Source organism: Dipodomys spectabilis, unplaced genomic scaffold, assembly GCF_019054845.1.
Source record: "Dipodomys spectabilis isolate Male_0828 unplaced genomic scaffold, ASM1905484v1 ptg000096l, whole genome shotgun sequence".
NCBI lineage: Eukaryota > Metazoa > Chordata > Mammalia > Rodentia > Heteromyidae > Dipodomys > Dipodomys spectabilis.
This window is the reverse complement of record NW_024870773.1, coordinates 16,076,339-16,364,696: the sequence shown is the minus strand read 5'-3', so window position 1 is coordinate 16,364,696 and position 288,358 is coordinate 16,076,339. Positions and strand designations below refer to the sequence as shown.

General features: G+C 41.8%; 1 protein-coding gene across 4 annotated transcripts; it reads right to left on the bottom strand.

The window, feature by feature from the left end:
* Window positions 1-78,164: 78,164 nt before the first annotated feature.
* Fam107b (family with sequence similarity 107 member B) lies at window positions 78,165-256,495 on the bottom strand. Of its 4 annotated transcripts, XM_042685999.1 has the most exons (5): window positions 256,082-256,495; window positions 181,556-181,613; window positions 84,792-84,975; window positions 79,077-79,227; window positions 78,165-78,610 (listed from the first exon to the last, which is right to left on the bottom strand). In XM_042685999.1, the coding sequence occupies exons 1-5, from the start codon at window positions 256,493-256,495 to the stop codon at window positions 78,494-78,496; spliced, it is 924 nt and encodes a 307-aa protein (XP_042541933.1). In that variant the 3' UTR covers window positions 78,165-78,493. The 4 variants fall into 4 exon arrangements, with proteins under 4 accessions (XP_042541933.1, XP_042541935.1, XP_042541936.1 ...); XM_042686001.1 differs by lacking the exons at window positions 181,556-181,613; window positions 256,082-256,495 and adding an exon at window positions 137,792-137,918; XM_042686002.1 differs by lacking the exons at window positions 181,556-181,613; window positions 256,082-256,495 and adding an exon at window positions 101,596-101,619.
* Between the last annotated feature and the right edge of the window lie 31,863 nt (window positions 256,496-288,358).

Sequence of the window (288,358 nt, the reverse complement as noted above, 5' to 3'; positions counted from 1 at the left end):
ACTAGCTCAATGCTTGGCATAAATGCTAGAAATAACATACTAGTAGTAGTTCTGCTTTGGTTTCTAAACACAAACATGGTACCAGGTTTAATGGGAGTGATTTTGTTGTTTTCTGATTTTTTTAAGTGCTTTTAATCTTGTCATAAAGAAAAAGCGAGAAAAGTGGTTTCTGCTATGGTTAGGCAAGTGTCCTGCAAGGGTGGGGTTGCCAGCATGGAGTGCTACTGGAAAAGTGTCAGAACCTTTAAGAGGTGAATCTGAGAGGGAGGAAGTTAGATCATTGGGGGTGTGCCATTGAAAAGGATAATGGGATGCTAGGCATTTTGTGTGTCTCTTTTGTTTCCTGGCTACTGTGTAGTAAACAGGCCTTCTCTGTTGCCTGCTCTGGCCATGATGTTCCACCTGACTATAAGCCAAAAGCAATAAACCAAAACGCCCCTGGACTGAAACCTCGTAAACAATGATCCCAAATAAACATTCTCTCCTTTTCAACTGATTGCCTCACGGATTCCATCACGGTCACAGAAGGCTAACACATCGGGAAACATTCCAGAACTTCCCTAGAGGAAACAGCCAGTGAGAACTTCTCTTGGAAACAGCCAATATTCTGTGCAAAACGTACATAGATAGTATGGAGATTTAGATCTAGATCTAGATCTAGAAAGACATTATGGCAAGGCCTTGGAAACTGAGTAGCTCACTACATATGACAGCTCCATTTCATCCTGGTGAAAGAATGTCAGCACCCAAAGTTACTACTCCAAGCTAAACCCTGAATAATCTAAAGTCCAGGAAAATAAACTGTACCAGCCAAAGTACCCTTGGGAATTTTATTCTGTATGCAATGGTCAGCCTACTTTGTGTAGGCTCAATTTGACTTATTTGATTTATAAGTGGTCAATGTTATTGACCATCCAGCCATCCATAAACCCTTCCACTTAATAAAACAGTGGCCTATTAGCTCATGAGTTCAATAAGCAAGTGGTAAAGGGACACAGGGACAGCTGAACTCCACTAGTTCCACAAGCAAGGAAAGTAAAGATTTTTACTTTGGATCTATAGATGCTTTGTTTAGGTTGGCATAAGGAAATTACTGAGTGACTAAACTATAACACAGATCTTCTCCATAGCAGAAAAAGTGTCATATGTACTGCTGACAATTCTACCAAGTAGAATATATATATATATATATATAATGTATACATAGACATATACATACCCATGCATAGAGAGATGATTTATCTTATACCATACTCAAAATCCCAGCCACATGCCAAATATTACAAAAGATGGATTCCCTCACCTCATACCAGATTTTCTGCTCCTGTATATAAAGCACAGTAGGAAAAGAAGGCCTTTGTAATATGATGTTATCAGGTGCACACTAAGAAAATAAGGTGGTTCCCTTAACATGAAGGGGTCCCTCACCGTGAGGGTGGGGGGTCCCTCCAGTGTGAGCGGGTCTGCTCCCTTTAAAGGTTTGCCAGATCCAAAGATTATTCAGACTCAAAGATGTAGCCCTGGACCATCCTCAGAATGAAGTTTCCTCTACTCCAGTAGGTCCTGCACTCCTGTCCCTCAACTCTAAGTGATCATCTAGGACTCCTCATTTGGGGCAGCCAGAGACAAAATCAGACTTGCACACTTATCTCTTGCTGTCTCTGAACAGATCAAGCATTCAATCGTGCAACACAGGAGCACATTAAAAATTCCAAGACACTGATATTCCTCTCTGGAAGTAATGCTTGTGATTTTCTGACAAGCTCAAGACAACATGCACACAGCAATCAGTTCTACTGCATGTGGTGTATGGTCCAGCAGAAACCCCGGAACAAACACAGGATGAGTGTGTTATGCTGTACTGCACTCACTATTCACGTGGGTCCCTCCACTGTAACAAGTTCTTACTTCTGTGTGGGGACAATACCTAGGAAGTTGGAGAGAGGCTAGGAAGACATCAGCTCCTGAGCAACAGATCCTGAGGCTGGCAATGTTGTTCTACCATTAGTCCGAATCCATGCCATGGCAGAATTTATCTGTAAATTAGTAATCTGGGCACCACTGGGATGGCAAGAATGCCTGAGAATATTTGTCTTCATTTTGCTGAACAATTTTTTAATCTTATTATTTATAACATGGTTTCTGAATCAACCCAATGCTCTTGATCACTAATATCAGGGTTTAACCACTAATATCAGGATTTAACATGAACTTTCATTTACACATATAAATAATTGGAACCTTAGTTTGGTTGGCATGGCATTGCATAGTTGTTATTCAGAGAGTAACTGATTAAAAAGGACAGTGCATATTCACTATTATATAAAAAATATATAACAGGGATAAGGAGAGGAAGACGTAATAGCTAAACAATGTCTATAGACAGTCATGTTGACAAGGGACAAAAAGATTATTATTCTAATCATCATTATCATTGTTATTATGGTACTGAAGATTGAACTCCAGACTGCCCAAATGCTAGTTAGGTGTTCTGCAACCTGAGCCACCTCTGCCCTTTTCTTTGTTTGTTTGGTTGGTTGGGTTTGGTTTTGTGTTGTTGTTGTTGTTGTTGTTGTCAGTCATGGGGCTTGAACTCTGGGCCTGGTTGCTGTCCCCCAGCTGAAGAGCTACACTCTAACACTTGAGCCACAGACTTTCTTGCTCGGGCTGGCTTTAAAACATAATCCTCAGATCTCAGCCTCCTGAGGAATTAGGATTTACAAGCATGGGCCACCAGCACCTGGCTTGAAAGCATTATTTTTATATTTAGGCATTCAACATTTCCATTTGTTAGACTGTAAATAAAATTTCAAGTGGCTGGAAGCTTGCTGCTTTGCACTTTGGAACCGCCTCAAGAGAAAAATCAAAGCAATTTCCTGTTGGGGACAGACTTTATAGTTTTTAGTGTAACAACCAGAAGTCTACATGGATGGTTCACATTCTTCATATGCAGAACTGACCCTCCAGTGTCTTCACCTATTAATTAATGGCTGAAACACACAGCTTTGGCCTCCGAGGAAGCCCATTTATTATGACACCTTGCTAGAGGATAAATTAATGCATGTGGGCTCAATAATGTCTTACTAGGCCCACAAATAAATCTAGAAAGGAACACTCCTACATGACTTTGTCAATTGACTCTATGAGCTTTAAATAAATTGCCTTCGTTTATAAAAGTCAATCTACTGGAACCCAGAAAACCATCAATAGATATGAAATAATCAGCTGGTGAGAGTAATGAAGAGCAGGCTATTTGTATCTTTCTCAAAACATCTATCTCTCTACAGAGAACTTATTCACTGCAGAGGAAGCAATAGAAGGTTCACAGAAGCGAGATCTGGTAGGTATCATTTTAACCAATGAGCAAAGTTCCCACCGCCAGTGGAAGAATAAGTACATACAAGCCCCGATATGATGAATGAAGAAGACACAACACCCATCTGTTCTCATCCTGCCCCGAACGCACAACATCAGGTGAGCCAGGAGGAATCATGATGAGCCAACTAGAGAAACATCCCACAAAATAAATGACCTCTGCTATCCCAAACTGACAAGGTCAAGAAAGCAGAGATGGGCGGAGGAATGGATACTGAATAAAGAGACATAGTGGAAGGAATCTGGGTTCTTGGATAGCTTCGTAGTTCCAGAGGCTTGAAGTCCATGTTCTTTAGCATAGAGTTGGCAGAACTTCCCTCTCCTCCATGTGCCCTTTCCTCTCTGTATGCATATCTGTGTCTCACTTAATCTCTTCTTACAAAAAACCAGACTTACTGGATTATGGTCTACCTATATGACCTCATTTTTCCTAAATTATCTCTTTTAAAGGGTTTGTCACCAAATATGGTCAAAGCGCGGGGGTAAAAACTTGAATGTGTGAACTTCAGAGGGACACAACCTATAATAGGCAAGCCACTGGCTCCTTTTCAAAGCTTCCAGCGCCATCCCTTAACGCTCAGAATAAAAAACCAATGTTTCACCTATTGACTCATGACCACTCTGACCTGATAGTTCATCATTCTCTCCTTCACTCTTTCTATTCTACCTGAAGTCTTTTTGCTGTACCTAAAACATGCCATGAACGCCCTGTCACGGGGGACACTGCCTGATCTTTCTGGGTTTCTCTTTCCACAGATATCTATGTGTTCCCTACTTCATTTCTTTCACATCTCTGAAGAAGAACCTTAGCAAGGTAATGTGTTCCCCAAGCACACTCTGAATAATAACAAACAACCTCAGTAACGTCATCTCCCTTCCCTGTTTGTAAGTTTGCATGGGACTTACTGTATGTGTTGTGTATGTATGTGTGTGTATATACTCATTGGTTTCTACTTTATATGTAATGTATACTTATTTATCCATCAGCTACATCCCTTACTCAAATGTATATTTCTTAGAACAGAAAATCTATTTGAATCTATTTGAAGCACTTACAACCCTACTTGTAAGCTGGACATGGTGATGCATGCGTGGCAGCTCAACTCACAGGAGACTGAGGCAGGAGGATCTTGAGTTTAAGTTGGTTACATAGTAGGATCCTATCTCAAGAAACAAACACAGACAAAAAATAATCCTCAGATTGGTTCAGAAGTGGTCCTTGGTGATGTTTATTATGACACTGAATAAATGTACTTACAATGCCTTTGAGGGCAATATAGAAATAACTACTATGTTTCTGTCTACAAGCAGAAGAGTTTATAAACTTAAGCATTATTAATTACTATGTTTCAAAAATACATGTCAAGAAATAAAGAGAAAAAGACCAGTTTTTTTACCAGCTTCTCCAAGGTGACCATAGAGAATTTTCTAGCTGACTCATTTCCTAGAACAAATTTTATGGCAGCAGGTACTTCTGTACAATAAAATTTGTAAGCCCTGGAGAGGACATTTTTAAACTAATTAAGCCTGGTGACTGGTATAATTGCCCTCTCTGCCAAACAGAATCTGCACAAAAATGTGTCACTGCACTCAGGGCTATTTTTAGGTTTCCTTTCTTAAGACTATAAATACATGCAATTCAAATGGCTTCCCCCCGCTGCCGTTAATTCTGCCTCACTAATTCCTATTTATACCACTGGTCCCAAAGTTGAGTATCTCTATAAAGACATCTCTGTGAGATCACGGGCAATAGTCTGAAAGACCCTAATAGATTTATCACTTCGTTTTGTGACAGCCAAGGCTGAGAGCTCAAAGTAGAAAGAAAACCCTTAATTCTGCCTCTAATTATCATGATTAAGGAAGAGCGCTGACATTTGATTTGCTCTTTTGGACTAAGCCACTTGCTGTCTCCCACGATCTGCAGACAGCCTGGGAGGAAGGCACAATGTAGTCAAGGGCTGAACGCAAGACCTGAAAAAAGCCGTTCCGGCCACACACACTAACCTACAGCCAGCAAATCCATGCACAGCCGCCCCAGGCTGTCAAGCCATTTCAAGGCTTTGCCTGGTCTTCCCACGACACTACAGTCTCCCACTTGCCCATTGGTTTCGCTTCACTCCTGATTATTTTGCTGACCCATACCATGTATCGTCTTTAAAGTCCTCTTTGTCACGCCTTCCAAAATCTGCTTCCTCCATTCTCTGGGCTCCTAGAGCATCTCCCATTATTTCTAGTTTGCACTTGGAAAAAAAAAAAAGTGTCACCTAGCAAGGTACGTTTTTCTATTTGGATTTTAAAATACTGCGTCTGTATAAAGGACTCTCCCATTTTATATCTACTGCATTTAGTGTCTCATTTAGTATCTACTGCGACAGGATCTCTTGGGATAAAAGACCACATTTGATGCTCTGGACTGGGACAGTTCACTGCATGTTGTAAGCACACAGCCATTCCTTCCCTCATTCAAAGGAATACTATTAAAAGCTCTCCTGCTTGTAATCCGAGCTATTCAGGAGGCTGAGATCTGATGGTTACCATTTGAAGCCAGCCTGGACAGGAAAGTCCATGAGACTCTTATATCCAATTAACCACCAAAAATCCAGGCATGGAGCTGTGGCTCTAGCCTTGAGCAAAACAGCTCAAACAAAACAACCAGGACCTCAGTTCAAGTACCAGGACTGGCATACGTGTAAGCGCTTGTTTGCTTGCTCGTGTATGCACATGCACACACACACACACACACACACACACATACACACACACAAATGCTACCAGGTGCCGCGTTTGCCCCAGATAGTATAATTAACATTTGTAGAAATGAATTAAAATCCCCAGTAGAATTGTATACATCCAGCACATTTTAATAATTTTCCCTCTGAAAATTATTATAACATTATGTACTCTACATAATGTCATGTGATGGTTCATTAAGCCAATTTCCAACTGAAAGTAAACTTTATTATTTTGTCCAAATGTCTATTATACTTTTGATAGTCATCCATAGAGAAGTAAAATAGAGAGGGGGCAGAGGCAGAGACCCTGGGAACTACTTCCCTGATAATATCTCATATTGGTTTCGTAGGATATTAGGTTGCCACTCTGAATTTTATTGGGGTTTGTATTGGCCAGCCAATAGAAATTTCCTTTTGAGGGAAGAATTACACTGAGTACAAGATGCCAACATTGGTGCCCTTGTTTTGCTGGTTCCATTCCCATTACTTAACACAAAATGTTCAGGGTATTTTTAAGATGATCCTTAATCTTTTCAATGGCCACATAAAACTGTTCTTGTGTAGTCTAGACTTTCTATCGATATTTCTTCATAAGACATCAATAGAGAAAGAGAATCCTCAAACAGCTTGTATTTGATTCACAATGCAGAAGTTGGGTTTTGAAATATACCCTGCATTTCCTCTTTATGAATTTAATAGCACACGGGAGCCCTTACCACCAGCCAGTAAGCCATCCATTCTTCCTTCAGACCAAATTCCCATTAAAGTTAATGAAGACAATTATGTCCACAAACCAAAGGGAAAATAAACCCCTTCATTTGTAAATTAGCCTGCTTCCAATAGATTCTCTATGTCAAACTAAGAATAACATGAAAACATGTCAGTCATGACTCCTTTTTCAATGTCTGAACTAAGCATTTATCTGGGAAACTTCCTGATTCCTCTAAGAAAAATAGAGATCACAGCTATGACAGTGAATTGCCATATTAGTTGAGGAAGTCCTCCATCATTTCCTTCCTAAACTTTATGGTAAATGGTAAATGGCCAGTCTCGTGATCGCTGTTGGTGGCCCCCACACACATCTAGCTGGATCAAGTGCCACTTCCCAGAAGCTATTTCCTATGGCGAGAGATTGGTTCTCTCTCAATCATGCCCATTATTCATTAGAAAGAATGGAAGAGAATTTCTTTCTCTTTCTTTTTGTTAAGATCATAAAACATTTGGACAGTACTTTCTCCAGAATAACTGCAGCTACATTCTGTCCTAATTTAGGAAAGTCTTAATCTGATTCCTACAGAGGACTGAAATAGCCCACAGCACTGACCCAGGATAATAACTACAACTTATTCTTGCTTTTCAAGTTTCATCTTTTCTGGGGAGATTCGCTCAGCACGTTTCCAGACGTCATTTAGACATTGGGGTCTCAGGGAGATTTCTGACATAATAATCAAGATTCACTTGCCTACTGTGCCCTGAGAATGAAGTGAGTGTATTTCCAATGTGAAATGGGGGGGAGGTGGAGATTAATTCTATCCACTACAGTTATTTCACAAAGTTCCCAGATGACAGCCAACTTCTTCCACTTTACTCCTGGCATTCCAGTGGATTGAAACACTTTGCCCTTACCTTATTCTTACTGCTTAATGATGCCACAGCTATGGCCACTTGGTCCAACACCCAGAATTCCCAAGAGTTTAGCTGAGTAGTGTTTTCTGTTGTTTGCACTAATTCTTCCTTGTTCAAACTCAAGTCCATTCTATTTCAACAAAAAATGTTTTGTAAAGGCTAAAACCCAAATGAGGCATAGTGGTGCATGCCTGTAATCCTAGCGACTGAGGAGACAAGGTAGGAGAATCTCATACAGCCAAGCAAGATGAGACCCTATCTCAAAAACAGCAAGGGCTGGAGGTGTGGCTCAGTGGCTCAGTGGTAGAGTACTTGCTTTACATGTGTGACCCCAGTACCATACACACACAACGTTCAAGCTCAATATTAAAGCTAACATAGATAATATAAATTATCCCATAATATATTTCATAAAAACACACAACTAGGACAAAATTTAAGGAAACAAAGATCCCCCCCAAATCCTAGCAAATTGGCCACAATCTTATTTATAATAATGAGAAATGTCTTCTGATATGTGCACTACTCAGTCCGTAGTGCCTGAATAAAGCTTACAAAAAAGTTCTCATTAAATATTTGTTAAATTACCAAATGGGAAGGACATGATGGATTTCCCTAGTTTAAAATTTCAATTGCCTTTTGATAAGAAATGTAATTCTCCAAGGCTATGAACAGTCAGTCCAGGAGTTATTTGAGTAGGGAGGAGTCTGGATTGGAAGAGGACCCTGAAGAATATGATGTGGGCAATGGTAACATGATAAAATATATGTATATGTACTTAAATTTTGCCCAGATGAAGCTGAATATTAATTAATTTCATTAATTCTATGTCTAATACTTGTTTCTATTGTGCCTACTTTACTAAAACACACACACACACACAAAACCACAGGTAAGAAGAGTATAAATCTAAAACCAGCCAAGGTAAAGCTTAGTAAGACTATTTCAAAAAACAAGACATGAAAACAAAAGGGCTGAGAGAATGGCTCATGATGAGTTAGAGCGCTTTATCTAGCATGTGCAAGATCCTAGGCTGAGACAAAGGGTCATGTGTGATTCTCCAGATTAGGATTGTATACTGTAAATGGTCAGCATTTAGCCGCTCATTCTTCCATTCAACAAATGCTACTGAGTGTCAAACACATGCCACCCTAAAGCAGATGAGTACAGAATGAGGACTGTGATCCCTGTGAACATCTATTTCATTCTTCATCCTGGTTTTCTTTACTTTGGTTTTTTGTGGGGGACTCTCACTCCTGGTTATTCATCTGCCACTTGATTCATATGTACATATTGGTCCTGTTTGCTTCTGGTTCCCATAAATGACTTAGAATTATATTTTGTCTTTCTGAAAGATAATGAACTTGAAAGCACAAAAATAAAAGTCTAAAAGACTATAACAGAAATAAACACTTAAAGACTTCAAAAAAACACTTAAGACACACTGGAAGACTGAAAAAAAAGCAATACAAAGTTGCTCGTGATCCAGTGTGCTTGGAATCCTAAGACTTCTCATTAAAGCAGCAACAAGACCAGTGTAGACTTGGTCTTCCATTTGCCATATTGATGGGTCCTGTCATGGCATGACTCTTCTCTGCCTAGCGATCATGCAAAAACTTCAGCCCAGAAATTAGGAAAGCAACTCCATTTGTAATAGCCCCACAAAAAATAAAATACCTAGGAATTAACTTAACTAAAGAAGTGAAGGACCTCTATGATGAAAACTTTAAAATCTTGAAAAAGGAAATCAACACAGAACTAAAAAAATGGCAAAGCCTCCCATGCTCCTGGATTGGAAAGATTAACATCGTGAAAATGGCAATACTTCCCAAGGCTATCTACAAATTCAACGCAATACCTATCAAAATTCCAACCTCATTCTTCAAGGAAATAGAAGAGGCAATCCAAAAATTCATATGGAACAATAAAAGACCCCGAATAGCAAAAACGCTCCTCAACGGAAAGAACACTGCTGGAGGAATATCAATACCAAATTTCAAACTCTACTATAAAGCCATAGTAATCAAAACAGCTTGGTATTGGCATAAGAACAGACCTCAGGACCAATGGAATAGAATTGAAAACCCAGAAATGAACCTACAGACCTATAGCCATCTAATCTTCGATAAGGGAGCTAAAACAATAGAATGGAAGAAAGACAGCCTCTTCAGTAAATGGTGCTGGCAAAATTGGTTAACTACATGTAGAAAACTAAAGCTAGATCCTTATATATCACCCTGCACCAGAATCAACTCCAAATGGATCAAAGACCTTGAAGTCAAAGCAGACACTCTGAAAATATTACAGGATGGAATAGGAGAAACCCTAGGTCTCCTTGGCTCAGGCCAAAATTTTCTGAATAGAGACCCGGAAACACAACAAATCAAAGAAAGGTTGGACAAATGGGATTGCATAAAGTTGCAGAGCTTCTGCAGGGCAAATGACATAGCTAGCAAGATCAATAGAAAGCCCACGGATTGGGAGAAGATCTTTACTAGCCATACAACGGACAAGGGTCTCATATCTAAAATATACTTGGAACTCAAAAAATTAAACCCCCCAACAACAAATCCTCAAAGAAACAACTGCCCAATAAATAAGTGGGCAAAAGACTTAGAGAAACTTCTCTGAAGAAGAAAGAAGGATGGCCAATAAACACATGAAGAAATGTTCAACATCCCTAGCCATAAAAGAAATGCAAATCAAAACAACATTGAGATATCACCTCACCCCAGTTAGAACGGCAAAAATCAAGAACTTTAACAACAACAGATGCTGGAGGGGATGTGGACAGAAAGGAACCTTACTTCATTGTTGGTGGGAATGTAAACTTGTTCAACCACTTTGGAAAGCAGTATGGAGGTTCCTCAAAAGACTTCACATAGAACTCCCCTATGACCCAGCAATCCCACTTTTGTGCATTTACCCAAATGTTTACAAACAAGACCACACTAAAGCTACCAGCACAACAATGTTTATTGCAGCATTATTTACCATAGCTAAGATATGGAACCAACCCAGATGCCCCTCAGTAGATGAATGGATCAAGAAAATGTGGTATGTATACACAATGGAATTCTATGCCTCCATCAGAAAGAATGACATTGCCCCATTTGTTAGGAAATGGAAAAACTTGGAAAAAATTATATTAAGTAAGCCAGGCCCAAAGAAACATAGGTTCCATGGTTTCCCTTATTTGCAATATCTAGTATATGTATGAGTCAAGCAGAAAAGGTCAGATAATGTGATGTCAGGAAAATGAACCCTTAGATATGTATTTTAATGTTTTTTCTTTCATGCATGTGTTTCTAACACATTTATAAGATTATCTCTTTGTTGCTTTGTATGTCCCTCCCCCACAGTATAACCTCTGCTTTCACTATATTTGATGTCAGTATAACTTGTGGAGGAGATGGGGAAAAACCAGTTGTTTAAGGATACAGGTTGACCTGTTGCAACAATGAGAAGTACAAGTTGTCATGTCCAAAACGAGCTTTACAACGTCGGTGGGGGGGGGAAGGGGGGGGAAGGAGAAGGATTGGGATTGGGGGGTAGGGGGGAGGCTGGGAAGGGATGTGAAGGGTAAACCAAAGGAGGAGGCTGCAATGCTTGGTAAGAAATGCACGCATTATCCTGCCCATGTAATTGTAACCCCTCTGTACAGTATGTTCACAAATAAAATTAAATTAAATTTAAAAAAAAACAAACTTCAGCCCACAATCAACACATTCAGTGGTGAGGCTCTAGACCAGGTGACTTTGACTTGGTCCAGGAGCTCTTTACCTAAACTTCCATCTCCTTCGCAAAACTGGACCTCAAGGTTGCAGTTAACTTTCACTTTTACTACCTTTTAAGGAACCATGAGTTTAGTTCCATTCAATATTCCTTAAAAAAAAAAAAAGAACTAGACTCTTTGTTACATTGCACCAAATTGATTATACCTCGCTGGCTCTCAATACATATTAATTGCTTTGAAGCAATTAAAGTTAACAAATAGCTCCAGTGCACCAAAGTTAATGTAGCAACACTAAGCAGCAGCTCAGCTCCATTTTAGGAGTGTGTGGCTATCCTGAAATTTTCCTTAGCATTTATGAACAGAGCATCTTTGATATTGTAAGTTAAATACTAATATTTTGATCAACCTAGGTACAAACTGGACCAGGTGAGGCAAAACAAAGACTAGAGTTCAGTGTTGAATTTGCTCCGTGATCACAAAGAGTGAGAAATGAGGCCTAGCAGGCTTAAGCATTAATTAGTCTAGTAGAATAAGTTTGATTTGTTGTTGTTTGTGCCAGTCCTGGGGATTGAACTCGGGGCCTGGGCTAGCACTTTACCATTTGAGCTACAGCTCTACTTCTGGCTTTTTTGGGTAGAAGTAGTTTACTAGATATAAGAATCTCATAATCTTCCCTGCCTGGACTAGCTTTGAATTGTTATCCTCAGATCTCAGCCTCCTGAGTACGTAGGATTATAGGCATGAGCCACCAGTGTCTGGCAAAGTTTGGTGGTTTTAGAGGAATAATGAGTTCTAGATACTATCTCTTGTGCTAGAATTTCCTAATATTGATGAACCGTCACAAGGAGTTAAGTGAACTTTAGATTGGTGATCCACAGAAATTCATCATTTCTTCCTCATCAATAGCTTTAAGAATCTGCCTCATCCACCCCACCCAGCACCAATGCAAGGATTGGAGACGGCTGTGCCCATCCTAGATGGGGCCATGACATGGAGGAATGTGGAACTGAGAATTTCTGATTCGCTGATGGAACTAGAATTGAAGGGTCATATACAGTTAGATAGAAGTACTTGGAATGTAAAAGCCAAATAATAGGCATCACAAACCAGGAGACTGGCTGAGAAAGCAGATTAACTAAGCCTGAAGATAGCAGATTGTAAAGCAATCGGATAGAGCAGGAGGGAGGTAACAGAAGCTCATAGTTCCCCAGTTTCTGTGACACACTGCTGCACTTTCAGCCATAGGCAGATTGCTGGTGGTGGTTTGCAGTCCTGTGACTGAACATAGGGCTTCGAATACTCTACCATTGAGCCATTCTGATTTATACTTTGACAGATCATCTCCAAGCCACTGTGATAACCAAAATCTCACTCCACACATCGGCTAATGCCTCAGGATTGGGGACAGTCTGCCATGATCAAACATACTGTTCCCAACATTAAAATTTGTTTCTACTGCTTGCAATGAAAATACCTTGGCTATGGTGAATAGTGCTACAATGAACATGGTTGTGCTGGTAGCTTCATTGTATCCTAGTTTGTAATCTTTTGGATATATGCTCAGAAGTGGAATTGCTGGATTGACTTTTTTGAGGAACTTCCACACTGCTTTCCACTTAAGTGGTTGAACAAGCACACATTCCCATCAACAGTGTATTAGGGCTCCTTTTTGGCCACAGCTTCACCAGCATGTGTTACTGTTTCCTTGACAAGGGCCATTCCAACTGAGGTGAGGTAGAATCTTAGTGTTGTTTTAATTAGCATTTCCTTTATGGCCAGAGATGTTGAGCATTTCTTCCTGTGTCCACTGGCCACTTTTTTTTTTTTTGCTAGTTGTGGGGCCTAAATTCTGGGCCTGGGCACTGTCCCTCAGCTCTTCAGCTCAAGGCTAGCACTCTAGCCTGTGCTTGAGCCACAGCACCATTTCTGGTTTTTCTGCTTATGTGGTGCTGAGGAATCAAACCCAGAGCCTCATGCATGCAAGGCAAGCACTCTACCACTGAGCTACTTTCCCAGCCCCTGAAAAGTCTCTCTTTAGCTCTATTAGCCCACTTATTAATTGGGTTGTTGGTTCTTTGAGGGTTTGATTTTTTAAGCTCTCTGTCTATTCTAGGCCATTTTATATTTATAGCTGGCAAAACATCTTTTCCCATTCTGTAGGCTTTTTAGCTTGCTGTCTATACAATTTTCAATTTGATGAAATCCTTTTTATCAAGTCTTTGATTTGCTGTGCTTCTGCATCTTTACTGAGAAAGCTCCTACCTGTGCCAATGACTCCTAATATTTCTCTACTCCTTCCTGTAAGAGTTTCATGGTTTCAGGTCTTCCATTGAGGTCTTTGGTCAATTTTGATGCTGGTGCAAGGTGATATTTAAGGATCCAGTTTCACTTTTCTGTATGTGGACATCCAGTTTTGCTAGCATCATTTGTTGAAAAGGGTATCTTTTTCCAGCCTATATATTTGGCTCCCTTAATAAATATTAAATGGCTATAGGTCTGTGGGTTTATTTCTGGGTTTTCTATTCTATCCCATTGTCCTCAGCCATGTTTTTGTGCCAGTACCAAGGTGTCTCCATTACTATAGCTCAGTAGTAGAGTTTTAAGTTTGGTATTATCAACCCAAATACCCCTCAATGGATGAATGAATCAAGAAAATGTGGTATCTGTACACAGTGGAATCTTACTCATCCTTAGAATGACATTTTATCATTAGTAAAGAAATGGGAGAACCTGGAAAAAAAATGGTCAGTGAAGAGAGACAAAGGCTACATGTTTTCCCTCATATGTGGAAGCTAGATTTAGATTATAAACTCATAAGTGAATACATTGGGAGGTATGCAAGTGTATACAAATGTATTAACTGAAATATGAATCCATTTAACTGAAATATGATCTAAGCATAATTCTTTAAAAAAGGCAAAGTTCAACAAAATAAATACCAGGAAATAGGTGCTTAAAAAGTGTGGGGTGGAGTCAAAGGGAGCCAGGTAGGCAAGTGAAGAGAAATAGGGAAGAATGTAATCAAGAATTCAACATATATCGCATAAAATGAAGAAAGTAGGGGAAGGTTAGGTTGGGAAGGGTAGGTGAGAAAGCTGAAAGGGGTCATATTGATCAAGAGGCACTGTATTCATAAACTGCTTTGTTTAATGGCAACTCCTTTGTACAACTACTTCAAGATACAATGTAGTGGTGTGTCAGGTGCTAGTAAAGGTGTTCTTATTTTAAAAAGAAAGAATTCATGATAAAATCAGAGGCTCATAAATAAGGATGTCAAATTACTCTTAATTCTCCCCTGTACCACTCAACTCAGTGATATGTTATTTCAGAAAGCAAATAAGATGCTGTTTGTTTCCTGAAGCATGAGGACCAAAAATAAAACATGCCATCCTCCCCATCTTGTACAAACTCCTGGAACAGAAAGTAGATAATGACAACTGCAATCAATGGGCAGATAGAAGTCAGCCTTCCTGGAAGGGCATGTGACAGGCAGAAAGAAGAAAATGGACCTCTCAGCCTGAAGACAAGGACTAAAAGCAGACATGATGACATGACCTCAAAAAGACAAGAATAAGCCAGGGGTGGTGGCACACAATTGTAATCCCAGCTACATAGGAGGCAGGGATAGGAGGATCTCTGTTCAAGGACAACCCAGGACCACCACCCCCCAATTAAAAAGCATGAGACTATGCCAAAAATAAAGTGCAAAAGCCTTAGTGTGTGTGTGAGAGACTCAATTGCCTGCCTAGAAAGTACAAGGCTTGTGCCGGGCACCTGTGGCTCACACCTGTAATCCTAGCTACTCAGGAGGCTGAGATCTGAGGACCTTGGTTCAAAGCCAGCCTGGGCAGGAAGGTCCGTGAAACTCTTATCTCCAAAAAACCACCAGAAAACCAGAAGTGGCACTGTGGTTCAAGTGGTAGAGCATTCACCTTGAGCTGAAGAACTGAGGGACAGCGCTCAGGCCCAGAGTTCAAGCCCCATGACTGACCAAAAAAAAAAAAAGTACAAGACCCACTTCCTGTCCTATAACACATTACTTCAAAACAAAAACAAAAACACCTGTACTTAAAACCAAATGTGTTTGTGTATAGCAGCTTTTGTTTTGTTTTTCTTTTATTTTTTGTCAGTGCTGAGGATTAAACCTATCGCCTTTGGTATACTAGAGAGGAATCCTCTCACTGAGTTACATCCTCAGCCCTTGATTTGGGATAATATGTAGCCCAACTCTAGCCTTGAGCTCACAATCTTCCTGCCTTAGACTCCTGAATGCTGGGTTATAGGTTTGTGCCACCACGCCCGGCTTACATTGTTGTTGTTGTTTTTTAATTTATTTAGAGGAGGGAGCCAGTATCTCACTAGAACTTAAACTTCATGAGGGCATGAACTTTGTTATCAGGTTTTGTCATTGTTTTGCCTCAGTGACTAGGAAAATGATTGCAAATATTAAGCACCTGATATTCATTAAATGAGCAATGGATAGATTTAAGAATTGAAATAGGGGGCTGGGAAGGTGGCTTAGAGGAAGAGTGCTTGTCTCACATTTTGAGGCCCTGGGTTTGATTCCTCAGTACCACATAAGCAAAAAGAAAAAAGCCAGAAGTGGTGCTGTGGCTCAAGTGGTAGAGCACTAGCCTTGAGTTGAAGAGCTGAGGGACAGAGCCCAGGCCCAGAGTTCTGGCCCCACGACCGGAACCCCCCCCCCCAAAAAAAGAATTGAAATAGATAAGTGTATAATGAGTACATTACAATTTTTTTTAATGTTAATGATGACAGTAGGGCCTTTGGTCCTTAAAGGCTGGCAAGTGCAAAAGAGACACATATGGTCCTGTCTGGCTTGTGCACTCTCTGTTGGTCCTCCCGAGCCCCTAAGTCACAGAAGGGTTTATTGAGCAGTTCTGCCCCCACCCCCACCTTGGGCACTTCTGGTAGCACAATGGACGAAGGAGGATATTCCAGTATTTCTTCATTAAAACGTTGACTTGGGAGTTTTATTGTAGTGCTGGGGAATGAAGTCAGAGCTTCAAACATGCTAGCCAAATGCTCAACCTCTAAGGTACACCACCAGATGAAACATTGTTTCTAGTAACATTGCTTATTATGTTCTAGACACAGATTGGCACCATGTCCTGAGTCATAATATTGAGCAAGATAGACTTCGCCCCTGCCCTCCTAGTGCTTCCAATCTGGTCCCAGAAATGAGACACTAAGGCTTATGAGGAGTTTGTGTGGCAGTTCTGGAAAAAAAAAATTTAAAGACGAGAATTGTCCTTCTCAGAGATGAAAGACTCAGAAAGGATTCCCAGTGATTAGATAATTCACTCTCATTTTCACTGCTCTCTCTAGTTTTCTTCCCTCTTTTTTCTAATTGTGTTGAAATACACAGAAAGATTACCATCATTACCATCTTCAATTATACCACTCAGTGGCCTTAAGTATATTTGCATTGTTGTTCATCCATCACAACCATCCACCTCTGGAACTTTTCTGTCCTCCCAAACTAAAACTCAACTCCCACCTTTCCCTTCCTCAGACTCTTACAACCACCTTTCTGTTTTATCTGTGTGGACCTGACATACAATATTTATTCTTTTGCTCTGGCTTATTGGACTTAGCATAATGCCTTCCAGAGTTCATCCATGTGTTCACATGTATCAGCATGTCATTCCTTTATAGGGCTAAACCATATTGAATTATATGCACATACCACAGCTGGTTGTCCATTTATCTCTTGACAGATGCTGGATTGTTTCTAACTTTCAGCAAATGTGAGTAATACTTCCATGAATGTAGTTGTACCTATTTTGGATACCTATTTGCTGTCCCTTGTTTTTTGAGGCTGATAAGCTCATAGTTGAGGACTGTGCTTGGCTTTGTTAGACCCAAGTAGTCATGGGTCCCCAGTAGTGATGTTTTCCTACCTTAATTCCAGATGTCTAAAGCAACAGAACCCTTTTCTGAATTCTGAGCTACCATAGTTATGTATCCGTGTCTTAATCCTGGCCCATTAGAGTTATTGATGCATTCCTGTCCTACATTCTGAACCGCTATCCCCCCGCCTCCTTCCATCAAACTTCAAATGACCACATTTTCAATACAAAGATCCATGTAGATGAACCCCTCTCCAAGTATCACCAATAAATGAGATGTTAAGATTGATCCGAAGAGGTATAAAACCAATAAGCCTGGAAGGAGAGAATCCAAATGAGTTCTTGATGTTCCTGTTATTCTTTTCTGAATTTTAAAACTTCCTACTTAAAAATGTAAATGAAAAGGCCAATAATAGATCTGGAGTCAAAAAAATAGCCCAAGAAATAAATCCTCCCCAGCCACATAACTTGCACAACAGGGTGTGTGTGTGCATGTGCGTGTGCGTGTGCGTGTGTGTCTGTGTCTGTGTCTCTATCTGTGTCTGTGTTACCTCAGACAGAAAACTCAAGACAGAAATGGAAAGTTATCCAAAAGAAGTCCCTTGGACCCTATTGAAAACTGCATTTCCAAAGCCTTTACTGTACTTTCTTATACTTACTGGTGAGTTAATTTCCTTATTATCTATAACATTTTCCAAAACTGTTAAACCCTTGGTGTGGAATTCACCCTTGATATGCTTTTGATTGTCCTCAGAGACCATTCTGGGTTATAAGATGCTCCTATCTCTGCCTCTCAAGTAGCCAGGATTATAAGTGTGAACCACTGTGCCTGGCCTTAGATGCTCTTTACTTATTTGATCTATTTCTGCCTACTCAGAGGAAAAAAACTGAGATGGAACAATTTTTGTAAAGTATTTAAACTTTCTTGGTATTCACATCAAAATTGTCACTGCAAAAATTCTATCATTTGTAAGAAATTATGCTGAGAAGCATATGAACGAGTGTAGGGCTGTTCTCCGAAGCTCTATGGCTAATAAAAGGCTCCCAGCCAGTTTGGCTGAGAGTTGGTGACTCCTTTGACCAATTGTGGGTTTGAGTCCCACCAGCCTGGAAGGGACACTACACATACAAACCATATTCTCCCTCAATGTTTCTCACCGTGGCTGAATCATAAATATGAACTCAGATTGAAAGTGGAATATGACATGGAACTATGGTTTAATGATTTGGATTTCCAAACATGGCTAACTAAAATCTAGGAATAAGATCAAACCACAGCAGAGATTTCAAAAAGTATTCCAGCAACCCTGGAAAGAGCTGAAGTGATCCCAAGAGCCAAGGGAGTGCTGGTGAGCACAGAGTAAATGCTTCAGGGAAAACAGACAAAGAAGAACATCGGAGGAAACCCATCTCCACACAGAAAGGAATTCTCTTTAAATCTGATGGTCCTGATTTATAATCCCACCAAGGATTGCTTTAAAGGAATGATGAAGAATTCTGGGACGTGTGGTCAAGAACCTACTTTTGCAGACAATTTTACCACATGTATCACTCAATTGCTGACCAATAAAAACCACTGCTTCCCTCCCAGTGGTAGAGATGGGTACAAACCCAAATCATCAACTCCTGAGCACTGAGCTCACTTCCCCACAAGCCTCTTTGAGATGAATCTTCCAGAACAGTGTATCGACACACAGGTATTTCCATGCTGCCTCTGGGTTTTCATATTCAGCATTGTTTCCACTTCTGTACCTATTTTAGAGGAAATACCTTTTCCCTCATTGATAAAAATGTAAGCAGTAATAGAGAGAATATGTGGAATGTGAAACTAAAGTCATTTGGTCATTTCAATCTCTTCCTTGGGAGGGGCCTGTTATATCTTTTCTAAAATATTTCTCAGACTGTCTGATAAAGGACATTTTATAATTTCAGTAGTTTTTGCAGTTTATCATTAGTCTTAGTTTGACAGTGGAGTCTATTAAGATTTTTAGGGAAAGAGAAAGACAGAGAACCAGAAAGAGAGCCTAATTTATATTCTAGGGGGGAGGGGCGTGTTGGGTTTTCTTGGAGCCAATCCTAGGGCTTGAACTTAGAGCCTGGGAGCTGACCCTGTGCAAAATATTTGCTCAAGGCCAGCACTCTACCACTTTAGCCACAGGTCTACTTCCAATCATTTACATTCTTTACACATAGTTCTCTCTCATTTTAAAAAGTTATTTCTATTTTTCTCTTTTTTTGGAGGGGGAGAGAGTAAGTCACTGTGAGATCCATTATTAAGCATTTAATCATTCTGTGTATTCTATCTTATCTTTTTATGCCTACATCAAAAAAAATTGCAACCAGTGCTCCAAATATTTTCGGGTTTTAAAAAAAATGTCAATTTTAAGTCAGCTGTGGTGGCGCATAGCTAGCTATACACCCAGTTCTCAGGAGGCAGAGGCTAGCCTTTGACTATATAGTAAGACTGTCTCAAAAAAAAAAAAAAAATGAAACAAAAAGTCAATTCAACCAAAAAAAAAAAACAGAAAATACTCAGTATGTCCAAGACTTGGCTTTAAGAAGTATCAGTCAACTTTATCAAATAAATACTGACTAAATATTAACTAGATACCTTTAAAGTACTAGGCCCTGTATTAGGTTCAATGATGAATTGGACTCACCCTACCCTACAACTACTCTGCTACATGTAAGAGCCCTGGCAGGCAGGGAATTGCCTAAACATTAGAAGCTACCTAAGGTACTCGAATGAACAATGTCTACCTTGGCAGTATGGACCATAGGACTGTATTATTCCTTCATTTCAAATCTATGTCACTTCATAAATGGCAGGGTGATGTGCGACAACACAAAGACTTCCTCTCTTCATAGACGCCATGGGGATACTTTCTGGCAGACTGGAAAAGCCTTTCAAACAACATAATCTACACTTGTCAGACTGAGGGAGGGAAAGCCATCTAAGGACACGTTTATTTTCCTTGCTTTGCTTCTCTGGAGATTTCTCAGCTCCACGCATATTTTTCGAGATATGGTAGTTGATGACGGATCTCAGAGCAGCAGCTAGGAAGGAGGCACGTCTGTCTTACAAGGACCGTGGGGACTTTCTACTTAGGACCAACGCCATGCTAACGCAAGCCAAGTTGGGAGGATCGAGAATGTGTCTGAATTCCTACAACGGAAACCATTTAATTGGATTTTTTTCAAAGTTCTGTCTGAGCTGATTTACATTTCTCTATATTTTAACACAGTTAAGTGATATAAATGAAAGAGATTTTCTTTCCCACCACTGATTCTATTATGCTTCAAGGTATGATGATAAATACGGCCCCTCATGGGTGTCTAGGTCTATCATCAGTAAAGAACAAAGAATGTCAGTTGGGGTGAGAGAGGGCAGGCCCCCGGGACCTACAGACACAGGAATGAAGGGATGTGAATGCTTAACAGCAAACAGGGAGACTGAGCTCAGGATGATAATGGCTCAGGAAATATAACAGGGGGTGGAGCAGGCCAACCTAGATGTAGACTAAAAGTTCAGGGAAGACTTTGCTGAAGGTAGATGGTTTCACTGGTGACTTCTACCAAGCACTGAAGGATAAAGAGAGAATGTTGCAGCTTGTGGAATTTGATCAGCATTACCCTGATACCAAAATGACCCAAAACTTTCTCAGGAAACTACAAGCAGAGACTATCATATATGGGTCATAGATAGTAGGGAGAATAATGCCCCCCCCCAAAAAAAAGTATGTCCATAACTTAGTCTCTGGAACCTGTGAGTGCTACCTTACATGGCAAAAGAGACTTGGTGTGTGGTCAAGGAATTGGAGGAGGGGAAGTTAGTCTAGGTAAGCTGATTGGTGCTGATGAGATCACAGTAGCCTTCAGAAGAGGGAGTGGGGAGGACAGCGTTAGAGGGCGATTGCAGCTGCTGAAGCAAAGATGGGAGGTGCTTTGGAGATGGAGGAGGCAGCCACGGAGTCTAGAAGGTTCAAGAGCACAGATTTGCTTCCCTCTAGAGCATCCTCAGGAAACCACTCTGGCCACTTCTCTCCTGAAACACTCTTTGAGTTTCCAACCTCCATAACTATAAGGAAATTTGTACTGTTTCAACTACTAAATTTAAGGCCATTTTCTCCAAAAGCAACAGGAAATTAATGAAACATGAGGTGCACTGATTCTCAACAAAATTTCAGCAAATCCAGCAATGTATACGAAGAATAACACAGTAAGAGCAAGTAAGATATAGCCCAGGAATTCAAGCTTGCTTTGACATTCAAAACCATCAGTATGAGCTGGGCACCAGTGGCTCATATTTGTAATCCTAGCTACTCAGGAGGCTGGGATCTGAGGATCATTATTCAAAGCCAGCCCTGGCAGAAAATTCCATAGACTTTTATCTTCAATTAATGAACAAAAAGCCAGAAGTTGTGGCTCAAGTACTAGGGTACCAGCCTTGAGCAAAAAAGCTAAAGGACAGTACTCAGGTCCTGAGTTCAAATGCCAGGACCAGCAAAAAACAAAGGAGGGGGTAACAATGTTTGACAAGAAATATACTCATTACCTTACTCATGTAACTGTAACCCCTCTGTACAGCATCTTTACAATAAAATAATTTTTTTCAAAAACAATGTAATTAGCCAGATTAACAGGTTTTAAAAGAAAAGCAATACTGTCCTTTCAAATGCATGCAGAATAAAATGCAATGCCTGGGCATTGCAAAACTCTCTGCAAAATGGAACTAGAAGAAAATGTTTTCAACTTAACAAAAAAAGTATTCACTAAAAATTCTAGTGTCACACATAGCTCTGAAGGCAAAAATACTCACTGTTGAACTAATGCTAACCTGCCAACCTGCTCACCTCTGTGCAGCTTTGTACATAGCCAGTGTGACAAAGCAAGCAGGAAAGGGGAAAAAAACCTGCAGAGAAAGAAGAGAAACACATATTTCCTCAAATAGCATGGTAATTCTAAGGAATCCATAAAAATGCTCCTGGGCCTCATAAAGCAAATTTTAGAAAGGCCACAAGGTACAAGATCAACATACAAAAAGTAATTGCACTTATATATCATTGCAATAAACTGAGAAGTTAATTAAGACTGTAAACTGAGAAACATTACTGAGAAAATGATACAGGAGACCAAAAGATAGCCATGGATGGAAATGCCCATCCATGAAAGCTTTGCTGTTGATAGTGAAACTTCCAAGCTGATTTTAAAAGTTACATGGAAAATGAGCTGAACTTAGAATCATTAAAAATAAGTTTGAAAAGAACAGTTGGCAGATCTTACTCTTACTGTATGAGCAAAAGTAATCAAATAGTCTATATCTACTCAAAAAGAATGGACATACAGATCAATAAAGCAAAACAATATCTTGAAAGGCTTGTGCATACACAGCCAATTAATTTTCAACAAAGAAGCTAAAGCAATTCAATGGGGGAGGAAAATTGTTTTTCCAATAAAGGGAGCAGAAACAAGTGGACATTGACTCTCCAAGTCAACTTCATGCCATATAAAATAACATAAGACAAGTCAAAGATCTAAATAGTAACTCTCTGAGTATACAAATTTCCAACAAAAAAAATGTAGGGGAAGGGTAGGGAGGTGGCTCAGTGGTAGAGTGCTTGCCTTGCATGCATGAAGCCCTGGGTTCGATTCCTCAGCACTACATAAGTAGACAAAAACAGAAGTGGCGCTGTGGCTCAAGTGGTAGAGTGCTAGCCTTGAGCTGAAGAGCTGAGGGACAACAGCCAGGCCCAGAGTTCAGGCCCCACAACCAGCACAAAAAAAAAAAGGTAGGAAAACACTTAGAGAACTCAGGCTAAAACCACAAAGGTAGGGCAGAATAAATAAATCATGAAGGAGAAATTTGATCATTTGATACACTAAGTCAAAATATTTTCCTTTTGCTCTTTGAAAGACCTGATTTAATAAAAAGAAAATAACTAAAAGTTGCTGGGGAGGTTACTCTGTAGTTCAGTATTTGACTAGCAAGTGCAAAGCCACAGGTTCAATCCCCAACAGTGTGAAAAATCAAAATAAAAAAGAAAATGATGAGTCATATCATGCTAAATACACACACATACACACATATACACAAAATATGGGTGTAATAAAGGACCTTTGTCAACAACAAACATTTTCAGGAAGGAAAAAGAAAAGGAACCAGTAAGAAAAAAAATAGACAAATATTTTACAGCCATAAGCATGACAAAAGCCCATGTTAAGAACATTCAAGCTGAGCACCAATGGCTCATGCCTATAATCCAAGCTGCTCAGGAGGCTGAGAGCTGAGGATCACAGTTCGATGCCAGCCTAAACAGGAAAGTCTGGGAGACTCTTATCTCCAATTAACCATAAAAAAAAAAAAAAACAGAAGTATAGCTGTGCCTTAAGAGGTAGAATGCCAGGCTGGGAAGATGGCTCAGTGGTAGAGCGCTTGCCTTGCATGCATGAGGCCCTGGGTTCAATTCCTCAGCACCACATAAGCAAAAAGAAAAAAGCCAGAAGTGGCTCTGTGGCTCAAGTGATAAGAGTACTAGCCTTGAGATGAAGAGCTGAGGGACAGCACCCAGGCCCAGAGTTCAGGCCCCACAACCAGACCCCCCCCCCAAAAAAAAAGAGGTAGAGTGCCGTTCCTAAGTGAAAATCTAAAGGACAATGCCCAGGCCCCAGTGCTAGAGATTAACATGGAGAAGCAAAGGGAGGGGGCAAAGAACCTTCACTGTCACTAGTTATCAGGAAAATGAAAATTCAAACTACAAGAAGATACCACAATGAAGCCACTTAACAGCAAACCTGATACACAGTATTTTTTAAATTTTTTCCTTGATGAGTATGAAGGAAAATAAGCCCTTGTTCTTGGCTAGGTATTATAGAATTGCTTCAGAAAACATGTGGACAATTTAAATAAAATTAAAAATATTCTCATCAGGGCTGGGAATGTGACTTAGTGTTTGCCTAGCATGTATGAAGCCCTGGGTTCAATTCTTCAGTACCACATAAACAGAATAAGCCAGAAGTGGTGCTGAGGCTCAAGTAGTAGAGTGCTAGCTTTAAACAAAAGAAGCTCAGGGACAGTGCCCAGGCTGTGAATTCAAGCCCCATGACTGGCCAAAAATAAAAAATAAAATACACACACATATTCTTACTAGAGAACTTAGAAATTTCCCCCTTCTAATTGGCTACCTAAAAAGACACACACACACACACACACACACACACACACAGAATTCATCCTTGTACACAATGTTTGTAGCAGTTCTATAAATGGCTAACAACTCACCAATCAGTGAATGTGTATGAGTAATAAATCTTACACAATGAAATCCTACTCTGCAATGAAAAGGAATGATCCACTAGTACATACAACATGATTCTTAAGTGCATCATGCAAAATGGAAAAATGTCAGACATGAATTTGATTCCATTTGTATGACTCTTCAGAAAAGGAAAAACACAGAATGAAATCAAATCTGTTTTGCCAGAAACTGAGAAGAAATTTTTAAATACAAAGGCCCAAGGGGAATAAGGTTTGTTTGTTCAGCGAGAAGGGGCTGAAAGAAAAACATCTCATCTCTTGATAATGGCAGTAGTTACATAAGTATACACCTTTGCTCAAACTCACTGAACTGGCCACGCACCAGAGGCTGATGCCTGTAATCCTAGCTACTCTCAGAAGGCTGAGATCTGGAGGACTGTGGCCAGTCCAGACAACAAAGTCTACTAGACTCCATATCCAGAATAACCAACAAAAAAGCTAAGCTGGAAGGGTGGTTCAAGTGGTAGAGTGTCAGCTGAGTAAGCGGAGTTTAAACTCCAGTAACTCATTGAACTCTATGTATGTAAATGAGTGGATTTACTACATGTAATCTACAGACCAATAAAATTAACTTTATATATAAACATTTTATATATATATATATATATATATATATATATACACATACTCACACAGAGTGGATTTACTCTATATAAACTTACAACCCAATAAAACTGATTTTATATATAATTATATATATATATATATATATTCACACAGAGAGAACACATATAACACCCCACCCCCTTCCCTGGTTAGGAAAGAGAAGGAAGTGTTTATGCCAGCCAAATAGTGACAGGGACTATTCAACAGTGGCAGGCCCCTTGCCAACCACTCTATTAAGCAAAGGATGAGGCAGGTGCTGGTGGTTCGTGCCTGTAATCCTAGCTACTCAAGAGGCTACATAGTTTAAAGTCCACCCAAGCAGGAAAATCCATGAGACTCTTATCTCCAATTAACTACCAAAAAGTGGAGCTGTGGCTCAAGTGGTAGAGTGTCAGCCTTGATTTAAAAAGTCAAGGAACAGCACTCAGGCCCCGAGTTCAAGCCCCAGTACCAGTATAAAAAAGAAAGAAAATCAATAGAAAAATGGACATATTGTAGCCTATTTTGTAAATTATAAAACTGTTTAAACACCTAATTAAAATTATACAATACTAGTAGATTTTTAAGAGCACATTTGTGAAACCAAATTTTTTTAAAGATCACAGAAAACTAAAAGCAAAACTCATGTGATTCATTCATGCTGGAAATTCTGAGCTTTGAAGTAAGGTTTGTGATATTACTCTGCTGCCCATAATTAACAAAACATAGTAATTGGGAAGAAAACATGAAAGAATTAAAATTTAAAAATTATTTTTAAAAAATCATGTGATTCAAAAAGTGTCAAAAATAGGGGCTGGGAAGGTGGCTCAGTGGTAGAGCACTTGCCTTGCATGCATGAGGCCCTGGGCTCGATTCCTCAGCACCACATAAGCAAAAAGAAAAAAGCCGGAAGTGGTACTGTGGCTCAAGTGGTAGAGCGCTAGCCTTGAGCTGAAGAGCTGAGGGACAGTGCCCAGGCCCAGAGTTCAGGCCCCACGACCGGACCCAAAAAAAAAAAGTGTCAAAAATATACAAAAACTAAACTCTATAAAGATTTGTGCTTAGGTAATAAAAAAGCAAATGAGTACAAAAATTAGGTTATTCTTTATCCTTCGTATAAAGGAGGAGAATGCAATCACAACATGCTAGAAATATTCTTAAACTAAGTTAATCATTCTTCATACCTTATATATAAACATGTAGAGCTTTTTATGGGCACAACTGTTATATTTGTAAGGTGTCAGTGGTGGCACACACCTGTAATCCTAGAGGTTAAAGATACGAAGATCACAGATCAAAGCCAGCCCAATCAGACAAATCCAAGAAACTCTCCAACTAATTGGGGAAAGGGTGGAGTGGAGGAGTAGCTCAAGTGGAAGACTGTATCAATTGGGCAAAAAAGCTAAGCAAGAGTATGAGGTCTTGAGTTCAAGCCCAATAGAGCGCGCACGCACACACACACACACACACACACACACACACACACACACACACACACACACACACACACACACACACACACACACACACACACACACACACACACACACACACACACACACACACACACACACACACACACACACACACAGAAAGAGCTGTCATATTGAAAATATGAAAATACCAAAGCAGAGGAAATGAGCAGTCATGGGATTCAGAGGCAGGTTAACAGAAAAGTTTTGCTTCTGTATAAAATATTCCAAGAGAACATGGAGTTATTAAGTCATATAAGATTAGGAAATCTCCTGTAAGACACTTAATTTCACCTGATCTCAACCCTTGCTTTAGGATACTGGTTATTGCTAAGAGGAAAGCTCCATATTGCCTTGCTGACTTTTTCTTTTAATCAAACCATATATTTTACATCTTCTTACAAGAGCTGACACCATTGGGAGGTCCTTTGGGTGAGAAAGGCAGTTTATTTCTCAACAGTAGACACATTTGTCAAGCATTCTGGCAGCAGAAAATGTCAAGGTGGTGGCTTGTGGAAGGGAAAGGGAGGGGGAGAGTTGTTGCAATATTTATTCTATGGTCCTGCTTAATTATTGATGTGTCAAGAGAGCCAAATGTTCATGGACTTTTTTGCTTTGGGTAGCACTGGGGAAATGAACTCAGGGCCTTGGCTTTGCTAGGCAGATACTCTACCACTTGAGCCACACTCCCAAGGGCTTTCCTTAATAACGTGGCTTTACTGTAGCATAAGTCATTGCCCAGAAACATCCATTTGGAAGCATTCTGTGCCTCTGCTTCTTCCAGAAACTTCTTCCCCCTGTTACTGTAATCCTAAGAAACTGTGTGTTTAATACCTTATTGAATAGAGATAGCTATGGTAGATATTACCAGTTCCTAGAATCCTGATCTCCGGAATAAATATGTACAGCAGAATCAACTGGAGCAACCAACTATGGGCTGGAATTTTGGCTCTAGGTTAGAAAAAAAATCACATTCAAGTCTACTTGATGCTTCAGGACAGTGTATTTTCAATTCTAAAGCCATTTGTACTCTTTCTAAGCCCAGTAAAGGCTTAGAAATGGTGGGACAAAGAAATATTTAGAAATTGTACACCTCTGACCCACTCCTGGGTTTTCTTGGTCAGCTCAGCCCCTTCCTAGCTGGCAAAGTAGAATCAGAAGGGACAATGAGCCCAATGGTTATCTTCAAACCCCAACTGCCTGTACAAGTTTTGACCTTGGAAACTGCTGCAAATGACAGGAAGACTTGGGGAAGAGACTTTCAACTTGGCTAGACAACACAAAATACACTGTTTTAGGTGGGTGCTGGTGCTTCACACCTATCATCCTAGCAACTTAGGAGGCTGAGATCTGAGGCAGGCAGGCAGGCAGGCAGGCAGGCAGGCAGGCAGGCAGGGAGGCAAAGGAGACTATCTCCAAGGAACCACACAAAGCTGGAAGTGAAACTGTGACTAAGTGAGAGTACTAGCCTTGAGCAAAACAGCTCAGTGACAATAACCAGGCTCTGAGTTTAAACACCAGAACCAGCACACGCACACATACACACACACACACACTCGCATGCGCGTGCACACAGAGAGAAACAAAACAAAGTGCTTCTCTCTCTCTCTCTCTCTCTCTCTCTCTCTCTCTCTCTCTCTCTCTCAGCAGCTGGCAATGCCAGGGTGGGTCAGTAGAGTACCTGGGGTCCACATCACCAGTACTGTGCTTAGACTTAACAGACAGTTCAGGACTACCTGTGACAAGTAAGCTAAAGCACTGAATGCATAGTAAAGGATCCCCATTCCCTGACATCACTGCAATCTGGCCTCTAAACCCCAGTGGCCCCTCATAGCCACTGTTCCGTGTGAGGGAATGAGCGCTGCATGCCTCTTCCAGGCTGTGATGCTGACGCACAGGTCCTCTCACGGGCCTCGCTCCCACTCTGGGGGTAGCCCTCTCAGGTAGTGTGGAAGGCATCAGGCCAGAGGGGTGTGTCACAAGCTTCTTCCGACCCACCAACTGTCCCTGCAGGCCCCCACAGGGTCCCTAAGCTCTGACCAGGGAAGCTCCATGGCAGGGGCTCCCACAGGTCCCGCTGGACCCTGCTAGCCCTTTCACTCAAGGATAAAGATGGGCCTGTTTCCTTGTGTGACCCCTATGCCCCATGCTGTCAGTGACAGGCTCCCAGCACTTCAGAGAAGCCTGCGGGTCCTCCCGGCCCAGGATGCCCTCACATGCCTGGTTCTTTACAAAGGAAGTGGGACCTGTGTGGGTGCAGGTGGGGGCCATGAGGCTGACTGACTTTGAAGCCAGGAATTGTCATCTTCCTTTCCACAAAGAAAGGCATCACAGCCCAGGTGGGAGGGAGCAGGTATCAAAAATGGCTCAAGATATTGGGGTGTCATGAAGGAATAAGGACCCCACCTTCAAGGAAGCTCCACAAGGTCAAGCTTGCGTCTGTAGGTAGGTACACCCTCAAAACCATGGCAAGCAAGCGACACAGACACAGACAGACAGACACACAGACAGACACACACACACACACACACACACACACACACACACACACACACACACACACACACACACACACCAGCTGCTCCCTTTTTATCCCTGACCCAGCAGGCCCCGCCCCTCTACTCGGATTGGCTGAACTCAGGCTCACCATCTGCTAAAGGATGTGGCTTCATTAACAGGATGGAACTAAAATTCAAGGAGCTTCTAACAGGACGTTGAAGTACAGCAGGAAAAGGATGTAACCAGAATGTAGTCTGCAAGGGCCAAGCCACCTGGACAAAGCAGGAACTTCTCAGAAAAACAGTTCTGGCAAGATCGATGGAAAGGAAGCAATCTTCTTTGATAGAAAAGACACTTTTCTCACATGGGGAAGAAGAAAGCAGAGCCTGGGCTCTAGGGAAGGAAAGAGGGAGGAGCAAACAAGAGGAATGGTGGGAGGGAAGGACGGTAGGAGGATGTGGATTAGGACAGAGAAAGGGGAAGGATTCTGACATTAGCTTTGGCGTCTCTCCCAGCTGCGGATGCTGCCTTGCCTCCCCCTCTTCCACCTTTAAACTTAATTCTTTTGCTACTTCTCTGCTTCTGCCCACTTCCAATATGGGCACACATAATGAATACATGTGATGAAACATGCATGGCACATGCATACTCACACATGTGACTACATATACCCATGAATCCATGCGCCTGTTCCATTCGTGAGTATACATGTGAGTGCATGCAGACATGCCAACACATGGATACATGCAAACAATGTATTGGGCATACATGCATTCACAAATATCTGCACATTCATAAGGATACATGTGCACAGTGTGTACACGCACGCACACACACACACATTTAAGGGTCACATAGTCATCCCAGTAAAACAAAAAAGAGCCAGGTCTATCTACAAATTCAACGCGATACCTATCAAAATTCCAACCTCATTCTTCAAGGAAATAGAAGAGGCAATCCAAAAATTCATGTGGAACAATAAAAGACCCCGAATAGCAAAAGCGCTCCTCAACGGAGAGAACACTGCTGGAGGAATATCAATACCAAATTTCAAACTCTACTATAAAGCCATAGTAATCAAAACAGCTTGGTATTGGCATAAGAACAGACCTCAGGACCAATGGAATAGAATTGAAAACCCAGAAATGAATCCACAGACCTATAGCCATCTAATCTTCGATAAGGGAGCTAAAACAATAGAATGGAAGGAAGACAGCCTCTTCAGTAAATGGTGCTGGCAAAATTGGTTAACTCCTTGTAGAAAACTAAAGCTAGATCCTTATATATCACCCTGCACCAGAATCAACTCCAAATGGATCAAAGATCTCAAAGTCAAAGCAGACACTCTGAAAACATTACAGGACGGAATAGGAGAAACCCTAGGTCTCCTTGGCTCTGGCCGAAATTTTCTGAATAGAGACAGGAAACACAACAAATCAAAGAAAGGTTGGACAAATGGGATTGCATGAAGTTGCAGAGCTTCTGCATGGCAAAGGACATGGCTAGCAAGATCAATAGAAAGCCCACAGATTGGGAGAAGCTCTTCACTAGCCATACAACAGACAAGGGTCTCATATCTAAAATATACTTGAAACTCAAAAAATTAAATCCCCCAACAACAAATCCTCAAAGAAATAACTGCCCAATAAATAAGTGGGCTAAAGACTTGAGGAGAAACTTCTCTTAAGAGGAAAGAAGGATGGCCAATAGACACATGAAGAAATGCTCAACCTCTCTAGCCATAAAAGAATTGCAAATCAAAACAACATTGAGATATCACCTCACCCCAGTTAGAATGGCTATAATCAAGAAGTCTAACAACAACAGATGCTGGAGGGGATATGGACAGAAGGGAACCTTACTTCATTGTTGGTGGGAGTGTAAACTTGTTCAACCACTTTGGAAAGCAGTATGGAGGTTCCTCAAAAGACTTCACATAGAGCTCCCCTATGACCCAGCAATCCCACTTTTGTGCATTTACCCAAATGTTTACAAACAAGACCACACTAAAGCTACCAGCACAACTATGTTTATTGCAGCATTATTTACCATAGCTAAGATATGGAACCAACCCAGATGCTCCTCAGTAGATGAATGCATCAAGAAAATGTGGTATATATACACAATGGAATTCTATGCCTCCGTCAGAAAGAATGACATTGCCCCATTTGTTAGGAAATGGAAAAACTTGGAAAAAATTCTATTAAGTGAAGTAAGCCAGGCCCAAAGAAACATAGGTCCCCTTATTTGCAATATCTAGTATATGTATGAGTCAAGCAGAAAAGGTCAGATAATGTGATGTTAGGAAAATGAACCCTTAGATATGTATTTTAATGCTTTTTTATTTCATGCATTTGTTTCAAACGCATTTATAAGATTATCTCTTTGTTGCTTTGTATGCCCCTCCCCCACAATATAACCCCTGCTTTCACGCTTTCACTATATTTGATGTCAGTATAACTTGTAGAGGAGATGGGGAAAAACAAGTCGTTTAAGAATACAGGTGGACCTGTTGCAACAATGAGAAGTACAAGTTTACAAGTTGTCATGTCGAAAACGAGCTTTACAACCTTGGTGCGGGGGGGGGGGGGGGGGGGGGCGGAGGATTGGGTGGGGGGGTAGGGGGGAGGCTGGGAAGGGATGTGAAGGGTAAACAAAGGAGGAGACTGCAATGCTTGATAAGAAATGTACGCATTATCCTGCCCATGTAATTGTAACCCTCTGTACAGTATGTTCACAAAAAAAAAATTAAATTAAATTTTAAAGAAAAAAAAAAGAGCCAGGCACTGGGGGCCCATATTTGTAATCCTAGCTACTCAGGAGGCTGAGATCTGAGGATCACAGTTTGAAGTTGAGACTCATGTCCAATTAGCTACCAGAAAACTGCAAGTGGAGCTGTGGTTCAAAGTGGTAGAATGCTAGCCATGAGCACAAAATCTCAGGGACAGCGCCCAGGCCCTGCATTCAAGCCCCACTAGAGCAATAACAACAAAAGAAACAGAAAAGGAAGCTAATTGCAGAGGTATGTCTGGATCTGACCATATTAACAGAAATGGGCTCTGAGTCTGAGATCTCCCAAGAGACACTGGGAAATTCTTCAAGAAAGAACAAAATCTGTCAACGCTCTATAGACGCCCTTTCTGCCTGGCTTGGTCAACAGCATTCTCCCTTCAGAAGAGACAGGCCCAGCCCACCATGGGGTGCCATCAAAGATCCACAGCGTCCTTCCAGGGGAGGAGAGATCTCAGGGTCACAGGGGTGGGGCTTGTTGAGTTCTGGTCCTCACACGCACTTCCAGGTTAAGAGAAATCAGCAGGGCATCACTAGGCCAGTTTGGCATTTGGAATACAGACTGTGTTATACCAAATCACCGCAAACTGAACTAATGAAGAGGGAAACCATTGCTTCTCAGGGGAACTACAGAGATGATATTATATTCTCACATCGATTGCAACATTAAATCCTCAACTCATTTTACTCATGCTATTGTAAATACATTTGGTCTTTGTTATCAATGCCTGACGTACAGTCCCTAAAATCCCTGTGAAGTCTCCAAAGTCGTAAGTGCCTCTCTGTGTGCCATGAGTTCCCTGATGGCTGGCAGCCCCTTCGGGATGGGGGCTGGGAACTGGAGACACCATGGCAGAATTAGAAAATCAGGATGCTCAGTTCCTTTCCCCCAACTCTAAGGAAGGAGAGGGCTGAAGGTTAATTTGATCACCAATAACCATTGATTCAATCAATCCTAGCCATGGAGTGAAGGATGGGGTTTGGAGAGGAGGGTTCCAGAAGGTGGTACTCCCAGACAGGACATAGAAGCGCTGTGACCTTCCACACACACTGCCCCAAGCATCTCTCCCACTGGTGTTCAGTGATCTCCTTGTCATATCTTTTCTAAGAAACCAGAAAAGGTAAGCAAGTGTTTTCCCGGGTTCTCTTCACTGTTCTAAGAAATGAATTAAGCCTCAGGAGAGAGCTATGGGAATGGTGATTCACAGACTGCTCATCAGAAAAGCAGAAAGGAACCTAGGATTTGCCAGGGGCATCTGAAAGTCAAGGTAGGCTGCCAAGCACCAGTGGCTCACGACTGTAATCCTAGCTTCACAGGAGGCTGAGATCTGAGGATCACAGTTCAAAGCCTGACCAGGCAAAAGAAGTCCATGAGACTCTTATCTCCAATTAACCACTAAAGAGTTGGAAGTGGAGCTATGGCTCATGTGGTAGGGTGATAGCCTTGATCAAAATAGCTCAGGGGCAGTGCCTAGGCTCTGGGTTCAAGTCCCAACATACAAAAAAAAGTGGTAGTCTTGGTGACTGTGCCCTCTACCTATGAGCTCCAACGCAGTCTCCAAGCATAGCATCAGAATGTAATAGAATCAGAGGACACCCAGCTGGTAACCACTGCTGTAGCATTGCTTGCTTCATGAGAAGAAAACCTACATCCTGGTATCACAGCATTTTATACGGGTACTCCACCAGGACATGGGGACATTTGTTTTCCTAAATCCACTCACTATTAGATTAATTGCCCCAATTTTACAAACAAGAAAATGAGGGCCTTGTCTTAGGGTACCCCATAAACAGGTATCAGGGCTGGGACCAAAGCCTATCTAGCTGTTCTCAAAGAGAAAGCTTTCTGTACCCTCCAGCCCCTGCCAGCCTCTGTCCCTTCCTGTCCATCCCTGTATGGAGCCCAAGAGGCAGGCAGAGTCTGCTTATCCAGCAACTATGCCCCAGAGTGTTGCTTTGGGAGTTATAGATTCATTTTAGCACACAGGCAATTCACAACGCCAGAAGCCATGCATATGGAAGGTCGATGCTATCTGGTATCATCTGAAGAAAGATTCCGTGCTGTCAACATGGTTGAAAAGCCAGTGATCTACTACATTCCTTGTTTGTTTTGTCAGTCATGGGGTCTGAACTCTGGGCCTGGGTGCTGTCCCTCAGCTCAAGGCTAGCGCTCTTCCACTTGAACCACTGTGTCACTTCTGGCTTTTTATTTTTCTGCTTATGTGGTGCTGAGGAATCAAACCCAGGACCTTAAGCATGCCAGGCAAGCACTCTACCACTGAGCCACCTTCCCAGCCCCACATCCCTTGTTTTATTTATATGGGGCAAAACAGGACAAATGGATTCAGTGCTGGGAGCAAGACTGATGAACTGATGGTAGACTTCTGGAGGATTCTACCACCGGGCAGGGGTCAGTGGGAGAAAGGACAGAGTCTTCTTACAGGCAGGGACTTGGTACAGGCCTGAACCCCAGGTTAAACACTGAAATTCTAAAGATCATCAAGGCCCCAAGAAACTGCCTTTGGGTTAGTGGCTATGCCAGGACAAGCATCGGGCTCTGGGTGCAGGCCTAGGGGTACATGTCAGGCAATGAAACAAAAATGACCTGCGAATCAAGACCTACACGCCTCATCCAGGCTGAGCCATAGTCTCTACAGTGAGGCCACAGACAGTCTTTGTTCCACATATCCCTGGTTATTAAAGGTCAGAGCCTCGGCCTGTGGCCTTCTGGGAAAAATAACAGTGGTCACACTGGTAAGTCACTATGCCAAAGTGACTATGTCAAAGTTGGCCCACAAACTCCAGAGCTACCCTGAACAGAGAGTGGTCACATGCCCACAGCTTTGAAGAAGAAAAAAAAAATCACTGCTAATAAAGCATCCCTCTCTGGTTGGGCCACCTTCACCGCAGAGATGCACTTGGGGAGTCTCCTGGGAAAGAAGGGAGAGGTCAGGCGCAGGGAAAATGTCCATTGTTCTTCTGAGGGCTCCCAGCATGCAGCTTGGTCATTTTGTCACTCAGAATAGAGGAAGAATCATAGTGGAAGGCCCAGCAAGGACTCACCTAGGAGATGCTTCCCTGTGCACCACAGTGCCTCCTGCAGGTCGGAGGCCAAACTACTGATTGGCCCAGAGCCTGAAGCTATGCATCTTGGGCACACTTTCAGAGTTAATCTGGATTGTCTATTGTTTGTGTTCCCTTTCCTTTTTTTTTTTTTTTTTAATGTTGTGTTTATTGATAAAGGCAGAATTGCATACGCTTCAGAAATACAACTTTGGTATGCTTGGTATATTTCTACATTGAAGAAATGGTCTCAATCAAACCAACATTAAGATACCACCTCACCCCAGTTAGAATGGCAAAAATCAAGAACTCTAGTAACAACAGATGCTGGAGGGGATGTGGACAGAAGGGAACTTTACTGCATTGTTGGTGGGAGTGTAAACTTGTTCCACCACTTTGGAAAGTAGTATGGAGGTTCCTCAAAAGACTCCACATAGAGCTCCCCTATGACCCAGCAATCCCACTTTTGTGCATTTACCCAAATGTTTACAAACAAGACCACACTAAAGCTACCAGCACAACTATGTTTATTGCAGCCTTATTTACCATAGCTAAGATATAGAACCAACCCAGATCCCCTAAGTAGATGAATGGATCAAGAAAATGTGGTATATATACAAATAGAATTCTATGCCTCCATCAGAAAGAATGACATTGCCCCATTTGTTAGGAAATGGAAAAACTTGGAAAAAATTATATTAAGTAAAGTAAGCCAGGCCCAAAGAAACATAGGTCCCATGGTTTCCCTTATTTGCAATATCTAGTATATGTCTGAGTCAAGCAGACAGGAAGGGATGGGAAGGGGAAACAAAGGAGGAGGCTGCAATGCTTGATAAGAAATTGTACTCATTATCTTGCCATGTAATTGTAACCCCTCTGTACAGTATTTTCACAATAATAAATAAATAAATAAATAAAATGGTCTCCAAGCAAGTAATATATCTACTACTTCAGAGGGTTGACCACCCTCTTTCCTGGTGTGTGAGCAGTAGTGAGGACATTTAAGATCTACCACCTTAGCAGATTTCAAGTGTTTCATACTGGAACTAGGTGACACCTTGGGTAAATTAGTGAATGGTTGACACATGAGCAAAGAGGGACCCAACACACCCCCAGTTACACAAGCCAGGAGAGCTCTTATAGCCAGGGACCTGGAGACATGACCTAGGAATATAGCCCACCTGGGTATTGCAATTGTCAGCCATCGTGAGGGTCTGATTACATGAGTGAGGAAGAAGCCACGATGGATGAGGCTCTTTCTCCTTTCTGGGGGTTTCTCCCAGCTTAGGCCCAAAATGACATGCTTCCTTGTGAGAACCATTCTGGGGGGGTGGCTTCCTCCCTGCAAGGGTGAGGAGGGATTTCTGCCACCTTGAATCCAGGGTGCTCGCTATATGGTACAGTCAAAATCATCTACTCAAATAACACACCGTTAGGTTCTTAATCCATAAGTGTTTAACAAAACGTTTCTTTAAGGAAGTTGTACCTGCAGCCATTATACACAGCAGACATGGGCCTGTCACAAGTGTGCATTTAAAAAAATGCAATTTTTTTAAAGTTAAGAGTTAATTATCATCAGCTCTCCTGAGACATGGTAGCTTTGGGAATTCATGGTGGTTAACTGCAAAACTGGATCCCAAAGGATATGCAGTTTTCAACTAATAAAGTCATTGCTGATTTGAAAGCTGCCATTCTGAGCCCACATTTCACACCCCCTTAACCAGGTTTGACGTCCTCTGTTAGGGTGCTGTAGGCATCTGGAGCCAATATATAGCACCTAGAGGCAGAAGGAAGCATGGCAGGGAGTCCCAGGTGAGCAAGGAAGGCCCTGATAGATCCCTGCTGCAAAAGAATCACAGTTCACCTTCATTGTAGACTTCTCGCTCTCCAGAAGAATGACTTCACCACCCTGAGTTGGAGACAAATTCATGGCATGCTCTTTGATTCCTAACAAAAGATAATTCACACCAATTCTATCCACAAAAATGTGCTATTTAAACCAGAATACACATTTTTCCCCTTAAAGCAGATAAGCTGCTGTTTAATATAGTTAACATTTTACAGACACATATTTGTTAAGATGCCCTTATATATTTATGTCAATAATTTGGTTAGGTTTAGGTTCTACAAATAATAGTGGGAAAGAATTTAAGGGAAAATTGACTGCTTAAAACTGTACTGGACCCGTTGTAACAATGAGATATACAAGATGTTATGTCAAAAATGAACTTTACAACTTTGGCAAGGACAGGAGGAGGAGGGGAGGATGGGAAGGGATGGGAAGGGGAGACAAAGGAGGAGGCAACAATGCTTAATAAGAAATGTACTCATTATCTTGCCCATGTAATTGTAACCCCTCTGTACGGTACTTTCACAATTTAAAAAATCTTTAAAAAAAAGAAAATATGATATGTGTACACAATGAAATTCTATGTGTACACAATGAAATTCAATACTTCCATAAGAAAGAATATCACCCCATTCATAAGTAAATGGAAAGGCTTGAAAACAATCATATTAAATGAAGTAAGCCAGACCAAAAAAAACTGTCTCCATGGTTTCCCTCATTTGTAACAATTAATCTATGTCTATGATAGTTCTAGCAGAGGCTCACAATAGCTCAATAGCTATGTACATATGACCATATAAAATGATGCTAATCAAAATGAAAAAACACAAAAAAAAACTGTGCACTGTGTTTGGGAAACCTGAGGTTCAGAGATACACAGAAACTTGTCAAAAGATGCACAGTAAAAACAGACTTGAATCATAACACTATGAATGTTTAAATCTGGCAACCTAAGACAAATATGAGATTACATCAGTGTTAAGATTTCAATTCTGCTCCTCTGTCTCCTCTTCCAATCATTTAAAATTAAACAAGATAAAGCATTTACTGGACAGTAAACTTCCTTTAAAAGAAAATGAAAGGATGCATCAGATACTGAGTTCAAGTCCCAGTCTCAGACAAAATAAAATGTTGAGGAGAAGGAGGAAAATTAATGAAACATTCAGAAAATAACATCATCCAGAAAATGTCCCAACCTATGTCAAAATGATGATCTCGAGGGGATCTATGCACAGTGTTGTGATTGCAGACCATGTCCTTCACTCTACACAATGTAGAAGACTTAATAAAAATCATTCACCAGACACACGTCATAGTCCGTGTAAGCTGTTTACATCTACATTTGCAAGTCTCACTGGGGCAGCAAGCCTGTCAGATGACAGAAGCCTGTGATTTATTTGTGGCACATGGCTTTTTAATGACATGGATTATCTCCTTGACGTGATTATGACCCGCTGCCTTTGGCTTCCCATTTATTGGGTCCGCACAGGCTGATTATCAAAGAGAATCGCCCAGAGAATGTGATTTCTTGCTATTCCAAGATTCCAAATGAGAAAAGACAATTGTGAACTTTGTAAGTATAAAGAACACAGGAGAAATATTTATTAGGATACTGCGGTTTGGGAGGCTTTTTTTTTTTCAAATCCACATTACTGCTAATTATAACATGAGCCATGAGGTCGCTTTTCTCTTTTGATCTTGGCTTGGTGAGTGGAGCCCATGGCAACCCCTGGAAAGGTTAAGTGCAGTCTTCCCTAACAACACATCCATCATCCTTACAGAGCGAGCTCTTGGAACTTGGAGGCATCACTCACTACAGCCGGCCATCTACAACCAAGGCTTGTGTCCTTCATGCCACATGAAAACCAGTAGCATGATATGAAGTCACCCCAGAAGACAGACCAAGCGTGAAGCAACCCTGGTACAAGGCCCAAACATCAGAAGGAAACAGGCACTGGGTTATTTGGATGCTGATGTCTTCTCCAGTTTCTGTCTCTGCTGAAAGTTTATTTCCATGGAGAGGAACTGAAGATTATTAAGAAAAATATCCTGGCATGGCTTTTCTCCTAGTTCATTTTTTAAAATTAAAAATTGGCAATGGGTACCAGTTGTCCATGCCTTGAAATCCTAGCTGCTCAGGAGGCTGAGACCTGAGGATCGCAGTTCAAAGGCAGCCCTGGCAGTAAGGTCTGAGAGACTCTCATCTCCCATTAACCAGCAAAAAGGCAGAAGTGGAGCTGTAGCTCAAGTGGTAGAGCACCAGCCTCGAGCAGAAAAGCTAAGGGACAGCCTTGGCACTGAGTTCAAGCCTCAGTTCTGGAACAAAAAAAAAATGAACTATCCTCTGAAAATAGATATACAAAGCTGATCAGAAAAGCAATATAAATCAGATTATGCAAGTCACTATTCAGTTCTCACACTTTCCCAGAAGTCCCTGCAGGAACATTACATCCATGACAACTCCTAGTGGCTTCTTCTAAAAATCAGACACCAAGCCAGGCACCGGTGGCTCACACCTGTAATCCTTGCTACTCAGGAGGCTGAGATCTGAGGATCACAGTTCAAAGCTGGGCAGCAAAGTCTGTAAAACTCTTATCTTCAATAAGCCACTCAGAAAACCGGAAGTGGCACTGTGGATCCAGTGGTTCACCTTGAGCTGAAAAGCTGAGGGACAGCTTTTTTTAATAATAATAATAATTAGACATCATTGCTAATAGAGCCAGCTGGAGATAGTCAGACAGGGGTCAGCTTCTCTCTTTATTGGACAGATTGAGCAATCCAGCCAGGACCACCATCTCACAAGACAGTCCATACCATGCTCCCAATGCCACCCACGAAAAGCACCACAAGCCCCTTTTCCCACAGGGATTCACGGGAACCATGAAAATGTTTACAAAAGGAGGAGAAGATAGTGGTACACACATGTAATCCCAGCTACTCAGGAGGCAGTGGACAGGGAGATATTGATTGGAAGCCAGCCTGGGCAAAGTCAGTGAGAGTCTATCTCAAAAGCACAACACACAAACAAAAGGATTGGAGAAACATACTAAGGAGAAAATGCCTACCCAAGCCTTGGAAGCAGAGACTACAGGAGAGTCACATGGACTAGTACTTGGGTCAAAGAGAGAAAGCCTATAAGTAGGAAAGATATCCATTGAGATAATTGTGGGATTTTGTGGTACAAAGGGCACACACTCGAACCCAGAGGAAAGAAAGGTGTTGATTCCTCCCATCTTGTCATAGACCCTCTCATGAGGTCACGAGGAGCACCCCAGCTAACTAGGGGCAGTGCCCAAGAAAAGACATGACAGGATCAGTAAAAGGTAATTTTTTTTGGTGGTGTTTTTGTTTTTTTGTCAGTGGTAGGGCTTGAACTCTGGGCTTAGGAGCTGTCCCTGCACTCTTCAGCTCAAGGTGAGCGCTCTACCACTTAAGCCACGGGGCCACTTCCAGTTTTCTAGTGGTTTATTGGAGGTAAGAGTCTCACGGACTTTCCTGCCCAGGCTGGCTTTGAACCGTGATCCTCAGATCTCAGCCTCCTGAGCAGCTAGGATTGCAGGTGTGAGCCACCAGCGCCTGGCTGAAAGGTAAGCTTTGCCCACAGACAATAGGACATTGAATGTCCTCAGGGAGACAGTGCATATCCACAGCAGACAGTATTCTAAGGGGCCATCCAGCCCAAGGGCAACGAGGCCATCCCCAGGGAGATCCAGAGACCCATAGGAAGAACTCTGCATGGAGGCAGAGGTCAAGGAGGGGAACCCAGGGACCAGGAAGCACTGGTGAGAGACAATAAAATTTGAGTTATGACTCATAACGTGACCCCATTAGACACACAGGCAGGCAAAGCTTGGGGAAATGCAAGTCTATCTGAGGCTCTAATTATCAGTCCATTTATTTTTCTACTGGTGACAGGGACTGAAGCCCAATAATTGGGGGGAGGGGGGAAGGGCTGCACCAAGACAAATAGCATTTCACTCTCTCCCATACTTTATAGAGAATGCCTTCCACCAGATGAACTCTGAAACAGACTACGGCTCGTTACTTTTGACAGGTTGTGCCAGAAAAACATATTATTGCCAAGTGATTCATCACCGTTTATACCCTGATCGTCAATCTTTATTTTCCAAAAGCCATGCTTTGGGTTCGATCGTGTCTGCAGTGTTTGTTTTGGTCATCGGAGGGATGAAGGGTCTCTTGGTGTCATTCCTTTTATCATTTCTCTGGGAGCTGTTTTACTTACATGTGACTTGCTTTCCACCCAATTAAAACAAGGTAGCCGCCTTCATCCTTCAAAGGGTTCCACAAATCCATTTTTTAATCCCTCCGGCCCGACTGAGTTGGCCTAACCTCTTGCTAAACTCTAGTGCATTGGTTTATCTATTATGTAGACCTACACACTGTGCCTAAACCTAAAATAAACATGCTGAAATGGCTAGGGCAGTGAAAGGACTTTTTTAAATCTTCCTTTTTTACTAAGAGATTATTTTTAAGACCAGAAACCAAAAGCACAAAGGGAAAAGAAAGAACTGTGGTTTATCACATAGCAGGAACCAGTGCTTGCATATAAACATAGCAAACCTCACTTAAGCCTCCTGCAAACCCTGCTAAGTGGTCATGATAATGGTGCAAAGGCTCTTCCTCCTCCTCAGCTGGAGATCCCTGGTCTTCTCTACATCCATGTCTACATTATTGTCCCAAACATGACCACAACCGGTCGATGTCATTCAGTTTCCCATGGTCTTTAGTTAAACTGTTATCTTTTACGGATACCATCACATCTTTCTTGGGGACATGCATATGACATTGGGACCAAAAATCAATCCTCTATGAATTCATGTCTGACTTCGCCATCCCTCATAGCTCCAAGCCCTACCTCAACTCCCAATTCCACCCTGAGCACAAGAGGCTCAGAGAAGACGATTGGGGAGATTCAAACTTCATAAGCTTTCTTCCACAACTTTCACTTAACTCGGAAATACTGGTCCTGGAAGATAGGTTCTATTTCCTCCAAATCGATCTTGTCATCCATTTGGAGGAAACAGAATGTATCATTTTGTCACACTTCATTCTCAGGACTTTCTTTTACATTACAAAGCATTCAAAGATACCAACATCAGAGAGATCCTTTTGGTCATTCAGGAGGAACATGAAGCAAAATATTCAGAGAGAATGTATTACAGACAGTCACAAGGGATGTCTTTTTAAAAGACAAGAAAATACAGGCATCCAGGCAGAAGTAGAGAAGACTCTTTTCTTCCCCAGAGTTTCTTCCCCTACTAAAATGATGCAGAATGCAGAATGTGACTCCAACGCAGATACCAATCCCTCCATTCTGATGTGATTTAGTTCACATATCCTCCAAGAGTTACTTAGGACCAAAAGCTGGTGGCTCACACCTGCAATGCTAGCTACTCAGAAGGCTGAGATCTGAGGATTGCGGTTCACAGCCAGCCTGGGCAGGAAAGTCCATAAGACTCTCAATTCCAATTAACCACCAAAAAGACAGAAATGGAGTTATAGCTCAAGTGGTAGAGCCCTAGCCTTGAGCACAAAAGCTCAGGGACAATGCCCAGGCCCTAAGTTCAAGGCCCAGGACTTCCACTTTTTTAAAAGTTGCTTGGGCCAATCCTATTTTAAAGAGAAGAAAGTGGGTCAGGAAGATTAAGTGACCTGTTCCAGAATACACAGCACCCAATGGAAAAGCCAGGCAGGATTTAAAGCCAGGTCAGTCTGCAAGACTCACACTGTTCATCTGCCCATGTCATTTCTATGGGGAGGTGGGGGGGGGGGGGAAGGAGGGGGGAGGAGGAGAGGGAGGACACAGCCACTCGTCCCTCTGTGAGTCCTTATGAGCAACTTAAGCTCAATCCATGCTACAACTGTTCCCAATTCACTTAGCAGTTAAGACTTTAACAGTGTGACTATGTGACTGCTTATGTGACAATTGTCATCAAGCCCAGCACAGAAGTCCTGTAGGCAGAAGGAAGCATACACCACCTACATATTTAAATTCATATGCTAAAAATCAGCACATCACTTTTAAAAACAAGCCAGGCTCCGATGGCTCCTGTCTATAATCCTAGTTATGCAGGTGGCTGAGATCTAAGAATCACAGTTCAAAGTCAGCCCAGGTAGGAAAGTCCAGGAGACCCTTAACTCCAATTAGCCAACAAAAAGCCACAAGTGGGCTGTCGCTTAAGTGATCGAGCACTAGCCTGAACCCAATAGCTCAATGAGAATGCCCAGGCCCTGAGTTCAAGCCCTAAGGCCAACACAAAAACAAAACTCTATCTTGGAACCTCCCCTCTGTAGGGCTACATATCGAGGATGTCAATAATATAGGTTGAAGTGGAGCAAATAAAAGAGTAACTCAGTAGTGCACACAGCTGATCCTTATGGGAAATGCCACAGAGCACCCCTATATATATATATATATATATATATATATATATATATATATATATATATATAAAATATATACATATATATATAGTAAGGTGGTGGGAAGAGCATCTTACCACCACCAGATCAGCCTCCCCAAGCCCCCAGCCCCAGTTTATCAAGAAAAACATCAAACTGAGGGGCCTTTTTCACAAAACACCTGATCAGCACTCCTGGGAATTGGGTGAAAAACAAGACAAAACTAGAAACAGTTGCAAAAGAGAGACGTCAGGTAGCCTGATTGGACAGGGCAGCGAAGGAAAAAGATAGCCAGACGAAGCCTGGAATGTGGTGAGCAGCAGCATGTACCAGTGTTGACTGCTTGGTATGCGAAAACACAGAGCACCTTTCTAGAAAAAGTAGCGTTCAAGGCAACTGGAATGGGCACAGGTATACAAGTGTCTACACAGGCTTTGTAAAACTGCTACCAATCGGAAACTACTCCAAAATAAAATGGTTCCCTAAAAAATAAAAGGAGCAGCCTAGCACCAGTGGCTCATGCCTGTAATCCCAGCTGCTCAGGAGGCCGAGATCTGAGGATTATGGTTCAAAGCCAGCCTGGGCAGGAAAGTCTGAGAGCAGTCTTCTTTGAGCTGTGGCTGAAAGTGGTAGAGTGTTAGCCATAAGCAAAAGAGCCTAGGTGCCGAGCCCAACAAAAAATAAATAAATAAAAGAAGCATCTCCACACTCAAAAGCAAAACCTAGAATAAAATTTCCTCTGAAAACAAGCAAACAAAACAACCACCCTTCTATTCACATAAGACACATGCCCTCACACATGACTGTAAATTAAACATCACCAATTGGCCCATGAGGAGGAAGCTTGGGAGAGTCTTAGGGATAGTTTATGTTAGGGAGATTTTTCACATTAACCTCACTTCTCGGTGGCATCAGGACACGAATAGAGTGGCAGAGGACCCTGGGTCAGAAGGACCCAAGCAGAAGAGAGCTTGAAGGACAGAGCCGTGAAGGCAAGAACAGAGGAACATTTTGTTGGATGTGAGGAAAACCAGCCCCAGCTTAAACCTGTCCCCACACCCCCAATACACAAACCACCCATCACATCCCCCCTTGCATCTAAACCCTGCTAGCTTCAGATCAAAGGCCGGTCTCCAAATCTGTTACCATAACCTAAGAGGCTGCCCTAGTCCACCTCCTAGAATTTCCAGACCTCTTGGCTGGTCTCAGGAGATGTCCTAGCTCCTGGGCTCTGCCTTTAATCCCTACCGTCAATCCCAGAACAAGTATAAAACTAACAAGAAAAACTAACCCTTTCATGCCCCTTCTAGAAGTCCATCGTGGGTTCTTTGCTACTCCCAGGCCAGCTCTGCGTCCACTGGGGCCTCGATGTTGGCCGCCTCTCCAGCCCTGAACTGCTGACCGGCCTCTGAAGTCCCACCCCTGACGTCTGCTCTCCCTCCTCCCTGTGTCCTAAGTTTTTGCCTGGATAACTGGGTCCAGCTGTGAAGTCTCCTGCTAGAATCTTCCTTTAATTCTCCTCCTGACCGCCCCACCTCTTCACAAATCATCTTGAAAGCCCTTCAAGTTAGAAAGCACCTGTCCGGCCCTGGCGTTTACCACCACACCCTGTACCTAGCCTGGGAAAGATGAAACAGTAGTTCTGTTTCCCAGAGGCCCTCACGCCAGTGAGACTTCAGGCATGTGAGAAAAATCATCTAGATAAGATGGCAAAGACCAGAAGACAGGGGAGAAGGTGGAGGTAGAGATTGAAGCAGAAACCTGTCAGTGAACTGACCAAGAGAGAACAGGACTGTGAGAGAGGAGGAAAAATTATTCTCTGAGCCTGAGGTCCCCAGGCCCAACACCATTTTACCTGACTGTGGCTTTTAAGGATTTTCCCTTCTTATAAAAACAAACTAACTAACTTACATAGCCAGGCACCAATGGCTCATGTCTGTAATCACAGCTACTCAGGAAGCTGAGGTCTGAGGATCTGGCTTCAAAGCCAGCCTGGGCAGGAAGTCTATGAGACTCATATCTTCAATTAATAAAGACAGCAGTGGGGCAGTGGCTCAAGTGGCAGAGGCTCTGCCTTGAACAAATTAAGCTCAGGGACAGGGTCCAGGCCCTGAGTTCAAGCCCCAGGACCAGCACAAAAGCAAAAAGGTCATCTTCGAAGATGTGACTCTGAGCAGGTATGAGCTGATGAACACTCAGGGTTATCCCACAATGGCTTGGAACTGGCACGTTGCACAAATGTGTTCTCTTTTGGCCTTGTGAGTCAGGCCTGGGTTATCCTGTTGATAGCCAGCCTGCAATACAGACCACCCCCTTCCCGGGTCCCACACCTTCCTGTAGCACACCCTTGCTATATCTCTGCTATGGCAAGTAGGGCTAGCCCTGTGTGACACCCAGAATAAAAGAGGATTCACAAGGATCACTTCCAAGCTGACAACCTTGAGCTTCTGCCTATATTTCTTGGATCTCTGGCCCAGGACAGAAGAAGTCCAGTTAACCGAGAGATAGAGCAAGTAAGGGCAGGCAGAAAGGGCTGGAGGGGAAGGAGGGGGAGAGAGAAGGACACAGAGAGAAAGAGACAGAGAGACAAAGAGTCTCCTGTTCTCTGCTTAGGTCTCAAATATTAAGGGACAGAAGTTAACCATTCCCGCCAGCTTCTGTATGAATTCTACAATTTCATTTCTATTGTAGACTGACTCTCTCCCTCCAAAATTTTCTATTAAATCTCTAATCCCCAATGCTGCAGAATTTGAATATATTTGGAGATACAGTCTTAAAAGAGGTAATTAAGTTAAAATGAGGTCATTCGGGTAAGCCCTAATCCAAAATGACCAGTGTCCTTATCAAAGACTAGAATAGCACCTACAGAGAGAGAGAGAGAGAGAGAGAGAAAGAGAGAAAGAGAGAGAGAGAGAGAGATCAGAAACCAGGCCACATGCTGATCTTAGACTTCTGTGGAAGGGGAAAAAAATACCACATTCATTTCTAATGTCTAAGCCATTCAGACTAGTACTTTGTTATGGTAGCCTTAATCATCTATGACAATAATGCTAAATAAATACTGCTGTAAATCTGCTAAATTTGGGAAATGATTTGCTCCAAGGGAATTTATAACCAGAACACCCTCATCCCTCAAAAACATATTTTTCATGTATAATTAATGTTTTATATATTCAATATGTATATTATACATATTTAATATTTTATATCTTTTCAATCCTCAGCACAATTAGGATTATTCAAATGCCACAAAAAATGTCTCTCCGATAGAAAAGTGATTATACTATTGGAAAACCTACCTTTTTCTTCCTGAAGCATGATTCTGGTTTAGTTCTAATCCCACTAGGAGAGATGATTGGGGGTACCTGAAAAACCCACCCCTTACATGCCGCATCTCAGAAGGAAGGGAAGCTGAGACACACCTCAGCCTTCCAGGCTCCTATAAAAATGAAGAAGTTAATTGCCAAGCTATAAAAGTGCAATAACAATTAAGTCCTGCAACAGTGCTATCCACTATTAGCATCGTGACAACTGCAGGATTGTGTGAAACAAATGCGCCTTCCATTCCCCCAGCTGAAACACCACTAAAGGTTAATTGGATTCCATTTCTAAATCTGTGGCCCCTCTAGGGGTCCTGGATGTGTTCATCTTGAAACCAGGTGTAGGGTGCTCGGAAAATTCCCCCTCCAAGCTGACGTCCACATGGCTTAGCCCTGAATTAACAAGAATGTCATTGTCAGGTTCACCCACCTTTTTTCTCCCCAAGTTTCAAACCACTACCAATTAACAGGTGTTCTTGCTCGTGAATTTGGAAACGGCAGCTAAGCTGGGGTTCTGGAGAGGGGGAAATAAAAGGCAGTGAGGAATCAGCTAAGGAATTTCCTGAGTTATTTTACTACTGTGGGTGGACCCAGGATTGCCAATAACACATGAGACACACTTCACTTCCTTCCAATTTGTGTCACAGCCAGCTCAAAAAAAAAAACATCTGCCAAAACCTCCAGTCGAATTCCAGAATGGCAAACGAATGTCACCCAGAATCTGGCGTACAGTGTCTCACAGGGATATGTCCGACATTTCTAACAGCTCTGTTCTCAACACAAGGACTTGTCCAGGGCGGTCTCCTCCCCAACCCCATCCTTTGGGCCCTCCATTCTCCGAGCAAGAAGGAAGTGGCTAGGATGGTCACTTGGACTTAACAATTGTCAGATCCATTCATAAGTTCTGTGCACAGGCCTCCATAATGGGTGTGATCTCATGCCTTTGGGCATTGCATTTGGGAAGAGATTGGGCATCAGGGATAAAATGTCCAGTGATACTCATAAGGCGCCTCATTTTCCACCTCCTCCAAACTAGATCCAAACTCCCCATCCAGATGTGGCTCTCAGTGGCCACGCATTTTGGGGGCTCAAATTTCTTTTATTAAACACACAGTTTGTGCCAAATCCAAAGCCACTAGATTTGGAGGGGGAAAAAAATAAAAACAAAAAAACCTCCTCAAGGAGAATAGCAACTTTGCTTAGGCTAGTCCCAGGAGATTCCATGGGTCCAATCTGAAAAACAAACAAACCTCAAAGCCAAGAAGAATTGGACATTGGATGAGAAGATAAAGGATCTGGGAATGGTGACCTTAAGAACACCAGTCCCCAAAATTGTTTAACTACTTGTAGAAAACTAAAGCTAGATCCTTATATATCACCCTGCACCAGAATCAACTCCAAATGGATCAAAGACCTCGGAGTCAAAGCAGACACTCTGAAAACATTACAGGATGGAATAGAAGAAATCCTAGATCTCCTTGGCACAGGCCAAAATTTTCTTCAAAGAGACTCAGAAACACAACAAATCAAAGAAAGGTTGGACAAATGGGATTGCATGAAATTGCAGAGCTTCTGCATGGCAAAGGACATGGCTAGCAAGATCAATAGAAAGCCCACAGACTGGGAGAAGATCTTCACTAGCCATTCATCGGACAAGGGTCTCATATCTAAAATATACCTGGAACTCAAAAAATTAAATCCCCCAAAAACAAATCTTCAAAGAAACAACTGCCCAATAAATAAGTGGGCTAAAGACTTACAGAGAAACTTCTCCGAAGGGGAAAGAAGGATGGCCAATAGACACATGAAGAAATGCTCAACCTCTCTAGCCATAAAAGAAATGCAAATCAAAACAACATTGAGATACCACCTCATCCCATATGCTCAAGAACAACAGATGCTCTAGGGGATATGGACAGAAGGGAATCTTACTGCATTGTTGGTGGGAGTGTAAACTTGTTCAACCACTTTGGAAAGCAGTATGGAGGTTCCTCAAAAGACTCCACATAGAGCTCCCCTATGACCCAGCAATCCCACTTTTGGCATTTACCCAAAAATGATCACAAACAAGACCACACCAAAGCTACCAGCACAACTATGTTTATTGCAGCATTATTTACCATAGCTAAGATATGGAACCAACCCAGATGCCCCTCAGTAGATGAATGGATCAAGAAAATGTGGTATATATACACAATGGAATTCTATGCCTCCATCAGAAAGACTGACATTGCCCCATTTGTGGACAAAGAAATTAGCAGAGGGACACAAACAAATAAATAAAACAAAAACAAGAAAACCACATGCCCTACTTAGGTTCTCTGGTCTATCGCTGGTTGCTTGTGAGCAATGAATGGGACTTTATGGCTTCAACTCAGGAGCTGTAAACCAGCTCTAAATGAGGTTTGACCTCCGCCACGCACAACTCATGTACTCCAGAGTTATTTCCACGATCCTCATGCCCCTCTGAGCCAGACTCCATCACTTCTACAGAGATATTTCTGAACCAACCCAGATTGCCTCCCAGATGGGAATGAGATGAAAGGATTTGTATGGAGTCACATGCCTAATTCCAGAACCAGATAGAAACAAATGAAACTGGGGCTGGGGCTTGAAGGAAGGAAACAGCACTCTATGGCCAAATCCAAGTCTCAGCGATGTTGGCCTGGTGGATAAGATCTAATTTGCCACCCCAGAAAGACTTCACTGGTTCAAATTTCCATTGCTCCCCACCTTTCCTTCCCAGCCAGAAGCTACTGACGCTGGCGAAGATTCTGGATTCTGGGTGCGGCCACAAGATCACATGAAGAGAGGGACCTCTAGTGTCGAGTTGCTGTACTGCGGGGCCCATACCACCACTGGTTCACCTATGTATCTATCCATCATCATCTCTATGACAGTTTCTCCAGAATCACCTTCTCTTAAATGTTTCAAGTCTGCTACTTTTTTTCACTGCTGGGAGAACTTTAAAGAAACTGGAGAAATGGCAAAAATACAGGCTGAAAGCTACAAGATCAAGAAAGACATACGGAAATGTTTACACAGCCAAACTACATAGTTATTAACAGTCTATAAATATTTGATCCTGGCATTGGCACTAAAAGTAATTTCAAGGATTCTAAGACAACAAGAGACAACTAAAAGACCAATAGGTGCTGGGTACTGATGGCTCATGCCTGTAATCCATGCTATTAAGGAGGGTGAGTTCTGAGGATCAGGGTACAAAGCCTGCTTGGGCTGGGACGTCCATGAGACTCTTAGCTCCACTTCACCACCAAAATGGCTGGAGGTGGAAGTGTGGCTCAAGTGGTAGAGTGCTATCCCTTAGGCAAACAAGCTCAGAGACAATATTTAGGCCCTGAGTTCAACCCCCAGGACCAAAAATAACCACATACATACATAAATATGTAAATAAAATACTGCTAGTACATAGGTCCCCAGAAAGTAATGAACATGTTTCATAGCACTCGTTCATTTCTATATTGAAAGCCCATAATACAGGCACTTGACTAGGCTCCCAACGACAGAGAAAATAGATACAGATACATAGATATATCTTTGATGACCCAGAGATGAGCAGGAACAGCAAACATATTGCAATGATGTTCAGAATTCTATCACCGCAGGCTGGAAGCATGGCTCAAGTGGAAGAACACTTGCCTAGCAAGTATGAGATCCTGAGTTCAAACCCTAGTACCATACACACACACACACACACACACACACACACACACACACACACACACACACATACATGCGTACATAAATTCTTGCTAAGGTTTATGCTTGTAATCCTACCTAATCAAGATGCTGAGATCTGAAGATCATGGTTCAAAACTAGCCTGAGAAAATAGATTCAAGAAATTGAGGGCTGGGAAGGTGGCTCAGTGGTAGAGCGCTTGCCTTGCATGCCTGAGGCCCTGGGTTCGATTCCTCAGCACCACATAAGCAAAAAGAAAAAAAAGCCAGAAGTGGCACTGTGGCTCAAGTGGTAGAGCACTAGCCTTGAGCTGAAGAGCTGAGGGACAGCGCCCAGGCCCAGAGTTCAGGCCCCACGACCGGACCAAAAAAAAAAAAAGAAATTGAATCTCCAGTTAACCTGTAAAAAGCTATAAGTGGAGGTGTAGCTCAAATGGTAGCATCAGCCTTGCCCAAAAAGCTAAGGCAAAGCACAAGGCTCTGAGTGAGCCCCAGTGCACATCCCCCAACACACACACACACACACACACACACACACACACGCTATCAATCAATCAATTAATCAATCAATTCTAGGTAAACCTTCAGAGATTGGAAGGACTTGAACAGGAACAGGTGGGCATTATCAAGAAGAATCTCCACCTTTCAAAGTTTCCACTATCCCCAGTAGCTCCATGCTGGGACAACCCTTCCCCACATGCACCTTTGAGGGACACTTAAGAGCCATTGAGATGAGCAAGACATGGTCCAAGCCTTTCAGAACCTGGCCATCTAGATGGGAGGGAGAGTGGAAAGCAATATCCCCAGGATATCCTATGAGCAACCAGAGAACCCTGCCTAGCACTGACCATGTGAAAGAAATCAAAGCTATGTCCAATCCAAGTATTCCCAGAGCAAGCTGCATTGGGTTGAGACTCTAAGGATGAATGGAAGTGTGAGGAGTAGAGAGGAGGGGAGGAGTGGGAGAAGAAGGAAGAGATCTCTGGGCTAGGGGAGGACAGGGGTGTCTGGGGTCGCTGTAAATACTACCATAGCAATTCCTTCTCACCAGAGGACAGCTAAAGAGACTGGGATCTCTCCTGAAAGCTAGTAAGAACTATGGCAGTACAGGGGATTGAGACAGAGATTCTTGGGGACCCCATAAAGAGATCTTGGGCCTTATTCAGGACTCTGGAGAGACAGGAGGAAGTAATATGGTAAGATGTGCATTTGTAGATTCTACTGGTGATTGTGGAAAAGATGTCCACTTTGCCTTGATTTCAAACACACACTGCTGAGAGGAGCTCGAATCAGGTTTGGGGAGAACCCACCAATAAGAGAAGTGAAATAAATGCTGTTTGGTCTCCAATTTCTTCCCAATATTCAGTAGAACCAACAGTTACAGTACTAACAATAACTTACTAATTACTGTGCAATTTACAGAGTTCAAGGCCTGGGGTCTAAGAAATTCCACACGCACATCTACGAAAGAGTCTCTTTGATCTAATAAACTAAAAAAATGAGTGTCTTAGTCACTGAGTCATTAGCTAAATGTCCTACAGCTATCAAGTAGGGGATCTTGGGTTTTTTTCAAAACCTATGCTATCATTTGTTACTCTTCTACTGTCTCCTGTTTCTCTAATCAGAGCTTGTATGTACCATTTCCTCTGGCTAAAATGTATGCCTCATTCATGTGTTATTTGTCTGCAAAATTACAACTGTACATGGAGCGAGGGGAGAATTCAAGTGATATGTTTGTTACCAACATGGTAAATGGTATCCACAATGCTTTCAGGTTAATGGTAGAGTGTGATCTATGGACTATGTTGAACATAAGCCACAAAAGAACTAATTAAGACAACTTTAAAGCCACACTAGAGGTTTAAAAAGGTGTGTTGGTACTGGGACTTAAACTCACGTGCTGTCCCTTAATTTTTCTGCTGAAAGCTGGTGCTTTACCACTTGAGCCACACTTCTACTCTGGCATTTTGGTGGGCTAATTGGAGTTACAAGTCTCACAGACTGCCCTGCATAGGCTGGCTTCAAACTGTGATCTTCAAATCTCGGTCTCCTGAGTAGCTGGGATTATAGCTGTGAGCTACCTGCATCCATCTCCAGACTGGGGTAACATTTTCACTGTGGAATTCCTACTGTTTTCCCTGATGAAGGTCCCTTTAGGTATCAAGGCATCTCCTTTTGCTGCCAACAGAGGGCGCTAACCCAAGAAGGAGCTGTGAACTGCTCCAAGGAGAGAGGGGCTTTTTCCTTACCATAGCTTGGATCACAACCTTCCCTTTTAGGCTAGTGGTCATCTATACACAAGCTCTGCACCAACATCAAGAGGCCCACAAAACACTCTGACAACCATTCCAGCTGTCAGGAAATCCCCTGGCTGCTTGACCATGCCATGATTCTAAACAAGGAGAATTCCAGGGGCCGGGGAGTTGGGGGGGGGGGGGGGGTAGGGGTGGGGAGGGAGGCAGCAGCTCCAGATGTTTATTACATCTGCCAGTGAGCACCACTTTCATTTTAGATTTGGAAGCCTTCCAAACCTTGATTAGGTATTTTCTGATTGCTGCTCCTCAGGGCAGTTTTACCAATACCAGAGTACTTTTGTGGCTATTCACCGTTGACCGCGGTATGACAGACTCCAGAAGTCAATAACAAAATGAGAGCAGACTGTGACCTTCCTTATGAAGTTTTCCAGATCCAAGGCCTTGGATTGAGGTTGGTGAGCAAAGTCTTGGTATTGATAGATCCAATCCTTGCCCAACTAAAACAAACAATGCCCGTTCCCCCCCCCACCCCCCCCTTGCTTGCTTTACCTTTTCTGTCTCCTCCCTCCTGCCACCCAGCTTTGATTTTCTTGTAGCTTACACCTCTCTCTTGGAGGACTTTCATATCAATTGCACCCTCAGATTGGTCTCATAAAAGACTGAGGAGCTGGCCCGGTCGAGCTGTTGCCTGACTCTGCCTTTGAAAGACCAGCTATGGGTATGCAGGTGCTTCTCAGAGCCATCTACCCCACTCCACCGCCTCTTGGTACTTCAATTCCACATGCAACCATTACTTCCAAACCATGGGGCAGCACATTGCCGCTTGTGTAGCCAGCAAGAGGAGGGAGGGAGAGCAGGACTTACCTCATGGCTGGTTTACTTACTGCAAAACTCCCTCCATCCATGCGCTTTCCATTAATCACGCCGGAAAAATAAAAGAATGGCAAAGAAGGATTGCTGGTATTAATAAAATATGTCAGCCAACGACAGAAGCAACCGAACACAGCCACTGGGAACAGCTGCATTGCCCTATTATCTCTGAATGATAGGCCGGCTGGAGCTCTGTGCTCACCAGCAAAAGGTTATGCACAGAGGGACAGCACAGCCACCAAGAAGAGTGATGGCAGGGCCTAAACTTCTGACATTGTGACATCTCCTGATTTTGTAATTCATGATCATAGATTTGTTAACTAGAATGTCGATGTATTACTGTGCAGTGAAGTATGAGAGAGTCCTTATTCAGTCATGAATAATGACTAAAATGGATAAGGAGGTTGTTTGAGGAAGCAGGTACCATAGGAAGCAACTGGAATTAGATAAGCTAGTTCAGCCCAGTCCCCTTTTCCACTGTCTTGGGTGAAAAAATAGGAACCAGATCTGGGACAGTCAACACACGCTGATGGAGTGCTGAGTACCAGACACCATCCTAGATGCCCAGGGAAGCCAGGGAAGCCACAGGCTCCGCCCTCTTTTGAGTTCATTCCCATTAAATGCAGAAACAAAAAGCAGGCACTACACAGTTCAACGTCAAGAAGGACTAAGTGATAAGAAATAGAAATACAGGGGTATGGTGGAATCTCAATGTTGTTTTGATTTGCATTTCTTTTATGGCTACAGAAGTTGAGCATTTCTTCATGTGTCTATGGGCCATTCTTATTTCCTCTTCAGAGAAGTTTCTCTTTAAGTCTTTCACCCACTTATTAATCAGGCAGTTGTTTCTTTGAGGATTTGTTGTTAGGGGATTTCATTTTTTGAGGTGTAAGTATATTTTAGATATTGCACCTCACCCCAGTTAGAATGGCTATAATCAAGAACTCTAATAACAACAAATGCTGGAGGGGATGTGGACAGAAGGGAACCCTACTGCATTGTTGGTGGGAGTGTAAACTTGTTCAACCGCTCTGGAAAGCAATATGGAGTCAAAAGACTCCACATAAAGCTCCCCTATGACCCAGCAATCCCACTTTTGTGCATTTACCCAAACAATCACAAACAAGGCTATACTAAAGCTACCAGCACAACTATGTTCATGGCAGCATTATTTACCATAGCTAAGATATGGAACTAACCCAGATGCCCCTCAGTAGATGAATGGATCAAGAAAATGTGATATATATATATATATATATATATATATATATATGAATTCTGTGTCTCTATCAGAAAGAATGGCACTACCCTGTTTGTTAGGAAATGGAAAGACTTACAAAAAAATGATATTAAGTGAAGTAATCCAGGCCCAAAGAAACATAAATCCCATGGTTTTCCTTATTTTCAATAACTAGTATATGTCTAGGACAAGCAGAAAAGCTCAAAAGCTATGTACGTGTGACCATATAAGATGATGCTAAGTGAAATGAACCCCAAGATAGGGTCATAAGAGGTTTTATCTTTCTTGCTGTTGTTTTTAACGTATTTATAATGTACTGCGTGATTTTTTTGTTTCTTTTGTATGTTCTTCCCCCATGGTACAACCCCTGTTTTCACGGTATTTGATTCCGGTGCCCTGCATCTTGTATATACATTTTTCTAATTTGGGGAGGGAAAGGAAATAACAAAATGCTGAAATAAGGTTGACCCATTGTAACAATGAGATGGACAAGACACTATGTTGAAAATGAACTTTACAACTTGGAGGGAGGAAAGAGGAGTTGGGGAGGTGGGGAGGGAAAGGATGGTAGGGAAAAAAACAAAGGAAGGGGTAACAACGCTCGATAGGAAATGTGCTCATTACCTTACTCATGTAATTGTAACCCCTCTGTATGGTATCTTTACAATAAGAAATATATATTAATTTAAAAAAGAAATAGAAATAGACCCAGCAAAGATGGAGCAGGTAATCAGAGGGAGTGGCATTTAGGTATGGTCAGTCTGAGCAGGTGACATCTGAATAGAGACCATAGGATAAAAGAGGTCCTGAGCTACAAAAGCATTCCAGGGAGAACTAGCCTGGCCTCGGGAAGAGTTGTGCAAAGGCTGTGGGGCAGTGTGCTTGGTATGATGAAAAGGATGGACTTGGTGTCTTAATAGTAGCATAACAGCCTTTATATACCCAAATGAGTGACTTTTGTCCTCAAAGAAGCCAGAGTGCACTTAAAATGAGCTACTGTTACATTTCCATATCCACCCTTCCTTGCCAGCATCTGTGTAGTCGTTACCAAAGACCATAAAGGTAATGAATGAAACCAGGTGCTGGTGGCTCACGCCTGTAATCCTAGCTACTCAGGAGGCTGAGATCTGAGGATTGTGGTTCAAAGCCAGCACAGGCAAGAAAGTTCATGGGATTCCTATCTCCAAAGTGACAGAGCACTAGCTTTGAACAATAAAGCTCAGGGACTGTGCCCAGGCCCTGAGTTCAAGGCCCAGGACTAACCAACACCACCTTCAAAAATGAAATCAATGAAAATAGCAGTAGGCAAGAGTAAAGTTAGAAAGTTGGGAGAGCTTTCTGGGTAGTGGGAAGGGTATATGGTCAGAGTGGAGGAAAATTTGAGCCATTGCACCAGTAGGAGAATCTCATTATGATACAAAACCACTTCTCCCACAGAGTCTGTAAAAATGCCCCAGTATAAACTGACTACACTGGCTCATGCTTATAATCTTATAATCCCAGCTACTCAGGAAGCTAAGATCAGGAGGATCTCAGTTGGAGGCCAGCCTGGGTAAACATGTTTGTGAGATCTCATCTCAACCTCTAAAAAAGCTGAGTACAGTGGTATATGCCTGTCATTCCAGCTCTGGTGTGAAGCGTAAATAGTAAAATTACAGTTCAGCCCCACCTGGGCATCAAGTGAGACTCTATTTGAAAATATAGCTAAAGTAAAAAGGGACGGGGGTGTGGCTCAAGTGGTAAAGAAGAAAAGCATCCTCCATCTTGGAGAGGGTTAGAAGCAAGAATGAGCCACACATCAGCTAGTAAGGGACACAGAAAGTCTCCACAGATTGTCCAGAGAAAGAAAGGTTTTGCCTGGACACTCCTCATGTGAATGTGGGCCAGAGATCCAGAAAAATGGGGTTCCCTGGGGAGCCCATACATCAAAGGGAAAATGGAAAATCAAGCAATCAGGTACACTGGGCAGGAAGATCACAAAGAAGATAATAGGGTGGCGGGGTGGAGACGATTCTGCTATCTCGGAGCCAGGGAGCTGCCTGGGTGAAGAGGGCTCAAGCGATGAAAGGAAGCCCTGCCCCCCCCTTTACCAAGCTGCCAGTCTCTGCCTAGCACACACCCAGAACCAGCCTGGTTCCCCGGGAGCTTTGGATACCCCAAGCTCCATTGTGTTCTGTATGGATTTCCTGGGCTATTCTATTCTAATGCATTCTGGGTTCATTATATTTTCTTTGGCCCTTACTCTTCTTGAAGTTTTACCTCTTATTTCTGTTCCATAAACATCCCATAGTTCACAGACAGGTCCCCTCCTAGTGCCCCGAGTACTGTAAGTTTAGACAAATGCAGTCAAGTGACCACAGTAGTCACGTGACCACACGACACAGAACAGTGTCATGGCCCTTACATCCTCTGGGCTCCTCAAATATCCTTCCCTTACCCCAAGCCCTGAAACCTCGCATTTTCTGAGAGTCTCCACAATTTCACCTTTTCCCAAACTGTCCAACAGTTAGAATCATGAAGTATAAGGTCTCCACAGAGTGCTTTTATCACTGTGGTGATATCACAGGTTCATAGCTCCTTCCTTCCCTTCTTCTTTCCTTTCTCCCCTCCTTTCTTTGCTAGTCCTGTGGCTTGAATTCAGGTCCCAGGCACTGTCCCTGGAGCTTTTGTGCTCAAGGCTAGCACTCTACTGCTTGAGCCACAGCTCTACTTCCAGATTTGGGGTGGTTAATTGGAAAGAAGAATCTCATGAACTTTCCTTCCCCAGGCTGGGTTTGAACCTCAATCTTCAGATCTCAGGTGTAATATCTGAGTTGCTATTTACTGGTAGAAAGTTCCTCCTATTGTCCGGCCTCAGTTCTTCTGCTATTGGAAATTTATTTACTCTCTCCCCTGAGTCCCCTTCTCTTTGGAAAAGAAAGATCTCCATGAGAACAAAAATGTGAAAGAAGAAAACAGAACAAAATTATTGATAAAGGGCAAAAGCCATGGATAAGGAAAAACCGCCAAGCAAAGGCTGACTACTGATCAGCTTTAGCCTCTTTTCCATCCTTGCTAAAAAGCAAAAGAACGTCTCTCCCTCACTCAAGTTTACCACACTGGCAGCTTTGTAGAAGGCTACTGATAACCTTGAGGCTTATCATCAGCTGCACTGAGTTGCTGTATTAGTCAGGAGCTTATAATAAAACTAATTCCTGTAATAGTGTCAATAGCATTGATAGTATTAGTCATACGGATCATGTCAAGATTATGTTTTGCTTATGCTCTTGTGACTCAAGGCTATGTTTTTTGCTATGTTTTGCTGCTGTAACCTTGCTGGCTTGCCTCAGTAATAGGGCCTTAAACCCACAGATGACATCACCACTGTCCTCCAATTGAAGACCACCACCAGTGGTCCCACTGTGGGCAGCCTATTACAAGTTATTACATATGATAAAGAACAAATGAATTTAAAGGTCATATAACTATAACCAATGAAAATGTGCCAAACCTGCCTTGCCTGGCTCACCGTTCTACTTTCCCAGTAGTAGGAAGCGGCCCCTGCACAGTGGTAATAGTTCCTGGCTCCTTTAACTGGATGTCTTGGAGTCTCTTGTGGATCCAGGATATAATATCAGGCTCCTGAATAACCAGGATTATAGGTAGGAGCCGCCAGCGCCTTTTCCTCCCCCCCCCCCCCCCCACCCCCCGTAGCATTTTACTCAAGCTTGGAATGCAATTCCATGGTCAATACACTCTGCTTTGCTCCCTGACCCCTTAGCTGGCTGGAGATCTGTTTCCTAGAAGAGAAGAATAGCTAGCTGATTGGCACCTGTCATCTAAAAGATGATTGATGATTTTTAAGGCTGCTATGAGTTTTTTTTTTTTCGTCAAATGTGTGGAGAATGAAGCATGAACATTATAGAAGATTCAGCCATTACATTCTATAAATCAGAACGAGAGGGGGGAGAGGGAGAGAGAAGGAAGGAAGAAAGAAAGAAGGAAGGAAGGAAGGAAGGAAGGAAGGAAGGAAGGAAGGAAGGAAGGAAGGAAGGAAGGAAGGAAGGAAGGAAGGAAGGAAGGAAGGAAGGGAAGGAGGGAGAGGAGGGAAGGAGGGAGGGAGGGGAAAGGAGGGAGATAAACAGAGAGGCAGGGAAAAGGAAAGAGGAAAGGGAAAGGAGAGAAAGCCCCTTCGTATATGGAAGAGGAAGGAGCTCCTTGCCAATTCGAGGGGACCTTGCTCCAGAGTGCACCTTGGGGCAGCTGAGATCATTGATTCTGTGCGGAGCAAGTTCTCAGGTACCCCAAGAAGTGCTCTGACCTCAGCAGAACTCTGTGTTTGACCTCCTGTGCCTCTGAGCAGGTAGCTGGGCCTGGAAGGCGGGCAGACAGGAACCACCTGGTTTACTACGTAACTGAACAAAAAGGCAAAACATTATGCCATTTCTCAATGCCTTTGACGTGCCTTCCCTTCTCGTGCTGTGGCTCGACCTTGTGGAAGCTGGCTGGGAAGCACAATGACTGCCTGCGATGGAGAGGGGCCGGCTTTGGTTTTCCTTCATACTCATGACTGAGGCTTCTGTTCCTAGAACCACCATGCAAGGTGCCTCTGCTCCCCTGCAAATCAACTGCAGGTCTTAAGTCCTAACGATATAGGACGTCTCTTTTCTTTTTTTTTTTTTTTTAGAATTTTTTAAAATTAATGTTTAATTGTGAAAATACCGTACAGAGGGGTTACAATTACATGAGCAAGGTAATGAGTGCATTTCTTACCAAGCATTTTGCCTCCTCCTTTGTTTCCCCTTCCCATCCCTTCCCATCCTCCCCCCACTTCACCCCCCTCCCCCCGCACGCCAAAGTTGTAAAGTTTGTTTTTCAACATAACGACTTGTACATTTCATAATGGGTCCACCTGTATCCCTATTAAAACAATTTGTTTTTTCCCTTCCCCTCCACAACTTATACCAACATCAAATACAGCAAAAGCAGGGGTTATACCGTGGGGGAGGGACATACAAAGCAACAAAGAAATATCTTATAAATATGTTAGAAACAATAGCAAGGAAGAAAAACCATTTGAGTCCTTTTCTTGGGGTTCATTTTGCCTAATATCAACTTATCTGACCGTTTCTGCTTGTCTCAGATATATACTAGTTATTGCAAATAAGGGAAACCATGGGACCTATGTTTCTTTGGGCCTGGCTTACTTCACTTAATAGAATTTTTTCCAAGTCTTTCCATTTCCTAACAAATGGGGCAATGTCATTCTTTCCGATGGAGGCATAGAATTCCATTGTGTATATATACCATCTACTGAGAGGCATCTAGGTTGGTTCCATATCTTAGCTATGGTAAATAATGCTGCAATAAACATAGTTGTGCTGGTAGCTTTAGTATGGTCATGTTTGTGATCATTTGGGTAAATGCCCAAAAGTGGGATTGCTGGGTCATAGGAGAGCTCAATGTGGAGTCTTTTGAGGAACCTCCATACTGCTTTCCAAAGTGGTTGAATAAGTTTACACTCCCACCAACAATGAAGTAAGGTTCCCTTCTGTTGTTATTAGATTTCTTGATTATAGCCATTCTAACTGGGGTGAGGTGGTATCTCAATGTTGTTTTGATTTGCATTTCTTTTATGGCTAGAGAGGTTGAGCATTTCTTCATGTGTCTATTGGCCATCCTTCTTTCCTCTTCAGAGAAGTTTCTCTTTAAGTCTTTAGCCCACTTATTCATTGGGCAGTTGTTTCTTTGAAGATTTGTTGTTGGGGGATTTAATTTTTTGAGTTCCAGGTATATTTTAGATATGAGACCCAGTCTGTGGGCTTTCTATTGATCTTGCTAGTCATGTCCTTTGCCATGCAGAAGCTCTGCAATTTCATGCAATCCCATTTGTCCAACCTTTCTTTGATCTGTTGTGTTTCTGGGTCTGTATAAGACATCTCTTTTCATATACACACACACACACACACACACACACACACACACACACACACACACACACACATATATACAGAGAGAGAGAGAGAGAGAGAGAGAGAGAGACTTTTCACTATCTAGCCCAAGCTAGGCTCAAATTCCTAACCTTCCTGCCTCATCTTCCCAAGTGCTGCAATTACAGGCATGTGCCACCATACCTGGCGCCATAAAATGATTTTTGTTAGCAATCAAGAGGAAAGAAACAAGGAGGCCTGAACTTGCTGGTCTGGAGGGTTACACCTTGTGTTTCAGTAAGGTAGATCTGCTCAGATATGACAGAGAAATAAAAGTTTGTTTTCCACGGAGAACAAACTATAGTTTCTAAGCATGGAAATCCAGCTTATTATCCCAATGACAACAAAAACATTTCAGGCTCTACCCACGTATTTAATTCATCTTCCAGAAAGAAAATTAGTGAGGTGAGAAAGCCACCCTTTGAAACTGACCTCTGGGTAACTCTTTGTGCTTGTCGTCTGTATTCATTAGATTCTAAATAGCATGAGCAATTTACATTAATATTTGTCTGCTATGCCCACAATTTTCAGGCCAGTTACAATTCATAGGCGTGGAAATTGATTTTCGAAATCAATTAAGAGATTCTAAGTAATGAGGCTACAAAGCCAAGTTCTAAATGTATGAATGCTAGGATGACATGAACTTCAGAAATCATGTTATGGAGTTACAGTCATGGCTCAATTGGTAGAGCGCTAGCCAATGAGCAAAAGCATCAGGTACTGATTTGAGAAGGAAGGAAGGAAGGAAGGGAGGGAGGAAGGAAGGAAGGAAGGAAGGAAGGAAGGAAGGAAGGAAGGAAGGAAGGAAGGAAGGAAGGAAGGAAGGAAGGAAGGAAGGAAAAGAAAAGAAAAGAAAAAGAAAAGAGGGAAGGGAAGAGAAGGGTAGGGGAGGGGAGGGAAGGGAAGGGAAGGGAGGAAGGAAGGAAAGAGAGAAAGGAAAGAAGGAAGAAAGAAAAAGAAAGAAAGGAGAAAGAATAAATCATGTTGTGGTTCCTTCAAGCTAACAAGGTCAATTAGGGTTGGAGCTCTAGCCCAAACCAACTCAGATATTTTTAAGGGGTGGGGGGCGGGGCTGGTTCTGGGGCTTGAACTCAGGACCTGGGCACTCTCCCTGAGCTTCTTTTGCTCAAAGTTAGTGCTTTACCACTGGAGCCACAGTGCCATTTCTGGCTTTTTCTGAGTGGTTTATTGGAGATAAGAGTCTCCTGGACTTTTTCCTACCCAGGCTGGCTTCAAACCACAATCCTCATCTCAGTCTCCTGAGTAGCTAACATTATAGGCATGAGCCACCAGTGCCCTGCTAACTCAGATACTATAATTTAAAGCTCTTTAAAAAAGAACAAATTCGCCTTTGCAAAGATGTTTCAGATGTTCCTTTGGGTAAACAATGGAAATACTTCCACCATGTAAAAAGGCAGAGAAGAAATCCCTGGTTAAAAGCAGAAGCAATTTTAGTTGGTATAGAGAATGGCCTAAATCAACAAGAAGAAAATGCTCGACAACATGAACGCTCCATATTCTAAATCCATTCACAGTTAAATAGCGCATTAAACAGCATCTGCAGGCTTATGTTTCTGTGATGTGTTGCACTTACAGAGCATTTTCTCCTGGGCCATTTCAGTTACAACCACACAGCAAACCTTGATTTCATCTGCATTGCAGTAGATGCCTACAAGCCCCTTGCTGGGTGTCAGGATGAGCAAGCACATATATAACCTCCAATCAATAACATCAATAACAATAAATTAATATATCAATTGCAATTCTTTTACAAGCTCCTATGGCACATGCCAGTGGGTCTTCTAGGGTTGGGAACAGAAGAGGAAGAACATCATGCATTTTAGGATCAGTGGTATTTGCAGGATGCTGAAGACTATGTGAGCTGGTCACAGCCACTGGTGAAGTTCCTCAGGAGGCAAATGAAAAAGGCACAGGCCAGATGTGCAGAGACACACACAAATGATAGACAGACATGGAGCAATGTGATAGCATACCATAGTAGTCCAGGCTCAGGCTCTGGGTTTACACTCAATGGCTGCTATTTACTAACAATATGGCTTGCTCTGCCTCCATTTCCCCATAGGTAAAGTCATTACAGGATTGTTACAGTGTGCATAGGAAATGTCCCCCAAGACTCCTATGTTGAATGCTTGCTCCCAGCTGTTAGATTGAGAAGTGGCAGAGAGTTTGGGAGGTGGGGCTAGCTGGAAGAAGTACACCACTGGGGACGTACCTGTACAGGATCCTCAATTTTCTCCCTACTGTCTGCTTCCTGTCCACCATGAGGAAAATAACCTCCAACCTGGGCTTCTGCCACCACCCCACCATGGGCCTGCTCCAAAGCCTCTGAAACCAATCCTTCCTCCTCAGGTATTTTGGTGAAGCTATGGAAATAACTAGCACAAGGTCTAGCCTGTCACTGTGAGAATGATCAGAGAAAGCACTTAGCATATCTGACGTGCGGTAAACGTCACCTAATGTCACTACTTCAGAAGGCAACAAGTAGCTTGAAGGAACTGGTTGGTTGTATGAGGACTAACACTTGGCCTTGGACAAGGGAGGCTTCTGAGCAAAGAAGTAGGCGTGCTCCTATTGGTAGTTTGGGAAAGAAACGCGACGTGATAAAAGGAGAAAGCCTGAGAAGGGAGGGAGAAGCCTTTCATCCGTCAGTTGTGTGTGGGTGTGGGTGCGTGTGTGCGCACGCACGTGCAAGAGAGAGTCAGACAGAACCTGAAAGGGAAAGAGAGAAAGAGACTCTATTTCCCCTGCAGAATGCCAGCTCACCGGTGGGGAGACTCACTTCCTTCTTCCCTGGAGAGACTCGTTTGATGAATTAATGAATAAATGAATGAATGAATGCCACTGATACTCTCGACACACAGAGCTGCTGCCCATGAGGAAAGGGTAGGAGCTGACATTACAGAAGAGAAAAGACAAGCAGGAGGAGGTCTAGTGGCTTTCCCACTGTAAAGAGCAGCACAGGACTAGAAGAGAGAACTTTCTTGTCTGGGTACAGGAAACCATCATACCAAATGGACAGATTTGAAAACAGTATCTACTACTCGTGACTTAAGTTGATACAGACCAAGGTAAGAAGATAGGGCTGTATGTATCAAAGGCCAGTAGAACAGAATAATAACATTAATAACAATAAATTAATACATCAATTACAATTCTTATTTAAAAATTTACAAGTTCCTATGATGGCCACCAGATGGCAGCATCGTGCATCATTTTAAGAACATTGAACATGAGTGCAACCTCTCTTGGGAGGGTCTGAATAGGCCTGGCCCTAGACTAGGGCCGGGTTTTATGAAGTGACTTTATATGATAAGATTTTTATGATCCTATGATTTTATGATGCTAATATTGTGGGTAGGCTTAAACAAGTAATAAACCCTAAACGGCAGAATTCTAGTATCACCAGCCTTCCTGACTACCAACCAAGCATGGAAAGAAATTGCTTCTCCTCGCTGAAGTCTGGCATTGGCTGGATTTCCTGGAAGAGGGGTGTGTAGAAGAAGCCCCTCCAAGGAAGCCATGACTTTTAGAAGCCTCTAAGTGAGGGTTTCTTCCTAGGTAGAAAGGTACAGCACCAACAATGGCTTTCTCTGGTCCTTAGTCTAGGTTGAAAACACCTGCTGACCATCTTCCTTCTTGGCCCTCCTGCTTCAGCTGAACTGGGCACTCTGGTGACAGGCCACATCCATTAGGGTCTAGGTTCCCTCTTTCTAGGAGCTGTGGTTTAACAGCAAATGTTTATTGAGCACCTACTCTGTGCTAGAGATTATGTCATGCAAGCAAACCACTCTCTTCTCTGGGATCCCTGGGGCTCCCCAGAGCCTGATTGCTCTGGCTTGGCCTCTTCCTTTGCTAGGACAGATGGGATCATCCTAGATATACCTGCTGCTCAGGACTGCACCAGATGTCTGCCTATGGTTAGTGCCATAGACTTAGAAGAGCAATACAGGAGCAGATAAAGGTTATGGGTTCAGATCACACCATGTCATGGAGGGCCTAGACACAGCACCCCGTCCTATGCATTGGTTATGTGGGCAACACAGTACTGAGGCCTTTCTCTTCCACACAGGAGTCTAGTGGCTGATCCTTGACTGCTCATTAAAACAACAACAACAACATAGAAAGCCAGGCACTGGTGGTTCTGTAATCCCAGCTACTTGGAAGGCTGAAAATAGGGGGATCACAGTTTTAGGCCAGCACAGGCAGAAAAGTTTGCAAGAACCCCTTCTCAACCGATAGCAGGGTGCAATGGCACATACCTGTCTTCCCAAACTGTGTGGAAGATGGAGATTTATCCGGATTTGCAGTACCAGGCTAGCCCAAGAGAAAAGTCTGCAGGACTCCACCTCCACAATGGGAAGTTGGGTGCAGTCTTGTGTGTTTGCGATGCCAGCAGCATGGAGACTGGCACGTGCCGGGATAGGAAGTGAGAGGAAGGAAGTGTGGACACATGCAGTCAGGGTACACAGCAGACACTATGTGGAAAATGAACTTATGCAACTGTGGGCAGGGATGGAAGGGAAAAATGGGGGAGTGAAGAAAGGCCCAGAAAAGAAATGTAGTCTTTACCTGACTTCTGAGATAGTAACCCCTCTGCAGAACACCTTAATAATAACCATGACAATAATGACAATTACGTTAAATAAAATAACCCATGAGAAAAAGGGCTGGAGTGCAGCATCTTAACAGTGGGTTAACTCAGGCAGGCAAGGTAGAATCACTATGGCCATTTTACAGACGAGAAAATTGACACCAGAGAATTAGATACTCTAGGATTTCCAAGGTAGAGGGGGGGTGGAACTAAGTTAAAGCTCTCTGATTCCAGAGTTTGAGCTCCTAAGCTTACAATACGGCCCACCACAATTTCTCCCCCAAATCCAAACCAATATCCAAAGTGAATTTCATCTGATGTTCCTTATAGAAAGCATGACATGCTCACTTTCTCTTTCCCCTACTCTCTCTCTCCCTCTCTCCCCTCTCTGACACACACACACACACACACACACACACACACACACACACACACACACACACACACACACACCTTCTGTGCAGAAGGAAAGCAGTCTCAAATTCTCACATCCCCACTCAGTGAGAATTCAGTATCCACAGATACCTGCAGTTGCTCACTGCACAAAGTACCATGGTGTGTGTGTGTGTGTGTGTGTGTGTGTGTGTGTGTGTGTGTGTGTGTGCGTGTGTGTGTGTGTGCGTGCGTGTGTGTGTGTGTGTGTGTGTGTGCTTGCATGCTTACAGCTATGACCATGGTAACAAGACTGCAAGTTTCTGTGACAAGTGGATTTCCATCTCAGGAAAATAATCAGTTGTACTCTCGCTCCCTCCAACATCTACTGAAGCCATTTTGTCAACACAGGAAGGGTCCCCACAAGCCAGGGGTACTTGTTCACTGTGGGACCCGCCAGAGACTGGGGACGCTATTCTACTCAGTCTTCATCCTCATGCTGGTTTGCACATGGTCGTTGTTCAATCAGTGCCAGTTCACACAGCATCCCATCCTAGGGAGAGAAAAGAGTGGTTGCACCCGACTCCTGGAGGTTCTGCTCTGCTCCAGGTCATCCTGGTTCCCTTGTAGGACTTCTCCTCTCCTGGGGCCTCCATGTCTTCTTCCCTGTCTTCCTGCCCTGCCATAGGGAGGACAGGTATGGTGGCAAATGCCCAAAGCCATCATGGAACACAGACATGTTGAAGATGACCACAGGAAGCTCCCCAAGGAGCCAGCACACCGAGGTGGGTGAGCTGCCAGGGGCTGGGTACCTCTGGTGAGAATAAATGAAAAGAAAGCAAAAGCACTCATACCAAAAGGTTATGCACTAGGCCTCTGCACACTGCAGGCTGAAGATACATGATCAGACGTTAAGACCCCTTTTATTCTAGTTATTTATTTATTTTAAAAGGAGAGAGAAAGAAGAAAGGAGGAAGGGGAGGGGAAATTAATACATAGCAATGAAAATGAGAGGCCAGGAGGGGGTCTTGTTTTCTCTGATGATTTCTCAGACAGTAAATACATACAGCCTGTTGGAAAAATACAAATCAGTATTGTATAGTAAGTTTTCCTGCCTTAAAAAAATTGAGCATCGAGCCAGGCGCCGGTGGTTCACACCTGTAATCCTAGCTACTCCAGAGGCTGAGATCTGAGGATCACAGTTCAAAGCCAGCCCAGGCAGGCAAGTCCATGAGACTCTTATCTCCAATAAACTACCAGAAAACCGGAAGTGGCGCTGTAGTTCAAGTGGTAGAGCACGTGCCTTGAGCTGAAGAGCTGAGGGACAGCACCCAGGACCAGAGTTCAAGCCCCATGACCGACAATTAAACATGAAAGAGAAGAAAGGAAGCATGTGATGTGGTTCTGTACTTTGGGCCATGATCTTGCTGTCTGTCTCCTGATGTGTGGGATAGCTGGATTTGTGGATTTGTCTCTACTTCCCAGGCTTCTGCTTCCATGGGAGACTGAGGGGTCTCATGGGTCCTGGGCTTACATGAATGCTGATCAGTCCGCGGCATGAACAGAGAAAAGTCAGGGTGGAGTTCTAGGTCTAGAGTGGTATTTTGGAGGTGAATTTGCAATCCAAAACTGTCCATTGCCCAGGTCTATGCACAAATATAGGTCCTGCCTAATTTGCATTGCTTTGGGTATGTTGAAATGATTCAAGTGTAGATATTTTTCCACTGTGGAAAACCCTCCCAGTCCCCACATCCTCTTCAGCAGGAAGCCAATACTCAGAGGGAAAAATACAGCTAAGGAGAAGGAAAAAAATCAGTTTAAAAACTCAACACAAATTCACCTCCTCCACCCTTGAGATCCACCCTTGAGATCCAGTCATTGACCAGGAACAATTCAGAAGCCAGTGGATTCAGCTAACTGAGGGGCAACTGGATAAAAGACACTGATTTTCAGGGGTTTTTTTGCATTTGTTTCAAGTAAAAATTACTTTGGGAGAGTATATGGGGAGGAAAATGCCAGATTCAACACAGATTTGTGTTTCAACTTATTCCTAGCATTGAAGACCCTGCAAACTGCCCAGTTTAGAAATTAAATTATACATATTTGCATATATAAATAGGTGAACATGTGTTTGCACACATGCAAATGTGCAATGTGCATATATAAATATATTTGCATATAAACGTATATTTGTACACATATGCAAACTTTCATTTCTACAAGACATACAATATAAAGAAAAGCCAAGGGCAATATGGATCATCAACAATAAATTTCCCTTAATATGCTCAATCAAGTTCATCTTCCTGCTTTTGTTGTTGTTGTTGATAGTCATGGGGATTGAACTCAGGGTCTGGGCACTGCCCCTGAGCTCTTTCTCTGAATACTAGTGCTCTACCACTTTGAGCCATAGCACCACTTCCCTTTTTCTGGTGGTTAACTAGAGATAAGAGTCTCATAGACTTTTCTGCCCAGGCTGGCTTCGAACCACAATCCTCAGATCTCAGACTTCTGAGTAGCTAGGATTGCAGGTGTGAACCACTGGCACCTGGCCTTCCTGCACTTTTACAAGAAATAAATTTGTTGGTCTTGTCCTGTATTTTTGTTGAAGTTACTTGACAAGTGCCCTACAGATCATCCTGCAAGAGAAGATGGTGCTGCCCACACTATTGAGATAGAGCCAAGCCCAGGAACCAAGATTACCTGGAAAGGCTGCCCAATCAGGCCAGTCAAACAGCTGTTTCCCAAGCTTTGAGTTTTTGTTTATTTGTTTAAAAAAACAAAGGAAGGAAAGGCCAGGAGCCTGTGGCTCACACCTGTAATCCTTGCTATGTAAGAGGCTGAGAGCTGAAGATCATGGTTCAAACCAGACCTGGCAGGAAAGTTCATGAGACTCTTATCTCCAGCTAAGCACTCAAAAAGCTACAAGTAGAGCTGTGGTTCAAATGGTAGAGTGCTAGCTTTGAGCAAAAATACCAAAAAGCAGTACGCAGGCCCTGAGTTCAAGACATTTACCCTAACCAAAAAAAAAAAAAAATAGGGGCTGGGAAAGTGGCTCCGTGGTAGAGCGCTTGCCTTGCATGCTTGAGGCCCTGGGTTCGATTCCTCAGCACCACATAAGCAAAAAGAAAAAAGCCGGAAGTGGTGCTGTGGCTCAAGTGGTAGAGCGCTAGCCTTGAGCTGAAGAGCTGAGGGACAGCACCCAGGCCCAGAGTTCAGGCCCCACCAATGGAAAAAAAATTTTTTTAAAGGAAGGAAAAGAGGGAGAGAAGGAGGAAGGGAGGGAGGGAAAGAGAGAGGAAGAGGAGGGAAGGTGAGGGGAAAGAAAGAAAGAGAAAGGGAAGGGGAAGGAAGGAAAGAAAAGATTTCCAAGTCTAGACAATGGAGTGTTAAGGGAGGGTGTACAGCTGTCCTTTGGTATCTAAGGGGAAGTAGTCACAAGAGTCCTGCAAGAGAGCCAAGTGTTAAAATATTTGTACATAACCTATACCGATCTTCTTGTGTATTTTGAATCATCGCTAGATTGCTTGTAATACCTACTATAACGTACATGTTATGTACACTAACTTCCTGTACTCTTAAGGGAATAATAATGACAAGAAAAACATGTCCATGTGATGCATTTTTTCCCCAACATTTTCAATCTACACTTGGTCAAATCCAATGGTGTGGAGCCACAGGTGTGAAAGAACTGCAGAGCTGATTCTCATGTACCAGATCCGGGCAAGGGAACTATCATTGTCTTGATAGCTTTACATGGAGGCAATACGTTGTCAACTCTGACTTACAAATCATCTTTTATCTTTTTGCACTTAAGTATGCAGAAATCCACATGTTGGAGGAATTTCTCAATCACAAGTGACGCTGGTGCAAACTGAGGCCTTTGGGAGGCACAGAGCCCAAGGTTCTGATTTCTCAAACCAAGAGAGGAAAGAGAGAGAGAGGAGAAAAAGACAGAGGCACAGACAGGGACATACACAGAGAAAGTGTTGTTGGTTTTTTTTAATCCTAAATCAGACTGCTTCTTAAAGTCTCCATTTTTATATTTTGGTATTTTTTTTGTCAGTTGTGGGTGAACTCTGGGTTTGGGCGCTGTCCCTCAGCTCTTCAACTCAAGGCTAGCACTCTACCACTTGAGCCACAATGCCACTTCTGACTTTTTCTGCTTATGTGGTGCTGAGGAATCAAACCCAGGACCTGATGCATGCGAGACAAGCACTCTACCACTGAGCCATCTTCCCAGCCCTATATTTTTATTCTTTTATTGTTATTATAAAGGTGATATACAGAGAGGTTACAGTAACAGAAGTCAAGTAATGAGTACATTTCTTTTTAGACAATGTCACCCTTTCCCTCATTCTTTCCAAGTTTTTTCCTAGTTCTTCCCTACCACACAAGTTATATAGTTAATTTTCAACATGGTGTCTAGTGAGTGTAAGTCTCCATTTCTTTCATGGTTCTGAGCACCGCCGTTAACTGACAGCATGTCTGAACCTGCTTCCTGGCTCTTCCATTTCACCCCTTGATCCCAATCTTTCTACTTTAGAAAGATCAAGGGGATCTTTCTAAAACTTAAAACATGTTACATCCCTTTTCTAGTTAAAACTTTCCATAGTATTCTTATAATATTTGAAATTAAATCCGAACTCTTTATCATGATTTGTAAAATCACACACGACTTCTTTTCTGACTCTCAGTTTTCTTTTAGGCCAGATAAAATGTGAGCCCCCAGGCCCCCCCCCAAAAGAAACATCTCCTTTAGTTGTTACACTAAAGCTTTGGAAGGTTGGCTGAAAGAGAGTTAGTAAAGCTGAGGACTTACCAAGATTTAAAAACCTTCCCAAGTGCACCTAACTTAGTAAGGCTTCCACTGTACAGACTGAATGGTGAATGGCGTATTGTGAGGACTAGAAGCGGACATGGTTTGGGGAAGATGATCTTTGGCTCAGTTATTTACCCTTGGTGAGATGCAGGTCCATCTTCTCTATATCAGAAATAAAGAGTGGTACCCATGGAAGACAGAAAGAATAACATTAGATCCCTGACCAGCAACCAGGGCACCCAGGGCTGGGCCCAGGGACACTGTAGAGATGGGGCGGGGGGAATCCAAGACCTCTATTCTCATCATGCTTTATTTTTTTTATCCCCCCCCAACCCCAGTTGTCACTTCCTATCTGTATGTTTCTAAAATGGTGCTTGTCTCCTACCTTGACTTCCAGCACCCAGAAGCCAGGGACTGAAAATGAACGGCTAAGCAATGAATTCCCCATGCTGAGTATCATGACAAACAGACAACCAACATGGCCACAAGATGCAACATGCTCTCCCACAGCCAGGACCTATGATGGGCAGGCAGAGACAGCCTGCCACTAGGTAAGAGGTGACAAGACACAAGCAACACAGAAGTTCAGACTTCACTCTAGAAAAGAAATTAAAACAGACCCAGGCACTAGTGTCTTATGCCTGTAACCAGACTACTCAGAAGGATGAGATCTGAGGACCGGGGTTTGCAGCCAGTCTGTGCAGGAAAGTCCATGAGACATTAGGCTCTTATTAACTATCAAAAGCTAGAAGTGGAGCTGTGGCTCACGTAGTAGAAGGCTAACTTTGAACCAAAAAAAAAAACCCTCAGGGACAGCACCCAGGCCCTGAGTTCAATCCCCTAGGACTAGCAAAAATAAACTACAACAACAACAAAAACCCCACCAGGCATATAGCCAACAGGAAACACACCAGGAATAAATGTGTTATCTAACAACACTTCAAGCCACAGAGTAGAGGAGGTGCTAGGCTGATTTGCTATCCCTCCTTTTTCCCCCTCTCTGGCCTATTACTGCTACTTGAAAGATTGTCCTGTCTTAGTTCTTGAATAATAAGGAAGCAGAGAGGAAGATCAAGGAGAAATAAAATTCACATTTAATTTAAAATATTGGAATTTTAAAATCCCACTGCCTTCCCCAGAGAACAATTATGTGAGTGTCCATCTGGCAATAGTGCAATTTAATAGGTGCCTAGCTCTTGTCTTTATTTGTGTCTATTGATATTATCTTCTCTGTGCTCACGTAGCATTTTAGTTAGTGCAGTTATTATTTATTGCCTCTTATGCAATGTCTTATCTCTACACAGGATTATAAATGCTTGGAGATTTGCAGCTGCTTCCAGCATGCTATCTTGTGACCATAATTAAGTATGCACTTGTAGTTAGTGGATCTGGCTGTTTAGTTTTGAGAAACACTGAAATCATTAAGGAAGCAAAAAGGGGGGAAAGGAAGACAAACATCCAAGGGAAGAGTGTTCCAGACAATACAACTCCAACTCAATAAGTTAACGCCAAGTCCCAGTAACCAGAAAATCCCCTCACTTGAGGTGATAGGGTGGATTTGCTGTTTTCCTTGCTAATAGTCTACAGAGGCTACCTGTGAACTCTGCTTTGGGTTCATGGCCCATCATACAGGACATTGTCCTACTGGGTGAGTTGTGATGTTTTAAATCATGCTGCCCACCCCACCCCAACCCCTACTTCCAGGTACCTGGTAGGCACAGGTGCAATCATTTCCTGGAACCTCTTGAATGTATAACCACAGGCAGATGACCCAGGAGAAACTTGAATGGAGCTTAAGCTGTGGGCTCCACGTCAGAACAGGGGAAGCAGCCACTTTGGTTCCTGCTGCTAATTCTATTCTAAGCCACCCTCTGTCCCAGCTTCAACTTGGTCTCACAAAAGGCTAGGCGCCAGTATTTTTCCAGTTCCTAGCTTACCTCTTTTGTCAAGTTTAAACCTCTAGCCTTCCATCCGAAGGAGAACTAAATGCATGCTTAGTAATATGAGGAAGGCTCCACCTGGAACGAAGGAAGAAGGAAAACAAGTTTCCTCATCATCCGAGAAAGAACATTTGACCAAGGCCCTACACACTGAGAACCACTATATCTCATTACCAGACTGCCATTTCCTCACTTTCCCAGTCACCTTCATTTCCAGTAGCAGAGGAAAAATGCCCAGAGCAGAGATGTTTGCATGGCAGAGCCTCAGGCTCAGGTCTGTTCTCAGGATCCTCTAGAAGACCAGAACCATATAGAATGTGTTGGTACAGTTGGTCCTGCATTGGCCATCTTCAGGCAGGCAAGAAGCTGGGGAAAACAGTAGCTGTTCATTCCCAGAAGCCAGAAGCTTCAGAACAGAAGGAACCAATGATGCAGCCCTCAACTGAGGCCTGAAGGCCCCCTGGAGAACTGATGCTGCAAGTTCACGTGCAAAGGCTGAAGCAGCTGGAGTTTGACGTCCAAGGAAAAAGTGAGTTAAAACACACACAGCAACAACAAAAGCAAAAAACAGCCACAGAAGAAGAATCAACTTGCATGGGGGAGTGAGGCTACTTCTGCGATTTTGTCCCATCCGGGGACCCAGCCTTTAGAGGTGGGTCTTCCCCAACAGTTTGCTGGCCTACATGACAATCGACTCTGGGAACGACCTTACAGGTACACTTGAAGTGTGCCTTACAGTGTTCCAGGTGTCTCAATCTGAACATGTTGACAACCAAGGTTTAGCCATTACAGGAGATGAGGAAAGATACCAAACCTTCCTCAATGCCACTCTAAATTTCAGGCTAGGCTTTCTCTTTATTCTTTTTGCCCTTTGGTGGTACCAGCTGTGGGGGATGAAGTGTGGAAACATTGAAATCATGGTTGTTTCCCTCTTGTCTATCACACTTACCTGTACATACATTGTGCATGCAAATAATTATAAAATGCACAGCACTTAAATTGAGTGAAGTCTGTAATAAACATGCTTAAGTGCTGTTTCTATGTACTTTTTTTTTTTTGGTTGTCGTGGGGCTTGAACTCTGGGCCTGGGTGCTGTCCCTCAGCTCGTCAGCTCAAGGCAAGAGCTCTACCACTTGAGCTATAGCGCCACTTCCAGTTTTCTGGTGGTTTATTGAAGACAGGAGTCTCACGGTTTTTCCTGCCTGGGCTGGCTTTGAACCACGCCAATCCTCAGATCTCAGCCTCCTGAGTAGCTAGGATTACAGGCATGAGCCACCGGCACCTGGCTTCTATGTACTTTTGAACACTAGCAATTCCAGAAACTTTACTAAACAAAAATTTAAAAAAATATGCAGAGTCCACGGAAGCCTAGAAGTAACCAGTTAGAACTTCTATTTCTTAGCATCTTTGAACAGATGCCTTAATATACCTTCAATATTTTCTTGTAAATGGTATTAAATTGTTCTATCAATTGCTTCTTATTTAATAGCTTTGAAGTTTCCTTTTGTATATATAGAAAAGTAGAATACAACAATGCTATATTGTATTAAAAGACATCTGGATAAGGATACCAAGTTTCCAGCAATTAAAATAAATGATGAAGTATTTAAAAATCCCAAGAAAGCTGGGTGCTAGTAGCTTGCACCTGGTAATCCTAGCTAACAAGAAGGCTGAGATCTAAGGATTGGGGTTTGAACTAGCCAAGGCAGACAAATTTGAGGAACTTCTATCTCCAATTAACCAGCAAAAAATGAGGTGGTCTCAAGTGGTACAGTGACAACCTTGAGTGAAAAACCCCAGTGAGAGCGTGAGGAACTGATTTCAAGTGCCTATACTGGCATTAAAATGAAATGAACTAAAATAAAAACCTCATGAAAAAAGAAGAATCAATCTGTCATATAAGGGCTCTAAACTGTGGGCTGGTGACTCATATCTGTAATCCTAGCTATTCAGGAGGCTGAAGGATCAAGGTTCGGAGCCAGCCCAGGCAGGAAAGTCCAAGACTCTTATCTCCAATAAACTACTCAGAAAAAGCTTTAGAAGTAGTACTGTGGCTCAAGCAGTGGAGCACTAGCCTTGAGTAAAGAAGCTCAGGGACAGTGCCCAGGCCCAGAGTTCAAGCCCCAGGACCAGCAAAAAAAAAAAAAGGGCGGGTGAAGAGGGGGCTCACTCTAAGGCCTGTGGCTCATGGTGGAATTAGCTGTACTGTCCAATAAGGCTCTGTCAAACAAAGAACCAGTAAATAATTCAGACCTTGCTCCATCAATTAGTCTAAGAACATGTTTCTTTTTCTTTAAGCGTGACTGGATTACTACAAGCCCAGAAAGTAGAGTACAGCTGAGTCCCTAGCAGAATAGGAAAATAAATATGGCCACCCAGTAGAAAAGGAATTTCTGAGTATAGAAGTAATGGCTGTAAGGCTTGATAAAGTTTATGTAGGCTGCTGGGTTTTTTTTTGTTGTTGTTTTAATGTATAAGGATCCTATACTATTTAAGGAGTTTGAAAGGCTCCAAGAATTCAGCCATATTAAACCACAGTTGTAGTTGAGCTGGAGGTAATTTAACTACATTTGTAATACATGTTTAAATGTTTACAGAAAATTGTTTCCTTCTTCCTACAGTCAAAAAACTACTAGGCAGCCCAGGGTCCTGGCACAGGTTTGGAATCCCAGCTACTTAGAAAGTGAAGATACGGAGGATTGTGGTTTGAGGTCAGCCTTGGCAAAAAGACTCCCATATCAGGGTTGGGGTGTGGTTCAGGTAGTTGAGTGCCAGCTTAGTAAGTAAAGATTGTAAGTTCAAATCCCAGCATTGCGAAAGAAAAGAAGATAGTACCTGTGTGAGGAAGGTGGCTTAGGAAGCAAGAGGAGTGGTCACAGACAGGGACACGGAGGAAATAAGTACCAAAAGCTGCCAGCCAGGTTTTCCGTGCTAGAAAAGAGAGCTACAAATACAGAAAGGGGCAGGGGTAGAAGAATGAGGCACAGAGTTGCAAAGGAAGGGCGATAATGTGCTCATAACATTCAACAGATAGTGACAGAAAAGTAGGTGTGTGCATACATGTTAACACTTGGTATTGAGCATGGACTTTAAGGCCTTGGCAAGTGCTCTACCACTGTGCCATGCATGCCTCAATTCTTTTTGCTTTTTCTGGGGGGGAGGAGGAGGCTGTCAAAAAGGATAACCACCTAAGGGAGACTCTGGAACCACCTTCCATCCTTCAAACTGAGCACAGTCCCTTGCATCTCCAGACAACCACCTTAAACACATCAGACAAAATGGAGGCATGGTCAAAGCATGTGGTGATTTTTATTAAGAATAACTTTGGTTCTAACAATTCCACCCTTGATTCTGTAATACTTTCCATTAAAAACAATTATACAAGAGCAAATACAAAAAATATTAAATTATGAAAACAAATTCATTAAGGCTCCCTTTATATATAATATATACACTCAAACAAGTCAAGATTTCTTGGAGTAGAAGAATAAAGTCAACTGTTATAGCGTAGAAAGCAACACTACTACAAGGAGACTATAAAACACTGAACTATTTTAAGAAAACCACAGAGTGGAAAAATGGAGCCAGTTTTGACAAAATGTGGCTCAAAGCTCGACACTGCTCAGATGTGCACAAGTCCTCAGAGTTTGGACTGGACAATGTTAGGTGTGAGGAGAGACTGACCGCCTTTGTAAACTCCAGCTCCTTAGCCCAGTTGCTCAGACAATTTCAGAGAGCTTTCCTATCTGCTCCATCCTGATATCCTGTATAAGCCATCACTTCATGCTATTTACAAGTCTAGTTTGGGCCAGAATCTGTAGTTCTAAATACAAATAATCCTACAGATCTGAGTGTGGCTGGGCAAGTGTATTTTTTGTTAATTTTTTCCCAGTGTTGAGTGAGCAGAATTGATCCATTCAGAGGAGCCTGGATAGAGCCTCTAAGAATTCTGTCAAGTGGTAGAATTGCTCTGAGAACAACACAGATCTCAAGATTTAATAATATACTGTTAGATCAAAAGTCAAGAGCCAGCCCCAAGCTTCACTTTACAAACCACATCGTTAGTCCACTCACACCCACATGTGCAATCAGAGAGGCTCTGTCAACTCAATCAGTGACAAAGCTTTCTTCTTTCCAAAGACTGACAACAAAATAGTGACCATCCAAATCTTTGAAAGCACGCTAGGACAGAGCAACATTTTATCATAAGCATCCCAGTTTATTCAGAAAATACTTGCTGATGAGACAACCCACACGGGCATAAAAAGCTAACATGTTTCTCTAAGAGTGAGTTTCCAGCCATTTACTTCTATCGTATTCACATCTGATTGAATGTGGCCTGTCAGCTACCAGACTAAAGCATTTCATGGAAAGATCACGTCTGCTCTGCTAATTAGGAATCCTGAAGCTCCAGATCTAACTTTTTAGGCATCCTGAAAGGAATGACAAGGAGGTTCCAATGCTAAATTGACTGGCTGAATTTTCTCCAGGAAGAACATATTAAATCCACAAACATTGTCTCATAATAGCAGTATAAAATCAATCCTGCGTGAGAACTCTGTTGTTACTTGTCACTTGGGTGTCTCTGCATGTTGTGCTAGCTAGCATGAGGAAGCAAAGCTGCCCCATCCTGCCCTCAGCTATTCCTGAGAGATGCACTATAGTAGTCATCAACACAATCCTTACAATAGCATCCCCTTGGGGAGAGGTGCCGAAATTGGCTTTCTTCAAATGGGAAGTGCGAGAGATGGGCAAACATTAATCAGAACTTTTCAAAGCCAGGATTCTAATGATATTTTTTTTGTCAGTTGTGGGGCTTGAACTCTTGGTCTTGGGCGCTGTCCCTGTGCACTTCAGCTCAAGGCGAGCGCTCTACCACTTGAGCCACAGCGCCACTTCCGGTTTTCTAGTAGTTTTTTTTATTGGAGATAAGAGTCTCATGGAGTGTCCTGCCCGGACTGGCCTTGAACCGTGATCCTTAGATCTCAGCCTCCTGAGTAGCTAGGATTACAGGCATGAGCCACCAGCGCCCAGCTCTAACGATATTCTAAATGAAGGAACACTATAAACCCTTCCAAAAGGCCTCCTCCAGACAGATCTTTGTTTTATATTAAAATACCCAAAGAAGTCCTCATCCCCACCTCCTACTAGAAGTCCCCATTCCCTGCTCTCAGAAGATGAGATTCTGGACTCTCTCCTGTACATGCTGGCTTGTACAGAATCATTCCATTCTCTACGACTGAAGAATTCTTTCATCTCAAAGGAATAGCTAAGCAAGAAACTGAAAAATAAAACTGAACAGAAAACCTATAGGTTGTCAAAGCCATAGATGGGACTGACCTCATGTACCTTTTAGAAGTGGAATGCCACTTTGTAGCAAATAGTTACAGAGAACCAAAAGCAATCACAAGAAGATCAAGTTGGGTGGTACCAGGTTTATAAACCATTTCCAAATTTTAGTGCCAACAAACCTAACAACTGTGCTCAACATGAACATTATCATCCTCTGTTTCTAATCCTAACATGGTTCAAAGGATAAATTAAGCTAGAAAAAAATTGAATTTCTCCAAATAAATTTACAAATATTGGATGCAAAAGAGTGAATGGCATTCATATGTGATCCAAATTATCTAATAGATAACCAGAAGAATTAAACAGGTTTTCTTTAACCTTATAAAGAAACAAGGCTCAATGCCCCACTAAACTTGGATTGGAAAGAAAACCAAACAGTGCAACTCTCAAGACTTTATTCCAGTGTCCACCTCCTTGTTTTCTGTTTCTTTTTTGCTTTATTTCATTGTAAAGTCTCTGAACATGGGTCCATTATTCCACCTAATGTGCTGGTCAATGATGTCCTTTATTTGGCCAATGGGTTCTATACCTGTCATATGTAATTTATCCAACCAGATTGTAGGAAGATCCAACCAAGTCCTTTAGACAGTTGAGATTCTCAGCTGGCTATGTTCTCTCATGGGACTCTGGCCCTGAAGTGAGAGCCGAGGAGGCAACAAGACCTAGCTCTCGCGGTGACTTGGGGACACGCCAGGTCTCTGAGCAGCCTAGGACTCCTGGGCTTGGGCCACCTCCTGGCCTGTCCTCCTGAGATTGCCTTTCACCTTCACAAACTCTGGGGCATTTTCTTGTTCTTCTTGTAATTTCTGCTTCTCAAGTTCAAGCTGAATGAATTTTAAAAAAAACAGGAAAATTATTTACAAACCGAGAAACTTTTCAAAACACTCCTGTCTTTCCAATGGAAAGTGGTCCCAGATTTACAAAAAAAGAAAAAAGAAAGAAAATAAATTGGACTGGGTCTCTGGGTGTAATACTGCAGAGGAGGAATCCGTTGCTTTTTACCACACACAACATCCAGAGATGACAAAAATATAAAGTAAATCTCGTAGTCAGGCCACAGTTACTGTGGAGTCTGAGTGTAGCTGTGTGAATTCATTTACACTTCTCTGATTTGTTTTTGGCCATCAGCCTTTCTGTAAGGCCCTCAGCAGAATTCTTAACCTCTGCTGTGAATGCAATGTATGCCACCTGCTGCCTTGCTTCTTTTGGTGTATAAGCCTTTCCATCCGTCCTGTCTGGGAAACCCTAACTACCCCACAGGCTTCCTCTGCTGTGTCCCAGAGCCCCTACCTGCTCCAACTTCTGCTGCCTCTTTAACAGTTCTAGCTCCAAGTCTGATTTCTTCTTTTGTGCTGCTTCTTCCTTCTGCTTTATTACTTGGTCTCGTTTTCTCTTTTCCATCACCTTCTGCAACTCTGGCTTATTCTGAGGAGCAAGACCCCTGGCCAAAAAAAAAAAAAAAAAGCATGAACAATGATAAAGAACATTAATGTTAACCTAGGACATTTGGTTCATGGAACTACATGACTATGAGCCTCCTATGAAGCTAATGGTTACTAAGGCAGTGTCCAGAAACCCACTAGCAAGAAAGAAAGGGCAAGAGCACCTTCCAAAGAGCTAGAAAATTCAAGAAATGGATGCTTACCCCTTACTGTGTGCAATATAGTATATGCTTCGTCAGCTTCTAACTATGCTAATCAACTCACTTTGACTAGCTAGCAGTTTGCTGAGTAACTATTAACAATTCCTGAAAATGGGTGCACTGGTTCTATATAAAGTTCAACCCCACACTTTTCTCAACCCCTTTTAAGGTCATACATCACAACGGCATACTAATCCTCAACTTCATGCTTCTTGGGTTATCTATCTATCTATATATCTACATATATATATATGTATTTTTTAATTTTGGCATCTCTCTCACTTAGATATTTTTTTAAATCACAATAAAAGAGAGGCACCAGTGACACATACCTATACTCTATGAGCTACTCAGGAAACTGAGATCTGAGGATAGTGGTTTGAAGCCAGCCCAGATAGGAAAGTCCCTGAAACTCTTATTTCCAGAAGGGGAGCTGTGGTTCAAGTGGTAAAGCATTAACCAGCATTGATCAAAAAAGCTGAAGGACAGCGCCCAACCTTGGAGTCCAAGCCTCATTATACACACTTACACACACACATACTCAAAGTCACAATAAATATTTTCAAAGCTGTTTAAGGAGTGAAGATCAACATATTCCATCTCTTGTAAGAAAGAACACCTAACATTTGTCTCTGCTTTCCCAATTTTTAGTATCAGAACTTAGGGTTAAAAAAATATTAAAACTGGCTAAACTTCCAGTGAAACAAGGAAGCAAGCCATCTTTATGATTTAATTAGTTTGCTTACAGTTATCTGGAGTGTATAGAGGTACAAAGGTACAGATAGAATACGCTAGAAATTAAATCTTCACTCCAATAAAAAATGCTTAAAAAATTTTTGTTTGACCTGCGCACTGGTGGCTCACGCCTGTAATCCTAGATACTTAGGAGGCTGAGATCTGAGAATCATGGTTCAAAGCCAGCCTGGGCAGAAAAGTCCATGAGACTCTTATCTCCAATAAACCACTAGAAAATCAGAAGTGGTGCTGTGGCTCAAGCGGTAGAGCACTCGCCTTGAGCTGAAGAGCACAGGATAGCACCCAAGCTCCGAGTTCAAGCCCCATGACCGACAAAAACAAAAAACAAAAAAAAAAGAACGTTGTTTGGTGAGTAGCATTATTAACCATAGGGAAATCTTCTTTTAAATAATGTGAACAAAGACTTTCTCAGTTTCATGACTATTAAAAGGCCTTCAGATGTAACTGGAGATGGAATTAAGAAACTTAAAATTTAGGATTAAGAATTTAGTTATCTAAATAATTTAAATTTCAGACTTTTTTCTCTTCTAATATTTCACTTGCAAAATGAACTTCAACTATTATTAAATTCATCTGGGTTATTCAAAAGCTACTGAACAAACTTTGATGTATGACACATTAAACTCATACTCCATTACAAAATACTGATGGGTTTAAATTATTCAATATTCAGTTTCTACTCAAAGATTTTTCGAAATGGTGACAGGAAGATAAACTATCTGGTAACAAAAAATCCAGGAAAATGGTGCTTTTATGATAAATATTCTGCATTTTGGTCAAGAAGTCATGGCCACTTAGTGGGTATGTGATCACAGCAGATCACTAGCTTCCTGTGCTAAATGGGAAAGAAAAGCAGTCAATCAGCTCTCCATGTTTCCTAAATTAACTACAATCTCATCCTTTGCATGAGAACAGCGGCTTCAATCAATTCTGACATGTATGTTAACAAGTACTTTCAATCTTTTCGTGACTGACAAGTGAGCCAGTGGGTCCAGGTGGCCTCCTTCTGCAAGACCAATACATTCCCAAGTCTGCTTCCTACTGTGGTGGACAAAGCCAATTTTAAAGACTGTGAAATCAGTAAGTGCTCTCTGAAAAAAGAGAGGTGGGCAATATGTCTATTTATAAACTAAAAAGTGAAAGCACACTAAATCTTCGTCATTAAGCAAATAAATCAAACACCACTTCACATTATACTCTATGCAATGGTGACCCTGAGAATCACCAAGCCCTATCCCCTCCTGCATCCAGAATAAGCCATGTTCCTCCATATGTCCTCCACCTGTAATAACACGGAGCTTTTCTCACCTGCATACCTGCACCAGTGGGGAGGAACATCATTTCATCTCTTCCTTATTCAGACACCAATTGTTCACTACTAAAAACCAGGAGGAAATGGACCTCTGAATATACTTACACCAAACCTTTCTCTTGATTAAATTCACAGCAGTAGAATTGCTAGGGATGCATGTACAAATTAAATTTTAATGATTCTCACCAAACTTCCCACCAAAAAAGGTGCAGTAATTCTATTCCCACCCACAAGTATGTACAATGTACAACTTGGCAAGGTTTATTTCATGCTACACACAACCACGAAGCACATTCAGAAGCACACTGAAAAGCTCACATTCCTTCCATCCTCACATGAACTCCATGTGCACTCAAGGTTGTAAAAACAAAGTCACCTCACAGAGAGAGCATGCAGCCAGAGGAGGGTCTAGGGCTCAGACTGTCACTTGACACACTCCCCTTCACGCCCTGCCACATCTCTCCTTTGTGTTTAAATTTCAGCCCTGGGTCTCTAATCCTGAAATTTCCTGTTTGGTTGGTTTCATCTACATTTTTTGCTCGGCCATTTTTACCTGCATAGAGTCAATGTAAATACTTGCAGTTATCACTACAGCTTCTCCTATCTTTTTCCATACTGTACAAGTACTTATTGAGAACCCATCTACTGAAGTACTTAAAAAGATCAGCTGAAGGCCAGGTGCTTGAAGCTCACACCTGTAATCATAGCTACTCGAGAGGCTGAGATCTGCAGATCATGGTTCAAAGCAGGCAGAAAAATCCATGAGAGTCTCATCTCCAATTAACTTCCAAAAAGCCAGAAGTAGAGCTATGCTCAAATGGTAGAGTGCTAGTCTTAGGAAAAGGACATAGGCCCTGAGTTCAAGCCCACACGCCCACACACCCACACCCACACCCCCACACCCCCTCCCCCCCCCCCACATCAGCTGAAACTGCAGGGAACTAGAAACCACTGACTTAGAAATGGAAAGCTAAAGAACCATTTGAGGAATGTGCTTAAGTAACCATCTTATTTGTGCAAAAAATTAATTCTTTACAGAGGATAGAATTGTCTTAGAAATATTTTTGATTTTAAAAGACCTTTCTAATACTGATCTTTCAACTACAAAAAAAAAATCATCCCGAGGGAAAATGAAGGAAGAGGTGACATTGTCCAAGAAGCACTATACTCATTACCTGACTTAAGGAATTGCAACCCCTTTGTACAACTCCATAATAATAATAATAATAAATCAATAACTAAAATGATCCCTTTACAATGCCTTTGAAGATCTGTCCTTTTATATTACTGAAGAAGAGTACAGAAACAGAGAAATGAACAATCATACCCAGTGCAGAGCCCCAACCAGATAGAAATTATCCAGAAACAGGATGGATCTAAACAATGACAAATACAGGAGGTATTTTATATGGAAGACTTGTGAATATTTGTCCCAGGCAGTGACTTGTTTTTACCTTCTGTTCTTTAAAAAGTAACTAGAAAATCTGTTGGAGCTACTGTTCCAGCCACAGAGAGTTCCACAAGGCAAAGGTGGTTTCCTCCAGCTTGTTTACTTGATCTCATTCTCCCTCTTTCCCTCTCATTTTCTTACCCCTCTTCTAATTTTACTTACCATATTTTTCTCTACAAACTGCCTTCAATCCTATGTTTATTTTTGTCCCTAGAAAAACTAAATTTTTTGACTGACGGAAATGATTGGAGACATTTTATGGCAGTTCTCCACATATACTCTGGCCTTTCTTTTTTTTTTTTTTTTTTTTTTTGCTCTGGCCTTTCAAAGCACTGACTCCTTGTCCCAGGAATTCTTCATAAATCCTCATCTCTACCTCTGCTCACAGGACTTTCCTCCCAGCACATAGCAGGATGCTGCTGGATTACTGTTAATTAAACTACACAGAAGTCTGATCATTTTGACTAATGCTTATTAGCTTCTGCCTATCTTGATCACATTATAGAAAAATATGGATTTGGTCTTCTTGTGCTTAAAGCAAAACAGGAATATCTACTTTCCTAACAGACCACAGAGTTTGGAAGCAATCCTACCTGTGAAACAATGTGTGTATTTTGTTGGCAGATGATCAGGTGGGGGAGACCTTCCTAGCAGAGAAGCTATTGTCACTCACTGGTTTTCAGTAAAATGAAGGCAGCGTGATGTCATGAAAGTCTATTTTTTATTATCCCATGTTTCATCTTCTCCAACTATCTTTCCCACAACCCAGTATGTTTTACTATCTTGCAACCCAAAGAGGCCAAAGAATCGCCTCAAGATACAGATCATTTTTTATTTTTTGACCAAAAAAAAAGAATGGAACATAAGATCCAAGGTAGCTTAGAGAGAAAAAAACATTGTAGTGATATAAATTAGATAAAGGGTGAGGGAAAGAGAGATTAGGAGCATGAGATTAATACAGAGCAAGCTTTACTTGTACACTTGACCTTTGCTCTCCACAGCTGCACAAAGGCTCCAAAAACCTACCCCAACATTTTACTTGGTTTGCATTATCATTCTTTGGATTTAATGGAAGACCTTTTCCCTTTGGCCTAGAAAGAAGTTGGTGGATGAGTGATCTGTAATCCCAGGAGATCTGAAAGTAGTTCTAAACAAAGCCTACTCATTCTTAATAACTTCACATCTCTGTTTTCCCAGTCTACTCTGCCCCAGTATCACTTCAATGACACCTGCCAACCAAACAGAAGTGGTCATGGTACAAGAAATCACATAGATTTTTTTTAAAAAAGAGGCAAGACAAGTATTTTCCTCCCTTCTAAAAAGTTAGTAAAAACAGTGATGATACTAATTTAGAAGAGTACTTAAAAAAGCAGAAGGAGGGAGATAAGAGGGGGTGGAGAGGAAAAGATGGGGAGGAAGGAGGGAGAGGAAGGGGAGGAGGAAGAAGAGCATTCTTAAATAGACTAGTATGGTACTGGAGACCCCTCCCTGCCATTTACAAATACTTCATTTAGGAAGATTTACATTTGATTCCTTACACTCTCTCCAAATGTAAGGGAAAATGGGAGATGTTTAAATTCAAGCAACACTATATTAAGGCTAGAGGACACTGTCAGCCAGCTCCAGTTCTGCAGCATGCATACATGTTTAAAGGAGTCACTGGGAAACCTTGCTAAGAGCAGCGGCACCTTCAGGGGCCATGTTTCATGGAGGGACCTCCTGGCTCAGACTCAAGACATAGTCAAGAAACAAAAGCCTGTGAAAGCCTTGGTAAAGAGAATTAAAATGAAAGGTAGTTACCTGAAAAATCCCTTAAGGAAAAGTATGTTTTATAAACCACTTTACCTTTTTTGATTCATCAGGAGTTCTCTGTGGAGATCTTGATGATTGCGGGAAGTTTTGACAGGATTGATCAGTTTCTGGGGCCTAATTAGTTCAGGATTGTCATCTTCTATGTAGTCTGGCTCTGCCATGATGTTTTTTGAAATGAGATACAAGTCCTTAGGGTCAGTATGCTCGAGTGGCTCTTCTGAAACAGAAAGAGGAGAAACGCTCACTTGCCATCTTTTCTGCCAAGATTTCTCTTGCAATCCTGAACCCTCAGAGCTCTCTCTGGTCTGGCCCACCAGGACATGCTGTCCTCCTGGGCCCACTTCAGGGACATCACTGCAAATCTTCCCAGGTTTTCATCTATTATCTGGGAAGCACAGAAGCATCTTGACACTCCAGTCACTTTCTGTCACACCTGAAGCTGCTCATACAGGATGTGCCCTGCCCGCTGTGTCTCAATGGCATTCTTCCTGGGAGCAGCAGGTCACCAACCTGGGGCCTTAACTACTTCCTTCAACCTTGGCAAATAATTATCCCAGACTTCCAGAGCTCAGGGTCTACAGCTGGCCCATGATGCTCCTGCCCTGGGCACATCTCCATTTCTCACTTGAGAGACCTATGGGTTCATCCTGTCCAAGTCCTCAGACCTGTGCTCAGATGATACCTTCTCAGAGAGGCCTGACCCCCAACAGCACTTCCTAGTTAGCCATGTTCACTGCTTGCCCACAGCAGTCTCCGGAGGGTAAAGTGAACACTGCTCTATCCCCTGCACTGGAACAGAGGAAGAGCCCTTTGGAAGGGGGATTGGAGATGGCATGACTAGGGCTGGAGTGCCTAGACTGAATGCTTCAACCTTTTGGTGCCAGACTCCTTCCTGCCATACCACCAATCATCCATTCTGTGACTGTGTGTGTGTGTGTGTGTGTTCGTGTGTGTGTGTTCGTGTTCTCCAATGAGAGGCCCTCTAGAGAGTAGTCTCCTTATTGCTCAGACCCCTACAGCTATCTAGGCAGAACACACATACTGGATATGCATGAATACAAGTCCCATTTCATGAACTAGGAGAACTCCAGCAGGACCTCGACAAGAGCAAGGTTGACTGAGCAGCAGGCTGTAGACTGGGGCTGGCAGCCAAACATGAGCACTCTGAACTTCCAGGCACAATCTCTCTGCTGCTCCCTTCCCCTCAAAACAAACCTGGCAAATATTTCATGACAGTTACCAGGCTATTTATGTTTCCCTGACCCAGTATGGTGACTTCAATTTCCAGAAAGAAAACAGGGTCTGACTGCAGGACAGCATTACATGTCAGACCATTCCTGGAAAGTCTATAGAACACAATTACCAACTCTGTGGCTAGTTCCATGCTCACTGAAGAAGCAGTGATCAGAAAACACAGACCACTGAAAGCATGACCCAGTAGAAGACATGGGAGAGCGTGCCAGGCCTGAGCTGCTCACCCTGAGCATTGCTCCTTCCCCAATGGTCCCAGAAGCAGAGTAGATGTACATCTATCAAAATATACTGACACGGGATAACCATGTGTTATCTGTCTATTCTCCATAAGCCCGAGGACCACTTTCTTCCCCAGTCCTAAATCCACAACCCCGACAGGACCATGGCCGACTACATCAATGCCACCTACATCAACTCTGTACCAGGATGAAAGAGAAGCTTATCCTCCTCCACGAACAAGCTCTGAGACCCAAGACTGCTTCCATCTTTACTTCCACCCATTCAGAGATCCACCAAGCAGCACACACCTAGTGGGAGGGTGGGCCACTCGCTACCGGGGAAGCGTGAAAGGAACAGAAAAGCAGAACATGTATGTCAACACATGGCAGGGTGGGTGGATTGACACTGGGAAAAAATGTTTTCATCTAAAATTAAGAAGAAGCATGTGAAGCAGAAGTCAACTACAATCAAAGCAGGAGTCTGAGTTCAAAGACATCAATGAGCTCTCCTGAATCCCTGAACTATTCCGGGACTCTGCTGGATGACAAGGCATCTGATCAGAAACTCTGAACTAAGTGGCAGCCATTGACTGGTACCTCTAAATACAACACATGTGGATTCAGACCACGCTGGACTCTAGTGACACCCCTATAAAGAGAAGAACTATTTTCATTTCACAGACAAGTTAGAGAAACAAAGTTTAAATACTGTACCCATTATTTATTTTGCTGGCAGCATAAGCTAAATTTAAGAATAATGTCCATGTCCTCTGATTTCAAAACTGTCCCTCCCAAATGGTAACCACTAGCATTTTTATGGTAGTATCTTTTGAAAATTAATATGAAAATAAAGAGAAAGGGACTAGGAAGGTGGCTCAGTGGTAGAGCGCTTGCCTTGCATGCCTGAGGCCCTGAGTTCGATTCCTCAGCACCACATAAGCAAAAAGAAAAAAGCTGGAAGTGGCGATGTGGCTCAAGTGGTAGAGCGCTAGCCTTGAACTGAAGAGCTGAGGGACAGTGCCCAGGCCCAGATTTCAGGCCCCACAACAAGACCCAAAAAACAAACAAACAAACAAACAAAAGAAAATAAAGAGAAAAATCTAAAGAATAAGCCAACTAAAATAGAAGAGTTGTAGCAGCATCATTTAATGATAAAATATCATTAAATGTCTGAAGCATCAAAATTACCAATCAATATAGAAGAATGCCTGCAATTTCAAGCAAATGCAGAAACACCAACCTTGCCGATAGTGAGTCAAGGAACCCATCATAGCCAGCCTGACTTCAGCACGCGCCACTTGAAAACTGAGCCCTTGGTTGAAACTGTCAGTATACCAGACAGGACACACAACTGCAGAGGACTAAAGGGCTACCAGCAAGAGCTACCAGCAGTCCTGTTCTGGTTAATCAGTAGACAAAAGGACGCTAGAGGTTTCCATAAAAGGGCCCATTCCTTTGTTCCAAATTGCTGAATCTCCATGACGTCAAATCAACAGCAGAACACATCCCAAGGTCAAAGTTACTGTGGGTAGGGTTTGGAATGGATTGCAGGAAGGTAGGGCTAGAACTAGGGCACAACTATTATGCACTCCCAGTAACAGAATTCTGGTTTGGGCCAGGAAGGCAGTACTGTAGGTGAGGGGGCTATGACTTCCTCTTTTGGAAGTCTTGTGGAGTGAGCCGTGCCTAACATGGCCTCCTAGTGAGAGGCAAGACTCTGGAGCACCAGCTCCTGGAGCACTAGCTTGTCCTGCCCAGCTGCAGTTGGGGTCATGGCAGCCTGAAGCCCACATGAAGCTCAGTGTGATGAACTTAAACTTACATGGATCCAGCAGGCCTCCCAGCAGCAGACCACAGAAGGGAATCAGCCTGCAGCAAGTACTCTCTAACTGTGCTGGCTGGTACAGGAACTGGGGGTCTGGGTTTGGTCACTTCTTAGTGGGTTTCACCCTGGAACCATGACTGGCACCTTTACCCAACAAGTAACCCAACTGCTCCCCACACCTGCTCTTCTTGTCTGCCTTCCTCTACCAACCTGGCTTTGCCAGTGCTGTTCCCTCCAGGAGGCATGCTGTTCCTCTTCCTACTTTCTCCTTGGATCTCTGCAAAAGCAGGTCTTCCAGATGCATCCTAATCTTTCCTGAGGCCTTCCCTAATTTTCCAACTGTAATTAAACTCTTTGGCCTTTAAAACTCAGGAATTGTCTTTGCTTCATGTTCCTAGTATTTTTTTTATTACTGCTTTGTGTTTCAGCAATATGGGCATTGATCTCATCACCATTCACTGCAAAGACTACTTATTGGTGTTATGTCCTGATTGTTACCAAGTAACAAAGTCCTGAACTAACTACCAGTAGGGGGAGCCCCTGAGCTATTTGGGAGGTGGTAGGCAAAGTAGGGTTCCTCACTGAGCATCATTAATCCAGAAGTAAAGATGAGACCAAAATGTCTGGGGAAAATGAGTGTCCATATTTATTTTGCTGGTGGCAAAACTCAACTAGGAGCTATTATTAGCCAAACTATTTAACCAACACCACTATATACATTTTTTTTTAAGATCTGGTAACCTCATATACAAAACTCGATTTCTCTCTATGCTTTCTTTTCTTCTTTTCTTTTCTTAGCTGAATGAGTGAAAGACTTTCTCATTGTTAACATCCAGTAGTTTTAAAAACTTCCTTGTAAGTACTGAAGTCTTTGGATCACACTGCAAACACAGCACACTACTGAATGGCTGCAGAAAGAGCACAACACTATAGAAAGAAAACAGACAGAGCCTTGTATGCTGTGCCAGGTGTGGGCCAGGGCAGAATTCCCTGAGAGATTTTAAGCAGCTGAATAAAGACAGAATCGCACTTTAAAAACACATGCTGACAGTACACAACCTGATGAGAACTCTGCCTGTACTTTAACCAGCAGATGGAAGACATCACTAAACTCGATGAACACAAAATATCAGAAAATCCCATCTGTAACATAAACATAGATTTGGAGTCTTTGCTTTTATATGTTTTTCTTCCTTTCAGCTTATTCTGCACCCACCTCTATGTCCATGTTAGCTGCTTTTCAGGAGTGAACACAACTTTTCACCAAATGCCTTCACAGTTGGTCTGTTGAACAGACATTTCCTGCAAGTGAGTTTCCCCATCCTGCTATTTTGGCTCTGTATTTCCACATTACTACATCACATGTCTGTTGCTACATCACACAGATAAAACCTAAAACCTAATCATACGATTTAATAATCAGAATTGAATGCTAATTTTCATGTTTACTTACAAAGTAATTCTAAGCAGTAGTACTTCAGAAGCAATAGTACTTAAATTCTGTTTAAAACAGGCATCTGTTTCATAGTAAAGTTTTCAGGTATAACTATTCCCAGTCTATGCAAACAAAGTTTTTAACTGCTACAACTGGTGGCATAATGGTAAAGGGTTCCAAGCATTCTTCCTGAGAATCTCTTTCCTGGGCTGGCTGTAAGAGATTCTTGAAACCTCTGGCAAGATCCTGAGAAATCCCAAGATGCTTAAGACTACATACAGGCTGGCAAACCCCAGGCCTGGGGTCAGCCTGACAGAAGACAGGCGCTTCTTGGAGCTAGAGTAATGTCTGACTGCACCCAGAGTTTCCAGACAGGCAGCAACAAATAAAGACAAGAATTTTTCCCAAATGGCCTTGTCTTCATCTGACAAATTCTTGACCTGCCTGGCAATCAGATGAACCTAAAAACTTAGTTTGGGCCAGGAGACGGTGACTTCATCTGGTACCCAAAGGCATTTGACAAATGCTTAGAGAATCTCTGCAACCACAAAAGCCTGCTATGAGAAGGCCCAGAAAAGACATCCCACCAGAGTAATCCACACCATCGTAGAAATGTTATTTTTTCCATACACTGCCAAATTCCACCACTGCTTCAGGAGACCCTGAACCCTGCAAGTCCCAAGTGCCTCATTTAAAACAACTAAATCTCAACAAATTTGTTCCCAATATGCCTCTGTACAAATGCCAAATGGTGACGCTCTTGGGAAAATAGAAAATTCATTTTCTCATCAGTATTTTTTTCTCTCCAAAAATGTATTTCTAAAATAAAGCATATATTTTATATTTAGAAGATGGAAAAGGAGGAAGGAAAGAGGACAGCATGAAACATTCAAAAATCAGAACGCATGCCAATATCCAGGATCAGACGGTTGGGTGAGGCAGGGACAACCAGCAGGTGGCGATGGTGCCACAAAGACCTGAGTGTCCAGTTAGAAGGTCAAGTCCACCTCTCAGGATGGCAAAGAGCAGTCAAGCCACACCTACCCTCAGCATTCTCAGCAAACACATTTACCATTTAGACATGAGATGAAAGGAATTCATCCTGAGTCACCAGATGTCTACCCTTGTCAACTCCCACCTGCCCTACTGCCCTAGTTCTGCCACTCAATCTTCACCTGGTCAGGCCCAGACAGGAGTTACTCTTCCCTGTGGTCTCCAAATGAAGCGCCAGATCAGGCTGACCAGATCTGTAGTCCATTTTCCACTTTACTGAAAGTGTGACCCGAAAGTGGCTACCCGTTTATAAAAAACACAGAAATCCACAGGGTTGTATAAAGAATAAATGAGAAGCATATACAAAATACAGGGCCTAGAACATAGTAAACCCCAACAAATGCTACCTGTTGGTGGTGGAGGTATTGGCAATGAGTAACAATAACTCAAGTAACAACATTACTAGTACCTCAAGTTACAAAACCACGGAAGGACAGGATTTGAACTTGTCGCTCTTAAACATTCTACACTTCTGGACCGGTATAATGGATGGCAGAACTTACTTTAATAGAATGATTTCCTCTGCCTCTCAAAAAGGTTTTGGAAGAACAGTGGGATGGATAAATACATGAGGACACACTGATACAATGGAATAGTATATAGCAATGCCAATGTATGAATGAAAACAATGAACAACAGCAACAGCATGGCTGAATTTCACAAATATAATGGTGAACAAAAGAAACGAGACCCAATTACCTCTTAAGTAATTCCATGTACATGACAGTCAAACCACCCTTAGCTGTTAACTGTCAGGATGATATCAAGGAGAACAGAGGGCGAGGCAGAGAAGGGGTAGGGAGCCCCAGGATATGGAATTCTTTTTTTTTTTTTTTTTGGTCGTGGGGCTTGAACTCTGGGCCTGAGCACTATCCCTCAGCTCTTCAGCTCAAGGCAGCACTCTACCACTTGAGCTACAATGCCACTTCCGGTTTTCTGGTAGTTTATTGGAGATAAAGAATTTCAGGGACTTTCTTTCCCAGGCTGGCTTTGAACCTCGATCCTCAGATCTCAGCCTCCTGAGTAGCTAGGATTACAGGTGTGAGCCACTGGCACCTGGCAAGATATGGAATTCTATTTCCTGGCAGAGGTTCTGGTTACACAAGGGTGTTTACACTGAAAAGTCATCAATTAGTTCCTCCTTGGTGCATGTTCTTCTCCATAGGTAATATATGTTAGATCTTAATGCAGTCCACTTTAAATAGCTACTAAAATCATCATTTAGAAAGCATTGGTTGCTGCTACATTTTTGAATTTTTCATCCATCTTGAACTTTGTGTAGCCCCTTAGAAATTTCAGCTGAAAAGAGCACCAGGTTAAGGTCATTTTTCCAAGACAGAATCCTACTTAGGCCACTCAACACTTCTGTGACTTTATAAAAATTACTTAAATTGAGTCTTGATTTCTTCAAGTGGAGATTGGTTATACTATTCCTACAGCTGCAGAGTTGTTGTAAACATCAAAAACACTGATGGAACAAATCTACCACATACAATATCTGCCTATGCAGCAGGCAGCAGTTAAATAGCATCAACAAATTTATTCATTAATCTTACTCTTTTGTAATGCATCAGCTAAAAACAGAACAGCTCTATACTAATCTGTCTACTAGTCAGACAAAGAAATTTAATGAATGAGCCTAATTGTGGCCTCTTGTTCATTTTTCCAATCTGGACACACAAAAGGGTGGCAGAGAAGGGACAGGAGGACGCAGAGGGAATGAAAGAAAATTCCTGATGGGAAAAGCAAAGCCAAGCCGAATGGAGCCAGCAGCCTGCACCTGCCAAGGCCTAAAAAGCCCCATGCTGCCATCATACCTGTGACTCTGATGGCCTTCCTCTTAGGAGTTTTCTAAATAATCTAAGTATCCAAGCAAAGAGCAATTACATGAATATAAGGATCTGAAAAACATCTCTTAATTTAACTCTTCAAGCATGAAACAAACTCAATGTTCATATTTAATTAATCGCCCACATTCTTTGTGAAATCTGAGGAAGGAAGGAAGGAAGGAAGGAAGGAAGGAAGGAAGGAAGGAAGGAAGGAAGGAAGGAAGGAAGGAAGGAAGAAGGGAAAGAAGGAAGGAAGGAAGGGAGGGAGGGAGGCAGGCAGGGAGGGAGGGAGGGAGAAAGGGAGGGAGGGAGGGAAAAAGAGGGAGGGCAAGCAGGCAGGTACCAGTTTTCTGTAGAACTCGACAAAACACAAACAAAAAAAGTGGAGAGCAGGGAAGATCTTTTTACAGACATGGTTTATACAATGTTCAATGAGACACTGTAAGGGTTGAGTAGACAAGCCACAGCTGGGCAAATAACAAAATGTCCTAAAATGATTATAAGAGTTCACACTTCTACATCCCATGCCATTGGCATCAGATACAAAGTTTTTATGTTACTAGTAAACTTACACTCACACTCACATTTAACAAAAACCTTCTGGTAGACACCACAGGAAGGAAACTGATGGAAGAGGACCTCAGAGAGCACCAGGGGTGTGGGGCAACAGGACACCTAAGATGGACCAGCAGAAAAGAAGGTTGCTGTCATGGAAGCAAACGGCTGGGTTACTTTCCACAGAAACTAGCAAATCACTCCTGACACTAAATTCATCCTGACTTCTCTAGATTTCCCAAAGCCCAAGACCTACCTAAAAATTTCTAAATTTCCCAATTATAGCATGATTAATGTCTAAGTAAAAGCAGTAACTACATAATTCCATTTTGAGGCAAAGTTGAATATTCAAAGCACCTTAGAAAAGTCTTAAGACAAATGTAAAGAGACCATGAAAATAAAAAACTGGTATGACTTGGTGATGGAGGGCTTGCCTAGCATACTCGCGCCCCAGGTTTGATCCTGGCACTAGAAGGTTTAGGGTACACTTTAGGGTGTGAGGAAGAGTTTAAGAGGCAAATAAAATTCCTCAAGGGCCATTAACCAAGTATAGCACAGCTTTGTCCTGGCAAGACATTGATCCTTGGGGACTGTCTCCACTCAGTCCTAGGACTTTAGACAGAAACTTGGCACAGTCACTCTCTGCTCCCAGGAAGGTTCCCTGCAGGCCAGTTCAGCCCTAATTCTGGGATGAGTGCATGTGGAGAGGAGATGAGAAAAGCTCCTCGGCCTTGGCCATCAGCAGGAACTGAACCAAATGAGCAGAGTAGCACCTGTCCACAGTGGGGACAGGCAGCACTGCTGTTAGAAGCAGCTAGCTGTACTTGGGCCTGCTACTTGCAGTTCTGCACGTCCCAGCTCTGTCAGTTCCAGCAGAACTACTAAGCACAAATCCACATAGGCTCATGGGAGGAAGTGGCTGGGCCTGTGGACTAATCTAGAAAAACATCACCTTGAACAAGAGTTGTAAAGGGCCATGGGAGACATCCTCCTTACCAGCTGCTCTCTGGGGTCTGGTGGTACCCCTTGGCCAATCAGATGTTCTTTTAGATAAAGACACCTGCCCTTGGTTCTAAGGGCTGTGTTCTACAAGACAGCCAAAGACAAAAGCCATCAGTGAGTCATTAACATATCAAATGAAACTCTTTGAACACTAACTGCCACAAAACGTGTTCCAACCCCACAAGTGTCTCCATCCAGGGATATCTTCAAGACCAAGGAACCAGTTTCTTCACAGATGACATTCTCCTCAGCCTCCCCCAGGAACTGTTCATTTTCTGGATTTGAAAGCCAGTTCCACAGAAGGCTCTCTCTAGAAGCCCAAGCTTCTCCTTTCATGGGTCTTCATGGCCCTTGATATCCAAGAGTATGTTCAGCCCTACTCTCTTCCTCTGGGCTTTCCTCTGGAGACCCCACGCACTCCCCGTTTCTGCTACATGAGTCATTTCTAAATTATATAGGCAGACCATTCCCATCTTCCCAAGTTCAGCCAAAAGTTACAGCTTTGCACCAGCATCTTTACTTTGGGACCAACATATTCAGAGCGAAGTTCTACTTCATTTGTCATTTACTGTGGGTCACTTTGGTGCCAGACACTGGCCAAGTTCTAGATAGGATACCAAAGGGCAGGACAGTCTCTGAGCTGACACTGAAGCACCAATCACCCCAGGGAAGCTGAGGCTAAAGCTGTTGTCTGGAGCAAGAGATGACTGTCAGGCTTGTCAGGAACTTTCCACTGCATACTGTCCTAAATTATCACTGCCTATGTCCCACTCTCAGCCTTTATGGAGAACCTATGACCCCTGAATTTTTCTCCATAAACACAGCAAAATGTGTCTTCTTGTCTCCACCAGCATCTGAATGTCTGCTTTCTCCTTGAGTTTCAAAATCAAATGTCAGCTCATACTGGGATCCTTCTGGCTGTGCTACCTATTAGCCCAAGTATACCCTCAACCAATTCAATGTGCACCCACTTATAAGATCTACAGCACCAAACTGATCATATTCACTGTTACCTCATGAAGGAAGGTTCAACAGCCTGGCCAAAGTCAGGTCCTCCATCACATTGCCAAACTTCTGGCAAGGATCCTCCTCTGTAGCACTACCCCTTTCCTCTACTCTGCAAGTACACACACAAAATCTGGGCACAATCCTACTTCTGCCCCTCTTCTGGATTGCCTCCCGAATGGAATTGCCTTCTCCGGATCCTCCAGATCCTTACAAAGATCTCAAAGTTTCCTTCTACACAAACCTCAGTCACTCCTGAGACTTGCCGATCTTAACCAGGGTGTAAGTTTGCCTGGATACTCCTTTGCTGTCACTGACTTAACACTTAGGCACTTCTTTGTCTGAGACCTTGTTTTTTATGTGACTTGATTGTTTCTCTGCAAAAACAGGATGGGAACAGAAGGGAGGAAACCGATGATAAACTCCCCATCTCACCCACATCTCTGGCTGGTTTCTCCTGACATCTAGTTGAAAGCTGGGGCTACCACCTTCTGTGCCTTTGGCTGAGTCACAGGGGCCCTGCAACACCTCCTGTCCTACCCGGTACTGTGTTCCCCAGTCATATTGTAGGTGCTTTATAAAAATGTGTTGCAGTTATGTAGGTACTAAATGGGTACTTGAATGATTAGCGTACCAAATGGTACAGCTGGTCTGGCTCCATTTAGTCTTTGCTGATTCCTGGGGTGCTCCCCCTTTGTATCCCCACAGAACATGGTTAAAATTAAATTTGAGCTTTTCTTATGCCTCACACTTACCAACAAAGGAAATGGCTCTTACTCATTTCTTATCTCAGAAACAGATCAGTCACATATTGCTAACTGAATTTACCAGTTATTGCTCAGGTCAAGCCTGGAAGGATGGCCCTCAGCTGTCCAGAAAGGGCTGAGAATAGACAGCAGGACCACACTTTAAGCAAACTGCTTGTCTTCATATGATCTTTCAAAGAATTTTCTTGCTATAGATTACATAGGAAAGCAAATGCCCATTTGTCCAGCTTACAGCTTCCACTCCCTCACAAATACAAAGGCTCAGTAGTGTTCTCACTCTGCCCCACTAACTGCTACACACAAGCAATGAGTCCTTGGCGGCAGAAAAATAATTCAGATTTATCTAGTTGGAAATAAATGTTAGAACACCAATTTGCATAAATATTCCCATGGAATAATTAGTAGTTCATTAATATGCAACATATTTATCTACACAGTCCTCTAAGGAACTGAAATGCTGCCCAATTAACAGATTTCATTAATAATTGATCACCTCAAACTCATTGGCCTTAAAATTGCCTGAGACTGACAAATTACACTTGTCACCCAAAATCTGATAGATGAGTAGTAATATTAAGTTTAAATTCAAAAGTTTCTTCCTCTCCTACATAAAATCACATGATAAAACCTGAAGTTCAAGGACCTTTGGTTCTATCAATAAAGAATGGTTTGTGGTCTAAACGTGTCACTCTGTGATATTCAGAATGGCTGTTGCTTTTTAAAAGAAACTGCTGGCATTTGTTTCTTTATTACAAGAAAAAGAAGAAAGTTATTTCTGAATTGCAATAAGGAAATTGGTATGTAAGTTTAAAACAAAACAAAACAAAACACTAGGCTAGCACTGAGGAGAGCTACTGTTTGTCCAGACTGCTCAAAGTGTCAGGGGGCCTTACAGGAAGGTGTGTGCGGTTCTGAACTTGGTCTCCTTAGGGAGAATCACTACAGTGATGCCCTGAAGGCCGAGGCAGGATAGGCTGACCTGAAAACAGCCTGCCACCCCCTGGCTGAGCAAGGTGACTGTGGCCACCTTGGCGCTCAGCTTCACTACCTGTCCTGTCTGTGTCCACCTACGACTCAGCCACAACATAAAAACTCACTTCTTTCAGACAAAGAAAATAAAAAGCAGCCACTGTTCTAAGGGGGATTACTAGATTATAAACACTTAAGCATATCTATATATGGTGAAATTCAACTGAAAATAATTATTTGCTCTTGCTGTACAGCACAGTGCTTGGGCTATCATACATGCCTGAGGACCTGGATTTAATCTCCAGCATAAACCCCTTCATACATACACACACATATACACACACAAATAAATTAATTTCCTTATCTACAAACAGAAGCCAATTCCAAATACCTTCCAAGATCCCTTGCAAGTTAAAACAGTTGCAGGTTATGATGAGATTATCTGTGTATCTTATGACCAAGGGCGGCAGAGTCTGGTCTCATCACCAACCTCGAGGGTGCTGCCCTTAGACTCCACACAGCCCCCACTGCAGCTTCCACTCCTATTCACCACCCTGTTTCCCAGAGGCCTTGCATCCCTGTGGGAGACCCAGTTGGTCGTCTTCTGTGGGGTGTTGGCTCACTGCACTTGTCAATGGGAAATGGGTCCAGAGAAGCTAAATTCTAAGGAACTCAGCTAAATCTACTAAAGTAGTGAGCATGTTGTGCAACTAATTCCAGAGTGTGTGCTCTGAGCCGCACAGCATGGTACCTGCCTCTCCCTAGCTCTCAGTTCTGAAAGCTCTTTCATCTGAGGGCACCATGCATCCCAAGTATCAACCAGTCTCCTCTCCCACAGTTTAAAATTTCTGTTAGGGAATCACAGTTCAAAAGGGGTTGTGGGTGCTGTCACTAGTCCCCCATTAATATTCCTCTTGATTTAATACTTGACATCTTGAAGGCTATAACATTCTCAAATCTAAGTATACATTTACTACCAGCCACTATTAGCAGCAACTTTAGTGCCCATCTGTAACACCTGGAGCACAATACCCACTACGCTGGAAAGTGGTTCTGCCACCTGCTGGAGTGGAGCAGCCTCGTGGCAATCCCATAACACAGTTTATAAGCTTCAAGGTCCACTGCATCTGAAATTAAACAACTTTTGATCAATTCCTTTATTCTTTGGGTTGTGCATCAATTGAAATTTTGCACATATCACAATGCTAAGTATTTGTATTATGCTATTCTGTATTCACAGAATACAAATTCGTGCACCCCCACCCCCCAAAAAAGTAATCACATTTTACCTGTAAACAGAAACTTTCTGCCTATAAAGTGCCTTGCCTGGCACTTTCTAAGGTGCTATTTTTGAGAAGGAAATGCCTCGGTCATTCATTTCAGGAAACTACCAAAGATTGACTAACAAGATGGGTGGTTTAGGCCTCATCATTCCTGAGAGGAAGGACTAGATTTTAAAGCCCTCAAACATTCCTGTCTTCAAGAGCAGAATACTTCCATAAAATTCATGACTAAGGCTTATCTGGTCAAAGAAATATATTCAAAGAAAAGACTCTATCTTCAAAGGACTTAATGACAAAGACCTGAGTTGCAACACAAGGCTATTTGTTCAATTCTTCATTATGACAGAAAAGGAACTGAAGCCCAGAGAGAGGAAGGGATCAGAGCGTGACTCTGGTGCATGCTCCCCTCTACCACAGTCTCTCTGGCTTTGGACTGCTCTCTTAAGTTGTTTCTACATTGATTTTCTATTCCCATTAACGTGGAGTATTTTTAATACCATAACTAACATTACCATTATCTTGACCAGTACAAAGAATCTATTTCAATTATAAGTATACTTTACTAATATCACCACAATTTCATCTGCCTCTATCAGCCTGACAAATTTAAGATAGCACAAATTCATTATGATTTGCTGTGTGTGTGTGCACATGCATGCACACACATGCGCAGGCTTAAGAAATTCCCCAAGAGCAACTATGATGTTAAGGGTCGGGGGAGGGTGTGGAGTATTCACATTTTATTTAGAAAACCTCTCAGTATCTACTTGGCATCTCATTTTTCTCCTACCAGAACATACCCTTACCTAGGTATCAGCATTCAGGACAAAATATGTCCAAAATATGAAAATTAGCTGCACTGCCAACCAGAGATGGACCAATCAGCTGCATTCACAACTCAGCCCCAGTACAGAACCTGGGAAGGCCCCAAACAAAACAGGCAAGTCAACATGTTCACTACAAGAAGGAGCAGATACAAAACTTTACTCACTGAATGACCACTCCAATCTCAATTAAATCTCTGCCTCCTAGGTAAAAAGTGTTAAGATACAGTCAGCGAGGAGAGCCGGCTTCTGAGTACACCCTACCCAGATCTGGCTCTGTGTCCCCAATCCTGCCTTCTGATCACTCAAACAAGTAAAAGGCCAGCTCGGCAGTCTCAAAACAAGTTTCTGAGCACACCACCCTGCTGTGTACACCACCCTGCTGTGCACATAATGAAGCCAACTTCCCACAACTATGTTATACCCAGGCAGCTCCTGACTGATGAGATGAGACACACTTTTGTCTTGAGAAGTTGCTGGTAATGTGGCTAGATTAGCATCATGGCTTGAATGGGAATGTCCCCACAAACTCCTGTGCTGAATGCTTGGTTTCCAGTGGTGGTGTTAGTTGGGGTGGTGGGACCTAGCTGGGGACATGCCTTTGAAGGTTGTACTGGTCTCCATCCACCATGAGGTAAGTGGCCTCTTCCACATGCTTCCTCCACTATGATGCCCTACCTCACAAGAGCCAAGTGACCATGAAATGAACCCTCTGAAACTAAAGGGGGGAAAAAAAACAAACATTCCTCCCTCAATTTTTTTCTGTCAGGAATTTATTTGGTCACAGCAATGATAAAACTAATTAGCACAAGTACAAATCACCTATAGTAACAGATTTCCAAAACTAAACCCTGTCTTACAACTTCTCCCGGGCACCTGTCATCCAACTGTTCGATAATTTTCATCTCAGGTATCTACATTTCAGCCATGATTGTGGTCCCATGCTGTGAAACAAATATACCAACCCCCATGGAAGGATGTATTCTGACTTCTAATCACTCAACTTACTAGTTTACCTTTGTAATAGCAAAATTATGATTGTCTAGAACACTTCACTTTTCTTTTTTGGGGGGGAGGAGGGTCAGTAGTAGGGCTTGAACTCTGGCATGGGCGCTGTCCCTCAGCTCTTCAGCTTAAGGCTAGTGCTCTACCACTTGAGCCACAGCTCTATTTCTGGGTTTCTGAGTAGTTTATTGGAGGTAAGACTTTCACAGACTTTCCTGCCCAGGCTGGCTTTGAACCATGATCTTCAGATCTCAGCCTCCTGAGGAGCTAGGATTACAGGCATGAGCTACCAGCGCCCGGCTCACTTTTCATTCTCATAGAGTAAAACACACTGATGCCAGAAAAAATGGCTATGATTGTTTTTCTGCATGATCAAAATGTTTCATATAGTTAAAAGAAGGCAACTTTGATTTCTGCTTTCACGATAAGAAGTTAGTGTAGTAAGGCTTGGAGCATGTCTCCGTCTGTGTCTTTGGAGGATTGTCTGTCTCTAACTAAACCCTAGAGATCAGCTATTTACACAGCCCAGGTACTTTTAATTACAATCTGTTTTCCCACTTACCTCTCTCTTCAGGCTACCTCATGGGCTTTCTGTGAATAACAAGGTGCTACTTGATTGTGGCAGACACCAAGAGCAGGATAGGAAAGAATAAAACAACAGTATCATCAAGGCCAGAACCAGAGAGCATACAACGCACTCTCAAATTCACCAAGTTCCTCTTAAGTATGAGCCACAAGATACACCCTCCAAAAGATCTAAGACATGGTCTCTGACAATCCAGAGAACAGAAGCACACACAGCAAATGTCATGTGAGAGATAACAGTGGGATGTAGACAATGGGAGATAGAGGGGTAGAATACAGGGAGGCTCAGAGACAAGTCAAAAAGAAGAGTTTCTCTGGTCAGCTCTATCAGTGCAAACTGTAACTGCCAATTACACCTAAGTAGCTGAAATCACAAGGACTCCTTTTTGTTTCCCTAAGAATCTTGATCTTGGCTGGTTAAATGGCTCACACTTGTAATCCTAACTACTCAAAGGGCTAAAATGGGAAGGATCATGGTTCAAGGCCATCCTAGGAAAAGAGTTTTGAAACTCCCATCGCAAAAGAAAAAGCTAGGTATAGTATGTGTAAGGTCCATTCCTTACACATACTATAGGCAACTGGGACACCTGGAAGAGGTCACATCTGAATCTGATGTGGCCACACCTTTCTCCCACCTGGTCCCACCTCTTACCTGGTCCCACTTTCCTTTACCTGGACACACCTTCCCCACCTCCACCCCCCTCAACCGCCCCCCCCCCCCGCCCCTACCCTATATAAGGCCTAACCCAGGGCCAAGCGCTCTCTTTTGCCAGCCGCGTGGAGTGTCAACCTGGCCTAGTCCCAGCAGGTCTACTGAATAAACCTACCCCTTACCTGAATACCACGTGCGTGGTGCTGTTCTTACTCAGCCACCTCTTTTTAAAAACCTAACAGTATGTACCTGTCCCCCCAAATACAGGATTGTAATCCAGGCTTGTCAAGGATCCAAGGTAGATCTCCTTATAAGAGGACTGCTATCCTCATTGGAAAAAGAGATGCAAGAGCTTGCTCTTTTATCTCTTCCCTCACACCTCAGCTGCATCACGTGAGGACACAGTAAGACAACAAAGGTAGGAAGAGAGTCTCTGTGAGGAACTGAAGCAGCTTGTAGTACCTTGATCTGGGACTTCTAGCCTCTAGAACTCTGGGAGGAATAAATAACTCTTGTTTAAGTCACTCAGCCTATGGCAATTTTGTCAGAGCAGCCTCGCAGACCAACTCATACTATATTCAACCATCTTCAAAGGCACACTAGCCTTCTGGCAAAAGGCTTATATGGCTCCTCATTTAGCTACTCTGGCCTCAGCTCCAAATTTGGAAGGGAAACAAGAACAAGGACAATTCTTACAAGTTTTTGGTCCTTCACAGCCTCCATAACAAAAGCTACAGGAAATAACAAAGATAGGAAACATCCTAATGGAAGCCCTTTCAGCCTTAGTTTTGCAATCTACACAAAACCTTCCATTTTAAACTAAGGGGGTTCTGGCAAAAGTTCATTAGCAGTGGGTGTGGGTACCAGAACAAGGAAGTAACCAACATCAACTTTTAACCTTCTCTGCTACAACTCTGCACAGTAATTCCACCCCCTGTGGTGGCTGTTCTAAGATGGCAGGCCCACCTTTTTCCCACAGGCTGCGGCCTTCCACTCACAGAGGACAGAAACACTCTGCTCTCTGAGCTGACACCCCCTAACAGGGATCCTAGTCACCCCATCTCACACAGCACACCAAGTCCAGAGACTATGTTGATGTCCATGGGGCTACACTTAAGTCTGAGACTATGTGCCTGCATAAGAGCAGGCACAGGGAGCCTTTCCAAACAGTTAACACACTCAGCAAATAAGGACAGCAGAACAATGAAAGCCTAAAATCAAATAGTCCACATTTGAATGTCCATGTATCAGATGGCTCAGTGTCTGAAACACCTCTATTCTTATAAGAAGGATCAGAGACTAAATGAGAAAATATTCAAGGGCTGAGGATGTGGCCTACGCAGGGCCTTGTATTCCAGCCCAGCACTGCAAAATAATATTTATTTATTTATTTATTTATTTATTTTTTTGGGTCCAGTCGTGGGGCTTGAACTCTGGGCCTGGGCGCTGTCCCTCAGCTCTTCAGCTCAAGGCTAGCACTCTACCACTTGAGCCAGAGTGCCACTTCCGGCTTTTTTTCTTTTTTTGCTTATGTGGTGCTGAGGAATCGAACCCAGGGCCTCGAGCATGCAAGGCAAGCGCTCTACCACTGAGCCACCTTCCCAGCCCGCAAAATAATATTTAATAATCATCGTTAATAACATTAATTAAACCTTGATTTATTTAATAATATTAAATTGGATTTATTTACTAAATCTAATAATATCTTATAATAATCATAATAAACCAAGATTTCAAAAGTTCAATTAATTCCAGGGTTAAAAGAGGTCTTAGCCAAGCACCAATGGCTCATACCTGTAATCTTAGCTACTCAGAAAGCCAGCTGAGCAGGGAAGTTGTAAGACTCTATTTCTAATTAAGCACCAAAAAGCCAGAAATGGAGCTGTGACTCAAGTGGCAGAGCTTTAATCTTGAGCAAATAAAGTTCATGGACAGGACCCAGACCCTGAGTTCAAGCCCCAGGACTGTTCTTTCCTCCCCTCCACCCCGCCCCCCAAAAGACATCTTAAGAAATAATCACGTGGCCTTAGCTATGAGGAAAAGAGACATTAGTCATAATCTGGATCCTGTAGAAGCTGAGTAGTCTGAATCATGTTCATTCAAACAGAATGCTTTTAAGGATTCTTCAGGACGTCTGCAAGAGTCTCCTGTCAACTCAATAGCTCCATCCTCAAGTAAAACTATGTCTCTCTCTTTTAAACTAAAGCCCTATGAGTCACCTCCTCCACCCCTGCCCACAAGTGTGTGAGAATTCCAAACTCTTGCCACTGAACTGAGAGCTCTCAAGCCTTGGCCAGCAGGTATTAGGGCTTTAAGCGCTAAGAACCAACAAATTCCCCCATCAGGCTGCTCACTCTGGCAATTCATAGCATTTCAATCAAAACTGTTACCACCTAATCATGATGCAGTCAAGCTTTATCTCAAATGATCACCAAGGGTTTAAATCCTGTGGCAGCCATCACAATTAAGTAAAATAACAGACTAGGGAGTTAAAGAGAGAAAATACTGTATCTGGTGCTCTTTGAGAATTTAGCTGCTCTGCCTGCAGTTACCCAAATTGTAAATGTTCCTTTGTGGCAACAGTATTCATTACCCAAGAACTCAGTATCCAGCAACTCCCCTTCACCTATTCCTCCCACAGATCTTGTTACCAAGGTCAGAACTCCATTGTAAGAGTACCTGTTCCCATCCCGAGCAAATAGGGCTACTGGTTATGTTAATGAGTAAGAAGGACATGAACAAAGGACAAGTCAACACAGCCAGAACTTCTCCTTTACTGACAGCTGTTATTTTACTTTTTTGTAGTGCTTTTTTGGGATCTATTGATTTCATAGCTCACTAGTGGGGTCAACCTGCAGTTAGAAAGAAATACCTGCCCTAATTCAATGACTTAAGCTTGCAATGATAGTTCAGCAGCCTTCTCAAGACTAGAAAAGGCACAGGATTTCCAAAAGAAATGTATTGGATAGGTTGTTTGTGCCCAAGGTTATTAAGATTCCAATCAGTCCTCACTTGAAATGACCTACTTAGGGTAGTGCTGCCACTGCAGCCAGAGATGCTTTACCTTTACTCTAGCTGTAAATCATCCTAAATCCTCTTATCTGTGTGTAAGAGAAAGAGAATACAAACCAAAGATGACTTCAGAATTCTACTTGCTCATAGTTATCTATGGTTTCTTACTATGATGGAAGCCTACAAACTATTTTCATTCCATTTCTTAAAAGTTTTCAAAATCAGTTTCAAAAGTTTCCTTACAAATAAAAGACAGACATGGTAAATCATTTATTGAAAATTTACAGAATTTGCCTCTGAAAAAGACAAGATTAATAATAATATGCTTAATATCAAATCAACAATTCTATTTGTATAACTTAAAAAAGCTCAACAAAAGTCTACTTAGGGTTAAAGAAGTATTCCAGTCCTAGATACCCCAAAACATAACAGCAAAGGGCCCCATAGGCAACTGAACAAAATACATAAGGGAGAAACCAAAAACTAATAAGGTTCTCTTGCTGACAAAAAATAAATGAGTCAACAGTAACAGTAGTAGGGAAGAGTTGAAAACATTTCATAAACCCAGCCCTGCCACCCATCAGCTAATTACATAACTAGAAAATACTGGCAATGGCCTAGCACACAATACTGACCCAGGTTCTGAGAGTCAGAGAGGTAGAGAGACTTGCCCAGATTCATGTAGTAAATAATGGGAGAACCAGAATTTCCACACAGGCTCACTCATTTCCAAAACCTTGTAGGGTTCACACTGCTTTCTGAGCCAGTGGTTCCTCATTTCTACCTCTTAGGATTGCTAGATGGAGAGCTATCTCTGGCCTGTACTATATGCCTCATTTTCTCTCTCTCTCCCTCTCTCCCCACCCCTCCCCTATACACACACACCACAAATTATCCAGGTAAACAAATTTACCTGTTCAGGGAATCAGGAATTGGTTTCTTCTGTTTTTCTTCCATTCTCCTTCCTTCTGTTCCACCCCTCAAACACACCACCATCCCATTAATTCCTTCCATTAACCTTAGGAAATACTTATTTGGCAGGTATAGTAGGTGTGAGTAATATAACACCTATCATTAGTCTGTTTACTTAAGGAGGGGAGGTAGGTATCTAACATTTGTCAAATGGGGCAAAGTTGTCTGGCTTCATTCAAAACCAACACAATGATGGCAGAAAGCCATTCTTCTATGAGGGCTGGACAAAGCCAGGCCAGGCAGCAGAAGTGTGCTGGTACAATCAGGAGTAAACTATTTTACCAACAAGGTCTTTATCAGGAGAATGAAGGCAGGGAGGGGATGAGGGCAAGCACTGCTGGTGCGGTGGGAGATGGATTGAACCAGTTGTGGCTAGCAGAAGCTGGCAGAAACTGAAGGGGCCAGGCCTCAAATATGCCAGGAATTCTGCTTAAGGCAATAAACAATAACAGTAAAGTGTAGGATTGCATGAATTCTGGTTTTAGAAAGAGGAAGTGCCAATACCAAGTAGCTAATAAGATTGTCCAGGACTTTTCAATACAAGGTTACATTTCTCTTTCTTGCCAACAATAGTTATGAATGTCATCTTCAATCCTTTTCCAAAACAAAGTAGATGAAAAGAGGCACTGACTGGTAAGTGGAAATAGCCAAAGTTAACAGCAGAGCATATAAAAAGATATGCCAAAATCCACCCTCATCTAATTCTTGGATGGAGTGTTTCCTAAAGCAAGTATAGGAAACTCTGCATGTATGCTAATATGATAGAACACTCTAGTTCTGAATGTTGGCTCAGTTGGCTTCTGCCTATAATCCTAACTACTTAGGAAGTGGAGATTAGGGGACTATACTTTCCATAGAAGCTCACTCAATGTCTGGGCACAGCTCTACATATCTATCATCACCCAGTAACACTGGGAGGCACTAGTAGAAGGTTCACAGCCCTAAGCTGTTTTACATAAAGCAAAATACTTAAAAAAAAAAAAAAAGTTAACTACTAATGATTAATTTAAAACAACTTTCCAAAGAGTCCTGCCTGCTGTGAGAACCACTTGATAACAAAAACTTACAACTAAGTCTCCCAGCGGTGACTCCTCCCAAATATGCAGATCTAGAAGTGCTGACCCTTGAGTTTCAGGACAGTCCCTTGCTTGGTCAGTCCCACAGTTGAAAAAGGAAACCTATCAGTCAGCACTCAGCATGCCAGTTATCAGCCTAGGCCACAAAATCCAATGAGAGCCCTGCTCTGGCCAAAACAAATCCTTGCAAGCCTCCAGGCTCTATTAGAGTCTACACTGTGCTCCGTGCTATCGTCCCTCACTCAGGAGCTGTGTGGCACCATCCAGGCCACAGGTCCTACCTGGCTTCATAGTCCATTGCCACATCTCAAAGATACCCAGATAATGATAGTTTTGTGCAGACAACCAAGGCAGTTTACTTTCACATACACAGATCCTTTCACATTAAATTGTTGACTTTCTTCCATGCAATTGTTAGGACTCACTCCTATGGGTTCTCCAAAGCCAAGGCAAGAGCCTCCACTCCATACCTGAACCCAGGCTCGCTTTTCCCCCTTTCCCTTATCCCTTGCCTTTCAGCCACACTAAAGAATGCACCAGACTCTCACTTGCACACCAGTACTCAATCTGGGGCAGGACTCTCCCAAGTCAATGCCCATCCCAATCCTCTTCCTTCTATTGCTTGATCCACATCCTTTAAATCAAGCAATGAACACCACCCCCCCCCACACCATCTTTCACTTAAATAATGTAATTCCTCCACTGCTGACATCTGTCAGAAGTGTGTCTCTCACTTTCCAAGCTATATTATTTTAACTTATATTGTACCCTTATATTATATAGGTATTACACAGCAATTTCTGATTTATACACTACTGTGTCTCCAGTGCCTGCAATGGACTAAATCATTTGTCTAACAAATGACTTTTGTTAGTGATGAAACAGCTCAATAAAATTTGATTTGAGAAAAGGTAAGTCTATAAACACGTTTATTTGTTTATTAGTGATGGTACAAAAACACTTTTTACTGGTCATGGGAAACATTAATTTCTGTTCTACTTCTTACACCACCCAGTTGGGTTTGTGCTCTGTTTAAATCAGTTATGTGCTATTTAATTTGAAATATATTATGTAGCTTTATATCTGCTTTGCTGGCTTGGTCCCATATAACCTACAGAAATGCTTTTCTTACTACTAATTAACGCCAGCGCTTACTGTATCCAGCCATATGTTTAAGCCCCATATACTACCTATCTTACCCTCCCAACAGTTCTATGAGAGTCCCTAGTCCTTTCTGGAAGAACACTAGCTGAGGCTCAGGGGGATTCGCAATTTGCCCAACGTCACTCAGCCAGAAATTTTTTAAAAAAGAATAAATTCATCCTTGACCCCATATACCATATACCATATTCCAGGTAACCCCCTTCTACACATACACCTCCCACAAACACCCTTTAAGTTTTCCAGCTTATCTTCCCTGGCTCCCAGTATCCTCCCACTTCCCTAAACTCTCTCACTAAAGCACTTCCAGACTTTGGCATTCATAACACAGCCCATAATCATCTGCTTCTCCTACCTGTGCATACATGTACAAGCAGGCACACACTTTTAAAACTCCAATATGCTCTTCCTCTAGCATTTAGAGGCAAAAGGTAAATGAGTCAGCTATTAAATTCTTTCACCCTGAGACGTAAAAGAAAAACAACTCCCTGGCCGCCTTTTTGAAGATGCTGAAGTGCATAAAGTTCCACAAAAATTATTTGTTGACCAAGTGTGATCTCAATTATTACTAAGTCAGAGAATGACCAAAACCAGACTGAAATTTCCATAAGTCTCTAGAAAGGTAATTAAGCAGTGGACAACTAGCCAAAACACAACTCCTGACTCAATTTTTTTGAACTGTGTTTTCCTTGCCAATTTCTGAACTCTCGATGTAGAAGTCCATACTGACTAATTCTGGTAAAGACAGGAAAGAGTAGAAAACTGGAGGGCTAGGAGGAAGCTCAACACCAGGGACTGCTTACTCTATTGTGCAGAACTAAGGACCATCTAGGCTTTGTTACTGAGTTTTAAAAAAAATCAACAACTTAACAGTATGTTCTGCTAGGCTTATATAAAGATGTTTTATAGAGTTTGTATTCTTACTAAGACTCCTAAAAACTCAATGAACAGGAGACCCACAAATTTAGTAGGAGAAAAAAAGCCTTCAACTACTGAGTGGAGTAGTTCCAATTAAAGAATAACAAAATTACACATCCCCAAAGCCCTGACAGTTTTGTCTTTTCCCAGACTGCTGAGGTGCACTAAAGAAGAACCAATTACAATGGACACATCAATAATAGGGCCTGTGCCTCAACACAGACATGCCCAGATGGACGCTCATTAGAACTGCAAGAGCCACTGGTCTACTGTCTTACCTGCTTCTACATCTCAAAGATCATGCACAGGATCTCACCTCTGCTCACCCATCCATCCTTCATTGAGCATGCCTGCTCTCAAGGAGCTTCCACACTAGAGAATGAAAACCATGCCAGGAAGATGAAAGTTCCCCAATATTAAGTAGTACCTTAGGAAAGAAAATCCTTCATGGTGAGGCAACAATTACTGGTAGTTTAACAATTCCCTTCACACTACTTTCTTTTAAATTTCAAGTAATTTTTTTAAAAAAGGAACTAAAAAGGGTCTTCTGGGAAATTTCAATAGGTTTCCCTCAATTTATGTCCATTACGCCTATACTGGTCATTTTCTGTGACTATCACAAATGTCCTTCTAGAAAGGAAAGGTTCATTTGGGCTCACAGTTTTGGAAGTTTGGGCATGGATAATTGGCTTTGTTGTTCAGGGGCCTGTGATGAAGTGCACATCTGAGTGGGAATATATGGAGAATAAAAAGCCACTCTGCTCGTAACTGGTATGCAAAAGAGACGAGACAGGGTCCTACAACCCCCTTTCAAGGCGGGCCTCCAAGGACCTAAAGTCTCCCACCAGGCTCCATCTCCAAGTCTTCATCACCTTCTAACAGCCATGGGCTAAGGAGCAAGCCTTTTAACAAAGGGGCCCTAGGGAAACACTCAAGAATCAAACTTTAGCAGCTTCTCTCTCAGTTATCACAGGACTCTTTGTTTTGTGCTGGCTGGGTAGAGGAAGTGATAAGAATCTTCTCTAATGCCAGTGGCTCTGGCCTGTAATCCTAGCTACTCAGGAGGCTGAGATCTGTGGATTGAGGTTCAAAGCCAGCCCAGTCAGGAAACTCCATGAGACTCTTATCTCCAATAAACCACTAGAAAACCGGAAATGGTGCTGTGGCTCAAGTGGTAGAATGCTAGCCTTGAGCTGAAGAGCTGAGGGATAGCACCCAAGCCCAGTGAGTTCAAACCCCACGACTGACAAAAAAAAAAAAAGAATTTTCTCTAAGTCTAAGAACTGTCCTAGAACAAACAACATCCTTTCCTATTTCTTTCAATGTTTCACACAATCTCCAATAGATGTACAAATCTATTTAAAAAATAATGTACTTTGTAGTTATGATAATACAATAACAACAGTGTTCCTCCTTTCTTATTTAGAATCTGAAAAATCCTCCCAAGCCTCTTGTAATACATAAATGGCAGACTAAAAGCAAAAATAAAAAGAAACCATTAGCTGTGTTTGGAGTGCATTTTCTACCTTGCAAAATATCCATCTCATAAAATTGGATGGAAATTAATTAGCATATTTCCAATTGTAATGATCATTCTAACCATTAGGGATGTCTCAAGCATAATATTTACAATGGTTTTAAGCAGAAGGTGGAATGATCTTTTAATGTGAAGCAATATTAGAATAAGCAATTAAGTAGTCTGCTATCACAGCTTCCACTTCCGAGTGAGTGGGACCTCTGGGAGCGGCCTTAGAGAGACAGAAACCTTAGGAGTCCTTCATGAAACAAAGGGTGGACAATGAATGGTACTCAAATTGTGGAAGTGGTGATGTTCTACACAACAAAGGGTGGGTACAAAGCTGCTCATTTCATGCTTTGTGGATGCTCTGTAGCATCTGCAGACATCTCAATAATCCCCTCATTATACACAAGAATTATAAAACAAAGAAATACAAACATGGTAAGACACTGCACGTTCAGGAAAACAGATCTTCATCAAATTGGGATTCCTGTCCACAGATGACACAATGCCTCATCAGCCATGAGTAAGCAGGAATCAGATCCCCACATGTGAACTGTCTTAGAATTTCTTAAGTCACTTCAACTTCAAGTCAGAAAACTAAGGAGAACCAGGTAACTGGTAGCCCTGACCACAGGTTGTGGCATACCTGACTCAGAAGGTGGCTACAGATACCAGCCAAGTTACTTCCCAATCACAAAGGCAGCGGCCTCGGTGGGATGGTCCTCTGCCATCTGCTTTGGATAAAAAGCAGTGCTACCCTGAACAATAACAGAAATAAAAAAGGCAAATTCTGTCTGTGCTATGTGCCAAAGTTCAACTTATACAACCTTTCTTAATTAAGTCTTAGATACTACTAAATCAATAGCTTGGTAGTAAGATGAACAGAAAAACAAATGGAAGCGTGGGACAGCCATAGAAAAGTATATTAATCTGTTAAACAAAAATTTGAGGAGGGATGACAGTATTTCCACTCCAAGTAGAAACACTACGGGTTTTCCTGTATGAGGCAACCTCCTTTTTTTATAAAAATAAAATTTATTTCCTCATTCTTAGAGGGAATTTCTGACTATATACAGCACTGGAAAATACAGGAAGCATAAAGAAAATAAAGTGTCACCATAAATGCATCGCTAAATATATCCACATCTTGACATATTTCCTTTCAATTAACATAAACATACACCTCTTTTCATTTCTGTTGGGTTTTGGGGGGTTTTTTGGGGGTCAGTCATGGGACTTGAACTCTGAGCTTAGGCACTGTCCCTGCGCTCTTCAGCTCAAGGCAAGCGCTCTACCGCTTGAGCCACAGCGCCACTTCTGATTTTCTAGTGGTTTATTGGAGATAAGAGTCTCATGAAGTTTCCTGCCCAGGCTGGCTTTGAACCATGATGCTCAGATCTCAGCCTCCTGAGTAGCTAGGATTACAGGCATAAGCCACCGAAACCTGGCTCTTTTCATTTTTTTAAGCAAAATTAGATTCATACTGACTAGACAATGACTATATTTGTAAGTATTTCATCTAGGATAAAATACTTCAGCCTAGTTGTGTAATATACCACAGTATGGATGTATTATAATTGACTTAACTATTCCTGTATTGTCCTACTCCAAATCCAAAAGAGACTAATGAGTTCCAACATGTTAAATAGGAAAAGACCATTGTTTTGATTTTAGAATCCCCCGTGTAAACTAATCTTTAAGATACTATCACTTGTGAAGTTTGAGCATGGTATCAAAGGTTATTTGTAATCATCTAAAACGATCATTTCAAATTTCCTTACTAGTATTCCCAGTCACACATTCTGCACAAGGCTGAATCTTCTACACACACAACCCACACAACATGAATACAGAAGCAGGTATGAGAACCACTTAAGAGTCTTCAAAAGCCGATTACAAAACACATATACAAAAATGAAAAATGATGCTATCTTTTTTTTTTGCTTAGAGAATGGCTCTTATTTAGAAAAATCATTAAAAAGATCTGCATAGAAAAACAATGCTAAGCACTCATATTTCTTGTTGGTTTTGGAGTTATGACCAAAGAAACCTTTGAGATTATCAATCAATGTTTAGGCCACCAGGCTTGCACCATTTGTTCGGCAGCAATAGATAACTAGTACATGTCAAAAAGCAGAGCATCCACCCAAAGTGCTTAACTGAGGGAAGGAGAGAAAGCAGTAGCTGAAAGAGCCAGCTTGCTTGGCTTGGGCTGGCACTATTGGCTCCATTTTGTTGTGAAGATGGGAGAAGCTTAAAACAATGAAAATGCTTAAACAGGAAGACACCAGCATAGAGAGGCTGAGAAACAGGTGGGAAAGACAGAAGTGAAAAAGTTGACTATACGAAGAAAGAAGGACAACTCTTCCACTGTGAACAGAACAATGGGAAGAACAAACAATGGCCAGAACCCCACTATCTTATCTCAGTGGAAATACCACCTGCTGCTGAGAGTAAGGCAGCAGGCAGCATAAGGCTGTGCAACATTGCACATCTGAGAAGTGGTGAAAAAGCTGAAGAGTCATTATGTACAGTTGAGAGGCTGATAAGGACTTGCCTAATTTCCAGGTAGTGAGAGGCCTTGTGAAGATGGAATAGGATTTGATGGTGGACTCTTGGTAAAACTTTCTGTGGCAGATCTCGGCCATCCAGGGCTGGGCAGCATAAGCAGCCCAGTAGTGCAGGACTGGGAGGCCCAGGCAAAGAGAAGGAACCCAGGGTGATGATAAGGGAATGACTGTGGGAGGGTGCTGATAAGTGCTGGCTGTGGAAGTGGAAAACTTGGGGTAGGATAGGACAGTATGGCCAAAGCGAAGAGAACAGGAAGAAGGGCCTGAAAAGGGACCCCTAGAAGAGAAGATCCTGATTGAGATCCCCTGTCATAAGAATTGAAGGACAGAAGGTTCTAGCCAGTGGGTTGGATCACATAATTTCAAGTCAAAAGCAGCTCCGTGTGTTAAACGCAAGATCTTACAACAGTGACTCTTCGGGGTGGCTCACTAATCCCAGTCTGACACTGCATATCCTGCATCCAGGGCACCTCTTCAGGCCCAAGTCTGCCCCAACTCCACCCATCCTAGGCAACTCAGGATTGTAACAAACCACCCCCTCAACCCCTCCCTTTCCACCACCCCCCTCCCCCACCCCTTGGCCAGAGAACTTGAACACACAGGGACACCTGGAGCAGAAGACTGCAACCTGTACATAGACGGTCACTGAATGAAGAGCTGTGGCCAGTAATTGACTGCACAGGTGGGCAGAAGACCAAGCAGGAAGGAACTAAGCTTAACAGTGCAGTGAGTGGAAGAGGAATGACCTGAAGGCAGAGTCCCCATCTCCTGCCTTCAGATCCCAAGGTGGGCACTGGGGGTGGGGCACAGGGTCCTCTTCACTGGGTAGTCATAAAGACTAAGAACTTGGGAAAACAGCTTTCAGGTAAACAGGCAGGAAGATGCTGGGGTGGAGGCATGAGAACTGGCTGACCACAGGCTTAGGGGTAAAGCACTCATGGGAGAGCCAGCAGAGGGGGAAAGGTAGAAGAAGGAAGCACAGAACTGTTCAGGAGAATCAAGCGATGGAGGAACCCAGAGAGGTAAATGCTGGCAGAAAGAACGCAGGAAAGTGGGAAGGAGTTATACCCCCACCCCTGTGATCTATAGCACTATTGGCTCATCTTAGTAAATGATGTCTCCAGGGGAGCTGGTGCCACACGCTATCTGTGTGACCAAAAGCCAAGGTGTATTTCCACACATTAAAAAGTGCTGTTTGCTATAAAGACATGTATCCTGAAGAAAAGAAGCAAGGCATTGCCTTGGCTGCAGAATGTACTCCCTCTAGTCATCCTGTCCTCTTGGAACGCAATTCTTGGATGTCTGCATCACAAATCATATTTATTCAAGCCTCTGCTCGCCCCTGAGCTCCTTAAGTCCCTCATGTTTCATGAATGATGTATATCTGGTAACTGAATCCAGAAAACCCTCATGGATTTGCAGATATAACTGCCAATAACAAACAGAAATATAGAGTGTGGAAAACAGTGCTTGGCAATATTTCTTGATAATGTGATCCACATTACCACATCTCCATGGGAGGAAGGGGAGGGTACAAGTTATGATCAGCTGTGTTTTGCACTGTGTCTATGTGTGTGTGCATAAAGACTTCTTATATAAGTTTTATAGGAGCTTAAAAATTCAACAATAAAATTAATGTATCATTCAAGCAAAACGTTTTTAGCATTGTTTAGGAAAAAAAATATATATATACCCCAGCTCAGCACTTCTCTTCTATCAAACCTTCCAGTCAAGTTTTAGGTTAGGCAGAAATAGTTAAGCCAAGCATGGGATACAAGGCCCTAGCCAAACAAAAAAGCCAATATGCTCACAAATCATCAGGAGAGAGAGAATGAGAGAGAGTGAGAAGAGCGAGACAGCGAGTGAGAGAGAGAGAGAGAGAACACCCTGGTGCTAGGGACCTCAAAGAGACATAAAAGACCCAAATTCTCTCACTCCCCAGCACTGTCTTAGCAGAGGGCTGGGCTGGGCGCAGCACCTTACAGGTATGCTTTTCTGTTATCGAGGATTGAGGAAAGCAACCGTAGCAGGCAACTTCTCAGTCTTAGTTCACAACCAACTAGGCAGACTGGGCGAGCCTAGAGGCTGGTCAAACCCACTGAACTAAGTAAGTCTATCTCCTACAAATAAAGTTACCAATAAACAAGTATTTATAAATCACTTTCAAGGGGCTGGAAAGTTGGCTCAGTGGGGAAGGTGGCTCAGTGGTACTACCACTACTGTCCATTTTACTGTCATGTAAATAAATATAAAAGCACACAAGGTAGACGATTACCCCATTCTAATATAGGGTTAAGGGTAGTCCATAATTTTTTTGCAAATGAAGAGACACTGAAAATACACCTAGCAAAAATGTGTGTGTATATGAGAGACAGGCAGGGAGTCAGAGGGAGAGAAACGTTTGTCTTAAGTCAATATTATGTATCATCAAATATTTGTGCAAACTAGGCCAAGGCAGGACAGGTTGGTGAAACAGGAAAAGCCACTCTACTGTGAAAATTATTACAACAAGATGAAGGAGAGCATTTAAATTATTTTTCTCACCAGCTAGGTATTAACAGGGACTAAATACCACTGCTCAGTTGCTCAAGATACTGGGTCCTAATCTCCAGCAAGCAAGAAGAAGCAGGGTAAGCTCAGGGCCTATCAGAGGACTATGTGATAGTCACTTGTTTCTCTACATTCTAAAAAATACTATTTTTCCTCTCCATATGTACTAGGGAAAAGGTGAAGACAACAAGCAAAACAATGTCAAGTCAAATGCTATATTTTGCATTGTTCAGGCTCTAGTCCCAAATTGCTTCTTCCTGACAGACAAGGTGGCAGCAGCAATGGACTGTGTATATATACATAGTAAATACTGCTGCCTGTTTGCACCTCATGAGGAGCAGACAGCAAGCTCTCCTGCCTCTTTCAGGAGCTTCCAACTCACCACCTAATCCTTCCCAGGGCCCCTCCTAATTCTGCCACATGGGGGAAAGAGTAGGATTTCTAAAGAACTGGAGGCAGGAAGAAGGTGCAGACACAAACATGTAACTAAGTACTACACAATATATTATCTTCATTGGATAATCCCATTGTTCTAGAAAGAATGTATAATTTAATCATAAGGTTCCTAGACACTTAAGAGCATGGGTTAAATAGCACAGACAAAAGTTACTTAAGCTGGGTGTTTGTGGCGCACACCTGTAATCCTAGCTACTCGGGAGACTGAGATCTGAGGATCTCCGATCGAAGCCAGCCCAGGCACGCAGGAATGTCCCTGAGACTCTTATCTCCAATAAACAACCAGAAAACCAGAAGTGGCACTGTGACTCAAGTGGTAGATCTTGTGTCTTGAGCTAAGAGCTGAGGGACAGTGCCCAGGCCCAGAGTTCAAGTCCCATGACTGACCAAAAAAAAAAAAAAAAGTTACTTAACATAACAAAATTTTTAAGCTAAGGGCAACTGATCCAGAGTTTGATAGACATGGCTGCATTTTAAAAGAAATCTTTTTAGCAGTTTCTGATTGAACTCAGGTCTCCTTTCTTTTAATTATTTTTTTTATTGTGAAAATACTACAGATGGGTTACAATTACATGGGCAAGGTAATGAGTACATTTCCTATCAAGCATTGTTGCCTCCTCCTTTGTTTCTCCTTCCCTCCCTTAGGTCTCCTTTCTTGAGAGTTCTACCTCTTAAGCCATGCCCCAGGCCTTTTGCACACCCTTTCTGCCAGCCCTCCATCTATCCTTCAGTTAGCAGCCATCACATTTGGCTGGTTTTTGTTTTTGAGATAGGACCTCACTAAAATTTTGCTACCACTTGCCTCAAACCATGATCTTCTTGTCTCTACCTCCTGAAGTACAGAGATTACAGGTGGGAACCAGCATACCCAGCAGCATTTGAAGAAATAAATCTTAGGAAACAAAAATATACATAACTACAAAAGAGGCCACATATTACAGAGCTCCGTTCCTGGCAAAGACAGATATCCAATACCACTCATTATCACAAGGCATAATTTATATATTTAGTCTCCCATGAAGACCACAAGTTTAAATTCATACATTTACATTGAACAGCCCATAAGAGCTCAGTATTTATTCTTACTTCAAACACACAGTTGCTCATTCTGCTTCAAGTATGAAAATTCAAGGCTTTGGAAAGTCATTCTTCAGCAGGAGGAAAGTTTGCACAGGAAATCTCTCTACCAAAGGTTAAGTGACAGAGGTTACAAAGACAAGACTCCTTTAGACATTTGCCAGGCCTTCCCCAAGGCAACAATAGAAAGATCACAGTAAGAACACGCCTCCCCACAGCTTAGTTCTTCAGATGATGGGGAAACACAGACCACCCCTCAGGAAGCTCTCATTCTGATTTTTTTTAAGTCAGTTCTAGTTCAAAGGGAGAAGCTGAGGCAACTTCAGAAAGCAGGAATTCTGTACAACGGAATGAAGTCATACGATACAATAACTAATAAAATGATACAAACCAAGGGGTACCAGGTCCAGTACCAGTCACTAGTCTCTCAGTTCCAGAGCCACAGTCTAACAGCACAAGTAAAATTCAGCTGTGCATGAGAACTCAGCAATTTTATCTAAAGCAAATACCTTCCACACAGGGTAGCTGAAATCTCTTTACAAAAGCAAATATTTACCCTTATGCAGCTCCCTCACTGCAATGACAATACAGGCCAGCCCCAGTCTCCAGCCAGCTTACAAGACCACCTTTCAACACCTATAAACACTTTTTCCAAGTACAGGAGAGTCTGGTTTTAATCTCCTCCTAAGTCCTTGAAATACCTAGAACACACTGACTGTAAGATGATCAAAACTACACTCTGTAGAGCCATAATTCATGGCACCCCATCCACCTATGGAATGTGCTACGAGTTTCCTAGAGGAGGCAAAGGCTGATACAGTGCAAACATAACCAGGGAGTGGGGACTTCAGTTCGAGTCTGTTCTGCTCACCCATCTGTGTGAGCTTTGGCTGAAGGGCCCTCCTCTCTGAAACAAGGTTCCCTTTGCATTCTATGTTATTACTGATTACTAGGAAATATCAAAGCGACATCAGAACAGGCATGAGAAGCTGCAGTTTCTGAAGCATGTACACATATCTATTTCAGTGACCAACAAGGACACGTAATAACACCAACCACAGCAGACGCTGTGCCTCTCCCAGGGACAGGCCAGCCACAGTCGGGGAATGGTGCCATTGTACACCCCAAAAAACTGAGCAAGCGATGTTGCGTGACTCACGCGGGCTTCTCTCATGCCTTCCAGCATGTCACAGTGGCCATGTGATATTTTTTTAAACCATCAGGCAAAGGCCAAAATAAGAGACAGAAGGAAAAAAAAACAAAACAAAACAGTATAAGTGCCTCAAAAAGATCACTGGTACATTTTAGTAAACTAATAGAAAAGCAATTGAGAAACTGCATTCTTAGCTCACATGAAATGCAGGAAATGAAATTACAAGATATTTAAAATAATATCACATCTCATTTCCCCTGGTGAATCTCCCGCCTCAACAAAGGTTATACGTGGTCCTATAAATGCTGCACAGATGGTAAGGTCTCTTCTGAATTTCTATGTAATTAGCCTTAAGCCAGGAAGTTTAAATCCATGTCTGTTCTATTCCCAAGATCATGATACTTTCTACCACACTGCATCCCTTCTGAGAGCAGTAGGAAAAGAAATATGAGGTCCTTTATTAACATAGTTGTTTATGATGGCCTTAACAAAAACATACTTTACTCACCTTTGGAATATGTAGCTTATAAAACTAAGTTACTTTTAAGAATGAATAATAACTGAATAAAGAGGTTCTAGATTTCAACATGCCTAGTTGAAGTAGTTTATACTGACCTGTATGAGGTCTCATCTCCTAGGGACTTGTCAGTAGAGAAGCACAGACCAAGCTTTCTGTGACAATCTGGACACCAAGGGAATCACCACCGAGCCACAGGGGACTCACACAGGGCTGTACACTTTCAGTGTCAGCCATTTTCCATGGTGCCAACAAAACAGTAATGACCTAACATGAGCACAACTTTTCTACTGCACTTTATGTTTTCAAATGCAGGCTGGATCTGATCCACAGTATCAAAATTGTGAATTAGATCCAGCAACAGTCATACAGACAAAATAATGACTTGTCTATGTTCAATAGAATATTGAAGACAGCATGCTAAATTCGATAACCAATCACAAAAGGCCACATATGACGTGATTCTACCTCCATGCGGGACTCTGAGCAGTCAAATTCACAGACACAGGAAGTAGAATGGTATAACCAAGATCTGAGTGGGGAAGGAGTAGGACTTAACATTTATGATAATAGTGAATGTTGTGTAAGAATGTATTTGAAGGATATTCTTAGGATAGGATCACAAAGCCTCAATAGTTATGTGCATATGAACATATAAAATGATATTTATTGAAATGAATTCCAAGAAATGGAAACAAGAGGTTTTCTTTGTAACTTTTCATGTTTTTTTTTTCTTTCTGTTTTTCTCCTTTGTCATTGTTTTTTATTTCTGTACCTTTTGTCTTGCATAGAAGTTTATCTGATTTGGGGAGGGTAAAGGGAAGTGAAGAAATGGTGGGACAAAGTGTAAACAAATGCATCATGATACTCACTAGACACAATGAACTATACAACTTGTGGGGGAAGAGGGTTGGAAGTGAAAAACTGGGAGAAAACATGGTTAAAGATGACACTGTTCAAAAAGAAATATACTCATTACCTGACTTATGTAACTGTAGCCCCCTTTATAACAACAATAAAAATATATTAAAATAAAAAATAATGTACTTAGTGCTACTGAATTATATATTTTAAATGGCTAAAATCAGAAAATTGTTTTGTATATTTTGTTACAATGAAAAATGCTGAGTTGGAAAGCAGCGGACAGATGGAAAATTCCCCTCAAAATAAAGGCGAAATGAGCCTTACTGGGAAGAAATACTTAATGGAAGTATAATAAAGCATTAGAATTATAATAGTGCATCTACTTGGCATTTCCTATTAGTTTTTTTTTCCATCTCAGGAAGAGAAACAAACATATTTACCATGTTTTACTATGAAATGCAGAACTGAAGGTCGCCATGCTCAAAAAATTGTCTGTGAATAGAAGAGTTGAGAACAGGACCAAACTTAATTAAAAATAGAAATTATCTGATCACCAAAGAGAGGAAAAGTATTCTATTACATTAAATTCCCCCTAAAGCACTTTTGGAGCATCTGTCCTACCTCTAATGATGAGAGGGGAAAAAACAAAACAAGAAATCCAATACTGATTTCTAGCAGATCAACAAAAGTACAATCAAAACATGGTTTATTTTTAAAACATCCTCCCAACTCTTACCCCTCCTCTCACAGGTGAGCTGATTATTATCACAGTATTTGTTCTTTATTTTTAAACTGAGATCCTGGAAAGACAGAGGGGGCCTTTGCAACTCCATCCCCTCCCTCACCCCACTCCCATTAGCTGGTTTCTCAAACACTAAGCCTAAACTCTATAAAGTCAGATTATAAATCTCTACTTCTCACATGGCCTTCCCACAGAGAAGCCCTATGTAAAAAGGCAGTATTTTCAAGCATAAATGTAAATCCAAGTATTTATTTCTAATTATGGTTTTCTGTTTACATGCCACTCCAGGAGAAAAGTCATTTTTCTCTAAGATAAACATTTTGAGACAGTTAAATTTTTTTTTTTACTGTAGTGGGTCAGGAAATACATTAATGTAAGTTTTTGTTTGTTTGTTTTGGTGGGTCGTGGGGCTTGAACTCTGGGCTTGGGTGCTGTCCCTCAGCTCTTCAGCTCAAGGCGAGCGCTCTGCCAATTAAGCTACAGCGCCACTTCCGGTTTTCTAGTGGTTTATTGGAGATAAGTGTCTCACGGACTTTCCTTGCCCAGGCTGGCTTTGAACCGTGATCCTAGATCTCAGCCTCCTCAGTAGCTAGGATTACAGGTGTGGGCCACTGGTGCCCAGCTAATGTAAGTTTTATTCAAGGTGCTGTCACTTAAGAATAGCTCATTGCCCCAATTCTTCTCAACCAACCAACCAAAACCTCACATATATTCTGAGGTTTAATAAGATGTTAGCATAAAGCCTCTCCCAATCAATCAGGAAAGGCTCAATAAGCAAAATGATAAATGAGTTGCTTCCAAAGCAGAATGGGCAACTACTTTATGTAACATGATTACTTTAAAGTATGTCCTTCCCCTCCCTCTTGACCTATAAGTTCCCCAAGAGCAAACAGCCCATCAAACACCAGTGCCCAGGATGCTGACCCTTTTCATCAGCTACTTAATAAACATCAGCCCAATTAATACATTCCACAAAATCCAACTTTGCTCATATGCATCTCTTTGCCAAATCAGTTTGAATCATTTTCTCAATGTTAAAAATAGAGTGCCAAAAAACCCCCTAGAATAATCAATTTCTATCCCTGACACAAATAATACCTTTTTCCTTTGAATATCCTAAACTAATACCATTGGCATATAAACATGACAGGTCTCCATAAGAAGAGGAGATTGCCCATCTCAGACCTGCTGAGATGGGATCTTGACAAATTTTGCTCACTTTCAGTCCTGCTTATGAAGTAAATAATAACAATCCTATGTGGGATATAGTCCAATAGTTAGAAAGTCATTCATTCAGAAGTTAAGAAAACGTCCCAGGCTGTACCTTCAGTTTTAAGAAACTATCACTGGAAATTTTCTGTTCAGAAAAAAGAAAACCATGACTACTGGAGAAGGGCTGATAATAAGGGAGAATGTGACAGAGGTAAAAAGGGTACTATATGCCTGAACATCACTGCTAAGGACTAAGAGGCAACATTCAGCCTAAAGAATGAGGCGATTTAACTCATCTGTGACCTATCCCTGCCTCAAACAATGACAATTTCAATCCAACTCTTCAAAAAGCATAGAATGTCTTAATTCAAAGGCAGATGTTAACTGAGAGGGCTCTGTATGTGTTTTTAAGGATAACTACCAGAATTATAGTGATAAAAATTTACAATGAATAAATTATCTATTCAATCATTTCCACAGATATCACTTAAAAATCTATTAATAACTGAAAATCATTTCTTTAATTTGCTTCTAAATAATTACTAACACCTCAAGTTTAAAAATTAATTTATGAAAATGTTAGCTTCTCCAAAGTAGGTTCATTCATGTAAGCACCACTTATACATGTTCACAGCAACTAGAAAAACTTTGGAGAGGAAACACTAAAAGGCACTAAGTGAAAAACTCAAATCCTTTGGAAACAGCAAGACTTAAGTTAGATTTTAATACTCAGAAGCTAGGTATCTAGTTTCTTTGAAACAATGCATATTTAATGGCTTCTATGGGAAAATAACCAAAATCTCACAGTGGGAATAAACCAGATAAAATCAGTGAGAAATTCTGCCCTTAACAGTACTAATTATTAGGCAAATGCCTACCTCCCTACTCAGTCTAAAATGACAACCCTAAAACTGGGCCTGGGCTTATCAGCTCACTAACCCAGACATCATTGTCAGCAGTGTTCCACAGCCAAAACCACATAAGGGTAAAAGAATTTCAAAACAAAGTTGGCTGCTCAATACCTCGTATTAGGGAAGCTGGCCATAATTCCAACTATTTGTGAGGTGGAGATGGAAGGGTGGCAGCAGCCCAGGCAGTAAAGCCTCTATCTCCAATTAACTACAAAAAAAGCCAGAAGTGAAACTGTGGCTGAGGGACAGCACCCAGGCCTTGAATTCAATCCCCAGGACTGGTTAGCTGAGTATCATTATACACACCTGTAATTCTAGCTACTTTGGAGGCAGAGATGGGAGGTTGGAAGTCCAAGGTCAATCCCAACAAAAAGTTAGGGAAAACCTATCTAAAAATTTTTTAAAAGCTATGTATGGTAACGAATATTGTACCCATAGGGAAGAGATAGAAGGATTGCAATCTGACACCAGTTAAAACTATCCAAAAAATAACTAAAGCAAAACCAGCTGAGGACACGGCTCAAATGGTAAAGCTTTTGCATGAAGCTGAGTTAAAAACCCCAGTACCACAAAAAAAAAAAAAGAAAAGAAACTAATAGTAGGACTGAGGACATGTGAGAAATATAACTGTCATTCTGTTTATTTCCACAGAAGATTTGGAGTGCCCTATAAGAAAATCATGTGTGGGGACTGGGAAGGTGGCTCAGTGGTAGAGCGCTTGCCTTGCGTGCATTAGGCCCTGGGTTCGATTCCTCAGCACCACATAAGCAAAAAGAAAAAAGCCAGAAGTGGCGCTGTGGCTCAAGTGGTAGAGTGCTAGCCTTGAGCTGAAGAGCTGAGGGACAGCACCCAGGCCCAGAGTTCAGGCCCCACGACTGGACCCAAAAAAAGAAAAAAGAAAATCATGTGTGTAACTGCAAAAGAGGAGAATCAGAAGGCTGAGCACCCTACATAAGAAACAGCAAGGTATGTTAATTTAAAGAGAAATATTTGTATCTAGCCAAAAAAAAAAAAACAGAACCGGCAAAACTCATTAAGACTCAAAACTTCCAGTTCTGAGTATTAAATATGGTTTTAAGCTTCCTAGTGACCAAGGCCAGAAAAAAAAAAAAGGATTACATATTTTACACTCTCAGAAAAAAATCTGTAGCCAATTTTGGCAAAAGAAAGAAGAACCATCAGAGCAAGATAGTGTAAAAGCAGCTGCCCACAAGCAACCATAGATAAGAAAAGACCAATGAGCAACAGGATGGACAATGTCTTTTATTCACTTGTGCCAAATGCAAGTGCATGAACACGTAACTGTTTTCTATTTTTTAAAAAAATGTTAAAGGTCAAGGCACAGAACTGTGTCTGGCCTTTAACTCACTGGCCTTCCATTCCTTTTAGATCACTGAGAAGAAATGCTAACCAGATTCTCCTAGTTAGACTCCCACAATCCTAATTTCATAGCAAGTTGGACCTTAAAATAATGAATTCTGCAGAATTTCCTACCCAAATATCAGTTGCTTTTGCCTACTATTGAATAGGCAGACAATTCAGCTAACCTTGCACATTAAGCCCCAAAGAACCTTTGCTCTACACTGCTTTGGGAAGGACAACCTCACCTGGCAAGGACACCTTACAGTTCAGCAGTCTACAGCAAGAGCAACATCAGATCTGTTTCTAGACAGGACAAGTACAGGACACTAGAGGCAAGACACATTAGGGAAAATCAGGCATGGTAAACAGCTGTCAGGAATTCAAAAACACTTAAAGCAAATACAGGAGATATTTATCCATCTACTTCCCTTTAAGATTAAGGGAGCAAAATCATTTTAGGAGAAAATGAGGCAGGATAAATTAGGGAAAATGAGGCCTGGTGAAGGCAACTCAGAAACAAGGTCTTAATAAACACAGAAACACTATCTTTGCTTCTAAGAGAGACAACAGGACGCCTTCCTTATATCAAGGATAAACATCTGTTTTATGGCAGGATGCATTCTTACCTGGAAGGAATGCGCAAATTGTCCAGGAACTCAGACAGTGCAACACCAGAGGTGATTAGGGCAAAGATAAAATATCTCCTTTTATATAATTTTGAAGTTAGTGGCCCCCCCAACTTTATCATATAAATGTCCCTGTTTTCAGAAAGATCTGTTTCTCTCCCGCTAAGAGCATTCATACTCTGTTAAGGTGCCCCTACCTGTCTGCTTGTCTGCTTGCCTGCTTGCCCAATAAAGCTCCACCAAGTTTTCTTACCATTTTACCTTGTCCAGAGATTCTTATTCTGCAATAGAAATCAAGGACCCTAAGTGAAGAGTCCCTGAGGGAAACGTCCTCTACATTTGCTGATACATGATTGATGGTATTTATGATGTTGTGACAAGAGTGAAAAAAGGACTGACTGATAAATGAAGAGCACACAGGTAATACCTGCAGGGCACTGGGAAGAAGGAATGTTGGGAAGAAAGATAAACAAGTGTAAGAGGGCAGGGCAGGTCAGGGAACTATTTTCACATAAGCTGGCCTGAGAGGCCCCTGTCTAGCAGTGTTAAGAACTTTCCCAGAGGGACCAGGAATATCCCAAAGGCCTAGGACAAGCAAATAACCTGTTTATGAAAACAGCGAGAGAAAGGGTCAAGTCAGTACAGGGGGAAAGCTGGTCAGGAAGGGAGCAGGGATAAGCCCAGCCTGAGCTCCTCCCTCGACTTGAACCAACAGTTGACTAAGTCTCAGAGTTCCAAGCAGTTAAAAGCCAAGTATCTCAGAGATGCCCAAAGCCATTCCCTGCCAAAGCCTTAGCAGTCGTCCAATGTTCCCAGGGGACCTCCACCCTTTAGAGTGTTTCAAACTCAATGCATAATTAGTGTACAGACACAGCCTGTGTGGATGCATGCACAGGTTGGCAATTTTAATTCTGGCAGACTATGGCCATGTTCTTAGTTAACACTTGACAGTCAACCCTCCTGATTGTGGTGGTACAAGTACTGAGAATATTATCATCTTCCTATTGGCACAAGTTACCAAAGAGATCCCAGTTTTCAGAGACACTCAATTTCAAATGCCACTGTTTGCTGTCCCCTAAGTACATGCATAACTCACTTTGACCATGACCAGAAAACATACTGTGACCATAGAGCTATGAGACAGATAACAGTTCTAAAAACAGTTCAGAGCTTGATCTCTATGCTATCAGTCACATACAGGTTTTCTTCCCTCTTTTTTATTGTCTTCAACTAGGTATACAAAGAAATTTCAATTTAATGTTCCATTTATGTGAGCAGTGCATCTTGATCAGTCACCCATCCCATCATCTTGATCCACCTCAGTCTCAAGTTTCCTAGTTCTATTTTCACAAGTGTACATGGAGCAATATTGACATAGTTTTATTGAGTACTTGCTCCATACAGGCACTGCAATGATAATGCAGTAACTGTACAACTTAAAGAGGGAGGCACTATTATCATCTCATTTTACTGCTAAAGAAACAAACTTAGGCAGGTAAGTCACTTATCCGGCAAAGCTAGAAAACTATAGACCTAAAACTGGGCCCCAGGGGTCTAATTTCAGTGCCTGTCAAATCATACTATTTCTCAATTCAAAGAAACGTCAGATTGGATGTGGCTCAATTGGTAGAGACTTACCTAGCAACCTCCAGGTCATGTGTTCAATCATGAGCACAGGAAGGGAGGGAGGGAGAGAGGGAGAGAGGGAGGGAGGGAGGGAGAGAGGGAAAGAAAAGTGGGAAAAGGAGGGAAAGTGAAGGAGGGATGGAAAGGAAAGAAGGAAAGGGAAGGAGGGAAAGACCTGGAAAAAGTCCATACACAGTGGTTCACATCTGTAATCTCAGGCAAAGATCAAGAGGATCAAAGGCTGAGGTCAGCAGGAGGTAAAACTTGGTAAGATCCCATATCAACGAATATGTAGGGAGTATTGGTGCATGAAGGTATCCAAGTAATGAGGGAGGGATAGAGACAGGTAAGTAAATTGTAGTCTGAGGCTAGTCCTCAGCAAAAAAGCAGAAGCCTATTCAAAAAAATAAAATAACTAAACCAGACATGTGAAGCCCTGAGCTCAAACCCCACTGACTATATTATCAAAAAAGAGGAGAATGGGAAAGAGGATTCATCATCAATCTGTGGACCCTTTAGGGAGAAATACGTAGCCAGAACTAAAAAGACTGCAGGAATCTATCCTCTCTCTGCACACTAGTGACAACTGACATGAAATGCAGTTCACAGTACAAACCACAGAACTCAGGAAACAGGACCACAGAACTCAGCAAACAGGATGCAAGCTCACCTTCCCAGACACACACCAGCCACTTACCAGCTGCCCTTCTACGTTTGTATTTATTGATTTTCATCTATGGGAGATCACAAGCAAGTGGTCTACACACAGAAGCTGTGGTTGGACATGCCACCCCACCCAAAATTATAAAGATAGGGTGGGTGGGGAAAGAGACGAACAGGCTTGGCCCAACTAACCTGTGCATTGCTTGCCAACTTGCGCCTCTGTGAAGGATGGGAAGAAGTCTGCACTGGAAGAAAGCACTAGAGGCAAAGGAAAAGAAACCCAAGTCCACCTACTTGCCTTGCTGGGAGTGCCCAGCTACCACTGATGCAGTGTTGGAGGCACCACTCAAAGGGGACAATATTTTCTCCTTAAGGGATGTGCCATCTTTTGTGTATTTATTTCAAGGCAAAAAGGAAATTAGGAAAAAAGGGATTTGACCTGCAGGACTAACAACAAAGTAAACACTGCCTTTTAAATGGAATTCTTAGCTACTCTTTCAGATCCCACAAGCCAACCAAACAGTCTGAAAGGAAGACAGGCTGAGAGGGTTGAGCAAGACAGAACTGTAAGACACCTATCAGCCCCACCAACATGAACAGAAATCCCAGGGTCTGAATCCTGTCAGTAGGTTAGAGACATTCTGACCCAGAATGGCAGTGATTATTTTGGAAGAACCACTTACTGCCTGAAAGACATAGTGTGCACACACAGATTAGGATGGCAGGGTCCCTGGCCTGACCTCAGGGTTCCCAACCAGACATGGAAACTGCAGCACATAATACAATGACTTCAGGAATAGCCCAAGAAGGAAAACACTTCCTGGATGAGAGTTAGGATCTATCACTCACAGCAGCCAAGGGTCTTTTGTTCCATTTTACCATGGGAAAAGGGAGTCTTAGCACATGATGACACCTGCAGATGCTCATATCCAACTGAAACACTGTGTGTGGAAACTCAGAGGAAAATCCATTCTTCCTTCCCAAGGCAAAATAAGAAACTCAGGTGTGGTTCTCTGCATAGTGATGGTACCTGAACACCCACCCCACCTCTCCAACCTCTATTTCCTCACTCAGTTTCTGGGTCCTTGAAAACTACCTTTGCAAGCCATTTGTAATCATGATGACAAGAAGGCAAGGCAACGCTCCTCTTCCCTCCCTCCCCTCCTGCTTCTTTCACTAGCCCTTGCCACGAAAAATTCAAGGGAGGCTACTGTGCACTGAGGAGACCCCGTGAGAAGAAACTACCACCTCCAGGGAAAGAGGAAAAATTACAGATGCTTCCATGGGCAATGGATTGATGTTTACAGTACTAGCTGAGGAAGAGAGTCATTTAAGACATAAACCAAGAGAAGAGAGCTCTGGAAATTCAATGCAGAATATTCTTTAAAGTTCACACCAAGAATAAACCAAGAGAATAGCCTCCAGTAAGACAAGTAAACCATGGTCTCACCACGGAAGGCCCTGTGGATCAAACCTTCAGTCAAGATGCCGTTCATAACAGGAAACAAGTACTTCTCTACAAGCAAGCAAATGCTAGTAGGGTGACTTTGCTTTTGAAGATGAAGTTTCGACTAGTAATTACACTCAGACCCAGCTCATCCCCAACAAACTAGTAGGTATGCTCTCCTTGCACATAAGGCTTCCTTCACTCCTGCTATCCTCCCACCTCTTGGACCCCCCTTGGTTGGGGTACAGGGATGCCTTCACCCAGCTATCAGTTTGTGAATTAATAGGAGCCCAAAAAGCAACAAGGACAAATACATCTATTACCATCACCAACCACTCCTGGGTTTTAGAGACCTCCATACCAGTTCTCATGTTCAAGTTCAGGACTTGAGCTTCACCTTCCCTTCCACCACTCCCATCCTCCTTACTTCCACATCCATCCTTGGCCACTGCAGACCTACCTTCTCTACAGACCTACACGGCACTTTACTTTGCCCTAAATAACCTTGCCTGTGCAGAGATTTGAAGTCACTGTAGTGAGTAGATGTTTGTGTCTCCTCCAAAATTCATTTATTTACACCCTAACACTCAAGGCAATGGAATCTGGAAGCTAGACAGATAACAAAGCCCTAAAAGTACAACCTTCATCAGTAAGGTCAGTGCCCATAGAAAATGAGACAGGAGAGCGCTGGTCTATTTCTTGCTAAGTCCTCACAAGACTATCCACAGACCTGTTAGAAAACCCTGCCCAGACATTAAACCTGCCAGAACCCTAATCTTGAAGTTCTTAGCCTCCATAATGAGAAATAAATGCTGGTGTTTAAACCTCCCGGACATTTTTTATAGCAGCCTTAATAGCTATGCATACCTCTGTACCCAAAGGTGTCTGCTCCACTCTCTAATTTGAGTTGTCCTACTCTCTCCTGGCCCATGTCTACTTTCTACCACTGCTTACAAAATCAGTCCAACCCTTTAGATACAAAAGGAAGGCTGTAAGGAGTTACCTGTAAAACAGGCACTCATCAAACCTCTCTGAGTTCCAAAGTAATGGAAGGTCTTAGTCCATGTAACAAGTGTATCAGCAAATCATGTACGACTCACATCAAGACACAATCTTGGGGGCACTAAACACAGGGAAGGCACTAACATTTGTTAACACCTGTGTCAAGCACTGTACCCACACTTTGCCTGCATTGCCTGCTTCAAAGTCACAGGGCAGAGATGGGAGAACTCAAGTTGACAGGAATGAAAGAAGGTACCACAGGCCCTACAGGCCTACTGAGCATGAAGTTCCTATTTCTCTTAGTGCAGCTGTGTCAGAACTGATCAAAAGCCTGCAAAAGCCTGTGGCTGTGGTGATGGAAGAAGCATTTTTCCACAATTATGGAAGGAATTGGAGTGTTTATCTCCATATGTTTATTTATAGAAATATCTCTTGTATTTATTTGGAAAGAACTAGTATATTTCTTCAATCACAGGAGCTTCAATCACAGGGAGCTTCTCAGACATAGAAGTCAAAATGAAGAAAATAGCAGTTGGCAAGGGCAATTTGCATCCATTTAAATAAATGTCTATGACCAAAAAAAAATTAAATAAATGTCTAGACTTTTAATATTTAATATTTTGAAGACTTTCTATCAGTATGAATAAGAATTGGTCTTACACATACACACATCCAAAACAAGACAGTATTTCAGGATGGCAGAACTTCAAACATTATTATTTTATCTTTGCAGTAAAATCATTACCACCATCCTGGTAACGAGCAAAGAGTTTCCTGTTCTTGTTTCTACTCTTTTTGTGGTGACAAGTGCCAGTACAAGTAGGCTAGCAGGAAGAAGACAAAGTGAAATGCATCAAGTTAGAAGTGAAATGAAGAGATCTCTCATCCCTATTTGCACTAACAACTTTGGGTCCAAGGTAATTAATTCAGCAGCCTTGGGGCTCAGGATTATGTGTTCTCTAAGACCTCATCCCACATCCAATCTTCTGAGATTTGTGCAAAACTATATTATGGACTAGTTACTACAGTGACACATGTCAGAGAGGGGTGTGAGTTTAAAAAAGATTACCAAATGAATCATCTATGAGTAAAAAATAATTTATCTCTATTTTAAAGTGATGTTAGCAAAGAGCACACTGTCCTGCCACGAACAATTATTCTGAAGAGGATATAAATAGTTTTTGAAATTAGTCAGCTATGTGCTGTGGCTCACCATGAAGCACATGTGTGCAACATGTTCTAGACTGTATTGCTAGCTGCTTAGCAATTCTAGCATAAATGGAGTAAATAAAACAGTCCTGGTAGACTCACATATTTCAGCTGTAAATATAAAACAGGAAGTGCATGAAGAATTGTAATTTAGAAGTATTTAAAACAAAACAAACATCTTCTAGGCCCAAAGTTTAGAAAATTTGCCCCTAGTAAAAAAACATCATACCAGAAACCAAGAGCAGAATCCAGGTGTAAAGTCTTGGCAGATTTTTTTTTTTTGGGGGGGGAGGGTGTTGGTCATGGGGCTTGAACTCTGGGCCTGGGCGCTGTCCCTGAGCTCTTCAGCTAAAGGCCAGCACTCTACCACTTGAGCCACAGCGCCGCTTCCTCCAGGTGTAAAGATTTTATTCCAAAAACTTTATTGCCTGTTCAGCTAAAATTGTATAACTAGCTCTTAAAAGCTACTCATATAAGGTATTTAGAATCTCTTCAAATTTTCAGAATTCTTACAATACACAAAAAAGTCCCTGGTAATACAGACCAGGAAATCTTCCAATATGGACATTATGTACATAGGAAAAACAGTTTAAATGCAAAATAGATTATAAATAAAGGGAGAAATGTGTTAGCATATATAATCAACCTGAAAAATACATAATGCCAAGTTAAACTTCATCTATTAATAGTAAAGTAATATAGAACCTTAGGATATTCTGGACAAAAAAAAAAAGCATGTATTCAATTTGGTGCCATTCTGATGCCATGCTTAAGAAAATCATCTCACAAATTTATCACTTTAAGTTACTCTCATTTCCACATGGCGGTCAAAAAAAATTAAAAATCAGGCCAAATATTCTCTTTTAGATTTAGATGCAAAACTATAACTTTTAGATTTATCTGGAAAGTCCATTATTCTAATTGGAATCACAGCCCTCTCTTAAGCTAAGATATCCAATACATTTCGGGGAATACAGAGGAACAGCCTTGAGAAACTTCTATAAGAACAAGGCCCCATTCTCATCTCAGCTTGTGTAACCCTGGGAAGGATATTTAATCTCTTTATTCTTTAGTGTCCTCATTTATAAAACACTAATCCTAACACCTCCCTCATAGAATCACCTGAAAGACCACAAAAGATAATAAACATATAACTAAAACTGGTATTAATATATGATCAGTAAATGCAATTATTTTATTATCATGTGAAGTATCCTAGTGGATGTTTTTCCCATCAGTGCAGGGTACTTCCTTCTGAGAAAGTCCAAGAATGTTGCTTAAAAGCAGATGTGCTATGAAACAGCAGAGAAGCTCAAAAACATATAAATGAACAAATCCAGACACCAAGAGCCATTACATTTGCAGGGAATTTCTGGAAAAGGCAAAATTATAGAGACAGGAAAAAGATCAGTGGTGGCCTACGGCTGCGAATAGGAACAGCAACTATGAAATCTGAAACTGGATTGGGTGATGGCTGCACTGCCGTACACACTTACTAAATCACAAGACTGTGCAAAGGAACCCAAGAAAAAACCAGATGCATTTCCAAAGTGTGTGCCCAGGCCATTCTGGCTCCCTTGTAAGTCCCAATATGTAGAGAACATGACAAAATGACATGAAATGCAAGGGGTAAGCAGGAATCAGACTTGGGCTCTAATCTTGATTCAGCCTTCTTCCAAGGTAAATGTTTTTATTTCTCTAATCCTTGGTTTTCACATCTGTGAAACAGGAATAAAACAATAGGAATTTCAGAGGCTGTTATGCACATTATAAAGACATTTTTTAGCCTGTCTTCTCATTCCAGTAAATGGCATCATCCCTCAATTCACCCAGTGGCTTAGGCCAAAAGTGTCAGCATCTCTCGTGATTCCTCCCTCCCTCCCTCCCTTTCTATTTCTCCTTCTCCCTTTCCCTCCCCCTTTCTCTCTCTCTCCCCAATATCAGCTCAAATTATTAATAAGTCCTAATAGTTCATCCTCAAAATATGTCAAGTATGGGAGCATTTGGGGGCTTGGAATTGATTCTGCCAGGGAAGGGTACTAGCAAGAGGGGGTTAGGCTCACAAGGAGGATGAAGGAAGTTGAATACTGTCAAAATATATTATTTGCAACTGTGAAAATACAACAATAAACCGTTCTGAAATATTTGGGCAAGGGGGACAAAAAGAGTGACAGAGTCAATGGAAATACATGGTAAATGTGTAGAAATTTCACAATGATATCCCCTCCCCGCCCCACACACACACAGGTCTCCTGCTTCCATGCTGGACCCTTGGGGATTATATAAAATGTGAGCCAGCGTCTTCCATCCCCTGCAGAGAACCCTCCCAAACTCTCCCTGTCCATCACATCCTGGACGCTGGCCTCTGCTCACAATGCATCTCACATCCCTTCCCCTGTTGCCCACCTAGCTCTATCCACACTAACCTTCTTGCCATTCCTCCAATCGTAGGCTCCTGAGGATCTCCAAGTATATGACTATTACAGGCACTTGACTCTACATAGACAAAGAAATGCTCACCACTGCTTTTTTTAGGGGGGGGTCCTATGGTGGGGCTTGAACTCTGGGCTTGGGCGCTGTCCCTGCACTCTTCACACGGACTTTCCTGCCCAGGCTGGCTTTGAACCATGATCCGAAGATCTCAGCCTCCTGAGTAGCTAGGATTACAGGCGTGAGCCACCAGCTCCCGGCTTTCACCACTCCTTTGTCAGACCTCAAATACTCGAGCAGGGCTGGGAAGGTGGCTCAGTGTTAGAGTGCATGCACGAGGCCCTGCATTCGATTCCTCAGCACCACATAAGCAGAAAAAGCCAGAAGTGGCACTGAGGCTCAAGTGGTAGAGCGCTAGCCTTGAGCTGAGGGACAGCTCCCAGGCCCAGAGTTCAAGCCCCACAACTGGCAAAAAAAAAAAAAAAAATACTCTTGAGGAGGAGCCTCACCCTACTGAAAACTCCAAGACCAGTTCTTGGCCCTACTTAGAACTCTTGATAGTACCAATGTGAGAACCATTTATTTACTGCCTGTCATGTCATGAAATTTCTACATAAACTCCATTCAGTCTATCTTCCCTTATCCTATCCATAAATCCTGAGTCTACAACAGTGCCTGACACATAGTAGCATTCTTTCAGTATTTGCTAAATGAATGAATACATTTCACAAAGTACTTAATACATTGTTACATAAGATTAAAAACTGTTAGATGGTGACAATCCTAAAACCATTACTATAGTTGTTGCCATTATTATCACTACATTCCACAGATAAGATGACATGAGCCCTGATACCCAGGTTTAAATCTGATTGTCCATTACTTCTGTGATGTCTCTTATTCCATAGCAGAGGGACCCGCTACAGGAGGGTGCTTCAGATGCTACAGCTGATTCTCCTCAGCATGAATGTATGGATGAAATAAAAAGTGGTGCATGTATTTATATGTGTGTGTGTATGCATGTATGTATAGGTAGATAGATGTTCAGACGATTACTATTCAGCCTCACAAAAGAAGAAGACTCTGCAGTAGGCAAACACATGGATGAATTTGAGGACATTATGCTGAGTGAAGGAAGCTGTCTCAAAAAAACAAATACTGCCAGGCACCGGTGGAGACTGAGATCTGAGGAATGCAGTTCAAACCCAGACCAGGCAGGTAAGTTTGTGAGATTCTTATCATCGATAAACTACTCAGAAAAAGCCGGAAGTGGTGCTGTGGCTCAAGTGGTAGAGCACTAGCTCTGAATACCAAAAGGCTCATGAACAGTGCACAAGCCCTGAGTTCAAGCCCCAGGACAGGACAAATACTACATGAACCACTGTTAAATCCATAGATGCAGAGAGTACAGTGGTGGACATCAGTGATCAAGATGAGAGGAAATGGGGGGTTACCAATCAAAAGGTGTGACATTTCAGTGAAACAAAATCTCTAGAGATTTCTAATCTCTAGAGAACTGCTGTTGCACAACAACAGTAATGCACACTTAAAATTAGTGTACACTTAAACTTTTGTTAGGAGGGGAGCTGTGCGGTTAAGTGTTCTTGCCATTATGGATTTTAAAGATATTTTTAAAAGGCTGTGAGCACTGACATATCACCTGCCAAGTCTCATGGACCATGAACTAGCAGCTTCACAATGGCAAAATCTGTCCCCACCATGCCATGGAAGGTCAGTGATTATCACCACATTTATCTTACAAATGAGAAAGCCAGGGCTCATGAAGATTATGTGGCTTGCTGGGAACTGGCTTCTAGCACAGACATTCCTAGCTCGAAGCCTGAGATCTTCCCTCTACCCTATTTAGAACCTAGTCCCAATTCACAATCCCATACCAAGAGGCCACGGCTGTGTCCAAACAAGGCTGTAGATGGCCCTAAATAACTTATGTTAATGCTGACAACAAAAGTAGAGCAGAGAAAGAGGAGACAAAAGCCTTCAGTCCCCTGTAGGCTAAGACAGGAAAAGCTAGTCTGCTACCTGCACTCTTTCTACTGTGGGTTTGGAGGAGACTTGACAACACATAATTAAGAAGGTCACCATGGCTAAGCACTTCCTATCTACAGACTTTGGCATCTCATTACTATTAAAAACTTAGCAGCATAAGGCAGAACAGTGCTGCTGAGCAGCCCAGAGTCCCTGCTGGGCATGGCCTCTCAAGTGGGCCTTCCTTCCACCCCAGAGCTCTCTGCCACCACCAGGAACCTCAAGCTTTGTTGTGTGGAGGGAACAGTATTATCATCAATCCATGTGTCCCTGTGACCTCCACACAAAAGCACATGTATGGACACACACAGAAGTGCACATACACTGCAGAGTGCAGACCACATCCCTGCTTTCCCATCACTCTTTACCACCATAAGTGACATCTCTGGTGAAATTGCACCATCCACAAGTTTCCTGTCATGAGACAGCCATACACCATCCTCTTCCAGCATCTCTCCACCTCTTTCTTACCACAGCCCACCTGAGTCTGAAGATGCTCTCAAACAAGTTCTCTTTTCCTATGAGTCCCTGATGGTCTTCTCATTTGAAACAGAATCTCCATGGGGTATGGCTGGGGTTGGATAATACCCATCTAATACCAGTCCTCGCTCCTGCAGTCCTGCCACCTCAGGACAATATGTCCCCACCACCAAGGCTTCCCAGGGCCAAGGCCCTGAGGCTTACCTGAAGCAACTCAAGTCTCCCAGCTGCTCCTCAATTCTGCACTAGAAAGTATCCCCAGCCCTTAGCAAAATTCTAGACAAAATTGAGCAGTTGGCCACATCCACTCAGCCAGAGTCCCAACATCATCTCTTAACTGATCAGCCCTGGGCAATTCATTGCACTCACTCCCTTAACATCTCAGCCCCACTCAGGCTTCTTACTTGGTCAGAAACCTTGTCTATCCTTGGCAAGGATCATCATTCACTCCCAGACATCTTCATACACAAAGCACTACCTTTCATTCTTCACTCTTCGTAACTGTAATTAAACCATTTTGTATAATTTTGTGCCATTCCTAAAATATCATGCCCATGAGGATGAGGATTCTATCAGTCTTGTTATAACTACACTCAACCCAGTTTTGTCCATAAAATACACACCTGTTAAAGCAGTAACTGAAGAGCAAACTTCCCCATCAACATTGGAAAATCCTCTGTCTGATTCACCAGGACTAAATAGTAACATGTCAGCCTGTCAAGTATTTTTCGTTTACTGATAATCAACAATGTGAGGTGGATGTAAGTATCCATTCCCTAAGTTCTTGGAGAGAAAAAGTTCAAATTTTAAAGACCCAGCACTTTTGAATTTGCAAGGAAAAAAGGGAGAAAAATGGTTTGCTTCAAAATGGAAAGCAGAAACAAGCCAAAATTAGACAAGGGGACTCCACAGGAAATGAAGGGGAGTTATCATCACTAGGTCAGACCAAAGCTCCAGAATACAGACTCTCACTCCACAGCACTTTTTTACTTTTTTTGAGGGGGTGGGGGAGGGAGGGGTGTAGTACTGGAGTATGAATTCAGAGCCTTCCTTGCTAAGCAAGTGCTCTACCACTTGGGGTATTCCACCAGTCCCTTTTGGGGTTGATTATTTTCATAATAGAGTGTTGCTTTTAGGCACAGGCCAGTCTAAGCTGTGATCTTCCTATTTGTACTTCCCTATGTCACTGGGATGACAAGCTTGTGTCATTACACCCAGCCACTGACCCAGATTTTCTGTTTACCCAGCTGGCCTCAAACCAAGATCTCCAATCTCCACCTCCTGAGCAGCTGGAATTCTAAGCCTGAGTTACAGGACATAAATTTTACATTTTTCCCAGTGTGTCTCTAGAGTCAGCCTCTATGGTCAATTTCTCCAGCTGCTTTCTCTAGACTTGGAAAAGCTGATAAGTCCCCAAGATAGCTGGGGACTTCTACTAATGCCTGAAATCGTAATCTCATTTGACCAAATTCTCAGGCCCATTTTCTCAATAAGGCTGCTAACAGAAGTGCCTCCTGAGTAGCCAGGATTACAGGCATGAGCCACCAGCACCTGGCTTAAATATTTCTTTTAAAATAGTCAATTACTCTTGAAACCCAAAAAGTATAGTCCATAAAGGTATGGAGTCATCCCACTCTTACAAGTCAAGTAGAAATTATATTGTTTTCCTTACATGTTCCCTCTCCCTTCTGTAGGAGTTGTGTAGGTGGTTATATGCAAGGCTGTAAGAAAACGTATTCCAGAACAACTTGTTGGTCTAATCGTGTAGGGAAAGTGGCAGAGTGAAACTGAACCATGTTAGTAAATGTCATATCTTAGACCAATGTAACTGATCAAGATTAGGAATTGGAACACACACACACACACACACACACACACACACACACACACACACACACACCACACACACACACACACACACAGTGTAGCCTCAAAAGGAAAAATGCCTGTATTTGGGTAACAGCCACAAGATCTTCTTTCTAGGTTCTGCCACTTCTTCATAAATGCATACAGTTTCAGAATTAAAACTTTTACACTTGAAACTGCCAACACTTAAAGACATTTTCCCTGGACACGGTCTAAACTTCATGCAACTTGGACAGTCCAAAGTGATGGAGGGGTAACATGCCTAGAGGAGGGAGCTGAAGGCCTTGTTTTATCCAAGAATCTTGATAGACTTGATGTAGTCAACCTGAGGTTCCTGACTAACAGGCCTCACTCCCTTGTTGTCTTTCAGTCCCTTCACTGTCATACCCATTTCTAATCAAGTAACTTGCTTGGTTGTCCTTAACTGAAATCTTCCAGAGAAAGGGCGAGTAGGACTGACTGTTCTCTGCACTTCATCCTGGAAATCGGATTCCTCTTCAGATTTCACAAGGAGCTGACGACCGTCCCCTGCTGCATGTCAAAACTGGGCTCTGGGCATCAGGCCACCTAGGAGTGACCTGAAGATGCTTTGGGGAGGGGAGGGGAGGGGGGGTACGGAGAAGATTGCCCTGAGTGACTGAAGAAGTCTGGAATCCAGGGACGCCCCCGAAGAAAATGTTGGGGCTTTCTGTGTGCCAGAATCAGAAAAGTTAACTTGCAGAATAGAAACCTTTCGATGGGGGGGGGGGGGGGGGGGAGGAGGCTAAGCCTGGAGACTCTGGCCTGGAGACTCTGCCTTTGTCTGCCGGGTAAGGGGGGCTGGCGGCGGGGCCCGCTGGCCGGGTCCAGCCGCCCGCAGCGCAGCGCAGCGCAGCCGGAGCGGGCAGGCGCCCGCGGAACCCCGGAGCACCCGGAGCGCCGCGGGCAGCGCACGGGCTCCCTCCCGCCAGGGTCTCCCCGCACGCAGGGCCGGAGCCGCCAACAATGAGCCCAGCAGCCCACGGCCCCGGCTCCCCTTCCTGCGGGCGGCCCCCCGAGCCGGGACCACCGCCCGGGCCCCACCAGGCCCCCCCACCCATCCCCAGGCGCGGTGCGAGGCGACCCAGGCTCCCCGCACCGCCGTGCGCACGCGACACCCCCCCCCCCCCGCCCCAAGCCGCGCGCGCGGCTCGGCCGGCCGCGCCCCCCGCAGGGCCCCGGGCCGAGGGTCGGGCAGGCCGCCCGCCGCCGCGCCGGGTCCCCGCGGACGGCCGCCGCCAGCCCCGCGTCTTTGTGTGTGAAGAAAGTGCGGGGCCAGCCTACCTCCTCGCTTGACAAAGGCGCGCCGCTCGCTCCGGGCTCGCTCCGGGTGCCCGCGGCGGCGCCCACCGGCCCGACTGCCTGGCGGGGGCCTGAGGCGACGAGCCGGCTTCGACGGCGGCGGCGGCGACTGAGGAGGAAGAGGAGGAGAGAGGGCCCGGCTGAGGAGCGCGTCGGGCTCGAGGCGGCTCTCACACCCCGCGGCCCCGCGCGTCCGAATTAAGCGGCGGGGCTGGGAGGGGGCGGGGCCAGGGGCGGGGCGGGGCCCGCTGAGTCATCGCCAGGCCACGCCCCCAGGCGCCGGTCACGCCCCCCTCGGCGCTCGGGGGCCCCAGTGGTCCGCGTGCGCGCGCAGGCTCGCGTGGCCTGAACCAGTCTAGGAAGGAGCGAGCAGGGCGTGGGGTGAGTGCCTGGCAGAAAACCCCACCTGTGTTGCTTTAGTTTGGTTGGCTTCTGAGACTGGGGAGAGACAATAACGTTGAAGGAAAAGAGGAAATGTTGTCTGATGAGAGAGAAAACTGGGAAAGCGGGAGGCCCACGAAGGTAAATGTTCCGTGTGTGTACGTCAGTCTGGCTCTGTGTTGTCTGTCTCTGTCTACTTCTCTGGGTCTCTCTGACTCTGTCAGTCTGTCTACCTGTCTGTGTCTGTCTCTGTCTGTCTCTCTCTGCTGCTGTCTGTCTGGCTCGCTCTGTCTCAGTCTCTGTGTCTGTCTCTGTCTGTCTGCCTCTCTCTCTGTGTCTGTCTCTGTCTGTCTCTCTCTGTCTCTGTCTCTGTCTCTCTGTCTGTCTCTGTCTGTCTCTCTGTCTCTGTCTCTGTCTCTGTCTGTCTCTCTGTCTCTCTCTCTGTCTCTGTCTCTCTCTGTCTCTCTCTCTCTGTCTCTCTCTCTCTCTGACTCAGCTGTCTGATCTCACTTCTACTCCAGACCTCTGAGTGCAGAGGGACCGTCCTCGTTGAAATCCTGCCAATCCTTTAACGAAGAAAACTCAAAAGTCATCGAGAAGTACAAGGAAACAGATCTGCTGTAATTATATCAATTCACTGGAAGCCAGAGTCAAAACCCAGTGACCTGGGGTTTACTCACATTCCTCTTCTCCCTTCATCCAAGGATAATTGAAGATTTAAATTCGTGGACCAGGAAGAAAGGGAGTCTTTCATCTTTAAAAAGAAAAAAAAAATCCCTCTGATTTTCGTGTTCTTGTCTCTCTTACAAGTTGCTTCTCTAGCCAACCCAAAGACTCTAAGATTACCATCTACCTGAATCACAGCAGATAAAAAGGCAGGATGTGAAACCGTATCTGTTTCAGAGTAAAAATAAGGACAGCAGGGCTGTAGATAGATTCTAAATCAAAAGTGTTTTAATTTTCTTGGCAAAAGATGACTAAGGAGTTACTTACTGGGGAATTTTTCTGACTAAAAGAGTTTGGGTCGTGAGTACAGAGAAAAGCACTATGCATTAATCTCAGTAAGCAAATACTCATTCCAAACTTAACCTGTCATGTACCATGTCCTGAGACACAATCCTACAGCTATTTAAAGATATAAGCATCCCAGGTCCTTAAAACCTCCTGAAGGATAGAATTATCAAGAAGCCCTTTCCTGGTTTTGTGACCTTCATTCATAGCCTTTCCTACCATTCTTCCTTCTTCCCCTCTGGCACTGTGGTTCTGTTCTTAACAATGGCTCCCCCGTCACCAGCTAGAACCAGGATCTAACCTAAACACCCCTCTCCCTCTCCACATCAGCCTCAGCACTGCACATTGTACATGATGCCTACTTTCCCCCCTCCCCTCCTGCCCAGCCCCCTGCACTGCCACAGCTGACCCTGGCATCTGTCACCACATTGTGATCTCTCAACCAGGCCTGGATTCCAATGTCACAGGTCTCTTCTTCTCAGCTCTTGCACATGTGAAAACTGCTCAGGTTCTACTGCTGTTTAAAACCTATCACAGAGTTGGGCGCCAGTGGCTCATGCCTATAATCCTAGCTAATCAGGATGTTAAGATCGGAGGATCATAGTTCAAAGCCAGCCCACGCAGGAAAGTTTCATGAGACTCTTATCTCCAATTAACAGAAAAAAAAAGCTGGTAGTGGAGTATTAAACTTGAGCACATTAAACTGAGTACAAAAGCTCAGAGACAACACCCAGGCCAAGTTCAAGCCCAAGTACCACCCTCTCAGCCATCTGAGGGCACAGAGAGAAGGCAACCATCCATGATCTTCACCAGAAACCAACCTTGCTGTCACCTAACCTCCAAAACATTGAGAAAATAAAACTATTTTCTTTGTTTGTTTGTTGCTGCTCCTGAGCTTGAACTCAGGGCCTGGGTGCTGCCCTTGACCTTCGATGCTCAAGGCTAGTGCTCTACCATTAGAGTCATAGTTCCATTTCTGGCTTTTTGATGGTTAGTTGCAGTTAAGAATCTCATGGACTTTCCTGTCTAGGCTGGCTTCAAACCACAGTCCTCAGATCTCACCCTCCTGAATAGCTAGAATGACAGGAATGAGCCACCACACTGGGCAAAATGTTTTGTTTAAGCCACTTAGTTATGGTGGGTCACCCTGCAGCAGTAGCTCCATCAGATACTGGAACTGGCATACTTTGGATTCTTACTTTGGTAAATCACTAACCTTCTAGTCAGTCTGATTCATCCCCATGAAATCTGGCTGGGTGTAGTGGGGATGCCAAGCCATTGGCATGACATATGCTCACAGACTTCTCTGTCTCAGCCCTTGAAAGAAACTGAAACATGTGGCCTGTTCCATAATGTGAAATAAAATTTGTTTCAAGATTCTGTCATGACCCTACCTTCCAATACCAGCTAACACATTTCTTTTAAACCAAAAACAAATAAATGGATAGCAAATATTTACTTTCATTTCTCAATTCAAATATTCATTAAAGGAAAACAGAAAGCCTAAACTGGGAGCCAGTGGCTTGCACTTGTAATCCTAGCTGCTCAGGAGGCTGAGATCTAGAGGGCTATAGTTCGAAGTCAGCCTAGATAGAAAAACTCTGCAGACTCAATCTCCAAACTAACCAGCAAAATGCCAGGCAAGGGGGTATAGCTTAAGTGGTAGAAAGACAGCTATGAGTACAAGCTCCTGAGTTCAAACCTGGTACCAAAAAAAAAAAAACAAAAAAACCAGCAGGTCAACACTAATTTATTAAATCCATTGTTTGGGGTAAATATTACACATCATTGAGAAACCTTAGGTAAGGTCAACTACCTAGGTTAATTCGGGAAGGCTAGAAACATGGCTTAACAATACTGTGCCAGCCTAGCAAGCATGAGCTCTGAGTTTAAATCCCTACTATTTCCCCCAAAAAATTATTTGGGCCCCCAGGAACCACTGTAGAAGGACCCATAACTTATGGATTAGGATGATATTTATGTTTATATCCTCACCACCCTTTACATAGTAAACTTGGGATTGACTCTTGTTGAATTAATAAGCATTTCAAGGCACAACTGGACTTCCCAAGGTAACCCCAGGAGACACTAGACTCTCAGCCTGAATCTGAAGTCCTGTATATGCCACATTGTGAATGTGGACAGAACCCTGGAAAACATCAGGGAAGTTAGTGTTGTAGGAGCCTGCTGAGCTGTGATTAGAGTTTCCTTTCCTGGCTGGACTCAGTTTATCAGGAGGCAAGGCAGACTTGCAATCTCTAAATAAAACTCAAAGAAAATGCTCCTCAGAATAGTATCTGCCTCATTTAATCCATCATTGTTGACAGTCTCTAATCTCATATTACTGGAAAACACACTCAATAATCTAGAACATGCATGTGCAAAGGACCCACATACTCAGCTTTAGCTCCTTCCTTTGACTGTAACATCTGGTACCCTTTTATTTTTTTAATGTTATATTATGTTGGTATTTGTTTACTTATTTAGTGTTGAACTGGTGCTTGAACTTAGGACCTGGACACTGTCCTTTAGCTTTTGCTCTTAAGGTTGGTGCTCTACCAAATGAGTTCAAGCCCTAAGACAAGCACACGTGTGCATGCATGTGCGCACACGCACACACACACACACACACACACACACACAGAGAAAATAATAATTCATTCACAAAGAAATGAAATTTTCATTTTAAATCACATTTTATTTTGTCTTATTTTGGTCCGTCCTAGGGCTTGAACTCATGGCCTGGGTGCTGTCCCTAAGCTTTTTTGCTCAAGGCTAGCACTCTATCACTGGAGCCAAACTCCAGTTATGGCTTTTTGATGAAAGATAGAAGTCTCAGACTTTCCTGCCAAGACTGGTTTGAACTGTGATCCTCAGATCTCAGCCACCTGAGTAGCTAGGATCATAGGCATGAGCCAGCAGGGCCTGGTTTAAATCACATTTTAAATCCATCTTCTTTAATACCTGTATCCAGTGTCTATTAATGCATGACTAATGACTTCAAAACCTAGTGCCTTAAAACAAGAACAAGTGATCTGATCATGATACTCTGCGTTGACAAAATGGACAAAGCTCACCTTAGCTACCAACCTCCAGGTCATTCCATATGGTAGTAGTTCCATATATACATATATGTATTTATGGTATATATGGCATATATATGGTTTATATATGGTTTATGTGGTATATATACATATATTGCATATACTTCTGTGTGTATATATATTTGCCTACCTTTTATTTGGTGCAATAAGTTCATGGAATGATGAAATGAAGACTAGGCTAGGACTAAAAAGATGGGCTTTCTGCTTATGTTCTGCTCCACAGTTAGTCCCTTTGGACAGGATCTATTATTCACTGTGGCCCTCAGTTTCACTGGACTTAATGGTAAATGATTCCTCCCAAGTATAAAAGTCAAGTAGTAGCAGCGTTGTTACCAGACTTGGTTGGAGAGGAAGGCTGTTCATCCACCCTATGTTTACAACTAAAGTCCAACCTGCAGCTAATGTTAAATCTTGCCAGAACAGGTTTGCTTATTAACTCTGCTTAGAGAAGCATGTCACCCACACATTTGAACTGCTAATGATTACTAGGTCATTAAAACTGCTTTCCCAGTGATAAAACGTTGTTCCAACAGTTTCACATAAACTCAAGGTCTAACTAGCATTTGTTGGATAAGGTTAATAATATAAGCTTGAACTTTATGAGAAAAGAGGTATCATGAATGACAAAAGGTAGCATCTTTGTTAGGTAGCTGAAGGCATTTGCTTCAGATGTTATACAGTATTTCAGGTTCACCTCTCAGATATTTACTATCCATACTCAACCTGCCCTCTCCCCAGATACCAGCCACCCCCACCCTCCATGACCTCCCTCTTCTAAGTTAACAGCTGAAACATGGCAGGACACACCACTTTTTACCCACACCTGCTTTCCTGGCTCCTCTCTCTTTGTGACAACTGTTTAAGCCATCTGTGATCATCTCTGCATCATCACGTTCACAACTGCTTGTCAGGATATCAGGAGGGAAATGCAAGGCTATGGTTAAGACTATCCTGTTCTCCAAAAGAATGAGAAAATCAAATTCCTGTCCAAAATAAAGGGGAGACAGACAGAACAAAGCAGATGGAAAGAGGTCAAGTAAAAGATACTAAGAGTTAAAATGAAAACAAGCCTAGAGACACTCAAAGGATAAAAAGACAAGATAAATAAATGCACTAGAGCAGTACTGCTGGATCATAGGGCAGTCCTGTGTTTAGTGTTTTAAAGAATCCCCAAATGACATCACTCTTGGGCACGTATCCAAAAGTTTACAAGACAGGATACAGTAAAGAAGTTTGCACATCCGTGTTCATTGCTTCACTTTTTACCATAGCCAAGTAATGAAAATAGCCCAGATGTCCTACTACAAATAAATGGATTTAGAAAGTGTAGTACATATATGAAAGCAATTTTACTCATCCATCAGGAAGAATGAAATTATCTCATCTGCAAACAAATAGATGGACCTGGAAAAAAATCTTAAGTGATGTAAGTCAGGTTTAGAGAGCAAAGGATGCATGTCTATACCTACCTGTGGATATGAGATCTAAGTTGTAAACATAGACATGTACAGAGTCATATACATATATACACAAATGTATTAACTAAAGTATGGTTTGTGCAGAGGAGCATTCCAAGGCTATAACTCCTTTGAACAACTAACTTACAGTTTAACTAAATGAATACCAGGGAGCTGGAACATGTGTTGTGAGGGGAGAAGATGGAAATCAAGGGGAAAGGACAGACAAATGGAGGGTGAATACAGTCATAATATTCAATGTACATATGTGAAAATGAACCAAGTAAACGGAAGGGATGGGTGGGGTTGGGAGAGGTGGGGAAGAATGATGGAAGGGATGACACTGGTCAAGATATATTGTGCTCAAAACTGACATGTTGAATTGAAACCCCTTTGTACAACTACTTAAATTTAAAAAAAAAAGAGAGAGAAAAGACAGAAACACAATGAAGCCAATCACTGGTGTCTCACCCCTGTAATCCTAGCTACTCAAGAGGCTGAGATCTAAGGATTGAGGTTCAAAGCCAACCCAGGTAGGAAAGTCTATGAGACTCTTATCTCCAATTAACCACCCAAAAATTGGAAGTGGAGCTGTGGCTCAAAGTGGTAGAGCACTAACCTTGAACAAAAAAATGTTCAGGGACAGCACCCAGGCCCATGTGGAACCAATATGGCCAAGCCCCATGTGGGACAGACACATTCAGACACACACAAAAAAAAAAGAAAGAAAGAAGAAAGAAAAAGAAACATTATGAATAACTTCATATGGAAATTAAAATGAAATAGAAAAATACAAGTTGGCCGGGCGCTGGTGGCTCACGCCTGTAATCCTAGCTACTCAGGAGGCTGAGATCTGAGGATCGCGGTTCAAAGCCAGCCCGGGCAGGAGAGACTGTGAGACTCCTATCTCCAATAAACCACCAGAAAACCGGAAGTGGCTCTGTAGCTCAAGTGGTAGAGCGCTCGCCTTGAGCTGAAGAGCTGAGGGACAGCGCCCAGGCCCAGAGTTCAAGCCCCACGACCTACAAAAAAAAAAAAAAAAGAAAAATACAAGTTGTATGATTCAGGGTCATACAATTTTTCCAGGTTCAGAAAAGCTGGGTAAGAATCCTATAAACTTTTAATAAATTAGAATGGCAATAACGGTTTTCTCACAGCAGGAAGTATCAGGATGACTAATGAAGAGTAACACTTGTCAGTCTGAACTTCCTGTCTCACTCTGGAAGTCCCCACCTCCCGCATCAAGAATACTCCAAATGGTCTCTAAAGACAGTCTTTGCTTCCTCTCTCGGGACCCATAGCTACTTAGATGTCCAAATCAAGCTACTGCTTTCTCTTCTGTGTCTCTCAAATCCACATTTTCCATCTCCATCAAATCCTACCTGGTCCACAGTCCATCATCCTCACCGCATGTTCACTCACACTTTCTCTCTGCCTTCTACCACCTGCCCTATACACGTCTGCCTTTCTCCACCTGTGCTATACACGATTCATGATTATTCCTCATCTCACAAGAGCATCAACCAAGATAGACTAGGAAAACAAACTATGTTTACCCCTTCATCACTTTTTCTTTATTAAAGTCAAAGTTCCTTCTCTTCTCTTTAGGCAAGAGCTTTCTTAACAAATAAGAAAAAGAATGAGCTTTTTTTGGCTGGAAATATAGTTCATGCATATATAGAGATAGATCATATCATAACCAAATGCTAATGGTTCCTCCCATGATTCTTAAGTATCTCTATGTTGGAAAGGGGTCCACTAGATTTGGAAGGAGAATAAGTCAATTTAAAAAAGTAGGGCCAGGCACCAGTGGCTCACGCTTGTAATCCTCTCAGGAGGCTGAGATCTGAGGATCACGGTTCAAAGCCAGCCTGGGCAGGAAAGTGTGTGAGACTCTTATCTCCAATAAGCCACCAGAAAACCAGAAGTAGCGCTGTGGCTCAAGTGGTAGAGTGCTGGCCTTGAGCTGAAGAGCGCAGGGACAGCACCCAAGCCCAGAGTTCAAGCCCCACGACTGACCAAAAAAAAAAAAGTATAATTCTGGTTTAGCATGGTGATTTCTGCTTATAATCCCAGCCACTTGGTAAGTAGAGATTGGAAAATTATGGTTCGAAGCAAATCCATGCAAAAGCACAAGAGCCTGTTTGCAAAATAATTGAGCAAAAAGGACTGGAAGTAAAAAGGACGCAAGTGGAAGAGTACTTGCCTAGTAAGTGCAAGATCCTGAGTTCAAACCCAAGCACTTCCACAAAAGAAATGCCACATGTACACTTAAGAAGCTAACACATGGGTACTGGTGGTTTACGCCTGTACTTCTTGCTACTTAGGAGCCTGAGATCTGAGGATTGGGATTCAAAGCCATCCTGGCAGGGAAGTGTGGGAGGAAATCAGAAGTGGCACTGTGCCTCAAAGAGGTAGAGCACTAGCCTTGAGCAAAAAAAGCTCAGGGACAACAACCAGGCTCTAAGTTCAAGGCCCACAATCAACAAAGAAAAAAAGAAGCTAACAAATTCATCTGAACACATGCTTTTTGCCAAAATTATCACAACTCTTGAAGGTAAACAATAGTCAATATTTAAATCTTTTTGGTGCTTAGCAAACAAAAAGTCCATAAGAGAAGCTATGTTTACTTATTGAATCAAATCCAAATCATATTCAAATCATATTAAAAATCTTAATGGTGGGGACTGAAGGTGTAGCCCAGTGGAAGAGTGTATGTGAGATCCCGGGTCCAATTCCCAACACCAAAACAACAAACTAACAAACAAATAATTATGATGGTATTATGTAAAACATTATATTGCTTCCCAATTATGTGAATGAAAACAAAAATCTTAGATTAATACTATGTTTTTTTCAGGTATTTTTATAACAATTATTTTCATCTTTTCTAAGAGAGGTAGCTATTCTCCGTGGTCCTCCTGACAGATGGCATTTTAAAATATTATAACAATCAGTTTACAAATGGCAGAACCGAACAACTTTATTGGACATTTTGATAACACTGAATTTAGCATTCATTGCATATTTGCTGGCATGACTTCTTAAGACTCAGCTTACCGTATAGGATCTACAGTTCTATGGAGCTATATTGAAAACTTGTACACCAGAGCGAACATAAAGACAAGAAGCATTGTTTGAGCTGAGCTTTCGCCTCTCAGTGCTTTTCCCAATGACATGCAGTAAGCCCAGGGGATTATTAATGAGGGAGTAAATGAATATGCATGAGCTGGACTTCCACCAAGGAACTGATAAAAGGTATTATTCTACTGCTCAGGTTGGCCTGCTATTAAAAAGTGGATAAGATCCAGTGGGTATATTGCTGGCAAGTTTGTGGTAAATTTTCTTCTAGGCTTATTGGAGAACATGAAACTTCATTAAATAAGAAAAAGAATGAAGAAAGGTAACATGTGAGCCAGTTTAAGAGAATGGAGAAAGTAAAAGAAAAAATAAAATTAAATCGATAAGGGGAAAAAGTGGGGGAGAGAATAAGATAAAAGAGCAGAAAGAAGAAAGACAGGAAGAACTAACCCCAAACAAGAGCAAGATAGGAGAGAGGAGAAAAGGAGATAAAGAGTCTGGGAAGGAAAAGGAAATTGGCAAGGAGAAAGACTTGGGATATTTTAAGGATTTTTTTTCTGAAGGTCATAGCCTGGTTTCACTAGAATTTAAAGACTCAGGAAATATGCCTTCCTGTGAAGGCGATTCTTGCTCTGTACCTTTTAGCCACTGCTGCATGCTAACAAAAGAGCATCAGCAAACAGCCAGGCTTGCATCTGAATATTGGGGCCTTTACTGAGTTCTATCTTTGGGGAGTAATTGTGTCTCTCAGACTTGAAACAAGGAGTCAAGCCATGCTTGGATGCAAAATGAATTCTTAAAAAATGATGGTACAAACTGAATATGGTAACAGGTAATTGTATGATTGAAGCTTTCATCATTCAAAGCTGGATCCCACAATTGATGGCTTCTTAGAATGGAGAAAACAATGAAATAGTGATGTGTGTTTGAGTTAGACAAAAGTGGAACTGTGAGCTCAGATCCCAAACTGAAGGAGACCATAAGCAAGTTGTCCTGATACGAAAGGTAGAATACAACACCATCTAGGAAAGGGCAGTCTGGAGAAAATAAAGAGGAAGTAGGGAGAGATTCAAATAGATACCAAGGAAGTGTAACCAGATCGATGGGGTTGCATTTTGATGAGCACGAAGCTAGAACAAGGACACCTAAGACATGAAAGAATGTTCAAAGGTTTGGTACCTGAATCAAGTAGGAGAACACAGGGGACTGTTGAATACATGGTATTATTATTCGATTTCCCATCTTTTTTGTATGGTTTTTTTCTTTCAACATGCTTTTGAAATTCATTTATACCTGTTGTGTATTTCTTTCTTACTAAACAGTGTTCCTTTGACTGGATGCACCACAATGTATCCACTTACAGTTTAGAAACCTTTTTGAGTTGTTTCTACTTTGAGATGACTGTGACGATAAGATACATATCTCATTTTAGTTTTTCTCAGAATTTGTGTGTGTGTGTGTGTGTGTGTGTGTGTGTGTGTGTGTGTGTGTGTGCGCGCGCGCCCATACTGGGCCTAGAACTCAAAGCTTACATCTCTCTCTCTTTTTTTTTCTCAAGGTTAGCACTGTCCTACTTGAGTCACAGCTCCACTTCTAGCTTTTTGGTGTTTAACTGGAGACAAGAGGCTCATGAGCTTTCTTGCCCAGGCTGGCTTCAAATCACCATCCTTAGATCTCAGCCCCTTGAGTAGCAAGGATTACAGGTGTGAGCCACCAGAGCCCTGCTAACTCAGATACGTTTTATTTTATTTTATTTTGGGGTGGGGGGGTCCGGTCGTGGGGCCTGAGCTCTGGGCCTGGGCGCTGTCCCTCAGCTCTTCAGCTCAAGGCTAGCGCTCTACCACTTGAGCCACAGCGCCACTTCCGGCTTTTTTTCTTTTTGCTTATGTGGTGCTGAGGAATCGAACTCAGGGCTTCATTCATGTAAGGCAAGTGCTTACCATGGAGCCACCTTCCCAGCCCTCAGATATGTTTTAAAGCTCTTTAAAGAGGAACAAATTTCTCTTGGGTGAGACTATTGGATTGTGGTTTATCTGAGGCTGGATTGTGTTCTCCCTAGAAGATGTATTGATTCCAAATTCCCTGTACCTTAGAGTATAACCCAATTTGGAAATAAAGTCATGGTAGATTTAATTAATTCCTAATTAATTCTTTAAGTTAGGGGCAGGATGTGCCCCTAACTTAATATGATTTGTCTTATAAGAAGAGAAAGGACCCAGAGAATGACACACAGGGAGAGAATATGGCCATGTGGCAATGGACACAGAGATTGGAATGACACATCTACATGACTGGAAATTACAAGGATTGCCAATTGAACTCCGGAACTTAGGAGATGCTGAAAAAGACACTCACTTTGTAAGTTTCAGAGGTAGGATGTGCCTTCCAGAACCTTCTTGATTTATACCATTTGTAGCCACCAGAGACGTGCATCCTAAGTTTCCATTGTTTTAACCGCTTACTTTGACACATCATTACAGCTGATAAGAAAATAATATGCATGCTGAGTGTGTATTTTGTTTGCTAGAAGCTGCCAAACTATTCTCCAAAGTGTCCATGTGTGCCTTCCCACCAACAACACAGGAGAGGCCTTATTGCTCTATGACCTGCTCCAGTTTGATATTTACATTGTTTTTGTTTTTAATTCAACCAATCTAATAGAGATGTGATGCATCTCATTCTCTGATGGCTTGTGATGTTGAAAAGATTTTCCTGTGCTGGTTTGCCATCTTTAAATTTTTAGTAAAGTATCAGGAAAATCTTATACCTATTTTTTTCAGTGGTGTGTTTTCTTAAAGTGAGGGTTTGGTGATAGTACTTGTTTCTGCTTATCTTTTTGTATTGTTTTGTTTTATTTGTTCTTTTCTCTTTTTTGGGAGTATGGGGGACAGAAATGGAGGAGGAAGAATGAACAAATGCAATCATGGTATTCAGTAGACACTATGTGGAAAATGAACTGTGCAGCTTGTGGGGAGGGGCGGGAGGAAGAAACGGAGAAAGTGAAGGAAGGGATGACATTGTCCAAGAAGAAATATATTCATTACCTGACTTTTTTTTTTTTGGGGGGGGGGAGCTTGAACTCAGGGCCTGGGCACAGTCCTGGAGCCTCTCTGTGCTCAAGGCTAGCACTCTATCACTTGAGCCACAGTGCCACTTCTGGCTTTTTTTTTTTTTTTCGTATGTGGTATGAGGAATCGAACCCAGAGCTTCATGCATGCTAGCCAAGTGCTTTATCACTAAACCACACTCCCAGCCTCATTAACTGACTTTTGAAACAGTAACCCTTAATAACATACCACCTTAATAATGCCTTAATATTATACAACACCTTAATAATATATAACACCTTAACATAATCACAATAAAATTATATTTTTTCTTCTTTCTTTTTTTTGGGGGGTCTGGTCGTGGGGCCTGAACTCTGGGCCTGGGCACTGTCCCTCAGCTCTTCAGCTCAAGGCTAGCGCTCTACCACTTGAGCCACAGTGCCACTTCCGGCTTTTTTCTTTTTGCTTATGTGGGCTGAGGAATCGAACCCAGGGCCTCATGCATACAAGGCAAGCACTCTACCACTGAGTCACCTTCCCAGCCCCTAAAATTATATTTTTTAAAGAAGAAATAGACCACAAAAAATAATTTGATGGGCTTTGATCTAGTATTCTAAAAGATTATACTTTTGAGCTCTCCATGGAGTTTCTTAGACTTCAGTTAATTCATTTGTATCCACTTGCATGCCACCCAATGTGTTTACCTATAGATTTATAGGCACATTCTATCTACCACAAATGAGGAAAACCATGGAAACTTTGCTTCTCTGCGTCAGGCTTACTTCACTTAATATGATTTTGTCTAAGTATTGCCATTTTCTTAGGAATGGTATAGTATCATTCTTTCTACTAGATGAGTAAAATTCCATGTGTACATACACTGAGGGTCATCTGGGTTGATTCCATATCTTGGCTGTTGAAAATCAGCATCAGGAAATGGATACATGCAAGAGGAGGATGGGACCATGGGGAGAGGGACAGAAGAATGAAAGGGAGAAGGAGGGAAGAATGCAATCAAGAATTTTTTGTATATACCACAAAACTAAGAAAAGTAAAGGAGAAAGTAGACCTGTGTCTCAAAGTGATAGAGTGCTAGCCTTGAGTGAAAGAGCTCAGGGACAGTGCTCAGGCCCTGAATTCAAGCCCCATGACCAACAAAAATAAAAATAAGGGAAAAGGTGGGTTGAAGAGGGATGAGATATTGAAGGAAATGACACTGATCAAGATGCATTGTATTCACAAACTCCTTTACCATATGGCATCTCTTTTGCATGAAAAAAGATAATAAAAAAATTTTAAGAACAGTAAGATTATTTTATCCCTTACCAGATATATGTCTTGCCAATATTTTCTCTGGACTTCTACTTTTAAAATTTATTTTCCTTTTGTCATTAAAAGAAGAAAAAACTTTAAACTTGATGAAGTTGTATTTATCATTTTTTGTGGTTTGTGCTTTTGTAACCTGTCTTTAAAAGAAAATTGTCCAAACCAATGTTCTAAACTCTTTCTCCTGTATTTTCTTCTACTGATTTTAGAGCATCTGCTTTTCACTTTCAATTTCAATATTTTTTATATGTTGAGCAGTAAGAGTTGAGTTTCTAGTTTTTATTTTATTTTTTGATGTCAAGCATTCAGTTATTAGGGCTCCATTTGTTTGCATAGTGATATCTTGGTAGTTTTGATGGAAATTATACTATGTAAGTATAGCGCTGTTTCTGAGCTTTCTATTTGGTTCTATGTATCTATCTTTTTATAAATACCGCATTGCCTTCTTTGTCTTGCTTCATTTTAACTATTAAAAGTGTGACTTATCCAACTTTGTAATCCTTCAAAATTATTTTGATTTACTAGGTCATTTGCTTTTCATTTACATTTTAGAATAACATGTTTTTATCTTTGATGAGTTTTATTGAGATTATATTAAATATATTCAATGTGCAGAAACTGACATAAAGCCTTTTTGACATTTAGCCTTTTTGCATATTGACATGGAATATCCATTTAATTTTGCCTTCATACATTTCTCTCATTAATGTTTTGTAACTTTTGGCAATCAAACCTTGCATATTTTGTGAACTTTTTCCTATTTTTTGGCTTTGATGCCCTTGTAAATGACACATTTTAAAAGGTGAATTTCTACCAATTTGTGGCTCGTGTATAAAAGTACTTGATTCCCAGAGATTGGCTTTGCGTCTTAATTAAATTTGATAAACTCGCATGCTATTTCTGGTAGCTCTATCTGAGACTCCGTTGGGACTTTTTTAAGGTAGATAATCGTGTCCTTTGCAATAAAGACAGCTTTGTTTCTTAGGTTTCTTATATTTTAAACTTGGCATTCCTTTCAGGAGGCTCAAGGGGAAGGAGAATGTCAGCAGCCAATGAGAGGAAAGGTATTCAGCCTCTTATTTAGATGCTTTGAAAGCACACATTTAACTGCTACTTATTTACATGGCTTCACTTTATAATTCTTCTGTTCAACTGTGCTAGTATTATTCTTGTTCTGTGATTGACTCCTACTGAAGATTATTTGGTCTAAGACTTTTGAGTGTTAATAATGTTCTCTTCAGATGAAATTGTTTCTCTGGAGACCCACTTTTTTACATTTGCTTTTTAAAATGTATACAAAATGGAACATAAACCAAATGCCAGAGGGCAAAGGACAATCAAAGTAAGACATTTGATTAAAGTGTTGAGACCAAGGAATTAAAGCATACAAGGCACAAAAAAAAAAAAAAAAAAAAGAAGCTTAATTCTTACCTTGGTAGGGCTGGGTCTCTATTAAAGAGACCTGGATATAGGGTTTGAGGATTTCCCCAGGTCCTCAGATTAGAAGCATCTGACAATTTGAGGCTGAGTATAAACATAGGTCAAGAAAAGAAGGATTCTGATTCTCTGAAGCATCCTCAACCCTGTTGGATGGGATCACCCTTGTTCTACAGCTAGAAAGAGAATATGAAGTACAGAGAGCAAAAAGAAAGGGGAAAATAGGTTTTCAGGATGAAAAAAGACTTATGAAAACATCTTACAGGACCGAACATGCACCCTGACAATGAACACAAACAATAAAGTACATTTGAGCTGTGAACCTCAGGTTTTAGCTCTTCAAATTACCCACAAAACATCTTAAATGCTAGAAGAAATAACCTCTGTTTACCAACAAAGCTTTCCTACGATCTTTCTATAAAGCAAGACACTTGTTTTTGGTTTGTTTGTTTTATCAACATGTTTAATGGAAGCCTATCTATCAGGTCCATTCAATGAACATTCATTGGGGTTCAGAATGCAAGAATATGGATATTAAAAACAAGATCGCTGAGCTGAATATCATTGGCTCATGCTGGGAATCCTAGCTACTCAGGAAGGCTGAGATATTAGGATCATGGTTCAAATCCCTCCTGAGCATGAGACCTTGGTATTCAATAAACCACCAAAAAAAAAAAAGCAGAAGGGGAACAGTGGCTAAAGTGGTAGAGTACCAGCCCTGAGTAAAATGTCTAAGGGACAGTGCCTAGTCCCTGAGTTCAAGTCCCATTCCAGCCCAAGGAAAAGATTGGAAGAATAAAAGTAAGGAAGGAAGGAAGGATGCAAAGAAAAAGAAAACAAGAAATCAAGCTGGGTGCTAGTGGCTCATGCCTAAAATCCTAGCTATTCTGGAGCTGAGATTTGAGGATTATAGTTCAAAGCCAGCCCAGGCAGAAAAGTGCCTATGAGACTCTTGTCTCCAATTAACTACTCAAAAACTGGAAGTGGTGCCGTGACTCAAGTGGTAGAGTGCTAGCCTTGAGCACAAAGAGGCTCAGAGACAGTGCCCAGGCACTGAGTTCAAGTCTGACAACTGACCAAAAAAAAAAAAAAAAAGGGAGGGGGGCTGGGAAGGTGGCTCAGTGGTAGAGCGCTTGCCTTGCATGCATGAGGTTCTGGGTTCGATTCCTCAGCACCACATAAGCAGAAAAAAAAAGCCAGAAGTGGCGCTGTGGCTCAAGTGGTAGAGCGCTAGCCTTGAGCTGAAGAGCTGAGGGACAGCGCCCAGGCCCAGAGTTCAGGCCCCACAACCGGACCCCCCCCCCCCAAAAAAAAGGCATGAGCATCCAAAAGATAATAACCAATGGAGACTTGGAAGTGGGCACAACAAAATACAAACATTTGAAGGAGACAGGGCTCATGCATAAAGCTAAAACTCTCACAGTCAGGCTTTTTTGTTTTGTTTTTGCACTGGTACTAGGACTTGAACTTGGGGCCTAGGTGCTATCCTTTAGCTTTCTCGCTTGAAGTTTGTGCTCTATCACTGGAGCCATTGCTACTTCTGGCTTTTTTTTCTGGTTAATTGGAAATAAGTGCCTCACAGACTTTTCTGCTCAAGCTGGCTTCAAACCAAGATCCTCAGGTATCAGCCTCCTGAGTAGCTAGGATTACAGAGGGGAGCCATTAGTGCCTGGTAGCCTTTGTATTTTAAAACAATCTATTTTCCTTCACTTCTCTTATATTCAAGGAAAACATCAACCTCATCTTTCTCAACAATAGCACTGAATATTACTGAAGACATCACATTTTAAATGAATTTGCCAACATCAGTGACTAATCTGAATAATGGGACTAATCTGAATATGTCACTTCCTTGTTTCAAAACCAACCATAGTACTTACACAGTTCGTAACAATCTTACTGCAAAATAGTGGCAGGTGATAGAAGCTTAGAGGCCAAGTCAGAAACACATATAGGACCACTCAAAAGCCACTAAGAGTTGTGTAAGCCATTAATAAAGCCACCAATATGCTGTCCAGAATAATAAATAAATAAATAAAGTGCAGGAGCTGTTCTGAGGTTGGCTGAAAAGGCTAGAGATGATACGGAGGAATCTCAACATTCTTCTGTGGCATTCCATATATGAGCATGAAAAGCACCACAGCTAGGATAAGTTGAGCAGCTAACAAAGGTGGAGATAAAGGTGAGTAGAATAATGAAATCAATAATATAGAGATCTGATCTCTGGAATGCATATGCATAACAAGGTTTCCTTACCTTGATCAGTAAACATTCAGGAGTTTGATACCCACATACTCCTACTGGTCTGTTGATTTTTTTTTTTTCCCAGTTGTGGGGCTTCAACTCTGGGCCTGGCACTGTCCCTGAGCTCTTCAGCTCAAGGCCAGTACTGTACCACTTGAGCCACATCACCACTTCCTGTTTTCTGGTGGTTTACTGGAGATAAGAGTTTCACAGACTTTCCTGCTCGGGCTGGCTTTGAACCATGATCCTCATTTTTCAGTCTCCTAAGTAGCTAGGATTACAGGCGTGAGCCACCAGCAGCTGGCTGTTGATCTTTTTGTATGGCAATAATTCTAATTAATGTGTATGTATGTGTCCTTCCCAGCCCTGTCAGTTTTTCCAACCTGGCACCAACTCTCTTGTACTGTCTCAAGGTCTTCTTTGGTTGTTGCTTTGACCCTAAGATGAAGCCTTGTCTAAACACCTTTTCAGAATAGTGAGCAGAGCCTGGCTCAGCTTTGAAATGGCTTCCTTTCAGGGCTGCTCCACGAAGGGCCTGCCAGTCATGAATATGATGACAGTTTTTGGCAGCCCTGCAGGGAGTTCATAAGACCAGAGGAACAAGAGGGACCAGCCCTGCTCTGCAGCTGTGACATGATGTGCCAAAACAGGCATTAACGTCGCGTGTGAGAGAAACAGGCAGAAGGGACAGAGGATTTGTCTCATATTAACATTGAGCGCATTGAGCTGCGTTTAACAATCCAGATAAAATTTCTTGGTGTGCATGTTTGGGGTGTGTGTGTGTGTGTGTGCATGTGTGTGGTGAAATGCTAGTGGTTTTTCAGAATGCAGTGCTGTTGCTTCAAAGGTGGTGGGATAGGGCAGGGAGCTGCTGGGGTTGGGGGCGGTGGGCAGGAAGAATAGAATTACATCAATATTCAGGAGTACTTTAGCCCAGACCCACTTGATTTGACACAACAAGCACAGCCGTCCAATCCTGCATGCAGCTGCTGGTGGATAAATGAACAGCTCATTTCAACCAGTCTGCTGAATAATCAAGGCTTAAAAGGCGAAATCCTAGAGGAATCAGATCTCTCTGCCTACATCATTAGAAAACACAGAGCTGTACTTCAAAGCACAGCCTATCTTCCTCCCTCATTAGAGCTGAGGGGAGGCTCAGGACACTGGGTCCCTCCAAGGTACTTTGATTGTTTTGAAGCTGGCAAAACAGGAAAGAGAAAGTGCTCCCCAGTTATGCTGATGATTTTATTTATTGTGTTGTGGCCTGGTCACTGCTGGACACTGACAGCCCCTGGGTGGCTTTGGATTTAGACAAGACTTGCTTCTTGTAGCCTGAATGAACTGAGGTTCCTCCTGTCCCCTCTGTTTTCAATAAACAATTCATTAACAAAACAATGCTCTTTTATCTTTGAATCATGATAGGGAGTTTTCAATTGTACTGGGAATTGTCTAAGAGCTGAACATATTGGAATTTGGGCATCCACAAGTATATTCTCTATAATACTTGGGCTATTTGGCTTCTCATTTGGGGACCTCAGTTCTGAAAGAAACTGACTTTCAGAGAAACCGATTATGGCATTTGAGAAGGGTCATTTTATACCTTCAGGTGTCATGTCCTCTGGGTTTTCATGTATCTCAGCAAAGGTCGATCAGTCATGCATTAAAAACTACCACTGAGAACAGGGTCGATGGCCTCTTAATGTATTCCTGTTTAGGGTCCACATGAGCTCTGTGTACCTCATTCCATCTCTTGGTCATCATTGGTAACTCCTCATTTATTACTCAGATTTTCTCCCAGACCACTAGGCTACATTCCCTGTGGTCATCAACTTCTCTTCGCTCACAGGATGCTCCTAATTAGGAAGGACTATGGCCTGAAGGTAATAATCCTCACAAGATATTTGCCAGGCAGACTCTGGTGGTGAGCCTATTTCCTTCCAGGCACTAATTACCACCCAGGCAATTTAGGTAAATTGCCCTTCCTTGAAAAGCAGAATTCAGGCAAAGTGTAAATTGTGGTCCAATGATTAAAAAGGAATCATTTCTAAATGAATGTAATTAATTCTTCAAGTATTGTAATTTGGTTCTACCAAAACATCCCTTAACCACAGTCCTATTTTCTTATGATCCTAGGGATAAACAGGCAGGAGGGAGACCACAGGAATCTAAAAGATGTTTGGCAGATAGCAGCTCTATTAGATGAAAAGAAAGAATGTGAGACAAACTCAGAATAAATATAAGCTTTGAGAAGGTTAGAGGTGTGCTTGCCTCACCAACAGAAAGCCCTGAGTTCAAATGCCAGTAGGAAACCAAAAAAGAAGGAAGAAAGAAGATGGGGACAAATAAGTCGTTTAAGGATTCAGGTGGACCTGTTGCAACAATGAGAAGTACAAAATGTCATGTCAAAAACGAGCTTTACAATGTCGGTGTGGGGGGGGGGGAAGGATTGAGTGGGGGGGAGGGGGGAGGCTGGGAAGGGAGGTGAAGGGTAAACAAAGGAGGAGGCTGCAATGCTTGGTAAGAAATGTATGCATTATCCTGCCCATGTAATTGTAACCCCTCTGTACAGTATGTTATCAAATAAAATTAAATTAAAAAAAAAAGAAGGAAGAAAGAAAGGAATGCAAAGAGGGAGGAGGAAAGGAAAGGAGGAAAGGGAAAGGAGAGGTAGGAAAGGGAGGGGGAAGGAGAAAGAGAAAGGGAAAGAAGGAAGCAAGCAAGCAAGGAAGGAAGGGAGGGAGGGAGGGAGGAAGGAAGGAAGGAATAGGAAAGTAGAGGTGGAAAGGGGAGGGGAAAGGAGAAGGAGAGAAAGGGAAAGAAGGAAGGAAGGAAGGAAGGAAGGAAGGAAGGAAGGAAGGAAGGAAGGAAGGAAGGAAGGAAGGAAGGAAGGAAGGGAAAAAAGAGGAGAGGAGACTAGTGTTAAAAATAATGTTAAATCCAATTAGAGGGTACAGGGAGGAGTAAAATGGGAATCAGAGATTGAAGAAAGGTCATCTGATTTGCCCTAATTAGACGATACAATTAAAGAGCAATCACAAAGAATGATCATGAATTCAGTAAATCCTGGATTTAGGAAAATGACATGCAGGGCAGTGTTAGTATAAGCCAAGGATCCATAGGACAGACTCCTGGTGAAGATAACCATGCTTGGGGGGTGGGGGGGTGGGGGGTGGAGCTTTGTGGTTCACACCCAGATCAGTCTCCTGGTTTACAAGCTAACCTCAATGTATCTGGAATTGATTAAGACAGGACTCTCAAATTTCTTGGAAGAGAAATAGAATGAATGTGGCATGCTATCTTAGATTTTCACACACACACACATTGATCCTGGGCACACTTAGAATCAAAATCTACATATTGTTATGTAAATTAAACTCATTGCATTAATATTTTTTCATGTTGACATAATTTGTGTTCTATATTTCATTTATTTAATTTTTTAATTAGTTAATTATTTTTGTTGGTCCTGGGGCCTGAACTCAGGGCCTATGTGCTATCTCGGAGCTTCTTTTGCTCAAGGCTAACATTCTACCACTTGAGCCACCATTCCACTTTTGTTTTTTTCTGACTAGTTTATTGGTGATAAGAGTCTCACTGTCTTTCTTGTCCTGGCTGGCTTCAAATTGTGATTCTCAAATCTCAGCCTCCTGAGTAGTTAGGATTACAGGAATGAGCCACCAGTGCCTGGCTTATATTTTAAATATTTGTATTATCTAAAATAATTTGACAGGGTTAATAGATTTATATTCATTTATATCAGCTGACATGATAAAAACCAAATTTGTAAACAGCATTGAAACTCTTTATAGAACTAAAGATGATACAACTGCATATCAATGTATTGTATATGTTAGCTTTACATTGCAAGTTTTGGGAAAGTTTTGGTGTTAAAAACAAAGGGCTTATAAAATGAATATATAAAATTAATAGACTAAAAGTGTGTAGCTTGGTGTGGTGGTATCTGTTTGTAATCTCAGCTACTGAGGAGGCTGAAGCAGAAGAATCATTAGTCTTAGGCCAGCCTGGACACTTAGTGAGATCCTGTCTCAAAATACAAAATGAAAATGAAAGCTGGGCATGGTGGCTCATGCCTAGCCCCTCAGGAGGCTGAGATCTGAGGATTGCGGTTCAAAGCCAGCCCACGCAGGAAAGGCTGTGAGACTCTTATTTCCAATAGACCACTCAGAAAACCGGAAGTGGCACTGTGGCTCAAGTGGTAGAGTGCAAGCCTTCAGCTGAAGAACTGAGGGACAGCACCCAGGCCCAGAGTTCAAGCCTCATGACTGACATACATACATACACACACACACACACACACACACACACACACACACACACAAAGATGAAGAAGATAAACAGAGCTGAGTGATAGAATGCTTGCTTAGCATGCAAGAGGCCCTGGGTTCAATCCTCATTACTACCAAAAAAGTTAAAAGGAAGAAAAATGAGTTTATGCTTAAAATGGCATCAAATATTAATAACAGACACAACCAGTTATTTAAAAATATGATGGCATTAGAATGGTAACGCCTCTATATAACTACTTTAAGAATAATAGAAGTATAATTCTAAAATCTGTTGGTATTATATATAATATACTGTGACTAATAAGCTTAAGGAAAATAATTGTTTTAATTTAATAATAATGGTATTATAATTATTATATTATATGATGTTTATATTATATAATTATATTTTTACTACTACGACTATTATATTATTATTATTTGCCAGTCCTGGAGCTTGAACTCTGAGCCTGGGCACTGTCCTTGAGCCTCTTTGTGCTCAATGTTAGTGCTCTACCACTTGAGCCAAGGTGCTACTTCCAGCCTTTTCTGAGTAGTTTTTTTTTTAGAGATAAGAGTGTTATGGGGGGCTGGGAAAGTGGTTCAGTGGTAGAGCACTTGCCTTGCATGCATGAGGCCCTGGGTTCCATTCCTCAGCATCACATAAGCAGAAGAAAAAAAAGCCGGAAGTGGTTCTGTGGCTCAACTGGTAGAGGGCTAGCCTTGAGCTGAAGAGCTGAGGGACAGCGCCCAGGCCCAGAGTTCAGGCCCAAGACTGGACCCCCCCCCCCCAAAAAAAGAGAGTGTTATGGAATTTCCTGACCAGGCTGGCTTTGAACCATGATCCTCAATTCTCAGCCTCTTGAGTAGCTAGTATTACAGGTGTGAGCCACTGGAGCTCAGTGGCTTTAAAAGCAAATATTAATATTAATAGACACTAATGTACAATCTTTCCACCTAAAAGATATGAAATGGATGGAGTTTTTTTGAAGAAAAGACAGTGAATATGTCTTCTTTGAAGTCACATAATAAGTGACGATTTGAATGACAATGAGACTCTTGGGTGCCGTTTTATCTCCTTCCACCTGGTGCTATGCAGGGAGGAGGGTATCCTTTGCAGAAGAATGTCCAATTGGCCATGTTGAAGCTCAGGGCAATAATGAGACTTTCAAAACATGTACAAAACAAATTTCTCTCCTCACCTCAGCAGTCTTCTCTAAAGTGAACCCCTTTTGTCCCATGCACCCTGGTAAGACTTACCCTGTTTCCTTCCTGCTCCCTAATCTTAAGGGAAAAAAATGGTGCAAATACATTTGTAGGAGAAAAAGGGATGGTGGGTGCAGTTTGCAAGCTTTTACCCCAGTGATTATTAGCAAAATACAGAATTGACTGCAAATTCCCATTCTTCCCAAAGAAATTCAGTGTGAAATAAAACAACAAACTTCAGGAAGAGCTGGCTCTTCCAGATACACATGTGTCTATTACCTAGCTCCCATTTTCACAGCCATGTTTTAAAATTACTTCTCTTTGTGAGCACTCAAGTATGGGAACTGAAAAATAGATCACCAGTGAAAATTCTTCGGATGCTATGCTCTGAATTCTGTGAGTTATAATGGGATCTAGTCTGTTCAAAATAGTTGACCTAATGGACTTTTATTATTATTTTACATTTATCGAGAGCCAACAAAACAATGAACACAAAGTGAACAGAAAGGCATGAACTTGTAATCTACAGCCTGCGGTCTCTTTCCATTGTATGGATCATTACAAAGACCTTCCTGTTTGGATCCACATAGATGTTTTTCTGGGGCAGTTTCTAATTATCTCACATGTCCTGTTTTGTTTCTTTCTTAAATAGAAACCTCAGTTTTCCCCAGGATCATTCTGGACACCACTCAGCACTTCTTCAACAGGTCTACATCACAATCGTTTCTTAGTTTACCAGAATTTCTCCTCTGAATCGTCATTATAATAACTCCTCATATTCACTGACCATGCAAACTTCCTTTTTACAATTTCAGGACACGTTTTTGCTTCTGACTTTGCTAGGATGAATCTATCTTTTTTAATATAAAAGTTCTATTTAGCTGGAAGAGGTGGGTCAAGTATAATTTCTATGGCCCAACTCTTAATAATCCATTGAGATAAGAGTGATTTTTCTGGAATTTATCACAGAATCATCAAGAGTAGATCGGACCTGACCGTGATCATTTAAATATTTGCCCAATTCGTTTACAAGGCTGTCACTACAACTCCAAAACTAACCTTCCCATTTAAAGATAGTCTCAGAAGAAAAGGGCATGACTACCAAATGACCCCCTCATCAGCCTTCTTGTACTCCTGATCACCTACCCTAATGATCTCATTGTTAGTCCTGATTCTTTTCTTTTCCTCCATAGTGAGTTGCACTCTACCTAACTCTCATCCACGGGCACTTTTTTCTCTTAATGAGGGTCTGGCTACATAGCTTGTTGGGTCTCAGGTAAGAGGAATATGTGTGATTTCTTGCTTTACAGAAATGATGGCGTGCTGGGCATCGGTGGCTCACACCTATAATCCTAGCTACTCAGGAGACTGAGATCTGAGGATTGGATTTGAAGCCAGCCCAGGAAATTAACCACCAGAAAACTGGAAGTGAAACTGTGGCTTCACATTTTCCCTTCTGGAAAAAAAGAAGCAGCAGCAGCTCAGGCCCTGAGTTCAAGCCCTGGGACTATACCCCATCCCCCTCCAAAAAAAAAAAAAAAAAAATAGAGTGTTTCCAGATGGTGATCTGTAAAGCATTAAGCCAAGTAAGTGTAGGATCTTTCTGAGCTAAATCCATGTACTACAGCTTGGATTATAACACATGAAGAAAAATCCCGAGCCACAAGGATCACCGGCATCCTCAACAGGACTCAAAAATGAGCACATGAGAAATACTACATAAAGAAATCAAAGGAACTTTTTCTCAGGGGAGAAGGTGAGACTGAAGAAAGGCTTTGAGAGGAAAAATAGCGTGTGAGGTAGAGATAAGAAAAAGACAGGGGCTGGGAAGGTGGCTCAGTGGTAGAGCGCTTGCCTCACGTGCATGAGGCCCTGCATAAGCACCACATAAGCAGAAAAAAAAAAAAAAGCCAGAAGTGGCGCTGTGGCTCAAGTGGTAGAGCGCTAGCCTGGAGCTGAAGAGCCCAGAGTTCAGTCCCTACGACTGACAAAAAAACTTACCTCAAGAAGGGAAGGTCAGGTCATGTGTAATTCACATAGTTCTTTAATTTTGTAGCTGACCAATAATAACAAATCTACATATATCCTTATGAGAATTAATATGTATACTATACATGAAAGCTTAGCTTTCAAGCAATAATTGAAAGAAATATGATTAATTCAAAATTATGTGAACTAAAACTCAAACTAATTCCGTAGAAGATATTTCAGGATCCTGCAATGTCTTGGACTAACCATGAGGAATTAAATTATGTCACTGAGCCATCCCTAAGTTAACTAAATTCATGAGCCAAATTAATTTATTGATGAATGAGGGCATGAACACACCAGCTAATCCTAACCCACAGAAGACTAAATTAGCTTCCTATTGAATAAATTGAATTTAATAAAGGCTAATAGAGGGATCTAAAAATATTTATCAAGCAAACAAATAAATGGCTAAATGCAAACAAATTCCCTATTAGCCCTCCAACCAATGAACATGTAATGTCCCTTTGAAGCTTCCAGATTCATCTCCTCACCCTGTTTCATCTGCCATGGTACTTTACCTTCCTCTAAACCCCAACCAGTCCCTGGACAGTCTCAGGAGGAGAAGGAAGTTCTACTTCTTGAATATCTTAAATGTTCACTGGCTGTCTCTCCTACTTGTAACAACGGTTTCCTCATCTAACAAAGCCTTCAAATCTCAACTTTGAGACCACTGTGATTACTTCCTGTCCAAAGTTTGTCCTAGATACCAATCCACTTCCTCATTCATCTTCCTTTAGTGGTCTTGCTCACAGTGACACTGCTCAGAGTTCCTATTCGAGTCTAACACACTGTGGCCATCATAGAAATCATCCTCTGATGATGCTAGGTACTATTTTACCTGTGCTAACTCACCTTAGTTTTACAACAAGTGTTGGAGATGAAGACTATAGATGAAAAAATTAGGTAAGTTGCTTAAGGTCACAAAGCCAGTAAACTGTAGAACCAAGATTTGAACTCAGAGCATTTGATTCCAGAGCCTAAGCCATTAATATAACTGTTAGTCCAATGAGCTCCCTTCCCATAGCTCAGCAGGCTCCTTCCCTTTCCACAGCTTAGCATGCTCCTTTTCTAGGCAGTACCAGGCCTATGTAGTAAAGGCAGTAAATAATCAGCCTCTAATCCCCCTTTACCTTGGGATAGCATTCCTCTGGGGCAGCTACCACCATATAAGGCAATAAGAGTCCCTTAGAGTGACCTGCAGGTCAGGGCAGCTGCAGGGCCCCTTATCTATTACTTGGGCAGCAGCCATAAATGCTAGACTGCCATGATGAAGCCCCTGGTCTACACATCCACACCAGGGTCTCCACCTCCTAGCCCCTCCTAGCCTCAGCAGGTTATATAGGTCACCTCAGACAATAGCCAGCACTTCTCACTCTTGGCTTGTGAGAAGGGGTCTTGCCAGCCCCTTTACTGGCAATAAACCTTTCCTTTGTTCTTTGTGCCTAGATGTCTGTGTGGTTTTCTGGTAAAATCTAAAATTAACAATAACTATACTGTTGGTTAAATAATATAAACATGAATGAACAATTTCATCAGAAGGCTAGGGAGTAATCAACTGTTTATTTCCATATATCTTCATTGCTCACTTTAGCACAAGAGTGAGGCTATAAATTCCAGCCCAGTACCAGCATATAAAAACAGAAACAAAACAAACAAACAAAAATAGATATGAGCAGAACTTAAGGCATTTCTTGTCTGAGACACGACCAGTTGCTTTCCTTGTAAAGTCAAGATGATTTCCCTATGTTAAGAGGCTTTCACGGAAGATTGGAGTAAATGATTTTGAAAGCATTATGAACAATCTGTGTCAGTGCAAATATGGAAGTCATTTTTGTATTCTACTAAAACTTCCTGTTGTTGTGTGATAGACAGGTTTTTCTTACGATCTTTCTTTTAGAAAAAAATATAAAAGAAAATAAAATCTCTCTCTCTGTTGTAACATCTTCATATCCAGTATTCTAAGCAGGGATAAATTACCTACTAATTATAAGAAAGGAAATAATAACATGTCTGGTCTAATAATGCTTATTGAATATTAATTTCCTTACCTTGTATGAATGGGCACAGAAAACAATGCCTGATATGTTTTTATTTTTCCTGCTTCTAGGGTTTGAACTCAGGGTCTTGCACTCTTACTCAGCTTTTTCTCCCATTCATCATACTTTTCCATTTGAGCCATGCCTCCACTTACAGTTTTGCTAGTTAATTGGAGATAAGAATGATGAGGATGTGTGTGCTTGTGCCACCTCCAAATCTCATTTCTCAGATCCCAGCCTCCAAGTACCCAGGATTATAGACCTGAAACACCAACGCCTGTACCTGCTACCTTGTTATCATGGGGAGTCTTTTGTAGGATCTGAAAGACAATAATCTGCCAGGTTCCTGTAATCTCAGCTATTCCGGAAGTGGAGATAGGAGAATCGTGAGTTCAAGATCAGCCTGGGCAAAGTTAGAGACCCTGCCTCAGAAACAAAATGCAGACAACATTTCTGTGGTTATAACTCATGTGGTAGAGGACTTGCCTACTCTAGAAGGTCCTAGGCATAGCCCTCAGTACCACAAAACAACAAGAAGAACAATCATCATTATCCATGACCTTCTTATTTGTAATTAGATTCGAAATAAAAAGCACTGAGCATGATAGAGGGAGAGAACTATACTTTGGGAATTCCTTTATTAGATCAGAGCCTCAGCATTCAAGACATGTCTTTGAGAAAATATCGTTCTTTTCCAGGTGGGACCTCACTATTCTTTCTGCCCCAGGGTACAAATCATTTGTCTGGCTACAAAAAGTTCTTAATGGCCTCACTCACATCCTCCACTTCATAAATCTTCAAGAGGTGTCAAACCCACAGAAGCAGTGGCTACTTTAGTAAATCTGAAATAATCCCTCACTGGCTTGTCACCAGGATACATGAAGAAGGACCTTCAGATTTCTGCACAAGCCTGAGACGGAAACATAACATGGCTGCCTGATTAGGTGAATCCTTCTTCTCCTCACATCCCAGATGCATTTCTAAGTTGTTTTGGGGGGTCTCTGTGACCATGGCTGTGAATAAGCACCCCACCATTGGAGGCTCCTCAGTCTGTGAAGGGACACAGCTATTAAATGGGCTATGCCCACTAAGACACATCTTTTCTCTCGTGTTCATTTTCTAGTGGAAAATTCTGCCTTGGAGGAAAGTCAGATAAAAGTGATGATTGAAATTTCTCCTACGCTACAATGACATTTCTCCACCCATCTCCACCTCAGATCCCAGATAAATTCTCATGCTGATTTCTGCTCTATGTCACATTAGCTGACATATGTCTCAGTCTTTACATGTATTAAAATAGCCTATTTGAGGCAGGACACTAGTGACTCATGCCTATAATCCTTGCTATCAGGTGGCTAAGATCTGAGGATCACAGTTTGAAGCCAGCCCAGGCAGGAATGTCTGAGAGAGTCTTACCTACAATTAACCACCAGAAAACCAGAAGTGGTACTGTGACTCAAATGGTAGAGTACTAGCCTTGAGCAATAAAAGCTTAGGGACAGTGCCCAGGTCCATAGTTCAAGCCCCAGGACCATGAAAAAAACAAACATTGTGATGCTGGGGACTGGACTGATTGGTTTTGTTATCTGGATAAATGTGAAGGGTACAACAAGATCTGGACTCAGAGTTTTGGAAAAAGAGTCCCCTGTCTATGAACAGAGCAGATATGACCTCTTCCTCCTCCTCTTTCTCCTCCAGTTCCTCCTCCTCCCTCATACTTAGTCTACTTGATCACCCAAGACCTCTTATGAACAGATGTGATTTAAGAGGATATCTATCTTGCATGGCTCATCTTTCTGTAGACTGCCATCTTGCTTAATAGTTACTTGTTACCTGGGTATATAGCTCACCCTTCTCTTTTACCTGATGACCTCACTAAGGTTATGCCATTCATGCTTTCCCACAAGATATCTATAGCATCGTCCATTGAGGAGACACACATCATAAATATTCGTTGCTTGAATGCATAAGTGGATAGAAAAGTGTCTTAGGTTTCTCCAGAGAACCAGAACCAACAGATGACCAGAGTTCCCGGGGCTGTTAAGCTCGATTACGATTAGCTGCATACTGACATGCATCACCAGCAGTCTTGGCCAGATGTTCAATTCTTCCAAGCTACTGCCAACTGGTAGGCAGATGCTTTCCCATCTCCCATGAGAGTACTGCTTTCATGCATATTGCTATTTAAAAACCAAGCAAGGGGGGCTGGGAAGGTGGCTCAGTGGTAGAGCGCTTGCCTTGCATGCTCAAGGCCCTGGGTTCGATTCCTCAGCACCACATAAGCAAAAAGAAAAAGCCGGAAGTGGCGCTGTGGCTCAAGTGGTAGAGCGCTAGCCTTGAGCTGAAGAGCTGAGGGACAGCGCCCAGACCGAGTTCAGGCCCCACGACCGGACCCAAAAAAAAAAAACAAAAACCAAGCAAGGGGGCTGGGAAGGTGGTTCAGTGGTAGAGCGCTTGCCTTGCATGCCAGAGGCCCTGGGTTCGATTCCTCAGCACCACATAAGCAAAAAGAAAAAAGCCGGAAGTGACGCTGTGGCTCAAGTGTTAGAACGCTAGCCTTGAGCTGAAGAGCTGAGGGACAGCGCCCAGGGCCAGAGTTCAGGTCTCACGACCGAAACTCCCTCCCCCCCCACCCAAAAAAAAGCAAGGCATTTTTAGTTAGAAGTTCTAGACTCAGGCTACAGTTACATGCTTTGGTCTCCATCAATTTAAACTGGGGCTGGGGGAGGGAAAGAGAGAAGGACTGTCTCTAAGGCCCTAAGCAGTGTTTTTTATAAACACACTGTAAGTAGATAATTTATTTTTATCCTACTATCTTTCATATTCATGTTTATAGTAGATGTTTATAGTAAGATAAGTTTAGCCTAGCATGGTAACTCATGCCTCTAATTCTAGTTATTCAGGAGGCTGAGAGACAAGGAAGATGACAGTTTGGAGCCAGCCCAAGCAAAAAAGTTCACAAGAATCCATCTCAACAGAGAGAAGCTGGGTCTAGTGGTACATGTCTTTCCGCCTAGCTATGGTGGGAAGCAAAAATAGGCTAACCTGGGCAAATTGTAAGGCCCTTTATCAAAAATAATGAGAGCAAAAGAAACTGGAGGTGTGGCTCAAGCAGTAGAATATCTGTCTAAAGATTGTAGGGAACTGAGTTAAACCCCCAAAGCAGTAAACAATACATGAGGATTTTGTCTGAGGTCTGCAAAAAGTCTAAAATAAGAATGCAGCGAGAATCAATTCTTTTGAGGAGAAACAAAGGAATATTAAACCTATTCTTAATACACTTAGCACATTTAAGAAAATGTGCAATAGTGATAGAAGAAAACTCAGTTCAAATATTCTCATCACTTCAGTGTTTTCTATTTTGGATTACAATCTAAAGAACAAAGAAGGAAGTAAGATCTGAGGTGATTATGGTCTAACCAGGAATGAAACAGGCCCCAAACCTCAAAAGGAAGGTCCCAGACCCAAAGAGGAAGAGAATCTGACTTGGTAAAATGGAAACACAGTGGAATTTAACAGACTGGTCTTGTAGGAGCAGGTGCACTCATCCTGGAAGTTTGCTGACAGGCAACATATAAGGAAAGAAACAAAAGGCCTGGAGAAGTACTGGGCACTAAGAGGCTTTTAGAGGCTCCTGTTGCTAGGGAACCACTTCCTCTGTTCGTAAGCACCTAACTCAAGCTATTCAGATATGGCTAGAATAATCTTTCCTGGGCTTTATGAGGAACAAGTGGGGAGAAAGAATCAGCTCTCATAGCTCAGACGTCATGGTAACGCAAAGCCAAGTCTGGCTTTTCCAGCAGATGCCAAAGAGCTAAGGGTGGCTGGAAAAAACAAAAAGTGAATGGCCATCTTGTTTTTAGTCTAACAAAAGGCCTGAGCCCTTTCTGCCTTTACCTCCCCAAATGTATCAGCTGCAAATAATGGCATTTCATGCACAAATTCATGATCAGTTTCTCCATAGACAAGACACTGTCTTCTTCATTTTCAGATCTTTGCATCTGCTAACACAGCAGCTTGCAAGTCATTGTCCAAATTCATGGTGTTCAGTTTCCTTGTTCCGTAAAGATTTGGTAGGGCTTGATTTTATGAGTACTGTGTACAGTGCAATGATTGGAATAAAAATACATAGACACTGTCTTTCCTTAAAGAAGCTCCCAGGTCATTAGGAGAAGCACTGCAAAAAATGGAAATAACTACTTTTTTCCCAAAAGCATCCATAGTCCCTTGTCTTTACTCATTCCATATACTCCACTCCAAACTCAAGAAGAGTAGTATGTTATGTGTCAGGAATAATGGAGGAATTTTCAGTTCCTGAGGAACATCCCTGAGTTTCCCGATCACCAAGGTGATTCTTCTAATAATTCACACCATCTTGGCTGCCTTCCTTATATTCTTTCATAAATATATATGTAACTTATGCTTGCTGAGAGCACATCTTAAATGGATGAGCTATATTATAACCCTTAAGTCAGCACCAACTCCAGAGGGAACCAAATAAAGACACATCTTAACAGCTCTATGTTGTTAAGATGACTAGCCTTCTCTGTAAGGGAGCTGGGAAATGCAGTTTGATAGTTGGGATTACAACTACATCCAACAATATGAGGGTTAATGAAGAGAATATGGTAATAAATAACTAGCCCATCTCTGCCACAGAAGCGAAGGCATCCCATATCTAGAGATTGTTTCTTACTTTATGCATTATTACTTCCTAGAGGCTATAGAATTGGACCCAGACCCCCAAGTCTAGGTGTGATTTTTGTAAGTAAGCAGAAACTATGACAACAACTTGTAGGATGTATAAAAACATGTGAAGCCTGGACACAGAAATGTCAGTGAGGAAACTATTACAATGGTGTGTGAGAGAATAATGACCTAAAATAAACTAGCAAGGTTGAGGATGGGAACATAGCTCAGTGGTAGAGTGCTTGCCTTCCATATGTAAGGCCCTGGGTTTGATTCCCTGCAACACACACACACACACACACACACACACACACACACACACACACAATTAGGAGAAGTAGGAGAAATAAACAATGGAATGTAACATAATTCCATAGGCTAAGTGAAAAGAAAGAGTTCGGTACAGTCTTGAAGGTGGAAGGCATAGTGAATAGTGGTACCACAAACAGAAGTTATGCAGTCATGAGCTGGGTGCCCGTGGCTCACATCTTTCATTCTGGTTTCTCAGAAGGCCGAGATCTGAAGATCAAGGTTCAAAGCCAACTTGGGCAGAAAGGTTCATGAGTCTTTAATCTCCAATTAACCAACAAAAAACCAGAAATAGAGGTGTGGCTCAAGTGGTAGTGTACCATTCTTGAGTGATAAAGCTAAATGAGAATGCAAGGCCTTGAGTTCAAGCTCAGCATGCACACACACACAATTACACACAATCACACAGAGTTGTACAGTCAGAGAAGGGCCAAGTTTGGGGGATGTTGGTCATTGCCTTTGATTCTACCAGATTTAAATATAATAATCTAAAACAGTGAAGTGAGGGTGAAAACATAGACATCCAACTTCACCAAACCTAAACGAAACTGATGACTCATTTCTGTACTTGAACTCCACTCTGTGTGTTCAGGGAACATTCCAAGAACTTACTATGTCTCAAACTTTCCCCACTTTAGCAAAGCAAGAAGATTAGACTTTCTAAAGGACATGGATATAAGATCTCTACTGATAAATGTGTTCAGATCAGAGTGATATAAAGTTAACCTTATTATGGAACTGCTCAGAAATTTCCAATGCTTTCCAGAAGACATTGGTTTTTGTAGAGCTGCTAAGATCGCTTTGGACTTAACCAGGACTGCACTGAGTCCTGGCTCCAAGCCCTGCTTGCTGTATGTCCTTGGATAAATTGACTTTTTAAGCTAGAGTTTCCTTATCTGCAAAGAGGGGATAAAATAGTCACATTACATAGGTCTGTTAAGAGGATTAACTAAGAAATCCACATGAAGTACTTAGCATGATACCTCCTACAGTGCAAGAATTTAATCAGTGTTAGTTACTGGTTGCGTTTTGGTGTCAAAGACACCATGAGCAACAAACATTTTGTGTTCAGGTGCCACAATAGACCAATTAAAATATGATCCCAGACACGCTAAAATCCAATTTGATGACTAGACCATACTAATTCAAGACACAGTCAATGGGTTTAGAATTGAGAATGTCACCATCACCTGAGTAAATTCATACAATTTCCCACTTTCTTTATGCTTTTTCAAGTTATTGGAATGAGCCACATACTGTGAACCTACTTAAAGCCAGAAAGTGATGAAAAGCATTCCAATCCAGAAAAAAAAAATCATAAAGTATAAACTTCTGGAAACATGATCATTAAGGTTGTGAGCAGTAGCTGATTCTGACTGAAAATAAAGTAGGCAAAACATAGTCAGTGCCAAACATGACAAGAAGGCTCCATAAATGCTTGGTGATCACCTGGACAAAGACCTTAATTCTAGTTTCTGTTCTATTTCCATGGCCTAGTAAAAGCCAGTGACAATTCATTTTGTCCATTTTTCCTTTGACAGCAAAGCTGACATCTTCTATGATTACTGTCTACACTGGAGTCATGCTTGATCAAATTCCATCTACAAGGTTTCAGGCACCCATCCAGACAGGCAAATGTACCCAAGGTGATTTTCTACCATCAACCTTGCTGAGCAAGAGCAGACACAAGTACCCTTCACTGAAGTCCTTCAGAAGGCGCACAGCAGCTTCCATAAAAAGAGATGGCTGAGAAGAAGAATCTAGGCCCCAAGCTTTCCCTGAAACTAACTTTCTGTCATGACTATGGAGCTGGACCTGTATTTCTTGTGGTCTAGACACACCAACCCATCCCATGATTGCATTTCTTGGTGATACCCTTCATAATTGCAAAACCTTTTGTAATCCTCTGTTACTAAAATTATGATAAGTCTTTGAACAGCATAGTACTCTCTCCTCACATCAATAGAATGTAATTCAGGAAGCTTTGGGGAATTGTGTAAAGAGGCTGGCTGAGGTAAGAGCTTGCAAGCTTGATGCTAACATTTCCTCCCCTGTTTCCATAGCAACAGCCTCCACACTGCCTTACCTGGTACTCAGCTCACAGTCAAAAACATTTCTGATAAAGGAGCAAAAACACACAAAACTGTTCATAAACTACATGCACGTGGAAAGAATTTCTTCTTGCTGGAAAAATGATAAGGTTTACTATTTGTTGGTGTTTCTCCTACACGCTAAGGGTTTAAGTCTCAGATACTGTGGCAGCAAGACAGAATAAGAGGCAACAGCTAGAGGTAAAACTAAGCTAACTTTTCTTTTATTATTACTTTGGAATCCAGGACTGATTTGGCTAGATCTTACAATTGTCGGAAAGAAAATGGAACATGGATTTTTCTCATGAAATTTTCCAGTTTTTCAACACACTGGTAACTAATTTTTTAAAACAAAATATTTGTGCAACTTGGGCAGGGATGGGAGTGGAATCCTGGGGGGAGGGGAACAAAAAAAGGGGTGATATTGGGGCTGGGAAGGTGGCTCAGTGGCAGAGTGCTTAGAGTGCTAGCCTTGAGCTGAAGAGCTGAGGGACAGCGCCCAGGCCCAGAGTTCAGCCCCCATGACTGACTAAAAAAAAAGAAAATAAGGGGTGATGTTGTCCAAAAAAAATTTTATTCGTTACCTCTCTGTAATGTAACCTCTCTGTATAACACCTTAATAATAACAATAAAATTATATTAAAAATATTTGAAAGCTGCAAGCCAAACACAAATCATCTACAAAGTGTATCTTCCCTGTTTAGAACACTAGTCATTAAAATATTAGGATTGTCTTACAGTATTTCCAAATTATTTACTGCATTCTGAATATCTGTGAGGAACATATTACCTCATATTATTTGAAATGATTAATTATAGGTAATTTGCCAAGAAGAAATTCATAATTCAATTGAAAAAGGTCCTTGCTATTTTGCTGTTCTGTGGGGGTTTTTTAATCTCAGAGATTGCAATGAGGGAGGAGAAGCTGGAAGTATGCTTTCCAAGCTATTTTTAAAAAGAGAAAAAAGGCTGAAAATGGGGTATGTGATTACTTAAGTTCATCCAGAATCAATCAACAATTAAAATGAACATTAGAACCCCTGTTTGAGGACTCAAGAAGAAATGATACTGTGATTCAAATCCACTCAAACTCATATCAAGCACATCCAAATCGAGTCTATATATGGAAATAAATGAACATGCTTTACAACAGTCAATTTCAAGATAGGAGGGGAAAACCATTTTCTTTTAACTAGTCATTAAAGATATTCTAAGTGAAGGCTGGAAAGGAAGAGGAAGGGGAAGGGGAGGGGAAGGAGGAAGAGGAAAAGGAAAGAAGGAAGAGGAAAAAGAGGGAAGAGGAAGAGGGAGGAGGAGGAGGCAGAGGCGGTGGCTAGGACAATGTATCTTCTGGTGTAAAACAAATTAGGCAATTCTGCTCCAAGTACTACCACACTGAAAATTCCATTCTGGGTAACAGATGTACCTTGAGGGTAAAATTCTGGAAATTTCCATGCCTTCATTTCTACTACTTGAAGAGACACAAACTTGGGTATAAAATAATATGCCATAAAGAAGTATCAAGGTCAGGACACATATAGACACAATGAACACTTCAATAGCTTGCTAGATGGGTGCATCTCATTGTCCAGTGAATTAACAGCATATCATATGTACCTTGGACCCAAATGACAAAACCAAATCTTCATTTTTTCATCTTCAACATTTTCCTGTTCATGAACAGTAGTGATTTGTTGGATTTTCTGAATTCGAAAAACCTGGGAACAATTAGCTCTCTGCATATATAGAGAAATGGGGGGAAAAATGAGAGATTGTTTTCTGGGAGACTCTGAAGATGGTCACTGTGTTTCAGAGCCATGGGGGTCTTAAGACAGTGCTGACAACTTTGAAATTCTGTTTTATTAGCTGGCTCTTTCTTAATACAAAATGTCAATGGACTGGAAGCAGATTGATACATGACACCGAGCATTGCAGCTTTCTCCATCCAAAGCAATATCACCTACTCCTAGTGACTAAGGAATCACCTCTTTACCATAGAAAGCAATACCAACTGACTTAATCAGTTGAGAAAAGTTAGGAAAGTAATAATAATAATAATAGTGACCATAATAATAATAATTCTCTCTTGCAGATACTTGATATTGCAATATCTGCAAGTAAATTCTCTTTGTGACTAGGTGCCAGAGACCATAGCTTTCTACCCAGTAATGTTCCAAGCCCTTAGAATTAGGAATATATCACTTTCATAGGGCTGCAGTTATAAAATTCAATTCACATTCTTCAAAATTAAGAAAATTGAAGGAAGGGAATTAGGAGGTATAAGAGAGAATGATGAAAGAGGTGATATTGATTAAGATGCTTTGTATTCATATACTGCTTTGTTGAATGGCAACTACTTTTTACAACTACTTAAAGATAAAAATTAAATTTAGAAATATTTCAAACATACCCTGAAATGAAAATATTGGATTCTAAGAGAAAAAAAGAAAAGTATGTTTTCTTGATACATCTCCACCACAAGTTGCCTCTGCTTCTTGAGAAGAACTTATCGGTGAATGAAAACTCCAATCACTAGTATCTGAAACAGAGACAAACTAGTGGGATCTCTTAGACTAAAATAAAGGTGAAATAGCCAAGTCCCCCTTACCACCACCCCAGGATAGAAAAATGGGCCTCACACCTGTTACACAAGTGCTCTGTCAATGAGAAACTACATCTCCAGCCCAAGTCATGTCTCATAAAGGGACCATGTCATGTCATACAGGGATGAAGTCTTCACTAAAAGTCATCTACAACCCAGTACATTTGTTCTAGTAAAAGGTTTTCATGAAGACTTAGACTCTCTGTCAGAGAGAAAAGAGACTGGGAAAATCCTGAACTCAAATTTAAAAAAATTTTTAATTGTTATTATAAAGGTGATATACAGAGTAAACTCAAGATTAAAAAAGAACTTTCAATATAATTTTTCCAAGACTTTCCATTTGGTATAATATCATTCTTTCTGATGGATGAGTAGAATTCTGTTGTGTATATATACCACATTTTCTTGATCCATTCATCCAGTGAGGGGCATCTAGGTTGATTCTATATCTTGGTAAATAATGCTACAATGAACATGGTTGTGCTAGTAGCTTTAGTGTGGCCTTGTTTATTGTCTACTGGATAAATGCTCAGAAGTGGAATTGCTGAAACATAGGAAAGCTCTATGTTTACTCTTTTTAGGAACATTCATACTGCTTTCCAGAGTGGTTACTCGAGTGTGCCTAGAAATCCAGTAAACACTGGATGATGAAAGAGCAAAAAAATACACTGGGACATGAATAAATTATACAGGTCTCTAGGCAGTCACACAGAGTGAGACCAAAGGAGGATATTCTTAGGAAAGGATCACAACAGCTCCATAGCTATGTGCATCTGATCATATAAAATTAAATTTATTGAAATTAGCTCCAAGAAATGAAAACAAGAGGTTTGTCTTTGTTGTTGTTGTTTTTTTTTTTTTCCTTTATCTTGTTTGTTAGTTATCTGTTTTAGGGAAAGTAAGGAGGGGCACAGAAATGGTGGGACAAAGAATGAACAAATGCAGCAGTGGTACTCACTAGACACTGTGGAAAATGAACTATACAACTTGTGGGGGGGACAGGAGGGAAAAACCGGGAGAAAACGAGGGAAGGGGTGACACTGTTCAAAACGAAATGTGCTCTGACTTGTGTACTTGTAACCCCTCTGTCCATCACCTTTATGATAACAATAAAAAAATATTTATAGAAAAAAAGATGATTGTTCTTTTCAAAGGCATGACCTGCATCTGATGCATCTCTGATGTTCTTGTGGTTTAAAACCATTTGCTTTGTTAAACACCCAGATCAGCAACAGTCTTGGTTGGTGTTGTTTTACACCACAGGCTGTTTTATATAAATGGTGGTCCATGCATTCATATGTCAAATGAATATTTGTGTCTGTGTGAAGGTAACAAACTATTAGTATAGTCAAAGTGAATGTGTGATTGAAATATGATGATTCTGCTATCATAAACATAAACAGAAAAGCACACTTGCTTTTGAATGATCAGAAAATGGATTTCCTTGTCTTTGCCCATCAAGTAGGCCTGATGGGTGGACCTGACCATGGGGTCTGGCCTCGCCCATACTGTTACTGCTTGTTGTATCTCTGGTCTCACTTCCCCATCAAGGTTACCAAAATACATATATTGTTTTCTTCACTGCTTGCATTTTTAGTTGAAGAGTTTTAACTGTTTGAGGTTTGTTACTTCACACTTAAGTAACTTACAAACCACAGGAAATGAAAACTTCCTTTTTTTTTAAATAAGTTTTTTATTGTGAAAATACTGTTCAGAGGTGTTACAGTTACATGAGCAAGGTAATGAGTACATTTCTTAGCAAGCATTGTTGCCTCCTCCTTTGTTTTTCCCCTACCATCCCTTCCTTCCCACTTCCACAACTACACTTCCCCCCCCCCCACCCACTCCACCCCTCCTTAAATTGTAAAGTTCCTTTTTCAACATAGTGTCTTCTATATCTCATGGTTGCAATGGGTTAACTTGTACAGGAAATGAAATTTTTCTTCAGCATAAATGAAGCCCAGTCAGCTCAGAAAATAGGATGGAGCCCACTCAGCTCCAGAAAACCTTTAGCAAAAAGACAGTATTCTGATTTTTTTTTTTTAAAAAAAAAACACCCTTTGGCAGACATTAAATGGTTCTAACTTAGAGGATGGCCTTTGTAAGACCAGGTGTTGGAATCTTTGAGACCTTGGTAGCACATATGGAGTGCAATCTAACAGATAATAGAGATTCTGCAAAATCTCTTTTAAACATGCTTAAAAGCTGTTCAGCAAATATACTTGACCTGGTTCATTTGGTCATTTTCTTTTTTTCCCCTTCTTTCTTTTTTTGTCGGCCGTGGGGCTTGAACTCTGGGCCTGGGCGCTGTCCCTCAGCTCTTCAGCTCAAGGCGAGCACTCTACCACTTGAGCTACAGCGCCACTTCCGGTTTTCTGGTGGTTTATTGGAGATAGGAGTCTCACGGTCTCTCCTGCCCGGGCTGGCTTTGAACCGCGATCCTCAGATCTCAGCCTCCTGAGTAGCTAGGATTACAGGCGTGAGCCACCAGCGCCCGGCTCCCCTTCTTTCTTCTTCCTTCCTTCCTTCCTTCCTTCCTTCCTTCCTTCCTTCCTTCCTTCCTTCCTTCCTTCCTTCCTTCCTTCCTTTCCTTCCTTCTTTCTTTCTTTCTTTCTTTCTTTCTTTCTTCTTTCTTTCTTCTTCTTTCTTTCTTTCTTTCTTTCTTTCTTTCTTTCTTTCTTTTCTTTCTTTCTTTTCTTTCTTTCTTTCGACAGGGTCTTGCTAGATAGCTTAGGCCAGCCTTGAACTCATGATCATCCTGCCCCAGCCTCTCAAGAGCTGGATTATTGTTGTGTACCACTATCCTCAACACAACTAGCCCTGTTTATAAAGCCATGCATAGGAAAGAGGAATAAGGAAATAGAGCCAACATGTTTCATTTTTGTTGCTGTTGCTTTGGAAAAGGTGTAATTTATTTGCAAAAAGAATTCTCTCAGGTGTGTATTCCTGGGATGAATCCTACTTAATCAGAGTGTATTTGGGGGGGGGGGAGGGATAGTTATTTACTTTTTTTTTTTTTTGGTTAACTGTTGATTCAGTTGGCCAGAATTTTATTGAGAAGTTTTGCATTGATGTTCATTGAAGAGATAGGTCAGAAACATAGGTTGCATGTTTTCCCTCATTTGTGATAGCTAGAATGCACCTATAATTTTACAAGTAAACACATTGGGTGGTAAGCAAGGGTTACAAATGAATTAACTGAAGTGTAATAGACTCTATGGAGAACATAAATAGTTTAATTCTTTAAAAGGACTAAGTCAAAGCCCAACAAAATAAGCACCAGAAAATAGGTACTTGCCAGAAGGGAGAGTGAGGTGAAGGAGAAAAGGGTAGAAGAATGAAGGGGGAAGAGAGGAGAATGCACAGAATTGAGAAATACAAGGGCAGGGGTGGGTCCAAGGGGAGCAATGTTGTTGAAGTAGTGACACAGATCAAGAAGCATTGTACACACAAACTACTTTGTTAAGTTGCAAAAACTTCGACACATAACCTAAAATTAAGAAAAGTAAGGGAAGGGGTGGGTTGGGAGGGATGGGTGAGAACGTTGAAAGGGGTGACACTGGTCAATATGCACTGTATTCATAAACTGATTTGATGAATGACAACTCTTTTGTACAATTACTTAAAGATAAGAAAACAAAAATGTTTCACAGAATTCTCTCAGGGCAGGAGATGTGGCTCAAGTGGTAGAGTGTCAGCCAAAAAAGCTAGCCGAGTAAGCACAAAATCATGAGTTGCACTCCAGTACCAACTAATAATAATACTACTACTAATAAAATATAAAATGGGAGGCATCTGCTGAGACCCAGAATAGCTTCAAGGACATAACACTGTCCTGAATGATGGTTATAACTTGCAGTTTTGATCTGGGAAAGAGTTTTCCTGCTTTTTTTGAGGGGGGAGGGGGGGTCAGGCCTCACTAAGGTCTGAGGTCTATTAAAAATACCGCAATGGTACCGTGTTATTTACTGAACTAATGTTTAGTCCTGTTTGATTTGGCTCAGCGGCTGGAAGTGCCATAATATACTGTAATATGCAGGCCAAGGATTCAAGGTAGAATCATCTCCATCTATCATGAGCAGAGGCAGAGGGAGGAGGGACTTGCTCTTTTTGTTTCCTGCCAGACTGCAGGATCCAGGACCTCAGTCTTCCACTGCTGTTAGACTGAGAGGTTCCTCTGGTTCTCAGGTCTTTGAACTTGAACTAGAGTTACTACTAGTTTCCCAGGGCCTTCAGATCAGTCTTGGGACTTCTCACCCTTCAACATCACATGAGCACATCATTTATCATTCGTCTTTTACCAAGCCTACATTCCAATGCTTCTGTTTCTCTGGAGAATTCTAATACAGAAAAGTTGCTTCCGAAATAGCAACTCACGAGAAGAGAGGCTGATGCCCAAGGGAGAGCGTGTATGACCTTGTCCTCAGCTCCTTCCAAAAACTGGCTTGTCCTCCATGCTGGAAGGCTTCAAATGTGCCTTCTTACCAATACCCAGTTCCTGTTGCTAGGCCACTATTAGCAAGCATCTTTGCTTTATTCTCTCTAATCAATACAACTTCCTGGCCATATCCAAGGAAGACTTAGCTCCACAAGGCTGCCACCCAATATGACACCATTTTTCATGGGTCCTGATTTTATTCTTCCTTTTTCTGTACAAAGTTATAAACATAGCCCAGGTTCCATTTTGTAACTGTTTTCTTTATTGTGATAACAAATATTCTATCTAAAGAATGCAGCACACTTTTAAATGGCATTTTTCAATAAAAGGTCTTTGTTTTTGGTGGCATTCCTTGGGTTTGTTAGAGTCTGGGTACTGTTCCTGAGCTTTTTTTTTGTTTTGTCCAGTCGTGGGGCCTGAACTCTGGGCCTGGGCGCTGTCCCTCAGCTCTTCAGCACAAGGCTAGCACCCTACCACTTGAGCAACAGCACCACTTCTGGCTTTTTTTTCTTTTTGCTTATGCGGTGCTGAGGAATCGAACCCAGGGCCTCATGCATGCAAGGCAAACGCTCTACCACTGAGCCACCTTCCCAGCCCCATCCTGAGCTTCTTTTGCTCAAGGCTAGCACTCAACTACTTGAGCCACACTTCCAACTTGTTGGTGGTTAATTGGAGATAAGAGTTTCACAGACTTTTCCTGACTAAACTGCCTTTGAACAGCAATCCTCAGATCTCAGCCTCCTGAGTAACTAGAATCATAGGCAGGAGCCAGTGCCTAGATGTTTTTAACACTCTTAATCCAACATAATTCCTACTATGGTATCTAGCACATAGTGGGCATTCAATCAGTGTTCATATATGAAAATATACGAAAAGAACAGACATTCTTTTCAAACAATCTAGAAGATTAATCTAACAAGATTTCAAGGAATGATTCATAAATATCAAGCATCTGACTCAAATGAACTAAAACTAAAAGTATGAGTACACAAAGGAAATAATAGAAAGATACCCATTGGGGAAGAAATCCTGGAAAAAGAAGTGAGAATCAGCCTAGTTTGGTAGTTCACATCTGTAATCCAAGTTATACAGGAGACAGAGACAAGAAGATCATAGTGCAAGACCAGCCTGGGAAAAAGAAAAGAGTTCTGGGGTTTTGGGGAGGGGCAGAGTAAGTAAATCCTAGGCCTTGAATTCAGAGCCTGGGCACTGTCCCTGAGCTCTTTTGCTCACAGCTAGTGCTCTACCACTTTGAGTCACAGTGCTACTACCAGTTCTTGAGTAGTTAATTGAAGATAAAAGTCTCATGGGGACTTTTCTGCCTGGGCTGGCTTCAAACTTCAATCCACAGATCTCAGCCTCCTGAGTGGATAAGATTACAGGCATGAGCCACCATTGCCCGACTAAGTGAGAAATCTTCTCTGAAAAGAAAAAAGAAAAAAGGACTGAAGACATGGCAAAAGTGAGTGAGCTCTAGGGCAAGTGTGAATACAAGTGAGACCCTTAGTTCAATCCCCAGTGTTACAAAAAGTAAAAGAATAAGAGGAAGAGAGGGAGATAGGAGAAGGAGGAGGAGGAGGAGAAAGAAGAAGAAGAGGAGGAGTTAAATGGAGGAAACTCTCCAAAATCAGTGTGCTCAAGCAAAGTTTACAAAGTGTGAGAAGCCCTATATCTTTTATTTGAAAGTGATGTTCCTCCCACCCAAAGCTCTACAAGGGGATCGCAGTGACAAAGGAAGCATTAAACTAAAGCAAGCTAAGTCTTGGTGGGAGTACAGGCAGCCTGGTAAGGAGAACATGGGTGTGCAGGAAAATGGTAGTGTTGGTTAATTGCATCTATATCAGAGCAGGGGGGCCCCTTTGCCCCAGACTTCGCATAATCGTTCCCACGATCACATCTAATTTCTTATCCCTGCTCCCTGATTTCCATTAAATTCTAAGAACATGAGCTTCTCCCAGCAGCAAACTCATTTGGAGCCATCATCTAATACTAACTCATATTAAAAAAAATTTCAAAGCAGTTGTAAAATAGATCACAAGAGTATTAAGATTTAGTTTTCATTACTGGTAAGCCCATTCAGCTATGTTTATTCTTATATCAACTGTTACTTCTCCTATCCTCCAGACCTTAGTCATACACTGAGTTCTAAATTCTCTATGTAAGGTCCACTCCTGGATGGCGAGCAGACTCCACCCTCCTCCAGCAAAGTCTCCTCCCAGTACCTGCAGTTACCTGTGCAACTGGCACACCGGGAAGAGGTCACATCTGCATCCACTGAGGTCACACCTGGATTAGATGTGGCCACACCTTTCCTCACCCCCTCCCCCCACCCTAGATAAGGCCTAGCCCAGGGCCAGATGCTCCTTTTCCCAGGCATTTCCCAGCCTCGTGGAGTGCTAACCTGGCCTAGTACCAGCCAGAACTATGAATAAACTTACCCCTTACCTGAATACCGCGTGCATGGCGTGGTTCTTACTTGGCAACCACCTCTTCTTATTTAAAACCTAACACTCTAATGTGTGCCTTTCCACATGAGTATAGTACGGCATAAATAGCTCTTAGCAAAGCTGCAAGTTTGACTAGATACTAACACGCCAAACCAACAAACTGATCTCATCTTTCCCAGCGAATCCTGAGTCCTTTAGTAAATAACCGTCACATGCCATATTTTTGCATTACTGAAGCTAACATATTTTCATCATCATCATCACCATCTACTTCACCAGTGTTGGTTCTAGGACTGTCATCAATAAAGCAAAGACAAAAGAAAAGGAAAAGCTGTGTTCTGCATCGTGACCACACCGCCCAGATGTGGAGTCTGGAATCCATCACTCACTGACATTCCTAGTGATGTTTCCAATCACTTGTGACATACAGATTTTCCTTTGCAATCTGCAAAGCTCTTGGATGCTCTGAATCCTGCTTTTGGCAACAGCAGCTCAGCAAAAAAGCCATACTTGAGGCACTCTACCTGATGTCGCTGTTTGCTCCACCACAGGGCACGTAGGATCTTCTTGGGATTCTTCTTCCTGAGTTCCAACCCCAGCAATCAGCAAAGCAGAGAAAGTAAAAATAAAGCATTAAATTGTTGTAACATGTTTTTGTAAACTTACAAAGTAGGGAGGAGTCAAAATCTGAGAAATTGGGAACTGAGGGTTTGGAACAAACAACAAGTTCAACAATTTGTCTGGGTGCTGGTAGCTCACGCCCATAATCCTAGCTACTCAGGAGGCTGAGATCTGAGAATCGTGGTTCAAAGCCAGTCTGGGCAGGAATGTCTGTGAGACTCTTATCTCCAATAAACCACCAGAAAACCAGAAGTGGTGCTGTGGCTCAAGTGCTTGCCTTGAGCTGAAAGCTTAGGGACAGTGCCCAGTCCCAGAGTTCAAGCCCCATGACTGACAAAGAAAAAACAAAAATAAAAACAAAACAAAACATGGGGGTATCAGATGACACATTTCTAGGGTGTCTAATATCTACTCATGTCACCATTGGAATGGTATAACTCCAGGATTCTCTAAGATGGATACATTTGGGGAACTAAGAACTTAGACAAAATGGTGATAGGTCCCTCCAGATTATAGAAATTCTGCCAATATTGTGGAACAATCAACATTGTATCTTATTTTTCATAATTCAAGGAGCTGATTTTGTGTTGTTGTTTTTTTGTGTTGTGGGGTTTGAACTCTGGGCCTCCGCGCTGTCCTTCAGCTCTTCAGCTCAAAGATAACGCTCTACCACTTGAGCCACAGCGCCACTTCCAGTTTTCTGGAGGTTTTATTGGAGATAAGAGTTGTACTGACTTTCCTGCCCGGATTGGCTTTGAACTACAATCCTCAGATCTCAGCCTCCTGAGTAGCTAGGATTACAGGCATGAGTCACCAGTATCCGGCTTTATGTACATTTTTTTTTTGGGGGGGGGTCTGGTCGTGGGGCCTGAACTCTGGGCCTGGACACTGTCCCTCAGCTCTTCAGCTCAAGGCTAGCGCTCTACCACTTGAGCCACAGCGCCACTTCTGGCTTTTTTGTTTTGCTTATGTGGTGCTGAGGAATCGAACCCAGGGTCTCATGCATGCAAGGCAAGTGCTCTACCACTGAGCCACCTTCTCAGCCCCTTTATGTACGTTTTTAATACATAGGATCAGCTACTGGAAAAAAAAAGCTGCACATATTCTCTCTGAATAATATTTCCCTAGTATAACATTCTCTCTTAACGTTTTTCATTAATATGTGTTTATGGTATTATTGTTGCTCCGTGTGATATCTCAGCACAAGCATACAACTTCGAATCAATCACCCTCCTTCCCCACCTCTTCTAAATTTCTATTAATCACTATTCTACATCTGAGTTGATGTTTCTATTTTCCACATATCAAAGAGAACATATAGTACTTGTCTTTCTATGGTTTATTTTACTTAACACATTATCCAGATTTTGTCTACTTTGTCACAAATGGCAGTATTTTATATTCTTTCTGAGTGAATAATATTCCATCGTGTGTGTATATGTACCACATTTATTTATTCATTTATTCTTTGATGGGCTCCAACACTGACTCCAGGTCTTAAGTATTGTGATAAACATAGCTGTGTAGATATCTGGCTAATGTGTTGATTTCACTTGTTTTAGATAGAGACCCAATGTTGGGTATCTATATAATGGGTCTCTTTTTAGTTTATTCAGGAACCTCCATGCTATTCTTTGTAAAGGTTGTACTCATGTATATTCCCATTGGCAGTTTTTAAAATAATTGCCACACTAAATATTTTGATGCCTCGAAGGTGAATATCTTGATGCTGCTAGAAATGAGAGAAGTAGATTAATATGATCCTCAGATCTCAGCCTCCTGAGTAGCTAGGATTTAGGATTACAGGCATGAGCCACTGGCATTCTGTTCTGATTAACTATTTTTTGAGTGCCTGTTGTGGGCCATTCCTGTGAGATCTTGAAGATCTCTTAAAGGTGTTAACCGCCTTCCTAGCCTGCCATACTTGTGTCCATCATTTGTTCTAAGAATTTCATCTGACAGAGAATACTTAGACCATGATAAAGAGTTGAAACATGGATTCCATGTATGAGAGCCAGGACTTCTTTGTAATCACAGTGGAACAGAGATTGTGTGTACCATAGTATATGTATTATATGTACTATAAAAACATTCAAATTCATTCTAGGTTGCCATTTCCTAGCTAAAATCTCATCTGAATCAGAATCCACCATTCTCTCAAGTTCAGTTAAAGATAGATGCTTTTTCAATTCAGAGAGATTAGTTTCATTAAACTAGCATTAGAAACAGCTCACAAAGAACTGATTTCAGCTAGGTTGAGAACAAATATTTTCCAGAAACTATCTCCAGCTAGGTGTAGTAGTTCACGCCTGTAATTCCAGGTAGCAGAGATCAGGAAAATTATGGTTCAAGGTCAACCCAGAAAAAAGTTAGCAAGACCATCATCTCAACAAACAAGCCTGGTGTAGTGGTGCATGTCTGCATATGTACACAAAACATAAATAGGAACATGGTGATCCTAGGTTGACCCCTGGCAAAAAAACACCAAGACTCTATTAAAATAATAACTTTAAAAAAAAACAAACTTCAAATGTTCAGCATCAGAGACCAGTTCCCAAAATTTGTACTACTACTAAAATCCATGCCAATAGCATTGTCATGGGCAATTTGGGTAAACAATTCCTCAGATCAATTATCTCAAATTAATGTGTTATAAGAAAGCAATAATAACTGCTTCGGAATTTGCATTTCTAAAAAGGGTGTGACTTCATAATATACCAAAGGACATGAAAAATGAGAGCAAAAAGTCCTATCACACAGCAAAAAAAAATGTTGCATGTAATTTCTTGCCTCCCAAGATCCAACAGAAAAGCCGGGCGCCCATGGCTCACACCTGTAATCCTAGCTATTCAGGAGACTGAGATCTGAGGATTGCTGTTCAAAGCCAGCCTGGGCAAGAAAGTCCATGATGGGGCTGGGAAGGTGGCTCAGTGGTAGAGCTCTTGCCTTGCATGCATGAGGCCCTGGGTTCGATTCCTCAGCACCACATAAGCAAAAAAGAAAAAAGCCAGGAGTGGCGCTGTGGCTCAAGTGGTAGAGTGCTAGCCTTGAGCTGAAGAGCTGAGGGGCAGTGCTCAGGCCCAGAGCTCAGGCCCCATGACCGGACAATCCCCCCCGCCAAAAAAAAAGAAAGTCCGTGAAACTCTAATCAATGAGCCACCAGAAAACTGGAAGTGGTGCTATGGCTCAAGCGATAGAGCACTAGCCTTTAGCTGAAGAGCTGGGGAACACGCTCAGGCCCATAGTTCAAGACCCACGACAGACATAAAAAAAAAAAAAATCCAAGAGAATAGTGTATATTAAAAATAATAGGAATTATTTCATAGTTCAGTCTTGGGGCAGGAAGTGGGGTGGAGGAATCTCTTAAGATGTCAATTTCATCCAAATAAAGTTGTTTCATAGATTAAAAAGATGCACCTCTTAGAGCCAATAAGATGACTTTGTGTTGCTATGAATTCCAGAACTGTGAAGTAATGCAGCCTTTAACTCTCCTCCAGACATAGTTCTGACTCCATTTTAAATCCCCTTCACCAGTTTCTCTTTATAAGAGTTGTAAAGCCACCATCAAACTACAGAAGAAAGGATGTTTGGAATTCTCTTGGCTAAGAGGGCTCAGTACAGAATAAACAAGCATCTGTCTTTGATAGTATGAACTATGTTCTATTCAGAGAAAAGAGGCTGAGCTCCTTACAGTCATGTGCCTCTTCTCTTCAGTGCAAGTGTGTGATTTGCTGAATTTATTCTTAGCTATTTTGCCCCAGCAGTAGTAGAACTAAAGCCAATAGCCCCACTGTAGTGGACATCTGTTTATTTTACTGCCCTGGTATTAGTTCACTGTCTAGTCAATGTGTTCTGATTTTCTTCTTTAAAGCTGGTCCTTCTCACTCTTAAGGGGCTGTGGTTTCTGTGACTTTTATGTGGTCCAGGATACAAGCCTATATCCATCGGTCAATTGTATTTTTCTCTGATTGGTAGAGAGTGGTAATGTGACCAGATCATAGCCAATGGGAAATAAGCAGGTTTTTCTTTGGATGTTTTTGGAGGCTGACTCCTATTCTTACCCACTGGCCCTGAAACCTGAGATGACTGTTGATGATGGAGTTGCTGCTGTGGCCACCATCTTGATATTTCATGAAGCCAAGACTAAAGCCCACAGCAAGGAAGGCAGAGCCCAGAGATGTCCTGGTGCAGTGTCCTGAGAATACCAACTGAGCCCTCAGTTCAACTATGCCTGAAGGAAGCCTAATGCCAGTCTTTTTCAGCACAAGTCAGCTAATACATTTGTGAAAATTGATTTCCTTGCTAAACAAGCTAACTTTTATCAAGATTTCTACCCATTTGAACAGGCTCGGTAACCAGCATAAACACCCTACCCAGCATCTGATGGGCTGATCATGGCTTCTGGCCCTCACATGCCCTCCGGAGTGTTGCAATGCTAGTCCTTGTGAAATACGCGGTCAAACACGACCAGGATGATGTGCTGAGAAGGTACTATGGCTTGAGCATTTCTGTCCAAAATGTTTGGGTCAAACGTTTTCAGGTTTCTGCTATATTTGCCTATGCATAATAAGATACCTAAGAGCTTGAGCCCAAGTTTAAAAACAGGAAATTCATGTGTATTTGACATGGACTTAAGAACCCACATAGTGGGAAGATTAGCTTATACATTTTACTGCGCCTGTTTAGATTGGTCAGTCATTCCCTGAGGTCCAGTGTGGACTTTCCACTTACAATGTCATGTTGGAGCTCAGATAACGTTGGATTTTGGTGCATGTGAGAGGCTGTGTTTTTGGATGGGGGATGTTTGATCTGTATTACAACTTGGCCAACAGTTGGACTTTTCCCCTCTTTCCTTGGATACCTGCCTTCATGATTTCTAATGGAGAGGATCTGCCACCTGGGTTCACACTTAGTGGCTTTATGGTATGATTTCGGTACAAATAAGTTTTTGCTAAGATCCACTTGGTCAGACAGTAGAAGAAAAAAAGAAAAGCTTCTAAAAACATGAACTTCACTCACAGTCTTCAAGTCATTTGACTTTGGCTTCAGTTGGTCTTTTACTCTAACCAGCATCTTAGAAGTAAGAGGATCGTTTGAAAAAAAGATACAATTCCTAAACAAGGATTTGGATCCTGGGGTTCTAAGGACAAGCCTTAGCACTTTACCTCCTGGATCCTTAGGGCCCATGGAGAGGAACGATGCAGGAAGTGGATAATGCTCAGCTACCTGGGGAACAAGTATATACTAGTCGAAACAACGTTAATATTTTAACAGCTAGAATATTCCTACTAATGCATATCTGTTAGATATTTTTAGCCCTGAATATTAATTTAATAACAATACTTCTAAAGTATAGGTACATCCTGGAGGTGGGCTGTTGTGTGTTCCATCTGGAATACCAATTTTTACTCAAAGATTTGGTAGGGAAAACATTATTTATATGTCAAAGCAAATCTGACCAAGTTGCAGGATAATGTGAAAGACAGATATAAATGCTAAGGATGCACAGGGAATATCCAGGGAAGCTGGATGTGAAGGCCTTGACTCATGTAATAGTCAATGTACATATGTGAAAATAGAACTAGATAACTTGAGGGATGGGTGGAGTTGGGAGAGATGGAGAATGATGGAAAGGATGATACTGATCATGACCCATTCTACTCATAACTTAATACATTGGGGCTGGGAAGGTGGCTCAGTGGTAGAGCGCTTGCCTTGCATGCTTGAGGCCCTGGGTTCGATTCCTCAACACCACATAAGCAAAAATCCGGAAGTGGCGCTGTGGCTCAAGTGATAGAGCGCTGGCCTCGAGCTGAAGAGCTGAGGGACAGCGCCCAGACCCAGAGTTGAGGCCCACAACTGGACCCCCCCCAAAAAAAAATAACTTAATATATTGAATTGGAACTCCTCTGTGCAACTACTTAAAGATAATTTAAATAAGTAACAGAAAGAAAGCCTTGGCATAAGTGAACAAAGACGAAAAAGCATCATCAGAGAGACTGCAGTACCCTCATTATATGGAAAAAGCAATGGAGAATTGAAGACCTTCTCTAAGGGCCCATGATTTTAAGTAGAGCAAGAATTCATGCCTGGCTCAGAGTATTTTTCTGTCAACACAATCACACTATTTTCTTATGTGAGCTCTTTGCTGGAATGATTTTGACTGTGAACATTGTTATCTTAACTAATAATGCAAGCTAGTTAATTGAAAGCCTATCCTTAGTGAAAAGACTAGCAGCTACAGGACTAAAAGAGGAGTTGGAAGTAAAGAAGAAAGTAGATGATGTCGTTTGCAAGGGAATATTGCTCCTCATAGTTAAAGAAGGCATCTTCAGAGAGATCGTTTTGTGTCCCACCATTCACAGAGCTCTTCTGCAAGAGAACCACAGGAATGAAACAACATTTATCACATGGTAGGGGATTTCAGAGCCAGTTGAATAGGAAAATTTGAACCAATCTTTATAACTGCAATTCAACCCACTGGTCCAAAGTTCAAAGTTACAAAATGATTGAAACAACTGTTTGAATTAACGTGAACTCTTGTGCAACTGCTGGGGAACATAAGGGTTAGACTTGAAGCAGGATAACTTATGGAAACTGAGGCCTTGTGTAGGCAACTCAGAAATACGTTATCTAAAAACTTAGAAATGCTATCTTTGCTTCAAACAGAGGCAACTGAATGCATTCTTTCCTAAGGGATGCATTTCTCACCCAAGAATTCACAACTGCCTGACAGGATGCCCAAAATACAGAGAGCAGGATGTCTCCTTGTATCAAGGCTAAGGATCTGTTTTATGGCAGGATGCATTCTTACCTGGAAACTCAGAGAATAACACCAGATGTAGTTAAAGCAAACACAAAGCACCTGCTTTGCATAACTTAAAGCCAGAACCCCTGCCCTTACCCTATAAATACCCAACAGCCCACAGAGCTGTGTGTCTCTCTTTGTGTATCTGTGTCTGTGTTTTTGTGTCCCTATGAGAGCACCCACACTCTGCTAGAGTGTTCCCCTGCCCTTCCATTTGCTTTTTTATCCATTTGTCTGTTTCCTTGTTTGTTTTAATAAAGCTCTGCCAAGTTTTCTTACCATTGTGATGTGTCCAGAAATTCTTATTCTGTGATGGAAGTCAAGAACTCTAAGTGAAAAGTTCCTATATTTAAAGGGAAGCTTCACTAAACCTCACCTCTGTCCGATGAGACTGATCACCTGTACTGAGGACCCATTGGATCAATCTGCAGATCTCATTTGCATTGTTTTCTAGATCATGAATGACAAGAGAAAATAGTGACTCTTCCTTTACTTACAGCATCCCTAGGCATCTTATAAACACTGGTCATTCATGGGTAAATACACAAATGCATCTTCCTTGTTTTAAAGAAAAAAATGTTCCTCCAAGAAATCTTTTGCCTAAACTCTAGGAAGGTATGCATGGGTATGGAACTGCTTCTACCCCTGTAAGACAACATACAGTTTGAGATGTGTGTCTTGGATTATCAAGTTACTCTGACAGAGTTTTATAGAGTAGGTGGTTTCTTAAACAACAGAAGCTTATTTTCCCACACTTGTAGAGCCTGAGAAGTCCAAGCTTAAGGCAATAGCAGGTTCCATGCCTGGTGAGAACTTATTTCCTGGTTACTAGATGGTGCATGTGCCTACTCCGCTCATGTCATAGAAAGGGACCGAGTTCCCATAGGCCTCTTATGTGTGAATAGGTGTGAATCCCATTTATGAAATACCCACCTGCATCACCTAATCTCCTGCCCTACTTTTCAGCCCCTTAAGAGTTAACATATTAGATCTGAATTTTGAAAGACATAAATACATTTGAGTGAGAGTTAAGGGTTTTCATTAAAAACTATTGCTACACACACACACACACACACACACACACACACAATATGAACAACCAAAAAAAGCTCATATATTGAAGACTTGGTCTCCATTTGGCGGCTCCACTCATTGAGAAGTGACTGGATCATCATAATTCTGATCTAATCAATTGATTAGTCTACTAATAGGAGTCATAATTGATGGTATTTTGAGGAGGTGGTGGAAACTTTCAGAGGTGTTCATAATTGGGGGGTGTAAGCCAATGGGAGTGTGTTATCGGACGCTCTGTCTTGTCCTCAGCTCTTTCTTCTCTCAGTCTCTGCTTCATGGCTGCTGTTTTAACTCCTCCTCAGTCACAGGCTTCATGTATTCTGCTTTACCACAGCCTAACCATATTGGAGCAAGTCCATGAGGGCCTGAAAACTTTGAAGCCATGAGCTAAAATAAAACCTCCCTCCTTTAACCTGTTTCTCTCAGATATTTGTCACAGCAATGAAAAAAAAAAAACCTTAACACAGTTTCTAGTGGACTCTTGTTGCTCCCTTACAGTTGAAGCAAGGAAATCAGAAAATAGGGAAGATGGAGAAATATACTAAGAAGCCTAAAATTTGCCCAGGATACTTCCTTGGAGTTTTTTTTTTTTTTTGGGGGGGGGGGGGGGTTGGTCTCTCTTTTGTACTATTTGGGATTAAATCCAGAACCTCAAAATACTTGAGCTATATCCACAGTCCTTTCACTTTTAATTTATTTTTCAGATAGGATCATACCTAACCATTCCTTGGCTGGCCTCAAACTGTGATCCTCCTACTTCTGTGTCCAGAGTAGCTGGAATTATAGGTATGCACCACCATTCCTGGCTACTTGTTTGGAGCTTTTATAAGAATCCTGGATACTTCTCCTGAGCTCTGGGTTCCACGCCCTGATCCATTTCTTTTTCAGAGCTTATTCTAAGCCCTGACATGTGAGGAAGCTGCAATTATGCCTGTAATATCTCTAAGCACTGACACCCAACAACTTTTTTGGTTTTCTGTAGACCTTATAAGAGTAAATAGGATCTTGGTGGTGAAGTTTTTCTGGTAAACCTAAATTGTTCTAATCTTCACTGTAGTTGAAGCTGTGGTAAAGAAGTTTAGACTCTAAATCCAGCACCCACCCATTCCTTGAATCTTAAGTTGACATCAATTCATTTTCAAATGAATTTAAATGAATGGTCTGGATTCATCTTGGGAAGAAATGTTAAATTAAGGTTGGTTGATGCCAACTAAAGGCTGGAGGACCAGAAAGAGAGTCAGCAACCTATGCCAAACCCTCTCCCAGACACCCCCAATGCACAGGCTCCTTGCTAAGCATTTCTCTTAAGACAATTTTTAAAACTGTAAAAATATAGTTATTTTCTACTATAATTGTATGAGTTCTTTTACCCATGTTCATGTCATGTAACTCAATGACTTTTCAGAAATTTTAGGAAGCTTTGTGCGCAAAACACCTGGCAAAGCCTCGTAAGGAGCATTGAGGGATTCCTTGGATCTGCAGCGTTCTCATCTTTCAGGCTGTGACCAATAAAAGAATAAGTGATGATATTCCCACTAATGCTTGTTAACTTTGTGTTAGAAAGACAGTATCATCCAAAGGACAATGAAAGTCCCTCCAACATAATTATGTCTACCTGACCAAATTCACTTATCCCTAGGTTTTATTTCTTCCATAACAAAATGGTAGAAACAGGAAGTGGAAGTATGTCTAACATGGTAGAGTGCCAGCCATGAGCAGAAAAGGCTAAGTGAAACCAAGAAGCCCTAAGTTCAAATCCCAGTGCAAGCACAACAACAACAATAATAATAATAATTAATAAATAGAAGGGAATATCAGCTCTAAAACTTCATGGATGCTTCCAAATCAAATAAGGGAGGAAACAGGAAAAGCATCCTGAGATCCTTGGAACAAAGGAGTTTCAATATCCTTGTTATTCACAGGTATAAAGGTAAATGTTTATCTGTTGGCTTCTGGGGGGAACTCAAGCACTTGGGGCAAATAGAAAAATCCACACAACAAGTAGAATTTTGTTGCCTTGTTCATGGTGATCACTCAGCAGATACTTACTGTTTGAGGAGCAACCTTACCACACAGATGACTTAACATCTACAGAGTACACAGGAAAACTCAGCAAGGGAAACAGTAGGTGGGGTAGAAGTGTGGATGTGAGGGTTAGAAAAGAGGTGAGAATGAAAAGTGTGAACCAAAGTCACTGCTGTCCACTTTCATTCTCTCTTAACTATAAATATTTCTCTGCCCAATTCTTTTTTTTGGGGGGGGGAGCCTGTCGTGGGGCCTGAACTCTGGGCCTGAGCACTGTCCTTCAGCTCTTCAGCTCAAAGCTAGCACTCTACCACTTGAGCCACAGCACCACTTCCAGCTTTTTTCTTTTTGCTTATGTGGTGCTGAGGAATCGAACCCAGGGCCTCAGGCATGCAAGGCAAGCGATCTCTACCACTGAGCCAACTTCCCAGCCCTCTCTGCCCAATTCTTACTCCTGCATAGAACCCAACAAAACCACTCTGGACCATGAAGAACATGAAGTGCTCGCTCTCTCTCTCTCTTTTTCGCACACACACATACATACATGTATAATACCACCAACTCTTGCAAACATACACATACTCATCACCACGTATGTATACATGTACATATATACAAACACTACAATCCTAAACACAAAAAAGACATAGGCACACAACTGACCCACAGTGAGCTAAACAACCATCAAGAGTTCTGGCAAAGAGATTCTGAGTTGATCTGTCTTCCCAGCTTTCTGTCAATGCCTGCGATCGTCACAACAGAACTGGCCGCATTTTGTTTTGGTGCTTCTTTTGTCACAACTGATAGAAAGAGAGGCAGTGTTGTGGGGAATTTGAATGTATGTGAATAGAAGAAATGTCCCAGATTCCTTTACAAGGAAGGTACAAATGGAGAGACATCCCCCATAGCCTGACCACCCTCCCACCCACACCTTCCTGCCCAGTTCATGTTCCCACGCCGGAGCTAACATGTTCCAGATGTTTAGATTTATCAGTGCCCTTGGGCCGCTCACTGTGGATTTTTAACATGCCTACTACTGAAAGGGAGAGGAGGGAAATGACTGGGGTCAATTCTAGTTTTAATCTAGAAAGCCAAAGGAGGATTTTTACTGTCATTGGAAGTCAAACTTGCTTTCATTTTGTGAAAAGCATTATTGGTTCAATAAACATTGGTGGGCAACCAACAGTTGTCCTTATGTTGATGGGAGAGAATGGGGTAGGGGAAATTCAAGGTCTTTGTCCCTCAGGAGCTGACAAAAGAAATTATTGCAACAAGAGGAGAATAAGGTAGAGTTAAGAAGAAGTCACTGGGGATGGTACTTCTGGTCTGAATTCATGAGAGCCAAGAAAAAGGAATTCTCAGCTATGACCAGGAAGGTAGAAGGGGCAACATTTTAAGTGGGGAACTACTCAGGGAAGACCTTTGACAATATTTTCCCCTTCTACTTTCTTCTTTATTGTTCTTGGTGAATAGTATGCTATACATAGGAAGGATTTTATCATGCTGGTGCCATACATGCATATACTTTGATCATATTCTCCCCTTCTATTACCCCTTCTTATCCCTCTTTCTTCTTCCCCTTTTCCTCTCCTGTTCTACCTCTGTAGTAACTCTTTTTATTTTCATGACCATGGTCTTTGAGGGTTTTTTTTTTGTTGTTTGCCCCTAGCTCCCACAATTGAGAGAAAACAAGGGATACTTATCCTATGGGATTGGCTTATTTCATTTAATTCAACAATCCATTCTTTAAACAAGACACCTTGTGCCAGTTGCTGGTTGCTCATGCCCTCATGCCTGTAATCCTAGCTAGTTAGGAGGCTGAGGATCAAAGTTCAAAGCAAGCTGGGCAGGAAAGTCCATGAAATTCCTATCTCCAGCAAGCCACCAGAAAAGCCAGAAATGGAGCTTTGGTTCAAGTGGTAGAGCACTAGCTTTGTGCAAAATAGGCTCAGGGACAGTGCTCAGGTCCTGAGTTCAAGCCCCAGGATTGACATATACACACATACACAAAAGATACTTTGCTTCTCAGAGAGAACACAGGTACCCACTGTCTTCCTTGTGCTCCACCCCTCTCTCTGTGCCTGTTGATGAACCATATGGATGAGACCCTTGTCTCTGGCTTCTGTTTGAAATAGCTTTGGACTTGGGGTTCACATTGGAATGAAGACACCCATTCAAAAGGAAGTCACAAGACAAAATTTACTTCTATATAAGTATGTACCATAAGCATGGGCCAAAAATCTGGCGAGCAAGCACACAGAGAAGGCAGGTTGCTTCCTTGGTAATCCCTTACCCAGCAGGCCTGGCCGCTGTTCACGTGGGCTGAGCTCAGGTTCACCATCTGCAAAAGGATGTGGCTTCATAAACAGGGTGTAATTAAAATTCAAGGAGCTTCTAACAGGATGTCTTAATTGAAGTGCATCATGAAAAAGATGTATGTAACTAAAATGTAGTTAAAAAGGGTCAAGCCACTTGGCCAAAGCTGAAACCCTTCAGAAAAAGTTTTCTCAAGATGAATGGAAACAAAGAAAACTGCTGTGATAGAAAAGCTGCTTTTCAAGCCATGCACTGGTGGCTCATGCCTGTAATCCTAGCTACTCAGGAGACTAAGATCTGAGGATCACCGTACCAAGCCACCCCAGGCAGGAAAATTCATGAGACTCTTATCGCCAATAAATTACTCAGAAAAATCCAGACGCGGCCCTGTGGCTCAAGCCTTGAGCACAAAGAGGCTCAGGGACAGTGCCCAAACCCAGAGTTCAAGACCCAGGACTGGCAAAAAAGGAAAAAGCAAAAAGATGCTCTTCTCACACTTCCCACTAGGTTCAATCACTGGAAGCCACTGGCTGAGATTGGAAGGAGAGTGAAGGATGTTACTCCACCGCTCCCAGGCAGGTCACTGAAGGTCAAGGCTACATCCAAGCAGTTTTCCCCAGGAAAGGCCTTGTCTACTAAATTCCTTTCCCTTCATTCCTTAAGCCTTGGAGTGCTAACAACCCTTCAGGTTCCCCTATAGTCTACTCACACATTCCTAAATAGTCCTGTTATTAGGTTCTCCTTGAATTACTCTGAAAACCAGTTGTTCCCTGTTTAGCCTTGACTGACTCAGCAAATAGCAGACCCATCATGGCCAGTAGGAGGCAAATGCTCTGTGTATGTGTTGGTGATGGTAGTAACGATATCAGATTGATTGATTCATTCTATGGGTATTGACTGATGGCCAACTACATGCAAAACAATGCATAAGAGACCAGATTGTGTGTGTGTGTGTGTGTGTGTGTGCGATTTTTATAAAACGTAGTTAGCTACACCATTCCTTGTCATGGTGAGATGATATATTCTAATGTGTTGTTCAGAAAACATGATCCAAGTAATCAAGAAAAAAATAGGGAGATGAATATGGTGCAACCTGAGCTCTTGAAGTTTATACTTACCTGTTTCAGTGTCCTGGAGTTCATGTCTATTAAGAGAAAGGGCTGGGAATTCTGCAGCTTTGTTGTGGATACAGTTTCCTGACTTGCTAAGCAGTGGGTGTACATCTTTAAGATCAGAACTTCAATAATAACCAAGTCTCACTACCCAGGCAGACAGACACACACACACACACACACACACACACACACAAACTATTCTTCATGACACACTCTATGAGGTAAATATGACCTTCTTCACTGTGCAAAAGAAACACCTGAGGTTTTAAATAAACATTGAACTACTAGTAGTGGGCAAACCCTGGATTAGAACCTGAGTCTGGATCTAATGTCCATGAACTTTACTACTCCACTGCAACCTCCCTTCCAGAAATGGGCAACTCATGGCCAAAACCAAAGGGTATTTGTTGAGTAAGAGTTAACGGTAAGTTTAGAGGCAAAAGGTTATCCTGCAATTTTGGTTTGAGCTATGCTATTCTATCCACTCAGTAAGAAATAGGCCAGGGAGTCCAGGTCCTATATGGTAAATCAGACCTCACTAACAGTTTGCCCTGACATTAGAAAGAAAGTAGAAGGGGAAAGTAAAACAGGATATAGCCCAAGGCACACCCAAAATCAGCTTCTTTGGACCCTTAGCTTTTGAACTATTTAATAACTGTTGCTTTGAGGGGATAAAAGAGACTGGGGTGCTCCTGGGAAGGGTCATGAGAGTTGCATTTGAAATTTACAGCTATTCTACTTGTGATTAACCACATTAGGGCTGGGGACAGGGCAACATCACTAAATGCTCCTTTGAGTACTTGGGCAGCTAAATGAATCACACAAGAGGGATTTTATGAGTGACAAGCATTACCAGTGATTGTAAATTTAAAGTACCCCATAAATTCTGTACAACTCAAGTTTAAGACCCATTGATACCCTCATAAAAAATACCCTACTTCCCTCTTACGCCAAACACAAACATGTCATATTTTATGCCTAGTCTTACTCTCAGAAACGTTGGGTTAGATGGTAAGTTAGCAGGCTACTCATGCTATATGCACCAAAAAGGTAAGGCTAAGCTACCACTAGCCCAAGTCTGATTTCAGAATGAATGACGCCTTGTTGCAGAAGCCTGCTTTATTCAATTAACCTCTCAGATGCTTTATGTGTGAAGTGAGGATAAAACATGTGGCCACTGACTTTTATGAGCAATAACATGTAGAAGTAGTTCATAGAGTTATAGATGTAAGAGCTAGAAACAACCTCAAGTGCTCACTCAGTGTACAGGGCTACTGAGACCCTACAGACGTCACTATGATTCCATGTAGGTGCTATGGCTTTGTGCTTTGAAGAAAGCTCACAAATCAATCGTGGTAAATTACATGATAGAGAGCCAGTGGCTTGGTGACTTAAGTCTTCAATTCTACATTTCTCATTCATCTGAATTTGTCTGGATCTTAAATACATTTTAGTGTATCTTAAATTTTATTGAAACAAATTTTACATTTTTAGAATGCATGTTTTACTTAAATAAGATATGTTAAGTGAATAAATTGTATATACTTAAGGTATAGAACATGATATTATGGGATACAAACTAAGATGTTCACTGTAGTAAATGAAGCAAATGCTACATATGTTGGCATCTGACAGTTATCCACTTTGCTCTTGTGATCAGAGCAACTAAATTCTACTCATTTCCTGAAATTTCAAATGCAATACAGTTTATTACCTATGATCTCCATGCTATATATAGAACTCTAGCTTTTTTCATATATATACCATTTGGTGCCCACCAACCTGCACCATTCCATGTAACCTCAGGGCTACTCTTAATTTTATATATTTCCTTTTTTTTTTTTGTCAGTCGTAGGGCTTGAACTCTAGGCCTGAGCGCTGTCCTTCAGCTCTTCAGCTCAAGGCTAGAGCTCTACCACTTGAGTTACAGCACCACTTCCAGTTTTCTGGTGGTTTATTTGAGATAAGAGTTTCACAGACTCTCCTGCCCAGGCTGGCTTTGAACCGTGATCCTCAGATCTCAGCCTCCTGAGTAGCTACGATTACAGGCCACCGGTGCCTGGCTATATCTGACTTTTTAAAAACTACTACACATGCAAGTGAAAACAGGCAATGGTCTTTATTCTGGCTTATTTTGCTTATCATATATCTTCCCAGTTCACCCTATTCTTCTTGTGTAATATATTTATTAAAGCTGAATAATATTTTGATAGACATGCATGCATGTTTGCATATATACATACATATATAATACAGATAAAGGTATAGATATCACAGTGTCATTACTCATTTACCCACCAGTGGATTCATAGTTTACCTCCATACATTGTCTATGGTGAATGGCTGAAGTGCTGATATCTTTACAAGGCTGTGATCTCGTTTCCTCTGGGCCAACACGAAGAGAGATTGCTGGATCATATGGCCAACCTAACCTCTGTACTGATTTCCATGACACCAATCTACAGCCCAAGATAGTTTATAAGGCTTATCTTTTATTTATACCCTTGTCAATGGAGCCATCCTAAATAATCTGATGTAATATCTCCTGATAGGTTTTATTGGCATTTTCCTAATGATTAATGGTATTGATCATCTTTTCAAACATATGTTGGGCATTTTCATGTCTTTTGGGACAAATGATTATTCAGTACTTTTCCCCAGTTTTTTTTTTTTTTTGTCATTTTGGTTGGTCGTGGGGCTTGAACTCTGGGACTGGATGCTATCCCTGCATTCTTCAGTTCAAGGCCAGTGTTCTACCACTTGAGCCACTGTGCCACTTCCGGTTTTCTAGTGGTTAATTGGAAATAAGAGTTTCACAGACTTTCCTGCCTGGGCTGGCTTTGAACCATGATCCTCAGATCTAAGCTTCCAGAATAGCTAGGATTTCAGGCATGAGCCACCGGCTCCCGGCTTTTCTCCAGTTTTAAAATAAATTATTGCCAGGTGCTGGTGGCTCACACCTGTAATCCTAGCTAATCTATAGGAATCCAGTTTTCCCACATCATTTTCTGAAGGTACCCTCTTTTCCCATTGGGAACTCTTGATGATCTTATCAAAAATCAATTGGCCACATATACATGAATTTCTTTCTGGGTTCTTTATTCTGACCCCTTCTCCTCTACATCTGGTTTTATTACAGTACTATGTAGTTTTAATTGCCATACATTTGTAATATAACTTTATTTTTGTATATATTTTTATTGTTATCGTAAAGGTGATGCACAGAGGGGTTAGCATTTCATAAGTCAGGTAATGAGTACATATATTTTTGGACAATGCCACTCCTTCACTTTCTCCCAGTTTTTCCCTCTTATCCCCACCCTGTAATAAAACTTTAAATCAGAAATTATCCTGTCTGGCTTTCTTCCTCTTTTTCAAGATTGCTTTAGGACTCCAAGAGGCAAATTAGAATCATCTAGTGATCACCAGCTTCTAGGGGATATCACCTTTACTATAGTTTGTTTTTTGTCTTTCTGAATGGTGCTGGAGACAAAGCCCAGTGTCTCAAGTAGTGAAGTGGGTGCTCTACTCAACTTCAACTCCAGGCCAGTTGTGAGAAATTGAACCTCAATAAAGTTATGATCTGGTCTTTCCTTTAGACCTAAAGAAGAGGAGACCTAAAGGGGAGACATTGACCAAGTGTATTGTATTTATTAAGTGCTTTCCTCCCCCTCTCCCCGCCCCCCCCCCACCCCCAACCATCATGGGGCATGAACTCTGGGCTTGGGCACTGTCCTTCAGCTCTTCAACTCAAGATGTGTACTCTACCACTTGAGCCACAGCTCCACTTCCGGTTTTCTGAGTGGTTTATTGGAGATACGAGTTTTGTGGACTTTCATGCCCGGCTGGCTTTGAACTGCAATTCTCAGATCGCAGCCTCCTGAGTAGCTAGGATTACAGGCATGAGCCACCGGCACTCAGCTTATTAACTGCTTTGTTAAATGGCATTTCTTTTGTACAACTACTTAAAGATAATAATAAAAAATTTAAAGACCTAAGAATACAGGAAAAAGAATACAGGCCATTAAATGTTCCAGCTGATGACTTCCCTCCATATTCTTAAGTCTCATATGTGTGTATATCTGTGTGTTATATCTGCATATATGTATACATATGTGTGTATATGTATGTGTGTGTTGTTACTGTGGCAGGACCTTGCACTGTAACTTGATTTGCTTGTTTATGGCTAGTACTCAACCACTTGAGGCATGCCTCCAGTCTTGCATTTTGCTGGTCAATTTGGAGATGCAGTCTCTCAGACTATTCTACCTGGTTGATTTAGAATGCAATCCTCCAAATCTTAGCCTCCTGAGTAGCTAGGATTACAGGCCTGAGCCAATAGCACCCAGCCTAAGTATGTTTTTTTTAGTCTACTATAAATGGGTTTGTGTTCTTGATTTCTTTTCCAGCCAGGTTGTTATTGGATTATTGCTTATTGACTTTTTGTGTCCTAAAATTTTACCAAATACATTTATTATGCCAACAGGTGTGTGTGTGTGTGTGTGTGTGTGTGTGTGTGTTTTCTGAGTGACTGTATGTGTGTGTAGCCATTTTGGTTTTCTACACAGAGAATCTTGACATCTGTAAATAACTATACTTTTAATTCTTCCTTTCAGATTTGTTTGTCTTTTCCTGATTTCCCCTATCAGATTATTCTTTCTGGCTTTGTTTTGGGATTGAGGGCCTTGTGCATGGCCTTGTGTATATACTCTGCCAGTATTTTTCCTTGTTCTTATATTATTGGAAAAGTCTTCTGTTCCCCCTCTGATTAGAATGGTAACAGGTTTCCATCAGTGTCTTTTGTCTTACTACATATTCCTTTTATATCTAAACTGGTCACAGTCATCAAACAGAGGTGTCCAACTTTGTCAAACACTTCTAAATTTATTGTTGTAATTGTGTGGTTTTATCTTTTATTCTCTCGTGATAGCTCACATTGATTGCTTTGCATATGCTAAACAAGGCTTGTGCCAGGGACAAATCCCATTTGGTGGAGGTGCATACTTTTCTTAGTTTCAGATTCCATTTATTAATAGTATATTAAATATTTTTGCATCCATGCTCATTAGTGATGCTAGCTTGCATTTTTCTTTTCTGTTTGGCCTAGATGTGATAGAGACAATGGCCCCACAGAATGTGTTTGGAAGTTTTCCTTCTTATTCCATTTCTTGGACAAGGTTAAAAAGTCTTAGTAATTCGTTCTCCTTTGAATGTTTGGCAGAGTTCAACCATGAAGCCATCTGGTCCTGAGCTCTACTTTGTTGGGTGGTGTTTGATTATGTAGTTGCTATTTGCATGTGTTTACAGAAATAGACTATTCAGCAATCTCATACCCTTACCACCATATCATCACGTCTTGTAGGTTCAGCAGATATTTGCTAGTGTGAATCACATTCAGCAACTCAGGGCTCTGACTTCACAGAGAAGAATTGGCTGAGACAAGGGGCTCAATAGCCTGTTGTCTGGCTCAAAGACACTATGCTTGAATTCTAGAGATGTGGGAGGGGTGTTGTTTTGTCTTGTTTTTAGCATCCCTCAGAAGAGTCAAAGGTCTGCTCCTCTCTGTCAATTTATTCTTGCTCTGAGTCACCCAAGTCCCCTATTCCCACTACTCAACCAGATCTACAGTTTTATTCAGATGATAGCAGAGAAATTGACAGTCTAGAGAGAGAAAAGGGGAGAGAAACAGAGGGGAACAAGACTTAATAAAGTACATTCTATTTGGCCCAAAGCCTGCACACCAACCCTGTCCTGTGCTCAGGCCTCTAGCTGAGGCTACTGACATAAAAGATATAACTCTTTCAGCCCCCTAAGAGAAGAACTAGAACTAAGCTCAGTGATTTGTATGTGTAATCCCAGCTACTTGGGTCAAGATCAGCCCCTAGTGAAAAAATGTTAGTGATATATCAATATCAATATATGTCAATATATATCAATAAAGAAGCTGGGAATGGTGGTGCATGCCTATCATCTCAGCTATGCAGAAAGATAGATAGGGGGGATCACAATCCAAAATCAAGTCTTGGGAAAAATCTGAGATACTAGCTGAAGAGTAACTAAAGCCCTCTCCCACAAAGAAAAGGCTGGGACATGGTTCAAATGATAGAACTCCTGCTTGGCAATGTGACGCACTGAGTTCCAGCACCAATATCACTAATATCAAATAGAAAGTGAGAGGAGCCGGTAAAGAACATTTCAGTGTCTCTGTGCCTTCACCTCAACTCAGCCTTTTTCAAACTAAACTGAGTTTAGAAATGGCAGTGGCCAGTTCCTTCAGATTTGCCATAGCCTGGAACTCAGAATCATTTCCACAGCAAGTACCATGTGTTTTTTAAATAACACAGGACTTTGTTTATATAACTGGACACTTTGCCTCATAACCCAGAAACTAATTTTAAGCCAAATTCAAATTTGGCTGTAAGCTATTTGTAAACGGCTGTGTTCCAGAAATCTTATTCTCCCCTTAACATCAGCCTTAGAGGAATGGGGAAATCAGTTTCCAAATACTTTGCTTCTAGGACAAATTCTAGCCTTGGAAGCCACCTTTTCCTCTGTGAAATTCAGAGCCTGGTGGACTCAGGTGTTTTATTTATTTTTTTATTTTTTTATTTTTTTTGGTCAGTCATGGGGCTTGAACTCTGGGCCTGGGCGCTGTCCCTCAACTCTTCAGCTCAAGGCAAGCGCTCTACCACTTGAGCGCCATTTCTGGTTTACTGGTGGTTTATTGGAGCTAGGAGTCTCACGGTCTTTCCTGCCCAGGCTGGCTTTGAACCGCGATCATCAGATCTGAGCCTCCTGAGTAGCTAGGATTACAGGCATGAGCCACCAGCGCCCGGCAAACTCAGGTGGTTTAGCATTGCTGTCTTTCCTTGTATACACAGTTCCTGACCTTGGCATCAAAGGGGCTTTATCTAGACTATTTCCACCAGCAGTCTCTTGTAACACATTGGCTCAGCTCTGGAGCAATTTTTGTTGACAAAACACAAATACCAATATTTCAAATAATGGGTGTTCATAACTTTAATACTCACAAAATCATCTCATCCATGCTGTCATACTCCTTAGCAAATTTAAATCATGGAAGATATGCTGGAAGGCAAGTAGAAATCTACTAAGGGCAGTTTCCTGTGGGTTTTGGTGGTTGATGTCATTTTTATTGTTGTTATTGATTGAGTCTGGCTTCCTAGTCCAGGCTGGACTTGAACTTGCCTTTCCCTTGCATCCACCTGTGAGTCCTGGGATTACATGAGTGCACCACCACACCTGACTACTCTGTGTCTTTTGACTTGATCACAAGATCAATTGAACGAGTTACAGTAGACCCTTGATATTCGCAGGTATCTGGTTCCAGGAATGTACAAGTTCAGTGCTGTCCTGAGGATGCATTTCACATAACTCTACTCAACCTCCACTAAAAATTCCCTGCCCCCTAATATACCTCAGACCACCACTTTATCACCTAAATTAAGTACGCTTATTTTGAACCCGCTTTGTTTACTTTTGAGAGGGATATGTTCACAAAATTCAGAGCAAGAAGAGAATCAGCAATCACACAACAACTTAAACATAACTACCTATAATGTGGAACTGACAGAGAGCTTCTCTGAATCAACAGAGCTGCATAAAAAGCACATAAGAATTTTTGTTGTGAAATTTCTTTTGTTTATTTAATTGTTTATATAACCATGCTTGGTCAAAACTACATATAATCATTGTAGAGACAAAATGGGCTGATTGCATCTGAGTAAAAGGAGAAAGAAATGAGGCTCACCAAGTTGGGCAAGGCTAATGAGAACCCAAGAATAGTTACTAAAATATCTGCATCCTTGAGTTCTTTTGTAACCATTCCCACATTCTTACACTTAATTCTCTACTTATTTGTTCTTTCCATTTGGATGCATGCCACACTTGTAAAGATATTTCTCAACCATTGTTTCCTGTGAGCTATATAGCAGATCTTTGAGTAAAATATTGTCATATATGTTGAGGTTCTGTGTTATCTGTCTGCCACTGTAACACATACCTGAGGCAATCATCTTATAAAGACATACAGGATTTGAAGATTTCAAACCCTGATTGTGTTTTCATGCCTGTGGCAAAAGTATGTAGTACAGGTACTTACTTCATGGGCAGGAAGAAGGAGGGGAAGGGATGGAGTCCCACTGTCTCTTCAAGGCCACGCCTCCCCCAATGACCAGAAAAACCTCTCACCATGCTCCACATGGATTGTGCCCTGCTGACTCATGATGAATGCCTTACGCAAATTAGGTGCCAGTCTTGAGGAATGCAGGTTACCAAGCCATTGCCTTGCCCTCTTTGAGGTTAAGACAGAAATACAAATGACTCCTCATCATGCAAAGTAAGAGTGGTCATCATAAAGCGGCGGGAGCTCACCTCATGTGCTGTGAAGGGTCTCAGAAGGATAAGGAGACAAGGAAAATTTTGATGGCAGAAATGGACTTGAGTTGGGGCACAGACATGGGATACAATGTGAGTAGACAGAGAGACAGGTACATGGAAAATTAAAAGGAGATAGTATGAAAAAGGTCAAGTGAACATGGTACACAGTGAGACTATTGAGTGGCAGGTCTGGATTTCAGAAGGGGCATTTGTAAGGCAAGAAAGAATAGGTTGAACCACACTGTATTAATTAGGGTTCTTCAGAGATACAGACCAATGGGATATATTCATAGACCGGACACCAGTGTAGACAGAAAAGAGCTCAGAGACAATGCCTAGGCCCTGAGTTCAAGTCCTACAACTGAACAAAAAAAGTCTGGGAGACTCTTATCTCCAATAAACTACCAGAAACTTGGAAGTGGAGCTTTGGTTCAAGTGGTAGAGTGCTAGCCTTGAGCAAAAGAAGCTCATGGACAGTGCCCAGGCCCTGAGTTCAAGCCTCGATACTGGCACAAACAAAAGAAAGAAAGAGAGAGACAGAGGGGTAGGAAAAAAGGAAGGAAGGAAGGAAGGAAGGAGAGAGAGAGAGAGAGAGAGAGAGACAGAGAGAGAGAGAGAGAGAGAGAATGAGTACTTGGCTCCCAAACTTAAAACTTTCTGAATTCAAGAAGAAGGAAGTGGAAGGTTTACTTCTAGATGGAAGCCTTCGGGACATTACAGTGTTAACAAAGAATTCAATGCATAGAGAGTAATGAGCACCAAGAAAAAGGTGAATGTGCAATTCAGAAATGACAACAAGAATGTCGAGTGGGAAGGCATGGAAGTTTGAAAACCCAGTCTGTGTTCATCTATGTATCCCAAGCTGCCCAGGGCCTGGAGGTGGCCTTAAGGCCCCGGGCATCTGTCTTTTGCCATAAACAATGGCATTCTCCTTCCAAGATGTTGAGACAGACTAAATAATCATTTCCACTGGTACTCTGGCCGCCAAAGTTATTTGAAATTATGCCAGCCCTGGATGAACTGTTGGCCCAGATGGTCACTTGGATGCCAAAAACTGGAGGGAAAATGGCAATGGGTGAGCAGGGTTGCATTGATGACCTGTATCAAGTTTTATGGAAGGTGTAGGACATACTGGCCAACATATTGGACACACATATCAAACCATTCCTGAGCTGGCTCCAGGGGTCCTTTAAAGTCAGCATGAGCACATTCGCCAGAAGTAAAACCCAGTCATATTTTCCTTGGAAAATTCTCCATGGCTGCTTTCTCGTGGAAGCACTGAGTTCATGTGATTTCAAGTCACTCCTACTAAAATAGTCTTTCATGTCTAGTTTTACCTCATGTTCCCTGATGCCAAGCTATTATGATTTAATTCCCTCTGATAAACTTAACTTTTAAAAAGCTAAGTGCTGGGCAAACCTTGTTCTTTTAAACACCCATAAAGGGGTTCACTAGTATTTATCTGTCTTTTAAACACCCATAAAGGGGTTCACTAGTATTTATCTGTCTTTCATGGAATCACTGAGTCACTAAATCACTTTTTAGTCCTCATTTTAAAAAAAAGACAAAGGTCATTTGATCCAATCATCTTATGTTTCATATCAGGAGAAGACAAAAAACAGAGACAGAGAACAAAACAGACACAGAGAACAAGAAAGATGGCATCTCTGGCATTGGGTAGATTTATTTTTTCCTAATAAAATGAGTAAAGGACAGAAGAGGAAACTGTGTGGTCGCAGCTGACGAATGAGGTTTCCACACCATTGTAAGACTTGTCAATCTGTGGACCATTGAAACCCAGAAGCCTGAAGATGAATGGGGATAGTTCAGCTCATTCAGATTTACTTCTTACCAAACAAAATAGAATGAAAACAATGATCCCAACATTAGCAGTGTTCAAAAATAAATTTTCAGGACTTTCAGGGTCCCTGCTGCTGGTACTTTAAAAGAAAATACATGGTAGAAATAAAACTTACTTCTGATGTTTTTTTCCCCCTAGACATAGAAGAGAAAATATCTAACAAGTAAATGATTAGTAAAACTGTCTCAGAGACAAATGCATTCCATGAAATATCTTCAATAACAGAAATAAGTGAATTTATGCACATCTATAATATTATATGTGTAAGTAATATGCATGAGTATATGTATGTGCACTTGTACATTTAAAGATACTTTTGGTAACACTTTTGAACTGAGGTTTGAACTGAGGTTTGCACTTACTAGGTAGTTAGAAAGAGTCTCATAAACCTTTTTGCCTAGGCTGGGCTTGAACCATGATCCTTCAAGTCTCAGCTATCCAGGTAGCTAGAATTGTAGGTATGAGACGCCAGTAATGGGTACAAAGGCTCTCTCCTAAGTTCAGCATCTTCCTTAGGTCAGAAACAAAGTAACCTGTTGGAATGTTGTTCCTCCTTTTCAAAACTTCTGGCTTAGTCATCAAATGCGTCACTTTTTCAAAAGTACAAACAGAAAGCCATGCTTTTGTTTAGTATGTCATAGCAGAAAGACCAGTTCTACCAAGAGCCGAGTTTGAAGAAAACACAAACATAAAACTAGTCTTTTGAGAACACTTGAGTTCGTGATAATGTGAATTAAAATGAGTGAGTTGAAGCCATGAGTTTTGCTTTAGTAATTGGTAAGAAAATGCTCCCACGTTTCATACTTCTTTCAGAGATTGAGGTCTAGCATGGTACTCAAGTTTTCTTTAGAAGCCAGGTGCCAGTAGCTCACGGCTAGCCACTCGAGAGGCTGACATCTCTGAATCCCAGTTCAAACCCAGTCTAAGCAGAAAAGTCTGAGTCTTCTCTCCTATTAACAACCAAAAAAACAAAAGTGGAGCTGTGGCTAAAGTGGTAGAGTACTAGGCTTAGGCAAAAAAAGCAAAGGAATAGCACCCAGGCCTTGAACTCAACCCTCAGTACCAACACATACACACACACACACACACACACACACACACACACACACACACACATACATACACATACACACACACACACACACACACACACACACACAGCTTTCTATCACCAGAAATGCTTCTTTGATTTAAAAACAAAAATATCTCTATGTTTCCTGGTTCTATGACAATGGAAAGGATTGATTTTTTTTGGGGGGGGTCCCTAGGACTTGAACTCTGGACCAGGGTACTGTTCCTGAGCCTCTTTGTGGTCAAAGCTAGTGCTCTACCACTTGAGCCACAGCACCACTTTCAGCTTTTTTGAGTAGTTTTTATTGGAGATGAGAGTCTCACAGGGACTTTTCTTCCCAAGATGGCTTTGAACTGTGATCCTCAGATCTCAGCCTCCTGAGTAGCTAGGATGACAGGCACGAGCCAACAGTACCTGGCTAAGATTGAATTTTTTTAAACAAAATTTTTTAAAAGCAGAGAGGAGAAGAGAGAGAAAAGTGCTGAAAAAATTTATATAGAAAACTAAACTCTCTTCCTGATTGGTGTTTATTGAGCCTCATGGATCCTGTGAAGATCCTTTGAAGGAAGTAGTAACTGTGGCTCCCAGGCTATGGATAGAAGGAGTTACTTTCTAAACTCAGAGATGACAGGGTCTTCTGGATCTTCCAAGAATGTGCTATGGTTTTAAAGTACTTAATGCCTAGGAGAATAAGTCCAAACCCTGTTTTATCCCACATTTATAAATAGTGTAAGTGGCTAATAGCAAAGGTATAGGCAATTTGCTACATACAAAAATAAATCATTCAAACAGAAAAATAAAACAAATTTTAACTCATAACCAAAAAAAGTACTAAAAGTCAAGAAGAGCTATAAAGAGGACATTCAAAACAAGCAGAGGATTTGAAGAGATTTTTCTCCGAAGAGGATAGACTAAGAAGCACAGGAAAAGATGTTCCATATCAAGAATAAGAAAGTCGAACCACAATAAGATAGAACTCCATGCCCATTAAAATGACTACTATTAAAAAGTTTGAGCACACAGGAGACCTAGCTGTCCAACACTTGTGGTCAATAGACTCATATGGCTACTGAGTGCTGCTAATTGGTTCTTTTGAAGTAAGATGGGTTCCAAGTGTAAAATACAGGCTAAATTTAGAGGATATAAAACACTTTTTTGACAGTCCTGGGGCTTGAACTCAGGGCTTGAGCACTGTCCCTGTGCTTCTTTGTGCTCAAAATTAATGCTCTACCACTTGAACCACAGCACCACTTTCAATGTTTTCTGAGTAGTTTATTAGAGATAAGAGTCTCCTGCCTGGGCTAGCTTTGAATGGTGATCCTCGGATCTCAACCTCCTGAGTAGCTGGAATTACAGGTATGAGCCATTAGCGCCCAGCTAAAACAAAAATTTTCTCTTTCTTTTTTTAAAAAAATATTTTATTTCATTTTATTAGAAAGGTGATGTACAGAGGGATTACAGTTACATGGTAAAGTAATGAGTATATTTATTTTTGAACAGTGTTCCCCCTCCCTCATTTTCTTCCCCTCCCTCTCCTCTCCTCCTCAAGCTGTAAAGTTCATTTCTAACATAGTGTCTAGTGAGTATCACTGTTGCATTGGCTCACCCTTTGGCCCACCATTTCTGTGGCTCCCCTTCCCTTCCCCAAATCAGATAAACTTATATATAAGACCAAGATACAGAATTCAAAAACAGTGACAACATGGAATAAACCAAAGGGGAAAAAGAAAGAAAGAAAGAAAAAAGCAATAATTGTAAATAATACACTAAATCAAAGATATACTAGAAGAGAGAGAGAGAGAGAGAGATGATTTTGTCCAAAAAGAAATGTACACCTTACCTGACTTATGAAATGGTAACCCCTCTGTACATCATTGTTTATAATTATAAAAAATAATTAACACATTCTACAAAACAATCACTCAGAAAAATGGAAAATAAAATACATATGAATGTGGAAAGATGTAAAATATCATGTATACTTTCTTTCTTTTTTTTTTTTTAAGAGTCCTGGGGCCTGACACTGTCCCTGAGATTTTTTTTTTTTGGTTGATTGTGGGGTCTGAACTCTGGGCCTGGGCACTGTCCCTCAGTTCTTCAGCCCAAGGATAGCGCTCTACCACTTGAGCCACAGTGCCACTTCCAGCTTTTTTTGCTTATGTGGTGCTGAGGAATCGAACCCAGGGCCTCATGCGTGCAAAGCAAACACTCTACCACTGAGCCACCTTCCCAGCCCCTGTCCCTGAGCTTTTTGTGCTCAAGGCTAGCACTCTACCATTGGAGTCACAGTGCCACTTCTGGCCTTTTCTGTTTATGTGGTACTGAGGAATTGAACCCAGGACTTCATGCATGCTAAGCAAGCGTTCTGCTACTAAGCCACATTCCCAGCTCTTGTGTATAACTTCTATTTCCACTACATGTGGAAATAATCTTTTTGATATATTGGGTTTCACAAAACATATCATTAACGTTTCAGAATAGAAAATAAAAAATAAAAACTGCTGGTGATGATATGGAAAAAAATTGGAGCCCTTGTAATAATGGTCTCATAAAATGAAAACATGCAGCTACTTGTGGAACATAGTATAACAGCTCCTCAAAAAAGTTAAACACAGCCTGTAATCCTAGCAACTCAGAAGGCTGAGATTTAAGGATCCAGTTCAAAGCCAGCCAGAGCAGGAAAGTCCATGAAAATCTTATCTTCGATTAACCACCCAAAATCTGGAAGTAGAGCTGTGGCTCAAGTGGAAGAGCACTAGCCTTGAGCACAGAAGCTCAGACAGTCCCCAGGCATTGAGTTTAAATTCTAGAACATGCACACACACACACACACACACACACACACACACACACACACACACACATTAAACATAGAGCTGCCATATGATTCCACTTCTGAGTAAACATCCAATAGCATGAAAACAGTGTCAATCAGGCATTTGCACTCTTGTGGTCATAACAGAATTGTTCACAACAGCTTAATGGTGGAGAATACAAACCAAATGTCCATTGATAGAAAAATGAATAAACACAGTCATGCATGCATGCACACACACATACACACAGGAATATCATTCTGCATTTAAAAGGAAGAAAATTCTAAATACACTATAACGTGAACAGAAGTTGAAGACCTTATACTAAGGGAAATAAACTAGTTACCCACACAAAGAAAACCACATAAATACTGTATGCTTCTCATCAATCAAGATACCTAGAGCAGCAGGGCACTAGTGGCTCACCCTTATAATCCTAGCTATTCAAGAGGCTGAGATCTGAGATTGTGGGTCAAAGCCAGCCTAGGCAGAAAAGTCCATGAGACTCTTATCATCAATTAACAACCAAAAAGCTGGACTTCAAGCTGTGGCTCAAGTGATAGGAGTAACAGGAAAGCTCAGTGACAGCTCCCAGGCCCTGAGTTCAAGCCCCAGGAGTGGCACCAAACAAAAAATAAAGCTACCTAGCGGGGCGCCGGTGGCTCATACCTGTAATCCTAGCTACTCAGGAGGCTGAGATCTGAGGATGGCAGTTCAAAGACAGCCCAGGCAGGAAAGTCCGTGAAATTCTTATCTCTGATAAACCACCAGAAAACCGGAAGTGGTGCTGTGGCTCAAGCCGTAGAGTGCTCGCTTTAGCTGAAAAGCGCAGGGACAGCGCCCAAGCCCAGAGTTCAAGCCCCACGACTGGAAAAAAAAAAAAAGCTACTTAAGGGTGATCATATTCATAGAGACAATAAGGAGAAGAGTGTCAGCAGAGATTGGAACGAGGAATCAGACAGTTAGTGTGTAGTGTGCAGACTAGTTTAGGAAGATGAAAAGATCTAAAGATGGATGGTAGTGATGGTTACATCACCTTGGGAGTGTACTTGAAGCTACTGAAAATGATTGAAATGAAACATTTTATGTTCAGTAGGTTTTAGTGCACGCACGCACACATACACACACACACACACACACACACACACACACTGTGCAGAAATTAAGTGTTCTGGCTTGTGTTCAGCCACAGTTCCCCCCCCCCCAAGTGGCTTCACACACAGTCATATTACCTTTCATCCACTTGCCATCCCTTGTTTCCTCCCCAGTTGGAGAGTTTGTGCATCCAGGTATGGCCCAGAGAGCTCTAGTTGGAACTATAACACCAGGACCAGACAAATAATGATACCAAAGAGATGACTGTCTACAGAGGAAAAGGCCCTGCTACTCCAGTTGGGAGCTCTAGGTCACCTCTCTCAACTCAGGGGTGCTGGTTTTGTGGGATCCATGTCCCACTCCCCTTTGAGGGTGGTGACAGCTGGCTTAGATTAAAGAGCCATGATATCACCATAAACTGGTGGACCTAAGTGTTTCACCATCCATCAACATAGCTCCCTCCCTCCTCTATTATATTAGTGAAATATGCATACATTGCAGAATTCTAGTTAAAAGTACTTTAAAGAGATTCCATGAGCTTCTCAATGAATCCCAGCTTGTAGGAGAGACATTAAGCCTATGGGGGAAAACAGAACAGTAAATTCAGACCAGGCTGTAGAAGGCCGGGAACATGTTAAGAGCTGTGAGCTGCACAGCCTTCAGCCCCTGCTCCTGCAGACAACTCTTGCTGGGGCATTGTCCCCACACCCGACCTTCTGTTTCCAGAATCTCCACCTTGGGAACTCCGGGCCCCAGATCAGGCTGACCATCTTCCTGTCTCATTGCTTTGTGGGTATTTCATTCGACAGCAAACAAATGACATGACAGAGTATTTTCCATTTCTGATCTGTGATGACAGCTTTCCCAGCATCTCTGGGACCAGTGGGAAGGAAATGTGCAGCCAGCCACATTTGGCCACCCCCGGTCACAACCAGAAACGGCTCCTGGCGGAGCCAGTGATGGATGATGAGGGGATACTGAGGCCTAGGACTTTGCACCCTGATGAAGACTTTGCCCATGCTGTACACAAAGGAGACCAAAAATTCACATTTTTTTCCTTCTATATAAAAATGATGTGACAATTTAAAATAAGAAATGTTCCCCCAAAAGGTCTAATTGTTTTTGTGTGTGTGTGTGTGTGAGAATACCGTACAGAGGAGTTACAATTACATGGGCAAGATAACGAGTACATTTCTTATCAAGCATTGTTGCCTCCTCTTTGTTTCCCCTTCCCATCCCTTACCATACTGCCCCCACCTCCCCCCAGCCGATCCTCTCCCCCACACACCAAAGTTGTAAAGTTCTTTTTTCGACATAATGACTTGTACATCTCATTGTTGCAATGGGTCCACCTGTATCCCTAGTTAAACGATTTGTATTTCCCCTTCCCCTCCACAAATTATACCAACATCAAATACAGTGAAAGCAGGGGTTACACTGTGGGGGAGGGACATACAAAGCAACAAAGAAATCACCTCAACAAAGAAACAATTGCATGAAAGAAAAAAAAACATTTGAATACTTATCTTGGGGTTCATTCCCCTAACATCAACTTATCTGACCCCAAAGATCTAATTGTTAAAGGCTTGACCCCCCCAAACACACACACCTAGTAATACAATCATTGAAAGTTGATTACATCATAAAGGTTCTCACCCAATCAGTAGATTAATGCACTCACGGATGGATTCATAATTAGATGGCATTATTGGGAGAGGCTGGATACCAGAGCGGGTGGGGCCTATTTGGAGAAAGTAGGTCATTTGGGAGCATCCATTGTAGGGTAAACTATGTCGCTGGCTTCTCTTTATATATATATATTCTCTTACTCTCTTTCCCCTCTTTCCTCCCTCTCTTATTGAAGGAATAAAAATATTTTTGTGAATTTACATGGATGGCATTGACAAATTGGGAAAGTTAATTTATTGTTGACAAAGCATTTGCCTCATCAACAGTAAATAATTTTATGTAAATTTACCTTTCTCAGGCTTCTAATTATAGAATAAGGAGGTTTCATCCTTTTCCTGAAGATTTCCCTCCACAATAGCGTGTCTAGAGCTTCTAGAAGCTCTTCAACTGCCTTTATGTCAGGACCCACAGACTCACTCTCACATCCTGTAATGAATAATGATCCTTGAACAACTTCAACCACCCAGAGCTAGCAGGAAATGCAACACCACAGTCGATCTTGCTTTGTATTTCAACGTCCTAGACAAACTTTTGCTTTGACTGTGATCATCATGGTACACGTAATCTCTAGAGTCTCTGGTCTTCAGTTGAGTGATTTAGAACCTTCTAGAATTTTTGCCAGTCTTGTTGCATTTAATGAAACAGGCCCTTTAACAGCTTCCACCAGATTCTTCTTGTTCTTGATGATTGTAGTAGAATGGGACATGGCTGACTGAAGAGAAACCAGTCACTGATTTTCCATATCTATAGTTTTTACTCTATCTTAATTTCATTTTCATGTCAATCACTCAATGCTACTTCTTTCTGAGAACACACGCAGTTGACATTGTATACTTGGGGGCCATTAAAACCAAAATTACACTAGAGCAAGTCAAGCACAAGAGAACATGAAGCAATCAAGTGAGTGGTAGACATGTGATGCACACAACTGCTACCAGAGTGACTAGTACAAGTCAAAGTTTATAGTCAACTTTAAGTAGAAGGAATATACTCTAAAACAATCATTCAAAAATAAGGTATGAGAAGAAAAGAACCCTTATACAGTTAATGAACATGTAAATCAGTGTAGTCATTATGGAAATTAGTACAGAGGCTCTTTTAACAAAACAACTAAAATTAGAACTACCATATAATCCAATGATACCACTCTTGGAAGGACACAATAGAAACACTTGTACACCCGTGTTTATTGCAGCACTATTCACAATAACCAAGCTGTAGACTCAGCATTTGCACTGATGAATGGATAAAGAACATGTGGTATACATGCACAATGGAGTGTTATTCAGCCATAAAGAAGAATGAAATTATGTCATTTACAGGAAAATGGATGGAACTGGAGATTGTAATGTTAAATGAAATAAACCAGATTCAGAAAGACAAAAGTGATGTGTTCCATATATAGAATCTAAACCTAAAAGTATCTGTATATATACATACATATCTATCCATAAATGAATTGTAATTGTGGGATCACTTGAGGCAAATGACAGGAAGGAGAAAAAGGAAAAAAGAATGATGGTGGGTAAACAATATCAAAATATGTTGTGACTGTGTATGAAGATGGCATTAAATAAAAACACAAACTCACACTACTGAAAGCTGTTGAAAAATAGCCAGAAAGGGAAACAGGGAAAGAGACAGCTATAAAGGGCATTAATCTGTGCAAAGTACAATACCAACACATGTGAAATACCACAGTAAAACCCTTTCATATAACTAAGATACACCAATAAAAATATATAGTAAATACATAAACCAATAGCAATTATGATGATGATATTCTATATACTGCAAGTAGTAGTGTGTGCTAGATATTTCTACAACTGGCAGCAGTCTGCTGGTCTACACTACATGCAAATGAGCAATGCATCTCCCTATGACTTATGCTGCCAGGCAACAGGAATCTTTCAGCCCTGTTACATATAATCTTGTGAGACCACTGCTGTGTATGTGGTCTGTTGTTGACTGACATGTCATTGTGTATTGCATGATTGTATGTGAAATTTCAGGAAAAGTACATTTATGAAGACAGTGAAAAAAGTTTTTTAAAGGGCTTGAAGGGAGACGGATAAAATTGATGGGCTGGAGATGTTTAGGACAGTGAAATTATTCTATATGGTACTATAATGGTAGATCTATGCCTTCATAAAATATCAAAACTACCATCATTTGTTAATCAATGTATCCATGTGGGCTCACAACTCATTATGGGGGTTCTATGTACTTCTCATTCAAATGTTCTGTAACTAAACAATTACCTGTTATAAAACTTCACAAATAAACATTAGGGAATGTTTAAAAATACTCTTCCTCAGTCCCTATCTCAGATACTCTTTTTTTCAGTTAAGTTTTAGTGGTACATGTGGCCTTTCCTGTGGGAAAAGACCAAATTCACAAATTCTTTTTTTTTTAATTTAATTTAATTTTATTTGTGAACATACTGTACAGAGGGGTTACAATTACATGGGCAGGATAATGCGTACATTTCTTAACAAGCATTGCAGCCTCCTCCTTTGGTTTACCCTTCACATCCGGAATTCACAAATTCTTACCAAACAAGACTTTACCCAAGTTAGCAAGTTAAGACACAATGTTCAACCCTCACTGGTCAGAGCCACTTAAGAAAGGCTCATAGGCTTAGGGATGCCTTAGGAAGTAGCAGAAGTAGAAGTGACTGCAACCCAAGACCAATGAATGGTACAGCAGGTCTAAGTAAGGCTTGATGCATTATAGAAGCATTATTAGGAGGAAGTTTAAGGTACAAAATGGTCAGAGATTCAGAGAAAAATGTGTGTGTGTGTGTGTGTGTGTGTGTGTGTGTGTGTGTGTGTGTGTGTGTGTGTGTTTCATAGATTCTCTTTTCCTAGAAGTGCTTAGTCAGGAACATTTTGGTTTAGATCATGAGCCCAAAATTCCAATTTACTTTGACCTCTAGCTTCTAGTGATTTCCTGAAGGATGATGGAGACCAAAAGTATGGCCACTTGTCACCTTAAGGCTTCTTCTCCTCTTTTAGAACTTTCCTTCCTATGTTCCAGATATCTGCTACAGCCAGGTGCTTGGTGACTACTCCCTTATTTCCTCCCACTACGAGGCACAACTGCCTGTCTTGATTTGCTCTTTGGTGCAGGTCTAGAATCTCACTCTGATCCTCTTCTGGTTAATCAGATTAAACAGACTGCATTGGTGTAATAGAGAATAACGGTTTATTATGTCATTACCCCTCTCAACAAGTAACAATATGCATCCAGTGCTTTTGATTTTTCTTTCCCTCCACTCAGCAGTTCTACAAGTATCAGCAAAGCTTATCTGTAAGGGCATTTAATAGCATGGATAATGTTACACACACAAAGCATTTTGAAAACATTTTAACAGGTGAAAAAAATCCCTTGTAACTATTTACCATTCTGCTCCCAAAATGAGGGAAGGACAACTGCTTTTGATATGGGAGATTTGTGACACAAGGGGACAGTCTTCGAGCAGGAAGAAGTACAGCTCTCTTGCTGTTTCTGGAGGAGTGGAAAAGAGAGGAGATATCGGAAGAGGGGGAGAAATCGCTGCTAGCTATTCCTGCTTTTCCTGTTCTGTACAAATTCTCGAACAGAGCATGTTAAATGAGTTAAAGTAAAAAGGAACATCAGAATTTTCTATCTTAGGTACGCCTGGGGCTGGAGGAACGTTTTGTTAGAAGAAGGCTGGGTGGGGGGACCCTGAGGTTTTCCTCTCAAACTCTCATAGTCTCTGGTAGCTCAGCAGCTTTACAAATCTCTCTGCCTCAATGGGTAGAGGGGATTTGTGGATTGGTGGAAGTCTGGACCCAAGACACAGAAGCAACAGGGTGGTGCAACTTCAAAATAAGACACAAGTGATTGGAACTCTGAAAGAGACTGTCACACCTCAACAGACCAGAAACCATGTCACATCCAGCCTGTCTCTCTTCATCAAGGACAAAAGAGGATCAGATGGTAACACATGGGACCCAGAGCCTTCACTGTACCACGGCCCCATCTAGACATCCAGACTGAACCTCAGGGAGGAGCTGAGGGAGGAGAGGGGGCCTGAAAATCGGAACACGTGGAACACTTGTCCACATAGACCCACCTGAAAGGAACTTATTTCACCTGGAGAAGCCAGGGAGAGTTTTCCTTTTCTTCCTAAAATAGGAGGCTGAAGAAGTCAAATGAGAACAAAGGTAGGAAGTAAGCTCCATTGTTTTGGTGGCTGAGTGATGTTACATTTGCCTTAGAACCTTAGTTCGCAGGTTCCCAGGTTCGTTTATCCTCAAGGCAGGAGGGTGGAGGAAGCTTTCCCAGAACTCAGCCAGAGAAAAGAGCACCAATGACGGATGATGGAACTTTACAGCAGGAAGCCCTTGTGTGTCCTCAGGCACACCCCAGCCCTTGACCAGTGAGTGCCTGTCCCCTAAACATGAAAGAACAAGTGAGGTCCTCAGATATTTGAAGGGACCTTTAGGAAGGAGGAAAAGGAAGAAAGGAATCAAAGGCATGAGACAGCCCAAAGAGTTTGGGGAAATGTATTGAGGGCAGAAAAAAAGCCTGACTAGGCAATCAGGACCAAGGTCTCCTCTCATAGAGGTGCTGTATCTCTCTCTCTCTCTCTCTCTCATCATGGCCTTGAGCTGTCCTGCTTGCGAGCCTCTGGACATCACATCATCATGGCCACAAGCAGTCACATACGCAGGGCTCCAGGCATCACATCATGACCCATTGCCCCTGAAAGACTTGCACATGAACATGGGCTGATTGCACTCCAGAAGAGAGAGAGAGAGGGAGAGAGGGAGAGGTAGGGAGGGAGGGAAAGAGAGGGAGGGAGGGAGGGAGGGAGGGAGGGAGGGAGGGAGGGAGGGAGGGAGAGACAGTGTATGTAATAGGCATCCAGACAGGGAGCTAAAGGATTCAGGGAAAGCTCATGTAGGTTGCATGGAGCCTGATTGGATCTGGGGACTAAAATGGTCCTCAGATTGTCCAATGATCTTGGGAATCATGTAGCTCTCTCCTAGAGATAACTTTTTAACTCTTGCACAATGCAGCCCAGGCAGTGTCCTCTCTTGGAATCCTACAGTCTAGCAGAGGCTTGTTTATATTTTCCTCCAAGAAATCTTTGCCATTTTACTTCGCCCTCTGTGTCCATGAATTCATTCTTCTAGACTATAAGAGTCTCATGGCTTTTCCTGCCTAAGCTGGCTTCAAACTCAGATCCTCAGATCTCAGCCTCTTGAGTAGCTAGGATTACAGGTGTGAGTCACCAGCATCCGGCTTCAGATTCTTTTTTTCTGCCTCCACAAACCACTCCCTAGTGTCACCATCAGCCTGAAGTGGTTACATCTTTGTGACCTCTTTTCCTTGAGCCAGACTGAGGGACTCATATCTAAGAAGCAGACTTCTTCTAGACCTGACCCAGGAGTTGGAGGTTTTTTTGTTTTGTTTTTGTTGTTTGCATCAGTATAAAACAAAGCAGCAACATTTTAAAGGACAAAGAAAGTCTTAAAACAAGACCGTATCATATATACATATATATATATATATATATATATATATATATATATTTGTATGTGTATATCCTTAAAACAAGGCCAGATGAGCCTATAAAAATGTATAAACACACTGTATTAAATATGTAAGATCTTATTAAGCAGGTTTGATTATAGAATCTAATAAAGCATTCTCTAAATAATGGGAAAATAATGTACTATGTGATTTTTTTTTTCTTTTGTATGTTCTTCCCCCATGGTATAACCTGTTTTCACTGTATTTGATTCCGGTGCCCTGCATCTTGTATATACATCTTTCTAATTTGGAGAGGGGAAGGGAAATAACAAAATGCTGAAATAAGGATACAGGTTGATATATTGTAATAATGAGATGTACAAGACACTATGATGAAAGTCAACTTTGAGGTGGGGAGGGAAGAGTTGGGGAGGTGAGGAGGGAAGGGCAGGTAGGGGAAAAACAAAGGAAGAGGTAACAATGCTCAATAGGAAATGTACTCATTATCTTACTCATGTAACTGTAACCCCTCTGTACAGTATCTTTACAATAAAAATATACTAACAATAAATAAATAAATAATGGAAAAAAGAAAAAATGTATGTACAATGAATATCTACATTATATTATATATAGACACACATGCACATATATTATATAAATGCACACACATGTACACACATGTATTCTAAACCTGTGTTTATCTGGAGTACCTTGGCTGATACAGTGGCTTAAAACAACAGTAAATGCTTACTATTTTGTGGGTAATTTAGTGTTTAGCTGGATGGCTCTAGCTTGGGACCTGTTCTGAGGCTGTCAAGACAGTATCAAGGATTACAGTCATCCGGAAGCACCACTAGGCTACAGAATTACCTTCAGACATGTCTCACTCACTGACCTGGCAGGAGACCTAGCTCTTTACCACATGCCCCCCCGCCCTCCACCACATAGCAGATGGCCTACCCCATAACATGTGATCCAAGAGCTTAAAGAATCAATGGCTTTTCAGAAGTAGCATACTGAATCTTCCTCCAGGGTCTGCTTCTTAGATATGAGTCCCTCAGTCTGGCTCAAGGAAAAGAGGTCACAAAGATGTAACCACTTCAGGCTGATGGTGACACTAGGGAGTGGTTTGTGGAGGCAGAAGAAAAGAATCTGAAGCCGGATGCTGGTGACTCACACCTGTAATCCTAGCTACTCAAGAGGCTAAGATCTGAAGATCTGGGTTTGAAGCCAGCCTAGGCAGGAAAAGCCACGAGACTCTTATCTCTAAAACCTAAATCTTTCCATTTCCTTATAAATGGGGCAATGTCATTCTTTTTTGATGGAAGCATAGAAATCCATTGTGTATGTACACCACATCTTCTTGAGCCATTCAACTACTGAGAGGCATCTGGGTTGGTTCCATATCTCAGTTATGGTAAATAATGGTTCAATGAACATGGTTGTATTGGTAGTTTTAGTATGGCCTTATTTGTAGTCATTTGGGTAAATGCCCAGGAGTGGGATTGCTGGGTTATAGGTAAGCTCTATGTTTAGTCTGGAACCTCCATACTGCTTTCTAGCGTGGCTAAACAAGTTCATATTCCTACCAACAGTGTAGTAGTGTCCCCTTTTGGCCACATCCCACCAGCATTGTTGTAATTAGATTTTTCTTGATAATGGCCATTCTAACTGTGGTGAGGTAGAATCTCAATGTTGTTTTGATATGTGTTTCTTTGATGGCCAGAGAAGTTGAGCATTTCTTCATGTATCTATTGGCCGTTCTTATATCCTCTTCAGAGAAGTCTCTCTTTAAGTCTTTATCCCACTTGTTAATGGGGTGGTTGTTTCTTTGTGGATTTGTCTTTGGGAGATTTAATTTTTTGAGCTCTAAGTATATTTTAGCTATGAAGCCCTGGCTAGTGAAGATCTTCTCCAAGTCTGTGGACTTTCTATTTATCCTTCTAGCTATGTCCTTTGCCATGCAGAAACTCTGCAGTTTAATGCAATCCCATTTATCCAATCTTTCCTTGGCTTGTTGTTTCTGGGGCTTTATTAAGAAAGTTTCGACCTGTGCCAAGGAGCCCTAGTGTTTGCCCTATTCGTTCCTGTAATATTTTTAGGGTATCTGCTTTTACCTCAGTCTTTGATCCATTTGGAATTTAGTCTGGTGCAGGATGGTATGTATATAGGATCTAACTTCAGTTTTCTACATGTCTTTAGTCAATTCTGCCAGCACCATTTGTTAAAGAGGCTGTCTTTCTTCCATCCTGTTTTTGGGGGCTCCCTTATCAAAGATTAGGTGGCCATAAGTCTGCAGGTTGTCTTCTGGGTCTTCAGTTCTATATTAAGTAAAGCAAGCCAGGCCCAAAGAAAACTAGGTTGCATGGTTTCCCTTATTTGTAATAACTAGATTATTTGTAATAACTAGAATATGTCTATGATATTCTTAACAGGGGATCTCAATAGCCCAATTGCTAGTGCATAGAACCATATATAATGAAGCGTATCAACATGAACTCCAAGAATTGGAAACAAGAGGTTCTTATTATGTTCTGTAGGAGTTATTTCTCATTTTTTTCTGTTTTAGTTTTCTGCACCCTTTGTCTTGTATATGTGTACCAATCCATAGAAGGAAAAGGGAATCACAGGAACAGCAGGATAAAGGATGAACTAATGCAACAATGATATTCACTTGACACTATGTTGGAAATTAACTAAACAACTGGGAGAGGAGGGAGGGGTAAGCGGGAGAAAATCAGGGAGGGGTAACAGTATTTAAAAAGAAATGCACTCATTACCTTACTTATGTAACCTTTCCAATAAAATATTTTAAAAAGATTTCCAATAAAAGATTTTCCAGATAAGCAAAAATATAATCTCAAATTAAACCAGAAATGGAGCTGTGACTCAAAGTGGTAGCATATTAACCTTGTACAAAAAGGAACAGTGCCCAAGTCCTGAATTCAAGCCCAATGATCAAAAAAAGGGGAGGGGGAAGGAGGGAAATCTGATATCAGATAATGATTAGTTTGAATCTTAGCTCCTCCTCACACAAATCCTTTAATCCCTCTTCAATTTCCTCACCTTTAAAAATGGCCTGATTTAAAGCCATTAGGCAGTATTCTTTTGAGATTTAAAGTGGCATGTATAAGGTAGGTGCCAGCAAATAAAAATTATTGGCATTAATATTAAGAAGCTTGTGAGTAAAATAAAGAATGTGGTTTGCTCTACAATCCTGGTAAGACACAAACCAGAACTCAGCAAAACTCCTCTAAGCAGTCTCACAAACAGATGGCTCGACAACTGGAATACACAGTTCTGTTCTTTCTTAGTGATGACCAGGAATCTGTTTACAAGCACAGAAATGTCTGGAATATGGCTTTTATTGGCTTAGAGGAAATGGGGAGCTAATAAAAAGTCATATTTGCTTTTTAGGGTACTTTATGGAAATTCTTCAGCAAAATCCAGGAAAATAAAATATATCTTAAGCTCTCCACTTGCAGCAGTCACTAACCACATGAGTTAAGACGAGGTAACCTATATCAATACTGTATTATTTTTCATTGCCAAATAATTTTCCACTTATGGACATATCATATACTATTTATCCAGTCATCTGTACTACTACAAATATTCATATAGATCTCTTCTTGAGGTTTTTTTTTTTTCCGGTCATGGAGCCTGAACGCTCTTCCTGCCATAGTTGGGAACCTGAACTGTGAGCTTTCTATTTATACTTCCACATGGCTAGAGTGAAAAGCCTATGCCAATATACACAACTCTTTATTGGTTGAGATTGTCTCACAAACTTGTTCCCTCTAGGTTAGTCTTGAACTACCTCTTAAGGATCTGTGATTACAGGCATGAGCCACCCCACCCAGTAAGGCTCGGATTTTGATAGAAATTGTCTTGAATCTACAAATCAATGTGGGAAATACTGTTGTCTGTTATGGTTTAAATATGAATTAGCCCCTACACACTAATGTGTTAAAGTTACTTATGTGTTAAAATCCTTCCTCTCCTTAAATTGCTTCTGTTGGGTGATAGGTAGTAGTAGCCAAGCACAGGTGGGAAATGGAAAAGAGATAGATGGGATCATAAGATCGCTGAGAGAGAATTCTGTTAACGTTTTTCAACCATCCTCATAGCCCATCATGGTCATGCAATGTCACAAGATTTTTTTATTTCTTGAGTAGTCCAATCACCTAAGGATTAATGACAGGCCTTCTTCTCGCCTAAAATTAGTCAACAGTAGTTCCCACAGATCAACAGATCCTTAACTTACCTACCCAGGCAAGTAAACCCTGCCCTAGAGGTCCATTCCAATGTAATTCAGTAAGCCTCCTCTACCCTACAGACAAGACTTCCTGTGGGCTAGTCCAAGCCTTTTACACTTCAACAAAAGCTTGCCATTCTCAGCCTAAATATGACCCACTTTGAGTCTGTCGAAACTTCTGTTGATGTCGTTACCTTCTGGAAGTTGTGTGGGTGAGAAATAAGTTTCTGGTAGGTTAGCCTTCTGCAAGTTCAGTGTCCATTTGTTTCAGCATCTATCATTAACCTAATTCAACTTTTCTTATGTTGACATACCTTAAGTATTTATATCATTAGAGTTGTTTTATACTAAGATCATACAGGGGAGTCTTTTTCAGTGGTAAAAAAATGAAACAAACAAAAAGTGCCTTGATTCATTTTCTTTCTCTCTTTCTTTCTCTCTCTCTCTCTCTCTCTCTCTCTCTCTTTCTTTCTTTCTTTAGTCAGTCGTGGGTCTTGAACTCTGGGCTTGGGCGCTGTCCTGCACTCTTCAGCTCAAGGCAAGTGTTCTACCGCTTGAGCCACAGCACTACCTCTAGTTTTCTACTAGTTTATTGGAGATAAGAGTTTCATGGAGTTTCCTGCCCGGGCTGGCTTTGAACAGTGATCCTCAGATCTCAGCCTCCTGAGTAGCTAGGATTACAGGCATGAGCCACCGGAGCCCGGTTTATTTTTTTTATTTTTTATTTTTTTGTCAGTCCTGGGGCTTGAACTCAGGGCCTATGCACTGTCCCTGAGCTTCATTTGCTTAAGGCTAACACTCTACCACTTGAGCCACAACATCACTTCTGGCTTTTTTTCTATTGAATTGAACCCAGGGCTTCATGCATACTAGGCAATACTCTACCACTAGGCTACATTCCCAGCCCTGATTCATTTATTTTTATTTATTTTTTGTCTGTCGTGGGGCCTGAACTCTATCCCTCAGCTCTTCAGCTCAGGCTAGCTCTCTACCACTTGAGCCACAGCACCACTTCTGGCTTTTTCTGCTATGTAGTGCTGAGGAATCGAACTAAGGGCCTCATACATGCAAGGCAAGCACTCTGCCCCTGAGCCACCTTCCCAGCGCACCTCCAGCCCCCCATTCATTTTAGAACCTCTGCTTTGCAGAGTCTTATTCATCTGGGGTTCTAAGGTTCCTACATTTATATTTATGAACACATTCATGAATATATTTTACAGCCCTATGTGTTTGTGTGGAACTCTTTTGTCTATGGAGTAGTCACCTATCTATACATTGATGTACCTAGCACATGCCAGGCACCATTTTGGGGATATTAAAACAAAAGTAAGATGTAATCCTTAGTCTCATAGGGCTAATAAAGAGCTGGTAACCCCGGCTTTACAGATTTCCTATATATCCAAATGGATTACCACTAGCATGACCCCAAATTCCAGCTCTACTATGGATCGTCAGCCATACTAATCATCTAATGTGTTTTCTCACAGTTTCTTTCTATGAGCCCAGATGGTGATGGTGAAGACAGGAAGAAGGAAGAAGGGGGAGAGGGCAGAAGCCCATTCCCACCCTAAGAGTGGAGAAGTTTCCAGGCCCCAAACACATGATTTTTCTATACTAGACTCCAGATTCTTTTCTTCCATGGTCACTGAGAAACTGAAACAGGAACATTTATTTTTAAAGCTCATTGGAAACTGAACACTCAAAAATAAACATTTGCTGAATTAATCCATAAGGACCTCATAACTTCAAAAAGCTGCAAGGAAACAGCACTGCTTTGAATTTGGTGTAAATAAAACAGAAACATATGATTTAGATTTCCATGGAAATAAACTCAACCCTGTGGAGGAGGAGAAACAGCACCTGAAGGCCAGATGCCTTTGGGTGGAAGTTATATGTTTATAAACCCACATGCCTGCAGAGGAGATGAGGCTCTCAGGGTCTCTCATCCTATCTCTCCACAAATCCAGGCTCCTTGAGACAGTGTGTTGTTTGGCTGTGTTTTCTACAAGCCAGAATCTCTACTTGCAATTAGATATGGATGGAGCATCTCATTTAAAAAAAAAAAACATGGAGAAGCAAATCTTTCTCTCCACAGGAAGGGAGGAGAGGGATGGAACGGGAAGAAGATGAGGAAGTGAGGGAAGGGGAGAAGAGAAAGCAGTTAGAGAATAAAACTGAGGTGTTTTCTCAAAAGGCAGCTCATGCACTGGAGTGTGTGTGTGTGTGTGTGTGTGTGTGTGTGTGTGTGTGTGTGTGTGTGTGTGTGTGTGTGTGTGTGCCAGTACTGTGGCTTGAACTCAGTCTTGTGCTCTCACTTGGCTTTTTACATTTATGCCCAGAGTTCTACCACTTGAGCCACACTTTCATTTCCAGTTTTTTGATGTTTGACTAGAGATTGAGTCTTACAGATGTGTCTGCCTGGGCTAGCTTGAACCCACAGCCCTTACATTTCAGCCTCCCGAGTAACTAGGTAAATTTCTGTGCTTTAATAGCTCACCTCTCTTCCCAGATTTTAAGTAAGAAGCTGTTAAAAAAAAAAAAAAAGGAGTGGGGAGGAGTTTGGGGAAGTCTGAAGTAAATAAGAAAGCTCTAAATAGATACAAAAATGATGAAATACACTCTAGTGGCCAAGTCTTAAATCCTACACAAAGGATAAAGGATGGGCCGAGTTATGTCAGTCATTGGTAACTCTTACCATGTGCTCTGCTTTTCCTCACTTTCTCCAACTCATGTCGCTCTCATATACTCATGGAGAAAGGTAACCTGTTGAGGGATCTGAAAAATAAAATGGAGTGTCTGGCCAGCATAATGTTCTGAGCCACTGGGTGGTCTCCAAGCTGGGCTTAAGGCCAAGGCTTGGGACATTATTTGAATTTTTAAGATCTATTGCAATCATTTGAGTCATTTTCTTTAGCCCAACTTTTCCCCAATGATCCAAACTCATTTCAATCAATCAGCTTTCTGGAAAAACAGCCAACGGTCATCTTTCTCCCATTTTGATTATTTATACCATTGGTAGTGTGTGCATGTATGTGTGTCGTGTGATTGTGTGTGTGTGTATGATATATGTGTGGTATAGAGCTATCCATCACCAGAGCCTCAAGAAACACATTCCTTCCTCTCTTTGTCAATGCTTTCCACCCTGTGTCACCTTACAGACCAGAGTAGTGGGTTATTTTCCTGCGTGCTGATTTACTTGCAGAATTCTTAGTCACAGACAGGCTTGCAAAGCAATCAGCTGCGGAGGGACGATCTGCAGCATGTCCAGTCACCATCTCAACACTATTTATTTATATTCACCCACCAACCCCTCTCTGAACACTTGCAAGCCGTGATTTTTCTGAACTTTCCCGCTTGGAAGATGAGCACAGCGGCTCTCATTCTGCCCTCATCATTTCGGCAAGAGGAAACTTAGATTCAGCGATAATGGGCAATAATATCATTTAGACCTGGTGTGTGTCCTCAAACTCTTGGTGAAGTTTAACCCCACAGTTAGGTGTCAATGGTAACAAAAGGGTAGAAAGTTAATCATACCATACATAGTGTTAGCTTGGACTGGGTTTTAAAGACTAAAGATCTGTGGATATCGTGCTGTAGTAGCTCAGTGTTGCAGTGCTCGCCTACCATGCATCAGGCACTAAGTTTGATCTCTGGCACCATAAAATAGAATAGAATCTCAGGGCAGGCTACATGGGACAATCTCATGTATGAAGGCCTGGTGTGTCTGAGTCCTTCGTAGAGAACATGGGGATAAGATTGAAAGTGAGTTGGAGACAGAGCAACATGGCGGTAGGTTAAAGACTTGTCCAATCAGTCACTGATAGATTTCCACCAATGGCATAATTTTGTTCTTGTTTGCAAAGATTTTTCTGGCAGCATGAATTTTAGAGCACAAAACTGGCTGGGAAAAGCCAGGCATCAATGGGCTGAGGGCTAGCTACTCAGGGCTGAGATCTGAGGATCACGGTTTGAAGCCAGCCCAGGCAGGAAAAGTCTGAGAGACTCTTATCTCCAATTAACCACAAAAAGCCAGAGCTGGAGCTGTGGCTCAAGTGATAGAGTACTATCTTTGAGCACAGAAGCTCAGGGACAGAGCCTGGGCCTTGAGTTCAAGCTTCAGGACTGGAAAACAAAACAAAACGAAATGAAACAGAAACCACCTGGCTGAGGAGATGCTATCAAATTAGGCCAGGCAAGAAATGATGTGACCTAGAATGAGAGTGACCAACTGCCCCAATTTCATTGCCTAAAAAATGATCTGATTTTTAGCACTGGAAGTTCTGGCTAACTCCCCAGTCCCAGGCAGAGTGGGACAGTTCATAAACCTATATAGAATACAACGGTTGCAGCAAGAATGGAGCAGAGTGGACAGATTTTTAGGGATGTAGGAAGGCCAAGTTGGGTTGGAGAATGATGGGAAGATGAGGACCATGGCTGACTTTCTGGCTCCTGGTAACAAATAGATAGTTACTATCATATGACTAGGACATTGGAATGATGAAGGAGGCTCAGCAGGTATTACGAGCTTTGTTTTGAACCTACTGTTTTTGAGATGTTTAAGAAAAAATTCAAAATGTGGATAATGGCACCCAAGTATTAGTCAATTCATTCATTTATTTATTGAGCACCTACTAAGTGTCAGAGTACAAGCAGAGGGTGCTTGTACTTAGCAAGGACTCAGTCTAATGGAGGAGAGGGATTCTATCAATAATTTTACAAGGGTTTGGTTTTGTCTTCCCAATGCATATTCATTTCTGCATTCCTCTTTGCTTCTCTGTACACCGTATATGGGAAGACCACAAACCTACTTTTCCTGAGACAGAACCAATTTACACCTGCCGTCTCAGTGTAATTATGAGTAGTAATACCTTTCACTCTTTGAAGCACCCCCACTTTTGATGGCAAAGTATGTAATGAGCTAAACATCACTACTCTCCCTACACTGCTTCAATCACACTATATTGATTTTCTGTGTTCATTTTCTTATAGAAGCTATCTCACCTCAGATACCAGCGGTCAGCAGATATCGACTACATTCAGAGCACCCCATGAGCAAGAGCAAGGAAATGAAGCGAGTCTATTTCTTCACTCTGTAAAGCAGCCTTTCCCAGAGATTGCCAATTAATCAACTTGTCAGGGAGGCAGTACTGCATAGTGGGAAAATATTGATTAGCCCAGTGGTTTCATCTGAAGAGCTATTATCAACGGTGGTTTTGCCATTTCTAGATGTCATTTCATTCACAGGATTCCTAGAGTGGCCTTATCTTCAAGGGGATGGAAGAGGAATAGCAGTATCTTCCTGAACCATTCTACTGGGTTGTTTGAAGGAAGCATTTCTAAACTAGAAAGTGCTAGATTAATGTAAAATGTTATAAATATCCAGAATATGCTTGGTATTCCATATCTTTTTTTTTTGTCGGTCATTGGGCTTGAACTCTGGGCCTGGGCGCTGTGCCTCAGCTCTTCAGCTCAAAGCCTGCGCTCTACTACATGAGCCACAGTGCCACTTCCAGTTTTCTGGTGGTTTATTGGAGATAAGAGTCTCACAGACTTTCCTGCCCAGGCTGGCTTTGAAGCACGACCCTCAGATCTCTGCCTCCTGATTAGCTAGGATTACAGGCGTGAACCACCGGCACCCAGCTGGTATTCTATATCTTAGTTAACATAGTCAATCCTAAATGTGATTCTTGCAGATGGAACCACATGTCTGTGTATGAAGCATGAATATTTAGAAGGTTATGTGAATCTTCTAATATACTAATATGTATAAAATAATGCATATTAAATACTGTACTTCTAAATATACAATATATTATTAATATAACAATACATATATAATAATATGAATCATTGGACATGTGTACTTCTATACTTCCAAATATGTATAAGAAGATATGCACTCATTACCTGACTCATATAAGTATAATCTCTCTGTACAGCATCTTTATATTAACAGTAAATAATAATTTTTTTTATTTTTTATTTTTGCAAATAATAATTTTTTAAAAAGATATTTATAGTATACTGTATGATTAACATTTACTGACATTACTAAACATATAGCATTTGATTATGATTTATATAATGTTATATATAGCAATATGCAATATAAAACATTGTGATAAATATAATCAAATATTAGACATTCAGAAAGAGAGTTAACTATTAAAATCACATGCAGCAGTTGAACTATCATCAGCCATCACTCTAACCCCTCTCTAAGAAAAGAATACAAACTATGGTATATTACTCAACCTCTCTCACCATTTCAAAATCAAATCACCTAATGAATCATATCTAGTTTTGTAGGCAGAGTTCACATTTTCTTTCAATTTTGCCAGCATCATATGCAAAGGTCACACTGTATTCTGTTAACAAAATGTCATCAAGTTTCATATTAACCTAAAGTTATATTAAGTGGAAATGATATTTATCAAAATGGTATTATCTTACTTATGACCACAAACTAGTTTCAAAATGCAAGGTAGAACAATAATAATGTTCCTGCCATTTTTAGGTAATTACACTGGTGATGATAGGGCTCTGGGAACATTAGAATGCACATAGCAATAGAGAAATGTAATTAATAATAATAATATAATAAAAATGATCTTTCCACAATAATGATAAGCTTCTATTATCTAGCCCAAGGAGGCAGACTTGTAATTCCCATTGAACAATGAGAAACCTGTGCCTCTAAGAGGTTTCTGCAACTTGCCCAAGATCAAATTGCACGTAATAGCCAAGACAAGGCTCAGCTTCAAGTCTGTCTGACTCCCGATTTCATGGTCTTTGCAAGCAACCACATTGCTCATCAACATTTTCTTTAACAGATTTCTAGTTTGGCTATGTTAAATCACACACATCTATACTGTGTGATTTCAGAGAGCATCCTAAAGAAGAGTTTCTGGTCCTCTGATCTTTAAAGAGGACTTTGGGGAAACAACTTCTGCCAACCCAGTGTCAACAGCTGAACCACTGAAATAAATAAATGGACCACATAAATTTAGTATTAATATTCCCAGAGAAACTTAAGGCTACACAAGTTCAAGCACACCAGCCCTGGACCGGAGGAAAACAACAAGAGTAGAAATAAGGAGGAAAATAAAGGCCCTGACATGAAAGAATCAGTGCTCCCTTAGCAAGCCAAAGTGTATGTGTGTGTGTGTGTGTGTGTGTACACATGCATGCATGCACAGAAATGAGTCATCGGTCTGGCTGAAAAGTCTCTGTGACAAAGAATCTTGTGCTTAGAGACACCAACAATATTCCACACAAGTTACAAGCTGCAACCCAACAACACTTCTTTTATATTGACCCTTCCTAACCTATCAAGGATTCGGGCATCTGCTACATCATTGTCAGTAATTATTAAGATGAAGCAGAAGGCAACATGTGGTGATGCACACCTGTAATCCAAGTGCTTAGGGAGACTAAGACAGTAGGCCAATGAATTTGGAGCTACCTAGTAAACCCTATTTTAAAAAAAAATGAAGACAAAGAGGAAGAGACTAGAGAATAGGAACAGGAAGAAGAAGTAAAAAGCAGAGTCTATATTCCAAAGCTGAGGACATGTCCCTACAGCTCAAGCTGATACTGATCTATAAACTTTACATTGTTCCTGGCATTTCTCTGCACTGTTGAATAGTTCATTTGTCAGGTATCTTGATCATGACATGCAGTGGGTACTGCTTTATAAATCCTTAGAAGAAAACAAATTAACATACATAATCTCCTCAGGCAGCATAGGGAAGCCCATCTGTTCCAGACTAATCTACCACGTCAGCAGAGTCTTGAGCCGGCTAGTTGCAGCTGTCATAGCTGCTAGTGTCCAAGATTTCACCTGACTGCTGTTTTAAGGTAGGCTTCTATGGAAAAATGGCTTCTATTTCCGTGTTGGGTCATTCTGAGGCCCTAAGCAAAATGGGTCTTTCAAGAGTGTATCCCCTTTTGTGACAGGCCAGATGCTGATCTTTGGAATGATTTCAGACTAGCCTTGGCTGAAATCAGACAGCTCTTCAGAATGTCTGTCTTCCCAGTTAAAGACCAGTGGACTTAAATTCCAGATTCATTTCTATTGATGTGCCTATTAAAAAGCCAGAATGGGGCTGGGAAGGTGGCTCAGTGGTAGAGTGCTTGCCTTGCATGCCTGAGGCCCTGGGTTTGATTCCTCAGCACCACATAAGCAAAAAAGAAAAAAAGCTGGAAGTGGTGCTGTGGCTCAAGTGGTAGAGCGCTAGCCTTGAGCTGAAGAACTGAGGGACAGCGCCCAGGCCCAGAGTTCAGGCCCCATGACCAGACCCAAAAAAAAATCAGACAGAAAACTTGGGACAAAAGACAGCAGGCTTTAGAATAATTTCCAGAAGATGTCTCCAAATGAAAGGAGCTAAGTCACTAGTGTACATTCATCAGGAATACTGGGAAGATCTTTCCCAAAGAATTTGAAGAAAAGGGTGGCTGATTTGCCAAGTGGATTTAGATAATAGAGTTCCTTTCCAGAAAGCACAGTGACATTTGACTATTACTCTAATGATGAGTCTTATTGGACATGTAATATTTGAATTGTTATTCTCAACTAGCCCAAGGTACTCATATAATATATATGGATTATATTTATATGATATAGTATATATCAGATTTGCTATCATCTTTTGTGATTACAAAAAAACTATTCATGATGGATGGCTGAACAGGATTTATAGGTTAGATGCAATAAATTCTACAAGTAAGTTTTACTTATGAATCCTGAGGATGGAAGAGGTTGGGAATGATGACAAAGCAGACAGTACAGATGACTGCTTTCAAAGAAGAAGTTTTTCTATTGGACAAAGCGTGGACAAAGCCATGTAGGCCTCTAAAATACATGATCATAGCCAGCCTTCAAATGCATTCACTGAAAATGCCCTGGAAAAAAGATTACTAAATGTGTTCTCTAGTTTTCAGGTGAAGAAATAACCCACAGAGGGAAAGTAATGAAGCCAAGTCCTCAAGTCAAGGGGAAGGTAGAAGCTGGGTGCTGGTGGCTCGTCCTGCCCTCCTATCCTTCCTTCGTGGGATACTGAGATCTTCAGACTGTGGTTCTAGCCCGGCCACAGGCTGACAAGTCTGTGAGATCCTGCCTCAGTAGAAGAAGCATGCCCTGAAGCTGTGCACCTGCCATCTCAGCCAGGACAGAAAACCTAAACTAGGCAGATTGTTGTCTGAGAAGGCAACTGGGAAGAAAGCAAGACCTTATCTCAAAAAAGGCAATGTGCATGGCTCAGTGGTAGAGCACCAATGTAACAAGAGTCAGACCCTGACTTCAAACCCTAGCACTGTCAAAAGGAAAAGAAAGCGCTAGAAAACCACCAACGGAATGTGAAATTCATGTTTTATTGTGTTGCTTATGAAAGTTGAAAGAAATAGTATCTTGAGGTCAAATTGTCAGCTTTTGTTCAGCAATAATATGAGTAGTTCATCCCAATCTAAGGGAAGAGTCACACTGTTTAGGATTTGTTGTTTGTTTGTTTGTTTTTATCTGTGCTGGTCCTGGGGCTTAACCTCAAGGCCTCATGCTCTCATTTGACATTTTTATCCAAGGCTAACATTCTACCTCTTAAGCCAAACTTCCACTTTTGTTTTGCTTTGTTTTGTTTGACTGGTTAATTGGAGATGGCTTTTCTGCTGGGGCTGGTTTTGAACCTTGGTCAGCTTCCTGAGCAGTTACAGGCATGAGTAGTCCTGACATGCACTATGGATGATATCCAGCTCAGGTTTGCTTTCTTATACATTCAAAATTCACTCTGTGTTTATGTAGTCTTCAACTTCTTATTTTAGTCAAGTGAAGATTATTTTCATAGAAGCACAGTATCTGCTGTTTTTTTTTTTTAAAGAACAACAACCACAGTATCACTCAATTCTCTCTCTCCAGCTCCATAAATCAATGCTATTTTTTTCTAAGCCTAAGATACACCTAAAAATCTTTACTAAGTACAAACACCACAAATCATTAACTGGTCATTTCCAGAACTTTTTATTTTTAACTCTGGCCAGTGGTAAATACTACAAGAACCTATTTCCTCTCCCAAATATGCAATATTATTTCAGGACAATGAATGCTAGAATTTTAAGAGGATCATCTAAAAATAGTGTAAAGAACCTTGACGTTAAATATTGCCAATAGAACACAAGGCAAATGTTACGGCTCACGGCTTCAGAGGTGCCCACAAGAGCTCTGATAAAGGTGTGCCAGGGCTCACACAGGAATCCAACACCAAGTGGCCTTGTTGGCAGTTTAGGAAAAGGCCAGACCTCAGTGCCTGAGGAAAGAGGCACGTTTTTCATCTGAACCCACAGATGGGAGAAGGATTGAGGGAAGGAGAAATGAAGGAGGAAGGCAAAAAGTGAGCCAAGAGGAATTCTGGGAGTATGATGGAGGCACAGCTCTTGTCTGGGCTCTGAGGAGAAGCAGAGAGACTCCATTCATGCCAGCTTCACAGTGGGCCCTATTGTTTCACTCATATATGTTTTTGCTTTTTCCTTTTCCCTACATATTTCAGAAGTGAAGTCAGGATGATGCAGGAAGGAAAGGGAAGGAAGAGAGTGAGCAGTAGGAGAAAAGGATGAAAGAAAGCATTTCTGTCAGGGAAAAGGTATTTCCTTTCCATAGGAAAATGCCCCACTGTAAATTTATCTTCCCAACACAGAGGCTCATCTGAAAGTATTTTCCATAACCAATAGGACTGTCTGTCCCTATGGGTGTTTTTTTAATAACTAACTTGTTGGATAAACTGGGACCAGACACTAGCTGTACCACTTTACTTTTTTCTCTCCTAAAAATGAAAATTTAGCTCTCTGATGGATGGTAAATTATCCAATGTGCTGGACAACTTGGAACAAGACCTATTCCTGGACAAAGGTTTTGTGATTATGCATTTCATACCCCTAACCCTCAACAGCAGTGAATATCACTATCCTGGAAAACTTACCATGTGGTATCACTGAGAGGTACAACTGACACCACAACCACAGTGAAATTCAATACAGAAGTGTGTGTGTGTGTGTGTGTGTGTGTGTGTGTGTGTGTGTGTGTGTGTGTGTACCAGGGAGGAAAGTTTCCCCATTCTACAGCTAACAAAACTTTTCTTTCCTTCCTTCCTTCCTTCCTTCCCTTCCTTCCCTTCCTTCCTTTCTTCCTTTCTTCCTTTCTTTCTTTCTTTCTTTCTTTCTTTCTGTCATCCTTTCTCTTCTAGATCCAAGACCAGTGCTTGGACTCAGTACCGGAAACTTTCACTTATTGGCTAGAGCTCTACCAACTAAGCCATGCCTCCAACCTCTGGGAAACTTAAACTCAGAAAATTTGAGTACTTTTCCCAAAGCCACAAAGCTAGTAAGTGGTAGAACCTATGTTCTACCTGATTCCACATCTGCCTACAGTGCTGTCTTCAAAGTCCCTTAAATTAGAGAAGATAAAGCAATAAGAATAGCACATTTGCTGCAAATAAAAGTTAGGAGCTCAGATATATTGCGGGAAAAAAAAACCCCAAACTTTGAATTATCCACACTACCTCTGAGCACTCACTCCATTTATGCTGAAAGCAGTGTCTGTGATGACCATCTTGGATTGCAGGCCAGGCTTTTCCTCTGGCCACAGCCAAGCCTCCTGACCTCCTTTAGTCTCTCATAAATGATATGGTCCCTTAAGGCTCTGTCAGTTCCAAAAGACTCTCTTAGGATTCACAGCAATGACCTGTTTCTGGGTAGCCTAAAGCTAGTCACAAGCCATCTGAAAAAGGAGGTTAGAGGAGCAAATGAAAAATTAGGTCAACAGCACCTGCAGTATCACCACTAAGACCCATGAAAACAAGATGTCCACAAATTAAAATCAGTGGATGCGTTGAGTCCATTGGATTGCTGTACTAAGTTCTGGCTGATTGTATTATACTATTAATCACTCGCTATTTTGGTTATTTTTGTGTGTTTATGCTGGTCCTGGGGCCTGGGTACTAACGCTTAGCTTTTCTTTTCCTTTTTGCTTAAGGCTTATATTGTGCCAGTTAAACCACAGCTCTACTTCTTGCTTTTTTGGGAGCTAAAGATAAGAGTCTCATGGACTTTCTTGTTGGAACTGGCTTCAAACTTCAACCCTCTGATCTCTGTTTCCTGACTAGCTAGGGTTACAGGTTATGGGTCACTGGTACCCAGCAGTTCTGGATATTTTTACAGCCTTATAAGCAACCTCAAAAATGGTGGCTTAAAGCAACTATTTTGCTATGGGTCAGGAGTTTGGCAGAGTTAACTGGACTCTTTAACTCTCATCCACATGAGTCAGCTTTGGTACTGGGATTGAAGGATCCTCTTCCAAGATGGCTTCCTTATTCTCATCCGAGCGCCTCCTTGTGGTCTAGACTTCTGACTTTTTCTAATATGATGTTCTATAGATACTCATGTTTCTAATACTGCCAAGATATCCTTCCTCAGGAATTGACCAGAAAGGGCCCAAGTAACTTCTGCATTTGAGGAAACTCAAAGCATACTTACTAAGACACCTGCTTCAAGCCAGGTGTCTCAAATAACATTGTTGTCAATGAAGGAAGAAAGCCCTACCTCTGGCTTTATAACCACTGGAGTTCCAACAGCCTTCTGTGTCCTGTGCTGCTGTTCATGATAATATGATCATTTACTGTGCTATTAAGAAACTATTTTGAGCCAGGCACTGGTGGCTCATGCCAGTGATCCTAGCTACTCAAGAGGCTGAGATATTAGTATCATACTTCAAATCCAGCCCAGGAAGAAAAGCCCATGAGACTCTTATTTCCAGTTAATCATAGAAAAAGCTAGACGTGGTGCTGTGGCTCAAGTGGTGCTAGCCTTGAGGAGCTAAGGGACAGAACCCAGGGCAAGTTCAAGCCTCAGGATCAGCAAAAAAACAAAAACACAAACAAACACAATTTTTACATGATGAAGGCACATCTTATTTATAAATGCTTGATTTGAAAAGGAAAAAAGACCAAGGCAAGAGCTAAAGTTCTGAACAGACTTTTAAAACCATCTGTCCCAGAAAACAAGGCAAAGGCCAGGTATCAAGCCATGGATACGGCTTGTTTTGTTGAATAAGCAATACCTGTAGCCAGACATCCAGAAGCAGAGGAAAAGTGAGCTTGAGAGCAAAAGAGGAGGTGACAGGTGAAGCCCCTGTCTTTCAAGCATCCATGAGATCCTTCTGCATCCTCCAAGGAAATCTCGAAGGGATTTATTCTTCCTCTCCTTTTCTTTCCACCCATATCCCCCCAAATTCTATAGAACCAAGTATTGTAAGATACTGTTCCTCCAAAGAAGCAAAGGCAATAAAAAGAACTTAGACGGGACATCAGGCTCCATGCATGTTTGGATGCCAGATCGTGTTAACAGGGTGTGTTATTGGTCCTGCTGGCAATTAAAAATTCTCTCTATAGGCCATGCATTGTGTGTCTTCATTTCTTTCTCAGTGATGGCTTTTGATTGGATAAGCTGATAAAAAGGTTAGTGGATCTAGATTCCTTCTCCCAAAATAACTGAGCCCAAGAAATGCCAAGGTACATATCCCCTTAAGGACAGAGTCACGTAGGCAGGAGGGACTTTGGGTGGAATGATAGCACAGCAGAGAGCTGAGCATCTGCTCTTTAAGCTTCAGAATCAAGCGCCCCGAGGGGTTTGCCCAGCAGAGCTTTGAAGGCAGTGAGGGCAGCCATGAGACCACCAGTGTTTCTTATTTGATCTGCTAAGATTCATGAATGAAGAGGGAACCCCCCCCCCACACACACACCATGGAGTCCTTCTTAGAATCAACAGGAATGCAGAAACCATGACCTCTTCTTTACTCCCTGTCCAGTGAGAGTTGAAAAAAGTTGGCCTAGTTTTGATTCATTTTCAAGAATCTATTCAAATGTCATCACTTCCCAACGAAGCCTACAATGAGCAGGCCCTTTCTTCTCCTTTGTAGTCCAAGCTCCTGAAAAGTAGTAGTCTCTTTACTTCTATTCTTGTCTCTTTTCTATTCCTGGTTACATTTCCACTTTAACAACTCTGTGATGGTCACCAATGATGTGACCTTCTACCAAAACCCAATGCACACATACGGTGCTCGTGTATCTCGGCCTTTATCCTTCCTTTCTTTCTCTTCCTGTGGTTGATGCACTCATCTCATTTTCTTCCTGCCTCTGTGAGTTGGACCTGTCTCGGGTTCCCCTACTCTGAATTGCTAACAACCCACGGCCAAGTGGCATCCTTCCACTGTTCTGCCTTTTCACGCCACAGTTACCCTGGGGGATGCCTGCTACTTGTACAACTTCCGCAGTGACCAGGTGTGGTGGACTCTGTTTTGGTTGGACGTTTCCCCTCTGTGACAAATACCTAAGAGAACTGACTTGAAAGGCAGAAAGATGTATCTTGATTTTGGAGGCTACAATCCAAGGTTGGCTGGCTGACTTCAAGGCTTCTGTAGCTGCTGTGGGGCAGCACAACCTGGTAGAAGGGGGAATGGGAGAGGGGCTTATTTTCTGGAAGGAAAGAGAAAGGATGCCTGCGCTTAAAGGCTCTCTCTTTCATTTTGTTCCATCCAGGCTTCCATACTATTGGACAGTGCCGCCCACCTTCAGGGGAGGTCTTTCCTGCTATCCTACACACTAATTATCTCTGACAACACTCCCCAGAGTATGGAAAACCATACCCAGAAATGTGCTCCGTGTCCTAGGTCTTGAACTGAGGACCTTGAGTTTTTCCGCTTGAGGCTAGTGCTTTCCCACTTGAACCAGAGCTCGACTTCAGCTTTCTTGGTAGTTAATTGGAGATAAGGGTCTCATGAACTTTCCTGCTTGGGCTGTCTTTGAACTGCAATCCTCAATTCTCAGCCCCCTAGATTGTTAGGGTTACAGGAATGAGCCACAAGTGCCCTGCCAGAAAGATGCTTGGCTAGTCTCCTAGGAATGTCTCCAGCTGATCAAGTTGACAATGAATATTAACCATCACAAACTACATCCTCCATCTCCAGTTTAGTCTACTGCGCCATATCGATCTATACTCCTACTGCATGTCAGACATCACTATTCCCAGCCTCATAGGTACCTAAACTCAGTATTTCCAAAAATAGACAGCCTCTCTCTCCCAAGCATCTGGTATTACTCCTCACTACATATTCAACCATTAAGCGAGAAGACGTCTGAATTTCCTCCTCATACATCCCACATTTGATCAGTTACCAAGTGCTGTCAACTCTATTCCCCAAGCATTTCCTAACTCATTTTATTCTCAAATCTCTCTGTCAGTCTTCCAGAGATTCCTGTAGCCTCCTTGCCTTCAATTTCATCCCATGAATTTCATTTTCCAGAACAAAGTGGGATTACTAACATGATTTGCTTTCAATTCCCACACTGGTTCTTCCCTATATTTCACATGAAGTTCGAACTTGTCAGTTAGGTATGCAGAATTACTCCCCATCTCTACCAGGTCCCTCCTCGTGACTGTGGGCAATCGGTGAGGCTCTTCCTCCTGAAACACATCCCTCTCCTTTGCCCTGGCAAAGATCATTTATCTGTCAAGATCTCACTACATGTCCCTTCCTCTAATCAGATACCTCAGCGCAGACTCCTAGGCCATTTTATTCTGCTTATTTGTCTATCTTCTTATCTATTAGAACTTCTTGAGAAGGAGCTCATTCTCAGAAGGAATCAGTGCCTAAGCTCTTCATAAGTGCTCCGTAAATACACAATCAGTGAATGAATGTCTTCAATCTTAGAATCAAACATGGGGATCAAGACTAGATCTAGGGGCTGGGAAGGTGGTCAGTGGTAGAGTGCTTACCTTACATGCATGAAGCCCTGGGTTGGATTCCTCAGTACCACATAAGCAGAAAAAGCTGAAAGTGGAGCTGTGGCTCAAGTGGTAGAGCGCTAGCCTTGAGCTGAAGAGCTGAGGGACAGCACTCAGGCCCAGAGTTCAGGCCCCACAACCGAGACACACACACACACACACACACACACACACATTCACACACACACACACACACACACACACACACACACACACACAGAAACTAGATCTAATGGAGGGTAATGGATCTCTGTCATTCTAGTTGGCCACCTAACATCTACATCTTCCTCCCAGTATATGGAATCCCCTCACTTCCAATGTCAGGAGGGAGCAGATTCTACCTCATATTGTAGACACTAAAGGTATCATAGCTTACAATTCTGATCTTTCCTGTGTCTGTGGTACTGGCTCTAACCTGACTTCCTATAATAAGATGCAACCCTCTTCCAAGACTGAATGTAGTTTAACATGGATGAAACTGGAAACAATGGTCACTAAGCTAGTTTGCATTCCTGGACCAGCAGCAGCAGAGATCAGCTTCAGCTTCTTTCCCCATGGTGGCAATACAGCTATCTTCCCTAGCTCTGCAGCACAATTTGGGATGTTGTTCCAAGATGTTAGTCCAGAATCTAATTCTCTCCAGCTTCTTGATATCTCCCTATCTGTTGTTTATGCCTACAAACCCTGACTCGTGTATGGCATTCCACTAAGATAGGACACAAAGAAAACCGGGTAAAATTCCAGAGCCTAAGAAGTCCCAAATGGGACCCTGTGGCCTGCTTACCAGAGTGGCATCACCCCTGTCTGTCCTCAAAACAGGAGGTAAGAATAGATCCAATTATGCCTTGGGAATCTACAGAAATGTTCCTTTAAAACAAGAAAAAAAATCGCAAATGCTTGTCATGGTCCTGAGGCTGCTCCAACTTTAACACCAGATGAAACAAATCACAGGGCTACAAGGGAACTGGAGCCAGCCTTTCTGGGAAGACGGAACTGCTGAGGTAGAAATGGCTGGGTTTCTAAGCCAGGGAACAAAGCCATTAAGAAGAAACAAAAAGCCAGGCCATAGGACATGCCAGTCTCTTGGAAGCCAGCTTGTCTGAGCACGTGGACACTGACTAACACTGAGGGATGGCAAATGGGGTGAAGGTTTTTCCCTGATCTAATGTGCTGCTTGTCCAACAACCCCCAATGAGAGCTCACATCCTAGCATTTTCCCTCTCTTCCCTTCCTGTCCACACAGCATCTGAGTTACCAGAGCCTCATCCTTCTCCCTGATTAAACTCTACTCTGCAGATCAGAGCATGGCTGTGAGTTCATCTGTTTACTGAAACTCACACTTTAATTCTTTTGGCTTTGGGCATCCTTATTTCCTGGTGAAGTGAGTCACAGAAAGGCCTTATGAGAACCAAGGTATAACCAAAGTCCATCTCCCACTGCCAGTAAAGTCTTCCCAGGGATGTGAGACTCAGCAGGGCAGGAGCTGCCCTAGGCCTGGGACTCTGTGTGGACAATGTCCCAGCCTGACCTCTCTATTCAGTAACAGAGACACCAGGATCTCACTTCTCTCAGTATTCATCAAGCTGTGCAGCATCAGTACCATTTGCAATCGAACACTATTCCAAAGCCAGCCACTAACCCATCCACAGAGCCTGAGGGAATAAAACCCCGGACAGGGGAGAGGGAAGGGAAGAAGAGGTGTTAAGCCTTACTGGGAACAACAGGAAGCTGGACATGGATGAGAGCCCAGCTGCGAGATGAGGGCCTCAAGCCCTTCATGTGGGGCCCCAGAAAGGTGTGAGTGAACCCCTGCAAAGGAGACCATGTAGGAAAAAGCCACAAAAGACTAAATAGGAGGCCAAGGAAGGCCCAAGGCCTGCCTTTGTAGAGAGGTAAAAAATTGCTCTCACTAGTGACCTGAGCCAAGTTGTAGAACACAGAGCATCTGTGCAAACCTACTGAGCACACAGACATTCGGGTGTGTGACAAATAGAAACATACAGAAGAGTGCCACGCTGCTTTGGCTAACATTACAGTAAATACCAGGAAGAAAACGGAATGCAGTACCCTCCAAACCTAGCCCTGACACCCAGGCCCCCAGAACCTCTGCCTGAAGCACTTTGTTAGAGGTAACACTGCTCCAAGAGTCCTCGTGAGCAAGGTATGTACCTATCCAGCATCTCTGCCCATTTCAATGATATTCCTGGTACTTGGGATCCAGGAATTCCCTGACCAAACCACCTTGGGACACAAGTGAGGCTTCTTCCTCAGGACTACATTCCTGAGCCTCCTTGCAAGTGTACACATCTCAAGCTGGGGGGGTCCAAAGAAGGGAGAGACAGGAAGAGGGGAGCGTGTTGATCGAGCATAAGGCTTCTTGAGGTGCCGGGCAGAATCTAGGATTGTGAGAGAAGGGAGCTCAGCCTCAGCTGGGTTCCAGTGGTTCAAGTTAAACAAATCTTAAGAACAGGTCCGCCTTAGGCATTTCCCTATGTCAGCCCGTCTATGAAGGCTCCATTTGCAGCCCCCCTCCACTGGGTATTGGGAGGGAAGGAAGAAGAGGCCTAGCCCCAGCTGTGCAGATGAGCTGGCACATCTGCTCCGTCTTCCATATTAATACCCCTGAGGAGAGGTAGAATCTAAACAACAAAACCCACACCAGCCTCCTCAAACAAGCGAAAACGACCTAAAACAATTTAAAAAAATATATAAACCAGCAGGATTTCTCTTTGCTGTTAAAACCACAGGGCATTTGTGAGAAACTATTCCATTTGGGACTCATTTCCTCCATGGATGGCTCTGGTCCTGGAGGGAGCTGAGCATGCTGGGACAGAATCCATTCATCCAGTTCATCCTCTCTGTCCCTGTGTGAGCTGACCAGTTTAGCTGGGAAATGCCATGGACCAGGGGAGTTTGAGACATTTTGGTATGTAAAGCATTGGGTAGCATTGGGGAGAGGGGGCAGGAGGGCAGGATAAGTGGGGTAATCTTGTTTGCTAATCCTTTGAAAACCTGTGAGAAGTCCTAGACTATTCAGAGTTCTCTAGACCAGGCCCAGCAGCCATCAATGGGGTTGCAAGTTGTCCCTTTGCCCATCTTTGAAGCTGAAGGGCCAAGCAGGCAAGTTCGGATGTTTGAGAGAAGATTGTGAGGTACTCGTGGCAAATGCCAGGCCTGACCTGTCAGGCCCTACATCTAACTCAAGAGAAAACCAAGGTGGTGGGCAGGACCACTGAGCTTCCCTGGTAGCAGAAAGAAAGGGGGCATGTAAAAAGAATGAAGGAGATTAGAGAAAGGCTTGATTGATCATAGAAGTTCTCTTGGTCTGGATCACGGGTGTTTTTTGTTTTTGTTTTTTTGGGACCTGTCGTGGGGCCTGAACTCTGGGCCTGGGCGCTGTCCCTCAGCTCTTCAGCTCAAGGCTAGTGCTCTACCACTTGAGCCACAGCGCCACTTCTGGCTTTTTTCTTTTTGCTTATGTGGTGCTGAGGAATCGAACCCAGGGCCTCGAGCATGCAAGGCAAGTGCTCTACCACTGAGCCACCTTCCCAGCCCCTGTTTTTTTTTTTTTAATGCCCACTGTTTTTCATATTTTGACAACTGGGTCAGGGAACAATTTCCATTTCAGACCGACATCATTCCCAGCCTGCAGGTTCCCCTCCATTCACGAGGCGTCTGCAGGAAGGCTGACTCTTCACACTGCTCTGAGGGGCCAAGCAGTCATCCTTCCTGTTTTTGCTGCAACTTGGAAAAACAGGCCCAGGAAATGGATATAACCTACTACCAGTCTGATCTCCATAGCTTCAGAGTTTCTTCTCTTGTCTTTCTTATTTGTCCTTTCAGAGGTGGCCCTCAGATCTACCTAAGATGGAGAGAAAGGAAGGGAGGAAGGAAGGGAGGGAGGGAGGGAGGGAGGGAGGGAGGGAGGGAGTTTATTATTCTCCATCCTTTATATTTAAATGTTTCTTGTATCCAGTCCACTGGTAGAAAGTATAGAGCAGGGCCGAGAGCAGAGACACACACACACATAAGACGTGCACTTGAGAAACTGAAGCAGGAAGACAATGAAGTTGAGGCCAGCCCAGCTATATTCTAGGGTATACAACTATACTCAGTCTCTATCTTTTAAAAGCATAAACCAGAATGTTATCATCCAGATACAAAGATGTTGGGTCTTTAGTAAATCTTGGCGGTGAACACAAACTTTGGTATGGAATTCAATCAGCCAGCGCTAATGAAAGTAAATCCGTGCCCATGTGTATGAGACCGTCACTGTGAGGAGATTTCTGTGTGTGACAGAATCTGTTGGGGGATTTTAAACTGGACTGGATATAGCTCATAAACTTTTAGCCAGGCCTAGAGCTAATGGATCACAGCTATAATCCTAGCTATTCAGGAGGCTGAAATCTGAGGATTGTGGTTTGAAGCCAGCCCCAGCAGGAAAGTTTGTAAGACGCGTATCTCATTAACCACCAAAAAAAGCTGGAAGTGGAGCTGCGGCTCAAGTGGTAGAGTGCTACTAGCCTTGAGCAAAAAAAAAAAAAACTCAGGCATAGTGCCCAGGCCCTAAGTTCAAGCCCCAGGATCTGGGGTAAGGGTAGGGGGAGGTGGGAAGGAAGCTTAGCCATTCAAACAGGATATTGCATCACACAAAATATTATAAGTGAACACTTTCAATCAGCCTGATTACAACTTTTAATAGGGCATAACTTCTCCCTATAACTCTGACCTTGGAAAGTATCAAATTCAAGATCTACTTGTATCATTGTCATAAAGATGGTAAGAAGAATAACAGTGCTGCAAGTATAGCTCAGCAGTAGAGCATTTGTCTAGTAAGTGCAAAGCCTTGGGTTCAATCCCTAGTACCACAAGAAAGCAATAACAACCACAAAAGACTGATAAGAGATACCAACATATGCATACTCACAGACACTCGACTATACACACACAAGCACACAGGTATACTCTCATGCACACACAAGCATACACATTGTTATACACCAGGGAAGAAGTCAGCATTTAAAAGATCATGCTATAGAAAGCAGAGCAGGAACATTTTTTAGCCTCTGTATCAAGCCACTGGGAAACCTGCCCTGACTCTGGACTTTCCCAGGACAAAAGCTATACTTTTACACTTTATAATTACATAAACAATTCTACTTAATCGTTTGTGTTGGAGTTTCTGTGCATTGCCAGACATTATAGGACTTCTGTGCTTGCTGCAATTACAGATTTTTTTTTTCTTCTCTTGCAGCGACCCATTGTATCCTACAAATTCACCAACTTCCTCCCTTTTGAAGTTATTCAAAGATAAAATACAGAGCTGGAGAAAATGAAAGTTGTTTCTTCATCCAAAAGCTTAGATTTGATTTCTAACTAATAGCGTGGGTTACCTCTGCTCTGCAGGGCCAGACGTGAATTCAGAACTGTTTTAGTGACAGTTTAATTTATCCGACAACATTTTTCACTGCCTCGGGGAACATACTGTGGAAGCAATCAGCCATCTGAACCGAGTCGGCAAAAGTATAGATTTTGTGACTTGACACTGCCTACCAAGTTGTGTTTAATATTAACTCTGCTCTACATCAAGCTGAAAATGATTCGTGGTGCTAGAGAAATCTCTTTTGAGCAAAAGCACAGACTGCTCCAGAGTTAGGTCCAGGAGAGATGAGCTACTATGAACAGAAGCAGAAACAGCTAGAAGATTCCCCAAGTTTTATGGTCGCAATGCCACAGGATCAAACCTCTATTGAAATCTTCCCCATCCATCTCCTTAAAGTTGCGTTCTCTGGGATTCATTCCACACGTTTCTTTGTCATCCAGTCTTCTCTAGAGCACATCTTATCACTCGCTGAAAATTCCTGGCCCCAAATCCATCACCAAAAGGCTTGCATGTTCTTATGACAGAGAACAAAGCATTCACGATGCTGAATTAAGGCAAAAGACTCAGGATTTTAGAGTCATATGGAATATCGCTGCCTTAAAAAAAAAAAAAACAACAACTCCTTGTTTACTGCTCCACTCTTTAGGTTTTCAGAAGGCTAAAACTAGGCTCTGAATGTTTAGCAAATGGGCTCAAAACCATTTAGCAAGTTGATGGGAGACTAGAGGCCAGGCCAGATCCTCTACCTTCAAAACCCAAAATGTTTTTGTCTTTATCAAATCCTTTTTAATAAATATGTTGTCTTAGGTGTCAAACTTGGCCAGGCTGTTCTACCCAGGTATTTATTTATGCTGATCTAAGTGTTTCTTGCAAAGTGTTAGAGATGCTTAATGTCTATAAATAAACTGATTCTTATTGATAACCATCAAGAAAGTGCGCAGGACTTATCCAACCAAATAAAGGTCCAAAGAGCAAGGCAGAGGTTTCCAAAGAAGAAAGCATTTTGCCTGAACGCAGCAACACTGAATCCTGCCTGAGTTTCCAGGATACAGAACTGACCTGAAGATTTAGACCTTGTCTACCCCCTCCTTCTCTTTCTCTTTTCCTCTCCCTTCCTCTCTCCCTCCTTCCTTCCTTCATTTCCTCTTTCCCTCCTTTCCTCTTTCCCTCCCTCCCTCCTTCCTTCTCTCTCTTCCTCCCTCTCTCCTCTTCCTCCTATCTCTCTCCACACAAGCAAACCTACAAAGACTGTTAGTTTGGTTTCTTGAGAGAATCAGAGAGAGAAAATCCAGTGTTTCACTGAGGAAGTTGGAGACATCAAGATGGTAATCCATAGGGTACAGAAAAAGAAGAAAAAACTGTGTCTAATGACTTCTATGGGGAGACAGGATACAGTGAATAAGATCCCCAAATAATGAAAGTTCCAGCAACCAAAGAAAGGTGATAACAATTGAGGATTTCTTAAAGCAGTTCCTGTTTTGATGAAGTCCATGGTAAGGAGAAACAAGAAACTCCCCAGTTAAAATCATTTGGTTGGAGCTAGTCCCACAAAAGGATAAAGCCCTCCTCTCAATTATCTTCCGTATTCCCACCCCCCCAAAAAAAAGCATCTAGGTCTTTCTTGCATGGAGAAGCAATCATGGAACATGACAGATTATGTTAGTCACCAAGTATCTAGTTATGCCTCAGGGATGATGCAAAAGATACTACTCTATTCACAACATAAGAAGGAAAACAAAGGGCTGGGAAGCAGAACAGTATTTGTCTTAAATTTCAAAGGAGATTTGATGGAGTATGTGTCACATAGGTCAAGTAGAGTTGCTGAAAAACAAGACATGGAAAATTCCTTTCTCTTCCTACTTTGTCTTGCCATTCATTTGACAGAGGAATGACTTAGACCTTCACACTTGGTTTTCCTTAAGGATCTTAAAAGATTTTTCAGGACAAAAGAACAGTTAAGGAAGCTATTGCATGAAATTGACTGGGAATGTTCTTTGCTTGTTACACAGAAATGCTAGCAGCCAATTCAAAATGGCTTCCACAGATTCTCCAGTTTCCACAAGGCAGGGCAGTGGTTCTTGACCTTACTTGCAAATTCTGATAGGAAATATGCTTAACCAGGATATACTACATACATATATAGGAATACATTGTATGTGGAAATACATTGTATAGGGAAATATATATCATCAAAAAATACTGAAAGATACAAATATACATAAATGTAATATATGAAAATATATTATATCATTATTTAAATATATTGTATATCTTTTGTATTGTATAAAAATATTTTACATATAGGAAGATATTATATAAAAATATATACATATATGGTAATATCACAGTGAAAGCCCTGTGTACAACTAATATATGCTAATAAAAAATACTGATGTGGTAGTCCTAGCTTTGCATAGTTCTGGATGCAGTAAAAATTAAGAACACTTGGGATAAAAAATAGTAGCCATTTTTTTATATTTAAGCTATTATTCATTAGTTAAACACAGCAGGAACAATAAGAATGGCAACAACCACAAAAAGATGTGACTCCAAGTAGGAGAGTGAAGATCTCCAGCCTTTCTCTGCACAACTCACTCCCATATTTTATATATTTTTCTTTTATTTCATTTTTATCCCACAGTTATGACTATCTCATCAAATATGATATATAACTTACTAATTTATTGCCTCCATCAGCGGGAAGCTCCACAGGGACTATTTTGTTCACAGCTTGATGGATACTCAGCTACTAGAACAGTGTCTGCTCATATTGTATATGCTCAGTAAGAATCTATTGGATAACAGGATGAATCTGTTGGGTCATCTGGCCACTGTCCAAGTAATTTCATTCTGTTATTGTGAAAGTTAGCAAAAACTTTAAGAATTTAGGCTCCTAAGAGGGCACCCCTGTCATCCATAAGAACTTTAATAAGTGGTGAGGAAAACTGGCCAGCCCCAATTTGGATTTGTCAGTCACATGTTCCTGCCAATGCTACATGAATTGGAAGTGCTTTCAGGCAGAAATAAACAGCCCAGGGGTCCTTCCATAGAGAGCCTTTGAAACTCATAATGATGGGATTTTGCTTGGCCTGTGGAGGAAATGAATTCAACTTACATGGACAAACAGGAACCTCAAATTCACATAGTAAGAGCATTCAAGAGGTGTTGCTATAGTTTCAATGTCCCATTAAAACTCATGTTAAAACCAATCCCCACTGTGAGTGACTAAGAGATGGGACTAGATGGAACCACATGGAACCTTTAAGAGGTGATTGGGGTCAACAGGGCAGAGCACTCGTGAATGGATTAATCCAATCCCGGCTTAATGGGTGCGTGGGTTATCGCAATAGTTGGTCAGTTGTAAAAGCCAGTTTGCTACTGGTGTGTCACTTCAGAACTGTGCAGAATCTTCACCAGGATAGCACCTTGCCCCTGAACTTCGTAGGCTCTAGAACTGTGAGAAATGAATGTGTCTTTAAATAAATTATCCAGGCCTACGTACTTAATTATAGCAACAGAAAATAAATTAAGACAAGTACAGAAATTCTTGCTAGAATGACAAAGTGGCCATGAAAACCAGTTGCAGATTACCTCAAGCAAACATTGATTTCTTATACTAGTCAGGACAAGAGCGTGTGATTCCACAGGCCGGAAACAAAGGAGCAAGAAGGAGGTCAGGCTTGTGCTGGTGCCTTAAAGCCTAGGAAAAGAGTGTCCAGGACCAGCACAAAAGAGAAGAAGGCCAGGCACCAATAGCTAATGTTTGTAATCAACCAACCCTAAAGCTTGGGGCATAAGTGGGGCCTTTTGTTTTGAGGGTGGTTTTTAGTTTTTGCTTTTAGCTGAAAAAATAATTGTGCATCCTTATGGACCACAGTATGATCATTTCAATATACAAGTTCTATATGGAATGATCTAGCCAAGGTAATGAGCATTTCCATACCCATGCTTTGTGTTAGGAGTCCATTGGAAGTGACATGACACATCTGTATGCTGTTTAAGTTCAAGTAGCAAGTTCAACTTGTCTTGAAGTTAAAAGCAAGCTGTTTATGTAACAATTTTTTTGGTCGGTCGTGGGGCTTGAACTCTGGGCCTGGGCACTGTCCCTCAGCTCTTCAGCTCAAGGCTAGCGCTCTACCACTTGAGCCACAGTGCCACTTCTGGTTTTCTGGTGGTTTATTGGAGATAAGAGGTTCACAAACTTTCCTGCCTGGGCTGGCTTTAAACCACGATCCTCAGACCTTGGCCTCCTCAGTAGCTACGATTACAGGTGTAAGCCACCGGTGCCTAGCTAGTAACAATTAAAAAAAAAAAAAAAGGAATAAAATCTTGAAGGAAACAAAAAGCAAGCTGAGCGATGCAAGAGGCATTGTGGTGGAATCAGAGATGGTTACAAAACCAACAAGCAGTTTCTCAGGGATTCAAGGTCTGGATTACACTTGTTACAACAGCTTTTCATTATTTTATTTATTTATTTGGTCAGTAGTGGGGCTTAAATTCAGTTCTGGGTGTTGTCTCTGAGTTCTTTTGCTCTAGGCTAGCACTCTACCACTTGAACCACAGCTCTGCTCACAGCTGTTTTGCCTTCCCCCATGGGATAAGCCCACCTCAAACTCACTATCCTGCTGTCCCAGTCTCCTGAGCGCTGGGATTACAGGAGTAGGCTTACATGCTCAGCAAGCACTCTAGATCTTAAATTCCATCTGGTCCTAGACTCACGATTCACAGGGCTCATGTACCCCATTTTACAAAAAGACATTCTGGTTTTGACATTAAAATGCTGTTGATTTTCCATTATTTTATTCATGCCAAAGTCTACTACTTAAAAAAGGACAAAAGCTGAAAAGAGGAGGGCTCTTCTAGTACACAAGACTGGATAATATAAATTACTTAAGATTTTATTCATCACAAGAGACTAAGGTATTAGTGGACAAACAGATAGCCCTCATACCAATGGCACTGTTGCAGGCTAAAAGTGTTCTCTAGAGACCTTTATTTATTTATTTATTTTTGGTGCCTGTCTTGGGGCTTGAACTTAGACCTGGGTGGTGTCCTTGAGTTTCTTGAGCTTCTACCACTTGAGCCACAACTCTACATGCAACTTTTTTTTATTGTAATTTATTGGAGATCACTGCCTTTCCTACCCAGCCTGGCTTCAAACTGCAATCTTCAAACCTCAGCCTCCTGAGTGGTGAGGCTTATAAATATGAGCCACCAGCATGGGACTGTTTACTAGACACAGTTGAATGGTCACAATAACTCAGGTTGCATTGTGTCACAAAGATTCAAGAAGGAGGCACTCATTACATAAGACTCATCCTCCTAGTCCATTGTTGGGTTTGATATATTAAATTACATGGCTAGAGTCTTCACAGGCATGCAGCCCTTGATGGTCCAAATCATTCCTGTGGGCTTAGGTTCTAAGAGTTTCCTTGGCTGTCATTTCCCATTCCATTGCGTGCAGTTTACTCATAAACCAACTTTCCAGAACAAGTTTATAAACATATCCTCCAGGAGGCTCGTTGCTCCTGGTAGAGACTTCCCCTTCCTTGAATTGCCTTAAATTTCCAACCTCTTGCCTCCCCTGGTACACAATTACAAAACCAAGTGTGTTGACCTCATATTGGAAAAAAGTGTTAACTTGATGAGTTATATTTTCTTTGGAAAAGAGGAACAGTGAGTGAAAAACTAAAGCCATTCAGATCAGGTTAACCAGGTCTCTGGCTGGAAAAAAAAAACTCTCCCTCATTTCTCATAATTGATACAGCACATCATTCAACTAGCCCTTGTGGCTCCTGGGGCATAAGAAATTTTAAAGTTTCCAACATACCCAGCAGGTTAGAATAGTGGAATTAATTGCTTTAAAAAAAATAAATAAAAAGCTAAAGCAGGAAGACAGGTTACATAATCCAAAGAACTGAAATTCCAACCAAACAGATGTAAAAATTTCTGGAGAAATGGGCCTTAGTTATTAATTGGAAACCTTTTCCTTAGTATCTCTTTGGTTAGACATTAAAGCCACTGCCTAGAAACCAAGTAAATCTTGCTTTTGTTCACTATCTGTGAAAATCAAGGGCAGAAGAACAAGTAGGTTACAGGCAAGTTTCCAGAATCTCTATCAAGCTGGAAATAGGTGCTGCTCAAAAATGGACCAACCTCCTGCTTTTGTATCTGGCTCTCTCTGACCTATCAATCCCTGCTTAACTATTTGCCATGGTTAGCTGAATTATAAAGCCAGTGGTAACATCATGTCAAATGGTATACTTTTTATTAAATTATGCAGTCATCTATTATTTCTTAGTTTGGAATATATACATACTTTTGCCTTCCTCTGAAGTCTTTTATGGACAGTTTCCAATTGCCAAATCTGTGCAATGTAAATTTTTATGGGTTTCTTGAAGGCTATTATTTTTATTTCATTCTAAGAGGAACCAAGAATTCATCTTTTCCTTTTCCAATTAGGATGCAACTGAATACCCAGGTTGGAAAATTCCTAAGATCACAGGACTAACATTCACTATCATGTCACTGTGTTTAACATCTTTTGGAAGTAGAAATCTGGTGTTAGAAATTATCAAGGCTTGAATGAAATAGGATAGAATTCTTACCAGGTCATTCAAAATACTTTCCTTGTTTAGAGAAGGAGAGAAAGATAGTGGGTTTGCTTGGACTAGAAAATTCACATTTAGGGGCTGGGAAGGTAGCTCAGTGGTAGAGCACTTGCCTTGCATACTCGAGGCCCTGGGTTCGATTCCTCAGCACCACATAAGAAAACAAAAGCCGGAAGTGGCGCTGTGGCTCAAGTGGTAAGAGTGCTAGCCTTGAGCTGAAGAGCTGAGGGACAGCGCCCAGGCCCAGAGTTCAGGCCCCACGACAGGACCCAAAAAAAAAAAAGAAAGAAAAAGAAAATTCATATTTAATTGCATAGGTCCTTAAGTTACTTTCTGTTTAAAAGAATGTTTATGTCAAGTTGAGAAGGAAACTGCTTTTGTAGAACTCCTAGAGTTGTCTCCTATTTATGCCCATAGGAAAAGAATAGAGGGGCTTCATTCTAAAGAAATGCTGAACAATTGTTTGGTACCAGGAGATGAATAAGTTTCCTCCTGGAATGCCTTTAAATAAGAGGGATGTAGAGTCCAAGTGGAATGAGGGGTAAATGGAGGATTTTATGTGGGTAGACACTATGCTTCTAAGCAGCCCTGCCTCCTCAATTGTTTTCAATGATGTACTGTCTTGTAGCCTTGAATTTATATCATTAAAACTAAAAGCCTTTTTCTACAGAGAGGAACACCTCCAAGAGCTTTTCTGTTACCAGCTGGTATCCCAGGAGTCTCTCTCCACTGCCAAATCCCAATGAACATGGCTTTGATGGAGCTTCAGGAGCACATGGCTACAATCTGATTCTAGAGGCTAAAGTTTGAACTATTGAATGGTCTGGTTGTGAACAGAGACTAAACAAAGAGAAGAGAAAGCACAATTTTAGGGAGCAAGATTAGGAGCCCTATCCAGAGTTGTTGGCTTGAGTTGCCAGGATGCTGGAGAGGTGAGTCAAGAGTAGATATGGAACACATGCTTAATCCCACTGATTCTACTATATCCATCAGGAAAAAGTAGGAGGCAAGTCTGGATAAGTCATTGCGGATGCTATACATAGGACCCATGGACCACTGTGAAAACCTGGGTTACTCTGAGAGAAATGGGGAGCCACTGGAGATTTTTTAAGCAGGAGAAGATATTATCAGGGATCAAAATCATAAGAAGATTTAAAGATTGAATAAAACAATTCAAGGAAAGTACTAAACACTATGGCTTGTCTATTAATGGTGCTCAATGAGTGGCAATTATGACTGTAATCATCATTTTCAAGGAATGCTATTAGAGCAGTAGTACTCTTTGCCAAGACTGAATCAGGAAGATAGAGAAAATGTGAATGGTGCTTTCACTAGTATGGTGGGCTTAGTAACCAAGCACCTCTCAATATGGAAAAACCATGGACCATATGGTGAAATCTACCAAACATACAAAAAGGAATTACCACCTAACTCCACAAACTCTCCCAGTGTTGCAAAGTAGAAAACTCTTCTTAATCTACTGTAAGATGTCAGCATTATCTTTATGGTGAAGTCAAACACACAACAAAAATAAAAATAAAGATCAATAAAGGTTCTTGATTATTATTAATCTAAAATGTCCTCTATAAGACACTAAAAAAAAATTTCACCTGTTAAAAGTGGGATTTGTGCCTGGCGTCAGTGGCTCACACCTGTAATCCTAGCTACTCAGGAGGCTGAGATCTGAGGATCACGGTTGAAAGCCAGCCCAAGAAAGAAACTCCATGAGACTCTTATCTCCAATAAACCATTCAGAAAACTGGAAGTGGCGCTGTGGCTCAAGTGGTAGAGTGTTCGCCTTGAGCTGAAGAGCTGAGGGATAGTGCGCAGGCCTAGAGTTCAAGCCCCACAACTGACAAAAAAAGTAGGATTTGTTCAAAACAACATTGAGATATCACCTCACTCCAGTTAGAACGGCAAAAATCAAGAACTCTAACAACAACAGATGCTGGAGGGGATGTGGACAGAAAGGAACCTTACTTCATTGTTGGTGGGAATGTAAACTTGTTCAACCACTTTGGAAAGCAGTATGGAGGTTCCTCAAAAGACTTCACATAGAGCTCCCCTATGACCCAGCAATCCCACTTTTGGGCATTTACCCTAATGTTTACAAACAAGACCACACTAAAGCTACCAGCACAACTATGTTTATTGCAGCATTATTTACCATAGCTAAGATATGGAACCAACCCAGATGCCCCTCAGTAGATGAATGGATCAAGAAAATGTGGTATATATACACAATGGAATTCTATGCCTCCATCAGAAAGAATGACATTGCCCCATTTGTTAGGAAATGGAAAAACTTGGAAAAAATTATATTAAGTGAAGTAAGCCAGGCCCAAAGAAACGTAGGTCCCATGGTTTCCCTTATTTGTAATATCTAGTATATGTATGAGTCAAGCGGAAAAGGTCAGATAATGTGATGTCAGGAAAATGAACCCTTAGATGTGTATTTTAATGTTTTTTTCTTTCATGCATGTGTTTCTAACACATTTATAAGATTATCTCTTTGTTGCTTTGTATGTCCCTCCCCCACAGTATAACCCCTGCTTTCACGATATTTGATGTCAGTATAACTTGTGGAGGAGATGGGGAAAAACCAGTTGTTTAAGGATACAGGTGGACCTGTTGCAACAATGAGAAGTACAAGTTGTCATGTCCAAAACGAGCTTTACAACGTTGGTGTGGGGGGGGGGGGGGAGGGAAGGGGAGGAAGGGGGGGAAGGAGAAGGATTGGGATTAGGGGGGGAGGGGGGAGGCTGGGAAGGGATGTGAAGGGTAAACAAAGGAGGAGGCTGCAATGCTTGGTAAGAAATGTACGCATTATCCTGCCTATGTAACTGTAACTCCTCTGTACAGTATGTTCACAAATAAAATTAAATTAAATTTAAAAAAAAAAAAGTAGGATTTGTTTCAGCCAGGGTAACTGTTGTATATAATAGTTAATCCATTTATGTATTAGATTAACTACTATTTGTTATATATATTAACATCTAGAACATACAAAGAACTGCTGCAATTCAATAATAAACAACTTGATTAAAATATGGACAAAGACTTTAAATAGACATCTTCCCAAAGAAGTTATATATAACTATCAGATAAGCACATAAGATATTCAATAAAGCTGCTCTTTAGAGAAATGCAACTCAGAACCACAGGAGCTACTACTTCTTACCCATTAGGATAGCTAATATCCAAAAAGCAAACACATGAGCTTGGAGGCATGGCTCAGGGGGTAGAATGTCAGCCAGTGAGCAAAAATGTCAGGTACCAAGTTTGAGTCCCAGTCTCCGACCAAAAAACAAAAACGAAAAAGTGAACACACATCAGAGAACAAGGGTAAGTGCCAAGGATAAGTGAGGAGTAACTGGAAAGCCTGCTCCATTGCTGGGGTGAAAATGCCAAGTGGTGCCGACACCATAGGAAATGGAATTCCTTTAAAAAACAAGCAGGGGCCTGGTACTCAGGCCTATAATTCCAGCTACTCAGGAAGTTGAGATCTATGGATCTCAGATCAAAGCCAGCCTGGGCAAGAAGGTCTGTGAGACTCATCTCCAATTAAAAGAGACATTTCCAGCAAAAGGCTGAAAGTAGAGCTGTAGTTCAAGTTGTAGCGTGTTAGCCTTGAGTACAAAAGCTCAGAGACAGTGATCAGGCCCTGAGTTCAAGCCTCAGGACAAGTACAGAAAAATACTTTGAGTACCATATAATCCCACAATTTTGCTCTGAGTTTATGCTGTGAAGAACGGAAATCAGGGTACTAAGACATTGATCAAGATCCGTTGTATGTGTATGCTACTTGGTTGAATAGCAACTCCTTTATACAACTACTTAAAGATAAAAATTTGAAAAAAAAACAAAATATGTAAGATACTTTCTAAATCTAGGGTTACAACTATCTTGAGTTCATGCCTGGATCAGGAAAAAGATAACCACAAGGAAAGGTTTGAAGATGAGTTGAAATCCCTTCTTAAACACTGTAACAGGTACCTAAGATGATCCATCTCTGCCTTACTTAGTTCTCTTGGCTTCATTACTCTTAGCTTTTCCCCTCAGACCAAATGCCATGTCAGATTTAAATGAATCACTTCCATCTGAACGCTAGCTGACTAATGAAGGACAGAGGTGTTTGAGATTCTTAGTTATAGTTATGTTCTGAAGCTGAACTCAACAACAGCAGTATGATTTGTGCCAGCATTAGTGATGAGGATGAAATACTTTGGCCATGAGGCAAGATTGTAACAAAAGGCAGCTAAGTCTTTCATCTTCTACTGAGGAGTGATGACACTGCAAAGTTAGGAGTCAATGAAGAGGCTGGGCTATCCTATCAGGATATCTCAGAGCAATGTCATCAACAAAATGTCATCAGTAGAACATAGAAGGAAAGTATCCCTTTCCATGATATGATAAACCATGCAGCTATGATTAAGCAAATGAATTTTAAAAAACAAATAATTATACAAATAGACACATACGTCAACCTATGCACATTCAAATACATGGAATTTGAATTTGGCTGCATAACAAATGAGATCCTATATGCATATTTAGCTACAAATCCTCAAACACAACATAGTTAGTAGAAGAAGCACATTATGCTTCTGAGGATAGATTTTGGAATTAAATAGAATCAGACACTAATTCTGCCTCTGCCACTTCCTGCCTCTGCAGCCTTGGGCAGATCTTGGCCAACATCTTCCTCTCTAAAACAGGAGTTGTGAGACGATGCACCTCACTGTCTTGAGAGTTTGATGCGAGACTGCATGTGTGGTGCTTAGAAGAATGGCTACAGATGCTCTGAACGGATGAGCCCTGCATCTGAACTAGAGCAGATGCCCGTTGAGTGTCCCTTTGCCACTCCACCCTGGCACTTAACTTCACCCAGTTTTCCTTTGATTGGCCCCGCCCCCAGCCTGCTCTCACTACTCCTCACCATGGCTGCTGTGTTTGCTCCCTCTCACTCCCTCTTTTTACTGGTCTTTCTTCAGCTCTCCTAGATCTGGGTTATTGTGATGGCCCCTGTCCACCTTTCCAATTCTAAACCATCCCACATGGCTTTACCTATTTATTTTCCCAGAATGGAATGCAAGGTATGACACACATCTTTGCCCCAAATTCTCAAAGCTTTCCACTGTCACTAACATAACTTCTTACTACAGCATTTGAAATAGCCTATGGGTGGTTCTAATCTGGATTCTCCAAGCAGTAGCCTCACCTTTAGCCAATCTAATGTAGCTATTCCTAAACTACATTTATTTCCTATTCATAAAGTCTTGGTCATATGACTGCCTGGATTTCAATGCCTGTCCTTTAGCAATCATAAGCTTCCTTCTAGGCTGTCTTTCCTCTGGAATATGTATGCTGTCCCTCAAGCCTCCTTTGAACCCCCTTATAGATGCTTTTTGTGTGGCCAGTATTTAGCCTTGCCCTTGGCCTGCTTTTCTACCCCAAGCCTCATGTCTGTTGTCTATACATGGTTTTGCTCCTACCAAGTGAACAATACATTATCACATTGCTCCCACTGTTTTTGTTAATTCTGTTCGAATGTGTATTCAGCAATGTAGGATACATGATGGGTTGATTCTCTACCCAATACAAAGTCTCCTAGCTCATTAAAACAGTACATCAATCCTTAGTTCTTAGAACATATCACAAATATGAATGTGTCCATGAAATCCACTCATCTAATTATAACTCCACTAAAGAATATGCTAATCTGGATGTCCTCAAAATTGAGTACGTGATTTGGACTTGGTTGGTTGGTTTGGATTTTGATTCAGTGGTGCTAGAAAAATAGATACATTATGGCTGTTAGGGTCTGGTGAAACCCTTTGCTTCTAGGATATAAGGATATAGACAAGAGCTGAGTTGAATTATTTTAATATAAATCTGCTGTGTCAAATTAAACTACAAAGCTGTTTCTTTGAAGCAGCGACACCACTTTTCAGATCATTCCCCTTTCTGTTTTTTTTGAATCTCAGAAAGCTATCACAACAGCATCCATGTTAGGCACATTTTTCTCCATTTCTTTCTGGACTGCTCTGCACACAGTACAAATCCACTCCACATTTTTCCATGCTACTTTCCTGTCCTGTGATACATTTTAAGCCCTGGAAGCTATTTCTTAATGTTTATAATCAAACTCTTCATATTTGTGGATTTTCACATACATAAATTTCACAGACCAGCATTATTGTTGTTGTTGTTTTTAGAGAAGGGAAAATAATTGCTTTCCCAGGCTGTCTTCCTAATCTTCCTTGGAAATGCCGTCGGTTCTCAGGCATGGTAGCCAGTTAGTTAAACCGGATTTTGGTCCAGTGCTTACTGTCATTGCCTCTCTACTTATCTTCCTTCTGAGAACTTTTTTTTTTTGAAAACCTGCCAAGTGTTAGCACTTCTTCACACTAGTGAGAGTTCCCTGCCCTGTCTTATTCCAAAAGGAATGTGAACAAACCCAAAGTGAATTTGAACACATGTGTTTTTGCCCAAGCATCACCTAAATAATCCCAACTCTTCCAGATACCATGTCAACCATCAAGCCCTGGGGAACACTTCCTCACTCACCTTTGGCATGTCAATAATGGAGGGTCTGGGGATGGAACTCTGAACCGTAACATCCTCACAGTCAGCTTCACCCTGCAGGGCCACAGGCACGTCTCCAGGGGTCTCAGCAAGCTGGCTTTCAGCGTGGTTACTGGAGCTCTGCTTCGTGGTGCCATTTCGCTCTAGGTGGGTGCCAGAGCCTTGTCTTTTCTCTGAAGCTGATTCTTCCACCCTCCGGTGAGTTGGCTGTCTCCCCACTTTGGCCACGGGCTGGTCATAGATGGTAGGAGGTGTCTCGGCCGTGCTGGATTGATCCAAGTGGCCATTGTCTCTGGAGTTCCCGAAGCACGCCAGCAGAGCTGAGCAGGGAAATGGATGCATCCTTCCAGAAGGAGGCTTCAGTCTTCTGGTGAGTCTTGCTTTCCACGTGGACATGGCCTGCAGCAACACATCGCAAAGTTCAAGGGGGAGAAAGGAACATTTCCAAGGGGGGGTGGGGTAGTTCCTTGTAGTAAAACGCTCTGTGCCCAAAGAAAGAGAAAGACTTGCTAGTGACAGTTGCCCCTAAATAGAAGTAGAGGACATGGAAGGATCGTGGTCTCCAAGTCACTCAACAGCTCGGTCTCCAGTTTAGAAGCATCCTGGGCAATTTCACGCTCTTCTTTCCTGGAGGCTGTCGGTGGCTGGAGAAAGCTGTGAGGCATGTGGCTGGCTCCAGTTACAGTCAGTCCCCAGCAGGGCAGACTAAGGTGGTGCCAAGTAAATAGACAGTTGCTTCAGGTTACCTCCCAGGCATAAAGATAATGTAGCCTGATAGCTCCAGCCATAATAGCATCCATCTGTGTATCAGTAACTTCATAGCAGCACCAAAACCTTCTTCAGTTACGTCCTTCAAATATTTATTCCACCAAACAAAACAAAAATGACCCCGTTATCCCTCACAAATGAAGATCCCTAAGAGAGGCCAGGGACCCCAGAAGCTGTTTCATTAGGCAAATAGGAGGTAGAGTTGATTCTTTCATCCAGGTAGATCCCATCTTTGTGTTTGATGCTGCAAAGAGTTTTCTGGCTCTTCCCTGAATCTTCTTCCCAAATGATCTTTGGAATCTACACAGGATCTGATCACTAAAAATGAGTCTTTACTTTTGGTTATATTTTTGCTATGCAAACTAACTTCTTGCTTTCTTTTTTTTTAATAATACCAGACAGACAAAAAAAAAGAGTCCGCATCAATAACTGCTATTATTTGTTAGGTTATTTCGTGTGAAAGAGTGCCCTGTCTACTGTTTCTACTATTTGTACCACTTAATTTTAGGAAGTAAACCTAAGTTGAACATAGACCTCCTATTTCTCAACACATTGGAATGGTGAAACAAAAATAACATAACTATAGTAGAAAACAATTCAAAATTCAGGCTGTTTCCTTAACCAAACATCTTCTAGGAATGTTACAGAAACATAATACTGTGGTGGTTTTGCAATTAAATAATGACTTTTAGGGTCAAGAGTTCTTAACATATCACATCCTCTTAATGTATTTGTTAGTTTTTGTCTTTTAATGTCATGTCCAGATGGGTTCTTACGCCCAGACAGGGTGGCAAGTATCAAGGCCCTAACCACCCATTTTTCAGAGGTGGAGACCAAGTGTTGAACATTTCAACCAACCAAGGCAAAGTTATCCCCTGAGCAGCCTGGGTAAAAGCCCTTGATTCATGCTGTCCTGTCCAGAATCTGAGCATCTTTCAGCCTGAGCATCAACCTAGCCATGTACAGCCAGTCATGTTGGTGATACACACAAAGATCGATATGGTTTCACAAAGAATGTAGATGATATCAAGAGCCGGCTTTGCTTTAGTGTTAGAAATGAAATATTGAAAGCTGCCATGTAGAGTGGGGTTGGGAATGATGAAAATTGTGGCATTATACTCCACTAATTGGCATGTTGAATCAGAACACCTCTGTGCAAATACTTAAAGATTTTTTTTTGTCGGTCATGGGGCTTGAACTCTGGGCCTGGGCACTGTCCCTCAGCTCTTCAGCTCAAGGCGAGTGCTCTACCACTTGAGCTACAGCGCCACTTCCGGTTTTCTGGTGGTTAATTGGCGATAGGAGTCTCATGGTCTCTCCTGCCTGGGCTGGCTTTGAACCGCGATCCTCAGATCTCAGCCTCCTGAGTAGCTAGGATTACAGGCGTGAGCCACCAGCGCCTGGCACTTAAAGATAATTTTTAAAATGAAATAGAAAATTTTAAAGCTGCCACTTACTTAGCAGACCCTAGGTCTCAAACTCCCAGCTTGGGTATTTATCATGTGTGTGTGTGTGTGTGTGTGTGTGTGTGTGTGTGTGTGTGTGTGTGTGTGTGTATGTAGTTTAAACTCAAGGCCTGGATGCTGTTCCTTAGCTTTTTCACTCAAGGCTGGTACTCTACTATTTTAATTATAACTGCATTTCCAGCTTTTTGCTAGGTAATTGAAGATAAGAATTTCATGGAGTTTTCTGCCTGTGCTGGCTCTGAACCACAATCTATAGATCTCAGCCTCCTGAGTAACTAGGATTACAGGTGTGAGATACCACTGTTCAGTCATCTCTTTTCTTTATCTTTTCTTTTTTGGGGGGGGGGGGCGGGGAGAGTGGTCTGGTCGTGAGGCCTGAACTCTGGGCCTGGGCGCTGTCCCTCAGCTCTTCAGCTCAAGGCTAGCGCTCTACCACTTAAGCTACAGTGCCACTTCCGGCTTTTTTCTTTTTGCTTATGTGGTGCTGAGGAATCGAACCCAGGGCCTCAGGCATGCAAGGCAAGCGCTCTACCACTGAGCTACCTTCCCAGCCCCTTTTCTTTCTTTTTTTAAAAAAAGATTTTGTAGACTGGGTCCTATGTAGCCTAGGTCGGCCTCAAACTTACGATCCTCTTGTCTCAGCCTCCCAAGGGCTTGGATTATAGGTGTGTACCACCACACATATTTGTCTTTCTTTTCACACACAGTCATGAACAGTCCAAAGCCACTCCCCCAAGGAAGCAGGATATCAAGGATTTAACCAGTTTCTATGATTCCTGGGGAACCCAGAAACTGTCTTTTCTCTCGTCTGCCCTGGCTGCTACCACTAACTCAGGTAGGGTTGCTCCATGCTGCTCTCCTCCTCCATCTTTTTCCTTCCAGATATGTTTGATGGTTACCAACACATTTGAAAAGTTTAGGCATTTGGAAGGAATTGAAAACAAGATAAAATAATTCTTAAGCCTGATTTTATTTGCTCTCCCATTTATTCTGCTACATGCTAAGCGTATTTACAACTGCACATTCAGATGTTAAACATGCAGCTTTCCAGAGTAGAATCCCAGGTCAGAGAGCTCAGAGCTGCAGATCTGCTGTGTGTCTGTCCGTGGAGCCTTGCTGTGGAGACCACCTTACCTCTCCTAAAGGACATACCTAGAATATGTCTGAACTACTCAAAATCCTAGCACCAGTCCATCAAGAACAGTGACTTAAAAAGAATAGTTTATGAAGTCCAACCTAGAGGAGTAGCACTAACAGATAAAAGTTACTGAGTATTTAATAACAGACATGACTCTCAGAAAAAGAACTTGTTTAATTCTTCACCACCCTAGGAGAAAGATGATATTATTATTCCTATCTTTACCCATTAGAAAAACATGACCTAGAAACTTAAGTAACTTGCCCAAGGTCACTGGACTATTAAGTGATTTAGTATGATGAACTCACACATCCTGGCCCAGAGTTCATGCTCCCAATCAGTATGGAATACCACTTCCTAAACACACACACACACACACACACACACACACACACACGAACTTTCTAGCTTTCTAGTAGCATTCAATCCAGCACTTTGCTTCTAAGAATTTATTCTATAGATACAGCTGTGCATAGTGGAATGTGTATAGCATCAGTGTTTGTAATTACAAAACTATTTGTTAATCCACAGAAGAGAAGTTAATATATAAGAAAATGGTAAGTGGCATTGTAGATCAAATGGTAGAGTGCTAGCCTTGAGCTGAAGAGCTTAGGGACAGTGCCCAGGCTGAGAGTTCAGGCCCCACAACCGACAAAAATAAAAAAAACAATCGTATGCCAGGCATCAGTGGCTCACATCTGTAATCCTAGCTACTCAGGAGGCTGAGATCTGAGGATTGAGGTTCAAAGTCTCTGAGACTCTTATCTCCAATAAACCACTCAGAAAACCAGAAGTAGCACTGTGGCTCAAGAGGTAAAGTGCTCACCTTGAGCTGAAGAGCTCAGGCACAGCGCTCAGGCCCAGAGTTCAAGCCCCACCGACCAGAAAAAAAGAAAGAAAGAAAGAAAACGCCTGTACAAATTGATTATTATGTGACTGTTTAAAAGGATGGAGAAGCTAGCCTCCTGTGGCTCTCATCTGTAATTCTAGTTTCTCAGGAGGCTGAGATCTGAGGATTGTGGTTCCAAGCCAAACCCAAGCAACAAAGTCTGTGAGACTCTTACCACCAATTAACCAGCAACAAGCTGGAAGTGGAGCTGTGGTTCAAGTGGTAGAACACTAGCCTTGCGCCAAGAAACTCAGGGATAGCACCCAGGCCCTGAGTTCAAACCCAGGACAGGAACAAAAAAAAAGAAAGAAAAGGATGGAGAAACTTCAGGTATAAGATAGTGTACTAATTGAGCATGTGTGTGTATAAACTCCACTTTGTAAGAAATCACTGAGATAATTTTAATGGAATTTTCTTAAAAGTTTAAAGTCACAACTCTGAGGAGCATAGAGGGAAAATCATTGAAAAAAAATCAAGTTCCTGTAAAACAAAGAACAGATAAAGTATTATTAATGAAAAGAAGATAGAAAACCAGCAGCTGAGCAGAACCTCATAGATGCTCTTGACTTAAACAATAACAACAGAACTCAAGAATGGATCTGAAGATTGGATTCACTCACGTTCTGATTATGGAAGTCAAAATTGCCTAGATCATTTACTTCGTGACAGTACATAAACCAATACTTACCCTCCATAAGTCAATAAACGTGAAGATGGGGTCATTTTTAGAAAAACTACCTAATGAACTGTCTAGTAAACTAGGAAGTGTAGCTCAATGAAGGGGATCTCAAAATAAAGATTCTTTCATCCTGGATTTTAAAGCCCTGATGAAATAGATAACTCTCACCTGCTACCTTAAAAAGAACTTGCCAGATGACCAACCCCACTGCCAGTCACAGAATTCCTAACCTTCAGACTCTCCCTGCATGTAAAAATACAAATTGATGGCAAGACATCCACAAAGAGATGCAACCCAAATGACAATCAAGAGAAATGGAAGAAAAGAGCCCCAGCAAGGGAGACTGAGAGAGTGCTGGTGAGCAGGAAGCCCTGTCTGCCATTGGATGTCTGCAGCTACTTCTGAACCCACCAAAGTACAGCTAGAGGACAAACCACAGCTGGGGAGTGGGGGGGAAGGTCACGAGCAGAATCATGGCAGCTTGATTCCAGAACATTTGTGAGGAGGGTACCATGACAGGGACCCTGGAGAACTTCAAAGCCTTCCCTTGGCTTCACTCTAAAAACTGTGCAGCTAATAATACAAAGACTATTTGCAATTTTCAACTTTCAGAATTAAGATCTAGACCAATCGTTGCATACTGGTGACTCTCAAGAAAGATTAGTGCTCTAGACGGATTTTGTTCAACTAATGACATTTCACAGCTGTTTGATCAGTCATATCACAGTAATGATTACTCTCTGGATCTCTTACTAGGTCCATTCCCATAATTATGTAAAAAGCCCTGAAGGCATTCAAGTTGGTTGCCAAGGGTAGGTATTTATTATTTTTGATGTGTAGCGTCCTTGCTCTTTTCCATTATAGGAGTACTCCGGAAACTCTTGAGCTTTGGGCAAGGCCTGTAGTCTGATTATAGGGATAGAGCACAGGGCACAGAATCCTCTGTCTCTGATGCCAGCCACATTCAGGGTGGGTATGCAGATTGCCCAAATTGAATGAATCCCCAAATCTGACTACTTGGAATAAACGTTGTCTCCTTTCCTCTACATTTACAGGATTTAAACGTGAGAAAATAAGCTGGAAACATCTTATTACCACGAAGGAAGAGCTCACCCAGTTGAACTCACACAAAGCAGAACTCATAAGTGAGAGAGAGAGAGAGAGAGAGAGAGAGATCCCGATAATACTGAGCCTTCAGATTAGATCTGTCCTTACCCTTTGTTGTTGTTATGAAAGCCAATACATTTCCTTCCTGTTTTACTTTTTTGAGTTGTTTTTAGTGACCTATTTTTAAGAATCTTAATCAAGCCAAGTACCCATCGTTCATGCCTATAAACGTAGCTACTCAGGAGGCTGAGATCTAAAATTTGTGACTTAAAGCCAGCCAATTCAGGCAGGCAAATCTTATCTCCAGTTAATTAACAAAAAGCCCGAACTAGAAGCATGGCTCCAGTGATAAATCACCAGGTGTGAAGAAAAACGGTGAGCAAGCAAGAGTGTAATGCTTTGAGTTCAAGATGTAATACTGGAAAAAAGAGGGGAAAAAAAAAGATTTCTAATCAATATAAGTCCCATTTCATTATAGTGCCTGAGTAGAATGAAGAAAATGTGATCAACCTTGATGATGACAAGATAAAGAGAAAGCTGAAGACTGTGAACCAGAGAGAGAATAATATAAGAAGAGACAGGCTGTTTGCTACAATTCTTGTATGTCAAGCCAAAAGGTGGTCAAAACAAAAGGAACTTGAATTGAGGAGGCTGACGCCCAAGTTCAAGACCAAGTGTACTCTACCTAGTGAGACCCTGTTTTAAAAAAAGAAGGAGGGGACTTCCGGACCAAGATGGCGACGGGGCAGTAGGGAAACGCCACAGCTCTCTCCAACCAAAAAGAGAGTTCGAGTTCCAACGCTTAATCTCCCCTAGAGACCAACAACAACAAAAAGACGAACACTCAGAGAAAAACCAGAGGTGGAAAATAACAAAAAAAGAAAGAGAGGAAAAGAAATTCAGAACAGAGAAGAGCGAAGACCCCTCCCCCAACCTTTTCTGGCCGCGCGGCAGTGCGCCAAGCCGCCGGCCAGCCGGCCTGGCGGGGGCTGCAGGAGCCCCAGAGACACAGGGGGCTGCTTGCAGATCACCAGGTACCGGATTGCAGAACAGCGGATCGCCAGGAACAGAGAAACCTACCAGCCGGGAGTCTCCACGAGGATCCCACCCCCACCCCTCACTCTCCACCGGAGCCGAGAGGCTCCATACCGCCAAAGCCACCCGGCACCAGCAGCGCGACAAAGGGACCTGTCCGCAGACCACCCGCCCAATCGCGATCGCAACGACCCGGCGGGGGCCACCCAACCCAGCCCGCAACCACCCCAACTGAACTCGGACTGCAACAACAACTGACGGACTGCAACAACAACTGACGACCTACAGGGTGAGTACCCATCAGGGGACAGGGAATCCATCAAGGGAGACCAGAGCTGGAGGGAATCCCCAGACCCTGACCTAGACTCCCTACCCCAACACCTGGACCACAGGACCCACTAAAACTGGGAACTGTTCGAGAGCTCCACCAGCCGGTGGAGCACACTCTGCTGGCCAGACCAGAGCAAGAGTGCCCCTGGAAGGGAGCTTAAATGCCCAAGCCAGGAACAGCGCCCCTGGGTCAAGACTACCAACAGTAGAAGAAATTTGAACTGTGTCCTCCAGGCTGCATAACCTAGGTGGTATACACATTAGCACAGGCCTAACGAGCGCGCTCCAGGCTGGGGCCGGAACCAGGCCCGGGGACCGGTGCCTGAACAAAGCAAAAAGGGTCAGAAGTGGGGCTGTGGCTCAAATGGTAGGGTGCCAGCCTTGAGCTGAAGAGCTGAGGGACAGCACCCAAACCTAGAGTTCAAGCCCACAACCAGCCCAAAACAAACAAACAAAAACACATCAGGAGCCCATAGCAGACTCCAGTATTTGGGAGAGTGCATACAGAGCATCTGATCTTCCCAAGAGCACCCGCAGGAGCAAACACAAGCAGTCTAGGCTGCTCAACCCTTCCAAAGGCGGGAATTGCCAGCAATCTACAGCAGAGAGCTGAGAATCCTAAGTAAGTCAGAATAGCAGCTGGAAATAGGCTCCCAACAGAATCCAGATCAGGCACAGACTCTCTCTACCAATACAGAATCAGCAACCAAACAAAGACAGACACACCAAAACAAGATTGAAGAGCAGTCTCCTGAACCCCCATGCGAAAATCACAGAGAAAAATCACAAGGTTTACCACTACCCAGGACAGCAAGCTCACCTCAAAAGCCAGCAGCCACGCAGGGGAGAGCCCCAGTGGGAGCAAAGCAGGAATGGAAGACAAAAGCTACATCCAAGGGTTGCTGGAGGCAATGACTCAAGAAATAAAGCGAGAAATGGATCAGAAATTGAAAGAGCACAAGGATGAACTATCAAAAAATATACAGGATATCAAACAAAAGTTGGATGCAAAAATAGAAGCTGCACAAACCTCAGTAAGAAGTGAGATAAACGCCAAATTAGAGGTAATGCATACTGATCTCACCTCATTGAGAGGTGAGATCAGTACTCTGAGAACCAACATTGAATCCATAAAGGGATCCATTTCCACCATGCAAACCACAATAGAAGCCACGGTCAACAGAGTGAATGAAATGGAAGGTAGAGTGTCAGATACAGAAGACAGAATACACCAACTGGACCAAAAAGTGACAGATATGGAAAAATCACTCAAATTAAACCAAAGGGAAATTCAAGAGCAAGCAGATAATGCTAAAAAATTTAACCTTCGCATAATCGGAGTGGACGAAGGTGAGGAATTCCAGAGCAAGGGAATGCAACACCTATTTAACAAGATAGTCAATGAAAATTTTCCCCACCTCAAAAACGACCATCTTAACTACATCACAAAAGCTTATCGAACACCCAACAAGCAAGATCCCAGGAGAAACACTTCTAGACACATTATAGTAAAAATGATGGATCTGAATAATAAGGAAACAATCCTGCATGCAGCAAAAATGAAGAAGGAGCTATACTACAACGGGAAAAAAATTAGAATCACTGCAGATCTCTCCACACAAACAATGAATGCAAGAAAAGCCTGGGAAAGCACCATACGAGCCCTGAGAGCCAATAACTGCCAACCCAGACTGATATACCCGGCAAAGCTAGCATTCACATTCGATGGAGAACTGAAAACTTTTAATAGCAAAGAAAAACTAAATGAATACATAAACATTAAGCCGGCATTACAAAGAATTCTAAGAGGGGGGACACAACCTGAAGAAAGCAACCAGGAACTGGGACCTGCCCCAAACAGGCATTACTCAAAGTCTAACTGAGCAAGCACAGGAGGAAAGGAAAGAAGAAAAACTTAGGAAAACGGAATGGCAGGGACAACAATGCATCTCTCTATACTTTCTCTTAATATAAATGGGCTGAATTCGCCAATTAAAAGAAAACGAACTGAGGACTGGATCAGAAAACAAGACCCATCCATCTGTTGCCTTCAGGAGACCCACCTCTCAGCCAAACATACAAACAAACTCAGAGTGAAGGGGTGGAAAAGGATCTACCAATCAAATTCCCCCAATAAGAAAGCAGGTGTAGCTATCCTGATATCTGACAAAATAAACTTTTCATTAAAATCAGTACAGAAAGACAAGGACGGACACTACATATTAATAAAAGGAACAATCCAAGAGGAGGATATAACCATCATCAACTTATATGCCCCAAATATCGGTGCACCCAGATATGTTAAACAAATGCTCTCAAACTTACAGAATAAAATAGATCCCAATACAATAATACTAGGAGACTTTAACACGCCACTCTCACCAAAGGACAGGTCTACCAACCAGAGGATTGGCAAAGAAGCTACCGAATTAAGTGAGGCCATACTTCAAGCGGAATTAACTGACATCTACCGAGTATTTCACCCTAAAACAACACAATACACATTCTTCTCAGCAGCTCATGGAACTTTCTCCAAAATAGACCATATCATAGTTCATGCAAGGAACTTAAGCAAATACAAAGGGATCGACATAATCCCTTATATCCTATCTGACCACAGTGGAATCAAGCTAGCTTTCAATAACAAAGCATACCGCAGAAATTTCTCTAATACATGGAAATTGAACAGCACACTCCTTAACAAGGCCTGGGTAACAGAAGAGATCAGAGAAGAAATAAAGCATTTCCTACAACTCAATGAAAATGAAAACACCTCACAAAGAAACTTGTGGGACACAGCAAAAGCAGTCCTGAGGGGCAAATTTATTGCCCTCAGTGCCCACATCAAGAGAATGGAGACAGACCAAGTAAATAATCTCATGTTGCAACTAAAACAGCTAGAAAAACAAGAAAAAATGGGACCTAAAGCTACTAGACGAAGCCAGATAACCAAATTGAGAGCAGAGATTAACCAATTAGAAAATCAGAAAACCATAACCAAAATAAACCAAACAAAAAGCTGGTTCTTTGAAAAAATAAACAAAATTGATGGCCCGTTGGCAAGATTAATTAAAAAAAGAAGAGAGGAAACCCATATTAATAGGATTAGGGATGCCACAGGAAACATCACAACACGTACCCAAGATATCCAAACAATTCTAACAGACTACTTTCAAAAGCTATACTCTGTAAAGGAAGAAAATCTGGCGGAAATGGATGCATTTTTAGAGAAATACAAGTTACCCACACTGAGCAAAGAAGAAGTTAACCAATTAAATAAGCCAATATCCTATAATGAGATACAGGAAGCTATCAAAAGTCTTCCAACAAAAAAAAGCCCAGGACCAGATGGATTCACAGCAGAATTCTATAAGACCTTTAAAGAAGAACTAATACCCATACTCCTCAAGCTCTTCAGAGAAACAGAGAAGGAGGGAACTATCCCAAACTCATTCTACAAAGCCAATATCACACTCATCCCCAAACCAGGCAAAGACCCAACCAAAAAGGAGAATTACAGGCCAATTTCCTTGATGAACACAGATGCAAAGATCCTTAACAAGATTCTAGCTAACAGAATCCAGAAACACATAAAAAAAATAATACACTATGATCAGGTAGGCTTCATCCCAGAGACACAGGGATGGTTTAACATACGTAAGTCAATAAATGTAATCCAGCATATCAACAGAGCCAACGTCAAGAATCACATGATTATCGCCACAGATGCAGAAAAGGCCTTTGATAAAATTCAACATTCATTCATGCTAAAAGCTCTGGAGAAAATAGGAATAGAAGGAACATTTCTAAAAACAATAAAAGCCATTTATGACAGACCAATAGCCAATATTATACTTAATGGGGAAAAGCTACAACCAATCCTCCTAAAAACAGGAACAAGGCAAGGATGCCCACTGTCTCCACTCCTCTTCAACATAGTCCTAGAACCCTTAGCCAGGGCAATAAGGCAAGAAAAAGACATTAAAGGGATCCGCATAGGGAAAGAAGAAGTTAAACTATCCCTTTTTGCAGATGACATGATACTATACCTCCACGATCCCAAAAACTCCATCCCCAAACTTTTAGAAATCATAAGTCACTTTGGCAAAATAGCAGGATACAAAATAAACCCACAAAAATCAGTTGCCTTCCTATACACTGATAACGTAAAGGAAGAGAGGGAAATAAAGGGAGCAACCCCATTCACAATAACCTCCCAAAAAATAAAATATTTAGGAATTAACCTAACCAAAGATGTAAAAGAACTATTTAATGAGAACTATAAAAAGTTAAAGAAAGAAATTGCAGAAGACACTAGGAAATGGAAAGACCTCCCATGCTCCTGGATAGGCCGACTTAATATAGTAAAGATGGTGATACTTCCAAAACTAATATACAAATTCAATGCAATTCCTATTAAAATCCCAATGACGTACATCACTGAAATACAGAAAACAGTCCAAAAATTTATATGGAACAACAAAAGACCTAGAATAGCCAAAACAATTCTAGGGGATAAAGACAATATGGGAGGGCTATCCATGCCGAACTTCAAACTCTACTACAGAGCTATAATCACAAAGACAGCATGGTACTGGCACAAAAACAGACCCGAAGACCAATGGAACAGAATAGAAGATCCAGATATAAATCCACAGGCCTACAGCCAGCTGATATTCGACAAAGGAGCCAAAGACATACAATGGAAGAAACACAGCCTCTTCAACCGCTGGTGCTGGGAAAACTTGGCAGCCACATGCAGAAAACTAAAAGTGGACCCCAGCCTATCACCATGCACCAACATCAACTCAAAATGGATTAAAGACCTTAACATTAAACCTGAATCTTTGAAATTACTGCAGGACAGAGTAGGAGAGACACTTGAACTAATAGGCACAGGAAGGAACTTCCTGAACAGAGTCCCAGGGTCACAACAAGTTGGAGAGAGACTCGACAAATGGGACTACCTTAAAATAAAAAGCTTCTGCACAGCTAAATCTATCGCAACTAAGCTAGAAAGACAACCAACTAATTGGGAAAAAATATTTACCAGCAATATATCAGACAAGGGGTTAACATCCTGTATATACAGGGAACTCAAGAAACTAATCCCTCCCAAACCTAACAAACCAATTACTAAATGGGCAAGGGAACTAAAGAGGGACTTCTCAAATGAAGAAATAAAAATGGCAAAGAAACACATGAGGAAATGTTCATCATCCCTGATGGTGAAGGAAATGCAAATAAAGACAACCCTGAGATACCACCTTACCCCAGTCAGAATGTCCCACATCCACAAATCAGCCAACGACAAATGCTGGAGGGGATGTGGAGAAAGAGGAACCCTATTACACTGCTGGTGGGAATGTACACTTATACAACCACTTTGGAAAGCAGTCTGGAGGGTCCTTAGAAAGCTAAAGATTGACCTCCCTTATGACCCAGTCATACCACTTCTAGGCATCTACCCTGAACAACAGGAACCAATATACAAGGACACGTGTACCTCCATGTTTATTGCAGCACTGTTCACAATAGCTAGGATATGGAAACAACCTAGATGCCCCACCACAGATGAATGGATCCAAAAATTGTGGTATCTATACACAATGGAATATTATGCAGCCATTAGAAATGACAAAATAATGGCATTTGCAGGGAAATGGATGGAGCTAGAAGGAATCATGTTGAGCGAGGTAAGCCAAGAACGAAGAGACAAACGGTACATGGTCTCCCTGATAAGTGGATGCTAAATCCAAAAGGTTAGGTGATACGACAAAACTAACAGGACTTAAGAAACAAAGAACTCCCGCTCATCTGGTTGAACCACTACTAAATATCCCCATGCTGCTGATCACAAATATGGTATATAACATGTGAACACTGTTATATATTACAGACTGTGGTAGACAATTTGCTCCAGGGAAGTTAGAATGAACTTGTGACTTTGAAATTATGTAATCATTTAATCACAATCAAAAAAAAAAAAGAACCTCGGGGAAGGGAGGGAGGGAGGGGATGGTAGGGGGAAAACAATGGAGGGGGTAACAATGTTCAAGAGGAAGTGTACTCATTACCTCACTCATGTAACTGTAACCCTCTGTATAGTAGCTTTACAATAAAATAAAATTAAAAAAAAAAAAAAAAAAGAAGGAGGGGCTGGGAAGGTGGCTCAGTGGTAGAGCGCTTGCCTTGCATGCTCAAGGCCCTGGGTTCGATTCCTCAGCACCACATAAGCAAAAAGAAAAAAGCCAGAAGTGGCTCCGTGGCTCAAGTGGTAGAGCGCTAGCCTTGAGCTGAAGAGCTGAGGGACAGCGCCCAGGCCCAGAGTTCAGGCCCCACGACTGGACCAAAAAATAAATAAAAAAATTTTAAAAAAAAGAAGGAAAGAAAATAAAAGATGAAACGCTCTTTTAAAATTTATTTTCATTATGTTAAAATTTACGTTATTATTATTATAAGGTGCTATACAGAGGGATTACAATTACTTGAGTCAGGTAATGAGTACATTTCCTTTCATACAGTGTCTTCCCTCCCTCACTTTTTCCCAGTCCCTCCCATCTCTACCCACAGGTTGTCTAGTTCATTTTCATCAGTGTCCAGTGAGCGCTCCTGCTGCTATTTTTCACCTTTTTTCCTGTGAATTCTTTGCCCTCCTCCCACCCTCCCAAAGATATACATACCAATAAACCATACATAAATAAAAGAAGGAATCGTCAACAGATTTTCTTAAAAGAGATCTATTGTTTCCATATCCTGAACTTCATTTAATATATGTATTCTTTTACATGAATAGGCACAGAGGCATTGTGCCTTTGTGTTTCTCTCCAGGTCTTGCTGTGTGTGAATGTCTAGAATCCTGAATATTTTATCATATCACAGTGTATTGAAATGGGGTTTTAAATATGGTATTGGACTGCAGAGATAACAAGAGGAGAAATCATGAATAGAGATACAACACTGTTGGAAAGAGACAGGACAGAGTAGGCAGCTAAATGCTCATCTACATATAAGGAAACCAATATCTAAAATGAGCTGATAGAGGTATATTCATATTAATTAGTGAGATACTCAACCATCATAGCATAATATCAACAGATAAAATTTTTCATTGATCACTTTAGAAACAGAAGTGTAGGGGCTGGGAAGGTGGCTCAGTGGTAGAGCGCATGCCTTGCATGCCAGAGGCCCTGGGTTCGATTCCTCAGCACCACATAAGCAAAAAGAAAAAAGCCAGAAGTGGCGCTGTGGCTCAAGTGGTAGAGCACTAGCCTTGAGCTGAAGAGCTGAGGGACAACGCCCAGGCCCAGAGTTCAGGCCCCATGACTGGACCCAAAAAAAAAAAAAAAAAAAGAAACAGAAGTGTAAATGTGTTGTTAAAACTATAACAAAAGCTATCAAAGAAACTAAAAACAAGCAGTTAAAAGAAGTTGCCCACAAAGAAAGAGTCAGGTAATAGGTGAGGTAGAAAATTATTCCCTTCCACTGATTCTTATGTATGTGTTACATTAAGTCACGTGGATTATTATTTTTACACATTTTTAAAAAGTGGAATGAGGTCAATTTACATGAACAATAAGGTCAAAAATTATTTAGTAAACAAAATTCAACATGCATATAATATGTTCCCAATTGTATTAAACATGTACATATGCCCATATACATAGGTACATGTGTGTGTTTACATTTTTAGAAAATTTATGGAAGAATGTTCAAGAACTTAGCACGTATCTCTGGAGAGGAGACATAAAAAGTCTAATCTGGAAGAAGAAATGTTTTGTGGCATACTCTGTGGTACTATGTAGCTTTTTGAACACATACATAAATGCTGATTTTTCCATTTAAAAAAACAAAAGAAGAAGTGAGCATGGATCCCTCCCAAGGTGCCATGCCAGAGCCATTGATTCCAGGCGGGATCTCAGATCAAGTCTAGGGTTTGGCTCAGATGATCTCCCCAGAGAAAGTGACCTCAGTCACTTGAGATGAGTGATGTCATTCCACAACACCATCCACACATCTAAAGATGATGAGTCGTCTTCCATGGAGAACTCAAGCTGAGGCACTACCACTTGGATCCCTGCGTTCCAAACATGTTTACTGAGAACCTACGATGGAGTAGATTTTGTGTTAGAGCTGTTATAGGAATGTGAGGCAAACTAGACAGGATCCTGTCCCCTTGGAGCCTCAGGCCAGGGATAGCCACTGGCTATCAGGAATGACCTAATGACTCAGGAAGGGCTGGCTGACCTCACAGACAGCCTGGTCCCAAGACCCACTTTTCCCTTGGGAGTCTTGCAAGGATGGCTCTGCCACCATGGCCTCTAGTGGAATCCTCCTCCCCTCCCTCATTCTTAAATCCTGCTCAGGAAAATATGCATCCGTCATTTTCCTCCTCTTTGCCTCAGCTGATGGTCTGCAGCGGTGGAGTTGAGGACCTCAATCCATTCAGGAACTGACCATCACCCCCCCCCAACTCAAAGCCCACCTAGACTCCTCAAGAGTGAATCTCCAGAGTTCCCCTTTCCCTCTTCTCTAAGCCATTTCCTGTTCCAAGATGATGAATACTGTGAATATCCTCTGCTCTAAGGAAGCTTTAGCCCTTATCCCAGCAAGACTACACACAGAACAGACTGAGAAATCTATCCTTGGGCTCTGCATTAAGCAGGAAGGGTCATTTCCTTAGAAGTGTGGAGGAAGGAAGGTCACCTAACCAGGACAGCTGGGACAGAAGCAGGAAACAAGAGATCTCAAATACCAGACCCAGAAATACAGCTGTGGTTTTAGGTGAAGCCAGTAACAGTGTCATTTGAATTCACTTCCTCTCCCTTTTCCTACATTTTAAAAACAAAGTAGATTTTTTTTTCAGTTGAAGTATATTTCCTTTTTAAAAAAAAAATAGTGAGACTTTCTTGCACACTTTGTAGATGATTAGAAATGCACTAATTTGTTGCAAAACTACATCTTCTGATGAACAGAAGATTTGTCTGAAAAGTAATCCTTCTAGCTTCACATTCTGGAATTCTCTTTATCCCTCTTTTTGATTTTCACACAGAAATCCCAGTGTTGTTTTCCTCTAGAAGAAAAAAAAAAAAGCAAGCACTATTCTCTTTTCTCCTCAAAGCTGGTGAATAAGAAACGCTGGAGAAAAAAAAGAAAAAAAAAACCTTTCCTAATTGATGTGTGTGTGTGTGTGTGTGTGTGTGTGTGTGTGTGTGTGTGTGTGTGTGTGTAGCAAAACCATGAGCTGCAGGATTATATTTGCATCATGAGGACTTCCACTAATAGTTCTGAGTAAATGCTGATATACATGGTTCCTAATGCCCTTCCTTCAATGACCTTTGGGTGGATATAGTGGCCCCCAGATATGTCCACCTTCCAGTTCCTCTTATGATGCTTCAGGGTCCATATCCTGCTGTTCAGGGGCAGAGTCATCCCCCATAGATGTTAGGGGGGTTAACAAAGGCAAAGAGAATTATATCCTTATGAGGGTGGCTAGTCCATCCCTTGCCCATTGTAAGATTAGCTAATCAGGAGGCAGAGATCAGGAGGATCACTTCATTATCTGCCTCATCTGATGACCACTGACACAGCAGCTGAAAGGAAACAACTTGTAGAGAATGCTCAGGAATTTCTCCACTGATTAAGGAGAGAAACAGCCAAGGTCACATAGGTTTCTTAGTAGACTGCCACCTGCTGGTTGGAAGAACACATCTGTGGTGAGCTTGTTTCTGTTATTCTGCTTCTGATGAGTTAACTTATTTCTCTTCTTTGTGCTTACACTTGCTTCTCTTACTCTGATCAAGTGGAAGAGGGTTTGCTGGTACAAAGACCTGTTTAATCCATAGTATCACAATAAGTACATAAATTAATTAGTTAATTAATTAATTAATCATACTAGGTTTTTGTGGGTTTTTTTTTCTTGGTCAGTACAGAGGTTTAAACTCAGGACCTTAAATCCTCACTCAGCTTGCCTGTTCAAGGTTGGTGTTCTACTACTTGAGCCATGCCCAGTTTTTTTGCTGGTTAGAGATGACATCTCCAGGGCTTTTCTGATCAAAGCTGGCTTCAAAGCATGGCTCTCTGGATCTCAGCCTCCTGAGTACTTAGGATTACAGGTGTGAGCCAGCAGCACCTAGCAGGGATCTATTTTAATTCACAAAGATATAAAGGAAAAATGAAAAGGTAATGTTGACTCATAATTTACCTGCTCAGATTACTGCTGTCAGGAAGAAACAATGAAAGCAATATATATTTTCAGTTAGAAAATCAAAGTGGATAAGAAACAATACCATACAAACAGCTAAAAAAACAAACAAACAACAATTCATAGACTGAAATCTTCCATGAAGCTGTTTAAAGCTCACATTTTAGTGTTAGTGTAGACTCTTTCATCTTTCAGAAGCAAGCTTACAGAAAAATACAGCGCTAACAGCTTTAGATTAAAAAATGTATACATTGATATGCACATACATATTTAGATAAGCTAGCATTACCTCATAGTAGAAGAGGTTCAAGATGAGAGAGAAAGAGAGAGAAAAAAACCTCTGTAAAGACAATTTGCTCTGAAGATGGGTTGAGATAGGGCACACAGTTGGTGATTTAGGACGGTTTAGGAGTTTGTTCTAGTAAAAAGCAGTTCAGCATAGGAAGGCTAGAAAAATCTCTCTCGCACACATACACAAAAGAAGGAAACCCAGGATATCAAAGATGCAGGGATGAAGTCCTGAAGAAGGTGAAGAGAAATTTGCCACGAGAAAGAAGACAAAGTGTATGAGTCAAGAACAACCAAGTTAGTAGATTGCTGTCCATCGGTTGATTCTAGCTCAGTGGTAATGCCGGGATGGAAGGGAGGATAAGAGGGTCCTGCCAAGGGGGAGGGGGACTAAAACCAAGTACCACTGAGAGTCAAGGTGGGCCTCTTGCTGTCACTGCCATTTCCTCCATTGGAGTCAAGGTTAATAGCTGTTAATGCTGACCCAAGAGGAGGTTCTAGAGTTTCCAGGGAGAGGCAGGGGACATGAACTGGTCCTCCCTGAGCACAAAAGCGCTAAGCGACTGGGAAAATGAGGTAGGACTTCCAGGGGTACTCCTCAGGTTGACAGTCATGCTGTTGATGAGGCCAGTCCTTGTGGCTGTGAGCATTCCCTTGGCCAGGTTCAGCTGCTCAGGTACAGGACAGAGCAGGGGAGAGGCGGACTCCACCAATGTGCCAGGAGATTCCAGGGATGACGTGTAAGAGGTTGAGAATGCATACAGAGCAGTGCTGACTGTCGTGCGTAGTGAGCAGAGGAGTAAGTATGTGCTGGAGTGGGTGGGAATTTCAAATAAAACAAAAAAGTCATCTTCAGCTAAAAACTTGACTATGACTAAACTACTAATCGCCACAAACGCACTTAGTGGTATTTGTTTTTAGTCCTTCTTGAGTCACACGCCCCCTCCCCCTTAGTAGGACCCTCTTACCCTCCCGTTCATCCAGGCATTACCACTGAGCTAGAATCAACCCATGGACAGCAACACGTTCACAGGCAAAGCTTAAGAGCTATGTTTTAATCAGGTATTTCTTTCCCATGAATGAAGATTTTCAGACTCAGAACTCTGAGGGGAAAAATGTTGAACCCTCAGCAGGTAGTAAACAACCAAACTGGAGTGAAATGCATAATGCACATTAATGCGCTTTTGGAATGAATGAAAATACAAAGGTGACAGTGCCAAAAAGGAAAAAAATAGAGACACACCTTGATGAATTCTGATGGAGTATACATGGTGGGAGTATCCACATGTCCTTAGAGATGCAAAGTAAACTTGAACTAGTATTCTCTCATTAGCTGTGCAATGAAAATTCTGAGACAAGGAAGCTATTTTGCACATTCTTCTCTTCCTGCATCAGCTGGCTAGGGGATCCAACATTAGAGGAAAGGTAGAAGAAAGAGGAAGCCCATGAGTTGGTGTATATGTGGAAGTACACACATCCAACCCCCTCCCCCCCCCCACCCCCCCACCCCCGCACACATACACACATCCTCTGAGTCAATTCTAAAACTGCATTTGACAGAGAAGGCTCCATGAATGGTGCAATTGAATGAAAAAAAGGTTTGTGCTTCTGTTTCCTCTGGGACATGGACTCCAGCCATTTTCCACAGGAAATAACTCCTTATGATCAAAGAGTGAGGAAACCTATTCTCTGGACTTCTCCATGCAGAAGACAAGGGCCTCATGGGAAGGAGGTGCCACAGACCAATGTGAACACCAGGAAGAGTGTGTGCACCAGAAGACCCTGACCCACTGTCAGAGTATTTGGTAGGGATACTGTACACTACTGGATCCAGCCAGCCAAAGGCTCAAGCAAATCAGGAAATGGGACTTAGAGGAATCTGGTCTAATCAAAAGAATAGAAAAAAAATGGAACATGGGTTATATATGGTGATGGTGGTGGTACGGGTATGAGTGTGTGTGTGTGTGTGTGTGTGTGTGTGTGTGTGTGTGTGTGCGCGCGCGCGCTTTTTGTTCTTGTTCTGCTTTTCATGGGAGCAGAGGGGAGACACAGAAAGGGAAGGAAGACAGATGAACAAATGCAATCATGGTACTCAGCATACACTATGTGAAAATGAACTATGCAACTTATGAACAGGGATAGAAGGAAGAAACAAGGAAAGCAAAGCAAGGAGTGGCATTGTCTTAAAGAGAAATGTACACATTACCTGAATTGTGAAATGGCAACCCTTCTGTACAACACCATAATAATAATAATAAAATTATATTAAAAAATGAATAGAATCGGAAGTGGCACTGTGGCCCCAAGCACAAAGAGGCTCAGGGACAGTACCCCAATCCTGAGTTCAACTCCATGACTGGCAAAAAATATATAGAAGAAATGGAAATTATTACATGAAGCAAGAATCCATCATGTCAATGCATTATGCCAAAGGAGAATAAAATAAGGCTAAAATGAGCTATTCAACAATGTAAGTATTGTTATCTTTGCTTAATGAAACCACCAGTAATAGTTGCTGTCTTCGTTTTACTTACCTGGGCTTTCTAACCATAACGACTATGATTTCCTTTTGAAAATGGAGGATGAGGAACACACACCAGGAAGTGGAATCTGGTCTTTCAATGTCTCCATGCTCTGCGGAGCACTGTTCATTGAGTCCTCTCTCACTTCTTTGAGATTACCAGCAGTTTGCAAATAAAGAAACTGAGGCCCCAGATTGACGTGATTGTGCAGTGGGTTGTAATTGTGACAAGTGAATTAATGTGTTAAGAGACTTCCCTCTTGGATGCTTCCCTCCCTGAAGTTATGCCTCAATCTCTAGCTGAAGGTTTCTGTTTGACTATAACAGCTACATGACTGGAAAATAGCAGGATCCTTTATTCTGAGACCAGGATATATAACCAAACTAGCAAGGAACAGCAGAATGACCTGCACTTTCCCTGCTGTGGCCTTTCTTAGAAGAGAGGATGCTAGAAGACATTATTAACTCATGTGCCCAAGATTGCACAGCTAGCAAATGGCATGGCTGTTGCATAAATCTGACATTTTGACTCTATACTTAACTGGGAGTTAACACCCCCCACCCCAGTACAATAGTCGAAGATTCATTCAAAACTATGTGAGTGCGGAACTCTCAGTGGAACAGAAATGGAGTGAATCTCTTACCTCCTGACCTACACTGGCTCAGGTGAGTCAGAGGCACAGAGCAGAAAATAACACCACCAGTGGGTCAGGAATTACATCTGAAAGAACTGATCAAGTACATTGAAGATGGTAAGGGTCAGCTTTCTCATTGTGGAAGAAAAGAGATAAAATTGTGAAGAAGGGCAGGCTACAAAAATTTATGCTGATGATGGATTATAATTAGCAGCTTTACTATGAATGCAGTTTTCAAAATATGTAAATAAGACATATCAATAAAATGTGCATGTATGCATATGTGGGTATATAACTCTGCCCACTGAGAGAACCTGGAATCAATGATACAGGTGTGACATGGAGCACTGTGAAAGCCTAGATCTTGTTCTGTAAGTACCATTTCCAGCTAAAACCTGGGAGATAGGGTTAAGTCCAGTGCTGGTGCAAGAGGCGTCTCAAATTAGGAGTTTTTCTACGAATGACAGCTATAGTCAAAAGTCATTCCACTTCAAAAGGCTCTCACTGACCAAACAGGGCTCATTTGAGCACCAAAGCAAATAATACACACACTAGATTATAATTTATAATATCACAACCTAGGAATCCATACTTATTTCAATAAATGAGAAAGGAAAGCTGTATTTTAGGCAGAATGCCTACTGATCATTGTAGAAGGAATTATAGCGTTATGTAATTATTCATAAATCATCTTAATAGTTGGTTCAGGTAAAAAAAAAAAAAAAAAAAGCATCTGTAGATGCCCAAACTAATAGATGAAAGTTTAACAGGGAAACAGATATTTATTGTCTCAAAGTCCTCCCCACAAAATGCTTATTAACATACACAAAATACTTATTAACATTTTAATAGATAGTTTGTGATAGTTACCAATGCTTATTAAAAGCTCTTCACAAAGTACTACTAGTGCAACTAATAAATGGAAAAGCCTGACCGTAACCACAGTAACCAAATGATAAAAGTCATCATCACCAGAAGAGGCTTAAGTCAACACTATGTGCCTTTGATAATGTCATTTCTGTAGTATTCCTGTAACACACTTGCCTCTAACCATGGAAAAATTGAAGTTCTTCCAAGTAACCGGCTTGTCCTTCAAAAAAATACCATGCTTCTAAAAATGCAAGGCAACTAAATAACCATTCCAGATTGAAAAATGCTAACTACATGCAATGCCTGATCCTCAACTGGACCTTACACCTACAGAGGGCATTTGTACTCATTGGCTTTGTGTTGATATAGCAAAATACCTGAAACAATTAACTTATACAGAGAAAAGATATGTTGGGGGTTTGGCTTGGACCTGCTGCGTTGAGCTCCCATGGGGTGACAGATCGTAATGTCAGCAAGCACGTGGTGAAGTAAACTGCTCACTTCATTGCCAGGTAGCAAGAGTGGGCAGGTAGACAGATGTTTCAAACCCACCTCCACTCCCCATCGCACATTCTCAATAACCTAAAAACCTGGGCTGGGAAGGTGGCTCAGTGGTAGAGCGCTTGCCTTGCATGCATGAGGCCCTGGGTTCGATTCCTCAGCACCACATAAGCAAAATGAAAAAAGCCGGAAGTGGCGCTGTGGCTCAAGTGGTAGAGCGCTAGCCTTGAGCTGAAGAGCTGAGGGACAGTGCCCAGGCCCAGAGTTCAGGCCCCACGACCGGACCCAAAAAAATAAAAAATAAAAAAAAAATAACCTAAAAACCTCCCCTGACCTAAGAACCTCCCACCTAGGCCTACCTCCTAAGGCTCTACCACCACTATATATCAGGCCCTTAAAACACGAACCTTTCGGACATCCACAGTCTACATCATAGCATCTTGACTGAGCTACTTGGTGAGATCTACGTGGGGACTGAAAATACAATATCAATACCAATTTCCGATGTTGAAAGGTGTCTGAAAGATGTGTAGGAAACATATACACGAAGGAATTTAGGAGCTAATCGTCATGCCTGTATTAGTTACTCTTGCATTGCTGAGACAAACTACCTGACTCAACCAATTTAAGAGAAGAGAGATTTATTTTTGGCTCCTAGTTTCAGAGGATTGAGTCCATGATCACTTGGTTCTATGTTTCTGGGCCTGCAGTGAAGCAAAACATCATGGTAGCAGGAGAGTGTGGCAGAAGTTATTCACCTCATGTTGAATGCACAGCTGAGAAAATGAGTACTTGCATTACCCAAGTACTCAAAAGTATTGAAAAAATCATGGTAAGTTTGGTGCCAATGAGCAAATCTGTAAAGCCCTGTCAACATGGCCTAAAATTTCCCGTTCACCCATGTTGTACCACTGAAGCTATTAAAGGTGGCTTCTTGTCTTATTTCTTTCTAGCAATAAACTTGAGATTCTGTTTGATTCCTTTATTGTCAGTAAGTGATTTGGACTCCGGGCGTTGTACTTACTCAGCTTGCTTGTTTAGCTGATGCTCTACCACTCAAGCTATCTCTCTGGCCCTGCTTTTTGCTGGTTATTTTAGAGTCAGAATCTAGAGGACTTGTCTGCTGAGGTTCTATTCAAACCAACATCCTCCACTAGCACCTGACTTTATTTGATTTTGATTTCTGAAGTCTGTTGGGATTTACTAAGGAGTAAGTGTTGGAACTTTTTTTCCCTCTTTCTGGGGCTCTGCATCCTGGGTCTCATGGCTGCATTAGTTCCTTTTGCATTGCTGAGACAAAATACCTGACATTAGCAATTTAAATGAGAAGAGATCAATAGTTTGCATGCACAGGTAAAATTATTCAAGCTTATTCAGAATCAGCAAAGACAGATTGTGGGTTGTGGTTGCTAACAAGCAGTTCTCCTTGGCATCCCTACAGGGTGTGATATGTATGTGGCATATAGTTGACACATTGGAAATGTGTCCATTCTGCATGGATGTCATATTGTGCACTAGAAGTTAGGGGTAGAAGGGACTATCCATGAGAGAACTTAAGCATTTCAAGCCAGGTTCAGCTGTAGCAAAGGTACAAAGAGGTGTCGTCACCCTGTCAATGTTGAGGGTAGTTCTGAATGACAACAGGAGCAGAAGTCCACAAGGACAAGCATGTAAAGTCTGCAAAACTGACAATCATAGAGAATGACTGGCAAGTCAAGTTACCCTTTACAGGCACAAATAGAAAGGGTGTGTGAGTGTGTGTGTGTGTGTGTGTGTGTGTGTGTGTGTGTGTGTGTGTTCATAAGGCTTTTGATTTTGTATGCTGAACTCATTGATGCTAAGATGTCCTGGAGTCCTTTCTGAATGTTCTCATTTCCAAGGAAGATCTTGTTCCACTGAAGCCAAACATAAGGGTCACGTGAGAAATTTAAAATCATTCATTCATTCATCATTTTTGTAACTGAGGAACCATACCATGGGAGTGACCTGCATTATTAGAAAAAAATCACTCAAGTAGCCATGTACCTTCTCATATAATATTTACTCAGGAAGGCTTCAGTGCAAATGAAGGTGTTAGAAGGCATTCATCCAAGTTCATTCATAAGTGTCACATTGGCTTTCGAAGTCCTGTAACACCCAGTGGAGGTTAAATGGAAACACTGATTAGAATAAGGAAAACAGGAAAAGAAAGCCAAACCTCACATTTTCAAACAATTTAAACCAATGAAAAGGAACACTTTAGTGTAAAAGATACAATAATGTTCTAATATATTACTTTTTTGCTTTATAGGAAAAGCAAGAGAAATAGGATAAACTAGTTCCAATCAAGTGCGATTTTTCCATTTTAGAATACTGACCAAGATTTTTAATAGACATTCTCAACACAAGTGCTAATGGTGACTCCCTTTCCCAGGTGTTTCCAGAAAAGTGGCCTGTGGGTCTGCAATAAAAAGAACCATAAACATATTTATTGCTCTCCACAGTGTTGTACAGTCGGCCTAAATTCTCCTGCATGATCCCTGATGCAATAACTTCAAGGAACAGTGTAGAACTAAAGGATGCTCAAGGAACATTGAGTCACCCCAAAATAAAAAGAGACATTCCACCATCATTATAGCCACCACATTCCAATCCCCATGTGCCATTTTTATTTGACTCTTTCTTCCAATAGCCTTAAGAACTTAAAGGGAAGAAATGCAAATGAATCTGTTTCCCAAAGATCATCAACCTGTCAACCTAAATTTCTCAATCTAAAAGTTACATCCAATCTAGCTTATATCTGAGGATCCTGGTTCAAATACAGGCCCAGTAGGAAAGTCCATGAGACTCTTATCGCCAATTAACCACCAAAAAAACAGGAGTGGTGCGGTGGCTCAAGTGGTAGAGTGCTAGCCTTGAGTTGAAGAGCTCAGGAATAGTGCCCAGGCCCAGAGTTCAAGCCCCACAACTGACAGAAAATAAATTTTTTTTTAAAAATAAATAGGCCAGTGCTTGTTATGGTTTCATGTAGAATTGTGTAAGGGTAAATTGAAACAGTCAAAGAAAAGCACCATTCCAATTCAATGAACATAGGAGTCTGTTGTATTTGAAGTACCTTATGTATTCAACTTCTATTTTTTCAATAATCAGCTACATTCAGAAGATCAAACACCCATGGCCCAAAAGATGAATTTCCTTTTCTCAGATAGCAGAGGCAAACCTGGCATTCTAATATCAATGTAGCCCTCTTTGCATCTGAACATTCTTACCAATATCTTTGTGTATCCAGGAGCCCCCTATAGTAGTATTTTTTTTCCAATTGGATAAAACTTTTGGGAATTTCTAGCAAAACTGAATAAGAGAAAACAGATCACAAAAGTGCTGTTCAAAGTCTATGTTTGCAACAGGTTTTGGAATCATTCCTACCCCCAGGTCATGGTGCTGTGACCCTTCCAATTTACTGCAGAAGGCAAGGTACACATAGAGAAATATAACCTGGAAATGAGAAACCTCTAGATCCTCTTCTGAAACAAACAAGGAACTCACCCTTAATTTAATCTTTGAAGAAGGCAAGCACTATATAAGGAAATATCGAGCTGACCAGGAAGACTTGCAGAAGTGAGGAGACATTTGAATGCCTGAGGTGTACACTCACACAGTTGCAGATAATATCTATCAGCTAGGCACGTTTACTACCTGCTAGAAATTGCACAGCTGAGATCCTTCAGAATGTATTTATAGCTGCTCCTTCACTAAGAAGCCAACATTTGATCTGTTCTTTCCAAAATAGGGGTTTTAAAAATGCAAAAGGAAAGAAAGGGCAAGAGCCCTGTAAACAGCAGCTTCCACAGATGACGTAAACACTGCTACCAGAAAGAATATATCAGGTTGGTTGTAAAGTCTTAACAGGGTAGACCTGTGGTTTAGTAAAAGAGACATCTGGCGGGAGTGGGGGGAGGGGACGTGGGAGGGAGAAGTCGCAGGGGATGCTAGAGGAAAGAGGAACAGCCTCTCCCTGGCTCTCACAACCTGCAAATAAAAACCTCAGCTGACCTACCTGCTGGAGGAAGGAAGGCAACTCGGTGAGTGCATTTCCTCTGTGGCTACTTCAGGCTTCCCAGGCTCCAACAAAAGCAATTGACTAAAAGGATAATGCTAGGATCCCTGAATTCTGGTTTTCTAAGGTTCCTAGGTGCTTTTCAGCTTCTCTAAACCTATGGAAGATTCAAGGAAGAGACAATCCTAAGAATATCCAATGTCTTCATTAATGGTTGTTAATACTGCGACCAGTCACTACAACATTACAATCTCCCATTCAAGATCCTCAAATTCAAAGCGCTCTTGAAAATCATAAGTGTTCTGTTCAGGCAATTTGTTTGACAGCAAACTTGACCTGACCTAGATTTCTTTTTTTTTTTTTTTTTCTTTTTGCTTAGTGCTGAGGAATTAAACCCAGGGCCTCATGCATGCAAGGCAAGCGCTCTACCACTGAGCCACCTTCCCAGCCCCATGACCTAGATTTCTTCTGGTAACAATAACCTAACCCAGATTTATAGGACGGTGTTTTAGGCTACTTGCTGCTTCAAGGCCCTGGGATGGGGGAAATTACACAATATCTGGTAGCAATGGGATGTGGCTCAGAGGTAGAGCACTTGCTTGTAATAAGAGGTTTAAGCCCACTGATCGGGCCTTTGGATCACAAAATGTTCTAGAGTGTTTTAGAAATCTGTCAATTAAATACTTTCTTGTCCTATAGGCCAAGTGAATTTGATATAAATTTAAAACTTTTTAGTGGGATATGGATTACAGTTTATGCCTACTTAAATGAGAAACTACAACTTTGAAGTTGTGCTCTGTTTTTTGTTTTGTTTTGGTTTTTGGTTTTTTTTGGTCCGGTCATGGGGCCTGAACTCTGGGTCTGGGCGCTGTCCCTCAGCTCTTCAGCCCAAGGCTAGCACTCTACCACTTGAGCCACAGCGCCACTTCCAGCTTTTTTTTTTTTTCTGCTTATGTGGTGCTGAGGAATCGAACCCAGGACCTCATGCTTGCAAGGCAAGTGCTCTACCACTGAGCCAACTTCCCAGCCTTGTGCTCTGTTTTATCTGATCTCTCAGGTTTATTTAAGGACCTCGTTAAAGGATCTTCTGGCTGGGCGCTGGTGGCTTACACCTGTAATCCTAGCTACTCAGGAAGCTGAAATCTGAAGATTGCAGTTCAAAGCCAGACTGGGCAAAAAAAGTTACCATGAGACTCAACTCCACTTAACCACTCAAAAACTGGAATTAGAGCTGTAACTCAAAGTGGTCAAGTGCTACCCTTGAGCAAAAAGTTCAGGGCAGTGCCCAGGCCCTAAGTTCAAGCCCCACGACTGACAACAACAACAACAACAAAATCTTCCATTTGGAACTGTTGATACACACAAGAGATGAGAAATCAATGGCGATTCCAGACTATTACTATTTATATGGTTTTTTTTTTTTTGTCAAAAAGAACCTTTATTCCTTTTATTAACAGCCTCTAAAGCTTTCTTGACAATGCTTGAGGAACAGGTGCCTTCTGGGCTGGAGTTTTCAGACCCTTCTGAGCTTTTGGAAGCTGTGCTGCTTTCTGGCCAATGGCTTTCTGGGAAGTATTCTTCTGGGCTGGAGGCTTCTTGCCCCCATCAGTGGCCTTTTTGGCTGGACCTTTACCTTTAGTAGATGCCGCTGTAGCAGCCACAACTGCAGTGGCGGCCTTGTCAACCGGTGCTTTTTGAGGGGGAGAACTCTGTCACTTTTATCATAACATCTGAGTCCTAAAACTCCTGTGTCTACGGACTTGGGGTAAGAACACATGAAAAATGCATACATAAACACATGTACAATCAAGAAGAAGAGATTTTAAATGAAAATAAAATAGAAAAGCATCGCTACTTCTCATCAAAAACAGACAAACAAAAAAGGACAACAAGGAGTGGGGAAAGGGAGAGGGAAGAAGAGGGAAAGGAAGAGGAGAAGTAGAAGTAGGGAGGGGAGAAGACATTACAGCCTACCGCATAAAAGATACAAAGAACCAGGAGAAGGCAGGGGAAAGGGTTCTTTAGAGGCTGTTCTTAGGGGCTGGGAAGGTGGCTCAGTGGTAGAGCGCTTGCCTTGCATGCATGAGGCCCTGGGTTCGATTCCTCAGCACCACATAAGCAAAAAGAAAAAAGCCGGATGTGGCACTGTGGCTCAAGTGATAGAGTGCTAGCCTTGAGCTGAAGAGCTGAGAGACAGCGCCCAGGCCCAGAGTTCAAGCCCCACAACCGGGCCCCCCCCCAAAAAAAAATAGAGGCTATTCCTACCTCTAAAGAAGAAAGGCAGGGATTTGAGCCTGAGATTCTTGGACAAGGAAAACTGCACTGTATGGCAGGGTTTGTTTGTGGCCTCAAAACTAGTTCCCCTTCTTCAATTAAAAAAAATCCAGTTTTAGTTGGACAGCAAATGTTTTCGACCATAAGTTGTTATTTCCTTGCAGGGAAGTTGGCCTGTGGTTACGTGGTGGTGGGTCAGGTGGGCTGGTGGAGAGCCTAGGACTGGGAGGGAGCGGATGGAGCACAGAGGACACAATGGCAGACCTGCAGTGCTTTCTCCCTTCTGGAAGAAGGACTTTCAGTCGCCACCTTGATTTATGGGATCAGAATGAAACCTGCCACTAAGATGTGAAGGGAGGGCTGGGAAGGTGGCTCAGTGGTAGAGCGCTTGCCTTGTATGCATGAGGCCCTAGGTTCGATTCCTCAGCACCACATAAGCAGAAAAAGCTGGAAGTGGCGCTGTGGCTCAAGTGGTAGAGTGTTAGCCTTGAGCTGAAGAGCTGAGGGACAGCGCCCAGGCCTAGAGTTCAGGCCTCACAACCAACAAAAAACAAAAACAGAAACCAAAACAAAACAAAACAAAAGATGTGAAGGGAAAGGTTGGAGCTGGGTCTGTGATCACTTCATGGCACTGTCAGAATTACTCTGGACTGCTTATTTGTGAACTTCTCCTATATGAAAGAACAAAATTGTTCGTAGCAGGGCTTAGACTCAGGACCTCGAGCTCCCTCAACTTGCTCTTTTGCTGTCCCTCTACCACTTGAATCACACCTTCAGCCTGGCATTTTGCTGTTTATTTTGGAGATGGTCTCAATGACTTTTCTGCCCACGCTTTCAGAACATGATCTTCCAGCTCTCAGCCTTTAGAGTAGCTAGTAGCATAGGAAAAAAAAATGGCTAAGAACACACTCTTGTGTTTCTTCATTTTGTTGTTATATTCATCTCTGCCAAATCTTAACTGACTAAGACTGGCACAGGGAAAAAATTATACATATGACCATATAAGATGACACTAAGTGAAATGAACTCCAAAGTGTGAGCACAAGAAGTTTTTCTTTGTTGTTGTTGTGTTTAATGTACTATGTGATTTGTTTTGTTTCTGTTATGTGCTCTTCCCCCTATGGTATATCATCTGTTGTTACTGTATTTGATTTTGGTATCCTGGTATTGTATATATGTTTATTTGAATTAGGGAAGGGAAAGGGAACAACAGAATGGAGAGACAAAGGACAAGGGGGGAACCAAATCAATAGCAATATACACAAGACAATATGTTGGAGACGATATGTACAACTTGTGGGGGGTAGAGGGTCGGGGTGGAAGGGAGGGAAAGTAGGAGAAAAATGAGGTAAGGGGTAACAAGGTTGACAAGTTACCTTACTTAAGTAACTGTAACCCCTTTGTACATCACCTTGACAATAATAATAATAATAATAAACTATGTCAGTCACAGGATGCATGGCCTAGGCTTTTGTTAGAAATGCAGATGCTCAGAGCTGGGAATATAGTTCAGTGGTAGGACACTTATGTGTATAAGGCCCTGGGATTGGTCCTCAGCACTGCCAGAAAATAAATGGAAACACAAAGCCCATTAACTTAGAAACATAGACACTGAGGTCCTGCCCCAGACTCCCATAATCAGAACCTGTAATGTAATATTCCTTCCTCATTCATCCCCTGGATTTGTGTGCCCAGCTTGTGAAGCTGCAGAAGACTGATAGAAACTCTTTTATGAAAGATCAGAATAAACATCATTGATTTGGACAACTGCTGAGGTATTCTCCTATTACCTAGATTGAGAACCTGAAAAAAAATGACATAGAAATAGGATCCAATTTTGAGATCTGTCAGCAAACATTGTTTCAAATGGTAAATTTCATGATGGTAAGTTCAAAGTACCAATGTAAAAACAAGTAGAGGGTTTATTTTTTAATTTAAACTGAGCTTTTTAAAAATATGATTCAATCTGAGCACCAGGAGTTCACACTTGTAATTCTAAGCTATTCAAGGAACTGAGATCAGAAAATCAAAGTTTGAAGCCAATCTGGGCAAAAAAAATTATTTTTTTTTTTGGGGGGGGGGGGAAGGGGCCTGGTCGTGAGGCCTGAACTCTGGGCCTGGGCGCTGTCCCTCAGCTCTTCAGCTCAAGGCTAGCGCTCTACCACTTGAGCCACAGCACACTTCTGGCTTTTTTCTTTTTGCTTATGTGGTGCTGAGGAATTAAACCCAGGGCCTCATGCATGCAAGGCAAGCGCTCTACCACTGAGCCACCTTCCCAGCCCACCTTTGAGACTCTTATATCCAATAACCAGCAAAAAAACATAAATAGTGCTGGTGGCTCTCAACTGTAATCCTAGCTACTCAGGAGGCTGAGATCTGAGAATCAAAGTTTGAAGCCAATCTGGGCTATATATATATATATATATATATATATATATATAGTTATTTCTCAGATAGATAGGGTCTTACTTTTTGTCTGAGCCAGCCAGGATATATATATCTGAGACTCTTATCTCCAATAACCACCAAAAACCAGAAGCAGTTAGAGGCTGGTGGCTCTCAACTATAATCCTAGCTACTCAGGAGGCTGAGATTTAAAGATCACAATTCAAAGCCAGCCTGGGCAGGAAAGTCCATGAGACTCTTATCTACAATTAATTACCAGAAAACTGAAAGTGGAGCTGTGGCTCAAAATGGTAGAGTGCTAGCCTTGAGCACAAAAGCTCAGGGACAGACCCTGAGTTCAAGCCCCTACAACTGACAACACACAAACACACACACACACACACACACACACACACACACACACAGAAAAACACAAGCATAGGTATGGCTCAAGTGTTAAGAGTACAAGGCTTGAGTGGAAAAATAAAGCAAGGGACAGCATGAGACCCAGAGTTCAAATCCTAGTACTGGCATACACACAAAAAAAAGACCTAATTCAAACCAAATTACATTCTTTATACATAATGATTATGCTGCCAAAATCCAGAAATAATAAGCACTTTGGGCCATTCAGTACACCAAAGCTTCTATTCTCCTCTTTCAGTTACATAATACACAAATCTCACCAAGAACCACTAGCTCTCATACATTCATTTGTGCCCTAACTGGCCTGCTGAAAATTCAGCATTTAAAAGTGAACCTTAGTGGTGTAACATTGATCAAGATGCCCTATATTCATAAGCTGCGTTGAATGGCAATTTGCTTTGTATGACTACTTAAAGATAATAATAATAAAAAAAGCACACCTTAGCTAGGTGCCACTCAAGTAGTAAAGTGCTAGCTAGCCTTGAGCAAAACAGCAAAGAGGCTTAGCTAAGGAACCCAGCTTGTGAGTTCAAGCCCCAGGACTGGCACACAAAAAAGAGAAGGAAATCTTATAGTTTCAATGCATACTTACAGTCTGAAATTTTTCTTCTTCTTTCCTCAAATGGATTTTCAGCCAGCAGATTTTTTTTCTGATAGTACTAGGGTTTGAACTCAGCACTTCAAGACGCTATATCATGAATGCCCTT

What these genes read in the sequence shown, in the direction of transcription:
- Fam107b (XM_042685999.1), bottom strand. Translation starts at nt 256,495, where the DNA reads ATGTCCACGTGGAAAGCAAGACTCACCAGAAGACTGAAGCCTCCTTCT. An exon ending in CCATTATTGACATGCCAAAG is followed by an intron (nt 181,614 to 256,081) that starts GTGAGTGAGGAA and finishes GTTGGAACTCAG; the next exon opens with GAAGAAGAATCCCAAGAAGA. An exon ending in CTCCTGATGAATCAAAAAAG is followed by an intron (nt 79,228 to 84,791) that starts GTAAAGTGGTTT and finishes TTTTTTGGCCAG; the next exon opens with GGGTCTTGCTCCTCAGAATA.